The sequence below is a fragment of the Patella vulgata genome, chromosome 3 (genome assembly GCF_932274485.2).
Source record: "Patella vulgata chromosome 3, xgPatVulg1.2, whole genome shotgun sequence".
NCBI classification, from domain to species: Eukaryota; Metazoa; Mollusca; class Gastropoda; family Patellidae; genus Patella; species Patella vulgata.
In genome coordinates, this window is record NC_065881.2 from 76,707,579 (window position 1) to 76,974,860 (window position 267,282).

Below are 267,282 nucleotides of genomic sequence, written 5' to 3' on the forward strand. Positions count from 1 at the left end.
TGGACTTTATGATACAACGACACTCGTTAACCATTCGGCCATTCAAACCCCCACTGAGTATGAGACCAGGGTGGATAATTTAATATAGATAGTATTAATTTTATGATAAGTCTTTTTGCACAGTTTTACATAAACTAATTTTTAAAATAGACTGTAAAGTCCCGCGGATCTTTGTCAGTCAATTCTCATATCGAACAGGGGACCTCCTGACTAGTGAGACAGTGTACTCACCGAACCTCCGCTGTTAGTAATAGTGTTATTTCGTTGGTAGGGTGAGTAATTGTTAATTTGGTTGATTAGCCATGCTTTGCGGCAGAGTTACTGGTCTATGTCCACAAAATATGGTGGACAGAGGGCCTGGCATATACGTAAAAGATCCAGGAAATCGATATTAAAATAGCCGTTGCGCCGCTGCCCAAGCAACTGTCCCTATAGCGAGAGAGAAAGAGAGAAATGGGGTTTAACGTCCACTCGACACAAACTAGGTCATTTCGGGACAAGCACATGTTTTAATTTTATTTCAATAATTCGCTTGCGCGTAGGGGTCTTTAGCAGTGGGAGGAAACCGGAGGACCCGGAGAAAACCCACGAGGCTGGACAGGCGACCCTACTCCTTGTTACGTACAACCGGGGATTCGAAACCAAGCCAGTTGACTCAATGACAGGTCTTATGATACAGCATGCACGTGCTAACCATTCGGCCGTCCAACCCCCCTGTCCCTATAGCACATTATATCGTCTATGTCCGTCTTTATTAGTCCAGTAGGGGCAGAGCAGTAGGACGTTAAACCCCCATTTCATTTCCACAAATATGATAAACATGTTGATATGTGATGTTGTTTTTTAGGTGTGTCCCTGTATACCAGATCCCCAACTCAAACAACCAGTACACCTGTGTATAACCCAACATCCTCAGTGCCAGTTTCAACTTCACGTATGTATTTATTTGTTATACGTATTATATATGCATGTATATATTTATTATGTGTCTGTATCTATTTGTCATAAGTCCATATCCTCCGTGTGTATCTATTTGCTATAACTATTTGTCTATATGCATCTTTTTGCTACAAGTATTTAACCTCTGGATGTATTTATTCGTTATAAGGCTGTATATATATATGCATCTATTTTTGAAACGTCTTTATCTGTATGTATCTGTTAGAAGTCTTTAGCTGTATGCAGCTTTGTCTTTGTCCATATGAATATATTTGCTATAGGTCTTTGGTCGTGTATGTAATGGGAATTTGCTGAAACTCTCAGTCAAATTGATCCACTCTGAACCGAGATATTGGCGATACGATACGATAAAAAAGATAGTCTCGATTATCCCTTTCATGATTAAATTATGAATGGAAGTCGAACAGCAAATCGGAACCTAATCCAATAAACATCCCAGGCTAGCGATGGCATCGAGAGTTGATTATGGTCTGGATAGGTTAATGAATGTCAAATTAATAAATAAGATAACATCTTGGGCCTAAAGAAAGACCTCCAATAGGCAGATTTAGCTCTTGCATAATGTATGTTTAAGCATTATTTATTTTTTCTTCTAATTTTATTACATTGCTTTTAAAATTAAAACATAAACCGTACCATTGTCGTCCTATTGAATCACAGGGAGTTGATAATCTTAATATGAATTTTATTTCTGTACTAGAATGTGGAACAAGCTTAATCACTGGATCAGCCACCACTTATTTAAACAATCAAAGAGAAAGAATAGTCGGAGGTGTCAACACCCAGGAATGCGAGTATCCGTGGCTTGTTCTGGTAACCGCTGATGGATCACAATGTGGTGGTTCAATTATTGACAGTACCCATATCGTAACAGCCGCTCATTGTATGGTGTAAGTTTAACTCTATTGGAATAGCTTCATATATCATAGGGAGAGGGGGGGGGGGGGTAACGTCCACTCGACACAAACTGGGTCATTTCGGGACTAACACATGGTTCAATTTTATTCCAATAATTCGCTTGCGCGTAGGGGTCTTTAGTAATGGGAGGAAACCGGAGTACCCGGAGAAAACCCACGAGCTTGGACAGGCGACCCTACTCCTTGTCTCACGTATAACCGGGGAATCGAAACCACGCCTGTTGACTCAATGACAAACCTTATATGATACAGCGCGCACGTACTAACCATTCGGCCATCCAATCCACCACTTTATATAGAAGAGCAAAATATGTATTTACATAAGCGAATCACATGTCGTCCAAAAGCAAAGCGATCTGTTATAGATTACTTAGTTAATAAGTGGGGTTTTAATGATGTTTCGTCAAATATAAAGGCGTCAAAGTTTTAAAATATATATCGAGCTAAAATATCATGGTCATTTTGAAGATGTTGCCCTCCGGCTTCCGTTTCCGGCTAAACGTATAATCGGTAACGTGTGTACAGTTAAGTTATCCTTGTTTTAGATATATTTATATAAATATTTAAAGGGATGGTAATAGTATTAAACCAGCATCAAGTGTGAGAGTTGGAGCGGGTTCTTCAAATAGAAACAATTTACGATATTATAATGTACGAACAGTCATTGTTCATCCAAACTACAACCCATCAACATTCGGTAAGTATCAAACGGGAAGATGCATGTGCGACTAATATTAGTCACTCGAGGTTATATCCTTTCGTCTGGCATTAATATCATGTGTTTACCTTCTCGGGGTAAAATAGTCCCTTATCAACGAGCAGTAGCTCTTCACACAACCAACTTTCATACAATATCACATATCATGATTTTCCAAAATGGAAACTCAAGAGTTTTAAGATGTAAGATGTAATTAAAAAAAAGGTTTTGCATTGAGTGCATGGAAGGCTTAGTGTATTTTATTTGTTCATTAAGCTTAGCTTATTATTTAAAACAGGGGGCTGATGACTCTTCTGGTGAACTTTAGCTCCAGAGTCTTCCAAGTAGCTGTTGGATTCTGATATCCAAGTCCAAAGTATTCCTACCTAACTATTGCACTTCACCCAAACCTAATTACAAAATTCGTTACATATTTCCAGAAAACGATGTTGCCGTTTTAACTCTGCAGTCCCCGCTACCAACCAATAACCAATGTATAAAACCAATATGTCTGCCATCAACACAACTAAACGTACAAACTGGAACGAAATGTACTGTTGCTGGATGGGGACTTACCCAAGGTAAAATTAAACATCTAGACGTTCACATAGTTATTCAAGAACTGCAGGTCAGGACTAGGCTAGTTCTATCTATAATAGTTCAACAATAGATAATGAAAAGTGATTATATTGGAAATTTCATTCAAATTACTACATTCTGAGCGACGTTATGACTGTTGACGCCATAGCGTAGATCATTCATTATCGTAGCAACGGTACTTGACTACCTGGACTAATCCTCGATTGTTTAAATCCATTTAAATATCGGTCATCCGATTGCCCAGGGACTTGATTAGAGGTCTGTAACGTTAACAAATGACTAAATCATAATTTATATATCATTTAAAGCCAAAACAGACAGAACTATACAGATTTAGCTCTTACATAATGTATCTTTAGACAATACTTTTCTTTAGAATATTCTGGATACACGCCATCTGCACTTCAAGAAGCCACTGTTCCAATATTTAATAAAGATGTTTGTAGGCAGGCGTATGGTTCTAATATTATCACCGATGTTAAGATATGTGCTGGATTTCAAGATGGTGGTATAGACGCGTGCAAGGTAATTTAAAGTAGCTAAGTCTCTAACTCAATATCATCCAAAATCTTCGACATTGAAAACACGATTTATTTGTCGGTTTAAATCAACATTGACGCTTGTGATCTTACCGGGAAAAGATGGCCTTCTGATATCCAATATTTAAGGCAAAATAAACATTTTACAACTGGTATACGAATCGTGTACCATAATGCGTTTCAGGGCTATTTGTAATAAGGGACTCGAAACACGAGGCTAGGCATATTCCACAAGTCATGTCAAACGGTGACGCTATATTCTTATCTGGAGAGCATGCACAATAAATACTATCGGCGTAGACTGGAATAACCAGAAGCTAGAGATTGAAATTCCATTGAGAATACTGGCGTATGTCGCCGAACCTAACTGATTAGAAATTACAGTAAAAACAGAAACGATTGAATGTAAATCAATTTATATACATTCATATTACATTAATTTATTATATGCGGTACGACCCATTTGTGTCAATTACTAGGTCCCAAATATTAGCGACTTAGCTCCTTTAGCCATATATTCTGCGTTTAAGAATTTCCACAAATATTTATTTGTATGATAAAAGTTGATACATTGTGGGGACTACTTAACAATAATATGTGATGCTACCGTGTAAGCAATCCTGCGACAATTAACTAACTAATAGATATTGCACTACTTATCAGTGTGTAATAACAACCTTCGTCACGGGGCCCAATAAAGGGATTTAACACTATAGTGGGCCACAACAGTCATCAAGAACTATCAAAAACATTTACATAGCCCTGGACTTCAATATTCTGACTTCACGTTGTGTAATTTGAAATAATCACTAAAACACTTGAACAGTGTTTTTGTTTTAAATCCTTGTTTATATGAGAAATAAAAGACATTACATAATTCACAACAGATTCTACTATGTGGTCTTTTCTGAAATTCACTCGCCCAATAATGTCTGAGGAATTCAAAGTCCGTTCAGCTTCTTGTAAAGGGATACATAAATTAGTCATATACCGACCCCTGGATATTACCAGGTACGATCAACCACCATGTGACCCGTGATCCTAATATTCCCAGAATTAGCGCACTAGTGGAGTTCTTTCTTAAATAATGGTGGAAGTACGACCATATTTGGATTACCAGACTCCCTGACGTCACTGATTCAGTTTATTTTTCAGGGCTCCTAATTAACTTAAATCCAACCGTCGACCATTTAGATAATGACTTTGGTTACACAAAGCAGAACATAGACTACATAACCTAATAACCAATATGTGCTTCCATGCCTTAACATTTTATATTTCTAGGGTGATTCTGGTGGACCACTAATGTGTGCCGAGGGCGATAAATGGGTTCTAACCGGAATAGTTTCTTTTGGAAACGGCTGTGCTGTGCCAAACTACCCAGGTGTCTACGCATACGTACCAAACCTAAAAAACTGGATCGACTCAGTTACAAATGGAATTGGAAAATAAAGATGGCGTTCATTTCCGGGGGAGCCCTTGTTCCGTTGTAAGCTTAAAAGAGCTACATTGAAACGTTGTTCTGTTTTCGTTAAAGTTGTAAGATCGCTTCAAGTAGCGACGACTGGAGTATTAGTTTTGGAAAGCTTTGTAATTGAACAAAGTTCCAATATACCCCTTTTTTCAAAACAATCTTATAACAATCATTACACGCAAAACGGGGTAATTTTTTGTATTATATGGTGTTAATTTCTTTTCTATGTAATAAACTTGATGCAAATAAAATTTGTTTTGTTTTACATTATATCATTTACTTTTGTCCTGTCCGAGGTAACCTGGCACCACAAGTGAAAGATGTGAGATATAGCTTCGAGTAAAGATGAATTAGTTAACGATTTTGGAGAGTATTTGAATTGAAAATAGTTCTAATAGTATTTCGATTTTTTTTAGTGAAGCTGACTTCATTTAAAGCATAAAGTCGCCAGAGATACAACCAACCCTATTTTCGCTTTCTAATCGAAATAAATGAAATGAAATGGGGTTTAACGTCCTACTGTTCTGCTCCTATACTGGGCTAATGAAGACGGGCATACGCCATACAGTGTGCTATGGGGGAAATTTTGCCCGGACAGCGGCACTATCGTCCACTCTTATATCGAATTACAACTGCCAGGGGATCTTTTACGTGCATTCCAATGTATACACGAGTCCTCGGTTTTTCGTCTCATCCGAAGGACTAGACAGCTGTCCTTGTCTGGCCCTCCGTTCTGCACCACTGACAAGGGGAAACCACGTCCGAAAATCCAGATGAACTTTCTCGACCTCCACGCTAGCGAGTCAGCGTCTTAACCACCTAGCCACCGTGGCTCCCGTAATCGAAATAACACATCAGAGCTACCCAATCCAATGCCAAACAAACATGTAGGAAATATATCTGTTCATTACCAATTACCAATCTCATATACTGGAAATTAATCAGTTCCTATACAAATGCTCGGATGGGCTTGTCAGGTGGCCGGAGATTGTGGTATCGAGTGGGTCATATTTGCTATGGGGGAATCATAGGGTACTTCTCAGAGTCAGTGTTGGGCATATCTTGATTCTGTAGTAAAATTAGTTAATTTCTTTAAACGCCAACAAGCCGGTCACTAAATGAAAGGGGTAGTATTCCCAACAATATAGCAGCAGCTTAATTCCTGAAGGGAAGTAGCATCGGCAATATCTCAGGGAGCAATATCTTATTTTAAAACGTCGACAAAGGACTAGAAAACATATCTTCAAACGTGTGATGGAAGCTATAGTACTTGAATACGTTATGATCTAAAGTCCCCTATCACCCCCACACACACGCACACACACACACCCACACCCACACACACACAAATAATTCGAATCATAGTGAAAACCAAGAAACATTGTTGCGGTGATAATTATTATTTGGAGTGTTATTTCGATTTATATATCTGCAGTTCCGCTTGTAATTGGTGCCGGACGTGAGGGCCTGACAAGGACAGCAGTCTAGTCGTTTAGATGGGGTGGAAATTCTAGGTCCCGTGTACACATTGGCGTGAACGTAAAAGACCCCTTTGCAGTTGGAATTCGGTAAAAAAAAAGTAGGCAAATTTCCCTGATAGGTAGAACAATAGGACGTTAAACCCCATTCCATTTCATTTTATAAATATCTGTATGTACATACAATCATCTTAGGAACGTATAAAATACTACCTATTGCTTCCTATCTTTAAAAGGGAAACAACTCCAAATGTTACAATTTATTAAACAAGCCGCTATGTTTACAGTCCTTTGTAAAATGCAAAGCTTCTACAATCATTCTATAGTCAGAATTTTGTCAGTTCTAATTTCGATTTTAAACCGTCAGGGGATCTTTAATGTGCAGTCAATGAACCTCAGATTTGTGTATCATTTCAACGACTAGACGACTCATCTCTATGCAAATGACATTCGGAAACCATGCAGAATGTGGAAAATCCCGTGAAATGTTGCCGGCCAGAATCAGGGTTGATCCAGGGACCCCTTGTTTGGTGATCCAGTACCATATTCGACGAACGACTTTAACGTGGAATAGTGAAAGAAACAATTAATAGCATGAAGTGCCTTGGTAACGGGTATGATAAAAAAAAAGTATAGTACAATACAGCTTAAACGGCAATAAAATTCAATGTCTATAAATACGAAACTGTATATGCATACTTTGATTTTCCTATCAAACATGTAAAGAAGACGGAGAATGTTCAGGCAGTAAGAGGAGGGCGGGGGGGGGGGGGCTAGTGATCCTCCGGTTTCCTCCTACTCCTAAAGACCCCTATGCAAAATCGAATTATTGAAATGAAATTGAACCATATGTTATTCCCGAAATGACCGAGGTGGTATCTGTCTCGTGCATCATACCAGTCTCTACTATATTATTCATCGAATAAGTCAGAAATTTCAATTACTTATGTTTATCACTTAGATGGTTATTCCTTTTATAAACTCACACTATTACTATGAATTAATTACGCCACGTTCCTGTTTAAAAGGGAAAGTTTACTAAATCCGTGTCATCGCTGAGATTGATTAACATTTGACTGATGTAAGTGGGGTCACGCGGTAAACCGTTTAGTCCAAGTGTGACCTATACTTGGCTGATCTTTTCCTATTGTTGCACATTCAACAAGAGCTAAGTAAAACGTGTGTAAAACAAAACATTTATCAGTGAAGCTGAAGGGTGGATAAAAGGTAAAATTCAACTTTAGATGTTCTGTGACAGTTTGATTTATAATTAGAAATAGGATCGTTTTGTCCAGCGAATAATGCCTAATTGTTTCAAATTTATACATATGGTCGGGATGTCTTAACCAGTAGATTGTTCCTGATTACCGATTTACACTGGCAAAATGTTTCTTGTGATTTATCTAGTGATAGCAGTGGGATCTGTTGTGCCATCTACCGGTCAATACCTGAACGTGTGGCAATATTCTGGTAAGGACAAAGATCATTTAGTATTATTCCTCTCATGATAATGATATTTACCTTGAATATCTTTTCTGGAACATCTGGTACCACTTGTTACTGAGATCCTGTAAGTAAGTTTCATATGACGTTATATTAGTACTGGTAATTTATCCATCGTTATGATGCTTATGGTGTTTTTGTATTCTTACGCTTATTTTTTGTAGTGGCAATCAGAAATGAAAAGGGGTTAAGTCTCTTAATTTTCTACATGCGAGCATATAGTGATTTATGAGGGATCATTTGCCTGAGAGGCGGCTCTTACGCCTACTCTTAAAGGAGCTAAATTGCTAACATTTGGGACCTAGAAATTGACAAAAGTGGGTCGCAACGCATATAAAACTGTAATATGAATGTATATAAACTGATTTACATTCAATGGTTTCCGTTTTTACTCCAATTTCAAAATCAGTTATGTTCGGCGAAATAAGCTAGTGCAAATTTCTAGCGTCTGGTTATTCCAGTCTACATACGCCGTTTGATTTGGTGCAATGTGTCTAGCCTCGTCCCTCGAGTCTCTTGATACAACTGGGGCTGAAGCGCATTATGGTACACGATTCGTGTACCAATGGTAAAATGTTTATTTTGTCTTAAATATTGGATATCAAAAGCCCATCTTTTTCCGGTAAGATCACAACATGAATGTTGATTTAATTTGACAAATAAATCGTGTTTACAGTGTTGAAGATTTTGGATGATATTGAGTTAGAGACTTAGCTACTTTAAGGATGCGTGGTTTGTTCTGGCCATTCGAACGATTACACACTTCTCTTTGCCATTCCAACTTGTATGTGTAAAATTTTGTATACTATTGCAGTACATGTATAATTTTGAAGCATGTTTATAGCTTTGCAGTACATGTATAATTTTGTAGCGTTTGTATAATTTTGTTTAGCATGTGTATAATTGTGTAGTATATCTATACTTTTGTAGTATGTGCCTATCAGTTTGGAGGGAGGTGTTCGAGATCTTGTAACTATGGAGAACATGCGCTACACCCTTACTATTGTTTCTATGGATTGGCCCACTGTTGTGTTCCGCCACCAATTAATCCAGTAACAACACCAGTACCGACAGTCAATACTGGATCTGTATCTCAGAGACAAGGAAGTAAGTTTTCATAATCAGGGATCATTTTTAAATGGGAGCGGTGGTGGCATTGTCAAACCTGAAATGAAATGGGGTTTAACGTCCTACAGTTCTGCTCCGACTGGGTTAACGAAGACGAGCATACGATACAGACTATTCTTTCGGGCACGCCAATGTGTACACGGGGCCTGGGTTTTTGTCTCATCCGAACAACTAGACAGCTTCCCTTGTCAGGCACCACTGACAGGAGGAAACCAAACCGGAAAATCCCGATGAACTTTAGCGGCCAACTTCGGGATCGCAGTGTCAAATCTAAACAATCGCTTATTTTGATGCTTAGAGGTGCGCGCAGAAGCAAAAACTCTTCAATTACCCTCTTGCGATTCTCTTCGCGGATTTAGTGATTATGTTTGAAGTAGGCTAAAAACATCAGCAAAATTATCCAAAGAATGTACCTTTTAAAGACAAATCTATATATTTTCCATCAAATATATTTTATGATCCGTTGCAATTTAGTTGGATTTAGCCTAAAAATAGTAAGCGGTCCGTAAAGCACGAACAATTAGTCATACATTAAGATTTACCACCGTAAAATATATACAGTGGACTCTGTCAAATCCGACATCGTACGGGATCGTTACAATATGTCGTATTACGCAGTGTCGGAATACTCAGTTTTCTCAAAACCGGAAGTAATATTGTAACTTCGAAAACCGGAAGTATTATTATTGTTATCATTGACGTTATATTAACAGCTATAATGTTCTGTCTTTTCTTTAAGAATGCGGAGCCGCCTCCATAACCCAGACACGAATCTTTAATGGCTATACTGGGAGACCATGTGAATGGCCATGGATGGTTTCACTGCGTCATAGTACCAGAGGATTGTTCTGTTCGGGCGTTCTGGTGAACAAGGACACAGTATTAACTGCAGCGCAATGTTTGATTAAGTAAGTACACCAGACCAAAAGTACACAAATCTAATTAAAATTATATCTTTATTTCATGGGTTTGTTTTCTGCAGTATATCTAACATTTCAGAACGGTGCCGTTCAGACGACTGTCGACGATAATGTTATGCACGAGATTTCAGAGCAGCTTTTTATTGGTTGCTTACGCTACACAATTAAGACCATGACACAATAATAACACTCATCAAATGTTAAATAAAATGAATTCAAAACGTCTGATCTTACTAAGATTAAAGATACATTCCAGACACACATTTATACAATAAAAAAGTCAAGATACTTTATTAGAAAACTTGACCCGTTAGAATATATCATTCTGTTTTCAGTGCGCCTATACAAGACATCAAAGTCCATCTGGGTGACTATAACACAAACAAATTTGATTATCCTGAAGTTGCGTATCGTGTACAACGTATAGACATTATGGACGGATATAAATTTGAAGTTAAAGGTAAGTTGTTCAGACAGATAGGTAATTACTTGTCGATGTCTTTATGTTGTTTTAAAATTTGTAGTATTGCTATGGGGTATAGAAAAACCACGGATAATATTTCTCGAGCATGGGTTACCACTTCTCATCTAGGGAGTTCACACAGCTTACGAACTTTTGTATTGATGATATACGGACCGCATTTACAGTGGTTTTATCCAGTGGGCGGTTTACAGAATTAGAAAAGGGTTGTTTTACTTTGGGGACAATATAATGATTGAAGAAGCCAGGCGATATTTTATTTTCTCATAAAAAAAGAACATGGGTTACATTGTCTGCAATTATGGTTGGTGTATATTTTATTGTGGTTTTCGCAGGTTGGGTGAGGTTGGGTGGGGTGGCAAACTTGCAGGCAACATTACTTCTGGCTTTAACTCTGTTTGAATGGAAGGTTATCGATTGAATTTTGATTGTTTGTTTTATTGTCAGGAAAAAATCTAGCAGCCATCAAATTATCAACACCTGTAGAGTTTGATAGGTGTAAAACACCAGCCTGTTTACCTGATCCTTCCATACCTATATCACCTGGTGGTAGGTGTTATATAGCGGGATTTGGTCAAACGGAATGTAAGTAAAATACCAGAACACCTCGTACCACATCTCATTTATTTCAGTTCATATAGTGGCCACTTGTTGAGGGATGATTGGACAAACGGGCTGTCAGATTTATGGTCCATTAACTACTACATATCAAACTCGGGGCCCACAGGACGTTGGTATAACACACTTTCATACAAATGGATAATTGGAATGGTCGTTGGAAAGAGCTTCAAGCACATGGAATAAAGGGACAAGAACGGACTGTCAGATTGTCCAACTGGGCACCAGCATTAACGCGTCATCATACTATAGGATAGGATAAGTTTGACAGAGCTCCGGATTGTTAACTGTCTATCAAGCACTAGCACCCGCGACATGGACCTCCCGGCCCTTGGACAAACAACTAGGCGAGGGGAGTCGTGAGTGGGGGGAGGGGGTCTCTCTCCCCCGAAGTCAAAAAATTTTCGAAAGATACATGGTCTCTAGCGTCATTTTGGCGTATATCTGGGGTAACTGTTTAGTTTTTAAAGATCGGATATCCGTCAGCCTACCTAGAGCGATCGATAACATGATCACTGCCGGCAGAGCGCGACACGGGCGCTTACCATCATTGTAGCGTTCTACAGGCCCGGACTAGACCCCAATTACCTACCTGGGCCCGGATACCCTGCCTGTGATGAGAGCCCCAAACGAAACGAGCTCGGGTCGGGTCACAACGACGTGAAGCTCCGGGAAGGTGGCTTATAGTGTTTAATTCACCAATATTTCCTAAAAAGTGGACTGACAGAATCCGGGAAGGCCCGGACAGGAGGCTTATAGTTTTTAATTCAACAATTTTTCCAAAAACAGTGGACTGGCAGAATTTGATTCTAATCCAACCCACGCAACTAGGTAACCACATTCAGAAAAGTCACCGTTTTTCTTTTACTTTACGATCAAGTAACAATATTATTTTTTTATCAATTTCTACCCAAACATTACTCTGTTTAACTCCGGCCCCCTCTAGGCTCCAGGCCCCTGGATAAGTGTCCCAGTTGCTCCCTTCTCTCTCACGGACCATGTCAAGCACAGGGAATAAAGGAACGTTTGATTATCCAAGTTTCGTACTAGTGGCGATCGGAATTGATCAAACTTTTTATCAAACTATATTATGGTTTATAATTAAAGTCTTGAATTAATATTGTCGTGATGGCTCCAACTCTTAAAATCTATATTTGGGTGAAATTTCATAATTTTATGACACATCTCACAATTTTTCTATATTACTGATGTATAGCAGATTTTGTTTCAATTTTTTTAAGATGGTGGATCATCAACTCTACAAGCCGCTGATGTAACTGTTTTAGATAGAAACATCTGTCAGAATCTAATCCAGGTTTCTACAGGAGAACAGTTACCAGATGATGTCCTGTGTAGTAATACAGCTGTAGATTTAACAGATGGTTGTCAGGTAAATTGATTTAAATCGTTCTGATCGTCCAGTAACAGAACACAATTTCTATGGTAAACTATCACTGGTTTTATTCTAAAAGCGCGACGTTTCGACAAGTATTCTCTTATCGTTGTCGAAACGTCGTGAATACCTTACCTTCATTCCATGATTGAACCCAGACCAGGAGTACTAAAAGGTTCCCTTTGCTATATAAGAGGTGTTTTGTTGTCTTGAATCTAAATCAAGATATTTCAAGCAGAATTTGGTTCCAATTGGTCTGGTCCTTCTTCTTCCTATTAGCAAACAGAGCAAGACACCCTCAATTCGGGCAAGATAGACATGAAACTTGGTATGCTTGTTTTGTTTTGTTTTGGTTTTTTTTTTTTGGGGGGGGGGGGTGACGATTTTCGTCTTTATTAGAAAACTCATTAAAATACAGATCTATATATCGTTTCATTTTTTTTATACATTCGATGGTCTCTACTACATGGAGATCTGGTCGGTTGTAGGGGGGGGGGGGGTTCGCGTCAAGGGTCATACGAGAGGTTTCTGACCCGAGGACATCAGACATTTTATTAACCAATCAGCGGTGATGTTTCAAGTGTGTTTTAATCAGACTGTCTTTCTTAGCCCAGTAGATGCAGAATGATGTCACAATTGCAAGATGGCTGCGATTCGTATTTTATATTGTTCGTCCATAGTAGTCTTCCAGATTCAGATTCTATTCGGTTTGTTTCCAAAATATTTGAATTCATAAAACTGGTTGCATGTGAATCAAATATGGCAAGAGGGTCTAAATTTAGATACAAGCAAATTGTCTTAAACTGGTGGTATTCTCGATTCTATTAGAATTTCTTTCAGATTTAGTTACCTTCGTATTTGATATTTTTTCCAGGGTGATGATGGTGGAATGCTGGTTTGTCCTGATTCTCAGAATCGCTGGTCTTTAGCTGGTATTATAGGTTATTATAGCTGTAACCGTTTACCAACACTGTACACAAATATTACCAATTATACAGAATGGATTCTAGCCAGATTATAAAATACAACACTGGCGTATTAAACAAGAACATTAGGGCTCCATCCTTAAAATGTCAATGTATTTGCACGTACCTCTCCTTCAGTTCTTGATATATCGCATGTCGTTAGAAAGCTGTGTTTAAATAACTTTCGCCGGTCAAGACAGAGATGCATATCGTAAAACACCGACAGGCCAACACAGGCCTTCGATGTATATTTAGCTGTCAACGAATCATGGCTTCTTTATTTGAATATCAGAAGACATAAGAATTGTCATTAATTTGTAATAAATATGGTACAATAATGCATTCTTATTGTTTTATTGTATAGCATGTGCATTATTGTTGGCGATTGCGTACAAAAAGGGCATTTAAATTGTAAATGAGAATAAAATGAAATGGGATTTAACGTCCTACTTTTCTGCATCGACTGGGTTAATGAAGACGGGCATATGCCATACATTGTGCTATGGGGGCATTTTGCCCGGATAGCGGCACTACAGCTTACTCTTATATCGAATTCCAACTGTCAGTGGTTCTTTAACATACACGCCAATGTGTGCACGAGGCCCCCGTTTTCATCCCATCGGGTTTTCGTCCTATAGCCCCACCCCGAGGAACTTTCTCGACAAACAGCTGAAGAGAACCAGAGGCCGTTGGTTACAGAGCCTGCGTCTTACGCACTGGGCCACCGTGGCTCCCCATTGAAATTGGAAATTTATAATTTCACATAAATATCACATTTGCAATTATTTGCAAATTGACCCTAATGGGGCATATTCAGAATAGTTTGTATTCAAAATTGGATATAAATTTGCCATCTCATCACTGAAAAACTTTCGTTTTACCCTTTAATTGATAAGTTTTAGTGACTTTCGAGGATTTTTTTTACGAACGCTTGTGAACAATGGTTGAGTTTCCATAGTTGAGTTTGGGGTAATATAACTATGACAATATTCATACTTAACAGCGTTTATTTTCATATTACGAGTGATGGTGGCGCTTAAAGGGTGACAAGACGGAAGTAATTGGTGGATTCTGTTTGATTTAAACATATTTTATTACTTTAAAGTAAACGGATCGGGCAAAATTTATTAAAACTTACAAAGGAGTCCTCCCCATTACAATAGTAGGTGATAAACAATAGATTAACAAAACACACATATTTACACAAAATCTACTTCTTGTGAAGCTTTACATTTCAAATGACAAACCGTGAGTTCTTGATAGTACATAGATGTCGAGATATTGTTATCTATAAATAACAAGAGTAGAGCTCACAGAAACGTTAATAATCGTCTATATGTTAAAGATACATTATGGGAGATTAGATAAAGAGCTGGCAGTTCTCACTATAATAGTTAAAATCTAGATAATGTAAAGGGAATTTGCTTAAAAATTTCAGTCAAATTCATCCACTCTGAACCGAGATTTTAGCGATTATCATTACTAAAGTCGGTACGATAAAAAACATAGTCTCGATTATCCATTTCAGCAAATCCGAACCTAATCCAATAAACATCGCAGGCTAGCGATGACATCGAGAGTTGGTTATGGTCTGGATAAGTTAATTATAATGTCTAATTAATAATTCAGATAACATTTCAGGCCTAAATAAAGACCTGCAATAGGCAGATTTAGCTCTTGGATAATGTATGTTTAACATCGTGTGAGCTGGAAGCACGGGCGAATTGCCAGAACGTAATTAAATATAGTCATAATTACCACAAGAAAAGTATGGAATTATGTGTTTTAAACACAAATATATCTTCGCTAAAATTCGATCCCAGGTGCAGCGTCTGACATTAAAACTGGTATCTTACACATCAATTTAAAAAATATAAAGGCAAAACTAAATTTTGTTGTAGAATCGTAAAGTTTTCTTGGAAGACGCTCTGGTGTATTTAAACAAGAATTCAATATTTCTAAAACAAAAATCATGTATTGGAAGATGTGTTTAAATAAGGTTTTAATATAAATAAAATTAAATGGGGTTTAACGTCCTACTATTCTGCTCCGAACTGGGCTAATGAAGACGGGCATACACCATACAGTGTGCTATAAGGGAAATTTGCCCGGACAGCTGCAGTACAGCCTACTCTTATATCGAATTCCAACTGTCAATGGATATTTGACGTGCACGCCAACGTGTACACGGGACCTCGGGTTTTCATCCCATCCGAACGACTAGTAGACAGCTGTCCTTGTCAGGCCCTCCGTCCTGCATCACTGACAAGAGGGAACTACGTCGGAAAATCTGGATGAACTTTCTCGGCCAATGCAGGGATCGAACATCCGACGTAATTCCATGTTTACAGTAGATAAATACATAGATGAAAAAATAAATACGTCCATTCAAAAAAATATATGTATACATCAAATCATAAACTAGCTGTTTTCTCTTTCTTGGACGTCATCGGAAGTTATAACGTATATGTATTTAAATATCCCCCTTCGACTGATGTTGTGCCGTATGTTAATTACCCCACCGACATAAAAAAATATATATTTTAATTTGACAATGACCAACATATGCTGTGTTCAATCTGGAATAATAATCTTACTGTAATAAGAAGCTGTTGCTAATTACGATATAGTACGTGTCTTACGATTGGTCCAGAGACATTCCAGTTGTAAGTATTGTTTACCATGTATTTATTACTACTTAGCTAATGACATTCTATATAGGGTGACAAAAACCTCGAACAATAACAATTAACCAGTCAACAAAACTAAACACGTATACCAGTGGACAGTTCTCACGTCAGAGAAGACCAGAAGATTATATGATTGGTGCTAAAAGTTTAATCTATTTCGTTTATTTCCCCTTTTATAACTCGAGAATTGAGTGCAACTGTCGGTATTCGGGAAGCTTCTGGGTTTACTCACCGAGATTTTCATTTTTTGCTAGAGTCATTTCCCCTTTCATAATTCGAAATTGAGTGCAACTGTAGGACATTTGGGAAGCATCTGGATTTTCTCACCGAGGTCTTCGTCATTTTCAGCTTGAACAATGTAGATTCGTTGGAGCCTTTATGGTGTTTGCCACCACTCCATCAGATGACAGCCTTTGGCAACATATCTCCATCTGCACGCCTAATCTGGTGATCTGTGCCCTTATCCGCACAGCGCCGTAACTAGCTTAGAGCAACGAGGGGGCGGGAAGTGTTCTCAGGGGTGCTGTAAAATTGACGGACAATGTAGATCTATTTTTCTTATGGTCGACAATGTTTTCACAGGGGGGTGGGGGCGAAACTTTTTGCAGGGAGGGCTTTGCGCACAGGGCCGTAACTAGGTTAGAGCAACGAAGGGGGCGGGAAGTGTTCTCAGGAGTGCTATAAAATTGACGGACAATGTAGATCTATTTTTTTATGGTCGACAATGTTTTCACAGGGGGGTGGGTGCGAAACTTTTTGCAGGGAGGGCTTTGCGCACAGGGCCGTAACTAGGTTAGAGCAACGAAGGGGGCGGGAAGTGTTCTCAGGGGTGCTGTAAAATTGACGGACAATGTAGATCTATTTTTTTATGGTCGACAATTTTTTTACAGGCGGGGTTGGGGGAGGGGGGGGGGGGTGCGAAACTTTTTGCAGGGAGGGCATTTCGCATAGGGTCGTAACTAGCTCAAAGCAGCGAAGGGGACGGGAAGTGTTCTCAGGGGTGCTGTAAAATTGGACAATGTAGATCTATTTTTTTTCTGGTCGACAATTTTTTTCACAGAGGGTGTGGATGGGCGAAACTTTTTGCAGGGAGGGCTTTGCGCCCCCCCCCCCTTAGTTACGGGCCTGTATCCGCACAACGAAACATGGGCCTACATAGGTGCAATGTTCGTTCATTTGGGATAATAAGGATCGAGCATTTTAATTATCAATTTGAATGATAAACATTACCACGCTTCCTCAACTCAATGAATTCAGAAACCATAGTGATCGCAGATTATTATGCGTAGACTAATGTGTGCTCGGGTGGCTTAAGGTTTCGGACATTTTTTATTTCAGACCACCGGTGCTATACTCTGTTATTGGGAGATGTATGTTGTGTTCACATTAATTTTGTAAATATTCATGAAACACCAATTGTTTTAAACATATATATTAGCAATGTTCCTCGAACGAGTTTTCGCACATTATGTGTATACAAAGAAAATAAAATACAGCCAAACCATTTGAACAAACCTATATTTCCTGATTTGAATTTTGTCTTTTAAAAGTTTCTAGAAATTGTCAGCTTGTTTACTTATATGAATCAAGGCGTTTAATGGGCGTAGTTTTCTATTCAATATAAAACGACGTCCTACTTTGATGTCATTTTAAACATAATCCGACATTATACTGGGTTTTTTTATTCGAACATGAATAACATAGCTGCACGTGTCTTACTATTGAACGTCATTGGTGTTGATTTTTTTTTTTTTTTTTTTTTTTTTTTTTTTTTGAGGTATCTTGTATGTGTTTTTGTATTCTTTCTTTGCTGTAAAACGGTAGGTGAGTCTTTTGAAATAAAGTTACCGATTAATCACTCTTGGTTATTTACTTAATTTTTTTTTCTTTAGTTACTTTTGTTAAGTAACCTTTACTATAATTATAGGATGGATAGCGAGGTCCGTTTTATTCTTGAGGTCTGTCATTGAGTCAACTGGTGTGGTTTCGATTCCCCGGTTGCCTGTCCAACCTTGTGGGTTTTCTCCGGGTCCTCCGGTTTCCTCCCACTACCAAAGACCCCTATGCGCAAGCGAATTATTGAAATAAAATTGAACCTTGTGTTAGTCCCGAAATGACCCAGTTTGTGTCGAGGGGACGTTAAACCTGCTCTCTCTCTCTCTCTCTCTCTCTCTCAATCGTTTAGCTTATAATGTTTTTGTTTACATCCGTTATCAAAGGAAATAGCTTTTACCATATTTATTCACTATTTGTTTCGTTTCGTTTTATTTCAAAGATCTAGGGCGATCTTTGTAACTGGATGACAAAATTTGGATTTCATTATAGACGCTGATCGCCATTGAAGTAATATTACTTCGCTTACAATATTGAGAAAGTCGTATCTCAAGGGGGGGGGGGGGGGGGTATCAGTCCAAAAAAAGGTTAAATTCCGTTCAGAATTTACAAAGATATAAAGGAGATATACTATAAAAGAAACCATAAATCGAGATGAACAAAATTCGCTTTATGGTAGAAAAAATAATGTGAATAACTAAAATTATGTTATTACTATCTTAGCCGCTTTGACAAAAACGTCTTCCCGTTTTGACCAAAATCTTCTTTTCGTCTTGACCAAATGTCTGGCTTCTACCCTTATAAACAAGCCAGCGTCACATATAAGTGCTAGTTGAAATCTTTTATGGTGGAGATTATCTTATTTAAATTTTAAATATGGGTTTGACCGACCCCTAAGCCATGGAATATATGACGATATGACGACTTGCTTTGTAAAGAAGAACGAATGCGGACTGCTGACAAAGAAAGCCTAAACGAAACTAGTATTAGAGAAAAACACTTATTATTTTGGAGCTATAATTGTATGGTTTCTGTCCCGTCACTACTAGCACATAATCGGATCAAATTCAACTGGGTGGCCGAATGAAATGAAATGAAATGGGGTTTAACGTCCTACTGTTCTGCTCCTAACCTGGGCTAATGAAGACGGGCATACGCCATACAGTGTGCTATGAGGGAAGTTTTGCCCGGGCAGCGGCACTACGGCCTACTCTTATATCGAATTCCAACTGCCAAGGGATCTTTTACGTGCACGCCAATGTGTACACGGGACCTCGGTTTTTCGTGCCATCCGAACGACTAGACAGCTGTTCTTGTCAGGCCCTCCATCCTGCATCACTGACAAGGGGAAACCACGCCGGAAAATCTGAATGAACTTTCTCGGCCAATGCAGGGATCGAACACACGACCTCTAGGCTAGCGAGTCAGCGTCTTACCCACTTAGCCACGTGATCCCCCGGGTGGCCGAATGATTTAACGCGTTAGATTATTAAGTCTCTCATTGAGTCAATTGGCGTGGTTTCGATTCCCAGCTTGAACGTGATAAGGAGTAGGACCGGACCGCCTGTCCAACCTCGTGGGTTTTGTAAGGGTCCTCCAGTTTCCTGCACCTGAAGACCCTTAATCGCTAGCGAATCTTGGAAATGGAATTGAACCAGATGTTAGTCGCGAAATGACCTAGTTTATATCGAGTGGACGTTAAATGAAATGAAATGGGGTTTAACGTCCTACTGTTCTGCCCCGAACAGGGCTAATGAAGACGGGCATATGCCATACAGTTTGCTATGAGGGAAATTTTGCCCGAACAGAGGCACTACGGCCTACTCTTTTATCGAATTCTAACTGTCAAGGGATCTTTTACGTGCACGCCAATGTGTAGAGTAGACGTTAAACCCCATTATTCATTTTTAAACAGCTATGTCCCTTTTATTTTACTAAAAATGACTGCTAAGACGGGACGATTACTCTGATCCGTTAGCAAAATAAACGGCATTTATCGTGTTTATTTGTTTAGGGGTGTTTTGTTTTACTTTCGTTTCTATTTAAAGGAATCTCCTCGCAGTATTCTAATGGATTAAATGATGCAACATAAGTGTTGTTTATGTACAAACGTCGGAGCATGAAAGGAGGGTTCGGTGACAGCGTGGTTAAACGCGTGCTCTTTAGATCAAAAGGGCTGCTTGAGTCATGTAGCCTTTGCATGACAAGGAGTAGCTTTGCGTGCGTTATGGTCATGCTAAACAGACATATATGTACATGCGAATTATTGTGTGTGATAGTTATATAACGTAGTTTGCGTTATGTGTGCGTTAACCCCTCCCCCATCACCCCCACCCATCTCTCTCTCTCTCTTTCTCTCTCTCTCTCTCTCTCTCTCTCTCTCTCTCTGTCGATGACTCAGTTCCTAATAATGATATACATGACGTGGATATAACCATTATTATCAATCCATCTTTTTGTCAGAGTACTTCCTTTTTATCACGCGATTGTTTATAAAAAAAACATGGATCAAGCTGAATGGGCCATTACTCATCTCTCTTATTGCGATGTTATAATCGTTTTCAATAATGGAAGCAATTTAATCCGTGTATTAATGTCACGAGTTTTATTATTAAGAAAACGATGGGCTCGACTGCGAGATGTATATCCTAGTATATCAAACTTGACAGTACAATATAGCCACCTCCATATATTTCTTTAGTTTTTGAATAATAATTGAAATCAGTTTCATTTAAAACTTTGTAAATCACCTCTGTCACGTGTTGATAGTTAAGAAACCCGAGGGTATCCTCCCAAAACTTAGACAGCCATATTTTAGACACCGATGGACTGAATTATGGAAAATATAGTCAATTCTTGAACTGGTCACGTGTCTTAAAATAGTGCCTAATCTACGCGATATTAAAATCGTCATGAAGCAGGTGCGTAGTGATCGCTAATTTTGCATACAAACGAGATCGCAATATGTATATCTTTAGGGAATTAGAACATGATAGAGTCGATTGGTAACATTAGCTGCAGCATATGCTGGCATCTGGCGGCTGTTTCACTAAATTTTAACAAGATAAAATCCAAATTAAAGTAATTTGATTGGATAATATTAGATTGATTTTAGTGCTTAGCCAAACAAAATTGAAGTATCTACTAAAATTTGGATTTTATCTTTAGGTAAGATTTCGAGAAACCGGGCCCAGGTTGAGAATTATGATTATGATTATAGCGTTGAAAACCAGCATTGAAAGCACGTGACTTTTTTCCATTTCAGAGACGCAAACCTATGACGCAAAGACCGTTATTGCGTCCCCTTCACTTTGCCCCTGTCTTGAATGTAATCAATGTTTTATTATTCTATTGGAGGGTTTGTCAAATATTAATCATTGCGCATTTTAAAAGGGAAATAATCCTATAATTGTGCATGTATATGAAATTATTTATAAGATTGTATTACAGTCCTCCTTGAAACCCACTCCAGAGATATCAGCGTAATATGTCTTTATAATGAATTAATCTCTCAATAAATAAGAGCACTATGTTATTTAATATGTATTCTATTGGAATGTAGATTGTATATTGTATTCAAGAGCATACAAAATTAAAGTAGCCCTTATCCTATATAATGCCTTTTCTCTGGCCTATGATTTAATCTCAACTGTTTACTTCAGGTACAGTTTTTCATAAAAGAGTGCAGATTCTATAATCTTATGAATAAAATATTATGACTATTTACAACTTGTAGGCTTAAAGGGTGAACTATAGTAAATTCTATTAAACATACGCAAGGCATTCTAAATATTTATTTTTTTATTTAACACCATTTTTGTTTATTGTTATTTCTTATCCCCACATAGCTTAGAAATAAAATAAAATAAAAAGAAGTTCTATATGTGAGACTGCTCGACCCGCGCCTTTCCTTTAAAAATGTTAAAACATTTTCCATTAATATACCCGGTACTCCCCAAATATCTAAAAATAGTTTCACAAAGGAGATAATACTCAAAAATAACTTTGATAAATCATATATATGTAGATTTAGATAGGTATGAAAACAATTACATGGATATATTGATATGGTATATGAGTATATGAGTAACTATTTAAACAGCATTTGAGCGGAAACGTGGTCTATACTGTAACATTTAAAAGAATTAAAATCTGTGAAGGGGGTGGATGAGGTATATAAAACCACACAAGTAAATTTTAAAAAATAGAAAGCAAAACATCACTTTGTTGGTAAGTCGTTTTAATTAATTTCAATTAACTACTAAGGAAGTTATATTTGTTGACTTTGTGTTCTTAACATTAATTTGGTGGTACATCGTATTAATTAATTTCAAATTATTTTCTACAATTTGGCAGTACATCGTATTAATTAATTTTAAATTATTTACTACAAATGTTATTGTTATTGACTGCGGGATCCTGGCCCTGTTTTATTAGACATTGCTTGATAGATTCATAAACTGTAAAATGACCAATTGATTTGATATTTTTCTTCTTTTTTTTGCAATGTCTGTGTAGTTTGTTTTGTCTGCAGGGAAGGGTCCATAATATTAAAAGGATCCCTAAATTATATATATATATAAAGCATCATAATTTATCATTTTAATAATTTTATGATTTTTATTATCATATTGAATATGTGCTAGTCAAATACATCTATCTATTTACTATACTCGCATACAAATTGTATTTATGTTAATCTGGTTAAAACACAGATCCTGCTTCGTTTCGTTTTTATAGTTCAAAATTTCGTTTTACTTGTCTTTACTACACGAGGATCTGGAAGAGTTGTTATATAACTCGTGTTCTGAATGGTGTTGGGGATAACCCAATGAACCGGTCTGTTACGGCGAGCTTTAGGCGTGCTTTGCACGGAACTGTGGGTAATCCACTAGCAACATCAATGCTGATTGGTTAATCATAGGTCTGACGTCATAAGGTCAAAAGTCGGTCTTTTGACCCCTGACGTGACCTATCGCTATAGCTTGACAGATCTTCATGTAGTGTAGGCCATCGAAAGTATAAAAAAACGAAACGAAATATAGATCTGTATAGTGTAGGCCATCGAAAGTATAAAAAAACGAAACGAAATATAGATGTGTATTTTAATCAGATTGTATTTATGTGAGTTTGGCGGACAATGACCAGAATAAATCCCCTTTCCACTGTTGATGTAAGGGACCCATGCAAGTCGGCCCTAGAAAAACTGCACTACAATATTTTGTGATATTTCAATAAAACGAAATGGGGTTTAACGTCCTACTGTTCTGCACTAACAGCGGTGCTACGGTCTACACTTATTTCGAATTCCAACTGGCAAGGGTTCGTTAACGTGCACGCCAATGTGTACACGGGATCTTGGTTTTTCGTCCCATCCGAACAATACGCTGTCCTCCTCCCCAATCCTGCACCACTGACAAGGGGAGGGGGGGCAGCCGGGAAATCACCAACACCGTGATAAAACTCGAGACCTCCGTCTTAGTGATCAACGTCTCTCTCGCTGAGCCACCGCGACTTCATATTTCATATAAAACAAGCTTATTTTATTATTTGATCTGGGATATTCAAGTCTGTGATACTTGACGTATAATAAATATAAAGAATACAGTGTGTTTATATGAGAACATTGACTTCTGTCTCAATAATACACTAGCAATATGTATATTCAATCCTCGTGAGATTTACCAACCGTTGGCTGTTCAATAGCTAAGTCATTAAGGTTTGTTTCGCCTAAAGACCGCAAATTCAGAAAGTCCATTCGACACATACTAGGTCATTTCAGGACTAGCATATGGTTTAATTTTATTTCAATAAAACCACGAGGAGAAAACCCACGAGGTTGGACAGGCGACCCAACTCCTTGTCGCGTTCAACCAGGGAATCAAAACCACGCCTGTTGACCCAATGGCAGACCTTATGATACAACGCGCACGCGCTAACCATTCGGCCATCCGCCCAACTCACCCCCTTTTTAACCAGACAGTGGTGTGTTCACCTACCATGGGATTTTTTACGTTCAAGCCTAATCTGATTAAAATACCGATCTATATATCGTTTCTTTTTTTATACTTTCGATAGCCTACACTACATGAAGATCTGGCCCGGTGTAGTGGTTTACCCACAGTTCCGTGCACCTCACGCCCAACACCCGCCGTAACAGACCGTTTCAGTAGCTGATCCCTCACATCATCTAGAACGCGGGTTATATAACAACTCTTCCAGACCCTAGTGTAGTAAAGAAAAAGTATAACGAAATTTTGACCTATAAAAAACGAAACGAAATAGAATTTTAATCGGATTGGTTCAAGCCAATGTGTACACAGGATGTCGTTTTTTTTATCCATTAGAACGAGTAGACGCTGTTTCTTGTCCTGTCATACAGGGAAACCATGTTGATACATCTCCAAGAACTCCCACGGCCAACACCGGTGTTTTGGCCCAGACCCCGGTTTCACAAAAGATTCTCAAACTTAAGTTAAGAATTTACTCTAGGTGCCTATATAATTCCTTGGCTATCCAGGGCTTTAGTCTAGGAGTAGGAGCCACCATAACCCCTTCCATTGACATCCATTGCTCTACTCTAGGAGCCACCATCACTCCTTGACTATATAACAATGTACGAACTATCATGGATTTTGAGAATATGTGAGCTGGCCACCATTTCGATAACAAATAGTATAGGCACTTTAATGTAATATAACATATTTAGATAATATGATAATTGAGGATGCTATTGCGATAAAGTGGGAGCCACCATAACCCCTTCCATTGACATCCATTGCTCTACTCTAGGAGCCACCATCACTCCTTGACTATATAACAATGTACGAACTATTATGGATTTTGAGAATATGTGAGCTGGCCACCATTTCGATAACAAATAGTATAGGCACTTTAATGTAATATAACATATTTAGATAATATGATAATTGAGGATGCTATTGCGATAAAGTGGACAAGTGCCATTTCACACAATCTGCCAAAAATAGTATTTTAGCATAGTTTTAGACCAGAACACTAAAATTGACATATTGTAATAAGAGGAATCTGAATGATAAAAATGAACAAGTTGTTAAGAAAATTTGCTACAAATGGATTTATTTGAAAATATCAGGTGATCTTATTTAAAAACAATGGTACTAGTTCACCTTATTACACTAGCATCCTCCAAACATGTCCATAACAAACAACTGTTAAGCATTACGATAATTTAAAGATACATTATGTAAGATTTAGATAAAGCGAAGACCATACTTACTATATATAATAGTTCGAAAATAGATAATACGAAATGAACATATTGACAATTTCATTCGAATTGCTCCATTGCGAGTGAAGATGTTAGCTTTTGAAGGTTTGACAAGATGTGTGCATTAATTGCAACCACCGCACTGGTTGTTTGAAGCTTAGTCTCGCTTCACCATTTTTAGATTGAATCAAAATATGGCTGAACCGTTCTAATTGATATCGGAGATATCCGAAGACATCGAGAGTTGATTATGGTCTGGATAAGTTAATTAATGTCTAATTAATAATTTAGAAAACATTTCAGGCCTAAAGAAAGACCTGCAATAGGCAGATTTAGCTCTTGCATAATGTATGTTTAACGAATTCAATATTTACCAATTTATTTGTAGACATTTAATATACAAGATAGACATACTGTCCAGGTCCCTTTAAAAAACAGACACCTGTTCACGGTAAATAACTATGACATCATCACCATACATTTCGGATAATTAAAAAAATAACTTTTTTATTCTTTTTTTTAAAAGAAATCCCTTAAATAAACAGTTACCGGAGATAGATCATTTGTAAGAATAAGTTGGGTTTGTTAGTTTACGAAGCAGTAACACCAGTCTTTGTTTAAGGCACGTTCTATGAACAATTAAAGAGAACAATAATTTGACATTTTGATTCACGTGAAGCAGACTAGTTTAATGGTTTGTATAGAGTGTAATTATTTGAAACTTGTTAGAGAGTATTGGGCATGCGTACCTTTTTCGAAACACCTGGGCTCAAATCATGAAACAATTGGTGGTATATATTTGTCGGTCAGTCGGTTAGGGAGGGGATCAGGATGGTTGGTGTGTTGAAGTGTGTGTGTTGGGGGGGGGGGGGGCATTGCATTCGGGCTCAGGGTTAGGATTACATATCCCTAACTCTAACCCTCTTGGTATCTAATCCAGAGGGTGGAAGTTCCGACATCCGCAAAGTCTAGTTCGAGTTCTCTATAAATAGTGACACGTGTCGTGCAAGGGGGTTGGAGGCGTTGTGGTGGTCTAGAGTGTCCCGCCCGAGCGCTAAATGGCCGGTCACCTCTGGCTAGCGTCGTTGTTTTGATCCCTGGTGTGAGCGCGTGTGGCTTGGCGAGAGGGGCGTCTTCTAAGCCAAGTAGGTTTCCCCCCATGACATAATCCCGCGCATGCAATGACTGTACTAAACCAAAACCACTTGTCTGCAATGTGGTATTCAGTAAAAGATGGCGTTAATTTTGTTAGTTTCGAGTCCTCTTACCGTGTTTCTAATGTGCTTTACCATCCACTCGGTTTGTCCGTAGTATCGTGGTCAACCTTACACCAGTTTCACTTTCTATATTTCCTATATTTCTATCTTATATATATCATCAGTATATCAACATGCATAAGTGAAGCGTTGCAAAACGGTTATGTCTTGATACTCTGACTGCATGACGGTTCGAAGATTTAGTACCCTAAACACAGAGAGACAGAGACAGAGAGAGAGGGGGAGTAACGTCTACTCTATACAAACTAGCTCATTTCGGGACTAAAATATGGTTAAATTAGGGTTCTTTAGCAGTGTGGGAAACAGGAGATCCTGGAGAAAATCCACGAGGCTGGACAGGTAACACTACTCCTTGTCACGTACATAACGGGTATCGAAACCACACCACTTGACTCAATGACGCACACGCGCTATCCATTCAGCCCCCACCCTCCCACAAACACACACAAACAATTAAGTGATTTTATATTGCTTTTGGGAGAGAACTTAATGCAAGAAATGAGGTTTAACGTCCACTCAACACATACCAGATCAATTTATGGCTCAAACATGCATGGTATTATTCGCATACAAGAAGGGGTCTTTATCAATGAGAGGAAATTGTAGGACCCATATGAAACCCTCGGGGTTAGAAAGGTGACATTGCTCTCTGCAATCGACACTACGTCACTTGACTAAATGCACTACCTTAATGATGTAACGCACACATGTTACACTATTCGGCCAGTCTGTCGACATTGACACAATTCTGTATTTGAAACGAAAACAATGTAAAAGACTATATTATGTTGTGGTCTGGGTGGAAGAAGGGGGAGAACAGAGAGAGAGAAATGGGGTTTAACGTCCACTCGACACAAACCAGGTTATTTCGGGACTAACACATGGTTCAATTTTATTTCAATAATTCGCTTGCACGTAACGGCTCTTAGGAGTGGGAGGAAACCGGAGGACCCGGAGAAAACCCACGAGGTTGGACAGGGGACCCTACTCCTTGTCACGTACAACCGGGGAATCGAAACCACGCCAGTTGACTCAATGACAGACCATATGATACAGCGCGCACGTGCTAATCATTCGGCCATCCAACCCCCTTGGAGGAAGGGGGTGTCAAATTCAAACACCGCTCCGCCACTGTTCCAATGACTTGATAATGGTTCTCACTTCATGATATTTTAGAGTTAAAAAAAATCGGGAATTCATTGAGAGCATTTTCCATTTATCTATAAATAAAATTCTGAAGATAACTTGATATTAATTCTCACTTCCTGATTTTTTAGCTTAGAAGAAAATCGTGAATTTATTCAGAGAATTTTCCATTTTGTCTATAAATAAAATATTGCCGTGTTCGGCGATTTAATAAAGGGAAACACTCGTAATTCTTTAAACAACGTTTCATGTGTTGAGATTGGTCATAAAAAAAATAACATAAATCCTTACAAGTAATTGTGATGTCGACGTCTTTAAAAAAAATTGGAGCTCGATACACCGAGTGGATATATTAAGCTAAAGAATAGATTATTTGCATGTCCTTAGTGTAGACTAGAAAGGAATGCTTCGTATATTCAAGTACGTTTCGTCACAGTGTGTAAATAATGAAGCATTTACTTGTAAAATCCTTCTTATTCTTGCCTCTTCACCAACTTGAAGGCGGTGTTTGTTCAGCATTGATTAAAAACTATCTTCGTATTATAGGCTGGTCTTCATGTCCAAGTACCTCAACAACCAACACCGAAGGACTGTTTGGTTGTAAAAAAAAAGGACAATACATTGATGACAATCATTCAATCTAATCATGTCGTTTTTTTCCCGTCAGGTCATCTTTGTGACAGGGCGACGTCTTCTTTAAGGGCGTGCCTTATCACAGATTTATTTCAGTACGGGTTTCTACAAGGTGGATAAGCTTACTTTCGTGATATTCAACCTGCGTTTTTCCGGTATTGCATTTCTCTTTGATTTTATTGACAGACCAGTGTGGTGTTCTTTTAAGTGATTACGTCTCTCCAGCTCGATCTGCATTCAATTTGAAATCATGGCCAAGTGTTCGTCCCTGTCTCTGCTGTCTTTACTGATATGGATAAATACAATACAAGGTGCAGTGTCACAGTTTAAATGTAAGTAATATATACATATATATATATATATATGTATTTTTAATAAATATCTTTTCGCCAGTCTTGTGTCATTATGATCGTCTGTATCTTTGAATAATTCATGAGGCTTTGAAACAGTAAACGGGCGTTACGTACACCAAGTGGCTCTTGGGTTACATATTTGTTTAAAATGTTGAAATACAAGCTTGATAATGACCGTGTCGTAGCAATATGTCATCTAGGTTTGTTTTAACCACTTAGGATTTCAAAACCACAAAATCATTATCATTAATTTGAGGTTAACCATATGTTATGCTGAGTTTTGTTCCATATTTACAAATATCCACGCAAATCAACATCACGTCCATGAATTGGAAAAAAACTTAAGTGCTGTTTATCTAGCTATTCTGACCAGTTTCGTTAAAATTAGGACAGTTTAAAAATAAAACGTTGAATAAGTTGCAGGTGTATAGCAATCCGATCTATAGCCATTAAAAGTATTTGGACCCTCTGTCTAAATGTTTAACATAAAATCTCTGAAATAAGTGTACGGTGCGTATTTCATGTTCCAAAATAAGTACAGGGTAATTTAGTTTTAAATATTTAAAATTTGGTAAACTCTACTTAAGTAAAAAAGACGACAAATCCTAATTAATATTAAGCTGTTCTATCTTTTAAACATGGCAATCGTTCCAGTAAAAAGTAATGTTTACAGATTAAATTTTGTGATGTAAAGAAATATATACTAAAGCCTACGAATCCTAATTATTATTGAGCTATTCTATCTTTTAAACAGGGCAAACCCTTTGATTCAAAAGCACTGTTTTCAGATGAATAATATGCTATAAACACCGAAACACTATCTAACAAGTTTTCAATCTTAAAAATCCTTTTTCTTAGAAAACAAAATGGCTTCAATAAGATCGTTTGTATATTCATTACATTATTTACTTTAAGATTTTGGAAACTTGGGAAAGTAAATAATGAAGGTACGTTATTACATATAATGTGACACGAGATTCTATCTGTACTAACAAATAGTTTTGTCATTTCTATAGACTCAAATGATCTCGAATTAATAATATATTAACGGAGACTTTTGTTCAAATCTTCAGTAAATCGTTATGGTAAATATTCGACACTTTCGTTCTGGGTTGGTTTGATATTACACCTTATTTTGTTATTATATTAACAATTTATAAGCCTTATAGGAAGGTGTAAGAGAGGGTAATCAAAAGCTTATAAAATACAGTATAATATACTATAATTATGTCTTGGAATATAGAAAGGAGATCAATGGTTGACAATAAGTATAATGTCAAGAGTGGGGGCACTAAGAAATTCCCACACTTCTATGAAAGTAATTTTGTACGGATTTAAGGTAATACTATCATAGCACCCATGAGAACAAATTATAAAACACGTGTACAAATAAGTTTATTATAGGATCTCTGGAAAATCTCATACTATAATTATAGTGATATTAATACAAAGATTGTACTTCTCACCAAGAGGAGACGTTAAAGATACATTAGTTAAGAGTTTAATAAAGAGTTGTCATTCTTGCTATAATAATAAAAAAATAGATGATAAAAAAAGAAGAAAATATTGAAAGTTTCATTCAAATTACTTCATTCTGAGCCAAGTTATCACTATTTGTAGTTTTGACAAGATGTGTACATAGTGATAACCAGGGTTCTAGTATATTCGAGACTTAGCCTCGCTTTCCCATTTTTAAATTAAATTTTTAAATGGCGAATCGTTCTAATCCAGTTAAAATCTGGAGTATCCGATACCATCGAGAGTTGATACTAGTCTTGTTTTGTTAATAAATGTCTAATTAATAATTTAGATAACATTTCAGGCCTAAAGAAAGACCTGCAATAGGCAGATTTACCTCTTGCATAATGTATGTTTAATAGATAACAATAATAATGATATTTGTTATTTGTCAAGCTCTATGTGGATGCAATTAAATAAGTTTAAACACCAAGAAAACAAATTATATAAGTGTTAACAATACCATTTTTGAGATAACCTAAGACTCGCCTGATTATTGGAATTGATGCCATGGGCTACTTAGAGTATAAAGATATACAACCACTAAAACATTTGTCCAATCACGACAAAACGGAAGTGACGTAAGCGGTGACCTATATAACAGAATAACTAAATATTTATTTATATATTTATTTACCTATTTGAGTCAGAACTAAAATACAGGGCTCGCCTATATCTTCTTATATTATTTAAAATTGTAAATATATTGTGCAGCCTACCCACAAGGAAGCAAAGTATTATACGCCTGAGGTTGTTTTGGTATTCTATTCTTTATAACCTTTAAATTGTGCAATACTTTCTCAATAAATACTGCTTGAACCAAGAGCGCAAATTATGATAAAATAAATGATTATTAATACTTAGGTAAAATGGCAACAATATAACAGGTTAGGGTTATAGGGTTAGGGTCAGGCAATGAAATGACATGGGGGTTTAACGAGAACGGACATCCAGTTTTACTTGTTATAGAAAATCGCTGCGACCAATTCAACGACCAGTAAATCATGTAAATGTAATTTAGCTGGGGTATTACCCGGAAGTAGGCTACATACTAAACTTATGCTGCCTGTCTACAGTTAGCTCCGCTTGAGAACAGACAATAAGTTCTAAATCGATGATTTCAGTCGAAAACACTAAGCATACTTCGAGACATTTGAGAAGTATTTATCTGCTTCCATTTAATGGAATTGAATAGGCTTATTTAGTCTTTGTGTGTAAGCACCGCATTACAAAACACTATACTAACTTTTGGATATGGCGTCCATTCATCACAGAGATTTATTCTCAAAGTATCAAGTAGATGGATCTTTGTGTGCAGAATGCCCGGAAGTAGTGATAATAACTAGTTCACTGGTCTGACCTGGTTACCAAATCAGTCACATTTAACTGAAATGAAATGAAGTGAGATTTAACGTCCTACTGTTCTGCTCCGAACTGGGCTAATGAAGACAGGTATACGCCAAACAGTGTGCTATGAGGGAAATTTTGCTCAGACAACGGAACTACGGCCTACTCTTATATCGAATTCTAACTGTTAAGGGATCTTTTACGTGTACGTCAATGTGTACACGGGGCCTCCGTCCTGCATCACTGACAAGGAGGAACTACACCGGAAAAGCTGGATGAACTTTCTCAGTCAATGCATGGATCGAACACCCGACCTCCAGGCTAGCGAGACAGCGTTGTACCCACTTAGCCAGCGTGATCCCCCAGTCACATTTAACAAAATTGAATACCATAATCAATTTAAAATTTAAATCAATGCCTAGCGACTATGAGAGAGAGTGGGGGGAGCGGTTGGAGGGTAATGCAGACTTCAGGCAAACTAGGTCCTTTCGGTTTGGGAGGGTGACGCAGACTCCAGGCAAACTAGGTCATTTCTGGACTAAAATATCGTTCAGTTTTATTTCAATAATTCGCTAGCGGTTAGGGGCGGTTAGGGGCGTTTAGGGAGGGGGGGGGGGCAAGCGAGGAATCGACATCACGCCACTTGACTCAATGACGGACCTGATTATCTAAGATTTCAAGGGCGCTTACTAACCCAAATTCTGATGTGTGTAAGATTACCTCAGTAACTTAGTAAGGTATTTTAACCTAGTTAGAGGTGGTGACATTTGTCTAATACCTAACGAAGGTTAATATATCTTCTCGCGTAAAAGTTAATTGTTTTTTCACCACAGAAACAAAAGACGGTGTTAAAAAGTCGAATAGTTGATAAGTTGCTAGATCAACAAGTCTATGTCAATAACAGTTGGAAGTTAAAACCACAGACTATCATATAAGTCATGAACTGGCTCACTGAGGTGAAATCAGACTTTTAAAACTTATCATTATTACCAGCAACCATTATAATTACCAGGCCCGTTGTCAGGATTGTATTGATTTTTGTTCCGTGGGTGGGGAGGGGGGAGTCTTCTGACTTAGCGACGAACTTATCATTAATACTTATCATTATTACCAGCAACCATTATAATTACCAGGCCCGTTGTCAGGATTGTATTGATTTTTGTTCCGTGGGTGGGGAGGGGGGAGTCTTCTGACTTAGCGACGAACATTTTTTGGAAAAATCGTGGTGTCAATGCTGATTTCTGGCGCATATTTGTCAATGCTGATTTCAGTTTCATCATCAGCTATAGGAGAGAGAGAGAGAGGGTTGTTAACGTCCAATTGATGATGCAAACTAGGTCATTTCGGGACTAACATATCGTTCAATTTTATTTCAATAATTCAGTACGAGGAAACCTGAAGACCAGGTGAAAACCCAAGAGGTTAAACAGGCGACCCTATTCTTTGACACGTACAAGCGGGGAATTGAAACAACGCCACTTGCTTCTATGACAGACCGTGTGATTTTACACGGCCGCGGTAAACGACTAGACCCCCCCCCCCCCGCCTCACCCTCTGGTGTGCTAATACAGTAAGCATTTTGCAAGGTGACTGTGGTACCTGCCACTTCCGTAGCAGGTTTCAACCAGTACAACGCCAGGTGAACAGCTAGATAAGCTTGAAACAATCATCGCGATCATTCTAGTCCCTTTAGGTTATGTAAAAAACCGCCCTACAAAACAATATAAATATTTGATATTATTATCATTATGAAATGCGTATATAGCGCATCATGCATAAACGTGTTTAAATGCGGCTTTGCAATACAAATATAAAGATTTCTAAGATACATAGCAAGTGTATAAAATAAAAGTGTGAAAGAGGAAACAGGCGCAGAACAATAAATGTGTTTGTGTAATAAAATTAATGAGCTTTTTCCGTACCAGGGAGGGGTGTTGGATGGCTAAATGGTTAGCACGTGCGCGCTGTACAATAAAGTCTGTCATTGAGTCAACTGGTGTGGTTTTAGTTCCTTGGCTGTACGTGACTCGGAGTAGGGTCGCCTGGCCATCCTCGTGGGTTTTCTCCGGGTCTTAAAAGACAAGATCGTACGTCGTATTAACTCCTAAAAAAGTTACAAATTGCGCCTCCAATAACCTATAAACAAAAATTCAGTTTGTGAGAAAACAAATGAGATGGGGTATGGCTGGGGTGGGGTACATTATGTCTAAATTATTTTTAGACTATCAAAAATATCTTACTCTTTTTAAGTCTCGATATATTGGCCAACCTTTCAAGCTGACGAACCAGCAACCCCTTTATAACTTTCAAATTCCAGACAAATCAAAACTATTCACTTTCTTTTGTTTTCAGGGTGTTATTTCTTTCATGGAGAATGTTTGTCTCGGTGTACAGGAAATACTCAACCTTTGGGTTCCTATGGCAACATAGCTATACAACAGTTGTTATGCCAGGGTTCTGGATGGTGTTGTCCCAAAACATTCGGTAATACTGCAACCACGACACCGAAAACAACAACACCAAAAACAACAACACCGACAACCACAGCTCCTATGACTAAAATATTTAGTAAGTTCATTTTGAATAAAATATATTTACATGTAATTTGGACATGCTCATACTTAAAGATACATTATGGGAGATTAGATCTAGAGCTGGCAGTTCTCACTATAATAGTCAAATTGATCTACCCTGAACCGAGAATTTAGCGATTGAATTTTGGGCCTAGCCTTGATCATCATTACTAAAGTCGGTACGATTATGGTCTGGATACGTTAATTAATGTCTGATTAATAATTTAGATAACATTTCAGGCCTAAAGAAAGACCTGCAATTGGCAGATTTAGCTCTTGCATAATGTATGTTTAAAGGTCAAATCTACATTTTGCAGGTTTTTTGCTGGCTTCAAACGTTATATAAATTAATATTTAAACATTAAATAATATGACAAGCCCATAATCAATTAAAAAAAAACCCTGTTATTTGAAACCTGAAAAGGGACAAAAATAGGTCAAAGAGCACATTCCTTTTTAAAACTTTGATTGTCATGTCTAATCACTTTTATCCGTCGGAATAAATTAAAAATCGTTATTCATCGTGTGAGATTCTCTATATTTTCCATTACAGCACCAGAATGTGGAGTTCGTGGGCCGAGTAGAAAGATAATAGGTGGTATAGAAGCTGATAATTGTGAGTTTCAGTATATGGTACATGTAGCTCGAGCTGATAGTCCTTGTGGAGGAACTATAATAGACTCTAGACATATACTGACAGCAGCTCACTGCTTCTGGTAAGACACTTTTTTTTATCATGTATACATTTCGTTGGGCATCTATAAAGTCGTGGTTGGGACCCAGGATTTTGTCGATTCGCGAGTTTAAGTAGTTTACAGTATTTTTCTAATGGTTGGGTTAAAATGGTATGTTATATCCTTGTTTTGGACTTTGTTGGCCGAAAAAGTTCGTCGGGGTTTTCCATCGTGGTTTTCCCCTGTCATTGGTACAGGACGGAGAGGCCCTGACAGCTGTCTAATCGTTCGGATGGGACTAAAAACCGAGGTCCCGTGTTGTGTACACATTGGCATACACGTAAAAGATCACTTGGCAGTTGGAATTCGATATAAGAGTAGGCCGTAGCGCCGCTGTCTAAGCAATATTTCCCTCATAGCACACTGTATGCTGTATGCCCGCCTTCATTAGCCCAGTTGGAGCAGAACAGTAAGATGTTAAACCCCATTTCATTTCATTTGTTTGGGACTTTGCTATCCAGCGAGCCATTTTGTTGTACATGGTGCATTCAGTCAGAAGTTAGACTATTTTGCCTTATGTTACCACGGTATTCTAAATTTTGTTTTTGCTTCCAGAACTTTTGGATTTTGTTGACTGCAGGGTTTGGTTTCAATATGCTCTATGTCATTTGGATTTAGTATTATACGTAGGCTATATTTATTTTTTTAATATTTCTTTTATTTTGTGGAGGTCAGGGGCTGGTTTGCAAAAGTTAGGGTGTTCGCATGGAACATGTGTAATAGAGAGAGAGAGAAATGTGACAAGGGTTAGGGTTAGGGTTGCGCGTAGGGGTCTTTAGCAGTGGGAGGAAACTGGAGGACCCGAGGAAAACCCACGAGGTTGGACAGGCGACCCGAAACCACGCCAATTGACTCAATGACAGGCCTTGTGATACAGCGCGCACGTGCTAACAATTCGGCCATTCACCCCCCCCCCCCACAAGGGTAATAATTCTGAACCTTCTACCTGGCATACTGTATATGTGGGTTTTTTGCTTTATTTTTCTTAAAGAAATAACGATTATGTTCTGTGTCGTAGAATATGATTCAATTAAGTAGTCTAAATACCACGTAGTCCTAAACATTTGGCATATTTTGATAATGGGTAATGGTGTTGTTCTTACTCCTTCCCAATCGTCATAGTTTCACGACTGTTCATTGAAATATTTTTATAGATATCCAGTAATTCATTTATCGAGTGTTGTATCCACTACTTGGATGACAAAAGAGGGTGGAGACACAAATACATATAGTTTACTTTTCCGAAATGCATTAATACTTGTATTATTCAATGAGAAATGATAATATGTAATGGACGAATGCTAATAGGTACTTCGGCACGTTACATAAATATAGTATAATACTTACCAAACTTTTAGAACACTTCGATCCTACATAGATTGCGGGCCCTACTTTTCACGACAAAAGCAATGCCCAAAGTGACCCAGGAGGAAACATTAACGTTTAGGATAGGGAGATAATGACATAATCGTCGTAGTCCAATTAATTTTGTGTTTTGTAACATAACAGTAAGTGATGTTATCCCATTGTCCTAAATCCCGACTAGATTTTAAAACCTTTATCAGTGAAATCTACACATAAAAATAATTGTCGTAATCAATGCATTTTAGAAAAGGTTTTGTGGGCAGATGGCCTGCAACAATTAAAACACAGTTGCTTAATCAAAGGGAGGGATATGTAAAATGACCCAGGAATGCAAAGGGTTTCGAAAAAGGATAAGCGTGGTCTGTTCATTAAACATGCATTATGCAAGAGACAAATCTGCTTATTACAAGTCTTTCTTTAGGCCTGAAATGTTATCTAAATTATCAATTAGACATTAATTAACTTATCCAGACCATAATAAACTCTCGATGTCAAGGCTAGCCTTCGATGTTGGCTTGATTAGATTCCTATATGCCGCTTAACGGCCATTGATAATTAAATCAAAACAGCGGATAATCGAGACTATGCTGTTTATATTAATGATTTTAGTAATGATGACCGAGACTATGCGAAAATTTCACCCGCTTCGTTTTCGGCTCATAGTGTATCAATTTGACTGAAATTTTCAGCAAATTACCTTTACACTATCTAGTTTTTAACTATTATAGCGAGAAGAGCCATCTCTTTATCTTTAAGCGACACCGTTGTTGAGATTTTAGGCGAGTAAGGGTAATATGAAAAAAATACAAAGCTATGGTACCCACTTGTCGGCATTTCACGAAATCATTTCCTGTTTGGATATGATGTTTAGAATATGTGTATCTAAATAAAAAAAAAACATATATTTTCGTGTTGGTCACGTTTTGCTTTATTTTGGACGGTATTGGTGAAAGAAACACTATAGTCGGTGATTAGTAGGATCCAGGTGTTTAGTTGCACAGGACACTGGCAATAATCTTATAGATATCTTACTTATAAAGAAACTTAGATTTCCTACCTATAAAGAGTCTTAGATCTTACTTATACTGCATCTTTGAATATCTTGCTCATAAAAAGTCTTAGATGTCTTATTTATAAAGTCTTAGACATCTTACCTGTAAAAAGTCTTAGATATCGAACTTATAAAGAGTCTTATTAAGATATCGAACTTATAAAAAGTCTACCCATAAAAAATCTTAGATATCTGACGTATTAAGATATCTTACTTATAAAAAGTTTTAGATATCCGACTTCTAAATAATCTTTTTAAGATATCTTACGTATAAAGATATCTTACTGATAATAAGTCTTAGATATCCGACTTATAAATAGTCTTTTTAAGACATCTTACACATAAAATGTCTTAGATATTTGACGGTATATAATATTTTTTAGATATCTTACTTATAAAGAATCTTAACTAATGAAAAGTTTTTTTATTTATTTATAGGGATATAAATGGCATTATACCCGTTTTAACCATTGGAGAATATAACAGATCTAGATTTGATCCAGTTTATGAGTTTAAAACAACTAATTATGAATATCATTTATATGAAAGCTATAACGATAGAACTTATGGTAAGATTAGTTTTATTTCTATTTACAACCCCCTCCCACCTGTATGTTTTTGTCACATCAATCTAGTTAATGTTTGACTGGAAACTATGTACCGTTATTTAGGAATTAAGTCCCGAAATCATATAAAAAATGTGGGAGCCACAATTGCTCAGCGAGTAAGACATTGGCTTTCTGACCCAAGAAATTGGGCCGAGAAATTCTATCGGAATTTTATGGCGTGGCTCCCCATTGTCAGTGGTGTAGGACGTGTGGAGGGGGGGGGACTTCATGGGACAATGTATAGTCGTAGAACCGAGGTCCCGTGTACACATTGGTCTGCACTTAAAAGAACCATTGGCAGTTGGATATAAGAATATAACAGTAGGCCATAGCGCCGCTGTCCGGGCAAAATTTTCATCAAAGCCCGTCTTCATTAGCCCAGGGAAGGCAACTAATTAAGCACTAGATTATTTGCTAAGTCTTATATCAATCTGAACTTCTTCAGTGATTGAATTCGGTACAACCCGATATACAATTAAAGCAGGGTGATTTTATTTGGGTTGTTTTTCACTTTTTGCTCTAGTGTTTGACCTTGACTCCCGATATCCTATCAACGACGTAATCCGTCCGTGGGGTATCAGTGTATTCATTTTATGCATACAGAGAACAGGTCGTTTTATTGTGGTCTATGTTTGAGGAATCTTGTGAATCAAGATTCTAGTGCAATAGGTATAGGTTGTAGATGGTTGTTTGCTTAGGTTCTAAGTCATCATAAAAGTAAACAATAAAGTGTTCGACATATATGTTTATTTTTAGAGTGAATACAGATATTTCGCTCTGCTTGAGTTTATATACATATTGGTAACCTGATCTGCATAAAATTAGCTCAATAATCAATTAATTAGACATGTGATCGAATACGTGGGCGTTAAACTTTAAATACACAATATTTAATAAATGTTAAACGTGCACAAAATTATTACACCCGGGCTTCTTTAAGGATAAGCCCAAAGTGCAATTAACCATTGCCCACACGACTATTGATATCTAATTATTAAGATGTTCGGAATTCTTCTAATTTTTTTTTTACAGAAAATGATATAGCTATATTGAGGTTAAAGGATCCTATATTATTTAGTCAGTATAATTGCATGAGACCAATCTGTGTTCCTAAATTCGGTGAAACGTTCAGAAATGTGGAGTGTACTGTAACAGGATGGGGTGTTACAGAACCATATTTTGACAGTAAGTTTAGTTTTTACCAACGTCTTTTGCAGCAATATCTACAGTTTCTAATAACTAGGGCCGCCTAACGGTACGTTCAAGTGTGGGAGGGGGCGAACGCATGTGGGCTATATCATAAGGTCTGTCACCGAGTTAAGCGGTGTAGTTTCGATCCCAGGAATGTACGTGACAAGTAGTAAGGTCGCCTGCCCAACCTCGTGGGTAAGCCCCGAGTCGGTCGTATTCCTACCACTGCTAAAGACCTACACGCGACAGAGAATCGGTGAAATAGATTGCACCATCTATTATTCGCGATGATTGCAAAATATGACCATGTTTATTGAGATTTGTTATTTACAAAAAATTTAGTCACAGACACCAACACAATATGTGGCCATATTTATTAATTAGTTATTAACAAATAATTTCGTTACACCCACCAAAATTTGGCCATTTTTATTATTTTGTTATTTACAAAACATTTAGTCCCAGACACCAAAATCTGGCCATGTTTATTAATTTGTTCTTTACAAAACATTTAGTTACACCCACCAAAATCTGGCCATGTTTATTAATTTGTTCTTTACAAAACATTTAGTTACACCCACCAAAATCTGGCCATATTTCTTAATTTTTTCTTTAAAAAACATTTAGTCCCAGACACCAAAATCTGGCCATGTTTATTATTTTGTTATTCATGAAACATTTAATCCCAGACACCACAATATAGACATGTTTATTAATTTGCTATTTAGAAATAATTTAGTCACGGACACCAAAATATGGGCAAGTTTATTATTTTGTTTATCTATAAACCCATTTAGTTACACACACCAAAATATGGCCATGTTTATTAATTGTTGTTAATGTCTGGCAAAGTTTCAGTTCGCTCATTATTTATTACATTAATGGAACATTTAATATTCTGAACCATGTCAACGACCTCTTCTCTTTTATAAAGTCATTTCACAGGTGTTAAAATAATAAAGTATATTTAATCTGGTTGGCTGTGGGTCTCACCAATGTACTATTTACTACAAGTATGTAATATCAAATAGTTTAAATCGGGCGTGCTGATGTCAGCATGTTTGAATTCTACTTGGGGTCAGTGTTGTCAAACATTTCTGTACTGTGTAATTGGTGGGAAAGGCGTCTACAAAATATATAATATTGGACTATTTTTGGTTATCTTCATATAATTCAGTGCATTGTACATTAAAACTGACTATAAGCTTTTCAAAATTATAATCTTAATCATATAGACGAGAAAACAAAACCGCATTTTTAGACTACCCGAAGAACATAGTCTTTGTTATTTTTATATAATTCGGTGCATATTCCATTAAAGTTAGGCATTAGCTTTTCCAAGTTCTAATCTTAATCATATAATCGATTCGATTAAGACGGTGTTGGGAGTTAACAAATATATACATATTGAGTTGCCCAATATTTATTAAATGTCGTCATTAAATGATAAGCACGCATAGACCTACAACAATGTGATGTCGTGCAAAATCGCGAAACAAGTTCAAGTCGGTATCTGTTATAGTTCTATGCCAATTGAAATTGTGAGTTTGGGGCTTATGGAAAGGTAAAACGCTAAATGTACATGGCATAGAGAGTAAGGGTCCAAATACATATCCTTGGGGGACCCCTGCGGAACCCCAGACCTGATTGTTCCTTTTGTTGTTATTGACACCATAATTAACGAATTCTGATCTTCTAATTCGGACGTATACTACTATTTTTGTTATGTTATGTTCGAAGTTTGAGATATGTGATCGCAGCAACTAAAATACCTCATCATGTTTTTTTTGTTTTTTTTGCAGTTTTTAATCCACCATTATCAGATGTATTATTAAAGGTACAGATACCTATAGTAGATGACAGTATCTGTATAGGTATTTATGATCAAGCGTATTATAGAAACACAAATATATGTGCTGGTGATTTAAGAGGGGGCAAAGATTCATGTGGGGTAAGTAACAAAATAATGAAATGTAATGCTTCAGAATTAATGGGTTTATGAGAGTAGCATAGGATTACCTTTGTTACGTGTCAAATAAAAGTGGAGATTTTAGAAGCAGCATACGATTACTTTTGTTACGTATGCAATAAAATGGGAAATGTTAAGCTGGCTAGCTGAGTTTGCAAATCTCAACAATTCCAATTGACAGGAGTTCTTGCACGTACACAGATAAACCTCCGGTTATCTTCTCACCCAAACGAATCGTTATTATACACTTTCATTGTCAGACCCGCAAGGGCGAAACCTGAAATAAACCCTGGAAACAGGTATACTCATAGTGCATCAACCCATTTACTCATTTATGGGGTTAGATCTCCCATAGAAACCCTTGAAAGGTGTATGCCCATTACACAAGGCCATAACAACATTTGCACAGATTTATATCTCCCATAGCAACCCTGGAATAATCCAAGGACACAGGTATAATTATTACAGTAGTGCTTAAACAAAGTAACACATCTATAGGCTATATTTCATTAATGTTTGAAGGTGGTTACCCTGCCCCATACTCATGTGATCATACTTCTTTATCTTGGGCTAAGAGGTGTTGTTGGGGATTTTTTGTATCATAAGAGTATAATCATAAGTTTGCTTTCTATTTTCAGGGTGATTCCGGTGGACCATTGATCTGTCGGAGAGACGGAAGAGATTACGTTGCTGGAATCGTTTCAGCAGGATCTGGGTGTGCACAGATAAATAAATCAGCAATATATACCGATGTTTCAGCATATACCGACTGGATTAATAATTATATTCGCTCAGGGAAATAACAAATTGAACATGTTATGTTGAAGATTTACGGAAACGAAGCATAATCAAAATGTCATTACCGGTTGCCCTTTCGGATCTTATTTTTCCTTTGCGTAATTAATCAGTTTGAGGTAACACTGTAATGCCGTATTTTTCTTTTTTCTTCATGAAATAATTTTGTGGTTTTACATTTATAGCTCTAACATGAGTTAGTCAGGGATATTGTAGTCCTGAACTCCAAGTTTATATGCTGTATTTCTTTCCTTGTTCTGCACTAAGATTGTACGTTGTGGCCTTCTTCAAGTATATAATCAATTCACACTAGTTATTTTGTTGCGATGTATGTAAATACAACCGAAAAGTTAGCAAAGGGTGGATATATAAGACAATATTTACATTTCAAATGAATAAGTTTGTAATTGCTAAATTACTATAATTTGTAAATTGTGAATATGTTAAATAGAAGCTTTTACATTCAATTATGGCCTCAACTTGAAAATTACGGTCCATGCCGTTTTCGATGATAAGATCTATCTAATAGCGTCACTGGGACGTTGGTTTCGATTAGAATTTTGAAATTAAGTGTAAAACGAAAGTAGTGTTCATGCTTATTATTAGACATGACTGACATATAACCGGAGAGTTTTTAGTCGTTACCTCACCATATGTTGATTGCAAAGGTAGCATTTAGGTTATGATATTCTGTTCATGGAACACACTCGTATATTCACACAATTCAATGCATTAGTTTTTCAATGCTATTTTTTTAAATATTTTATTTGATAAGACATATACTCGAAAATGCTTAGTTCAGATGTTGCAAAATATACTTTGTCTCCTTGCCTTTATGACTCTTGATGCTTTATCTATCCTCGACCTCATGGGTCCCCATGATTGAATCAAGGGGTCAAACCACGGGAAGTGGCATATTTACACCAACCTCATTTATTAAAAAAAAATAATAAAAAAGATAAAAAAAAAAAAAATCAAGAGAACTGACGGAATTAAATTACCTTCCGTCAAACACCGAAACACTCAGATATTTTGTGCAGTTTAATTACTAAATCCGGCCAAAATTGTTATGTGTATTGTTTATTATAGGGTTTTTGTATTAGCTCAAGGTAATGTTTTAACTGTATATATTTTGTGATATTGTATTTTGTCCAAACCTATCTCCAAGGAATGGTATAACTGGACTGGCAGTTTTAAAATTCCTTTAAGATAATAGTATCATTTGATTGAGCCCTGCTATTTGAGAATGGAAATTTCATGCATTACTCAAAAATATTACTTTCACTTTCACTTCCGGTGAGTTTTAAATTTGGTTTTATTACAGTGGCCTTGTCTCAAAGAAAAATCTTTTTGTAAAAGAGCTTTCAGTAACAATAAATATAGAACTACGATATTTATATTAATAGGCGTGCGTCATCGATTCCAATATTCCGAAATGGCAGGGTTCAATCAAGAGTCCTAATTTGTACATATGTAGGTATATTCATATTTAAATAACTATATAAAAAAATAAGTAAAATTAAAATAAAAAATATATGAATATTATGATAATTATTGTTAATATTTTGTGTTGTGTATAGACTAATATATTTATAGTTTATTCTATTTATCATTCATATTCACATTTCTCATTGGTTATTTTTACTCTTGTAAAGGTTGTCAAGTTTAAAATACATTTTTATTTTCTATTTATTTGTCATATGCCTATATATTTTTGAGTCTTTTCAAAATATCATAACTATCACTGTATGTTATGATTTTTTACTATTTGGATAATTTGAATATCCTTATGACGTAATCATTTTGTTTACGTATAACCGTGGGCCCTGTTTCACGAAATTTTAACTAAAGATAAAATCAAAATTTTAGTAGATACTTCAATTTTGATTGGCTAAGCACTAAAATCAATCTAATATTATCCAATCAAATTACTAAAATTTGGATTTTATCTTATGGTTAAAATTTCGTGAAACACGCCCCTGGTCACAAATTGTTCTCTCTTATTTTTAAAACCAGATAAGGCCAGGAAATAGTATATCATTGGGAAAAAAACACATCCCACATATTGAGTAACCGGTAACGTTAAATCAACAATCTGTTATCTTAACTAGTTTTAGTAAGCAGCAATACGACTTTTATAATTAGTAAGGGCATTTTTTTTTTTTTTTTTTTTTTTTAGATAAAGAGCTGATTGTATATTATAATGACTATGTTCTAATTATGTATAGCACATGTGTATTCTCTCTTAAAATAAGTTGGTGGTGGGTTCGACTAGTCCTTGCCTAAATCTCTTTTTTGTCTGTATATAAATATATTCTTTTTATCTATTCTTGTGTAAAGAATTTACATCTATACTAAATCCGTATAGAGTTATTCACTGTGAGAAAACAAACTACAGAAATTTGCTATGATGTTAATTGTGACACAGAATCTCAAAATATAAAATAGAAAGCTATTGTTTAGAAATTATGTTATGCAATTAAACAAACATGGTACAGAATCTCAAAATGTTACACCAATCTGATTAAAATCCTGGGTCCTGTTTCACAAAAACTTAAATCTCCTTAAAATCGTCTTTGATTAGAGCTACGTTGTGAGATCTATTGCGACATATAGATATATTTGGAATAATGATAATATTGGCAATGGCCCGGATTATATAATTTAAACATACTATCATTCACAAAAATAATTTTCATTCAATTTCTTTCCATTGCATGGGAAATATAGCTGCGGCCCTCGCGTTTATTTTATTGCAAGGCAATATAAGCAATTAGATGACGCCCCAAATTATAACCCCAAGAACCAAAAACCCCTCAAAACCCCAGTAATCAAAACTCTTTGTTACTATTTTATATATTATCACATGATTCAAGTATAAATTATACTATTTTCAAATAATTAATAGACCAAAAAAAAAAAATCTAAAAAAATCTAAACACACTTCATATCTAATATCTATAAAAAAATATATCTTTGTAGGCCTACAATTGTTTAAAATGAGAGAGAGAGAGAGACAGAGAGAGAGAGAGAGAGAGGATGGGGTATACCGTCGACTAGACACAAACTAGGTCATTTCGGGACTAACACATTGTTTAATTTTATTTGAAAAATTCACAAGCGCGTAGGGGTCTTTAGTAGTGGGAGGAAACCGGAGGACCCGGAGAAAACCCACGAGTTTGGACGGGCGACCCTACTTCCTGTCTCGTACAACCGGGGAATCGAAACCCCGTCAGTCCTATAATACTCGATACTCCATATGCAAAGTATTTATGGGTTATGATGATTTATATAGGAGCCAAGGGTAATTTATATTGGGAAAAAAATCATTTTAATTTAGTAAGTTAGATAGGCATTATCCAATAAGTAGTGGGGCACTTTGGCATTTTAAAATTATTATTGAAAGGGTCCATGGAACATTGGTTATTTCGTGTATTAGTTACTAAATACTTTTAAAATTCGACAATACTTTAGTCTAGATTAATCGTTCGAGTCAGAAATATCACATGTATGTGACAATTTATCAATAGTTTATGTTATCGAAAATACCATTAAACTACTAAATTCAAGCGATTTAGTTTATCGATACGCATTAAATTATTTCCATTGAAGCCTGCGAGTAAATCAAATGCCAAGGTCACGAAAGCGACAAGCAAGTTCAAGGCCAACCAACTGATACATTTCAAAGCGAATAACCCGCAAAAACCATATTTATTTCATCTCTCTACGACTGTCTGGCCATGTGCAGACATTGTTACAACGTATGAAACCCTCCTCATTGGTATTGTAACGGTTAGTTCAACCTGGCAGCAGTTTTCAGCTCCGAAGCGTGTATATGCTTATACCCGAAGTGCCCTTGCCGGAATTGTGCACTGCGCGAGCGCAAGCAATTTTAACTAAAATCTATTAAAATTGCATTTTAAGTTACAATCGATCTTCGTGAAACGCATAAAATTTTAAATTACAGTTTGATTTTAGTTAAAATTAATTTTAGTGATTTTAGTTTAAGTTTTTGTGAAACAGGGCCCAGATCTATATTTCGTTTCGTTTTTCTATTCTCTCGATAGCCTGCACTACATGAAGATCTGACTGGTTGTAGTTGGAGGTCGCGTAAGGGTCATACGCACGGCTTTTGACCCTGTGGCGTCAGCCATTTGATTAAGTGATCAGCGTTGATGTTTCTAGTGGAATACCCACAGTTCCATGCATCGCACCCCAGGAACAAAGTTTCATTGGCTAATCCCTTACATCAACCAGAACGCGCAGATCCTAGTGTAGTAAAGACAAGTAAAACGAAATTTTAAAAAACTAAATGAGATAGGATCTGTGTTTGAATGTTGAATTTTTTATTGTAAGGTTTTGGTGAATTCTGTCAAAATGAAAGTAAGATATATGACCATGCCCAATCACAAGTACCCTTTCTTTCAAAGAGGGTCTGTATTTCGACACCCTTACAAAAACAGATTAGTCCAAGTACAGATTTTAAGACCTTGAACAATCACTTCAGCTATTCGTTAAAATGACGTTTACAGATTTTTTGCTTTATATTTGAAGTTTACCTAATACATCCCCTTGAATGCTTGCCGCCATATTTTATTTCACTGAGTTCATGAAATTAATAATTATACAGAATGTACTTCCATATACAGGTACCGGTCAATTGATTGTATAGGTTTTAAGTTATCAATTGGACTGTCATAATTGGCGGTGCTGCCAAATATTTTATTTTTAAAATATATTATACTATACATTCGTCTTTCAACTCAGTAGTAAATGGACGAGACTCTCGAGAGCCAACAAAATATATAAAATGGTCGCGTTCAGTGCTTACTGTGTAGTGATGATGTGTTTCCATTTGCATCTTGTGCAAATATATTTCAGCGTTTTATAATAATAAGTTGCTTTAAATTAAAATATAATATTTTCTTGTTTGTAATAAAAACAAATCCATAATGTCATTAAAATATTGTGTTCAAATTAAACTATAACTATATTTATACAAACGAAATAATAAAAGCTGTTTATATTTGTTAATTTCTGTTGTTTTTCAATATCCTAAATAGAAGTTGGAGAGTCGTATATAACTGTTGAAAATTAACCCATTTATGATAACGGGAACGGAGCTTGTTAAAACATGCGTTGCAGCCAAGGGTGATATTGCAGACATGTGTATCCAAAAGCATTTGCCACATAACGTAGTGAGTGAGTCCAGCAAATTAGAAAGGTACTATCTACCATCAGGACCGCGAGGATGTTTGCCCCATCTTGTCATATTTTTAACTATAGGACGTTAAACCCCATTTCATTTATTTTTTAACTTTTCGTTTTATATCGGCTGATTGTTTAACTGGACACGGGGTTGTGTGGAGATTCTTTAAACCAACGACCAATCATAGATAGAGAGAGAGAGAGAGAGAGAGAGAGAAATGGGGTTTAACGTCCACTCGACACAACTAGGTCATTTCGGGACTAACATATGGTACAACTTTATTTCAATAATTCGCTTGCGCATAGGGGTCTTTAGCAGTGGGAGGAAACCGGACGACCCGGAGAAAACCCACGAGGTTGGGCAGGCGACCCTTCTCCTTGTCACGTACAACCGGGGATTCGAAACCACGCCAGTCGACTCAATGACAGACTTTATGATACAGCGCGTGCACGCTAATCATTCAGCCATCCCCCCCCCCCCCCCAATCATTGATAACTAATAAGACTTTTTATTCCGGAAATCAACATTTGCAAAAATAGAAAAATTGTTGATGTTTACACGAGAATATGTTTTGCACAGTGGAACAATTTCTTTAAATAAGACATCTGATCTGATGGAGGTCTTGTGTGAATTTCTATGTCCCCTCAACATGACTCTTGATACTTGAATAATGTTGGAGACTAGGTGGTCAATTTGAATCCTGGAAAATGAAAATGAAATGAAATGGGGTTGAACGTCCTACTGTTCTGCTCCTATGCTGGGCTAATGAAGACGGGCATACACCACACAGGTGCACTATCGCCTACTCTTATATCGAATTACAACTGCCAAGGGATCTTTTACGTGCATTCCAATGTATACACGGGACCTCGGTTTTTCGTCCCATCCGAAGGACTAGACAGCTTTCCTTGTCAGGCCCTCCGTCCTGCATCCCTGACAAGGGGGAACCACGCCGGAAAATCTAGATGAACTTTCTCGGCCAATGCAGGGATCGAAAGGGTGAAATTAAAGATGACGTCCAATGATGATCGCCATTCCATATAATTAATCATTACACCCTACTATTCATGCTATGAGGGTAACTTTGGTACTTTTACCTGGGTTGTGGGGATCAAGCATACCATTACAACGGACAGCTAGATGAACATCATCGTAAAATCGATGATGGCCAACAAATGCCTACCGAAAACTCGGCAAACTTCGACAGTCGCCGGTACCTTACATCTAGCCTCGGTTGTATGACGGTAAGTGATATGTAGCTACACTCAAACAATTATGACGCGGCTACCGGTTTACTTATTAAGAAAACTTGCCGCTTTTAAAAAAGTCGTGCGAAGAGTGTGTAGAGTTTTCATTGCAAAGTTGCCCTTGACAGCTTTGTATGAGTAAACACTCTTCACATGCGCCTTCATGTGTGCCGCCATTTTTAGTCAGGGAAAAGTAGTTCCGATGGTAGAATTCGTCATACCGCCAAGATTAGATGTAGGATATCGGAGTTTGCCGAGTGGGCGACCGCACGTTATGATAACAGGCCTTAAGTTTGCACACAGGCATGCTGGAACTATGAGGTAAATGGCGTCAACCTATTCATTAAAACCATTTTCCATATTAAAATAGAAGATGGCCACTATAATGGTCAATATCACTGACCATTTCCTTAACAAAATATCTGGCTGCAGTTCAAACATAATTTATCTAATTTCATGTAGACAATTTGACAAACAATACGTAGGGGAGGCTCAAAATGCACTTCGGAAAAGAATTAACGGTCACCGGTCAGACATAGTCACCAAAAAAGACAAACCGGTTTCAATTCACTTCATCCAACCAATTCATGACATTTCTGATCTCATTGTCACGCCAATAGAAAAGACCAAGAGCGAATTTGAAACTACAGAAGAAATTAAAACGTTTAGGCCAAAAAGTGAAAAATTCTGGATTGGCAAATTGAAAACAACAGCCCCACCTCACCCCCACCCTAGGTTTGAATATTCATACGCCTCTTTTGTAGTTCCATTTAGCGCAACAGCAGCAAGTGCATCCAAAATCATCAGAAAACACTACACTGATCTCCAAGAAAATCACCCGAAAATCTTCACAGGGAAACTTATAATTGCATATTCTAAAAATAAAAATCTGATCGACATCCTAGTACACAGTAAATAAGGGTAAATAACACCAATCCTCGCCCTAACCAAACAGCAAATAATATATCAAACCCTAGCCCTAACCCTTAGTAAATAAAATTAACTAGCTATAAGAATCCCTAGCCCTAACCCCTGGATAGTGAAAAAAAACACCTCATTTTTAGAAAAGCTAAGCCTAAGTAGGAAACACACTAATGTGGCTCTCCTTAAATTTATTCTTCTTTCTTCAGAAACCAAAAAAACCAGAACACCACATGCGACACCGAAGGAAGACCATCGTCGCCACTGACACCAAAAAAAAGCGAAACCAATTATGTATATTAATCTAATGTATTGCATGTATTTTTAATAAAACTAGGAAATATCACGAACCAAATTTTCATCATTCTAGGTCAGTGCTTAAACCTAACCCAGGACCTAACCCTAACGCTTACCCTAATCCTAACCTACAATCTCGCCAACAACCACGTGCCCTCACCTTATTTACACCTCAGCGACCTTGACGAAAATTGAGTTGGCCTTAACAAATAGATCTAGCCATGTAGACACGTGAATTGGGCAAGTGTAATGGATTATGGATTTCATGTAATATGCCAATATATGCCCAGCAGACACTTCCTTAAAATTGTGGATCCCTTTGTTCGGTGGCTTATTTTTTTAAAATGATATGAAGGTGTGGTTATTTATTTTAGATCATTTCTGACTGACCGTAAATCTCGGTCTATTCCATCAGTCTCCTCTCCATAAAGGACATGCTTAGCTGATTGGTCTACAATTTCGGGCGTGTAAAACTTGTGATTTTCATACAATAACAATAATCTTCAAAAGTTATCATCGCTATTCTAGTATTTTAATTGCTTGCACTTATCAACTTAGTGATGTTGCAGCAGGACGTGACCAAGTAAATAAATTGCACTGCATTACAAAACTAAACATATTATCTTTTAAAAAAAAAAAATCTTTTCCAAGGGTTTGATCTTAAACAAATATCGAGTGTTTGCTAAACGAGATTTTATCGTATATTTGTGATTAAACAGCACGGCATTCCTTTTTGGACTGCAATTAAAAATGTTATTTTGGTTTTGAATGTATTTTATTCAAAAGGAAACGTTTCTGAACGCCCAGTCAACGAATTCATCGAACATCTATTGAACGTTGCCTCATTTCAGTTCAGAAGCCAAGGGAAAAAAAATTATAGCCCGCCCATACGAAAAGCAAATTGATGTTTTAAACAATAAGGTATTTGATCAGGGAAGTGGGCAGTTAAAGGCGTTTATTTGTATTAGAGTTCTTAGTTCTTGGTATTTATGGGTTTCTATATTGCTTTGTTCCTTTCTTTTTTTCTAATTGATTGAAGTGGTTTGGTATTTGGGGGGTTTTTTTCATAGTTTATTTTTTGTAACTCTCTGTATTGGGGGATTTTTTTTTTTTTTAATTTTTCTTTTTCTATTTCTTTTGTGTTATCTGAACAATGCAAATTCACAGATCTTAAATTACTTTTATAAATATTAGGGCATGAGAAACCCCGTATATCTTTTGTTAAAATTGATTCAAAACACTTTCTTTGGTCTACAATAGTTGAGCCTTTATTGGCTCTAGTGCGATTAAATAATATTCATTAATGTCCTGTAGAGTGCATACCTCTTATATACCTCAATACAAATAATAAACGACAAATAAAATATATGCCAAGGTTTATAAAATGTGAGATTATTCACACATTCAAAATATTAGTTTTTGCTCAATTCTAAATAAAAAATGTCTTCTAATAAAATACGTAAGGGAAGTGAGGTAGAATTGCTCATCAGCTACGACGAACTGTTGCTTGTGTTGCTCTTATTCTTTTTGGTGGCCACGCTCTATAAAAAAAAGAATAGGGCTCCGGCAATTCAAGTGCGGTGTACTCGATTTTAGATATGACGTTACAATTCCAAGATGGCTGCGATGACGTCATAAATGGTTCAAAATCCAATTATTACGCACGTACTTGTTGCTTTGTTTGGGGTTTTATTTGTATGTATTAATTTTAATAAAGCCTTAAACTAGATCTTTGCTTTGACAAAGGTACTCGATACCAATTATATAATCGTCAGCATATCCACCTGGGCTAATGAAGACGCTAAGGAAAATTTTACTCGGACAGCGGCGCTACGGCTTTCACTTATTCCGATTTACAATACTGTCAAGGGCTATTTGCGTGCACGTCAACGTGTACACACAGGAGATTTGCGTCCCACCTAGAACGACTAGACACCGTAACTTCCCAGGCCCTCTATCCGGCACCACACTGAAAATTCTTGACCAAGTCCTGGATATAGTCCACACTTCTCTGATTTTGAAATGAATTTTATCGTTTTCCATATAAAAAGTCTTTTTTTTCACAACAAAAGGGGGGGGGGCATTATTGATCCATTCATGTACACAATTTGTTAATAAAATAACTTTTATGTAAAGTGGTTAATATTGATATGAAAAAGACTATAGTTTTAACACCATTGTTACCCTAATTAGTACTGGTCCAATGATTTTACCTGGAAAACAATAGCTGCTGGGAAAGTGAGAACACCCCCACAAGAGGATGACCTAATATTTATATCTAAACCAATTTATATGACAACTTGTCGTGATTCGTTTATTGTTATTCATTGTTGGTCACTGTGTTGTCTTTATAACCAATCACGATTGTACATCGTCCCACCCAGTGACGCGTATTAAAGCCATTGTACTTACAGACTCCAAAATACACAGACGAGCTACATTTCAAAAAGACGTTTGTCTATTTTACAAACAAGAAAGTGAAAGGATACCCCGTTAAACGCCTCTTCTTTAAACTATTACAGTATTCTTTTCTCTAACCAACTTTTATTACCTTCTCATCTCTCTGTTTCGTTTCGCTAATGTTTATCTTTCACTTTATGTAAAGAATGACTTTTTTCCTGCGTAGATGTAGTAGATACCTTTTGGTTTTAAACCACTCCCGGAAATTACCAAGAGAATAATGTTTGAAACAGTTTGAAAAAAAAGCCCTAGTAATTAAGACTATTGTGGTCATTTTGATTGGGATTAATTGTTCGAAATGATGATACGTCAATTATTTCTCCTTGTTCAGCTTTTGATTGTCTCCGTGTTCGCTATAGATGGTAAGTCTGTTTGTTTTGTTGCATGAATCATTTCTGAATTTCATTTTAGTTTAGTATGATATGTCACAGGCTGCACACGAATTTAATACAAATACGAACAATCGTGGTTTAGGGAGTTGTCACTGTGTCTTCGCACTTCGGTCTCGACAAAAACAGAGGAAGTTATCTTGAGGTGATTGTATTACGCTGAAAACGTATCGTCAAGATTATACTTTCGAGTTTTGAACATGGACACGAATAGGCTGTAATACAGTCCCAGGTATATACACCAATAGAAAAGATAGCATTACACTAAGGGTCAGAAAAACGGCATTGTTGTTTTCATGATGCACCCTACACGGGCTCCGTGCTCGGCCTATACTATTTAGATTATCTATCGCCAAACCTATTACGGTTAATCTTGAACACGACTCCCTTTAAGATTTAAGGCTCAATATCATTTTGCTCAGGCCACAGACTGGGACAGAACGAACTTTGAATATCTTAACCATTTGTATTGTGCATAAACGTAAATGTGGTTCCATGCAAGGCCCTAGGTTCATACCATGTTGCTCAGCCATGTGAAAAAGACAAGTTTGAACATGTTAACAATTTGTAAAGTACGGCTGGTTTGCATTTTATGACCCATTAAGGGCATAATACTTTTCGAAAGCAATGACAAGCAAAACGTTAGGTGTCTGACGTTAGTTATACGCCTGTAGTAAAAGAATTTTGATCACATATTCATGACGTGCATCTGTTGATCTCTTAAATTACCCATACCAATTGAGTGGTAAGTCGATAGATAATACAAATAAGTACCGTGCTAAATACTACACCTTAGTGCATGTTTAATTAAGATTTAGCCACAACTTGCAACTCACAGAAAAACAATCGTCGTATACAAACACCTGAAATTGCAATTCACTAAATAAATTGTATCTGTTATGGATATGTGCAGACTATAGCTATAGTCAGATGTGTATGTATTGTTATGCGTGGAATGCCACATTGTCACAGTAAGGGTGTGTGTGTGAGAGAGAGAGAGGGGTGGGGGTGAGGTGACGTTTGGTGCGGAATGGGGCGAGACAGATAACTTTCATTTTACCTCTGCCTCCCGCAACCATAGAAGCCCATCTAATGATTAGTATTTACCTATGAATTTAGACAAAAGCTGTGAACTCAGTGAACATCCCCATAAAGTGCATATTTTGCTGCGTCTATTTCTATGTTTTGGGGTGGGGGGGTTTTAATATGTAAATTTGAATGGGCGTTTATCCTTGTAATGTTTTGAACAATTCGAATATCCTGTCTTCTATCCATTAAAATAATTTGATATAAAACAATCTAATTGTTTTTATTTAATACAGAATGTCACAGATTGGATATTTGGTGTGGAAAGCTGCTAGATTTTCACTGACTCAGTTAATCACGTACAGGATTTTTTTTAAGGGGGGGGGGGGCTTTTAAGGGCCCATTAAATATAAAACCAAACAATGTTGCATGTGGAACAGAATTACACACCGGATTATCGGTTGTATTTTGAAACATACTTAAACACAGTTTCAGTTTCAATATGCTCAAAAGAAAGCGTTTTAAACAAAAAAGTAACGTTCATAGATTTATTTAGATGTCAGTATGGTAACTTGCACGTAAACGGGGCTAATGAAGAAAGGCATAGATCATGCATACAGTGTAGCATACAGTGGATCCGTTTACTAGCCCACTGATTGACATTGGTTTTAAGCCAATCCTCCCCATATCACTGTCAAAGGAAAACACTTTCACAACCAACATCGGAATCGAAACTATGACCTCCTGATAAGTGCATCATTTAACAATTAAAATATTTTTTAGGGAAATGTGGGTACGATGCACTACCCGGCGGAGGAATTCCGTCAAGTCGTATTCTAAATGCAGAAACATCACAAAGATGTCAGTGGCCATGGATGGTCTCTGTTAGAAGAACTGGTACTAAGGATATGTGTGCTGGGGTATTAATTGATGAAGACAAAGTGCTGACAACTGCTCGGTGTTCAGCGGCGTAAGTAGGAATTCAAATTGCAGTAAGGGACACGGGGTGGAGTGGACAGGGCTGTGGCCATGGGCCCCAATATTAAAGGGACCCCCAAAGCATGTTGTATGATATTATGTTGTATATATGTGTGTCATATAAATATGTCATACAATTACAAATTGTATTTGTATGAGTGTGACGGACAATGACCAGAAAATGCGCCATTGACATTTTCAGCCAGGGCCCCATGCAAGCTCAATCTGGATCTGGTGCAGAGAGGTTAATTTTCAAATAAAAAACGTTTTTTACAAATTGTATTTGTATGAGTGTGACGGACAATGACCAGAAAATGCGCCATTGACATTTTCAGCCAGGGCCCCATGCAAGCTCAATCTGGGTCTGGTGCAGAGAGGTTAATTTTCAAATAAAAAACGTTTTAGATTTATTTAAATTGATGCTCCAAAGTCTGGACTATGTATAGTTTCTTTATCTTCTAACACAGGTGGTTTGCTTTGATGTATCTGTATTGGATGTTGGTTAAGTACATCATTATGCACTTACGAGACGGTGCAGTGTCATACCTCTTGAGACAACCTTGAAAACTTTACAAGATGAACTTCCCTATGATAATACTTCGTGTACGCCACGGCCTCGTTTGGAGACTCGTCCTTTATGTAGTTATCGTGGAAGGGCAGTGGGGACCTTTTGATAACTTTCAACATACACCCTGAAATAAGACAAACATTTCAGTTTGAAAAATCATTCAAATGGTATAACAGTACCTATTGATACTAATTACGATCCTGAAAATTGACACAGAATATCTATAACAAGTATTATCTATGATTTTAGTTTAGAGAGTTTGGGTGGACAGTTTGAAGTTGTGATTGGGGAGTATAACATTGAGGTAGAAGATGAAAAGGATGGACTGGGAAAACCAACAGAAACTATTATACCAGTTACGTCAATGAGTCAACATCCGGAATATGATGGCATTTGCATTTGTACGTAATACACACGTTACTAGATTCTACATAGACGCGTCAAAATTCGCAGGGTGTGTCAGTTCAATCAAGGCAGGGTCAAGTTCAACTTAAATCGACCACTTAAAAGTCGGCTTTCAATGGTTTCATAAGTTTAGCTATTTTTTTTTAAGTGAGCTTATTGAATAGTTTAATTAAAAACATCCATAACCGTTGTGCAAACAGAACGCACGAAAAACCTTGTCGGTAACAAGGGGTAATCTAAGACCCCAATCATGAATAGAATTTTGTATGCATAATTTTAATCAAATACGATCAAACTGGAACTTAATATAAAGGCTGATGAATAGTCAATCCAGTTATAAAAAATATTCTAGGTAATAAAAGCTGTGAAGATGAATATTATAACGTATTTTTGAAACCACCATCAAAATCTGCAATTCACTTTTGTCGGCGTTGCTAGAGTTCCTAGATTTGTTTACAGATCTGGCATACTAGAATGATTAACGCAATATCATCAGTAAGAAAGAGTCCGAATGCAGAGCTTAGACCGAGCATGTACAATTTAGGCACTTGTTTCCAATAATGTAATAATGTAATGTAATAATGTAATAGTTTTGGTTTCTGGTCAAACGGTAAATGTTGCCACCGCCTCATTTCCGTACTAATTGCAGTATTATATTCGACGTTAGCTGACAATTATGTAAAAAAATCTCGGAGGACAATTATAAACCAGTTCCCCAAAAATGATAATGTTATGGTCGTTGGGTCCCGAAATACCCATTCTACCCACACAATGCTTAAATAGGTATTATTGATTATTGACATAAACTTGGCCTGTTTTGTATAATACCATATTTGAAATAACATTAGAATTGACTAATAATGAAACCTCTAAGGACTGGTCTACTTAGAGCAAAGTATCTCAAATGAGCGCTCGTTAAACTCCATGTGAGTTCAAACGTCTACATCCCAGAGATAACTTAGCATATTGGAATTAAACTTTGCATACTACCACAAACTATCTCCAATATAGCGTCAAATATAAGCCCACCTTTATAATTTCATGGAAGTTTTTGTATTTTGTATTTCCAGCTAATGATATAGCTGTAGTAAGATTAGCTAAAGCTGTAGAGTATGGTGAATGTGCTCTACCAGCATGTGTAACACAGACCAGGGGTACTGATGAGTACTGTGATGATTATATTGAAGAATGTGTCATGGCTGGCTGGGGAAAATATAAAGGTAAAGAGAGAGAGAGCGAGGAGAGGGAGAGACATTAGGTTTAACTTCCACTCGACAAAAACTAGGTCATTTCGGGACAAATATATGGTTCAATATTATTTTAATAATTCGCTTGCACTTAGTGGTCTTTAGCACTGGGAGGACACTACTTCTTGTCTTGTCACGTACTAGAGGGGTGGGTGAATTGAAACCACGCCACTTGACTCAATGACAGATTCTATGATCTAAAGCGCACGCGTTAAACCACTCGACCAACCAATCCGCCCTAAAGGTAAAGCAGTTAGATTTTTAATATTGGAACAACATTGATAATTGACTAATTTATTATCCATAATTCAGCTTCTGAAATTGAGATCCAGGCATTCGCTTTATATAGCTACAAAGTTATGACAAATGTCGAGCACCCGGCAGGATATAGTTATTCTTCCAAAATTTCTCGAAATATTCATAAGCGATTTAAATTCTAAAATTCAGCGACCAAATATATATATATATATATATATATATATATATATATATACAACGTGAATTGGACCAAAATTTATAAATTGCCCATATGTAGTGAGCTTCAAAAACACCTATAGCCCGTTCTTACTATCAGGGAAGTTCATATAGCCTACAATGTGGTTGTGTGTGTGCGTGTGTGTGTAAATACACAATTGTATTACAATACACAACTTGTTAGCTATGTGAAGCCCGCGAAGTTTTTGGGGAGGGGGGCGTGGTATTAATTTTTTGACCAACTGGGCAAACGGAACTAACAACATATTTTAACATCCCCTAGTAAGTATTTCATGTTATATTGTTTCAGCTGTAGGAGCAGAGAAATCACCAAAACTACGATGGGCCTACACCGAAATGTTGGGACCGGAAGTATGTAGTGCTATCTACCGGTATGGGGATAACTCTACATTACCCGAGAATATTTTCTGTTTAGATGAAAGCAAGAACAAGCAGACAGCCTGTTTGGTACTATTATTTTACAAATCTTTATAATTGGGGATTTTAATATAACATGACTTCACATAAAATGGGTCTCAGGTGTGATAGTATTAATTCCAGTAATCCGGTGCAAAAGGATTGTGTGGATTCATTGTCAAACTTGAATTGTTATTGCATGGTTGATCGCGTCACGAGAAGCATGTCATCTTTGTAGCCTTGTATTACACGTATCTTTATGTGATTGTCATTAACATTTTGATTCTATAGAAGTTGATTTAGTCCATAATACCCCAACAATAGCCTACCCATGTAATGTAAACTGCAATGAGTAAATAGATATTCCACTTCCTGTAATATTTGCACATTGTGACAGTATTTTGAGTTACCTCTAGTAAAACATTCATTGGGTCATGATCATCAACACTTCTACCTGCTGCTTCTTGATATCAAAGGATCTGAAATGGGATTCCGTCTTGCAATACGTTATATCATATGATATCGGAGTCATTTACCTTTCAGATCTTCCCGTGACTAACTAAAGGTTGGGTACAAAATAAAAGACGCAACACGTATCGGCTGTACTATACTTTTATCGATAGGCGCTACTGTTTAAGACATCGAGGTCCCTAATGACTTTCCGGAAACATATTCCATTTCAGGAATCTTTGTAAAAACAAAATAAAAAAAAAGCTTTGCAAAAATGACAAAAAAAAAATCCGTAGGCCCTACCTTATCGTTTTAACTTTCCCCTGGGTCATAAAAAGATTTAAGGTAGGTGTCTAACTATCTTGTATTGTTCTTTTTTATTGTAGGGTGACGAAGGTGGAATGGTACTATGTAATCTGAAAGGACAATGGGTGTTAAAGGGTTTAATCAGTCTAACTTCGTGTGGAGATTCTTTACCCTCTCTGGCAGTTGATATCGCTAGTTCTACAATCAATGATTTTGTTTCCAGGAATTAATGTTTTGGTAAAGAAACCCTTTATGTATAGATAACTCTCGCTAGATCAAAACTAACCCCAATCTAAGATAATACAATCTGGTTAAAATACAGGGGCCTTATTTGTCTCTTTGTATATTTTTACTGTTAAGGGCTATTTACTTGTTGTATTGCGCCATCTTGCCTACTTTTGATTACTATTTGCCAATTCTGTAGCCGTCTTTGCGAATTAAATAAAGTTTGATAATTTTATAATTAACATTTCAATTTGTTTGTTGTATGTACGAAATGCACCTTTCTAGACTTGCAATATAGCCTATCTTAAAGATGCATTATTTGAGATTTTGATAAAGGGCTGACAGCTCTTGTTAGAATAGTTTAGAACTAGATAACGAAAATGAAATATATTGAAAATTTCAATCAAAAAACTACTTCATTCTGGCCGAAGTTATGAACTTTTGAAGAATAGGGTAGTCTCGAGTTTCATTGCTACCGTTGTTACAATAATAAATGGTCTCGATTATCCATTTTTAAATTACATTATTAAATAGCGATCGTGTTTCAATCGGTTCAACATCATAACGATCCAATGTTCTAGAGAGTTGATTATGATTTATAATTAATCAGTTATATAACAATTGAGGCCAAAGGAAAAGTCAGCCATCAGTTTTTACATAATGCATCTTTAATTATACTGATAGAGCCTAGAGGGCGCCGATCGTTGATCTTATTAGTCCTGTCTGAGTATATTATACATGGGGTATGAATCGAATGTTGAAGAATAAAGTAGTAATACAGTGCATATATAATCAAGATATGGCATCTGATTTTCGTTTTTGAAGATATTATTACAAATCGAAACAGTGCGACCTCGTAGAAAACTGGCTAGAAAATCCATCGACACTGAGTGCAGCGAGGGGGCAGTAACACATGTTAACGAAATTGCCCCGTCAACCAGTGGCAATACTCACTAATCTTCGCTAGGTAGACAATCGAGTCTACGATGACGTTTGAAATTGTCCACGTGACTTAAAGAGGGTCACATGGATAATTTTAAAACGTCATCGTAGACTCGATTGTCTACCTATCGAAATTTAGTGAGTATTGCCACTGGTCGACGAAATCTAGAGCGATGAACTTTGACCCCAATTCTTTAATTCCAACCGTTTCTCACCTTGGTATTATTATATCGACTGAAAGAGAATCGCTTTCAGGAGAGTTATTTGCCCTTGAATTAGAAATCGGATTCAGACCACATGGTCGTAACATAGTTCAGACATTACACTTACTCATATAGCTTAGGCCTAATTTTATGTTTTAAATACTTTCCGCCTTACAGGAGCCTGTGGGACCACACAGCAGACGAACAATATTTTCGCCATCTTTAAATAGGCCTACATTTCATCAAATTACCGAAGTGTTATGGGAGACCCCAAATCAAAGAGTCGGACTGTCAAATTACTTATTGTGTTGCTGCAAACTGGATATAGAAATATGACTTTAAACAGTATATAGTCAAGAAATTTGATTTTAATCCCTTCAGGTGCCTGTGTCCTCTAGCATCGCAGCCCTTCGTATTTCATAGCATGTGCAGACTACAACGATATGAGTGGGTACAGTGGGCGTATCTTTTGTTGCCAGATATATTCAACTTCCTCGTATTGAACTTTAATGCGATACATTTATTACATTCTAAGGGAAGTAACTCCTACTTTTAAACTATATCAACGGCACACGAACAGGGCCCATTGTTATAGAGCATTAGATTAGCCAGATTTCAGCTGTCCTATGACTAAACTAGACTAACATTAAACAGAAATTTGGCAAGAGCTGAATCTGCCAATTGCAGGTCTTTCTTTAGGCCTGAAATGTTATCTAAATTATTAATTAGACATTGATTAACTTATCCAGACCATAATCAACTCTCGGTGGCATAGCTAGCCTGCTGCGATATTTACTGGATTAGAATCTGGTCTGCAGCTTCTGATTAAATCAAACAAATGGATAATCGAGACTATGTTTTTTATCGTATCGACTTTAGTAATGATGATCGAGCCTAGGCCCAAAATTCAATCGCTAAATACTCGGTTCAGGGTGGATCAATTTGACTGAAATTTTCAGCAAATACCCTTTACATTATCTAGTTTTTAACTATTAAAGTGAGGACTACCAGTTCTTTATCTAATCTCCCATAATGTACCTTTAACCGTATCTGTATTTTAGTGATTGATATTTGAATTCCAACCAGTTGACATCTATACCGAATATTTACCCTAAAACGTTGTGGATTGTCCAAACTGTTGTTATAGAGTTAATATATATTTAAGACCAGCGGATTTTCTTCCATTTATTCGTTGAATCCCAAGCGACACACAAACCCGATACATTTAATCGACACACAAACCCGATACATTTAATCGAGAGCCCAACGTCGTCACCATTCGACTAACACGGTACCCTAAAATTTCTAACATCAAATGATATGAGAAATTTCCTGTTCTAAAATCTTGCATGAATTTTTGGTGTTACTGTTTGTTTCAGGCTAGATGTAGGGTACTGGAATCTGCTGAGGTTTGCCGAGTGTGTTTATTTCTGTTTCTGCTTTGACAGCGTAAAGAATTTCAGATATTATCGGTGGTCAATGTTCTCAGTAAGTCTATTTTGGGACGAAATTTCATCAAAATCTTTGGTGCAGACAACCCCATTAAAAACCCATTTCATCAAAAAACAAACATACCGCATCTTACTATCCCGACATTTTGTTTACATAATGACAACTACATACATGTAATTGTGCACAAGATGTTTACAAATACTTAAAAAAAGGCCAGGGGAGTGGGACAATCAGGAAATAGATTAAGAAAATAAATATTAAGAAACTATATTCTGCGAATATATTAATTACGTAGGAATTGGAAATACCCAATAGGATTGATGCTGCATTGGGCTCTCGTTCGACTAGGAAGCAGATTATCCTAATTAACTATTTCGGGGTCTGTTTTGTGCTGTGGTCGCAACCCATATTAGGTTCGTTTACTAACTTTTTATTACCAGTTAATAGTTAATGCTCAATGTTTCATCGGGACAACAAATAAAGGATAGCTATTTTGCCTCTATTATGTAAGTCGACAATTCTTCCCCATCGATTTTCCGGTTGTACGTGACGACCTCTTGGATTTCTCCGGGTTCTCCGGTTTCTTCCCACTGCTTAAGAACGATATTAATTTATTCATTTTGATTTTAATCAACTTAATTTTCAAATAAAGAGGGTACAAAATAACAAAAAATCAACATTTATTAAAGATACGTGAAATAAAAAGGTGACCTTGCCACTCCTCTGTCTGACCTGATTTATCTAAACCGGTGTTTACGAAACTTAGCCTACCTGATCTCATCAGTATAAAGCACGGGGATAATCTATAAGATATAAAATGGATAGAACCCCTCATCAAGTTTACTTAGTACGGGGTTACGATGTTAACATTCCAATTAATACAAGAAGTACACTTGAAGCGTGCTTTCTTTTGTCATGAGGTGATAAGTTGTGAACACACAGTTACCTCCCCTTACTCAAACAGAGGTCGCCCTATGTATCAAATTTACATTAACCTAAGTCGCCTTTTTGACGCCTTATTTTACGTACTTAAATGATATAGATAAGGTTTTTCCTACCTTAATTACAGCTTCCCAACATCGTATCTATTAAACGGCTATACAATTACAATTATAGCCTCTTTTGCTTACTTGAATGAGGTTATTTAATTTGTTTGAGCTACAACTTAAATGGCCTGGTTAACCCAGTAATCTAAATTTGGAAACAGGTGTCTTTAGAATTTGTAGGGTTTGTGTCAAAGTGAAACTTAACCTTATTCAGTTTTCATATTAATTGAAGAAGCAATTGTTTATGGGTTAAGTATTAAACAAATTGTTCACTTGGAGACGTCAACATTTACAAATTAATAGTAAGCTAATTAGACAAACGTTCATAACTGGGTGTAATTTCAAACACTTCGTTAGATGTTTTAAATACTGGTTTGCTTTTTTCCTTTTTGGGGTTTTCATAAATTTTATTTTATTTTTTTTTTTTTCAAATCGTGATACCTTTTTTTTTCTAACACTATGTATTCAATAAATATTTACTGGTTATCAATATATGATTAACAGAGCTGGCAATAAACCGGAGAGGGGGGGGGGTGGATGGCCGAATGGTTAGCACGTGCGAGCTGTATCATAAGGCCTGTCATTGAGTCAACTGGCATGGTTTCGAATCCCCGGTTGTACGTGACAAGGATTAGGGTCGCCTGTCCAACCTCGTGGGTTTTCTCCGGGTCCTCCGGTTTCCTCCCACTGCTAAAGACCCCTACGCGCAAGCGAATTATTGAAATAAAATTAAACCATATGTTGGTCCCGAAATGACCTAGTTTGTGTCGAGTGGACGTTAAACCCCATTTCTCTCTCTCTCGCTAACAAACCGGAGCTGCTATAGTATAAATTTATCTTCCTTAAGAAATCATTTAAATAAACATGAATACATTGTTTACAAATTATAATCATAAATTATAGACTGGTATACATTACAAAGAAAGATATTTTTACTCTCAAAAGGTTATACTGCGTATCAATGAGTTAATAAACTAAAGGTATTATGATAACTTTGTATTGCCAAACTTTTAAAATTCAAATATGTTTCTGCTTATTCAAAACAATTGAAATGTTCTAATCACTCAGATACCACATACAAAACTTGATGAAATCAATATAGAATTTCTAACTTTTCAAATAACATCAGTATCACTCTTTGGGGTAAGAATAAACCCTTTATAGTCGGACTCGCTAGCTTGGAAGTCGGGTGTTCGATCCCTGCATTGGCCGAGAAAGTGCATCCAGATTTTCCGGCGTGGTTCCCTCTTGTCAGTGATGCAGCACGGAGAGCCTGACAAAGACAGCTGTCTAGTCATTCGGATGGGACGAAAATCCGAGGTCCCGTGTACACATTGGCATGCACGTAAAAGAACCCTTGGCAGATTTAATTCGATATATGAGTACGCCGTAGTGACGCGGTCCGGGCAAAATTTCCCTAATAGCACACTGCATGGCGTATGCCCGTCTTCATTAGCCCAGTTCAGTGCAGAACAGTAGGACGTTAAACCACATCTCATTTCATTTCTATTGCCAGATCCCGTCTTTGTCATTTATCAGTCTGGACAGATCAGTAGGACGATCAACAGCATTGCATTTCTTTTGTCAGATCTGTAATTTGCTATGTCATGTCTTTCTATTTATGTGTTTACATGATTCTTGCATATTTTGAATTTATGGGAGTCAAAATCTATCAATATCATAATAATATATTTTTTTATAAACAATATTTTATTCAGTTTGTCTGAATGGGATTGGGGAACAACCTTAGCCTATGTAAAACTCCTCTCTCTAGATAATATACATACATAATATTAAAATAAAGGAACAAAATGGGTGTATATACACAGTCATAATAATATCGTATCATATCGCATAACATTATTATTAATAATATCATATAGCAAATACCATTATTAATAATATCATATATAATATACCATTATTATTATTAATGATAATTAATATTACCATTTTATTAATAATAATTAATATTACCATTTAATAACATCATACACCATTATTATTAATAATACCATATATCATATACCATTATTTTTAATATCATATACAATATTAGTACCATTATTATTAAAAATATCATATACCATTATTATTAATAATACCATTTACAATTATTATTGATATTATTCCATTATTATTAATAATACAATATACCATTATTAATAATAATATATACCATTAGTATTAATGATATCATATACCATTATTATTAATATTACCATTTACCATTATTATTAATATTGCCATTTACCATTATTATTAATAATATCATATCATATGGCTGTAACATTATTATTAACAATATCATATAGCATACCAGTATTAATATCGTAGTATAGCATACTCTGCGTCTATCAAACCACTGGTAAAAGGGAAACAACTCTTGTCAATAGCGCTCTCACGCAGAAGGCAGCCTGTCAATATTTTCAATATTATTATATATTGTGAAATATTCAGATGTTTGAATTTCTCACGAGATTCAATGTCAATAATTGCCATTGTAAAGAATAGCACAGAGATTTGGTTCCCAGCAATTTTATCTACACTTTGTACATATTATGTAAGTTACGAAAATGTTATACCTGGGAACGAAGAAATTAAACGGTTTATATACTTTCTTAATTAAATGCTTTTAAAACACAATTCAAACACGCTAACAAGCGTATACCGTGGAGGGTCAAAAAAAACACTTCACAGTTCGTGAATTGTCTTATCAGGAATGATGGCACTGATGGCAGCAGTGCAAGCGAATCATTGAATAAAATGTGCTTTCCGCCCTACCACCACCACCACCCCTACCACCCCTACCACTCCTACCCTACCCCTACCCCAAACACACGCACTGACACATTTTTAAGTAACAGTTAATATAATTCATATAATATTGTTTACCATCTACGAATACGTATGTATGAGCTATATTGTGCTGAGTTTAAAAGTACCACGTCTATCCATGATTGTATCCAACATTTTTTTAAACTTTTGAATTACTAATTATTTTGTTCAATTGAAATTAGCAAATTAATTTATTCAATAAATAAAATCAATCACATTTTTAAAAATTGACCAACACATAAACACCAATGGGGAATATTTGCTATGGGTATATAAAGTTTACTATTTATTAATTGGGTGTGTTAAGTTAAATTCGCTCGAACACTGCATCCTTTCAAATATATTTATAATGACTGTCTGAGTCATCCTTTTCGCAGTTTTCCTCGTTTTGTTAGTAGAAAAGTTAAACATTTGCATATCCTTATTTCAAAACATCTTTTCTTGAAATGTAAAGATGTCACTTTTATCTTTTAACCCACATACCCAAAAAGTAAATAAATACATTCTATAACCGTTTCCTTACAATTTATGCATAAACCCATGACGAAAATACATACATGTATATTAATAGCAAATAAGAATAAAAATGATAAACCAAATACTATTTGAAAAGACTATCTCTGTTAATTCATATAAAACTGAGATTTCAATGGTTCGCATAATTTCTTTTAAGTCTCCCTACTCGAAAAAAAAAACGTGTACACCATACCTACAAGACAAGCAAATTAAAATTCAAAGGAGCGAGAATTTGTGAGTTTATTTTTCTTTATTTGCTAAAACCAGTGTTGACATACATTGCTTATATCAATAGCTTGGTAAGAATCCGGTTTAGCCAGCACTAGAACTGTATCTAATTGAATGACGTAGCATTGGAGAGCATTCTGTATTACGGAGAATTTGCATATAACGGTGACGTAGTACACAGAAAATCGGAGCTATTGTTTTGGAAATCTGTACTAACTGACGTGTACGCTACTTTTTATAGCGTATATAGTTGAACTTAAAGCTTTCAGAATTTGTTGTCGGGGATTTCTATACATTATAAGGATTTAACACCAAGATGGCGTGGAGCTTAATTTTAGGCCTCGTGGCCTTAACTGGATTGGCACAGGCCACACCAAGTGCTAGAATGATGTCAGGTAATATATTTTTAAAATTCAAAATTCTTCATGAAATGTCTAAACTGTGAATTTTAATTTTATTTTTCTGTTATTCTTTGAATAAAACAAATCGAACATTTATTTACTACTGTACGGGAATTACAGAACAGAACAATTCGAATAGTAGGCAATATGGAAACGAAAATGGCCGGTCAAAATGGCTCCATTACACAATATTAGAAAAATAAATTTATGTTGGTCTTAAGAATTCACAATAACTAAAATTGTTGACGAGAGGCATCCAAATTTTGCGCGGACAAGAACGTTTACGCTAAAATCTTGCAATACTTTACACAAACGGACATCAGAAATATGAGCTTATAGTATATTATTACCCGAGGAAAAGGGGTTTATCGTCCTAATTTTCTGATACCACTAGAATAATGAAGACAGGGCATGTCATATGTAGTGTGCTAAGAGGGATATGTGCCAACTGCCAAGTTCTCGTTAATGTGTATTCCCATGTGTACACGGGACAAAAAGGCGTTGTTCCTTGGCAGGCGATCTGTCCTGCATCACTGACAAGGGGGAACCACGCTGAAAAAACTTTCTCGGCCAACACCAGAATCGAACCCGAGACAACACCTCCCCCGATTAGCGAGCCACCCCCCCCCCCCCTCGTCCCCCGTCCCCCGTCCCCCGAACTGAATAATTAAGATTATTAAAGCAGAGATGTTGCGATTGTACCCATTGGTAACCTACATCATTTTAATGTATTAATATTTTAATGAAAATATAAATAACACTTGTTTATGCATCTATAATTGTTTGGTTTTTTTGGCTTCTTGTTGGTACAAATAAACAAATAAGTGAAACTAAAAAAAAGTCGCCGCAAAAAAAAAAAGCCGCTACAGTTTTTTAATTAAGGTAAAAGGAGTCGGGTACAAGTTTGATCTAAATTCATTAAAAAGACATGTAAATGTTTAAGAAAACAGGAGATTTTACGAGTACATACAATGAGCTAATAGACGGGAAGGTAAAGTACCTTACAATGTACAGAACGTGATGTTTACGTAGTGATGTTAGAACAATATATACTATACATACTGACCAAAACTTTGTTCTACACTGTACACATGCTTATCGTGCTTTGTTTATTAATAGGGGGGCGAATAGTCTAAGGCCTGTCATTCAGTCAAGTGGCATGGTTTTGAGTTCAAGCTTGTACGTGACCTATTGGGGTTTTTTTTTTCGGATCCTACGACCCCACCCACCCCCACCCCACCCCCACACACTGCTACAGATGATTAACATATTTGGGTTTATTAATAGGGTGCGAAATGACTCTGCGAATAGTCTGTGGTCTGTCATCGAGTCATGTGGCATGGTTTACATGACAAGTAGTAGGGTCGCCTTCCAACCTAGTGGGTTTTCTCCATGTCCTCCGATTTCCCCCCACTGCTACAGATAATTAACATGTTTTGGTTTATTGATAGGGAGCGAGTTACGTGCTATGGTTTTGATTCCCAGCTAGTACATTTGACAAGGAGTAGCGTCGCTTTCCAACCTAGTGGGTTTTCTCCTGATCCTCCGATTCCCCCCGACTGGTAGGTTAGGGTTAACCCCAGCTCGCAAGCGAATTGTTGAAATAAAATTGAACCAAATGTTATCCGCGAAATGACCTTGTTAATTGTTAATCATCGAATTTAGTCTTATTTAAAGCCACTGGTCGTCAATTGGTTGATTTGCACTCCATTGGAATAGTGTTGATCTAGGCGGAATTAATCCAACAATAGTTCAATTCCGTTCATTATTTATAAAGATATGGTGAATTGAAAGAGAGAGAGAGAGAGAGAGAGAGAGAGATGGGGTTTAACGTCCACTCGACACAACTAGGTTATTTCGGGACTAACATATGGTTTAATTTTATTTCAATAATTCGCTTCCGCATAGGGGTCTTTAGCAGTGGGAGGAAACAGGAGGACCCGGAGAAAACCCACGAGGTTGGACAGGCGACCCTACTCCTTGTCACGTACAGCCGGGGATTCGAAACCACACCAGTTGACTCAGTGACAGACCTTATGATACAGCACGCACGTGCTAACCATTCGGCCATCCAACCCCCCATCAAGCAATAATAAACAATATTCTATAGACTTGTGTTCAGTGTATTTCCCGATCAGGTAACACAATGTACCCAGTTACCCACTATTTGTGGTCGTAACCTCTGGTTTGTCTGCGATATCACTTATAAAGAAGCCCATCAAAAGGCATTACCCAATAAAGGCACTGGCTTGTTTTTATTGTCTACGAATTATGCCGAACGTTTTCAATTAACCATCCATCCTCGTGGGTTTTCTCCGGGTCCTCTGGTTTCCTACCACTGCTAAAGACCCCTACGCGCAAGCGAATTTTAGAAATTAAAAATTGAACCATGTGTTAGTCCCGAAATGACCTAGTTTGTGTCGATTGGACGTTAAACCCCATTTCTCTCTCCCTCTCTCTCTCTCTCTCTGCTTGATAAAGACCAGAGAAGCTTAGTACTCAGAAGTACTTGTATGCTATAGAGGTGTGGGATACACGGTGACTCAGTGAGTTAGGAGCTTGCTCGCTAACCTTATTTCGCCTTGTCAGTGGTGCAGGACGGATGCGACGAAAAACGAAGGCTCCGTAGATGTTGGAGTATGTGTATAAGAAACCCGGATAGTTCGATTTCAAAATATTGGCAAAATTCCCCTTATAACACTCATTAGCCGGATCGTACGTAACTATACGTACGGAAATTAAATGGTAGCTGGGTTTTTTTTCGCACGTATACAGTGAATGGCCATTTTGCTCAGTAATCCCAGCCAGAATTTGGCTATTTTTTTTAAAATTGCGTTAAAGTTTTAAATTTTTGTTTAGAACTGAAATAAATTTACTTTTAGTCAATCCCCACGCTAAAAACATTAACAGAATTGATTGTGTATATCTGAAATAGACCCGACCGTAGCACAAAATAGTGCCAATAATCCGACGTCAAATCTAGAGTTGTAGATGATGTTATTTTGTGAAAAATCATTGGAAGAAGCGATAAGACGTTCTGTACGGATTATACAGTCCTAAAGGCTGCAAGAAGGCTATTGTTTACAATGTAACATTGTGTCTTGTAATGTTGATAATGATCATAATGATGGTGTTTACATTTGTTTGTTGATGTGACCTCATGACCTGTGACGTTTAGATAACGTCATGGATATCATGGCTATTCACTGTGTCCGAGTCACTTCTCTGCAGGTAGGGTGAGTCTGTCGTTTAGATTGTAGCCGGATGAATGCTGAAAATTGGGATTTTAAACTTAAACCCACATTTCCTTAGACATGTTGACGTTATTGTATTCTAATTCTAATGCAAGTTAAATCTTTCAATAGCATTATACACATTATTTCCAAATCTCTAAAAATAAACTTCTATGATCTCAAAGAAATCTAAAGTAGCCGCCTTACTACCAAATCCTTTTCATATCATTGACCTCAATAACAGAAACGCCTAATAAGGGTCAGTCGGTATCCTCGAAAACTTTCAAAGACTTTGTTTATCCCTATGGCTCTGACAATGATTCTATAAAATTTTAATGCACTCCGCCTTATAAATTAAACCAAAGTGGGTGTCGTCAAGTTCTGATGTAGATATTGTTTTCTAAACACTCTGTGCTCAATTTTGTCCTGGTTGTATGGCCTTAAAGTAGATTATATACAAGTACTTTTGTGTTTTCGGTAGATAAATATGTAAAGAGATAAGAATAAAATCCCGAATGTTGAACAGGCATTATGTAAGAGTTTGTTATATAAATTATTAATTAGACATTTAATATGACAAGACCATAATCAACTCTCGATGCCATCGGATGGCTCCAATGGTAAGTAGATTAGAACGGTTCAGCCATTTAATGGTTTAATTGAAAGGGGAGAAATGAGGATAAGACTCGAACTACCAGTGGTTGCGATTAATGTACGCATCTTATCAAAACTACAACCATTGAAAACTTCGCCCAAAATAAAGTAATTTGAATGAAACTTTTAATATGCATTTTGGATTATCTATTTTTGAAATATTATAGCGAGAACGACCAGCTCTATTTCATAAGCCTGGCTTACAACCCAACGTACGTGTTTTGGCACGCACGGGGTTGTAGGGTTTGGTAGATCGCAGACCAGCCGCAAAAAAAAACGGGTGAACATTTTGTATGTGCAGAACCAAAAGTCTCTACGGCCAGTCTGCGATCGTCTACGGTTCCGAACACACTTAAAAAAAACAAAAATATGTTAGTCCCGAAATTACCTGTGTCGAGTGGACCTTAAACCCCATTTCTCCCTCGCTCTCTCATTTGGGGCGGGGGGGGGGGGGATTTCAATCCAAGTAAATATGAAGAAGTAAAGGGTCTTTGATTTTTTAACTGGAGGTATTTATATTTTTTTGAGCAAAAAAATATATAATTGCTGGTCTGCTCTTAGCAATATAAATTCAAGGCTATTTTCCTAAAAATAGATTTAGTTATTTAAATCTTCTCAGTGGTTTTTATAAAGTGTCTTTTTAAAGCTCTTTCTGTACAATTTTACAAAAGTATATACATATTTATTGTGACCTATGTGAACTCCATAAATAAATGGGAAGTGGTATCCGTTGTTCTAGAACTAACAAGCATACTACGTTTCGCACACAACAACCTAGGCCATTTCGGGACTAACATATGGTTCAATTTTAGCAGTGGGAGGAAACCGGAGGACCCGGAGAAAACCCACGCGGTTGGACAGGCGATCCTACTCCTTGTCACGTACAAGCGGGGATTCGAAACCACGCCAGTTAACTCAATGACGGGCCTTATGATACAGCGCGCACGTGCTAACCATTCGGGCATCCAACCCCCCGTCACCAATTAGAGCCAAATGGGCGATATAGTTTGAAAAATTGTTTAATTGTTTCCTGTGCTCGATGAAAGAGTTTTAAGTTCGAGTCATTTTGAAATATTCTCAGGATCTTACCAAACCCTTGAAGGGTCTTGTCAAACAAGGGGTGAGAACATCGTGTTAGAATTTTTCTCAGACATTATACTTACATAATGTTTAACCCATTAAGTGGGAAAGATAATTTCAAATTATGGTTTGGGACATGTTAATGAGTCTCACTTCCGGTAAAATGACAATATTTATCTGTATGATCTGAAATGTACACGTTGGTGTGCACGTTAAAGAACATTTGGGCGCTAAACCCCATTTTATTTCATTTCGTTTTATTTGGCCGTTCAAGTTGTAAGACACCAGGCAGTACATTTAGGATTTAAATGGCACACCGCCACAGAAGATACGTACAGTTATCAGATATTATTTATATTTTATAGAAGCCTGTGAGATATATCAAGGAACTTGTATGTCCGGTGGTTGCCAGGAAGGTCAGACCTATCTTGGGCATGAATGTAGTAGTGGGCGTTCCTGTTGTCGTGGCGAAGTTGTGACAGATAAACCAAACCCTAGGTTAAATGGTAAAGTATTTAATCAATTATTTATTTTATGTATAATTACATTCTGTGCTATGGTTCTACGTGCCCCCCCCCCCCCCCCCCCCTTGGCAGTCGTGCAGAACAGTAGGCCCGGGACAATGTATAGTCGTTCGGATGGTATGAAAAACTGCGGTCTCGTGTGCACATTGACATGCACGTAAAAGAACCCTTGGCAGTTGGAATTCGATATAAGAGTAAGAGTAGGCCATAGCCCCTTTGTCCGGGCAAAATTTCCCGCACCCTCATAGCACACTGTATCTGGCCTGTATGGTCGCTACATTGATTCATTTGTAGGCTATTATGCTATGCGGCTCTATAATACATACATTATACCAAATAAATATTTCATTTGGTAATGTATATTGTTGGTGAATACGTGTAGTACTTTCGACTAAAATCATCTATGCAGGAATGAGAATGTCGGCGAACCAGCTTCGCGTCTGTCCACAGTCGGGGCTGTGGTAGATAAACAACTTAAATATACATTATGGAAAATTAGATAAAAAAAATTGGCAGTTCTCATTATAATAGTTAAAAGCTAGATAATGTAAAGGGGATATTCTGAAAATTCCAGTCAAATTGCTTTACTCTATAAGCCGAGAAAACCTTATTTTAAAATCACTGTAGCCTCGATTGTCATTGTTACCACTGTCACACATGCAAGACCGATCCCACTTCCTGTAGTAAATGAATTATCTTTTCTTTGTAGATGTATGTGGTAGTATTATGGGGAAATCAAGCAGAATTATTGGTGGAGAAACCTACGCTCAATGTACAATCCCATATTCCTCGATGGTCGCTCTCAGGTTCTTTTTTGCAACTGACCTTAGTAACTTGGGCAACATTACATTCTGCGCCGGAAGTCTTATTGATGAGGATTTAGTTGTCACGACAGCCAACTGCATAGCACCGTAAGCCTCTTTGGTCTGTTTACGAGAGAGAGAGAGAGAGATTGAGAGAGAGAGAGAGAGAGAGAGATTCCAAAATAAATGAGACATCGTATAATAGTTCTAGAAAGATATGTTGATATCGGTCATCCTATTTAACCACTAAATACAATTAGGAATTAGAAATAAGAAACGCCGTTATCTTGGGAGAAAAGTTTCCTTCGTAGAACAATGCAGGCCGTGTGCCCTTCTCCATTTGCCCAAATGGGGCAGCAAAGCAGAACGTTGAACCGCATTTCTGTTCACTTCCATAGAAAACAGTTAATCGTATGTTAATCCTAATAGCGTGGTGTCCGTCTGCAGAAACGTAATTTTCATTTAGCCTACGAGTAAAATATATGTTGGTTTTTATTTTGTATTATAGTTATGTACAAGGCGGCGGGGCCGTTCTATTATCTAATTGTTTCTATTTTGTATTTATAGCTATGTACAAGGAGACGGAGCCGCTTTGTTATCTAATATAAGGGTAGTAGTCGGTGAATATGACAGTTATAGAACTGATTATGGTAATGATGGAGCACCGGAAGACAGAGCTAAGATTAGAGAAGCCAAAGTACATCCCAATTATAATTCAGCCTCTTTGGGTGAGTACTGTTAAAGGGCATAAGGTAACCATTGAGTCACGTGGCGTAACCTCGTGGTTCTATGTAGTATAAAAACTATTTTGTTTTTGTTCAGATTATTATTACTTTTTTGTCCCCCGCCTTTCGAAGAAAGCAGGGGACAATTAAAATGGTTTCGTTCGTCTGTCTGTCTGCCTGTTCGTCTGTCTGTCCGTCACACTTTTTGGGACAGAATAACACTCCTTCTAATTGAGCTAGAATGTTCAAACTTGGTGTAGGTTTTTATTAGGTCAATGCCTTGATGATGTTCAAAGATGAGCTTTTTATTTCCATTGCGTTTTTCGAAAAAGTTCATATTCTACAGAATTAAAGTCTATACTATCCGAAAGGTATTTAGTTGGAACTGTGAATATATAACTAAAACGTTAAAAATGATATCAGGAAGTGACGTCATGGAAATAGACCAATATTAGACATCAAAGGAAACTTTTTTGTTTTTCAACCAATTTGTAACTGTTCGTATTTTGGGGCATTGTGACCTCTACGACACATGCGTATGGCCCAATTTTAAACACAAAAGTGAAAAGAGTGAAAATTCTGAGCGTAACTTTTTTATTTTTTAACATTTCGACTTGAAACTTTCAGAATACATTACAAATGGGTGGATTAAGACAAAACTGTGTACAATAAATTTCCTATTATCTCCCCTTTGAAGATGAAGTCAGCTTTTCAACTTCTTTAATTTTGCCTTATTTAAAAGTATTTATCAATACGAGTCGTCTATCAACTTTTTAGAGTAATCTCATAAAGTTAAAATTCACCGGAAGTGCCACCATTTTGAAAATGTAAGTCAATCTTTAAAATCCTACTCGTGCTACAATTCTTATCCAATTTTCAATATCGTCATATTTTTGGAAGCATTCACACTTCGCAAACGATCAGCGCGTTTAGAATTTTGTTATTTGACCTAGATTTCTGTTTTAAATAGTGTAAGACTTTATTATACTTTAGAACAGCAGGGCGTGTTAGCTATAGCTTTACTGGTATTCTAACCATTCGGCCATCTAATCTACTAGATGTTGAAATTGATGTGTATAAGTGTATGATTGGGTTGTATAAAAAAAAACTATCATTTTGAAAATGTAAGTCAATCTTTAAAATCCTACGCGTGCTACAATTCTTATCCAATTTTTGGAAGCATTCACACTTCGCAAACGATCGACGTTTGGGTTGTATATGATTGGGTGTATGATTGGGTTGTATAAAAAAAACTATCAAACCTGTTCGAGAAGCGATCTAGTTATTATTTTTTATTATTATTTTTAGACAATAATATCGCTTTAATCAGATTGGACAGAAAAATTAAATACAATAACTGTAAGATACCAGCTTGTTTACCACGTCGTGCAGAAAATGTTGAATGTGGTCAAGTACAGAACGAATGTCAAATGGCAGGTTTTGGTACCAGATTTGGTAGGTATAATACTTAAATTTGATTAATTTTATGAATGCTTAACTAAAAACAGAAGCTGTACTGCGGATTCTTTGCTACAGTACTAGGGCCCAGAAGTGTGAACAAGTCGCGGGACGTCGAGTCCGAATCGAGTCCCAGTTCGCCGCATCTCGAGTCTGATTCGAGTCCCAAGTCGGGTCTTTGATGCGACCCGAGTTCCCCTTTCTGCTAGGGATTTTTCAAGGCCGGTTGCCACTTGTCAGGTTTAGTACATGCGTGGCCTACAAATTAATATTGACTGGTCGTTCGGTTGGAACGAAAAAAGAAGTTCCACCTGTGTCCACGGTGCATTGCACGTAAACGACGTTTTGAGAGGTGGAATTCGATGAAGTGTAGGTGGAAGGAGGTGTCGCTGTCCGGGCAAAATTCCCCTCTATAACATTGCACACGTGACAATACCAAAATAACCGCAAGTTAGTCTAGACATTACCGAAGTATTGCGTTGACAGGGCGTTATATTCCATTCGTTTCATTTCCTTTCACTACAACCATGTAGCTCCGGCTTCTGAAATCCAAGTCCTGATTATCTCTCTAATTAACTAAAGTCGTGTAGGAGGCGGTGTATAGGCCACCCTATATAATGGAATGATTTAATGAAATGGGGTTTAATATACACTCATTCTAGTATAGGTTATTCTAGTTTTGTATAGGGCCTGACAAGGACAATTGGCTAGTCGTTCGGTCGGGACGAAAAACCGAGGTCCCCTGTATACATTGGCCTGCGCGTAAAATATTCTTTGGCAGTTCGAATTCGATATAAGGGAAAGCCATATTTAATAAATTGTATTCCACATTCCAGCTGACGAGTTTAGACCTTTCCCAAGACCAGGTAAAGCTAACGTCCGTGTTTTTGACAAGTCGACCAGTTCCGGAATCCTGAGATATGTGGACGGTCTAAATCCAGAAGGTAGCATGGTCGTCGAACCTATCCAGGCTCAACAAAAAGCATGCGTGGTAAGCTCCCTTTGTTCTCAGCACTGACAGTGTATTGGTATCTAATGTTGTAAGAATGTATTAATTAGTCGAATGAATGTCGATTTCATGGGATCATGCAATCTGTTTCACAGAGGATTACGAAAGTCTTCTAATATCCCTGTAAAAGATTACTACCTTTAACACGTGGCGTCAATCATTGGCTCAATGGCGCGTGCATTGTTTACATAAGACGTTCTAGTTCGGGCAGAATGGAGACTTTTACTCATTTTAATACCCATTTGCACTAAATAGGAAATAATTTTTACCTACAAATACCTCAAACGCCTTTATTTATTTTTCTAATACATAAAAAAAAATGTTTTAGAATTTAATTTGTCGCAGGAAAAAAGTTAATATTTCTGGCTCATTAAGTCGCATTGATGTCACCCTTATCAGTGATGGTAGCGACCTAGCGAAAATTCACTGCTGATCAGTGTGGGGATTATGGTGTGAAAGAACAACATTCCATCAAATTCTAGCAAATATATTGACAGGTGTTCAAATAGGAAACTGGCTCTGTCTATTTTCCCATACGAGTTCAATTAAACATACATTATGCAAGAGCTAAATCTGTCTATTGCAGGTCTTTCTTTAGGCCTGAAATGTTATCTAAATTATTAATTAGACATTAATTAACCTTTCCACACCATAATCAACTCTAGATGGCATCGCTAGCCTACGATCTTTAGTAGTTTGTGAGCCGATTTACTGCATAACTTTCCTTCACGATTTAACGATTAAATGGATAATCGAGACTGTGATGTTTATCGTACTGACTTTAGTAATGATGATCAAGGCTAGGCGGAAATTCAATCGCTTTGTTCTCGGTTCATAGTGGATCAATTTGAATGAAATTATCAGCAAATTGCCTTTACATTATCTTGTTTTAAACTATTATAGTGAGATTTGCGAACTCGTTATCGAATCTCCCATAATGTATCTTTAATATGGTGCATTCATTTATTTCATAATAATCTGCGCAATTACGAATCCAAACACTTTAGTTCTCTTGTAAATATTCAATTTCATACGTGTTTTATTTTCCAGTTTGATTGGGGAGGTATTGTTATGTGCCCTAGAGATGGTCGATGGGAACTTAGTGGTCTCATCAGTTTCCACAGCTGTTTAGAGAATGGAAACATACCATTAATTGCCGTAGACATTGCACAATACCGAGGCTGGATCGAGTCCTGTGCGGCTGATTTTACCCAGTGCATCCTTTAGATCTTGATCATCTTCTCATTTTCTATATTTGTAAAATTTTAGCGATTATCAATTTTTATTCGCGCATGTTTCAACAGTTAATTTGTATTTCGAATTCTCAGTATAAAACCTTATCTGTAATTATTAGGCGCTGACGTCGTCACATTATACCGGAATTTACCTTTCGTTTATCTTTATAAATCCCATATAAGTCGAAGCTTTGTAAAACGCCTTAGAGCAGCCATTGGCTACTATTTGTCGCTCTGTATAAATGGATAAATTATTAATTATTAGTCAAATCGGGGAGGAAATGAATATTTCGCCCACTTGGCATGTTTATTAAGTTGGCAATAAAGCAAGAGCATTTTGCGACATGGAATAAGTGCTGTTAGCCTTATGGCAGTGTTACATGTATGTCAAAAGAGAATTATGTGCAATCACAGATTATGAAATTACAGATGCTTTTATAGGTAAAGGTAATCTTAAAAAAAATATTTTCTCTATAGTTTGCACTTTTGTATTTCGTAAGTTCTATTTTTCATGTCAACAAAAATAATAAAAATATACTATTTTCGGGTTCGAGATTATTCCAAGAAATAAAATAATTTGTATGTTATCCAAATAATGATAATATTTTTGCCTTTTCTTGTTGTTTTTTAAAAAAGAAAAAATATTCTTGCCATCAAATATTTGATAATAAAGTTACCTTTTGTACTGCTGATATTTATATTTTTCTTTTCCTTACAAATTGAAGCTACTAATAGATAGGGTATTTCACATCCACTCCACGACCACTAGGTCATTTTGGGACGAATTCGCTTGCGCGTAGGTGTCTTTAGCAATGGAAGGAAACCGGGTTAGCCCCAAAGAAAACACACGAAGTTAGGCAGGCGACCCTACTCCTTGTCACTTATAAGTGTTAGATCGAAATCATTTTGCCACTTGCCTTAATGACAAACCTTATGATCTAAAGCGCACGTGTTAATCCAGTCAGTCACCCAACCTCTATATTTCTAATAGAGTGAAAGGGCGGGGGGAGGGGGTCTGTCGGGGCAGGATCTTCAAGGTGTACCATTCCTGCATTTCAGTTCATTTCAAACATCATATCGATGGGAAGCATTAATAATAGTAACCTACCAGTAACGAGAAGGTGCACACCGGGACTGAAATATACGTTAACCCTACATGGGACTAACATGTAGAAATATGTCTACTCTTTAAAGACGTTGGAAATTCGTGTGCACATTTGCCAGTCAATAAAATGACGATTTTCATCCTGTCATTGTCCCAATGATTGATATAAAATTCTGAAAAAATCGTCCGAGAACTCTAGCCACCATTACATGGACTGGCGGATAGACCAACGGAGAATGTATAGAAAACCGATAGGGTACATGCGCTTATGGTTCCAATGCTTCAAACTTAATTCGGTCGTTAACACAATATTGTTGACGGACGATGCTGGCAATGGATACGGACATGGTTCACGGCAAATCTGACAGAAATACCTTCTAAATCTCTAGCCTCTATAGCATTAATAAGAAAAATTGCGGACAGTGACATAGACGGGCAATGGCCCCTTCCCAGCTATAACATTAGAAGTATGTGAAAGTCTTTTAAAGACAGTTTGATTTTGAATGAAGACAGTGAATGGTCAGTGGGAAGGTACACCTTGAAATAGTAAACAAGCATACATGTGGGCGTATGAAATTTGAAAGGTACAATGTATATAAACTATGAATATGAAAATAAATATTAATGATGATAAAAATATTAGCAATTGGAACTATACTGTGGCCTCTAAATGTACCACTAGCTAATGTACATACATTTTGCGTAAAAGCAGGGGCCATAACCCATGAAGCTACAGAGTTGCGCACCAACACAAAATTCATCCGAGTTCACTTGATCTTTAACTAAAGTTTCATCTAAATTCGAGAAAATAAAACAGTCTGTAGCCAGCAGAGGCTCCACAAACTTTGTGCAGTACATATTACACATTTCCTATAAAAGACGGGGACCATAGCAGCTGTTGTTCAATGTGCACCAAACTCAAACCATCTACAATCTTTTTATATACTTAACAGTTGAAGTTTAAGTAGAGGGTCTATAATAGAAAATAATACAGCAGATCACCCCATATCATTTCATAATAGAGCCGTCAAAACAATGAATATGTCATATTATATCTGATGTGCCGCCTGATCCAAATCGCTATGGTGGTTCCCTTGGATGCATTTTACGATGCATTTTACGCCTAAGAATGTTCCAGGTGTGCTTAGGTCAGGGTTTCTGGTTGTCAAGGTAGTGTAGCAATTATGGCCTCCTGACGCCGAAAATCAACAACGGCATGCGCAAGATTCCATGGTCTTGAGAGAAGAGGATGGTTGTCAACGTGGGTCACTACAACCCTGTCCAGAATCTCTCTTTCGTACCGTTGGCATGGGGGTGACCTCTAAGTGTTACCAGTGAAAGTTTATAGTCATACTAAAGGCTATCTTATATCATGGAACCTTCTCTACGCCATAGTCATTAGTACTAGGCTTAGTACGAACTCCTATGTTATTTATCTTACAAGTCCCTGTGGTCAGTTAACCACGCGATGTTGTGTTCTTCCGGTTCTCTCTGTATTATTACCGCCATTAAATAGTCTTGTATTGTTTGTCGCTGTTTGTGTAATTAATCCAATCCGGTGATTATTCACCGACTGTCGTGGTGGCTAGAGTTGGATCAGACTTCATTCTTCTAAAGGTATTAACTTTTCGTAAAGGAAAACATACCACATTTTCCCGGAAAAGGTAAATTTGTCTTTTGACAGCAAACGGGCGTACTTGATTCGTACGATAGATAACAATTTGCGTGTGGTTAAATCATGCATTTTTAGGACTTAATTTGGTGGTAAATAATATACTGGTGCCATGGCCTCATCAACATTAAGAGCCCCTAAACAACGAGTACTTACCAAAACAGAAACTGTTACGTCATTTGAGTCATGGAAGCAAAATTTGACTTACATTTTGTCCCTTGATGAACATTTTGCGCCATTTCTACGTGACGATTGTGTATGGCAACTCTACCATCCGTCATGAAGAAGAGAAAGCAACTCTCATCCGCCATGACGTTTTCGGCACCATGCTAGTCCAGCAGCCGTACGGTAATGTGACAAGACAATTCGTCTGATAGGTCTCTTAGCGCCATATCCAGCTGATTTTAGTCGATTACGAATAGTTACCTAGGATAGCGAGTGGTGAGAGGCGACGACTATTCATTTACGTTATTAGTTTTGCCATCACTAAGTAATGGCCGAAGGATAATATGACCCAACTGTGTGCAATCTGTCTATAATGTTTGGTAAATATTCCCCTTTTTCTTGAGTTGCCCCCCGTATTGAAGGTTTGTTGGTGTTTTTTTATTTTCAGGAAGTATGTATCACTACAGGCCCGGGAATGTATTTGTTTGGATGTGGCGCAATCTCCCTGCACTTACTATTGGCATCCCAATAACGTACCATCTTTTGGCTTTTGGGCCCCATTGTGAAATACAGACAGTGATGACAGTGACTTTAAAACTTTCATCAATGCACTGACTAACTTCCTAAACATGTTTTTCATGCCGCAGGAGGTTCATGATTTCCTTGCGACGTACGTCTGTTACATGCTGCACTGACAGCTTTCACTGATATGTATATGACACAATTTCATGTTCGCATATATTTATTTACGTAACATATTTCTCTTAACCACATAAACATTCGAATGTTTATATGCGAACATTCGGACCTGTTTATATATAGAATGTAAATTGAATAAAACTTTGATCTGAATGTTGGATCATGTCATATTTACAAGTTTTATACATACAAATATTGAACAGGGTGTGATTGGGTCCAAGAAAGCTTCGCTTAAACAAGTAGGCTACGGGCGTACTATGGATCGGGAATTGACCATGATGTTTGAGAGTATGATATATAGAGTCCCACCTCATTCGGGTACATAACATATACTCTTCAAAAAAAGTAGAGAATATTGAAATGCAATTACCTATGCAGGTTGTGATATGATAAATAGTCATGACCATTTGACATGCTTTGAAAGTATGTTCACAGATGAAGAACTTATCGCCCCAACAGAACCACTGAGCTGCGCATGCGACACGCAATAGCGCCATACACGTGGGAGGGGTTCATTGTCAAATTTGACACTTCAAGGAAGGGTTGATGAAAACTGCCGCGTGCTGGTTTATCTATCCATGTTTGCTTTTCTATCGGTTCTTGCATAAGATTTACTGTTTAGCGTATCTTGCTTTAGTGTGTTACGTTTAATTTGATCGGGAGACGCGTTCGTCGACGTCAACGTCAACCGACAACACTGCAAGAATTGGCCGTGGCACTGCAAGAGGAGTGGGTCAGATTGCCGCAAATCGTGATTGGACGGTTGATTAGGACCATGCCACGACGAATTGCTGAATGTCTGAGGATTGGTGGCTCAATTACTCATTATTAAGACAAAAATCCCAAAACGTCCATTTTCACTTTTGACGGTGTATCTCTTTGTGAGTGAAATTGGGCCGTCAGATAAGCCGCCCATTTGAACTGTTTATGTTCATGTGTAGGCAATTGGCCTGTTATTAACATACACTGGTTACCTCTAATAAAAACATCAGTGCATTTCCGCAGTTTTGTATTGGTTTTTTTTTAAGCGTATAATTTTAACGTACAGGTATTGTTCTCTGTATATACAGGTATTGTTCTCTGTATATACACGTATTACTCTGTAAAGACAGAATTCGAAAAGCTTTCTTTAACAAAGGCTCGCACAGTTATGACGTCATAAGTTTGTTCTAAGGATAAAATTTAAAAATCTGATTTCCCAAATCGATGCAGAATTGTTACAGGAAGAAGCGTGCCAATTTTCATGTCGATCTGACATGAATTGGCGGATTTTTTTTTTTTGATTTTTTTATTTGAAGAGCGTCATCCCAAGAAGATGAAGAAGAACAACAAGAAGATGAGTAGCGGTTAGCGACTAGTTCCTGGTCCAATTTTTTTTAACCCGGAACATACAGAAATGGTAGAAATAAAGACTCGTATATATTACACCGTATATATTGTAATATCCGACTGCAGATTTACCCATTCAAACTGTACTAGTCCACTCCAATAATAAGTAACAACCAAATCCGTTATATAGATTCTCAAGGATAATAGAATAGCTTACATCTTCCACCCCTACTTTACACAAACAAAATAAATATAACGACGACTGTAGTGTATTTGATCTAGGTATATCAACACTTGAATTAGCATTAAATACATTATACTATAGATACCATTAAACAAAGCCGGGTTTCACAGAACTGTGTAGAAAGGATATATGGTTTAAGTTATATCCTATTCTATTCATTAAAGAAATTGAATAATGATCAATGAGGCTGTTATTAGAGTGCTTATATTAATTTAATTTTTCTAGTCTATAGATAATTTATAATGGTATAATGACGAAAATCTTCCATTGTTAGCTGTGAAATAAAACAAGTTTGTAGAGCCTATATACATAAAAAGATATTCCATTCTTTGGAAATTGTACGCAATTCACGGTTACTATGCAAACATTCCCATGCCACTTGTGAAACTATGCTTGTGTGAAATAAAGGTCCAACAAGAATTGTTAAATAAAATATCGTGAGAATACAGGTAATGAAATCATGGAGGTATATTCTATACTTCCTATTTCTATTCCAATAAACGTGGAAGAAAACCCTACTTGAAAAGAATGGGGTTTAACGTCCTACTGTTCTGCTCCGACTGGGCTAATAAAGACGGGCATACGCCATATACAGTGTGCTACTCTTATATCGAATTCCAACTGCCAAGGTTTATTTTACGTGCACGCCAATGTGTACGCGGAATCGATCCAGGTTTCTCGTCCCATCCGAACTACTATACGTTGTCCCTTGCCAGGCCATCCGTAATGAAACACTGACAAGGGTGGGGGGGCACGCCGGATAATCCTGATGAACTTTCTCGTTCTCGGCCAGCACCGGGATCGAACTCGGGACCTCCAGGTTAGCGAGCCATCGTATTACTGACGGAGCAACCGTGGTTCGCGCCGAAAAAATAAAATAGATAACTGTACAAAGGGGTTGCGGTAGGGAGCATGATAGTCAATGTCCAGTGGGGTTTTTCGTCCTACTTTCTACTCCACCCGTGATAATGAAGACAGGCAAACGAATTCCAACTGTTAAGGGTTCTTTTACGTGCACGCCAACGTGATAATGAAGACGGGCAAACGAATTCCAACTGTTAAGGGTTCTTTTACGTGCACGCCAACGTCTACACGTGACAGTGACGGGTTAACTATCGGACAAATAAGGAAAGTGCCTTAGGGTCAGCTAAAAATCCAGGCCACAAGAAAATAAAGTAAAAGAAAGTTGTAATCTAGCTGCTGTAATCTTATTATAGTAATTACAGTTCTGTCAAAAAAATTGGTTCTGAATTTTTGGGTAGTAAATTTTATGTTGTTAAATTTAACTTTCTACCTTTTATCGGTGAACCCAAAATATCTGAATTTTCAGACCACCTATTAAATGTGCATTAGGGCCAGCAGAGGCCTAAACCTATTTGTTTAAGCCAGTTCAATTTTCGTCATGCTCGCTGAGGTAAATAAGGTTAGGACACGTGATTGTTGGCGAGATTGTAGGCTAGAGTTAGGGTAAGCATTAGGACTGGGTTCAGGGTTAGGGTTGAAGTTAGCGCTAGCCCTGTTTACATCTCGTGACCTCTTGAAGTTAAATCTAATCGCCAGCAGTCTTAATCCGGCACTGACACCGATACCTCAGTTTTTCGTGCCGTCTTTTCCTTGCCAGATCCTTTGTCCTACTCCAATGACAATGACAAGGGGAAACCGGGACACGGATCTCCACGTTTACAAGCCGGCATTTAACTCACTGAGCCACGGCGACTCGAACGACGTTAAGACTGGGGATTCTAAAATTGGCTTCGTCAATTTTTCCGTCGTGGTTTTCATTTCCGGTCATGAGGGGCTTAAAATACCATACGAAACTTTGTACACACATTAACATAATTACTATACACGAAACATTCACGGTAGAATTATATTATTAGTCTGGGTATATATTCACAAAGAAAAAAGTTAAGCACCCTATGTATTTGTCACAATGATTTACAAGATGTGACGCTGAGGCCTTGACAGGCCCGTAACTAAGGTGGGAGAAGGGGCAGGGGGAGCCCTCCTGCAAAAAATCCCGCCACCCCCCTGTGAAAAAATGCATATACATTGTCCGTCAATTTTGCAGCACCCCTGAGAACACCCCCCCCCCCTCGTTGCTCTGAGTTAGTTACAGCCCTGGGCCCTGATAATAAAACCTTGGAAAAACAAACGTGGTTTACAAGAACTCATCTTTGACAATAAGAAAATATAAAGAGTTTATCCAATTTTTCTGATTTTAATCATCATTATGAAAAGAATTCCAAGGTGCCGTATTTGAGTCAAAGAGGGGTCACAATAAGTATACGGTGCAGAGTCACAAACACAATTCTACATCGTGATTTAAGATGAAAAATGACATTTTGATTCCACAGAAGATATTGTTGACACAATCATCAATAGTGGTATAAACCCGCCACGTGTCCTGATGACAGCTTCCACCCGTTGTCTTCTCCCTCCAGTAAGTCGTATGATCTGATCAATGAGCAACTGCTGCCATTTTCGGTCGGATTTTTACGAACTCCACTGAGGTGTAACAGTGATATATTTAAACGGTTTGTAAAACTGATTACAAATTGTGACTTCTAGGGGTCCACAAATTAAAAACGTGATTTTTCGAACAATCAGGGGCCATAATCCAGGAAGTTACCTTCCGATATGCCTGATTATTGATAGAAACCACGATCTGTCTGGTGTAAACATACATTTTAAGTTTTAACGAAATCGAATAAAAATTGTGACTTCTAGAAGGTCCACAACCATGGTATTACATACTTTTAGATTATTTGCTTACAAGGAGCGGCCATTTTGTCAGGCAGTTTCGGTTGGATTTTTAAGAAATTCAAACTCAACCTTCATTAAAGTGTAACGGTGATATATTTAAACGGTTTTTAAAATTGATTCCAAAATGTGATTTCTAGAGGGTCCACAAACTAAAAACGTGATTTTTAGAAAAATCAGGGGTCATAATCCAGGAGGTTACGTTCCAATATGCGTCATTATCGAAATGAACCGAGATCTTTGTGGTATAAACATAAATTGGAAATTTCATCAAAATCGGATCAAAATTGTCACCTCTAGTGGGTCCACAACCTTGATATCATGACATACTTTTACGGTGAAATATTTAAACGATTTTTTAAATCACAAGCAAAAACGCGATTTTTCGTACAATCATTGGCCATAATCCAGGAAGTTACAGACTGACATGCGGGATATGGAAAGGAACCGAGATCGGTGGGTTATAAACATACATTTCAAGTTTTATCAAAATCCGATAAAAAAAATTGTGACGTCCTGAGTGTCAGCAAGCTAAAAACGTGATTTTTCGGACACTCAAAGGCAACACTCCATGAAGTTACGGTTCGATACATGCCAATTTCAAAAGGAACCGAGATATTAGGGAGATACACCTATATTTCAACTTAGGCATATGGAATGATCCCATAAATCGGACAAGTAGTTATATATAGAGGCCCGGAGAGGCCTCACACTGGGCAGAAAAAGAAGGTAAAGTATAACAATTAAAAAGCCAACTGCAGATTTCGTCAAGGTTGCGAGATGTAAATAGGGTTAGGGTTAGTGCTAGTCCTGTTTGCATCTCGTGATCTTTGACCAAATCTGCAGTTTAATTGCCTTAATTTTTAGACCTAAGAAGAAAAATAGCATAAGTAGTCCAAGGGAAATAACTCTATTAACCGATTCAAAACTAGGATGTAGACCACTCTATGCAAATAGTCTATGGGATTTACTTAACAAACTATGTCTGTTCACCAACACCTAAAAAATTTATCTGAATAAAATAGTCAAGAAAAGGTAATAAGAACTTTACTAATAAGAAGTGAGTAAGACAGAACTAAAACTTTAATATATTTTCTAAAAAATAATAATCAGCTGCAATGAAATGTCTAAAATGTATTTTATAATTTAAAAAATAGATTCTGCATAAATAGTCCTTTAGAATTAAGTAGGACCGCTCAAAAACTAATACTCTTTAGAGCACCCCAATCTCAAAATTCCCCGCAAAGAACTAGTATACTACATAGTACCATATGTCCAACAAGTTTATTGTATGAAAGAAAGAATTAATCCATTCATTGTTTTAAATATCATCCCATCTCGAGGATTTCTCTGTAGAAAGTTCATTATAGGCACATCTTAGCACTTCGTCAGTATCTTTCACACCTTTATAGTCATTTTTATTCCGTCTAGCTGTACTTTTATCCGTTTGCAAGTCGTCACGAGCAGAAGGGAAACCCCGTGAGAAAGATGTCCGATCTACTCCAGCAGCTTCTCCATTGGACAATGTACCCAAATATCTCAAACATGCATCTAAATCATTCTTCATTTTATGTTCAAAATCTTTCTGTTCATCTTGTAAAGCAATGATGCGTTTTTGAAGAAAGCTGACGTTTTCATCAACTTTACTTCTGGTGGCACGTATTCTTTCGTCAAAAGCCTGACGAGCTGCTTCCTGTAAATTTGATATATTTTCCGAATGAGGATCTCGCATCGGAACTTGTTTTCTTGCTAGAGGTCTGACACTTATATTATCTAACATCATAATATTATCACTGGATGATAAGAGACTATGTTGATAATCATTTTCTCGATCAATCGGATTCCCGTGAAGGCACAGAACTTGTAGGTTACCTAATCTAGGTAGAACATCAGTTACCCCATCAAGATTGTGAATTTTATTTTCCGCAGCGTTTAAAACAGTCAAATAAAAACAACTTGTGACATGTACAAGACTAACAAGATTATTTCTTTGTACATAAAGTTCTTGAAGTTTAGGAAGGGCTGATACCCCATCTAGTGTTGCAAGGTGGTTATTGTTGAGATTCAACACTTTCAAGTTAATGAGACTGGGCATTCTGGACAAATCGGTTATTTTGTTCATGTTTAAATTGAGTTCCACTAATGAGCCACTGTTGACCAGTCCCTGTACATTCGATACCATATTGTGTGAGAGATTTAAACTGTAGAGGAGAGGCAACACTTCAATACCCTGGAAATTACTGATCTGATTTAAAGATGCGTCCAAAACTCGAAGATTACGAAAGGGAAGAAGTCCTTCAGATGTCAAACTGATTAACTCATTCAAAGAAATGTCAAGGTACAATATTTTCGATGGTGTTTCTGTAATCTTCGCCAAACGAGGAGGAATACCTCTCTCTTGTCCCCATTCAAAACTATAACTTAGATCTTTTATTTGGCACATTTTTAAGTCAAGTCGATAAAAATTTCCTGTTTTGTATCGATCAACGCCCCAACCATCTTGCAGAGTTTTTAACACACTTATTTTTCTTTCCACAAACTCTTGTGTAAGATAAGTCGTCATCTTGCTATTCATGTTTAATCAAATCAGCTTATCGCTGTTAATGCGACATCGACTACCGTATGACCAGGACTAAACAATCATGACTACGAAGTTAATTCTTCGAAGAATAACAATGTCATGAACAGCCAATTCGATCCATTGAAAGTTTCGAAACTAAAAAGAAGATATTCCAACTAATCAAAACAACATTCCACTATCACTCATTATAACAAAACCGGCAAACAATAGACAGAGATAACAATTATTTCAGAATAACATTTTTAGCTTCCGTAGTTACCCGTCGCCATGTTAGTAGTCCTTTATAGCCAGTCGCCCATTAGTTCTAAATAACAAACGCACACTATATCGGGAGTAATGGACCGCCATTATGTGCAACAGACCTCGATCTCGGCATAGACCTATGTTTTAAATGTCAATAATAATAAAAAAAAAGTACAGCTAAATAAATCGTAATGTTATGCAGCGTGTTAATGTTCAGCTTAAAAATCACTTGGGCAAACAGTGACAGTGTTTTGTAGTAGCTGCTCTTACGGTACGAATCAATCATACTTTTCCTAGGAATACCCCGTATTTTGTTTGAATGATTTATAGGAGGGAGAGGAGATAGAGAGAGGGAGAGAGAGGGGGGGGGGGGGATGGGGGTTAACGCCCACTTGACACATACTAAGTCGTTTCGGGATAAACTATAGTTCAATTACATTTCAATAATTCGCGTGTGCGTGGGTGTCTTTAGCAGTGGGGGGGGAAATCGGAGGACCGGAGAAATCACACGCGGTTGAACAAGCTGTTCTACTCCTTGTCACGCACAATCGGGGAATCGAAACCACACCACTTGACAAAAAATGACAGACCCCCCCCCCCCCCGATTTATATGTTTAAAAATAAATATAGGATTAGGAGGAACGAGGAGTAAAACTGTCATAATAAACATAACGTCTTGTGGGGTTACCAACAGTTTGTTTTGAAATAGGTATTACGGTATGTGATGTTTCCAAAGTCGTATTCTTTTTAGAATATATAAAGTTTGTTTGGTATTTTCAACAATATCACTTGGGCATAATATGAAATATATTGTTAGACCCAAATCTTATCAAATATGATTTAACCGCTATTGAATTATCTAATTTCATTTAAACAGAAATTATTAACAACTAGATTTGATTTTTAAAAAATAAATAAACAATTGAAACGCAAAGAAAAAGGAATATACTCAAATTTGAAGTAATTACATGTACTCACGTGGTGGATAGAGACAGGAAGATATCGAAACAAAACTCGCGCTAAGCCTATCTTATACTTATATAATTAAAGCGCGGACGTCATGGAAAACGTTAATTAATATGACGTAACACCATTATTCTAGGCAAAGAAATTCCGAAAGATAATTTAAGTCTGTGTTTCTTTTTGGCTTCTTTTCTACAAAATGTGTATCTTATTTTTATTTTTGATTGAATAAATTTACAAAAATAAATTCTTAATAACTCAGAGCAATGTCTTTAAAATTTCTTTTATAGAAATGTTAAATAGAACTGTGGCAAAAGCCTGCTTAACGTTAATTTTAGGGGTAAAATAAATGTTAAAAAATCACTTATTGATAATTTTAACATCAGATTATTACATTTTTAACTGGAATTTATGTCTTTGTAGATTTTAAGCTGAATCATTGCCCTGGGTACTCCCGTGGCCTTTGAACGCCGTGCTGTCGGGACACTGGAATTTTCTAGGCCGGCCTTTATTTGTTTGGGGCGGCAATTCAAGGGCTGATATCAAAGTGCGCCAAGTTGTTCAGATGAAACGAAAACCAGAGTACGACCGACGTACGATTCCTTGACAGTTGGTAATGCCGCTATCCTGACATTATTATCCAGCTAGCAATGTAGGAAACTAATCATCGTCATCTCAGATTTTGATTGCTTGCCTCTTTAGTTTAGAATTAACTCCTTTTTGCAAGAAGTCCACATAAATTAGTTTGAAAATATTCAAACATCATCAGTTTTCTCTTCTGATCTCCATGTGCGGAAATGGTGCTTATATGAATCTACGAAATACACAATATACCGGGTAGATTTTTACATATAAAATTGAAATGAAGCTCCCAAAATAAATTGCAAGATTTATCCCTGTGATGAATGAATATTATAAAATATGTCCAATTGTATCAATTCGCATTTTGATATATACGATTTGTTTAAACCACTTAGTGTATATTATGCAAGCATATCGGGTATGTACAAGTCTGAACATTTTTTCCATTGTCGCACGTGAAACGCAATACGCCATATTACATACGGTATCCTTGGTGATATAACGGGCATATAACTCTGCACGGTTAGCCCTGAATCAAACTCATATGCCGTTAGATGTACAAAAGAAATTTAAAAAAATAATTCCCGAAAAATTTATTTATTTTATGAATTTATATTAATATTATATCTTGATTTAAATGTTGTATTTGCAATTGTATGATATATCATTTGAAACGAATTAAATGCACTGAGGCACTGTTGAACATTTCAAGAATGAAGGCGGCTTTATTGAGTGAGGAATTGGACTTTTCGAGTTTACTAATCTGATTGAAGTTTACTGAACAACAATTTTATACCTGATATACATCCAGCAAGAATTTCGTGATTTGAAATTGTATTTTTCTGTTTAATCTACATTCTGTATTTAGATCAAAAAAATAATTAATATTATTTGTTGTATTCAATTTCGGCATAAACATAACATAATTTTTGGAACGGGGCTGAGTAGCAGTGCTGGATTAAGCAAAACAAACACGCATCACGGTAATGGGGGCACCACAGAATATCTGCTTTGTCGGATGCCAAATTAAAAATATTAATTAAAATATTAAAGGTTAATTAAGAATTTTCAATTAGTTTTTCATTGTTTTATCCTTCATCTCATTGTTTGTTCCAAATGATGTGTATTGAATCTCAGAAAAACTCTATTCACTGCTTGGTGTTGTTTCTGGTTTGTTACTGTTTATATTTTATATATAGGTTAGTATTTTTTTTTCACTGGCAAAAATACACAAAATAAAAAGAAAGAGAGAAAGAGAGAGAGAGAGAGAGAGAGAGGGGGGGTAAATGTCCACTTAACACAAACAAGGTCATTTCGGGACTAACATATGGTGCAATTTTATTTCAGTAATTCGCTTGTTCGTAGGGATCTTTAGCAGTGGGTGGACCCACAGAAAACCCACTTGGCTAGTAAGGCAACCCTACTACCTGTCACGTAAAAGCAAGGAATTAAAACCACGCCACTTGACTAATGACAGACTCCCCATTCCCCTTCCCAAAATAAAAAGGAATTAGGTTATGTTCTAAAATATCACATGATCATAAAATCATAGACATTTCTTTTACTTATTTCATATTTTAATTTAAATTTCTTAAGTAGGCCTTGCTATGCATTTAACCTTTAATTTGAGGGGGTTGTCAAGTAACAGTGTTCGTCTCACTATGCTTTGGATACAGGAAATGTGCTCTTTTGGATCTGTGTTGAAGCCTTGCTCACATTACACAGTGAGACAACTATTTCCACCCTGAGAGAGAAATGAGGTTTAATGTCCACTCCACATAAACTAGATCATTTCGGGATTAACATAAATATGGTTCAATTAAATTTGAATAATTCACTTGTGCGTAGGGGTCTTTAACAATGGGAGAAAACCAGAGGACCCAGAGAACCCACGAGGTTGGCAGGCAATCTTACTCCTTGTCACACACAACTGGGGTATCGAAAACACACTACTTGACTCAATAACAAACACATGTTAAACCATTCAGTCACCCAATCCCCCATAATCCTACGACAAACTGTTTTCAATGCTATTTATTTCACATTTTTTACAACTCGATAAATAAAAATCTGTTTATCTGGTCTATTTTGTGTAAAACATACAAAAGCATTTTCACATTCTATATATTATATCAATATACCATTACAGTATTTGTTGCATTTATTAATAAAGTTACACTTATAGAGTACTGCTGGTACATATTATATACATTAACTATATTATACTTTCACAAAACAAAATTAACAAATACTTAACTATTTGTGTGTGTCTCAATTCTTCAAGATAATTTTTGTATTCTAAACAATGGCAGGGCAAAGATTTTGAATGTGCAGAGGGAGTTTCTGCCAGAAAAATTTGCAAAACTCCACCCACAACAAGCTTGATTTGGAGTATTTCCTGGAAAAAGAACATGATCAACAGAAATAATTACATCTTGGCATCAATCAGATGGGTGGGAAACTGACTGGTTCATGGAGCTTGAATATATCTATCTTCAATTGAAAGAAAAAAAACATATAAATGTGAGCGTATAAAAACAGTTTAAGTTTAACATACACTATGTTTCTGCAAAGTGCTTTGCTCTAATCAGTACATGGATATTCTATTATAATTATAAATATTAGTTCTTGGAAACAGCTGTTATAGTTCTGCTTCCCATTTCTTGGGGAAAATATATACTTGTTTACAAAGTCTAATGAATGATATATAATATGTATACAAAATTATTAATAATTATAAATGCATGTTAGACCATTTCTGACTCTAACAGGTCTTAAATACTTAAATTATACATTTCAGTTGGTCTTTCTATGGGAACCATCTTGTAGGTAGCTTTCCTGTTTCAAATTTTGCCAGTGTCAGTTGGGGTGTGACCATCACACACGATACAAAATCTCAGTGGGAGCAGATCACTGTGCCCCATTCTATTGTTACAATAGGATTAGAATGGGGGGGGGACCAGCCTCAATTAGTAGTTTGCATACCATCTTTTGGAATGTTTTGTAGCCCCCGCCCCCTCTCCTCTCATCTAGTTCTCAGTGTAACCTACTCTGAATTAGTCTTTTGAATCAAACAGATCTTATTACCACCATAATCCCGAAGAAATGGTAATGAGCATTAGAAGCTCATTAATCATTGTTAATAAATCATATAATTAATTTAATCAATTGTTTTCACTACGATGATGATAACATGAGACAAAAGAAATGTAAAAAAATAAAATTATCCAGACGACGATTAGGACTTTGTCCTGTAAAAAATCATCACTAAAGCTAATATGGGTCTAACGTCCACTCAACACAAACCAGGTCATTTCGGGACTAACATATGGTTCTATTTTATTTTAATAATTCGCTTGTGCGAAGGGGTCTTTAGCAATGGGAGTAAACCGGAGGACCCGGGGAAAACCCACGAGGTTAGACAGGCGGCCCTACGCCAGTTTACTCAATGACAGACTTTATGATACAACGTGCACACGCTAACCATTCGGCCTTCCACCCCCACTCCAACTAAAGCTTATATTTACACATACACTATAGTAAGTGTAAGCTGAAAATGGTCATTAACGTTTGAATCACACAATGATCCCAAACCATGGCTTTTAAAGTTTTGAAATAATAATATAAAAAAAATAAAATTTCGGGGACCAACCTCTATGCATTTAGCCAGTCGTTCGAAATAAAACAAAAACACAGATCTCATGAACACATTTGTAGACAAATTCAAACATTTTTAACTTTTTCCTCCAAAACAAGATCTAGCTTGAGAATGATTATTCTGTTTTGTTTGCATGAATTTGCAGCAGAAATATGGAGAGTACCTACATGGGGTAGATGTTATATGCCTCCTGACCACCAGTTCTTAAAAGGGTTGACAATCGTGAATTCTAGGGATAATGTTAAGACAAGGATAATCAAGTCTATCGGTACCTAGAGAAGTGGACATAGAAGTAATTCAAACTTTAATCAACTTGCATAATTAGTCTGAACCGGGTAATTCTCAAAAATTGGTCTCAAGTATTTCAACACACCTAGTATTGTTTCCATGGTGATATTGTAAACAATATTAGGTCATATAACTAATTATATGGTCATAAAGAGAACAATATCACCATGGAAACAATACTAGGTCATAAAGAGAACAATATCACCATGGAAACAGTACTAGGTCATAAAGAGAACAATATCAATCTTCAGCAGAAACTTCAACCAAACTGAACAAATACATATAACATTATACAATATGGACAGAAAGCAATATACAAAACAATAAATCAAATAAGTAATCGGAATCAGCTGTAATCAATCATCTAGGGATTTATTCATGAAAACTTAAACTAAGCTAATTTAAGAATGCTGGCCCCGAGTTAACAAAGCATTCTCAAACTTAACTTAAGAATTTACTCAAAATCATTCGCCTTATTTTAACCAATCTGATTAAAATACAGATCTATATTTCGTTTCAATTTTTTTTTTATACCTTTGAAAGCCTCCACTATATGAAGATCTGCCCGGTTATAGTGGATAGTTGCGTCAGAGGTCATATGAGTGACTTTTGACCCTATGATGTCAGACGTTTGATTAACGAAGAGGGTTGATGTTTCTAGTGGGTAACCCACAGTTCCGTGCACCTCACGCCAAAAACTCCCCGTAACAGACCTTTTCTTTGGCTAATCCCTCACATCATCCAGAATGCGAGTTATATAACAACACTCCTTGAACCTAGTGTAGTAAAGACAAGTAAAATGAAATTTTGAACTATAAAAAACTAAACGATATAGGTTCTGTGTTTTAATCAGATTGAATCATCTATAAAACTTTTGTTGTTTTAATATATCAAATACATCAATAAGAAACTATGTGCACTGCAAAGTTTTGTGTTTCTGGATCAAAGATATTTCTCATAAACAGTGATTGAAAGTTGAGTAAATTCTTAACTTAAATCTGAGAATGTTTTGTGGACTCGGGGCCTGGCTTTTCGCTGACTGAGAGTAAAAATCTGTTATAGCATGTTCAAGCAATGATAAGGCTGCATCCTTGAAATAGTTTAGTTTAAATTTTCATAAATAAGGCCCTAGATGTAATCTGAGTATCAAAATTTACCCCAATTTATCATACATGAACAATTGAGTGCTCTACTTTACTCTACTCTACATATTACAATTATTAAACAATGCTTCACCTGTGCCATAGTCAGTCTCCTATATCATAAATAAATTAAATGAAATGGAGTTTAACGTCCTATTGTTCTGCTCCAACTGGGCTAATGAAGATGGACATACGCCATACAGTGTGCTACGAAGAAAATTTTGATCAGACAGCGGCACCGAGGCTTACTCATATACAGAATTCCAACTGTCAAGGGATCATTATGCACATGCCAATGTGTGCACAGGCCATCTGTTTTCCATTCCATCCAGACCACCAGACAGCTGTCCTTTCAGGCCCTCCGTCCCGCACCAATAACAAGGGGAAACAACGCCGGAAAATCTTGATGAACTTTCTCAGCCCACATCGGGAGCGAAAACCCACGTCCTCCAGTCTAGCGAACCAGTGCCTTTTCACTGAGCCACTGTGGCTCCCTGCCATAAATATGGGTTTCACTATGTCATACTGGCATCTGCTATAATGGATGTAATCACTCATAGCTTCCACGTCAAAATTTTTATATACTTTCTTTACCTCAGATTTGACACATTTACACAATTTTTTATTTCAATTTATAAACCATATACTTTTTCCGCCAAATTTTACACATAAAATTTTAATTTTATAGCAAAGAAATTGACTGACGGGTAAGTTGTTTCACGGTTGGTGGATTTCGCTACAAGTAGTACAAATCGTGAAAATTGAATCTCTATAAGAAATATCAGTCGTAAAATGGTTCAACTCTATTCAGTATTTACAAGGGTATTATAAATTTAGTCATTCAGCATTGTTTGCAGACGATATAAACAAGCCAGCACCACCTTTTAATCCAATTGAATCCAAACCAGGAGATTATCTATATTTGTTTTCTTCAATAATCTTTAAACAATCAATTTCCTTAAATTTAAGCATGGAATAAGCTGGGAAAAATTAACATTTTCCTAAAGATGCAAATGGTGATCGGTGGCCATAAAAGTCATATATATCTATCTATACATGTATTGAAGCCATCAAAACTATGGCACATCATTGTATAACATTCTAACAAGCATTTCACTAAAGACATTAATAGTTATATCACAGTGTTTAATAAATAAAGATCTTGCTTAAGATATATGAAATCAAAGTTAATTATTGTGTTGCCATGGAAGCCTGTAATGCAGCTTGTAGCATAGCATCATCATCTTGATTATAATCCTGAAAATAGACCAGTGGTAAATAATTTACGTTTTAAAATATCAATAATTCTAAACAGGAATGACCAAATAAGGGATGGGGGAGGGATTTGGTTTATCTAGCCAATATTTTTATTATAGTATATCAATAATTCTAAACGGGGATGACCAAATAAGGGATGGGATTTGGTTTGTCTAGCCAATATTTAAATTCTATTATATCGATAATTCTAAACGGGAATGACCAAATAAGGGATGGGATTTGGTTTGTCTAGCCAATATCTAAATTCTAATATATCAATAATTCTAAACGGGGATGACCAAATAAGGGATTGGGGAAGGGATTTGGTTTGTCTAGCCAATATTTACATTCTAATATAATTCTAAACAGGGATGACCAAATAAGGGATGGGGGAGTGGGATTGGGTTTATCTACATCCCGGTCTAAAAATACAATTATTAATTGCAAGACACAATTATTCTACTGTGGACATCAACTAATTTTATTTATTTAAGCAAATATTTAAGCTGAAAGATATTCTTTACATAGTAACCTAGGTTATAATACTATCATGACCTTGATGTTCATGAACAAAAAACAACAGTTATTCTTCATTAGTTGGATGACATTCTATGACAGAATATGATAATATTATAAAATCAACAGAAAGGATGGGAACTTTCAATGTGTTTTGTAATAATAATAATACTTTTTATTATGTATGAACTGAAAGTCTCTACAATGTATTTGTCTTTTAGTCTGAAATAGTGGGCCCTTAATTAATCTGCAGCAATTTTTATCCTGAAACATTCCATATAAAATGGGATTTAACGTCCTATTGTTCTTCTCTGACTGACATTCCATATACAACATAAGTATCATATTTAACAAGCCATACAACATGTACTTACCACATAACTATCATATTCAACATGCCATACAACATGTACTTACCATATAAGTATCATATTCAACATGCTATACAACATGTACTTACCACATAAGTATCATATTCAAATCGATGTCTTAGATTAAGATGCTGTATAAAATTAGTACTGGTATGGTTAGCATCACCCCACGGCATCGAGGCACATATAGGACACACCTACGATTAACAGAAAATAAGTCTGGATTTATTTCATAACTAAATACATTTCTAAAGTCTACAGTCACTATTAAAGTCTCTGATCTCATTTGAGGGATCTTTAATCCCTTGAAAATTACAATTTTGTGAAAGGTGAAACTGTAAAAGGAATATCTGCAGCAAAAAATGTTCAATTCCTTCAGTATTTTATAAAGATATCATGAATGAAAATTTGTTAACATTCAGCATCCTCTGCAAATGAAATAAAACAAGCTGGCATCACCAATAAGTATCAGTAATACAAAATCAACCCACAGAATAATTTCAACCAGACCTTGATTGTAAAACCCACAACTGTGCAAAAGGTACACGAACAGTACTTACTATGCTACTGTCAAACAAGAAAGAGAAAAATGGGGTTTAACATCCACTGACTCCACTCGACACAAACTAGGTCATTTCTGGACTAACACATGGTTCAATTTTATTTTTTAATAATTCGCTTGCGTGTAGGGGTCTTTAGCAGTGGGAGGAAACCGGAGGACACAGAGAAAACCCACGAGGTTGGACAGGTGACCCTACTCCTTGTCACATACAACCAGGGAATCGAAACCATGCCAACTGACTCAATGACAGACTTTATGATCAAACAAGAAAGACACAGGGACATTTTAAAATAATATATACAAGGACTAAATACAGAATAGTATTTGGTCACTTTCTCCATTGCCAAGAGATATGTAGAGAAATGGGGGTTAATGTCCATTAGACACAAGGTATGTCATTTTGGAACTAACATAATGGTTCAAATGGAGGAAACCGTAGAAAACTCATGAGGTTGGACAGGCAATCCTACTCCTTGTCATGTATTATCAAAATATGTAGTATCTATCCGATCTTCATTAATACACTATATAATAATTGTAATTTGTTGTTAATAAATATGCATTTAGTATAATTTGGACTTCTCTCATTTAGGCTACCTTCTGGCTAATTCCTAACCTTGTCTCTTAAAGGGAAACCTTTGCTTTTTGCTTACTTTACCTGATGAGAGTTACTTCCCTTTGCCAACTTCCTTTGCAATTAACGACTTATGGGATTGGTTGATAAAAATAGCACAATCATCCAGGGCAGATAACTTGAAAACGTGCCCCCTATAGATTAACCCAGGGGTTAGTAGCATAGAACGGAATGAGACCACCGGGGATACTGAGGAAGGTATAAACTGGGAATCGACACCATTGTCAAGAAGCTATATATCTAGTTATTGATTAAATCTTCAACATGTACTTACAACTTGTGGGGCACTCTGTCTGTGATTATCATTACAATGTTTGACCATTCCTGGAACATCTAGGTTAGGCTGACCACAATACGGACATTTAAATGTGGCTCTGTTTGGAACATTGCTACAAACCAAAAAAATATTGCATAGTTTATGAACAAACATAATCATAGTTCCAAGAGTGATTGTGATTTTATTATAGTTACATCCAAAATAATCATATGAGACAGTGAAAAATTGAATTCTTAAGATCTTCTTGCTTCCCAGTATATGTTTATTGAAGTTTACAATTTGACACATATATGTGAAATGTTCTGAATCGACTGGGCTAATAAGGATTAGCATACGCTATACACTGTGCTAAATATGTATGAGGGACCTCAATTTATCATCCCATCCTAAAGACTATACCCTGTATTAGGGAACTCAATTTATCATCCCATCCTAAAGACTATACCCTGTCTCTTCACCACGACACAGAGGGCCATGCTGGAAAATCCAGATGAACTTTCTCAGCCAAAATGTGGATTGAACACGGGACCCTCAGGTTAGCGAGCCAAAATCTTACTCTCTGAGCCATCGTAGCTCCCACACCAGTATATACCGTAATACATAATCTATATCCTGTCCTGCACATTGTACATGTACCACAATTTAATAGATTAACCCTATGTCCTGGGTTCAAATCCTGGCGTGGACCGGGTAGCATTTTGGGGGCCGGCAAATAAAGTGTTACCTAGTCATTTAGTGGATGCGGAAAAAAACAGGTACCCCCTCTCCCCATAAACATATTGGTGTGCACATAAAAGATCCCTTGATAGAATACAATGTAAAGTGTGTGGAATCACCAAAATGACAAGAGAAAAATATAGCGGTATGTTAGTCTGAAATCTCAAAATGACTGAAGTTTTGTGTCTATGAGACAGTAAACCGCATTCCACTCCAATCAGTTCCTTCACAGAGAGAGAGAAACAGGGTTTAAAGTACAATTGTTAGCTATGTATATGCTTTAATTTCATTTCAATAATTAGCTTGCGCGTTGGGATCTTTAGCAGTGGGAGGAAACCGAATTACCCGGAGAAAACACACAAGGTTGGACGGGCGACCCTACTCCTTGTTTCATACAAGCGGGAAATCAAAACTATGCCACTTGACTCAATGACAGACCTTATGAGTCAACGTGCACGCATTAAGCATTCGGCCACCCAACCCCCTTCCCGTACAATACAGTACGCACTTTACCAGATTCATGGCTATGTGACACTCCTGCTTTAACACCAGGATAAAGTAGTGATGATATACAAACTATCAAAGTTTACCTTGGAATAGGCTGTGAGGTTTCTCTAACTGGCTTAAATTGAGGTATAGATCTGTCAACTCTATCACACACACCCAAATGCTCTCGAATTTTATTCAGTGTCATCTACAATGAGTAAGCAGAACATAAACATTCAGGCAATTTGTTCCTTTATAAAATTTATTATCCCACATTGAACGAAGTTAGTGATATTCAAATGGGCTCTGTCATCCGTCCCTGTTTTATTTCTGGAGCATGCCTCATAAATCATTTAAGATATCTTTGTGACACTTTGAACACACATCAAACTATTGTGGTTGTTGTTGTTACGATTTGCTCATTTTTGTGTTTCCATGGAAACTGCACATTTCAGTTTTTGGTACACAAGGCCATGGGATATTGTCTTTTTGTTTCCAAAATAGCTCGATGGAATGAAATTCTGACTTTACTCACAACTTTAATTTACAGAAGGAAAGTTACTTACTTTTTTCTGACACCATTTGCAATCAGCTTTTTTACTTTTTAGCTTCCTATGTATATCTGATGCTTTGCGTGAAAGACTAGGATTAAATATGTTTCTACACTGAGGACATTGAGGTTCTGCTAGATTCTGATAGCTTTGTAAACATCCAGCACAATATCTAAACAAACAAATAAGATACTTTGATTGCATTAAGAATACTTTTATATGAGTTGGGGTGTAATGCTAAAATATTGACCACAACCAGAATAGTAGAACTCTCTTACAGTAAATTTACAATACATACTAATATGCTGCACTATTTAATAATAATCGAGAGTCATGGCTCAGAGAGTATTGCATTGGCTCACTAACCAGGGGGTCCCAAGTTCAACATTCAAATTTGCCAGGAAAGTTGCTCAGAATTTTCAAGCTGGATCCCCTTTACCAGCGGTGCTCAGTCATCCCCAATCCAATAATCTTCTTAATGTAAAATTGATGGTGGTCCCCCGAGTCACAAAAAAATCTAGACCCTAAAAAATCTGATTAAAATCACATTGCAATTGCGTTTAATTCTTATTTTTTTGTACCTCACTGACATCAGATATATTTTTCATTCAGGTTAGTGTTCGGGCATGTGATTTTATCAACCAATCAAAATGGCTGTATTGGTGTAGAGGGCTTCATTTTGTTGTGAATAATGCTTATTAGTTTATAGTATGAATGGTTGTACAGACGACGCTACTTCTTTAAGTCCCGTACAAGCTTGGTATCGAAACGACAGACTTTATGATTTAAAGGGACAATAACACTCTTGCTGGCTTGACAGCTCCAGAAAATAAAAATAGCCTTATTCTAAGTACCAGATGTGTTAGTGTCCTACCTGTTGTGTAAATTATCCATTACATCCTATTTTACTTGTCCAAAAGGGTTCAAAAATATTTTTAAATCCAAGTCACATTTGAAACTCTTTACGTCAGGCTTTTCAAATCATTTAGTTGAATTTTTCCAATTTTTTAAATTAGGTGTGTTAAGATGAAATTTGTATCACCAATTAATTGGAATATTGTAAAATAGTGCAATTTGTTGACCAGAATAAAGATTGGGACATATTATTCAGTTACAACAAGAGTGGTATTGAGCCTTTAAAGTATACACATTAGACCACTCGACCACCAAACCCCACTGATGTACATGTAATATAAGTTTACACCAATAAATATTTAGTCATGAACCTTATAATACATGGACTGGTGGTAACAGCCTAAAATGACCTAACCAGTGTTAGGTGTTGCGCAGTAATATGAGACAGTCACTCACGACTAAGCAGATGGTATTAACGAGTTATGTCCCTTAGCAGTGTCTGTGGTTACCTGGCATGCACACTGTTTCGTTATGACTTTAGTTCTATGGTTATGATTATAACTAGAAGAATTGCAATGCAGTGATGACAGGTTTCACCAGTGCCTTGTTACCCTTTAAATTCTGTAATTCCCCATACTAATGAAACAATTAAACAGAATTTCCACATTGCACACGTGTTATAAAATAAACATGGAATTTAAAAAAATCCAACAGTATCTGTTCCATTTATACATTTGTTACCATTTGTTACACATGTCATAAAGAAAATACAGCAAACAGAATTATGGTCCTGAAAAATCAGTTATGTTCAGCGAAATACGCCAGAAGTGTCAATCGAATGGTAATCTCTAGCGTCTGGTTATTTCAGTCTACACTGATAGTATTCATTGCGCATGCTAACCAGATAAGAATGGCCTCACTGTTTGACGTGACTTGTGGAATATGTTTAGCCTCGTCCTTCAAGTCCCTTATTACACATGGCGCTGAAACGCATTATGGTACACGATTCGTGTACCAATAGTAAAATGTTTATTTTGTCTTAAATATTGGATATCAGAAGCCCATCATTTCACAATACAATAACAACAACAATGTTGATTTAAATTGACAAATAATTTGTGTTTTCAATGTCGAAGACTTTGGATGATATTGAGTTAGAGACTTAGCTACTTTAAGTCAACTTTGGGGTTGTTTTGGGTTGTGCGATTAAGGAAACTGATTATGAATTATACTATTCAAAAAAAGTAGGGGATATTTGATTTTGGGGGCATAATACTAAAATATGCAAATGACTACGAAAAAAGTCACTATAGAACCTAACAGAAGAAACATTTCCAGTTACATGTGACGCCCAAACGCACCAATAGCTACCGCATGGAATGCAGGTGATGCTTGGGATCATCATGGGGGTCCAACCCAAGATTTGCACGACTCTGACTTTGAATGTTACAGTCATTGTGGCATTGAATTCCAGGGTGGAAACATCAGTTTAATTGTTTTAGTGACCAGAAAACAAATTTTGATATGCGTCGGCTTACCCAAAATGAAAGGTTACGTGCCCTTGGCATGCTACAGATCGGCACAACACAGGCGGTTGTGGCGCGGACGATGAATGTTTCTCAGTCTGTCATAAGCAGGCTATGGTCCAGATACCGTGATACACAATCTGTACAGGACAGACCACGCTCAGGTCGACCAAGGGCGACAACTCAAGCCCAGGATCGATTTATCCGTACCTTGGCCTTGAGAAATCGTGTCATCACAGCAAATCAGATCAGCGCTCGTCTTCAAACAGACACTGGTGTGAGAGTGAGTGGCCAGACGATTCGGAATCGACTGCATAGGGGTCACCTTCGCGCCCGACGTCCTCGCGTGATCCCTTGTTTGAGAGATCATCACATTCAGGCAAGACGTCGTTGGTGTAGGGATCGTCAACACTGGGATAATCGACGCTGGAGCAATGTGATGTTTTCAGATGAGTCAAGGTTCACTGTTGATTTTTTGGACAGACGTAGGAGGGTGTAGCGTCGTCGAAACGAGCGCTTCCAAGACGTTAACGTCATCAGACATGATCGATTTGGGGGTGGTTCTGTTATGGTGTGGGGAGGCATCACTGTTGCTGGAAGAACGGCTTTACATGTTGTTGCAGGGCGTGTTACAGGCCAGTACTACCGGGACAACATCTTGGCAGTCCATGTTGTGCCGTTCGCACGACGTCATGGCCACAGTTTCATCTTCCAGGATGACAACGCAAGATGTCACAGGGCCAGGATCGTTACAGGTTACCTCCAACAACAGAACATCACCACATTACCTTGGCCAGCACTGAGTCCCGACCTCTCCCCCATCGAGCATGTCTGGGACATGCTTGGACAGAGGTTACGTCAACGTCAACAACATCCTGCCAATGTCCAAGAACTTGCTGCTGCGTTGCAACAGGAATGGGACAATCTGGACCAAAATGACCTTAGACGTCTCATTAGGAGTATGCCACGTCGGATCAATGCTTGTTTGGCAAACAGAGGAGGATTTACCCGTTACTGACTTGGTTGTGATGCTGTGGTAACTTTGCTGTTTGACCCCGGGTATCATTTTACCCTTATAATGGTCAGTCTGTGCCTTACTTAGTCTAACGATCATTTGGAATAAATCGATGAATGTGAACTTCATTTCATTTTGTCATTTGTTTCTTCGTCAGTTTCATTAGGTGACTTTAATAACACTTAAAAATCAAATATCCCCTACTTTTTTTGAATAGTATATGACTAATATGAGACTACAGTATATTTATGATGTAGGCTACTTCCTTAAAATTTGTTACGAGTCGAATTCTTAAAGTTGAGTATAATATTTCAAAACTGGTGACAAGACAGTTTGGTAACAATAGTCACTGGTTACGATTCCACCCAGTATTACTCCTGTATACAAGGTCAAGGTGTCACTCACTGTCATAGGCTACATGCAACTGCAACGACACTAAAACTTGGCAAAAAATAACACTTACACATGGTCATTACCACAAGTAATTTTGACTGGATCAAGAAATATTTCCAGACAAATAGAGCAAGTAAACTGATCTGCACTTTCGTTGTCACTGACGGTGAAATTGGTTTCGCCTTGAATTTGATGATTGGGATTATGGCTGGGCAACTGAACAGCCATTTCGTGTACTGTGATTGTGAATGTGATGTCTACGGTCGTGCCAGCTAGACTCAGACTGTCAGTGATGTTTGACTGGCTGAAAAAAATGCTGACTAAACAGTATCTAAGAATTTGAAGATATCTCAAATTCTTTAAAAAGTCGATCAATCGAAGAGTATTCCTTCTTGGCGAATTCACGCAAAGAAACCATACAGAATAACAAATTATTATGTCATCGCAACATCGTCATTATATTATTTACATCGGAAGTACTGTAAATTAAAGAATGTTCTGTGAGTGACCTCCCCTTGCCTTAGGCTACACGGCGCCACTGGTTTCCCCACATTTGTTTTGTCTATTTTATTGATAAAATAAGTTACAAAAACTTTCTAAAAGAGGTGAAGAAGGTAAATTCTATATTTATATTGAGATGATATTGCAATCTTTTAGTTTGTGTCCAGTAATGTTTATAAAAGTGTTCCGTTTTAGGCTGAATAATTGCACAATCTTTGCGTTAAAAAAGTTGACTGCTCACCGAGTCAGTGAGGAGAGTTAGACAAAAGTGCAGTCTTGAGCTGTCACTGTGTGACTGTTACTGTTAACTACAATTATGTATCGTTAAACTGTTTAACGCTACAATTGAGACAGTCTAAGACTCCTTACGCAAGTTCAAATAGGTTCAAACGCACAATTGTCAACACATATCATTACAGTTTGTATTGAAATAAGTAATTCTATCACAAATAAGCTTATTTATAGTTGAAATAGTGAAGACTGGACGACTAAAATAGTTACCAAACAGTTTTTCTTTGTGGTAATGCGTTCTCCATTTTCAAAGCGATGTTTCTTATAATGTGAAAGCCGCCATGACACCGGCCAGTTGAAAAAAGTTTGGTGGGCGAGAAGTTTCGCGGAGCAGTTGGGTTTCATATCATATCATATAATTATGCGGTAAGGCTTCACTTTATTTCAATTTGAATTGGTTTATTATATGTTAAGCTACATGTATGTACAGTACAGTTTTGGGTCAGTTTATGTGTAAATTAAGGGAGCTATAGGCCTGTAATCTTTTTGTAGTCATTTGACTAAAAGACTTGCGCAAAGGAACTCCGTAGGACGAGCCACTACTGTGGTTGGAGTAAGGCAGATGACATTAGTAGTGGAATCATTTCTATGTGACTGTCAGTATACGTACATGTACATGTAATTGTAACTAGAGTTTAGAACCATAAGCCAATTAGCCAATAATCTAGGAATTACATTAATATTTACAACATCATTAATTTCAATCATATCATATTCTGAACTGAGGGTGCAAATTTAAGACTTTTTTAATCCACCAAGAAAAATGTAAGCTTATTTTTCAAAGGCCGTAGTGCATTCCACGGACCTCCTGCCGCAGGTATCCTGATCAAAATGGCGCACTTTTGTGATGTTTTGGGACAGTTACGCTGTTTTCTTAAAAATCAACATTTTATGAAATCTCCGGTAATTTATAATAAATGAAAATTGATTTGTCTGGTTTTTGTTGAGAGAATCCATACTATGATGAATGCAAATTACAGAGCTTGATCATGATGATATATATTATGAAGATCCACTCGTAATTATCCCAGTTTGGATGATATTAGGTACATGTACATGTAGATGATGCTTAAAACTTAAGGTGAAAAAATTAATCAAATATTTTTACTTTATCTGGTTTCATTTTATTGATTATGATTATATAACAATTCAATTCTCAACGATCAGTTGAGTTAATTAAATGTTTTCATTATTAATCCAGCTTCTTTTTATGAAACAATTAAGATGATTAGTGTTTTCACAGTTTATTTCAAAATAAGTTACATAAATATTTGTATAAATCAGTGAAGAGATGAAACAACCGGGAATGAAACAGTCCTATCCAAAAAGCCTAGGTGGAAACAACCCATCCTGCATCACATTAAATGATATCATTCCTTTTGTGCAGATATTAATTGCAGATAAAGCATTCTAGAATGAAAACAATAAACTTTTCAGAGTTCATGGGTTGGTACTGTCGAGTAGCATATAATGTCAAGAATGTTTTGCTAAATATTTATTATGTTAATAGGCATGAAACAAAGCCGATTTTTTTTTAATGATTTCCAATAATTAATGTGAGAGTTTGACCCTTTATCACTTAGAAAAATCTTGTAGACACTCTAGAGGCAAAAGTTATCATCTGATGGCCTTTGAATTTATACTAGCCTTTTTATGTATTGAAATTCAATATCTAATACTTTGCGGGGAGCAACAGTGGCTCAGTGAGTAAGACTGGTGTTGGCCATGAAAGTTCATCAGGATTTTTTGAGTGTGCTTCTCCCATTCAGTGGTGCAGGACAGAGGGCCTGGCAAGGGTTAACATAATGTCATTTGGATCATTAGATGGAATGAAAAACCAAGGTCCCATGTTCCCACTGGCTTGTGCGTAAAAGAACCTTCTGAATTTGAAATAAGAGTAGGATGTACATGTAGTGCCTCTATCCAGGCAAAATTTCCCTCATATACATGTAGCACACTGTATGTTGTATGCCCATCTTCATTAACCCAGTTAGGAGGACAGTAGGATGTTAAACTCTATTTCATTTAATTTTCTAATACCTTGCTAACAGGTACATTTATCATCTGATTACAGATACAATTTTGTTAAATAACATGACTCGCATAAAAAAAAATCATTATTTTTGACCAGAGTTATCTCTGCTAAATGTACTACTGTGTATCATGAAGCAAAAGATGTACCAGTACTACTAAATTTGTTTTTCATTTAGTGCTATTGAATTTTATTGTTTCACATGTTTGTCATTAGATAAGGTATAATAAAATCCATATAGATACTGTAAAATAATGAACCATTCAATAATGTTTTGTACTTGTTTTGATAAGAAGAGAAAGACATTATTTTCAGTCATTGATTTTTTACTAATGGTCATAATCTTTGTATTGTTGTTATATTGAACACATTAGGTTATTGAGGTCGATCAGTGGTAATTTATTGATTGATTAGAAAATATTTCTGATTAGAATCTTTAGGAACCGAGCCATCTATTAATTTGTTATAATCTGGATTATTTCTTTCTAGGTCTCACCATGAAGATATCCTCAAGTATACTTCTTGCCGCATTTACTGTGTTGGCAGTTGTGTTGACAGCTGAAGCATGTAATGAGGCAATCTGTGCTTCCCAGGTCAGCAAGTGCATGTTGATTAAATGCTGTGAATGTGACATGAGTGACAAGAAAAACTGTAGCTGTTGTCAAGATTGTCAAGTCTGTTTGTCTAAACTTTACACAGAATGCTGTGATTGTGTAGGTTAGTATAATTTTGATTTTAAATCACTTGTGAATGTTTCTCTTGGAAGCATGAATAATGGCTTGTTGAAACCAATAACAAACAATTCAAAAATAAAATAGAAATGAAATGCAAAATGTGGTGAAAATTTAGATAGAGGATATGTACATATAAAATGTAAGCTTATAGAAAATACTAGAAAAGGTGCGAGTGGTCGAGTGATCTACAGCGTGTACTTTAAGTGGCATGTCGTGGATTTGAAACCCAAGGGGTAGTGTTACATCCTAAACCTAGAATTCATTGTTTTTCTCTATGTCCTCCAGTTTCCTCCCCACTGCTAAAGATCCCTATGCGCTAACCAATTATTGAATCAAAATTGAACCATATGTTAGTCCCGTATTGACCTAGTTTGTGTTGAGTGGATGTTAAACCCCATTTCTCTGTCTATTTTACAGGTTTATGTGCCAAACAAGATCCTCATGACACCCCACGTAAAACTAGCTCTATTGAAGATTTGAGTGATCCTATCCCAGAATTATTTAACGTATTAACTCAACAAGATGATCACTTATTGCGCTGGACATCTACATCTTATGCTGTCCATCCTGATAGCATGTTCTTTAAACCTGGTAATAGTCTTGTACCAAATATGGAATTCTCTTCTTCACTTGGTAAGTTGAGTTGTTTTTCTTTCTTCTAGCTGTAGCTGTGCAAGAATTGCTACCTACATGTATGCTACAATGTAACGAAGCACAATAAACTATAACACACTTAGCTATGGAAAACAGCTACTCATATATTTGGGCAAAAATACTCTTCTAAACCTGATCCAAATATATTAATACATGTGGGTATAATGTGGCTGTTTTCCATAAGCATACAGTTTATTTCTCTATCCAGTTACTACATGTATAGTAAGTGCAGGAGGACTGCACTACACACCAATCCGATTAAAATACAGATCTATATTTTGTTTGTTTTTTTATATACTTTTGATGGCCTACACTACATGAAGATCTGCCTGGTTGTAGTGGAAGGTCGTGTCAGGGGTCATACATGTATGAGCGGCTTTTGACGCTATGACGTCAGACATTGATTAATCAATCAGCGTTGACATTTCTAGTGGTTTACTCATAGTTCCGTGCACTGCCTGCCAACAACTCGCTGTAACAGACCGTTTCATTGGCTAATCCCTCGCATCAACCAAAATGTGGCTTATATACATGTAACAACTCTTCCAGATCCTAATGTTGTGTAGACAAGTAAAACCAAATTTCGAACTATGTAAAGCGAAACAAAATAGATCTGTGTTTTAATCAGATTGCACTACACACAAACAAAACTGACCAGGCACAAACTACACAGACATTGTAAGCAATAAACAACAAGAGATTGCTACGTCAGTATAATTATGAGTGAAAAATACCAATTATCTCTTCATTTCAAATCAAATGTTACAGCTGTCATAATCCCGAAGACCACCTCTAAATGTTATTTCATTAGGTTGGGCATGTACATGACATGTACACAAATAAATGGTATCAAGACAGGAATAACCAGACATACGTATTGCTTTCATTTTTCATGGATCAGTGACTAGATGGGTTTTTTTTTTTTCAATTTTGATATGAGTCACATGTTGGACACCTGGTTGTTTTTATCAAGACGTTTATATCTGAGATTTCTAAATATACATGTATATATAATAACGGTTTTAAAACATGGAAGAATATTAAGATTTCATGCTCTGTTTGTTTTGAGCTACTAGGGTTGAATACAAATTATAGATTGGTAAATAATTAAACAGTCTATTATATATATTGTTATGTAAAGTTATGTTATGTCCTGATGATGCCCGTGGGAAAATATTAGATAGTGATTAAACAATTAATAATGGTATATAGTTGTTCAATTCATACTATTGGATATATCTATATATATAATCTATTTAATAATTAACACAATAGCGTACATGTATATGACTTTAATTGTTTTATTGGATGCTCTTTATCAAATATACAAATACCGGTACTAATTCTTTAGAGATATTTAACAACTGAATAGACCAATAAACTATTATAGTTACGGAAAACACCTACAAATTTATTTGGGCTGAAAAGTTGAGAGAATACTCTTCAAACGTTCGCTAAAATCAATTAGTAATTTTTCTTCCATTAGGAACAGTAGAACAATTTCATTTCATTTCCTTTTCTATTTTGCTCTGTACAAACTTACAGGAGGAACATTGAATGGGCTGCGTCTGTACTTCTGTCCTTCCGTCCAGGTTTTGTTTCCAGACTAAACTCATAAACCTTTCACAATATCTTTATGTATCTTTTACACATTAACCTTTTATAGTAATTGTGCCTTTTGCGAATTAAGAATTTCTCATACTTAATAATTTTGTGTTTCCATGGAAAACTAATTTATCATAGTTTATTGTACAAATACTACCTTTTTTGCTAAAACTAAGAGAATTGGCATTCCCCCCAACACCACCAACTCACAGCCACCCCAAAACGAATGCTCAATGCACAAATGTCCCTACCTATTGTATTCTAAATGGAGTAGCTTTAGTTATGTTTATATGGTAAATTGTTTGTATTCGATAATAGTCAAATTTGTTGAAATGTTTCAGATGCAGGTAAGTCATTGGAGAAGGCTATAGAGGAAGAATTGTTAAGTCGACAGAATTGCACAGTAGCCTTCATGTCTCAGTGTATGTCCATCAGAAAATGTAAACAATCCTGCAAGTCTATGGGTGCTGCCAAATATCGCTGGTTCCACGACAATGGCTGCTGTCAGTGTATAAGCTCTACATGCATTGACTATGGTTTAAGTGAACCCAAGTGTCTGAGGTGTCCCTCAGAACAAGATTTACTTCTTGAGCATGAATTAATTGATGAAATTAAAGTGGGGGGAAAGGGGGAGATTAAAACAGGGGCAGAAACTGTTACAGACAACTTATGAACAATTTAGAGACAGACACAAGGTATATATATGTAGTTGTCTGTGTATTAGATATTTCATTTTGGTTGTATAAATGTCCAATTGGCAACATTTTATAATGATAGCCATGGTTGACATAGATGACATGAAATTGAACAAAGATGTCTGATTGTTTTATATTGCACACCGTAACTATACAATAGTTGTTGTAACAATGGTGGAAGATGTTATTTTGTATTTTCACTGAGTTGTAGTTAAAAATATATTTAATGTGTGATATAATCAAGTTGTATTTTTTGTGAACAAGAAAGTCTTATTAAGCAATATGTATGTTTTAGTGTATAATTTGTTTTATGCAAAAAGTACCTCATAATTTACACGTATTAAGTAATGATTGCATTGTGTTGTATGGTTTTATGTTGGTTGGGGAGAGAATTTACAAATGGAAAATCCATCTATTGGGAATTCTGGGTTACCTAACTCATATGGCCTGCTTTCCATGTACGCATTTTCGCCGGTGAAAAGGTCGGTCTAATTCAAATGTAATAGGAGCGTTTCCATGTAACTTGCGAAAACATTTGTGGAAACTGCACAAAAACAAGAAAAAGGGAAAACAAGACTTAAGGGTGGTCTAATGTTGTTATATGTGTGCTTCAGATCATAAGGTCTGTCATTGAATCACATGGCAAGGTTTTAATTCCCAGTTTGTATCGAGTGAACGTAAGAAAAACATTTCTCGCTCTCTCCCACTCTGCATGTAGAAGTTTCCAATCTCCTCAACTGGCTTTCTACTAGTGTACATTTATTGTCATCTTTAGCATAACCAAGTTGTGTAACACACCTTACTAATCTTGTCTCCGTACAGTATGTTACAGACTTACAGAGCTGTATTGAGCCAAGATTAGTTATAACATGCTTAAAACATTGGTTAGGTCCAAGTGGTATTTTATGAAAATCAATATCACAAAATGAAAATCAAAATCGAAAAATAAAAATCAAAATCGTACAATTCTTTATCGCAACTGCTGTTCTAGTTCTAGGTCAATGAGATAATTTCATTTTGATTTTTTTTTTTTCTAGTCATTAAAAATTGGCTTTTTTTTTTTTTGACCATATTTTAGTCCCAGCTATTGTGCCTTAATTCCCAGTGAGTAATATGAAAATAGTAGGCCAAGAAATTCATAATATTTTCAGAATCTCATTCACACTAAGAAGATTATATATCACAGACTTAAACATTTGAACCTTGAAAGCTTTTTTGATAAGTATTTTTTAAAAAATGTAACAAAACTTTATTTACACTGGTGTCTATACTCCATTTATATAGTAGAAATTTAATCTTTGAGCTCAGTTCTATAAAAAAAAAAAATGTTCAAATTGCCAACATAAGAATTCTTTTGGATTCTTGTTATTAAAAGTTGGCAAATTTTTAACTCTATATGGTATAAAATTGATGTAAAACAGAGGCCATATTCACATATATCTAAGCCAAAACATTTTAGGAATAAAAAAGCAGCCTTTTCATTATCTAAAATTTTAACCTTTAACCAATGAAACAGCTTCTTTTTTGGAATATTTTAATTAAAATTTTTGTGAATGAGAGAATAAGGCCTCTGTTCTTTACTGTTTTCTATCCTTCAATATTGATTGATGGTTGTTTATTACATGTAGTTAAAAGCTTTAATTAATAATCACTCTATATGTCTCTTGTTTGTTTCATGTATTTATATATATATCACTATGCAAGTTCTGAACGATTGATTAACATATATGTCCATTTTATTCACTTAGTTTAAATGGAGTGCTACCTGCACATGATGTAGGAATATAAGTTGTCTTAAAGGAGCTAAATCTCTATTCTTTGGTACATTAAATGATCAAAAATTGGTCAAAAAGCACATAATAATGTAACATGAATGTATATAAACTGATTTACATTCATTTTTTTTTAAGCAGTTATGTTCATCAAAATAGAAATCGGAGAGCACTCCAAAGTGAATTGAAGTAAATGGTTAGTCCAGTCCACATCAGGATTGTAGTTTGATATTGACTTAACCAGGTACATGCTGATGTTTAGCCTTGTTCATCAAGGAGCCTCATTACAAATGACATTCATGAGTATAGCGATAACAACATCACAAACTGATTTTGAAATGTTCATTGTTTGTTAAATATTAGGATATTCGGAATTCTTATTTTCACAGTAAAATTACAACATCGATGGACATAGACAAATATTAAATTCTAATTCGTGTTTTTCATGTGAAAGATTATGGATAATAATGAGTTAGAGATTTAGCTACTTTAATTAGGGACCAGGAAATCTCTTTATTTTAAATAAGCAAAATCCAGGCAAATAAAAATCTTGTGATGTACATATTTCGTGTAGAGCTATGATCAATGATTGAAAACACCGATAGTCGAGAATAAAATACACTTAAGCATTTACTATACTTAAAATTTACTAATGTTAAACATAAAATAAACACAAGCATTTAATTTAAATTTACTGATATTAAACTTAGAATCAAAATGTATATATATAACTTACACTACATACTGCCTTTGTTTTGTAAATATTATATTTCATTCATAGATACCATTTTTCATATTTTGCCCTATTATGTGTTCTCTTCTGTACTTGGCAGTTTACTTATTTGTAAGAAAATTTATGTAAAGGCCCGAAGTGTTAGTAAATGACTTGAACACTTGATAAAATATAATGTCCAGAAATGCTAGTAAATGACTCTAACTCTTGATAAAATGTAATGTCCAGAATTACTAGTAAATGACTCTTAATGCTTACTTATTGAAATGACTGTCATAAAATGACAATTGTTAAAGAAATTATAAAGCTGTATTTATTACAAGGCTTATCCAAATTTAATATTGGAGATGTTTCATTTGAGGGTTGGGTATTTTTCTGCCAGCTTTTAAAAAACCCTTATTTCTAACATAATCATAATGAATTCATGGCTATTTTTTTTTTATAGTAAAAGTTATATATGATGTATTTTGTAGTTTTATGAACAGGGTTGTGAACACATTATAGAATTATATTATTCTAATTATACAGGTAGCTTTTCATAGTCAATATACAAAACTAGCTGATTTATATATTTTTATTATTATTATAAATACTTTACACAGTACCTTTTATCCAATAAAAGTGCTAGATTCTAGAGTTTTGTTTTGTGGAGTTATTTCTTTTATTTTCATTTTGTTGATTTTGAAAATGTATTTGATTTATTCTGGTTTTATTATACGCCTTTTGTGCTTAATAGAAGGAGGAACCAGATCCACAGAACAGGTGCTTGTCAATATATGTTCCAATTAATACAGTCCCCACAAAGGTTGGGTGGTCTTGTGGACAGATATATTAAATAGGTTTCCTTCCCATTGTAGAGAAACTTACCAAGGACACATACAGTGTTCTAGTCAGCATTATTGACAATGTCGATCCATGTAGAGTATAAGGACCCACTTGATTTAGTTGTGTCTCTGGGGGTTGGTATGGCCTAGTGGTCTACAGTGTCACCTCGCGCACCGGCAGCACCCCCCTCTCGTGAGGCCTGACCATCATCTCGATCCGATTCATCATTGCTAATAACACTGCTGTGTTGTTGTGCCACAAACACGGGCAGGACGTTTTCCCAAACACTCACCCAATAGGTCTAATGACAAATACTCGGCCAAAGTGATTGTCAATTAATATCGCCCAAAATTTGCAAAAAGTAACCATTATCTACAATTCTGTTAAGAATTATATGCATATTTACATGTATATAACATATATTCCCTTGTAGGTCACTTTTTGCAATATTTTGGGTGATATTAATTTTAAAAAAAAGCTCAGGACAGTATAGGAGCGAACATACGACAAAGTAAACCTGTGATATTATTCCGACTTAACATGGCCAAAATACGCGGATTATTATATAGTAAAGAGAAATAGACCAATAACCAATGGCTTGTACACGTTATGGGCGTGGTGACCCATGATTTTGCATGAGGAACAAGATCCCGTCCGGGCCCCGAAAAAAAACTATTTATATGTGTGTGTGCAGGGAAGGGGGTTGGTGGTGGCTGACCCTCCCAGTGCCATCTAGTAATGTTGGGCTGTGTGGAACATGCTACTCTAGCAATGTTGAGCATTATAATTATAATGTTGAAAACCGCATGCTTTTTTGCCATTAGCGAGTGTCGCAAAAACTCAAAACCATGACGCACAGCTCGTCATTGTGTCCCTCTCACTTAGCCCCTGGTGCGCACAATGATAACTCTGAAATTAATGAAGGACAATGTAGTGTAATAATATTAAATTGCAAAGGTGTCATTGTCACATTACATAACTGTAACAGTATTCGTTTATAAATATTGTAACATTAATTTCGTAACAAATCTGAGATTCTATTTATGAAACAAAATATATCTATAAAATAACATTATATAAAATAAATGGGGGTAACGTCTTACTTCTCTGCACAAACCGGGCTAATATAGGATCAGATCTAAATATTAAGGCCAACTGCAGATTTCGTCAAGGTCGCAAGATGTAAGTAACGTTAGGGCACGAGATTGTGAGGTAGGTCTAGGATTAGAGCTAGCCCTTTTTACATCCCGTGACCTTTGACCAAATCTGCAGTTGGCATTTACATTTAGAACTAACGCTAATGTAGACAACGGCAGTATACAATAAAAACAAACATGTTTTTAACAGAAATATACACGTGTCATTCCATGTTGGTGGGAATTACCATAAAAAGTATCTGTAAATATTTGGTTATTTTGCCTAAAAAAAAAAATAAAAATAAATAAACAAAACAGGAACTAAAATTTTACAGCAAATAGGCCGGAGGTATACAAAAATATCAAGAATTAGTTTCTAAGAATTATCGACACTCAGTTTGTTGAAATTTGTTCCACGGGCCACATTTAAACGCTTGACCGGCCGGATCTAGCCCATGGGCCGCACGTTTGACATCCCTGATTTAGATAAATAACTGGCCCTTCTTGCTATAATAGTTCAAAAATAGATAATGTAAAATGAATATATCGAAAATTTCATACAAATTACTTTATTCTGAGCGAAGTTATCAATGTTTGTAGTTTTGACAAGATGTGTACATTGATTGATTATTATCCTAACGACGGTGCTGGTTATAAGAGGCTTAGCTCCGCTTTTCCATTTTTAAATGTTCTAATATACTTAAAATCGGAGCTATCTGGTGACATCGAGAGTAGGTTATGATCTTGTCATGTTAATAAATGTCTAATTAATAATTTCTAAACATTTAAGGCCTAAAGAAAGACCAGCAATAGGCAGATTTAGCTCTTGAATAATGCCTCGTTAGCGCACAACTACGAATTAATTCAGTTACATTCAAATGGCTCGCGGTTGGTGACTTTTGTAAAACATCCAAAATAATTGGCAATGGTTCTTTTAAGTGCACACCAACGTGAGTGATACGTACACATGTGGAACCTAGATTTATGTACCATTCTAAGGACTATACGTTTTTCTTGCCATGAAATTGTTGGTGTTGTAATATCGAAATGTGACTTACCAAAGAATTTAAGAGTATATTTATAATACACCATTGGAAAATACACTAAAACTCCACATAACATGAACATAACAACATAAACATAGCCCATTTGTGGTGATGCGATAATCGGGGCTAAAACCAGGTAAATCGAGACTATCACAACTATTATTGGCATAAATAATGGCACCTGAAATAGATCAAGAAAAGATGTATAAAAGTCCCACGATTCCTACTGAGTGACATAAGCTGGAAAAAACATCAATATATCGTGTGAGTAACAACACGACACAATTATATGGAATACAAGTTACTTGAAGAGTTTATTTCAGCGACGTTTCGACGAGGGTTCTCCATTATATGTCATGTGTTATTCTCATCCAGTTATTAAATGTCACTTAAACAATTTAAATCGTATGAGATGGCTATAGATAGGGCATAATTTTTAACTTTAGAATTACAATTACATCCATACAGGGACAGACTATAGTCAGAATGGTCAACCTGATGACAGTGGTCACTTAAACATGCATTATGCAAGAGCAAAATCTGCTTATTACAAGTCTTTCTTTAGGCCTGAAATGTTATTTAAATTATCAATTAGACATTAATTAACTTATCCAGACCATAATAAACTCTCGATGTCCAGGCTAGCCTTCGATCTTGGCTGGATTAGATTCCTATATGCCGCTTAACGGCCATTGATAATTAAATCAAAACAGTGGATAATCGAGACTATGCTGTTTATATTAATGATTTTAGTAATGATGACCGAGACTATGCGAAAATTTCACCCGCTTCGTTCTCGGCTCATAGTGGATCAATTTGACTGAAATTTTCAGCAAATTACCTTTACACTATTTAGTTTTTAACTATTATAGAGAGAACTGCCATCTATTTATCTTATCTCCCATAATGTATCTTTAATGGTAAAAGTAAAAATGAAATGAAATGGGCTTTAACGTCCTACTGTTCTTTTCCCACTGGGTTAATGAAGACGGTCATACGCCGTACAATGTGTTATGAGGAACCACGCTTAAATCCGATGAACTTTCTCGGCAAACGCTGGCATCGTACACGGGACCTCCGGATTAACGAGCCGACGTCGTACCCACTGAGCCATTGTTGCCCTCAGTGGTAGAAGTAACTAAATTGTCCGTCAGTCCACGATTTCAGTCGCCCAGAAAACTGCGGTTATTCGAAAGTGTTTATTGTGGTCGATCCATAAAAAGCATTTTTGTTGACTAATAAAATAAAACCAAGTACGAACAATCCAAACCATTAGACAAAATTCGAAGTCCTAAAAAAATTTAAAAAATTAAAAACATAAACAAAAAAAAAAACGGTAATGTCATGATTTCTGGGAATCAACCAAAATTCTGACGTCGTCAAATGTGACTTTAACGGCTCGGATTTCCAGGGCCTGATTAACTTCCTCTGGGCTATAGGTACTGTGCAATCCCCAAAAGATAGCCTTGGGACATTCGTGCTATTGACACCGTATTTCATATAAATAAAATGCTAGAACCTACCTTATACGTTCTTTTGAGACCAGGCTTTGTTTTCCTAAGAATTAAAAGTGAACCGGCTGTTAAACCATAGAAAATCCACGATGCAAACCCGAAAAATTCTATAAGCTGTCCGAGTTCACCAGGTATGAGCATTAATATACCTATTAAAGTCTGAAATAAAATGGAAAATCTTATATATCTATTTTTGTACTTCGTGAAACCGCAACACCTGGGTTTCAGGTAGGTTACAATATGTTGAAAATGGTTATTAATCTGTGTAAGTGTAAAGACTTAAGAATTTTAATTATTTAAAAATGTAAATATTCCTTCAAAAATAAAAGGTCTGAAATCAAACAAATACGTAGAATGATATATTATGAAAACCACATCTTGGTTCGGTATAAATAAAGGACACTGTTTCTGGGCACGTTTTTATTTTCGGGCAAAACTTTGGTAAAAAAATGTTTCTTCGACTTATAATCAGCGAAGATGTTATACGCCTAGACAGTGCCTAAGGCACATTTTGGGTTCACCGATAAAAGGGCGAAAGTTAAATTTAACAACAGAAAATTTATAACGCAGTTCAAGAAGGATGCCATTATTTACATAAATTTTTTTTGGCCTGGGTTTTAGGCTGGCTCCAAGGCACGTGCCTTATTTGCCTAATGGCTAATCCGACACTGCGCCTACGGGCGTCTGTAATAGAGTTAGGTGTAAGATAACGCGGAAAACTTACAGAAAATAAAAGTGATAGATTACTCACCATAAATATAAGGGTGTTATACAGATTACTCACAGTAAATATAAGAGATGATAAAGGTGTAATACAGATTACTTACAGTAAATATTACTTACATAAGAGATGATACCGATTACTTACAGTAAATATAAGAGATGGTAAAGGTGTAATACAGATTACTCACAGTAAATATAAGAGATGATAAAGGTGTTATACAGATTACTCACAGTAAATATAAGAGATGGTACAGATTACTTACAGTAAATATTACTTACATAAGAGATGATACCGATTACTTACAGTAAATATAAGAGATGGTACAGATTACTTACAGTAAATATAAGAGATCGTAAAGGTGTAATACAGATTCCTCACAGTAAATATAAGAGATGATAAAGGTGTTATACAGATTACTTACAGTAAATATAAGAGATGGTAAAGGTGTTATACAGATTACTCACAGTAAATATAAGAGATGGTAAAGGTGTATATTTATCTTTATGTAAATATGACAAAACGTCAACTAAATGACCGTCTCTAGCTGCTACAAAACATAATCTACCACTAGAAAATAAACAACCATTAGCTGCTCCCAGACATGATAATACCACAAACAAAGGCATGATCCATGACATTACACCTAACACTTTTTCACCCCATATCTGAAATTAAAAAATATTTGTCGCTTTTAAACCAAGATTCAAAATGATTAGGCTATATATTCATCCATCTCAAGGCCTGGGGTAATCGTACTATGTAATTAAAATCTAACCTGCCTGTCGTAGACTAGTCGAAGTACAGAAAGACCCACAATTAACAGTACTGAAGCTAATTCTTTCAGATTTGTGATCAATATGACCTTTTGCACTAAATATCTGATATCGGCCAAAATCGGATAAGGGGAATTTTAGAAATTAGACTATAGGTTCTATCTATACCCAAACATTGATTATTTCTATGTGTTATGTTCAAGCCCTACGGTTGGGATAAAATATCTTCATTTTTCATTCAATGTGCTCCTAGAACTTATCTTGCGCTAACTGTATTTTACACACCTTTGTTCAGGCGCTAGAATACAAACGTTATTCAAAATACTTTTCCAAGTAAAAGATGTCTAAGCCTTACCACACCGATACACCACTCAAACATACTATCTTTCAAAATTGGTTGAAATTTATCAACTGGTTTAATAGAAAAAGTCAAAATTGTAATAGTCTTCCTGGCAGTCGGAGAACTCAGTTTACGTCACACAAGCACCTTGATCGTTTACCCAGTGGGATAAAAACACCCCCAATAATAATAGAGACGTTTAGCAAGTGGAATTTTCCCATCCGTATCACGAATCCGTATCGTCACGTGATACGTTGCTCGGTGTAGTTTAGTAATAATAGAGACTTTTAGCAAGTGGAATTTTTCCCATCCGTATCGCGAATCCGTATGTCACGTGATACGTTGCTCGATGTAGTTTAGTAATAATAGAGACGTTTAGCAAGTGGAGTTTTTCCCATCCGGATCACGAATACGTATCGTAACGTGATACATTGCTCGATGTAGTGTTAGAGTTTTCGCAGATTTTCTCGCCGCGTACGTATGGGTAGCTGACCTTTAGTTCTATTACAGCATGATGGCAGATCTACCAATATCAATATCAGTGCCTAGCCTACAAACTCCCGAACAAGTAAAGTCGCTCGACAGTCGCTGAGCTATTTAAAGTTTAAAAATAAATTAGTGTTGAATCTTATTAAAAATCCCTGCATTGGCCGAGAAAGTTCATTCAGATTTTCCAGCGTGGTTACCCCTTGTCAGTGATGCTGGATGGTGTGCCTGACAAGAACAGCTGTCTAGTCGTTCGGATAGGACGAAAAACCGAGGTCCCGTGTACTCATTGGCGTGCACGTAAAAGATCCCTTGGCAGTTGGAATTCGATATAAGAGTAGGCCGTAGTGCCGCTGCCCGGGCAACATTTCCCTCATAGCACACTGTATGGCGTATGCTCGTCTAGTCGTTCGGATAGGACGAAAAACCGAGGTCCCGTGTACTCATTGGCGTGCACGTAAAAGATCCCTTGGCAGTTGGAATTCGATATAAGAGTAGGCCGTAGTGCCGCTGCCCGGGCAACATTTCCCTCATAGCACACTGTATGGCGTATGCTCGTCTTCATTAGCCCAGTTTAAGAGCAGAACAGTAGAACGTTAAACCCCATTTCATTTCATTTCATTTAAACATCTAGATACAATAGACTTGGAGTAAAAAAAATTCTAGGTACATTGGAATGCGGGCAATAAAGATCCAATTATAGTTTTTAGAAACACACAATTTTAACATTGATGTTTTTATGACAATAAATCATATACTTTATTCGGCTCGACGCAAGACTTAAAATGAATAGATGCAGTTCGTTTGGGTTTTTTTATTTTATTTTTTTTTATTTATAAGCAATATTTTTATTCAGATTTGTATCTGAATAGGGATTGGGGAACTGGCCTCGCCTATATTAAACGCTTCTTTTTTAACTTGAATGTGGATATTATATATCTATGTTGCATATTATATAGGATCTTTCGGTTGAATCATATGTCGACATTAAGGTGTACTTGTTCTATTGTTCCATTTAGCCTATGAATTTTCTTGTTTCACTTGACTAAACAAAACATTTTGTAGGAATGTATGCTTTTATGGATTGAACAAAAAGTTGATAAATGTTGAGATGTGTGGAACATGCTCGAGGCGATTTGCAACAAACCTCAGACACGATATATATTTGATACTAGTTGAGCATCAGAAAAACATGATTATTTCATTGGAAATGGGGCGCAACTCTAAACCAGCCGCGTCTACTTCACTGGACCCCTTCAATGTCTGTCTACCTATGGAATAACATGTACATTATTTGTATCTGTTAAATTTGTGCGGTTTATATATTAGATTAATATTGTTATTTACACATGGGCGGGGAGTGATAAGGTCTTACTCCAAACAAATCGCAAAAGAAACCAGGAAGTTTCGGAGGGCTATATCTCGTATCACATGTCACTTATGAAACATATGCCCGAAACACATGTCACGCTAGACAACATTTATTCAAATTAAACTGATTTTACACTGATTTTAAGTTACAAACGTTTTATCCATTAGTCAATTTAAAGAAATTTCTATTTTCGTAAAATTGATGATACAATTAATGATCGATGACCGAAAACTGACACACAATCCGGAATGGCTCCAGACCAAGAAATCATGGAATTTCAGGCATTTATTTTGCCGGCTAGAAGACAAAACGGTTTTATCTCCCAAATTACTATTTAAATTTTCATTTTTCACTTAACTCGTCTGCAAAAAAAAATCTGATTTTTAAAAGCGTATGCAAGTTAAATATATTTAATAGCGCTTTTATCTGGTGTATTTTCTTATGAATTAGACTTTGTTATTATAACAATAATGTGCGTTTTTTGTTGCATAATAATAATAATAGTTTGTTCAGCTAAACATTTCGTTTAAAAAATGTATGTTTTATCCCTTTTTTGCGGAATTCTATGACATATCTATCTATATTCCTGTCGGGGGCAGCTAACTTCGACGCAACAGAACGATAGGACATAAAATAGATAGTGAGTAGGTACAAATACTTGGGACCCAAGATGGCGTCTTTGAACACTTGACGTTATATTTTCATGACGTCATGTGAAATTTCTGGCTTCACAGTTGTCGCAACTTTATCTATCTATACGGCTTTGACACTGGATAGGTCATGACGCAATCAACAAAATTTGTTGATTGCGATGACGTACCTTGAAGCCACCGTCCGCCATCTTGCTACACCCAGAAGCACTTGTAGTCTTTTATTTCCACTATCAGTATGCGCTTTGTTTACAAGCAAATTCGACGAAAACATCAACAACAACAGAACATTATATTTTATCTAAAACAGTGTTGGCGTTTTTATATAAAAAAAATCCACAAGGGTACAACATTAATCTTATTCTTAAAAGTGCATATTCTCATTATCGGCTGGCGCCATAAAATGTTTTGAAGCGAACCATTACATTTTGCCGTGAATCAGATTATAAAGTTGGATTTATCATTTTCTATATAGAATTGAAAATAATAAATATTAAATGATAGAGTAAGGCATGGGCTTTTGTACCATTGCCATTACTATTGATAATACATACTAAATCATTCTTTGTTTGGAAGAAATAAAATCGTCTGACGAAAAAGAAAATGTAAGATGCCACCCACTTTTTTTTTTAATTATATAGTTTTGATTTTGGATTGCAAAGATGTTTTGAAATCAGCCAGTTGAATTCGTCCAAAATTTTCTACTAAATTTGAAATATTTATGAATACTAAAATTGTTTCATGTCCTTTGGTAAAAAAAAGTACATAATATCTATCGACCATTGACATATAGGGTCCATGATAATATAATAAAAGTATAAGCAGTATTTACACTACCAATTTGTCTTTGCAAAGGCGCATTACAATATTCAAATTTAAATACTGTTCAGCTATACATACATACATACATACATACATACATATGAATGTTTTTTGTTTTAGTAATTTTAGAAACGTTTAAAGACATAGAAGTACGCTATTCACATACAGGCCTATATATTTGCGTCCGATTTCTAGTAATTTTAGAAAAGTTATTTTTTTGTGGGGGTCTTTATATTAATAAACACCTGTCATTGCATAGGCCTATATCTTTTTTTCTTTAAAAAAAGATACGTATATTATAGGACTATATCCTATTTTTTAAAAAATACTTATCGTATAGGCCTATATCACATTCTCTTCTTTACTATTTACAATGCTGTTTTTCAATGGTAATTTCAGAGAGAATAAAAGCACAAATTTATTCGTAATAAAATATAAGGATTACATTATATAACTATATTTTATGGGCCTATATCCCAATTTTAAATTCGGTATTTTCACTGTTTATTAAATAAAAAATAGTCAAAATTTTAATTTTTCACAAATATATAGGTCTACATTATATACCATTTTCGTCTTTACTTTTCTGTAATTTCACAGTTAATTTTAGAGGGGGAAAAAACTAAGATTTGACGTCTAGTTAGTTATTTCTTTGTTATTTTGGACAGAATAATCTGTAGTTTTAAAGTCTTTTTTTTAAAAAAAAATAAAGGCTATTCACATAGTAAAAAAAATTATAGATCTATGTGTATATGATATGTGTCTAGCTTATTTAATTACTTCTTTTTTCACTGACGTTTAAACAAACAAAAAGGGAAATAAATAAAAGTGAACCAAATATAATCGATATATACATGCATGTAACAAAAACGATTTTTTTGCTGCTATTCTGTATTCTCTTATATTTTTTAAAAACTTTAAAGATACATGAGGTAATTTTGTATGATAAAAAAAACCTTCCATAGCTTAGGCCTATGTCCTATTTTCTTCTTAAAAGACACTTACTCATTGCATAGTCCTGTCTATACCCCATTTTCTTCTCTACACTTTACAATTCTGTATTTTCACTGTTTATTCACTGTCCAAATTTATATTTCAAAAATACATATAGGCCTATATTTTTATAGGCTAAGCCTTAACTCGTCGTCTTCTTTACTATTCTCTAATTTCACAGTTAATTCTAGAGGAAAAAAGCACAGGATGTAGTGATTATTGGGTTGGTTTTTTTTTTTAAAAAAGGGCTATTCATTTATAGTCCTAAATATGTGTCCAATTTCTTTCTTTTTTCCTTAAATCAAAGTCAATAGCAAATATATAAATATAAAAGAAGAAATATATATAACAAAAAAAAACAAAAAAAAAGGAAAAAAAATTTGAAGAAATATATAAAAATACATAAATACGACTGTTTTCGTTAGCCTTATGGTAGCCATACACTGAAAAAAAAATTGTGTTGAAACAACCCAAACTTGTGTTATTTTCAACACAAGTTAGGTGTCTCTATTTAACAACACAATCTTGTGTTAGATGTTGAAACAACACAAAACTTGTGTTAAATGTTGAAACAACACAGAACTTGTGTTAAATGTTGAAACAACACAAAACTTGTGTGAAAATCTACACATTATTTGTGTTGAAATTTCTGAAACTTGTTTGTGTTGAAATTTCTGAAACTTGTGTTGTTTCGTACAAACTTGTGTATAACAAAAACTTGTGTTGAATTTTACCAATTTATATCCAGTATAGCAACCTTTCGAATGCAACCCCTTCCATTCGTTCTGTTTAAACTGTAATTATTGATAAATGACATAATAATTTTGTTTGTTAAATTATTATTTATTCAATAAATGATATGAAAAAATAAATTAATGCCTAATTAATACCAATACAGACATCTCGAAGGTTAATAAACAAAGTTAATTCCAATACTAATAAAATTGTGTTATACAATGAAAAAATACCCCCCCCCCCCACCCATTCCCAATTATTAAATAAAAAGTAGCTATTTAAATTGAAAAATAAAGCACCGAGACATTTGGAATATTAATCAACAAAGTTAATTTCAATACTAATAAAATTGTGTTCAATAATAACAATATCCCCCCACCCCTCAAAAAAAGCTATTTAATTTTTTTTTACAATTAACCTTAAAAAGAACTGAGAATATAATATATATGTTCACAATATCCCTACCCCATGGTCCCAAAACATACATTTTAAATATATCTAAATTTAATATCAACCAAACCAAGCACTAAAGACATTAATAATGCACTAAATTGAAATACTTTTAAGAAAAAATAGTCCCTTTAACAGATTAGGAATTCAAAATTTTCTACAGTATATAAATGGGAACTAATAGATAAAGCACAGGCAAATAATTATAGATAGATAAAATAAATATAGCATAAAAATCAAACAAAATGGAGAAAATTAAAAATTTGTAAAACAAAAATTGATTAATTAATAAAACCATTTTATATAAAAGAGGCATTAACATTCGAAATGTTCACTAAATGTTTAAAAATAAAGGTTGATTTCATCCTACAATAATACATTTTTATAATTATCGAATGTTACTATTAATTATTGATGATCCCTCTATATTATTTCAAGTTTTTAGGCCAAATCTTTAGTGTTTAGGATTACACTGCATTCTATATAATGAAACAATATTAGAGATGGTTTGGTATTTGACATTAAAAACAAAAATGTGATTAAAAAGGCAATGGTGACATATAACTTTTGGGTTTCCACAATAAGATCTGTAAAAGAATTTGATGACTTTATATTCAGAATTTAGAGTTGTTTTCTTTCTTTGGTATTAATATTCACTAAATAGATATAATTCTCCAAGGATGTTCAAGTGATTATTATAAATACACTTATCGACAAATGGGGTTTTGATGTGGATTTAACTTGGTACACCAGTCATGGGTATAGAGTTATTTAGATGGCAGAATAAAAGTAAAATAACTCATTGAGCAGGGGGCGGCGTCGGGGGCGGGGGAGTTGAAAAGAGCATAATTTAACAATATATTATATTATTTTGAGACTCATATGTATGACTACATGCGAATGCAAGAGGGGGGGGGGGGTATTTTAGTCAGGTAGCATTATTGCTTACTCATGTACACCAAAAACACGTCATCTCGCCTAAACAGATGTTTTACGCCAAAACGCTTCAACTTGATTGATTGCCATGTTTTTGGTGTATATTTATATCTTTTCTTGGGCGCCGAATCGAACTACGGCTTTTAAAATGTTCAAAAATCGACGTAAATTGATTTTTTCAACGATAGTTGGTATACAACGATGAGCACATGAGTGAGTAGACTGTGGGAAACTTACGACAACTCATTTCCAGGCGCCATTTTGGGTCCCAATTATGACGCCATAAAAGCTATGACGTCATGGCTTCATACAGGTTTACATATCAAAATTTGTTTTTTTCTTGCAGTATTAGACGTTGAGGGATAATATAACTTTTTTCCCTAAAAAAAATGCAAAAGAAACCAATGCAGTTTGGTTCAGTGATAAATATATCAAACAAAATCATACCCAAAATCGGGGAATTTTCTGAGATCGATATCTCGTAATCAGTGTGTTTTACTATTTACTCGTTGGATTATAAATGATTTCTTTTTAAATTCCTAAAACACAGAGTGGTTATGAAAGCGAAATGTGCCGAAAAATCGAATTTGACAAACGTCAAATTAAACAAGCCAACAGTGAGGCTGATGTCCCCCGCCGAAATTGCAAAATAAATAGATGACACATATTAATTAATCGCACATTTATTTTTTTCACTAAGTTTCATCACTCTCTATCAGATAGAATCAAGATTATCTTGTCCCAAACCATCGACAAATGAAATCGATTAGCTCTGCTTAGCTTCAGCTCGAAATGTTAATTATTGAACTCAGTCAAGACATTCACCTAATGAACATCTACATATACATCAAGTTTAAACATTCACCTAATAGACACCTATGCCAAGTTTGAACATTCTACCTCAATTAGAAGGAGAGTTATTGTGTTCCAAAGTTTCTACCAATCAAATTGCTTATCACTCTGCTTACCCTCAGCAAAAAATGTTCATTATCGAACTTAGTTAAGGTATTCATATAATAAATCTATACACCAAGTTTCATCAATCTCACTTAATTAGAACTAAAGTTATCGTGTCCCAAAGCATCAACCAATCAAATTGCTTATCTCTGCTTACCCTAAGCGGAAAATGCTCATCTTCGAACTCCATCAAGGCATTGACCTAATCAACACATACACCAAGTTTGAACATTCTAGCTCAATTAGGAAGAGAGTTATCGTGCCCCAAAGTATCAACCAATCAAATTGCTTATCTCTGCTTACCCTAAGCGGAAAATGCTCATCTTCGAACTCCATCAAAGCATTGACCTAATAAACACATACACCAAGTTTGAACATTCTAGCTCAATTAAAAGTTATCGTGTCCCAAAGCATCAACCAATCAAATTGCTTATCTCTGCTTACCCTAAGCGGAAAATGCTCATCTTCGAACTCCATCAAGGCATTGACCTAATCAACACATACACCAAGTTTGAACATTCTAGCCCAATTAGGAAGAGAGTTATCGTGTCCCAAAGCATCAACCAATCAAATTGCTTATCTCTGCTTACCCTAAGCGGAAAATGCTCATCTTCAAACTCCATCAAGGCATTGACCTAATAAACACATACACCAAGTTTGAACATTCTAGCTCAATTAGGACGAGAGTTATTGTGTCCCAAAAAGTGTGACGGACATACACATCAAGTTTAAACATTCACCTAATTGACACCTATGCCAAGTTTGAACATTCTACCTCAATTAGAAGGAGAGTTATTGTGTTCCAAAGTTTCTACCAATCAAATTGCTTATCACTCTGCTTACCCTCAGCAAAAAATGTTCATTATCGAACTTAGTTAAGGTATTCATATAATAAATCTATACACCAAGTTTCATCAATCTCACTTAATTAGAACTAAAGTTATCGTGTCCCAAAGCATCAACCAATCAAATTGCTTATCTCTGCTTACCCTAAGCGGAAAATGCTCATCTTCGAACTCCATCAAGGCATTGACCTAATCAACACATACACCAAGTTTGAACATTCTAGCTCAATTAGGAAGAGAGTTATCGTGCCCCAAAGTATCAACCAATCAAATTGCTTATCTCTGCTTACCCTAAGCGGAAAATGCTCATCTTCGAACTCCATCAAAGCATTGACCTAATAAACACATACACCAAGTTTGAACATTCTAACCCAATTAGGAAGAGAGTTATCGTGTCCCAAAGCATCAACCAATCAAATTGCTTATCTCTGCTTACCCTAAGCGGAAAATGCTCATCTTCAAACTCCATCAAGGCATTGACCTAATAAACACATACACCAAGTTTGAACATTCTAGCTCAATTAGGAAGAGAGTTATTGTGTCCCAAAAAGTGTGACGGACAGACAGACGGACGGACGGACGGACGGACAGACAGACAGACAGACAGACAGACAGACAGACAGACGGACGAACCCATTTTAATAGTCCCCTGCTTTCTTCGAAAGGCGGGGGACAAAAAAAGAAGTATTTGTTATATGGTGCCGAGCGTTTCTTTCATAATGGCCGCTAAATTTGGTAATATTATTATTATTATTATTATTATTACAGCATATTTATAGCGCGCCCTTTCATAAAACATGTTCAGGGGCACTTTACAAAGTGACAATGTAATCATAAATAAACAACAAGATTATGGACATGTTAACAATTGTATACAGAGTCAGTTAAAAGCCTCATTAAATAAATGTGATTTAAGTTGTTTTTTAAAAGAATATAGAGATGTACAACATCTTAAACTAAATGGTAGATTATCCCATAAAACAGGTGCTTGATAACTAAAAGAGACTAGTTGAACAGTTTTGGGCTTTAAAAATAGTTTATCTGATGTACGTAATGTTCGACCATTATATCGTGGTTATGTACGCGAAATGTGCGGAAATCGAATTTGACAAACATCAATTAAAGAAATGCATTTTCCATGTGGTGTCGGGCATTTCTTTTAAAAGGGCTACCGAATTTGGTAAGACATGTATAAGGCAATTTAACAAAAAAAACATAAATTTGGTAGACTAAAAGGGCATCTCTTAAGATACGTAAGATATGACTTTTGCAATGTCTTTTATATGGTTTTCGATGTCTCTGAATTTGAAGATAAATTTTGAAAATACAAAATAGCAGCAACACCAATTGGCGGATATTAAATTAATCGTCATTTTTCCTGTTGGATATTAGATAGTGTCTCTTAAGCATGATGTACACTGTAGTTCGATGTACCCTGTAGTTCAGATACAGTCTCCAAACCGTGTTTACACTGTAGTTTGGGTGTAGTTCGTCAAATGAAGATGAATTTTACGATACAAAAAAATGAATATATTGTAAACGCGCTTTAAATATCTGGATGCGATAGACTTCGTGATAACAAATTCAAGGTACATTATATCATTGGCAATAATAAGATCCAATTTTAGTTTTTAGTTACACACTGTTAACCACCAATAGATGTTTTAATGACAATAAATCATAAAATGTATTCAGCTCGACGTAAGACATAAATAGATACAGTTGGTTTAACTTGAATAGAAGTTTTAATTATCTATGCTGCATATATGCATATATTTGTCAACATCAAGGTTAGTGCGACCCATTTGTGACAATTTCTAGTTCCCAAATATTAGCGATTTAGCTCCTTTAAAAGCGAATGCAAGTTAAATATGTTTAATCAGAGGCGGATTCAATGGGGGGCGCGAGGGGCGCCCCCCCCCCTCCTAATTTTCAACAGTGCCCTTTTTTACGGCTGAAAGTGCCTTTTCTCAGACTCAAATATGTCCGTTCCCAACCCGTTGTAGGAATCCCAAATGACTCGAACCATCGACTCAAACACACCAGTCTGGGAAATAGCTCTTGGAATGGCTACAGATGCAAGGAAATGACGGATAATTTTCTTGGGGACCCCCCCCCCCCCCTCAGCGGCAAGCCCCGTCTCCGCGGTCAATGCCTTCATTTTGCAGCGCCCCCCCCCCTTTTCAAAATTCCTAGATCCGCCCCTGGTTTAATAGTACTTTTATCTAGTGTATCTTTTATTTTGATTTTTCTTATAGAATAAGGCTATATAACAATAATGTGCGCTTCTTGTTGTATAATACTAATAATAGTATGTTCAGCTATACTTTTCGTTTAAAAAATGTACGTTTTATGTCCTATATACACTTATTCGCTGAAATCTATGACATCCAACAATATAATAGGTCATATAAATAGATAATAAGTTTGCATGACGTCATATGAAATTCCTGGCTTCACAGTTGTCGCAACTTTATCTATACACGGCGTTGCGTCGACAAACCATGCAATGTGAAGTAGATGTCAATATGGTTATGTGCATAGGCGTACGAGCTGGGGGGGGGGGGGGGCTGGGAACCAAATGCTGGGAAAATTTGGGCACACAATTGTACTTTGTAAAAGTTGTATAAAAAAATATTGTGTTCTTGAATATTTCCAATTTAACAGCGAATTTATTATTATTATGTAACATATTAAGAACCTAACTACATTTTTGGGGCACCAACCACCACCGCCCCCCAGTCAAAAATTTCCCCGTACGCCTATGGTTATGTGTAAGAATATTCAGTTCAATATATTCACGGTGTATGATTTTATTCATACTTCAATTTTAGTGACTGCAACGTTTTTAGAAAAAATACCTATTAATTTGGCCAGTACTGTAATGGCAAGTGTATAAATATTTTCTGTTCAGTCTGTACACAGTAACATATCTGAGAACCATATTATCATTTCTGCCCAAGGCTCCCTGTGATTTATAGTTAGCAGTGATACAAGGCAATCACCAATTTTCCATGCTCTTGGCCTGAAGAAATAAAATAATAAAAGTCAAGTTTTTATTATTATGCAAGTGGAAAAATACAATTCTTCATGGTATGATTTGAATAAATACAACTGATTTGAAGTTGGAATTATTATTTGTCTAAGATGACTGGGCATTTACAAATTGAAATAGCTACTCTTCATCAAGAAAATACATGAATATTTTTCCCAATTCACCTGGATTTTATTGTAGGCCTTTGTACGTGAAATAGCTTTATTTAACGTCCGCTTCCACCGAAGTGATATTGCAGAAAATTAACAAATTCGGATTCCCTTTTAAAGGAATTAGACTATCGCTGGATTGTATTATATTCAAAATGTCGCCCAGAACACAAAACAAACATTGCAATTCAGGGCGGACTGGTGTCGAGGTTGTATCCTAAGAATGATTTTTTGAATATTTAATCAAACAGAAACACAGTTATGCACATGCAGTTATGATATAATATTAAATTAGCTTACCTCAAATACCTCGAAATATACTGTTTGGTCAGTTTGTCCGCCCGCCATATTTCTATTAGTCACACATCCTTCGGCCAATTAAAATGGACGTATATTTTGTTTTAACCGAAACGAAAAATTTGCGTTATAAATACATTGTATTAAAAAATACCAAAATCACAAACCTGATATTCTTATTTTCTGAACAAACTTTTTTCACAACAATATCACTTTTTTCGATACTAATGCTTAATAATACAGTTAACATTTGCAGTACCACAGGGTTTAATACCGCAAAATTACTTCAATAAATATTTCTTTCTTTGTTTTAAGAGTAATTCATTTTAATTGGTCATTTACAGGTAAGAATAAATTTCCAATTTCGATTAATGAACCAATTAAATTAAATAAAAAAATTAACTCGACTATTTCCACGCCCATTCAAACATTTTTTTCAAACGTAGATATAACACAATTGTTATTGTCTTTGATGTGTCAAGTTTATTTGGGGCGATATCAATCAGACACTTCCAAATGCAGACATTGTAATAACCTGTCTCTGTATATTGTCTGAGACAAGATGTGAAAATAAACAAAGAGTAGAATCAGAATAATCTTTTATTATATCTAATTAAATAAATAGTTTATATTTAGATAATAATTGACTAAAACTTTGATCTCTTATATCAGTATACTGTTATAAAATACGTTGTTTTAAAAGAGATATTAAATGCATCGCACGATACATACATTGCGATTTCTACTTAATGTTTGTAATAATTAATATATCCTTTTAGATAATTAGAAATATTAAAAAATAAATCAAGTGAATTACTCGACATTCAAATTCAGGAAGAGTGGTTTTACATATAGGCTAGGCCAGATCCCTAATCCAGTTCCCCAATCCCATTCAGATTTTCTCAATAAATAAAAAACATAATGTGATAAAGGAACATAATAAATGTTATCTTTAATGTCGACGTAATTAATTATATGGAAAAAAAAACCACATAAGATTTTATAAATGTACACAAGTTTGTGTTAAGACATTGAAAAGAACACAAACTTGTGTCATTGCAATGCAATACAACACAAACATGTGTTAAATATTTTTAACACAAGTTCTTGTGTTGAGATCCAACACAAGGGTTTTTTTCAGTGTATAAATAGCTGCATGTTTGGCCTTAATGCTTAATCTATAAAGCCGATCAGTTTTTATTTGCTTTTCTTTTCACCCGTGAATTCATTTCTTCTTCCTTTCTCTATGATGTGAAAAGTTTCATTAAAATAATAGGCCTGATTTACGTCTATTTACCACCCATGCGACCATATTTATGATTATGATTATGAATGAAAAGAAAGACCAAGGCATGCCCACGTAAACTGCAATTTTTACATTTTAGTTTATTTCATTTTCATAAACTGTTGCACAATTCATTCAGGATAACTTGTAATTAATTTTGAAAATTTATGATTATTTTAAAATTTATAACGGCATTAATTTATCGAAGTTTACCTTGAGGTAAATACAACTACGTCAACGGTAGAAACCAGTGTTTTGAGAGTGGTAACATGGCGGAATCGGTACTTCCAAGTGATTTCACACTTCTCAGCTTATGAGCTATCCAGTTATTTATTTAGATCAGTGGTGCTGCCGTATCCGTGTGCCTTCACGTATGAGAAATAAGCACGCATTGATGACATGAAACTCTTTTTCATTCCCCACTTAATTTTATTCATTTTGGCGTTCAGTTTTCTAGAGACGGTGTATCTAGTCGGACCAGGTTAATGTTTGTCACAACAGTACGTATAGTTCTTACGTGTATCCTCTGTACCCCAAAACGTCATAGCATAGCTCAATCTGTTTCACAGAGAATTACGAGTCTAGTAGTAATATCTCTGTCAAAGATGACTGCCTTAACACGTGCCGTCACAGCACGGGGCGTCAATCATTGGCTGAATGGCGCGTGCATTGCATACATAACACATTACTGCTTCGGGCGGAATGCTGCCTTTTAGAATTTAATTTGTCGCAGGGAAAAAGTTAATATCTCTGGCTCATTAAGTCGCATCGATGTCATCCTTATCAGTGATTGTAGCGGCCTAGCGAAAATTCACTTCTGATCAGTGTGAGCATAGCTGTACCTTTTGGTAATACCCAATCGATGTTAATCACCGCAAAATAGCATATAAATAAAAAGGTAAAACTTTGCTAAATCAAAAAAAATTCAGAACTAAAAATTAGGGCAGAGTTCTAATATTCCATTTATGGAAAGTTTTAGGGGCTTTGTGTTGACATTTTTAAAACAATGATTTCCACAAGATATTAAGCTTGGAAACAGACATTCTCGTTACTTGACGATGCATAATATGAATCAACCTACCATAGCAACCGCGTCTGATAAAACCAGTTCTTCTTTAGACATAACAGCAAAATATCCCACATTAACCAGTATATAACACATTGTTGTTAGAGGTATTCCAAATAATATAGCTAATGGCAGGTTTCTGTAGGAGGTAAACATATTTTTTTTTGTTAGAGGTATTCTAATAATACAGCTGATGAGAGGTTTCTGTGGAGTAACACACACTTATTATGAATACAAAACAACAATGGTTAAATGTCAAAATTGGTAAGTGGTACGTATACGGTCTCCTAGAAAGAGTAAATTTCTAAAACAAACTCCTTCCGAAATCCCTTATACCACTTGGCGTGTGAACCAATGTCGCAGCACGACTGCGTTGTCGGGTGCTAGAAAGCTTACGGTCAGTATGGTGGTTTCAATCCTGCTGGTACGTGACAAGGGGTAGGGTTGCATTTCTACGTAGTTTTTATCTAGGTTATCTGCCACTATTAGAGACGTCCATGGGGAGCAGGGTCCGATTAGAGAGGTGTGGAGGGCCTGACTGGGCTGCAGCCAGGGCCCCCAAAATTAAAGGGGCGTCCAGATTAATTCTAAAAGTTGTCTATATAAAGCATATTTGTAATGTTATGCTTGTATTTATTATGTTGCATATGTTTTGCCAAAAAATCAAATAAATCTATCTACCATACATGTACAAATGTACAAACATACAAATTGCATTTGTGTGAGTGTGCAGAACAATGACCAGGATATACCCCCTTTTAACTGTTGATGCAAGGGCCCCTGAAAAATTTTCAGCCAAGGGGCACTTAATACGACCCTGAAGGAGAGTCATACTTTTTAAATGATTATATATACATTGGTCGAGAAATAACCCTTGTTACGTGACCGTTAGACCTACCTGTTTGGATTTTTAATCTCTTCGGTTATAAAATTCAGATTGTTCCTGAAATAAGATTAACATTTACAGCAGAAAGGGTAAGTTAAATCTATTTGTCTCTGAACTCATCAGGTTGGTTACCCTTGCATTATTCACATAAACAAAATACTGATTTTTTGTGAATGAAATAAAATGGAGTTTAATGTCCTATTTTTCTGCATCAATGGGCTAATGAAGACGATTTGTATTTTGTATTTTTGTATAACTAAACTGTTATGCCAAACTTACGATATACAGTTTTCTACGGGTGAAACTTTTGCAATTGAATTCCAACTGTCAATAATTTTTTTACGTGTACGACAACGTGTACCGAAGGACTGACACTATCCTTGCCAGGCCCTATGCTCTGTATCACTGACTAGGAGAAACCACGCTGGAAATCCGTGGGAACTTTCTCGATCACCGAGATCGTACCCCAGCAATCTGGTTAAAACTCAGATCCTATTTCGTTTCGTTTTTATAGTCAAAATTTCGTTTTACTTGTCCTTACTTCATGTAGTGTAGGCCATCGAACGTATAAAAAAACGAAACGAAATATAGATCTGTATTTTAATCAGATTGGTACCCCAGCGCCTTGCTCACTGTGCTGCCGTCGGCTCCCATTATTCACAACACATTCAACACGGTGAAAATGTGTGACAATGTATTTTGAATCATCTATTACAGAACTGCATCAACTGTGGGTCGTAGATAACGTATAGCACGCAGAGAACCACGTAGAATTTCAACGTCAACTTTTCGGCTACTGGTACAACAAATTGAGATGTCTTACCATCCTTCATATGCCCACAGGCAATTATAAAAAGCCAGAGCGATGGTTGTCGGGTCTTTTGATGTTCCTTCAAATCCTTCTGCTATATATGTGGTACCATCTGAATGTTTAACAAACGTCAATTAATTTTAATATTACTAAAATCCTCTTCTTTATATTTATATATCCAGGTTCTACAAAATACCCCTTCAAGAACATCTGATGTCACTTCTCTTTTGTTTTGAAAGATTCAAATGGCGTCCACTTTTTATATTGGAATTTTGCATTATAAACTGTTTGTAGGTGATGTGTTGATGAAATATAATTTAGCTGTACTCGACACCACGACCAACGCAGACCCAATTATTTAAGACTTAATGTGTGGTGTCAGATTTGAAATTGTCCCGTCATATATTTTGAAAGCGGCTATTATCGCATGGGGCCTGAAAGTGGCATTTTAGATTTGAAAATTGCTCTTCAGAATTACAAGTTGTACTTCAGATTTGAAAGCGGAAAATCTGATCTGAAAGCGGCAGATCAGATTTGAAAGCAATGTTACAGATTTGAAAGTGCCGCTCCAAACTTGTAAGTCTTCCTCTAAATTTAAAAGTGCCGCTCGAACGTTTCCACTATGAAAGTGATGTTTTCGATTTTAATGGCGTCTCTTCATAATAATAATATACTATAAATACCTGTAATCATGACGTAGAAGCCGCCAATAGTTATAATAGCCACTGCTATAAGTTTAACTAATGTTAACCAGTTCTGTATAATGGTCGTTAATTTCACACTATGACAATTAACAGCCGCAATCAGTACTGCAAAATATAATTGTTGAATCAATGAATGAATTCTGGACAATTCTGCATATAAAAATGAAATTTGGAATTGAAATTCGAACTTCAAGAATTCGTATATCTTTAAAGGAAACTATTAACCATAAATAATATTAACCCATGTAGGAAAGAGTTTAAAAATCCCAAATCTCATTAAGTATTTTGACATGCGCTGTTAGATCACAGGCGGCTGGATATTTTGCATTTAGTTGAATTTATGTAGATGAGATGTGTTACTTGGATTAACTCTGTGCGGATAATATTTGTATTTCATTGGGTGGAAGGTGGTTTGGCTAAAGATACATTATGTAAGAGATAAATCTGCCTACTGCAGGTATTTTTTGGGGTCTCATATGTTATATAAATTATTAATTAGACATTTATTCACACGACAAGCCCATAATGAACTCTCTAGGCCATCGGATGGTCGTGATATTTAATGGATTGAAACACGATCGAAGCAGCACCGTAAGGACGCCACCCTGGTCCGAAGGGGGCATAACAGAAGGGGCGACCAACTTAGCTTTGGTTATAAAAACTTATTAAGGACTGGAACAGAAACTCATTTTTGGCGTATAAAAAGAGAGATAGAAATGGGGTTCGCTCGAAACAAACTAGGTCAATTCGGGACTAACATGGTCCAGTTTTATTTCAACAATTCGCTTGTGCCTAGGGGTCTTAATTAGCTGTGGGAGGTAACTGGGGGACCCGGAGAAAACCCACTAGGTTGGACAGCCGACCCTACTTCTTACCACGTGCAAGCTTGACTCAATGACAAACATTATTATGATCTAAAGCGCGCCAGTTAAACTATTCGGCTACCTAATGCCCCTTTGACGCATAAAGGTGATGTTATACAAACTTACTCATGACTGGAACAGCAACTAATTTTTTAACGTATAAAGGTGCTTCACAATCTCCATAGAAAGGTTGGGTCGCATACGTGGCTAAACTAAGACACATTATGGCAAACATGGTCGGTCGTAGTATTATTACTCCAATCCAATCATATAAAAACGCGGGAACTGGACCCCAGCATCTACTGAAAGGCTTAAAAGTAAACATGAGGTAGGCATGTTCTCCACCAGATTGTGGTATAGCAGATCCTAACTCAGCATACGATAAGGCGCCTGAAATATAAACACATAATAGAACATGAATAAACGTAAATGAAATGGGGTTTAACGTCCTACTGTCCAGCACCGACTTGGCTAATGAAGACAGACATCATGGTCTGCGACACTACGACCTACCCTTATTATGAATTCCAACTCTCAAGGGGTTGTTTACGTGCACGCCAATGTGTACACAGGACCTCGGGGTTTTGTCCCATCCAAACGACTACATGTTGTCTCTTGTCAGGTCCACCGAGGTTCCCACATAAATAAACAAGTTCGATTCCGTCTAGAACAACACCGTGCCTTCCAGTCTGCACATAAAAAGAAAGGGAAGCGGCGATTTGATACTGTAAAGCATGTATATGTAGGTGAACATAGGCGTACGAGTGGACGTTACACATACAAGGGGTGTCATTGTTTGCAAACTTGTGACATATCAACAAATTGATGATGATGATGATGACCTGAATAGAGATAACTCACAAACCGAACAAAGATAGTATTCCACACAGTAACCAGAGTAGAAGGCTCATAGCTACTGATCCAGCTCCATACAGAACACCTTTAGGTGAAACAAATACACCAGAACCTGAAATAATAAATAAATACGGTCTAGTTCTAAAATGGCTAGAAATATGGCACATTTTAACACCTTTACCTTTTAAATACAGATAACGTATGTTGCACATCACAGGGAGCCACGGTGGCTAGGTGGTTAAGACGCTGGCTCGCTAGCCTGGAGGTCGGGTGTTCGATCCCTGCATTGGCCGAGAGAGAGAGAGAGAAATGGGGTTTAACGTCCACTCAACACAAACTAGGTCATTTCGGGACTAACATATGTTTTTTTAATTTTATTTCAATAATTCGCTTGCGCGTAGGGGTCTTTAGCAGTGGGAGGAAACCGGACGACCCGGAGAAAACCCACGAGGTTGGACAGGCGACCCTACTCCTTGTCACGTACAACTGGGGATTCGAAACCACGCCAGTCGACTCAATGACAGACTTTATGATACAGCGCGCGCACGCTAACCATTCAGCCATCCAACCCCCCGTGCATTGGCCGAGAAAGTTCATCCCGATTTTCCGACGTGGTTTCCCCTTGTCAGTGGTGCAGAACGGAGGGCCTGACAAGGACAGCTGTCTAGTCCTTCGGATGAAACGAAAAACCGAGGTCCCGTGTATACATTGGAATGCACGTAAAAGACCCCTTCGCAGTTGGAATTCGATATAAGAGTAGGCGGTAGTGCTGCTGCCCGGGCAAAATTCCCCTCATAGCACACTGTATGGCGTATGTCCGTCTTCATTAGCCCAGTATAGGAGCAGAACAGTAGGACGTTAAACCCCATTTCATTTCATTGCACAACACAGTCGGCTACCGCAGTCAAGAGCGATCACGTGGTAATGTCGTGTGGTTTCGAACCCATTATGCATGTACGTGACAAAGAGTAGAGTCGTCTGCCTAACCCCGTCGGTTTTCTTCAGTTTTCTCCCCAACACGGAAGCTCAATATTGAAATGTATCATAAGTGAGTCATGAAAAATCCTAGTTTGTGTTGAGTGGATGTTAAACTCCATCTTCGCTATTTTCTTGATATGCTGGAGGTACCGGGTTTCGGCCCTGGTTGGTCAAGAAAGTTCATTGGGATTTTCAGGACTGGTCTCCCCATGCTGCTGCTGTGCAGGACAGGGGGTCTGGCAAGGAACACGATCTGGTTGTTAGTATAGTACTAAAAATAAATTCTCTAGTATATTACATTACATGGCTATGATGGTGTGTGCCTGCCTTCATTATCCCTTCCGGTTGTTACAGAGAAATAGAATGTTAAACCCCATTTCATTTCTTACCTATCATAGTTCCAACTATAAGAGCAATAGCACTAATGAGGCCAATATCCTTCTTTAATATTACCCCATTTTGACCTCCACCTGAAATATTAATAACAAAAAACCATATCACAAGCATGTAAACAGTAAATTGTAAATTCCCAATATTTTACACGGGCTGCGATGTATGCCTTCGTAATTGGGAGACGATGATGGCATCATGTATTGTCAACTGTCAAATCTCTTTAACAATGACCTGTCAAATCTCTTCCAACAAAAATTCCTGGATCCGCCCCTGCACCACTGACAAGTGGCATGCACGCTGGAAAATATAAATCAACTTACTCGCTGAGCCACTGCGTCTACAATATTTTAAAGTGGTCGGGTTCGAGTAATCAGTACATCAGGTTAAATGGCCGAAAACTTATCAAAGCAACAAACAATCCCCCAAACCTGTTCCAGGGATTGCCATAGATTTGGCCGCGTACTTGACGGGTGAACGGACCACTGACAACTCGAGCCAGGCGGTCACATAAATCCCTGCTCTTCTATCAATTCCACTGATCAATATTTGAACATGGGGTGAAAATCATTAGTTGGTATATTCGGTTAAATCGGTGCCGGGGGACAGTCCGACAAAGTTTACATATCCAACAAATCAACTTGAAAACGATAAGAAATATAATTACGTCATTTTATCTACAAGGTGTGACGTAAATTACCCATACGTATAATTGACTGAATCAGTACTGATTAACAGCATAGATAATTAGTCACACGATTATTTTCAGCGTAATTTATGGATCTCAAACGAACCGTGACATATAATTGCGCGGTGTGTGATATTATTTGTCATAGGTCAGTGACACATGAAGCGGGAGTAGATTTGGTGGGGGTAGGGGGCACATTTCAAACTGAGATATTAAATTGAAATCATCAAACTGTGCCTGTGAAATGAAATGGGGTTTAACGTCCTACTGTTCTGCTCCGAACTCGGCTAATGAAGACGGCGCGAGAAATGTAGTTCGGGAACTTCCAGTGCGCCAAGCGGGTCATAAAAGCGGTACGGTTGGAGTTCTTGAAGCGATTGGTTTTTGGACCATTTCAGTGCTTAAAATTGGATCCATTACGCAAGCTTTTCAGCCATAAGAAATGAATTGCCAACCCACAAAGCAGATTCGGGTGTTTTTCGGGCGTTTTTCATTAAGACCCTTTTTGACATCGAAGATACAATTCGGGTGTTTTTCGGGGGGTTTTCAATTAGACCCTTTTTGCCACTGAAGATACAAGACGGTACATTTGATACTGTACTACATACGAGCGTACATTACATATTTTACTAAAAAAATTAACGATACTTTCTGCTAATTAGAAATGTCCTGATGTAAAAAAAAAAAAAAGATTGTGTCTGTATTGGATAGAAACCACACCACTTGACTCAATGACAGTCTCGTGATCTAATGAACGGGATACAAGGACGCGAGATGTTGATGAGTGGGTCATCTTGTTTCCTCTCCTTTTAAATCTGGTATCATGCGGTAGCTGTCAAATGTTGTACTTCACGTTTCTTGCAATTATTGATTTAGAATATTTGACATTGGCACAGACTTTAAGATGTCGCCAATATCATTCCAAAATAATTCAGAAACACTGTTCGGTTACATCCCCCAATATCTCATTAAATAGCTGATTGGTTAATTATGCTCAATGACGCAAAGAATTGGCCAATTAATATGGATTATGTAGCCTACAACGAGAGCAAGAGAGAGAGAGAGAGAGAGAGAGAGAGAGAGAGAGAGTTTAACGCCCACTCGACGTTAGAAAGAGGAGATAGAGGGGGCTAGGGGAGGGAGTAACTTCCATTTGACCCACACTAGGTCATTTCGGGACTAACATATGATTCAATTATATTTCAATAATTCGCTTGCGCGTAGGGGTTTTTAGCAGTGGAAGGAAACTGGAGGACCCGGAGAAAACCCACGAGGTTGGGCAGGCGACCCTACTCATTGTAACGACAGACCTTATGATACAGCACGCACGCGCGCGCTAACCATTCGACCTTGATTCTAAATAGCATTTAATTTATGTTATCTGTTGGTAGCAGACACAATGCACAACATCCTATTTTATTCATAATTTAACAACAAATTAATTCCGTTTTAAATAAACAGATTTTTAAACCAGGCTGTTACAATATTCATATAGCATAATTTAATAAATCCCTGATTATATTACAGATGTAGATAATAATGGCTCGTTGGAAATAACAACTATCTCAATTTGTTGAATGGCCAATAGGTTAACGAGGGAAATCTTCACGTAATATAACAGTAAAAAGGAACAGTATTACGTGAGTGTAATATTCACGCACCTGTGTATTCGCGTTATTATATAATAGCCAAATGAACGATATTACGTGAGGGTAATATTCATGTAATTTAACCGTAAAAAGGAAGAATAACACGTGTATCTACAAATTAACGGTTGTTAAATAATAAGTAATGAATTGGGACTGAATAGGTTCATCTGGTAATTCGACAGATCAATGAAATTTGAATTCGTTTTCAAAATTTGACCGTAATCTCAAATTTAGATACTCTCTTCAGATGCCCGTATGGTTAGGTCTATTTGATAAGGCCAACTTCAAGTTTGGTCAAGGGTCACGAGATGTAAACAGGGCTAGTGCTAATCCCAACCCTAACCCTAACCCAAGATCTAGCCCCAATGCTTACCCTAACCCTAACCTACAATCTCGCCAACAATCACAACCTTCTTTACATCTCAGCGACCGTGACGAAAATTAAGCTGGCCTAACAAAATAAATTTAGCAATGCCGGTCTTTATTATCCCGCGGGGCTGGTGAGGTTAAGGGCAAATCCTCTGAAATATCATTTCATAATAACAGCAGGGTTAAGATTTGTAATAATATTACATTCGCATATATATTTGGTGATATATAAGCCTTTGGACATTGAGTGGGCCGATATATTTTTAGTACTTTGTGTCTATATTGTTGTTTATTCGGATTATTCTAACAAATTTCACCTGGTATAAAAACTATCATAACCCTAACAAAATAGGGACTTTCTTCGCCTTCCTTTCCCCCGTAGTCGACCAATCCTGTTATTGATATTGAATAAACAATAACAGCTGTTTTGATTATCAGTAATCACTCATCCAGCAAGTACTTACATATCACAGATCAATAACCTATGAATATTGATTACCGCGGTAAGCTACCTTGTCGCTAGCTAATTGTAATTGATAATTAATAATTTAAAACAACACTTCGGCCACGTCTATAATAACCTTGTTGTGGTTTCTGTCGAGCTTCGTTAAAGGAGCTAAATCGCTAAAATTTGGGACCTAGAAATTGACAAAAATGGGTCGTAACGCATATAATAAATGTAATATGAATGTATATAACTGATTTACATTCAATCGTTTCTGTTTTTACTGTAATTTCTAATCAGTTATGTTCCGCGAAATACGAAAGAAGTCTCATGTGAATGGCAATCTTTAGCGTCTGGTTTTTCCAGTCTACACCGATGGTATTTATTGCGCATGCTCTCCAGATAAGAATATAGCGTCGTCATTTGACATGACTTGTGGACTATGTCTATCCCTGTTCTTTGAGTCCCTTGTTCCAAATGGCGCTGAAATGCATTATGGTACACGATTCGTATAATATTGGTAAAATGTTTATTTTGTCTTGAATATTGGATATCAGAAGCCCATCTTTTCCCTGTAAGATCACAAGACCAACGTTGATTTGAATTGACAAATAATTCGTGTTTTCAATGTCGAAGATTTTTGATGATATTGAGTTAGAGGCTTAGTTACTTTAAAGGAGCTAAATCGCTAATATTTTGGGCCTAGAAATTGGCACAAATGGGTCGCAACACATATAATAATGTAATATGAATTTATATAAACTGTTTTACATTCAATCGTTTCCGTTTTACTGTGAATTGTCATTAGTTATGTTTGGCGAAATACGCCAGAAGTCTCAACCGAAAGACAGTTTTTATAGTATGGTTATTCCAGTCAACACCGATAGTATATATTGCGCATGCTCTCCAAATAAGAATATGGCATCACCGTTTGACATGACTTGTGGAATATGTCTAGCCTCATTCTTTGAGCACCTTGTTACAAATGGCGCTGAAACGCATTATGGTACACGATTCGTGTACCAATGGTAAAATGTGTATTTTGTCTCAAATATTGGATATCAGAAGCCCATCTTTTCCAGGTAAGACCACAACACCAATGCTGATTTAAATTGCAAAAAAAATCGTGTTTTCAATGTCGAAGATTTTGGATGATATTGAGTTACGGACTTAGCTACTTTAAGTTACAGTCATGTAAAAAGAGAGGAAAAAGCGAACGCAGGCAGCGTTTAGATGCACGCAGTGTTAGCGCCACAGGTGATCATTGTTTGTATTCTAATCTGAAATTGACGACGAAAAAAAAAACAAACAAAAAAAACCCCGCTCTTGTGGATGGTTGATAATATTATGACCGTTTTTGTAGAAATTTTCAATTGCCCATATTTTTTTTTTTTTTTTATGAAATAATATACAGTTTGGATATACAGTATGTGTAGAATGTGCATAATTATATAACATATCTTTCCTTGTCGGCCACTTTTCGCAGTACTTTGGGCGCCACTGGTGATAAAAAGACAATCTTTTTCATAGAGATCACAGAGATCTTCTAATATCTCTGTAACAGATGACTGTTTCGACACGTGACGTCACATCACGCGGCGTCAATCATTGGCTCAATAGCCCGTGCATTGTTTACATAAGATGTTACTGATTCGGGCTAAATGGTGAATTTTAATTAATTTAATACCCATTTACACTAAATAGGAAATGATTTTTACCTACAAATAATTCAAACGTCTTTATTTATTTTTCTAATAAATAAAAAAAATGTTTTAGAATTTAATTTGACGGAAGAAAAAAGTTAATATTTGGGACTCATTAAGTCGCATCGATGTCATCCTTATCAGTGATTGGAGAGGCCTAGCGAAAATTCACTGCTGATCAGAAAGACCGTCTTTGTCGAAATTTAAGTCAGCCATCAATTATTTATGAAGTCATTGGGGGCTTGTCTGTGATTAGAGGACCGTTTTTGTCCAAATTTATATCATCCATAATTGTGGATATGATTCCTAGAATATCTATAACATATTTGTCCTTATAGGTGACTTTTTGCAATACTTTGAACGCTATTAACAAAAGAAACGCTCTTGTCGGTCCTTGTCGGTGATCATCAGTAGGACCGTTGACATTTTATACATTATAAAGTAAACGTTGTGTCTACAGAATGAAATGGGCGTTTAACGTCTCGTCTCGTTAAAGATACATTACGTAAGATTTAGATAAAGAGTTGGTCGTTCTTGTCATAATAGTTCAAAAATAGACCATGCAAAATGAATATAATATTCGAAATTTCATTCAAATTACTTTATTCTGAGCGACGTTATAACTGTGTATAGTTTGGACAAGAGGTGTGTATTGATTGTTCATTGCAATTACGGTACTGGTTATTCGAGACTTAGCCTAGTTTCTTCATTTTAAATTAAATCTTTAAATGGCCTATCCGTTCAAATCTACTTAAAATCGGAGTCATCTGATGTCCTAGAGAGTTGACTATGGTCTTGTCAAGTTAATAACTTTGGATAAAGATCACAAACGTCTCTTTGTTTGAGAATATAAATAGTTCGGTTTTTGAGCAATGGTTAGTCACTTCTTGAGAATTTCCACACAGATTCCACCCCGAATATACCCTATATCACAGTGAAAAAACACCGGGGACTTCTGACTTTCTGGCAATCGCAAAAGAGTTCGAGACAACAGTTGGACAAAAACAGAGCGAGCGTTAATCACACTGTCTGGTGATGTCAGCACTCGGCCATTCATGGCTAAAGTCAATATATCGAGAAATATAATATCTTTGGTCCCAACAATAATTTTTAAAGATAGTTTAGATATTTTTGCAATAATAGGAAATGAATTGGTATTTAATCGCAGGTCAGCATCAAGCAGGCTCTATTGCGCCCAGGCCCGTAGCCTGCCGGGTGTGCCCCCCCCCCCTAAAAACTTCACTGCCCCTCCGAGGCCAGCAAGCTGGCTACGGGCCTGATTGCGCCAGTGACTATATAGAGGAAATGTATTTTATAATGCTTACCGAATATCCCGAGAGATATTGCACGTTTAGAATTCTGACAGTTAATGATATATTAAATCTTTGAATGCCTATCATAATTTTAATATAAATCGATAAATGATCTTTTTCTGTATGTCTTTCATCTATATTTTATATACAACACATCAATGATTGAAATGGGATTTAACGTAGGCTACTACTTTTCAGTCCCAACTGGCAACTGGACAAATAAAGAAGTTGGGTTTATAGACATAAACTAAACATGCCATTATCAGTCATATTGACTTACCTGCCATAGTTAATATTATTCCAGTTTAGGGTGTACAGCTGTCGCTGGCTTGATCTGCGTGAACTATGCTATATACTATATCGCCTTATATAATATACATTGCGTACCAGTAACAGAGACACAATGGGGTCGACGATGCGTTAATAAAGTGATAAAACATTAATTCAGTCAGTCGTGCTGTGAGTGATCTGTGATACACTGATAAATACAACCGTTCGATTGTACAGGGTCCCAACCAGGGCCAGATTAAGCTTGCATGGGGCCCCTGGCTGAAATTGTCACTGGAGATCGATAGCGGAAAAGTGGCATTTTCTGGTCATTGTACGTCACACTCACACAATGCAATTTGTATGTCATTGTGGTAGATTTATTTTGCGCACAACTATACACCATAACAAATTCGAAAAGATTTGGGGGATTCTGCTGGGAGCACTGCAGTTAGCTCCCCATCCATTTCGGCCCTAGTCCCCATATTCGGCTAAGCCTGTTACTGCTCAATGTTCATATGCCTAAGCTCTTTTTATCAACGAAAAGCATTTGCCGATAATTTCTGATATTTCCAGGAGTTATTTCTCTTTGGCTTGAAGTTTGGCAAAACCTCTGCCTGGTCTTGTTTTGTTAAATACAACATTATTGTGGTGAATCAAATTGTCACTTGGAGTATTTAATTCCTTAAAAGCTGAAATTGTTGACCAAGACCCTAAACCTATAAGCGTTAGAAAGCTTACAAACAACAAAAATATCAATAATAAAACAATTACCCCAAAAGTATCATTGATACGATTCGATCTGTACTTGTTCAAACTATCGAATTAATATAACAATATTAATCAAATCAATTATCTTTAATCTCTCACTAATCCAAACAAGGTAATATTTTCCCTTTAATAAAACTTCAAAACCTTTATAAAAAGAAGCGTGTGGGGGGGGGGGGGCATAAAATTTACTAGCTGTCATATAAATCATCTAATGTGCTTTACAACATGCTGGGGTATTTGAAATGAATTATTCAAATGTATGACATAATAATATGGTCAGCATGAGTAGCCTATCATAATAATATGACACTAAAATACAATGGTGTAGCCCATATACTTAAATTTCGCAAACATATTTAGCTGAAGTGATATAAATAAATCTTTTAGTATTTTACCCCACGTAGAGTTCATCATCGTTAACCCCGTCAGCACTATAGGTCATTCAGCATTAGGTCCAATTCTTTTCCTCAAAAAAAGAAGAAAAAAACGCACCCGCACCAACTCGCCATATGTTGAGGAATAGTATCAGACCACTAGAGGTGTTTTTTTTTTGTTTTGTTTTTTTGCCCGACAGAAAAATCGCCCGTAGGCCTTGAGTCCGATAGGATGTCGAAACTTGTCGGTTGGCCTATTTCCATGCACCCTCCCCGGTCGTGGTCTATAGGATCCGACTGCTGCAGGACTTTCTGTGCCTGCTGGCTTTTGGCCGCACAGCTAGATGCACCGACCGTTAGACGCCGTCAGTTATCTGAGGTTTGAGAGAATGACTTTAGTATTGTAATCTCTACTATGCTTGTATATCTATGTATCCAGCTATGATATATAAAATGTAAAAACGAACTGTTGCATTGTTATTCCTGTAAAGACAAACGTCTTAACTACCAAAAAAGACAAACGTCTTAACTACCAAAAAAGACAAACGTCTTAACTATTTAGATAAGAAGAAGAGAACGCACAACGTGAAGGAAAATACAAAGACGATCAAGGGCTGTTCTAAAATATGTAGCAGAGAAGAGGGGGTATGCGTCACACGTTGGATGTGGGGAGTTTTCCCGGCATATCTTCCACATCTAACCAGCGACTGCATAGCAAGGCATAGTGTTACAAATATGGACAGATAAAAAAATAGTGATATGAATCTTCTTCATTCGGGCAATTAAAACAAACAGCAGAGTCGGACAAGAATTGTTCTTTGAGGTGGCGTTTTAGGTTACTACTATTGCTTCTTGTAGGGCAGTGTAAAATATTTTCCTTTCTGTTACCAACGTTATGATAGGGTTTGTTTTTTGAAAAGGGTATAACTTAGAGATATTCGTTTTAAACTGATTAAGATTATTTGAATTCCTGATCTGAGTAGGCAGATTGTTCCATAGTCGTATAGTACTTATTATCAACGTTATATTGATACAAATTATTCCTCGCTTCTCCGCGCGCTTCATACCCTTCTTTAAGAAGTTGTTAATACAATGTCTTCATCCTCCTCTTTGGGTTTGGGGGTTTTATTTTATAAATAATTGTTTGACATTGTATTACTTTGTTGTAATTTGTTTTAAAGATACATCATGGGAGATTAGATAAAGAGTTGGCATTTCTATTAACACACAGGGGTGTGGTGACAGTAGGTCCATAGTTCCATCAATTCAATTTGATTCCTTTAATCCAGTTTCATTTAAGGAGATAAAGAAGATAATCTGTCAATCCAAACCAACATCATATTCTTTGGACATCATACCGACACATTTCCTGCTAAAAATTCGAATGCAATTTTGCCCATTATTACTAACATCATAAACACGAGTTTGCAGCCTGGAATAGTACCGGAATGTTTTAAAACTGCAGTAGTCAAACCACTTATACAATTACTGAAAAATTATCGACCAGTATTAAATCTGACCTTTCTGTCCACTCTAGTCACAGCACTGAAACAGCCCTACTATAATGTGTTCTGGATGCCACACAATCGTCTGTTGACGAAAGAAAGATCGGAGTGTTGGTCATTTTTTGACCAATTCACGTTTAAAAAAATGTTTCATTATCACAACTATAAATACTTATTGGTTTGTAGTTTTGATCATGAAACATTTTTTAAACGTGAATTATTTGATTAAGTATATAATGCGTTTATATTTATGTTTATTTATATTTCTATTATGGCTTAATTGGACTCGAACCCACGTTAATTTGGTTTAAAGTGCCACGTTACACCTTTCAGTGTGTAAATAAAGCGGGGTTTTTTCGTTATTTTTGGACAAAAATGGAGATTATTTACTACTAAACGAGTTGAGTGCTACCCAATTTTTTTCTTGATCTTAATACTACAGATCTTTGCCTTTTCAGTCAGCATCCCAAAAGAATTTGTATACCCGCAGTCGGTGAGATATAGATGAAATAAAATGACATACCTAAATTGGGCTATGCTGGTACCTTGCAGCACTAAGTCCCTATACCAAAAACCTCTCGATGAGAGTCCATCAAACTTTAAGAATGTATACCCACTAACCATATCTGCTACCCTATAAAGTTTCATAAATCTACTCGCCGTAGTTTAATTGTACCGCATAATTGAAAAATGGCCTGTAAATAATGATTTTTGGGGCCTTTTTCGGTCTTAAAATTTCAAATTTTTTTCTACACTTTAAAAATGGTTAGATTGATCTAAAATTATGGCAGTGAGGTTTGGACGGGTTACCCGTCATACATCAAAAAAATGGTGAAAATTGGTCATCCACCATGTGCCGGTCCCTGCATGGTTCTCTCGCAAACGCATTCTGGTATAATTTGTAAACAAAACGAGAGAATTATGTGGTCTAAGGAGAGACACCGTCTTCTTGCACTCAATTAGAATGTACAGTACCAACACCAATAACTTTAGAAAATTTTCAAATACATGTCATAATTCCCTTTTACAAAGTGCAATCTTTTATTAGAAGTGTGTTCACGTCCTCGGTCCATAGGTTCAGGCCTATATGACCATACACACTTGCATCAAGTGTCGGTCCCCATAATCGAGGACCACTTGCAGATGACAGGACACGAATATGGCGTCGACGTGGCCATCATTATTCTGACTAATGTGTCATGGAACGAGACTCATGGGGAGGTCCAAGCATAATGGTTTGGGATGGAATCGGCCTAAACCAGAGAGTGGGTCATGTAGCGTTCCAAAATATTGGTCCAGGGAGAGGAGGCGGCATCACAGCAGTGCGCTACCTCGATTAAGCTCTCAGACCCCACGTCATACCTCATTTCGGACGTCATCGAAACAACGTTTTCCATCATGACATCGTCCGTACCCACACCGCCAGAGTTACTCGGGACTTTCTACAGCAGAACGGTGTCAACGTTATGCACTGGCCAGCCCTTAGTCCGGACTTAAACCCGATTGAAATCGCTGGGATCACATTCAGAGGAGACTAAATAACGACCGAGACCAAACACAGCCGATGGATTGTGCTAGGCTTTTCTGAGAGTGTGGTTCCAGGTGCCATTATAGCGAGAATGGCCAACTCTTTATAAAACTCTTAAATAATGTATCTTTAAGAATATTTTATTTAGAATATATATAAAAAAACACATACTATAGAATGGGTTTAAATAGAGAAAGTAATATTTTTAGTAGTTACGTAGATAAAGGAATGAGGAAACTGATAATTTTTAAAATAAAACATTTCAAATAGGAATATATATTGTATAAAATTATGATTTTGGGTTATAACAAAACTTGGTCTAAAAGATCTACAAAATATAAAAAGATAGGTTGCAGGCAACGAAACATACGCCCACAGCAGCTAAGTCTTCCGGAGAGTCGAGTCAACAAGGGTTGTCGCATAATTTTTCTTTTGTCAGAAATGAAAACATTTACAACACACTAAAATCTGATTACGAGTAACAACCCATTTGGCTTCTAGTTCTACCATATTCTAACATTTAGCATACAAAACATTTAATATCAATTGTCATAATGATCGAAAATTGTTGAAAATTATTGATAGGCTTTTTCGTCTCATGACCTTAAACACAGTATAAATATAAAATCAATCTGATATTAACTTTAGCTTCTAAATCGTTGAAAATCAATAAAATTCTTCGTCTCAAGACCTTAAACACTGTGTATAAATTTAAAGTCAATCGGATATTAATTGTAGCGTCTAAAGCATCCACAATATATTTTAAAGGGATCAAGGGCCTTAACTCTGGCAGTAATTACCGGAAATCAATTGGATATTAACTTTAGCCACCAGAGCACCCACAAGATTATTCATAATGTTCAAGGGCCATAACTCTGGAAGTAATTATTGAAAATCGTTGAAATTCAATAGGATTCTTCTTTTCATGACCTTAAACAGTGTGTACATTTAACGTCAATCGGATATTAACTTTACCCTCTACAGCGTCGACAAGATATTTCAAAGTGGTCAAGGGTCATAACTATGGCAGTAATTATCGGAAATCGTTGAAAGTCAATAAGATTCTTTGTTGCATGACCTTAAAGGAGCTAAATCGCTAATATTTGGGACCTAGAAATTGACCCAAATGGGTCGCAACGCATATAATATGTAATCTGGTTGTGTATAAACTGATTTACATTCAATTGTTTCCATTTTTACTCTAATTTCAAATCAGTTATATCCAGCGAAATACGGCATGTGTCTCAACCCTATAGCAATTTCTAGCGTCTGGTTATTCCAGTCTATTGAGCAAGCTCTCCAGTTGAATATTGCTAGCCTCGTTCTTTCTGGTCACTAGTTGCAAATGACGCTAAAACGCACTAGGGTACACGATTCGTGTACCAATGGTAAAATGTTTATTTTGTCTTAAATATTGGATATCAAAAGCCTGCCATTTCCTGGTAAGATCACAACATCAATGTTGATTTGAATTGACAAATAATTCGTATTTTCAACATGTAAGACTTTGGATGATATTGAGTTAGAGACTTAGCTACTTTAAACACGGCGCAAACATTTAGAGTCAATCTGATATTAACTTTAGCCTCTAGAGCTTCCACGAGATATTTCAATGTGACCCAGGGCCATAACTCTGGCTGTAATTATCGGAAATCGTTGAAAATCAATAGGATTCTTCGTCGAATGACCTAAAACACTGTGTATGAATCAATTGGATATTAACTTTAGCCCCCAGAACGTCCACAAGAATTCTTAGAGTGATTAAGGGCTATAACTCAGGCAGCAATTATCAGAAATCGTTGAAAATCAATACGCTTCTGCGTTTTATGACCTTAAACACGGTGCATAAAGTTATTAACTGTAATAACTTTAGCCTCTAGGGCGTCCACAAGATATTTCAACGTGAACAAGGACCATAACTCTGACATACATTTAAAGTCCGTCAGATATTAACTTGAGCCTCTAGGGCGTCCACAAGCAATTGTGGGCGCCGGACCGACGGACATGGGCGACGACAATATACGACCACATTTCAATAAAAACAAAACTAAAATTTATAATATTAATACCATGATTAGTATCTATAATCTTGTTTGATATGACAGATAAATGTTGCATTTATGTTAGTTCTACATAAACAGAAATATAACTTCTAATATTTGTAATATAAAAATTGTAGTATACAAAACTGGTTTTCAGTAAGAAATTATATCTTAAATTGAATATTTCAGGTTGTGTTTATAGTTTGTATTTCACAACTTCACTTTCAAAATCTTCATCAAAACAAAGCTAATAGAGGCTCTTGTTGCTGTCTGTCATGTACAACTGGTTACTCACACAAAACGGAGGCTGTGGACTTGACTGTTAAAAATAAACAGGTTTCATTATATAATGTATATATTACTATTTAATTATTACAAATATAGGAATGGAATAGATTTATGTCCACGGACACTCGGGGGAAACGTTCGCAATGTCAGCTGTCTTTCGGCCTTCTTCCAATTACTGAAGGAATTTTTCATGCACTACATACAGATTGGCATATTTGCATCTGAACATATAGTCACACATTCCTTGTCAGACCCACCCAAACACACGAAGAACATTGCTATTTTCGCTTAATTTAGCCATCAGTGATGACTACTGTTTAAAACATCCAGTACCACCTGTAAGGTGTTCAAATGAAATGCATTGAAATGAAACCGGATTTAAAGTCTTGCGTATCTGTACCATCCAGGCTAATGAAGACATTCATACACCATGTACTGAGCATAAGGTAAATGTTGCCCGGACATTGGCGTTTCCAGGTAAGTGAACCAGTGCCATACTAACTTAGCCATTATGGCTACTTGAGGTGTTCAATGGACATCGTAAAAATACTAATGAAAGATGACGCTTCACCCCGGAGGAAAAAGAAATATTGCATTGCTAGATGTAGCTAATTATTTGCGACAAAACTTGTAGGTGTTTGGTGGACTTTACTTATTAGTTCACTATGCAAGTTTTGCTTTTATGTAGTTTGCCCAAACGATTAGAATAGTTCCTGACATATACAGCAGGACTGTAATAATGCCACAGTTTTATGATCACGGGACAATGTTCACCCCAAATAAAACAAGCCAACAGTGAGGCTGATGTCCCCCGCCAAAAACCCAAAATAAATAGATGACACATATTAATTAATTGCACATTTATTTTTTTTCAAAAGTATCAAGCAATCAAACTGATTATGAACTATACACTAAGTTTCATCACTCTCTATCAGATAGAATTTGTCCCAAAGCATCGACCAATGGAATTGCTTAACTCTGCTTAGCTCTGCTTAACTTTAGCATGAAATGTTAATCATTGAACTCAGTCAAGGCATTCACCTAATGAATATCTACGCCAAGTTAAAACATTCTACCTCGATTAAAAGCAGAGTTGTTATGTTCCAAAGTCTTGACCAATCAAATTCTTTATGGCGCCTTAGCCAAAGCAGAAAATTCTCATCGAACTTAGTCAAGATAATAATGATATGGTGAATCTATACTCAGAGTTTCATCATTCTCACTTAATTGTTTACTTTTTCATATGTTTACAATTACAAATTAGACCTACACGTGTTTCGAATATGGAAAAAATGGATGATAATGCTGTGTTTTAAATGGAATCTATTCACTGTTATATGTGTACTTTTTCATATTAACTATAACTATAGGATAGTGTTTGCAAATTAGACCTACGCGTGTTTCGAATGTGGCAAAAATGGATGATAATAAACAAATAACAGCGAATATGTAAGAAAGGCCTTTGTCCTAATTTTTCTAGCTGTTTAAATTATAGAAGTTATTTGTATTGTTATTATATCTCGAGCTTAATTTCTGTTTCATGCAACTAATTACTGTAAACACAACAGGGGCCCACTTCCACTCGTGAAAAAGTCTACTTTTAATTTCTAATCTATAGTCTGTATCAAAGTTGTACACATACGCTAACGCCCTCTGGTGTAATAATGTTGATAATTCATTATATTTTTCTGGACATTTTCATTTCAAGATTTTAACTTCAAGACTTTTTGAAACGTAGAAAATATTTTCATAAGAGTTTAAATTTCAGATTTTTTTTTAGATACTTTCAGAAGCCAATGAATTGATTTCTTTGTCGTGTAAAATTAGAAAATTATTTTTTAATTTTAATATTTAATGATATATAAAAGTTACCGATAAAACGCCGAAAATGAAACATAGACCCCAGTCATTATTTTACAAGTCTATAGTCGTCACCAGCTACCATAGAAAGGTTTTACATAATGGCATTAAAGAAACTGAGCTGAGATCAAACTATTGGATAATTCGTGGACGACAGTACGTCAGAAAACTTATTCATCAATGTGTAACCTGTCGAAAATATGAAGGTAAGCCGTATCAACCACCACCAACGCCACCACTACCTGACTTCAAGAGTTTAAGAATCGCCACCATTCCCCTATTTCGGAGTAGACTTTGCAGGTCCATTATTTGTCAACACATGGTACAACAGAACACAGGGTGTGGCTATGTCTTTTCACCTGTTGTTCAACCCGTGCCGTCCATCTTGATGTTGTTCCAGATTTATTTACCTCGTCGTTTTTACGATGTTTCCAGAGATTCACATACTTTAACACTATTTGCGTACATCATGCGGCCATTTTGTCCGGCAGTTTCGGTCCGATTTTCACGACATTCGAACTTAATCATCATTACGGTGAAACAGTGATATATTTGAACGGGTTTTTTTAAACCGGATAATAATTGTGACCTCTAGGGAGACCACAATCTAAAAACGCGTTTTTTCGTACAATCAGTGACTATAATCCAGAACGTTGCGGTCCGATTTGCGCAAATATCGAACGGAACCGAGATCGTTTGGTTATAACCATACATTTCAAGTTTCCTCTAAATTGGAAAGAAAATGTGACATCTAGAGTGCCCACAAGCTAAAAACGCGTTTTTTCGTATACTCCGGGGCCATAGTCCATGAAGTTTCGATCCGATACATTCTTTTATCGAAAGGAATCGAGATCTTTTGGAGATAAACCTATATTTCGAGTTTCGTCAAAATCGGATAAGAATTGTGTCCTGTAGAGTGTCCACACACAAATTGTGGACCGACAGGGGCGACGGCAATATACGCCCACATGGAAATGTGATTTTGTACAATCAGAAGCCATAATCCATGAAGTTACGGTCTGAAACATGCCAATATCGACAGGAACCGAGATCTTTGGTATATAAACCTATATGTCAAGTTTCGTCAAAATCGAATAACAATTGTTACCTGTAGAGTGTTCACAAACAAAAGGTGAACAGACACACGGACGGACAGGGGAGACGACAATGTCCACATGAAAATGGCAGTTTGAACTCAATATAAACTAAATTTCATCATCTCTTGCTAAAGTTATGGTCATTAAAAGGTTACATTGGTTTCTGTACATTCTTTAAAATAGTTTGATATATATTTATAACAATCTGGAGTCTTGTGCCTTTAATTACATGATCAACTTACGTGGAAGTATTTCAGTTTTTACCAGTGTAATCCATCATAGAGGTATAGGTCCATCCTTCGCGCATACAACTTCCTTTATTTAAACATGGACTATCAAAACACGGATCTGTGATATAAAATCAATAACATCAAAACAAACTTTAGATTTCAACACAGTTCATTTAAGCTTACCATCATCATTAACCCAATCGGAGCAGAACAGTAGTAGGACGTTAAACCCATTTCATTTCATTTCACTTAAGCAGAAGTCGTACTTTATTACAATATGAATAGCTAAGTTTATAAGAAGATAAAAATAGTGGTTGCCATGCAAGATACGATTATATTTTGCAAGAGAAGGACAAAGAACGTGCTAAAAAGATAGGTTTTGACGGACAGGGGCGACGACAATATACGTCCACGTGAAAATGTAGGCGTATAAAAATCAGTTTTTTTTATATATAACCTTACGTTTAAAGATAATAATACATATTGATCAATCCTACACTATGGTCATCCAAAGTCACTTCTATCAGAGCACGTCAGTCTGCTACCAGAGAATAAGTTTGTTTCCATCGAGGCCAACATCTCTTGCTAAAGTTATGGCCATTAAAAGTTTACATTGGTTTCTATTCATTCTTTAAAATAGTTTGTATGTTTGCTATATATTTGTAACAATCTGGCATCTTGTGCCTTTAATTACATGATCAACTTACGTGGAACTAGTATTTCACAGTTTTTTCCAGTGTAATCCATCATACAGGAACAGGTATAGGTCGATCCTTTGCGCATACAACTTCCATTATTTAAACATGGATTATCAAGACACGGATCTGTGATATAAAATCAATAATATCAGAACAGACTTTAGATTTCAACACAGTTCACTTAAGCTTACCATCTTCATTAGCAGTGGCGGCGCCAGAGGGGGGGGGGGGACAAGGGGGGCATTTGATCCCCATTAATCTGGTCTGCCCTCTGTTTGCCCCCCCCCCCCAAAAAAAATAATTTTAGAAAATAACAAAAAGTATTTGTGATACGTTTCGGTATTGACCTTCTACGGTGAATAAATCCTACATCCCCACTCAGTCATAAACTTGCATGTTGTAGAGCATTTCCGACAGTCTATTTGTCAAAATTTTCTTGGCGATGTCCCCAATGGACTCGCTACTTTGGCGCTCACAAGGGGAATTCGTTGAGGTTCGCAAATCCGTTCGTTTGACATTTTGTTCTCTAGTCGGATAAACTAGTGATCAGGCGACGGGCGGTATCTGGTCAGATCTATTTATCTCGACGATCGGTGCCTGACAGAATACTGTAAGACAGCATTTCCGGCAGTCTATTTTTCAAAATTTTCTGGGGAGGAACTCCCTACTTTGACGCTCGTGAGTGGGCTTCGTCGTGATTCCCAAGTCCGTTCATAGATCAGTGCCTGAAATACTGCCAGGCTGCATTTCCGGCAACCTGTTTTTCAAAATATTCTGGTCGAGGCCCCCTACCCCTAGTTAAAGCTCGTGCCTTTGCCTCCTTCACCTTGGACTTTGCCCCAGCTTTGCCCCACCAATCACCGACGGCTGGCGCCGCCACTGTTCATTAGCTAAGTCGGAGCAGGAGCAGAAAAGTTGGACGTTAAACCCATTTCATTTCAGAGAGAGAGAGAAATGGGGTTTAACGTCCACTCGACACAGACTAGGTCATTTCGGGACTAACATATGGTTTTAATTTTATTTCAATAATTCGCTTGCGAGTACGGGTCCTTAGCAGTGGGAGAACCCGGAGAAAACCCACGAGGTTGGACAGGCAACCCTACTCTTTGTCACGTACAACCGGGGATTCGAAACAACGCCAGTTGACTCAATGACAGGCCTTATGATACAGCGCACACGTGCTAACCATTCAGCCACCCTCTCACCGTCCCATATAATAACTTTTCAACTTCAACGGAATTATCAGTGAAATGAAATTCGATCGTTTGTCTGCTATCGCTCGTTACTTCAGTCAGTTATATAGAAGGACAACTCGTGTTTGTCATGTTTGGCGTCACTTCCCGTTTCTTCACGTGCTTGTTACACGTCTCCCGTAGCAATGATCTCTGTGTTAAAATTATATTTGGAATGTATTTAACCAGTTGTATCACATGTGTAATAATGACTGGCACCAATATTGTCCTTTAAGCTTACCATCTTCATTAGCCCAGTCGGAGCAGAACAGTAGGACGTTAAACTCATTTCACTTAAGCTGAAGTCGTACTTTATTACAATATGAAGAGCAATGTTTATAAGAAGATAAAACCAAGCGGTTGCAAGCAAGATACGATCATATTTTGCAAGAGAAGGACAAAGAACGTGCTAAAAAGACAGGTTTTGACGGACAGGGGCGACGACAATATACGTCCACATGAAAATGTAGGCATATAAAAATCAGTTTTTTAAAGATAACTTTAAGTTTAAAGATAATAATACATATTCATCAATCCTACACTATGGTCGTCGAAAGTCACTTTTATCATAGCACGTCAGTCTGCTACCAGAGAATAACAAGTTTGTTTTCATCGAGGCCAACATTAATGATGGCAGCTTGAACTCAATATAAACTAAATTCCATCATCTCTTGCTAAAGTTATGGCCATTAAAAGTTTACATTGGTTTCTATTCATTCTTTAAAATAGTTTGTATGTTTGATATATATTTGTAACTATCTGGCATCTTGTGTCTTTAATTACATGATCAACTTACGTGGAACTAGTATTTCACAGTTTTTACCAGTGTAATCCATCATACAGGAACAGGTATAGGTCGATCCTTCGCGCATACAACTTCCATTATTTAAACATGGATTATCAAGACACGGATCTGTGATATAAAATCAATAATATCAGAACAAACTTTAGATTTCAACACAGTTCACTTAAGCTTACCATCTTCATTAGCAGTGGCGGCGCCAGAGGGGGGGGGACAAGGGGGGGCATTTGATCCCCATTAATCTGGTCTGCCCTCTGTTTGCACCCCCCCCCCCCAAAAAAAATAATTTTAGAAAATAACAAAAAGTATTTGCGATACGTTTCGGTATTGACCTTCTACGGTGAATAAATCCTACATCCCCACTCAGTCATAAACTTGCATGTTGTAGAGCATTTCCGACAGTCTATTTTTCAAAATTTTCTTGGCGATGTCCCCAATGGACTCGCTACTTTGGCGCTCACAAGGGGAATTCGTTGAGGTTCGCAAATCCGTTCGTTTGACATTTTGTTCTCTAGTCGGATAAACTAGTGATCAGTCGACGGGCGGTATCTGGTCAGATCTATTTATCTCGACGATCGGGGCCTGACAGAATACTGTAAGACAGCATTTCCGACAGTCTATTTTTCAAAATTTTCTGGGAGGAACTCCCTACTTTGACGCTCGTGAGTGGGCTTCGTCGTGATTCGCAAGTCCGTTCATCGATCAGTGCCTGAAATACTGCCAGGCTGCATTTCCGGCAACCTGTTTTTCAAAATATTCTGGGGGAGGCCCCCTACCCCTAGTTAAAGCTCGTGCCTTTGCCCCCTTCACCTTGGACTTTGCCCCAGCTTTGCCCCACCAATCACCGACGGCTGGCGCCGCCACTGTTCATTAGCCCAGTCGGAGCAGAACAGTTGGACGTTAAACCCATTTCATTTCAGAGAGAGAGAGAAATGGGGTTCAACGTCCACTCGACACAGACTAGGTCATTTCGGGACTAACATATGGTTTTAATTTTATTTCAATAATTTGCTTGCTAGTACGGGTCCTTAGCAGTGGGAGAACCCGACGAAAAACCCACGAGGTTGGACAGGCAACCCTACTCTTTGTCACGTACAATCGGGGATTCGAAACAACGCCAGTTGACTCAATGACAGGCCTTATGATACAGCGCGCACGTGCTAACCATTCAGCCACCCCCCCACCCCAACCCCACCCCCCCACACACACACACCATTTCATTTCACTTCAGCTGAAGTCGTACTTTATTACAATATGAAGAGCTAAGTTTATAAGAAGATAAAAACAAGCGGTTGCCATGCAAGATACGATCATATTTTGCAAGAAAAGGACAGAGAACGCGCTAAAAAGATAGGTTTTGACGGACGGGGGCGACGACCAATACACGTCCTCATGAAAATGTAGGCGTATAAAAATCAGTTTTTTAAATATAACCTTAAAGGCTCAATACCACTCTTGTTGTAACTGAATAATATGTCCCAATCTTTTTTCTGTTCAACAAATTGTACTATTTTACAATATTCCAATTAATTGATGATACAAATTTCATCTTAACACACCTAATTTAAAAAATTGGAAAAATTCAACTAAATGATTTAAATGCCCGACGTAAAGCTTTTCAAATGTGACTTGGATTTAAATATATTTTTGAACCCTTTGGACAAGTAAAATAGGATTTAATGGATAATTTACACAAGAAGTAGGACAGTCACTAACACATCTAGTACTTAGAATAAAGCTATTTTTTATTTTCTGGAGCTGTCAAGCCAGCAAGAGTGTTATTGTCCCTTTAAGTTTAAAGATAATAATACATATTGATCAATCCTACACTATGGTCATCCAAAGTCACTTCTATCATAGAAAGTCAGTCTGCTACCAGAGAATAAGTTTGTTTTCATCGAGGCCAACATTAATGATGGCAGTTTGAACTCAATATAAACTAAATTCCATCATCTCTTGCTAAAGTTATGGCCATTAAAAGTTTACATTGGTTTTTATTCATTCTTTAAAATAGTTTGTATGTTTGATATATATTTGTAACTATCTGGCATCTTTTGCCTTTAATTACATGATCAACTTACGTGGAACTAGTATTTCACAGTTTTTACCAGTGTAATCCATCATACAGGAACAGGTATAGGTCGATCCTTCGCGCATACAACTTCCATTATTTAAACATGGATTATCAAGACACGGATCTGTGATATAAAATCAATAATATAAGAACAGACTTTAGATTTCAACACAGTTCACTTAAGCTTACCATCTTCATTAGCAGTGGCGGCGCCAGGGGGGGGGGGGGGGCAAGGGGGGCATTTGATCCCCATTAATCTGGTCTGCCCTCTTTTTGCCCCCCCCCCCCCCAAAAAAATAATTTTAGAAAATAACAAAAAGTATTTGTGATACGTTTCGGTATTGACCTTCTACGGTGAATAAATCCTACATCCCCACTCAGTCATAAACTTGCATGTTGTAGAGCATTTCCGACAGTCTATTTTTCACAATTTTCTTGGCGATATCCCCAATGGACTCGCTACTTTGGCGCTCACAAGGGGAATTCGTTGAGGTTCGCAAATCCGTTCGTTTGACATTTTGTTCTCTAGTCGGATAAACTAGTGATCAGGCGACGGGCGGTATCTGGTCAGATCTATTTATCTCGACGATCGGTGCCTGACAGAATACTGTAAGACAGCATTTCCGGCAGTCTATTTTTCAAAATTTTCTGGGGAGGAACTCCCTACTTTGACGCTCGTGAGTGGGCTTCGTCGTGATTCGCAAGTCCGTTCATCGATCAGTGCCTGAAATACTGCCAGGCTGCATTTCCGGCAACCTGTTTTTGAAAATATTCTGGGGGAGGCCCCCTACCCCTAGTTAAAGCTCGTGCCTTTGCCCCCTTCACCTTGGACTTTGCCCCAGCTTTGCCCCACCAATCACCGACGGCTGGCACCGCCACTGTTCATTAGCCCAGTCGGAGCAGGAGCAGAAAAGTTGGACGTTAAACCCATTTCATTTCAGAGAGAGAGAGAAATGGGGTTTAACGTCCACTCGACACAGACTAGGTCATTTCGGGACTAACATATGGTTTTAATTTTATTTCAATAATTCGCTTGCGAGTACGGGTCCTTAGCAGTGGGAGAACCCGGAGAAAACCCACGAGGTTGGACAGGCAACCCTACTCTTTGTCACGTACAACCGGGGATTCGAAACAAAGCCAGTTGACTCAATGACAGGCCTTATGATACAGCGCGCACGTGCTAACCATTCAGCCACCCTCTCACCGTCCCATATAATAACTTTTCAACTTCAACGGAATTATCAGTGAAATGAAATTTGATCGTTTGTCTGCTATCGCTCGTTACTTCAGTCAGTTATATAGAAGGACAACTCGTGTTTGTCATGTTTGGCGTCACTTCCCGTTTCTTCACGTGCTTGTTACACGTCTCCCGTAGCAATGATCTCTGTGTTAAAATTATATTTGGAATGTATTTAACCAGTTGTATCACATGTGTAATAATGACTGGCACCAATATTGTCCTTTAAGCTTACCATCTTCATTAGCCCAGTCGGACCAGAACAGTAGGACGTTAAACTCATTTCACTTAAGCTGAAGTCGTACTTTATTACAATATGAAGAGCAATGTTTATAAGAAGATAAAACCAAGCGGTTACAAGCAAGATACGATCATATTTTGCAAGAGAAGGACAAAGAACGTGATAAAAAGACAGGTTTTGACGGACAGGGGCGACGACAATATACGTCCACATGAAAATGTAGGCGTATAAAAATCAGTTTTTTAAAGATAACTTTAAGTTTAAAGATAATAATACATATTCATCAATCCTACACTATGGTCGTCGAAAGTCACTTTTATCATAGCACGTCAGCCTGCTACCAGAGAATAACAAGTTTGTTTTCATCGAGGCCAACATTAATGATGGCAGCTTGAACTCAATATAAACTAAATTCCATTATCTCTTGCTAAAGTTATGGCCATTAAAAGTTTACATTGGTTTTTATTCATTCTTTAAAATAGTTTGTATGTTTGATATATATTTGTAACTATCTGGCATCTTGTGTCTTTAATTACATGATCAACTTACGTGGAACTAGTATTTCACAGTTTTTACCAGTGTAATCCATCATACAGGAACAGGTATAGGTCGATCCTTCGCGCATACAACTTCCATTATTTAAACATGGATTATCAAGACACGGATCTGTGATATAAAATCAATAATATAAGAACAGACTTTAGATTTCAACACAGTTCACTTAAGCTTACCATCTTCATTAGCAGTGGCGGCGCCAGGGGGGGGGGGGGGGGGGCAAGGGGGGCATTTGATCCCCATTAATCTGGTCTGCCCTCTTTTTGCCCCCCCCCCCCAAAAAAAATAATTTTAGAAAATAACAAAAAGTATTTGTGATACGTTTCGGTATTGACCTTCTACGGTGAATAAATCCTACATCCCCACTCAGTCATAAACTTGCATGTTGTAGAGCATTTCCGACAGTCTATTTTTCACAATTTTCTTGGCGATATCCCCAATGGACTCGCTACTTTGGCGCTCACAAGGGGAATTCGTTGAGGTTCGCAAATCCGTTCGTTTGACATTTTGTTCTCTAGTCGGATAAACTAGTCATCAGGCGACGGGCGGTATCTGGTCAGATCTATTTATCTCGACGATCGGTGCCTGACAGAATACTGTAAGACAGCATTTCCGGCAGTCTATTTTTCAAAATTTTCTGGGGAGGAACTCCCTACTTTGACGCTCGTGAGTGGGCTTCGTCGTGATTCGCAAGTCCGTTCATCGATCAGTGCCTGAAATACTGCCAGGCTGCATTTCCGGCAACCTGTTTTTGAAAATATTCTGAGGGAGGCCCCCTACCCCTAGTTAAAGCTCGTGCCTTTGCCCCCTTCACCTTGGACTTTGCCCCAGCTTTGCCCCACCAATCACCGACGGCTGGCACCGCCACTGTTCATTAGCCCAGTCGGAGCAGGAGCAGAAAAGTTGGACGTTAAACCCATTTCATTTCAGAGAGAGAGAGAAATGGGGTTTAACGTCCACTCGACACAGACTAGGTCATTTCGGGACTAACATATGGTTTTAATTTTATTTCAATAATTCGCTTGCGAGTACGGGTCCTTAGCAGTGGGAGAACCCGGAGAAAACCCACGAGGTTGGACAGGCAACCCTACTCTTTGTCACGTACAACCGGGGATTCGAAACAAAGCCAGTTGACTCAATGACAGGCCTTATGATACAGCGCACACGTGCTAACCATTCAGCCACCCTCTCACCGTCCCATATAATAACTTTTCAACTTCAACGGAATTATCAGTGAAATGAAATACGATCGTTTGTCTGCTATCGCTCGTTACTTCAGTCAGTTATATAGAAGGACAACTCGTGTTTGTCATGTTTGGCGTCACTTCCCGTTTCTTCACGTGCTTGTTACACGTCTCCCGTAGCAATGATCTCTGTGTTAAAATTATATTTGGAATGTATTTAACCAGTTGTATCACATGTGTAATAATGACTGGCACCAATATTGTCCTTTAAGCTTACCATCTTCATTAGCCCAGTCGGATCAGAACAGTAGGACGTTAAACTCATTTCACTTAAGCTGAAGTCGTACTTTATTACAATATGAAGAGCAATGTTTATAAGAAGATAAAACCAAGCGGTTACAAGCAAGATACGATCATATTTTGCAAGAGAAGGACAAAGAACGTGATAAAAAGACAGGTTTTGACGGACAGGGGCGACGACAATATACGTCCACATGAAAATGTAGGCGTATAAAAATCAGTTTTTTAAAGATAACTTTAAGTTTAAAGATAATAATACATATTCATCAATCCTACACTATGGTCGTCGAAAGTCACTTTTATCATAGCACGTCAGCCTGCTACCAGAGAATAACAAGTTTGTTTTCATCGAGGCCAACATTAATGATGGCAGCTTGAACTCAATATAAACTAAATTCCATTATCTCTTGCTAAAGTTATGGCCATTAAAAGTTTACATTGGTTTCTATTCATTCTTTAAAATAGTTTGTATGTTTGATATATATTTGTAACTATCTGGCATCTTGTGTCTTTAATTACATGATCAACTTACGTGGAACTAGTATTTCACAGTTTTTACCAGTGTAATCCATCATACAGGAACAGGTATAGGTCGATCCTTCGCGCATACAACTTCCATTATTTAAACATGGATTATCAAGACACGGATCTGTGATATAAAATCAATAATATCAGAACAAACTTTAGATTTCAACACAGTTCACTTAAGCTTACCATCTTCATTAGCAGTGGCGGCGCCAGAGGGGGGGGGGACAAGGGGGGCATTTGATCCCCATTAATCTGGTCTGCCCTCTGTTTGCCCCCCCCCCCAAAAAAAATAATTTTAGAAAATAACAAAAAGTATTTGTGATACGTTTCGGTATTGACCTTCTACGGTGAATAAATCCTACATCCCCACTCAGTCATAAACTTGCATGTTGTAGAGCATTTCCGACAGTCTATTTTTCAAAATTTTCTTGGCGATGTCCCCAATGGACTCGCTACTTTGGCGCTCACAAGGGGAATTCGTTGAGGTTCGCAAATCAGTTCGTTTGACATCTTGTTCTCTAGTAGGATAAACTAGTGATCAGGTGACGGGCGGTATCTGGTCAGATCTATTTATCTCGACGATCGGTGCCTGACAGAATACTGTAAGACAGCATTTCCGGCAGTCTATTTTTCAAAATTTTCTGGGGAGGAACTCCCTACTTTGACGCTCGTGAGTGGGCTTCGTCGTGATTCGCAAGTCCGTTCATCGATCAGTGCCTGAAATACTGCCAGGCTGCATTTCCGGCAACCTGTTTTTCAAAATATTCTGGGGGAGGCCCCCTACCCCTAGTTAAAGCTCGTGCCTTTGCCCCCTTCACCTTGGACTTTGCCCCAGCTTTGCCCCACCAATCACCGACGGCTGGCGCCGCCACTGTTCATTAGCCCAGTCGGAGCAGGAGCAGAAAAGTTGGACGTTAAACCCATTTCATTTCAGAGAGAGAGAGAAATGGGGTTTAACGTCCACTCGACACAGACTAGGTCATTTCGGGACTAACATATGGTTTTAATTTTATTTCAATAATTCGCTTGCGAGTACGGGTCCTTAGCAGTGGGAGAACCCGGAGAAAACCCACGAGGTTGGACAGGCAACCCTACTCTTTGTCACGTACAACCGGGGATTCGAAACAACGCCAGTTGACTCAATGAGAGGCCTTATGATACAGCGCGCACGTGCTAACCATTCAGCCACCCTCTCACCGTCCCATATAATAACATTTCAACTTCAACGGAATTATCAGTGAAATGAAATTCGATCGTTTGTCTGCTATCGCTCGTTACTTCAGTCAGTTATATAGAAGGACAACTCGTGTTTGTCATGTTTGGCGTCACTTCCCGTTTCTTCACGTGCTTGTTACACGTCTCCCGTAGCAATGATCTCTGTGTTAAAATTATATTTGGAATGTATTTAACCAGTTGTATCACATGTGTAATAATGACTGGCACCAATATTGTCCTTTAAGCTTACCATCTTCATTAGCCCAGTCGAAGCAGAACAGTAGGACGTTAAACTCATTTCACTTAAGCTGAAGTCGTACTTTATTACAATATGAAGAGCAATGTTTATAAGAAGATAAAACCAAGCGGTTGCAAGCAAGATACGATCATATTTTGCAAGAGAAGGACAAAGAACGTGCTAAAAAGACAGGTTTTGACGGACAGGGGCGACGACAATATACGTCCACATGAAAATGTAGGCGTATAAAAATCAGTTTTTTAAAGATAACTTTAAGTTTAAAGATAATAATACATATTCATCAATCCTACACTATGGTCGTCGAAAGTCACTTTTATCATAGCACGTCAGTCTGCTACCAGAGAATAACAAGTTTATTTTCATCGAGGCCAACATTAATGATGGCAGCTTGAACTCAATATAAACTAAATTCCATCATCTCTTGCTAAAGTTATGGCCATTAAAAGTTTACATTGGTTTCTATTCATTCTTTAAAATAGTTTGTATGTTTGATATATATTTGTAACTATCTGACATCTTGTGCCTTTAATTACATGATCAACTTACGTGGAACTAGTATTTCACAGTTTTTACCAGTGTAATCCATCATACAGGAACAGGTATAGGTCGATCCTTCGCGCATACAACTTCCATTATTTAAACATGGATTATCAAGACACGGATCTGTGATATAAAATCAATAATATCAGAACAAACTTTAGATTTCAACACAGTTCACTTAAGCTTACCATCTTCATTAGCAGTGGCGGCGCCAGAGGGGGGGGGGGCAAGGGGGGCATTTGATCCCCATTAATCTGGTCTGCCCTCTGTTTGACCCCCCCCCCCCAAAAAAAAATAATTTTAGAAAATAACAAAAAGTATTTGTGATACGTTTCGGTATTGACCTTCAACGGTGAATAAATCCTACATCCCCACTCAGTCATAAACTTGCATGTTGTAGAGCATTTCCGACAGTCTATTTGTCAAAATTTTCTTGGCGATGTCCCCAATGGACTCGCTACTTTGGCGCTCACAAGGGGAATTCGTTGAGGTTCGCAAATCCGTTCGTTTGACATTTTGTTCTCTAGTCGGATAAACTAGTGATCAGGCGACGGGCGGTATCTGGTCAGATCTATTTATCTCGACGATCGGTGCCTGACAGAACACTGTAAGACAGCATTTCCGGCAGTCTATTTTTCAAAATTTTCTGGGGAGGAACTCCCTACTTTGACGCTCGTGAGTGGGCTTCGTCGTGACTCGCAAGTCCGTTCATCGATCAGTGCCTGAAATACTGCCAGGCTGCATTTCCGGCAACCTGTTTTTCAAAATATTCTGGGGGAGGCCCCCTAACCCTAGTTAAAGCTCGTGCCTTTGCCCCCTTCACCTTGGACTTTGCCCCAGCTTTGCCCCACCAATCACCGACGGATGGCGCCGCCACTGTTCATTAGCCCAGTCGGAGCAGGAGCAGAAAAGTTGGACGTTAAACCCATTTCATTTCAGAGAGAGAGAGAAATGGGGTTTAACGTCCACTCGACACAGACTAGGTCATTTCGGGACTAACATATGGTTTTAATTTTATTTCAATAATTCGCTTGCGAGTACGAGTCCTTAGCAGTGGGAGAACCCGGAGAAAACCCACGAGGTTGGACAGGCAACCCTACTCTTTGTCACGTACAACCGGGGATTCGAAACAACGCCAGTTGACTCAATGACAGGCCTTATGATACAGCGCGCACGTGCTAACCATTCAGCCACCCTCTCACCGTCCCATATAATAACTTTTCAACTTCAACGGAATTATCAGTGAAATGAAATTCGATCGTTTGTCTGCTATCGCTCGTTACTTCAGTCAGTTATATAGAAGGACAACTCGTGTTTGTCATGTTTGGCGTCACTTCCCGTTTCTTCACGTGCTTGTTACACGTCTCCCGTAGCAATGATCTCTGTGTTAAAATTATATTTGGAATGTATTTAACCAGTTGTATCACATGTGTAATAATGACTGGCACCAATATTGTCCTTTAAGCTTACCATCTTCATTAGCCCAGTCGGAGCAGAACAGCAGGACGTTAAACTCATTTCACTTAGGCTGAAGTCGTACTTTATTACAATATGAAGAGCAATGTTTATAAGAAGATAAAACCAAGCGGTTGCAAGCAAGATACGATCATATTTTGCAATAGAAGGACAAAGAACGTGCTAAAAAGACAGGTTTTGACGGACAGGGGCGACGACAATATACGTCCACATGAAAATGTAGGCATATAAAAATCAGTTTTTTAAAGATAACTTTAAGTTTAAAGATAATAATACATATTCATCAATCCTACACTATGGTTGTCGAAAGTCACTTTTATCATAGCACGTCAGTCTGCTACCAGAGAATAACAAGTTTGTTTTCATCGAGGCCAACATTAATGATGGCAGCTTGAACTCAATATAAACTAAATTCCATCATCTCTTGCTAAAGTTATGGCCATTAAAAGTTTACATTGGTTTCTATTTATTCTTTAAAATAGTTTGTATGTTTGATATATATTTGTAACTATCTGGCATCTTGTGTCTTTAATTACATGATCAACTTACGTGGAACTAGTATTTCACAGTTTTTACCAGTGTAATCCATCATACAGGAACAGGTATAGGTCGATCCTTCGCGCATACAACTTCCATTATTTAAACATGGATTATCAAGACACGGATCTGTGATATAAAATCAATAATATCAGAACAAACTTTAGATTTCAACACAGTTCACTTAAGCTTACCATCTTCATTAGCAGTGGCGGCGCCAGAGGGGGGGGGGGACAAGGGGGGCATTTGATCCCTATTAATCTGGTCTGCCCTCTGTTTGCCCCCCCCCCCCAAAAAAAAATAATTTTAGAAAATAACAAAAAGTATTTGTGATACGTTTCGGTATTGACCTTCTACGGTGAATAAATCCTACATCCCCACTCAGTCGTAAACTTGGATGTGTAGAGCATTTCCGACAGTCTATTTTTCAAAAATTCTTTGGCGATGTCCCCAATGTATTCGCTACTTTGGTGCTCACAAGGGGAATTCGTTGAGGTTCGCAAATCCGTTCGTTAGACATTTTGTTCTCTAGTCGGATAAACTAGTGATCAGGCGACGGGCGGCATCTGGTCAGATCTATTTATCTCAACGATCGGTGCCTGACAGAATACTGTAAGACAGCATTTCCGGCAGTCTATTTTTCAAAATTTTCTGGGGAGGAACTCCCTACTTTGACGCTCGTGAGTGGGCTTCGTCGTGATTCGCAAGTCCGTTCATCGATCAGTGCCTGAAATACTGCCAGGCTGCATTTCCGGCAACCTGTTTTTCAAAATATTCTGGGGGAGGCCCCCTACCCCTAGTTAAAGCTCGTGCCTTTGCCCCCTTCACCTTGGACTTTGCCCCAGCTTTGCCCCACCAATCACCGACGGCTGGCGCCGCCACTGTTCATTAGCCCAGTCGGAGCAGGAGCAGAAAAGTTGGACGTTAAACCCATTTCATTTCAGAGAGAGAGAGAAATGGGGTTTAACGTCCACTCGACACAGACTAGGTCATTTCGGGACTAACATATGGTTTTAATTTTATTTCAATAATTCGCTTGGCGTCACTTCCCGTTTCTTCACGTGCTTGTTACACGTCTCCCGTAGCAATGATCTCTGTGTTAAAATTATATTTGGAATGTATTTAACCAGTTGTATCACATGTGTAATAATGACTGGCATCAATATTGTCCTTTAAGCTTACCATCTTCATTAGCCCAGTCGGAGCAGAACAGTAGGACGTTAAACTCATTTCACTTAAGCTGAAGTCGTACTTTATTACAATATGAAGAGCAATGTTTATAAGAAGATAAAACCAAGCGGTTGCAAGCAAGATACGATCATATTTTGCAAGAGAAGGACAAAGAACGTGCTAAAAAGACAGGTTTTGACGGACAGGGGCGACGACAATATACGTCCACATGAAAATGTAGGCGTATAAAAATCAATTTTTTAAAGATAACTTTAAGTTTAAAGATAATAATACATATTCATCAATCCTACACTATGGTCGTCGAAAGTCACTTTTATCATAGCACGTCAGTCTGCTACCAGAGAATAACAAGTTTGTTTTCATCGAGGCCAACATTAATGATGGCAGCTTGAACTCAATATAAACTAAATTCCATCATCTCTTGCTAAAGTTATGGCCATTAAAAGTTTACATTGGTTTCTATTCATTCTTTAAAATAGTTTGTATGTTTGATATATATTTGTAACTATCTGGCATCTTGTGTCTTTAATTACATGATCAACTTACGTGGAACTAGTATTTCACAGTTTTTACCAGTGTAATCCATCATACAGGAACAGGTATAGGTCGATCCTTCGCGCATACAACTTCCATTATTTAAACATGGATTATCAAGACACGGATCTGTGATATAAAATCAATAATATCAGAACAAACTTTAGATTTCAACACAGTTCACTTTTGCTTACCATCTTCATTAGCAGTGGCGGCGCCAGAGGGGGGGGGGGACAAGGGGGGCATTTGATCCCCATTAATCTGGTCTGCCCCCCCCCCCCCCAAAAATAAAATAATTTTAGAAAATAACAAAAAGTATTTGTGATACGTTTCGGTATTGACCTTCTACGGTGAATAAATCCTACATCCCCACTCAGTCATAAACTTGCATGTTGTAGAGCATTTCCGACAGTCTATTTTTCAAAATTTTCTTGGCGATGTCCCCAATGGACTCGCTACTTTGGCGCTCACAAGGGGAATTCGTTGAGGTTCGCAAATCCGTTCGTTTGACATTTTGTTCTCTAGTCGGATAAACTAGTGATCAGGCGACGGGCGGTATCTGGTCAGATCTATTTATCTCGACGATCGGTGCCTGACAGAATACTGTAAGACAGCATTTCCGGCAGTCTATTTTTCAAAATTTTCTGGGGAGGAACTCCCTACTTTGACGCTCGTGAGTGGGCTTCGTCGTGATTCGCAAGTCCGTTCATCGATCAGTGCCTGAAATACTGCCAGGCTGCATTTCCGGCAACCTGTTTTTCAAAATATTCTGGGGGAGGCCCCCTACCCCTAGTTAAAGCTCGTGCCTTTGCCCCCTTCACCTTGGACTTTGCCCCAGCTTTGCCCCACCAATCACCGACGGCTGGCGCCGCCACTGTCCATTAGCCCAGTCGGAGCAGAACAGTTGGACGTTAAACCCATTTCATTTCAGAGAGAGAGAGAAATGGGGTTCAACGTCCACTCGACACAGACTAGGTCATTTCGGGACTAACATATGGTTTTAATTTTATTTCAATAATTTGCTTGCTAGTACGGGTCCTTAGCAGTGGGAGAACCCGACGAAAAACCCACGAGGTTGGAATGGCAACCCTACTCTTTGTCACGTACAACCGGGGATTCGAAACAACGCCAGTTGACTCAGTGACAGGCCTTATGATACAGCGCGCACGTGCTAACCATTCAGCCACCCTCTCACCGTCCCATATAATAACTTTTCAACTTCAACGGAATTATCAATGAAATGAAATTCGATCGTTTGTCTGCTATCGCTCGTTACTTCAGTCAGTTATATAGAAGGACAACTCGTGTTTGTCATGTTTGGCGTCACTTCCCGTTTCTTCACGTGCTTGTTACACGTCTCCCGTAGCAATGATCTCTGTGTTAAAATTATATTTGGAATGTATTTAACCAGTTGTATCACATGTGTAATAATGACTGGCACCAATATTGTCCTTTAAGCTTACCATCTTCATTAGCCCAGTCGGAGCAGAACAGTAGGACGTTAAACTCATTTCACTTAAGCTGAAGTCGTACTTTATTACAATATGAAGAGCAATGTTTATAAGAAGATAAAACCAAGCGGTTGCAAGCAAGATACGATCATATTTTGCAAGAGAAGGACAAAGAACGTGCTAAAAAGACAGGTTTTGACGGACAGGGGCGACGACAATATTCGTCCACATGAAAATGTAGGCGTATAAAAATCAGTTTTTTAAAGATAACTTTAAGTTTAAAGATAATAATACATATTCATCAATCCTACACTATGGTCGTCGAAAGTCACTTTTATCATAGCACGTCAGTTTGCTACCAGAGAATAACAAGTTTGTTTTCATCGAGGCCAACATTAATGATGGCAGCTTGAACTCAATATAAACTAAATTCCATCATCTCTTGCTAAAGTTATGGCCATTAAAAGTTTACATTGGTTTCTATTCATTCTTTAAAATAGTTTGTATGTTTGATATATATTTGTAACTATCTGGCATCTTGTGTCTTTAATTACATGATCAACTTACGTGGAACTAGTATTTCACAGTTTTTACCAGTGTAATCCATCATACAGGAACAGGTATAGGTCGATCCTTCGCGCATACAACTTCCATTATTTAAACATGGATTATCAAGACACGGATCTGTGATATAAAATCAATAATATCAGAACAAACTTTAGATTTCAACACAGTTCACTTAAGCTTACCATCTTCATTAGCAGTGGCGGCGCCAGAGGGGGGGGGGCAAGGGGGGCATTTGATCCCCATTAATCTGGTCTGCCCTCTGTTTGACCCCCCCCCCCCAAAAAAAAAATAATTTTAGAAAATAACAAAAAGTATTTGTGATACGTTTCGGTATTGACCTTCTACGGTGAATAAATCCTACATCTCCACTCAGTCATAAACTTGCATGTTGTAGAGCATTTCCGACAGTCTATTTTTCAAAATTTTCTTGGCGATGTCCCCAATGGACTCGCTACTTTGGCGCTCACAAGGGGAATTCGTTGAGGTTCGCAAATCCGTTCGTTTGACATTTTGTTCTCTAGTCGGATAAACTAGTGATCAGGCGACGGGCGGTATCTGGTCAGATCTATTTATCTCGACGATCGGTGCCTGACAGAACACTGTAAGACAGCATTTCCGGCAGTCTATTTTTCAAAATTTTCTGGGGAGGAACTCCCTACTTTGACGCTCGTGAGTGGGCTTCGTCGTGATTCGCAAGTCCGTTCATCGATCAGTGCCTGAAATACTGACAGGCTGCATTTCCGGCAACCTGTTTTTCAAAATATTCTGGGGGAGGCCCCCTAACCCTAGTTAAAGCTCGTGCCTTTGCCCCCTTCACCTTGGACTTTGCCCCAGCTTTGCCCCACCAATCACCGACGGATGGCGCCGCCACTGTTCATTTGCCCAGTCGGAGCAGGAGCAGAAAAGTTGGACGTTAAACCCATTTCATTTCAGAGAGAGAGAGAAATGGGGTTTAACGTCCACTCGACACAGACTAGGTCATTTCGGGACTAACATATGGTTTTAATTTTATTTCAATAATTCGCTTGCGAGTACGGGTCCTTAGCAGTGGGAGAACCCGGAGAAAACCCACGAGGTTGGACAGGCAACCCTACTCTTTGTCACGTACAACCGGGGATTCGAAACAACGCCAGTTGACTCAATGACAGGCCTTATGATACAGCGCGCACGTGCTAACCATTCAGCCACCCTCTCACCGTCCCATATAATAACTTTTCAACTTCAACGGAATTATCAGTGAAATGAAATTCGATCGTTTGTCTGCTATCGCTCGTTACTTCAGTCAGTTATATAGAAGGACAACTCGTGTTTGTCATGTTTGGCGTCACTTCCCGTTTCTTCACGTGCTTGTTACACGTCTCCCGTAGCAATGATTTCTGTGTTAAAATTATATTTGGAATGTATTTAACCAGTTGTATCACATGTGTAATAATGACTGGCACCAATATTGTCCTTTAAGCTTACCATCTTCATTAGCCCAGTCGGAGCAGAACAGTAGGACGTTAAACTCATTTCACTTAGGCTGAAGTCGTACTTTATTACAATATGAAGAGCAATGTTTATAAGAAGATAAAACCAAGCGGTTGCAAGCAAGATACGATCATATTTTGCAATAGAAGGACAAAGAACGTGCTAAAAAGACAGGTTTTGACGGACAGGGGCGACGACAATATACGTCCACATGAAAATGTAGGCATATAAAAATCAGTTTTTTAAAGATAACTTTAAGTTTAAAGATAATAATACATATTCATCAATCCTACACTATGGTTGTCGAAAGTCACTTTTATCATAGCACGTCAGTCTGCTACCAGAGAATAACAAGTTTGTTTTCATCGAGGCCAACATTAATGATGGCAGCTTGAACTCAATATAAACTAAATTCCATCATCTCTTGCTAAAGTTATGGCCATTAAAAGTTTACATTGGTTTCTATTTATTCTTTAAAATAGTTTGTATGTTTGATATATATTTGTAACTATCTGGCATCTTGTGTCTTTAATTACATGATCAACTTACGTGGAACTAGTATTTCACAGTTTTTACCAGTGTAATCCATCATACAGGAACAGGTATAGGTCGATCCTTCGCGCATACAACTTCCATTATTTAAACATGGATTATCAAGACACGGATCTGTGATATAAAATCAATAATATCAGAACAAACTTTAGATTTCAACACAGTTCACTTAAGCTTACCATCTTCATTAGCAGTGGCGGCGCCAGAGGGGGGGGGGACAAGGCGGGCATTTGATCCCCATTAATCTGGTCTGCCCTCTGTTTGCCCCCCCCCCCCCCCCAAAAAAAATAATTTTAGAAAATAACAAAAAGTATTTGTGATACGTTTCGGTATTGACCTTCTACGGTGAATAAATCCTACATCCCCACTCAGTCATAAACTTGCATGTTGTAGAGCATTTCCGAAAGTCTATTTTTCAAAATTTTCTTGGCGATGTCCCCAATGGAATCGCTACTTTGGCGCTCACAAGGGGAATTCGTTGAGGTTCGCAAATCCGTTCGTTTGACATTTTGTTCTCTAGTCGGATAAACTAGTGATCAGGCGACGGGCGGTATCTGGTCAGATCTATTTATCTCGACGATCGGTGCCTGACAGAATACTGTAAGACAGCATTTCCGGCAGTCTATTTTTCAAAATTTTCTGGGGAGGAACTCCCTACTTTGACGCTCGTGAGTGGGCTTCGTCGTGATTCGCAAGTCCGTTCATCGATCAGTGCCTGAAATACTGACAGGCTGCATTTCCGGCAACCTGTTTTTCAAAATATTCTGGGGGAGGCCCCCTACCCCTAGTTAAAGCTCGTGCCTTTGCCCCCTTCACCTTGGACTTTGCCCCAGCTTTGCCCCACCAATCACCGACGGCTGGCGCCGCCACTGTTCATTAGCCCAGTCGGAGCAGGAGCAGAAAAGTTGGACGTTAAACCCATTTCATTTCAGAGAGAGAGAGAAATGGGGTTTAACGTCCACTCGACACAGACTAGGTCATTTCGGGACTAACATATGGTTTTAATTTTATTTCAATAATTCGCTTGCGAGTACGGGTCCTTAGCAGTGGGAGAACCCGGAGAAAACCCACGAGGTTGGACAGGCAACCCTACTCTTTGTTACGTACAACCGGGGATTCGAAACAACGCCAGTTGACTCAGTGACAGGCCTTATGATACAGCGCGCACGTGCTAACCATTCAGCCACCCTCTCACCGTCCCATATAATAACTTTTCAACTTCAACGGAATTATCAGTGAAATGAAATTCGATCGTTTGTCTGCTATCGCTCGTTACTTCAGTCAGTTATATAGAAGGACAACTCGTGTTTGTCATGTTTGGCGTCACTTCCCGTTTCTTCACGTGTTTGTTACACGTCTCCCGTAGCAATGATCTCTGTGTTAAAATTATATTTGGAATGTATTTAACCAGTTGTATCACATGTGTAATAATGACTGGCACCAATATTGTCCTTTAAGCTTACCATCTTCATTAGCCCAGTCGGAGCAGAACAGTAGGACGTTAAACTCATTTCACTTAAGCTGAAGTCGTACTTTATACAATATGAAGAGCTGAGTTTATAAGAAGATAAAACCAAGCGGTTGCAAGCAAGATACAATCATATTTTGCAAGAGAAGGACAAAGAACGTGCTAAAAAGATAGGTTTTGACGGACAGGGGCGACGACAATATACGTCCACATGAAAATGTAGGCGTATAAAAATCAGTTTTTTTTAAATATAACCTTAAGTTTAAAGATAATAATACGAGGGGTGATTGATAAGTAGTGAGCCTCGATTGGAAAACCGTGCAACACAATGATACCACGTTTTGCACGTGCACTATTATGTTCCTCGGGCTCTGTCACAAACTTTCATCACATTCGTTTAAACTGTTTGGTTGTGACAGGTCATAACAATCAAGTAGGGTCTGTTGTTATCAGAAAATGGACCATATCGAGGCGAGAGCTGTGATTAAGTATCTGCATAAAAAGGGTCTAACACCGAAAGCCATACATAATGATATGGTTGAGACATTGGGAGATGATGCTCCTTCATATGCCACAATTCAAAGGTGGTCAGCTGAATTCAAGCGTGGCCGGGACAGCATTGAAGACGAACCACGCCCTGGTCGACTAAAAACTGTGTCAACACCTGAAATTGTACAAAAAATCCATGATCTGATAATGAATGACCGGCGAGTTACTGAACGATTCATAGCTAGGGTAGTTGGTATTAGCCAGGAGAGAGTTCATTCTATTATCACTGAAACTTTGGAAAAGACAAAGGTTTCAGCGCGATGGGTGCCAAAGCTTTTGACGCCTGATCAAAAGCGTTCAAGACACATCATGTCAGAAGAGAATCTAGTATTATTTGAAACCGATCCTGACCGCTTCCTAAATCAAATTGTTTACTATGGATGAAACTTGGGTCCACCACTTTCCGCCAGAAACAAAAGAGCAGTCAAAACAGTGGAAACATGTGACGTCGCCGACCCCAAAGAAGGCAAAGACTGTTTCACCGGCAGGAAAGGTGACGACCTCAGTATTCTGGGATTCTGAGAGTGTTCTCATGGTGGATTACCTCAGAAAGGGTCAAACAATTAACGGTAGATACTATGCAGCACTTACAAGGCAGTTAGGGCAAGAAATTAAGACCAAAAGACGAGGAAAGCTGACGAAAAGTGTGATTTTCCACCAGGACAATGCGCCAGTGCACAAATCAGCTGTTGCCATGTCAGCAATCCATGACTGTAGTTTTCAACTTCTTCAGCATCCACCCTACTCTCCTGATTTAGCTCCCTCGGACATCTATCTGTTTCCTGCTCTGACGAAATGTCTTTCCGGTAGGCATTTCCCGTCTGACTATGGCGTCATTGCCGCTGTGGATGATTTTCTACACACCCAAGACAAAGACTTCTACAGAACTGGAATAAAGGCTCTGCAACACCGATGGTAGAAGTGTATTACATTGAAGGGGGACTATGTTGAAAAATAAATGCATTTGATTTGAATTTCTTGTTTCTTTCTGTGTTAGACTCACTACTTATCAATCACCCCTCGTAGATATTGATCAATCCTACACTATGGTTATCCAAAGTCACTTCTATCATAGAACGTCAGTCTGCTACCAGAGAATAAGTTTGTTTCCATCGAGGCCAACATTAATGATGGCAATTTGAACTCACTATAAACTAAATTCCTTTATCTCTTCCTAAAGTTATGGCCATTAAAAGTTTACATTGGTTTCTATTCATTCTTTAAAATAGTTTATATGTTTGCTATATATTTGTAACTATCTGACATCTTGTGCCTTTAATTACATGATCAACTTACGTGGAACTAGTATTTCACAGTTTTTACCAGTGTAATCCATCATACAGGAACAGGTATAGGTCGATCCTTCGCGGATACAACGTCCATTATTTAAACATGGATTATCAAGACACGGATCTGTGATATAAAATCAATAATATCAAAACAAATTTTAGATTTCAACACTTTTCACTTAAGCTTACCATCTTCATTAGCCCAGTAGGAGCAGAACAGTAGGACGTTAAACCCATTTCATTTCATTTCATTTACAATATGAAGAGCTTAGTTTATAAGAAGATAAAAACATATTGATCAATCCTACACTATATCTTGACGTCACACTTTTTATCCGATTTTTAAAAAAAAAAACGTTTAAATGTATCACCGTTACACCCTAGTGACGGTTGAGTTTGAATTTCGTGAAAATCGGAGCGAAACTGCCTGACAAAATGGCCGCTCCTTGAACATAAATAGTGTAAAAGTATGTAATACCAAGTTTGTGGTAAAATCACAATTTTTATCCGATTTTAATGAAACTTAAAATATATCTTTATATCCCAAATATCGCAGCCCCGCTCGATATTCGCGCATTTCAGACCATAACTTCCTGGATTATGGTCCCTTAATGTACGAAAAATCTTTTATTTTAGCCATCTCTTGCAAAATGTGGGCGTATCTTGCCTGGCAACCGCCGGTTAGTACAATCAGGGTCCATAATCCATGCAGCTTCGGTCCGATATGCGCGAATATCGAAAGGAACCAAGTTGATACTTTTTTCCGCGGAAGTCGGGCCTTGGCCTTATACTCCGCATCGACTTATATATGGATGAAGCGCTAAAAAAATAGAAAGTAACAACTGGGCTTTATTTTATTTAATACTGCAAATAAAGTGATAAGGATATTGGCGTGAATATATTCTAGAATGGGAAGTCGCAGTGACTCGGTAATTAGGGCACTTGCTTAATAATCAGGAGGTCAGTGGGTTCGACCCCTGTGAGGGCAATGAAAGTTCTCCACGATGATTTCCAGTATAGATTACCCTTGTCAGTGGTGCAGGATGAAGAATCTGGCAAGAAACAGTGTCTACAGATGTAATGAAAAACGGAGATCTGATGTATAGATTGGCAAGCACGTAAAAGAATTCGTCCTTGACAGTTTGTTAATAGCCGTATAGTAGCCTATGATTTTTGACGTGGTTGGTTTATAAAAATCATTAACAATATCGTTACTTTAAATGGATATGTAAATAATCAAGTTACACACCTTGTGCTGTTACTGGCAAGATACAGATAATCGTTACTAGTAGGACTGGGTAGACCAATTTACCTGACATGGTAGACATCTTTATCCACCTGAAAATATAATGGAAACATTTTGAAAAAAGCAAACGATTTTGCTTTGTTTGTCGTATCATATGATACGACTTGTCACAATTATTTATAAGCATATTGATCACGTTATAGTCACCAGAACCGGAACTAGTGAGGGCAAAGTGGGACAAATGTCCCGGGACCCTTACCTCCATACACACATGTTGGGTTGTGTACAAGATAAACAGTTCCATTTGATGACCCAAGAGATTCTAATTAGCGTTTCACATTATTATTCGGATTATTATTCTTATTATGCTTTCAGACTTTTGTCTGAATTAACACTGCGTAGCTTGTGTGAAACACTATTGTTTTTGTTCGGGTTATTGTTATTATTTTCTTTTTCCATTTAAACATATCTGAGAAACTACTTGTTGGATCGATTCGATTTCTTCGGTTTTACTTTGAATGTGGGTTTGACTTACATTTTAAAACTATTTCTATTGCCCGATTTGCATAAATCAAAGTTCATATGCTCCATGGTCCAAATTTTGAATTTTTTATTACCGGTAAAGTTTTCTATCGGCACCGGATGTGACGCAATTTTGCTAAAAACTCTAATTTTGACGAGTCGGAGCGTCTTTTCGCAAGCAAATGTACATCAAGATAAATGCCCATACAAAAGGCGCAAAAAAAGTTGGACTCGGTTTTGTTTCTGTGCCATTTTGATTTAAAGGTGAACAAAGGTGAAAAAATGAGCTAATCACAGCCCAATCAGGCTTTTCATATTTTAAAATATTTCTTCGCAATTCTCATACGAAGACAATGTATGTAAAAAAAAATAGTTTGTAATATGAGCAGTTGCCGGAAAATAGGCAATTTTGCATGAGTCACTTTTCGTGTTATTTTGCCTGTAAAAGAGTCAATTGTTATTGGATGTTCATAAAAGAGACACCATTTGATGCTCTATGCCACTTTTGATTAGGTGAAACCAATTTAACATTTTAAATGTCAACGGAAGTGGCGCCATTTTGTCAAAAACTAAATTTTTAACCTTTAAAATCAATATTATGTAATATGTATTAAAATTTTTAACTTTAGTTGCCGAGAAATAGACCATTTTCTAAAAGTCACTTTTCATGGTTTTTGGTCCATAAAAGTGTCAATTATTATCCGATTTTCACTTCCCGGGTGTTCGAAATTAAACATAGCCTACATCGTGATAAACATTCATCACTACGTAGGGCTTAGTACATAATATCATGCTATATATAATTAGTTGCCTATAAAAAAAATCACTCGGCGGAATTTACGGATCTCAAACATTTATTGGTATCAGTGACCATCAAACATGACCGAATTATTTCTTATAATCGACAATACGCACATAACAACTGTTAGAATCCGAGACATTTATGCTTTTAATCCAGATGCTGATCAGAATAAGTAAAAATAAAACCACCCACCTGGATCTCGGTTCAAATAAACTAATACTCCTTAAAAATTAAACTCGAAACAAAGTCTTGGTAGATATTTAGTACGTTAAAAGTACAACATGTCGAACACCAACTGACACACTTTGCTTTATATTTATCTACATAGATCTAGGGTCCTTGTGTTCAAACCTAAATGAAACTGGCGAGGCGTGATAAAGAACTTGTGCTCGCTTGTGTGTAGAATTTCAAAGAAGTTGTATGAGACATTTTCAGTCAAGCAAACACAACTTGCCGAACCAAGACGAAATACTCTATTCACACAGTTATCTGTCACACTAAGAAATATAGAGCCAGTTAACAATGAGCTAGGTACAACCATTAGGGCAGATAGGCAAATTACTGACCTTCGAGGGTCAGAGTTTTATGCAGTTATTTTTTAGAGAAATATAATCAAAAATTGATTAAGCAGTTTCATGGTTTGCGATTTTCAATGTTTTTCTACATAATATCTGCATTTGTTCGGAGTTGGTGTTGGTGTGTGCATGGATGTGCAAATAGTTGGTCATGCCAATTGGTATTACACTGTAAACGTGTTACCCGCACAACGTCAGTGTTAAGAAATTATATTGTGAACATTAAATATTCGTTCGGTAGGGGATTAGCCAGCAGCAATTCGGAACGAATGGGACGGGACGTGACGTCTTGTCAACGTCACTAACAATGTATCCACATTAAATATTCGTTCGGTAGAGATTAGCCAGCAGCAATTTGGGTAATTCGGGACGAATGGGACGGGACGTCTTGTCAAAGTCACTAACAATAATCCACTTTAATCAAATCTTCCGGTACAAACACGTAAGTAATTTCGTACAATCATATCACAACACCTTCAACAAAAACATACAAAATTAATGTCTACTACGAATCAGTCTTTTATGTCAACTGATATGACGTATTGGATAGTCAGACCAGATCAAATCCATCGTCGTTCGTTCGTTCGTTTCTAGAGTTTTGCGTCCACTGAGGTGATATCGTAGACAAGCCAAATCCATGCTATGCTAAACCCTAAATATTTACATTCAGCTCCATAAAAGTAAGTGGCATACTCATATCAAAGAACATACATAAATAAAATACAATTTAACTTTACATACGCTGTATAAAATGATATAACATATCATATTATAACAATAGACTTGTATTTAAACTGGAAGTTGGTGATTATACTGGTGTATATTATGCGTCCCTTACAACCCCCCCCCCCCCCAAAAAAAAAAAAAACAAAAACAAAAAACATTATGTGTTAAGTATAATTGTACATTATTGTTAAGTATAATGTGTATTGTTAAATGTTAAATACATTATTGGTTTTCGTTTCAGCTTGATGAAGACTTTATTGAATGGAACGCCCCTGGTTTCTACCAGAAACGCGTTAAAGTTGGAGGCAGGCGACACCACATCTTCGTCACCAAGCAACAACTAATCTTCTTTCCAGAGCAAAAACCTGGTATATGGACGCAACCTTCCAGGTTATAAACAAACCCTTTTCCCATCTATTCTCAATCCACGCTTTTATAAAAGCAGGCGATACAACAAAACAAGTACCACTGTCAACTCCAGGGGGCCGGTGTCATTTTATTTACTCATTTGTGAGTTGTTTCCCGAGGCAAAAAAGATACCCATCGATATTACCATGAGGGTTCGCTGAGACGGCGCCAGCCGGTATCGGCATATAGAGGGTCGACTTTTTAAATTGTGGGATAAGTACATGGGCGTCACACATGGGGGGGGGGGGTTCCGAGTGGGTCTGAATATACCCCCCCCCCCAATATTTACATAGTAGGTCCTAACTCCTATTTATTTACAACAATTATTAGGATTAGTTAAGATTCTATCTGTATAAAACAATGTACAAATTAAAACACAAACACTTATGTTTACTTTTTGAAATCCATTTATAATACACAAAATACTTCAAATATCTATACAACTTTCTTGTAAATGTCAATGTGTATATGTATATAGTATTGTGGTTAACAAGGTGATTGTCAAATATGTATCCCCATAAACTAAAGTTATGTGATCAGGTTTTGTTTCATTTGGATTCTCCTCATAAAAATTCCCCTACTAAACTCTCTCTTTGTCGTGTTGTTCATAACTCAAGCGTAACATTCAATATGTAAAAGTCGTGAAAAAAATATGAATACGGCACCCCCTGACTTAAACATGATAAACATTGTATTGGTGTGATGTTTTAGTTTAACCCCGTAAAATATGCCAAAACTATGGAAGCCTACCATTCATAATTTCTACTTTTCGCCTCTTCAAAACACGAAAGTCGAAAAGTCGAAAAGTAGAAGTTACGACAAAATGTGAGGCGACAACACGCTATACAAGCCAAAATCAACTCGAAAATAGGAACTCGAAATAACACACAGCTATAATAGCGCCCCTCGTTTTTTTCCTTATTTCTTATTATCGACTTGCATTTTGGCTTGTATACCGTCTTGTCGACTTTCGACTTAGTCATATTTTTGTATTTATTGATGTCAGTAAGAAGGCGCCAACACGCTATACAAGCCAAAATCAACTCGAAAATAGGAAATTAAGAAATAACACACAGCGATAATAGCGCCCCTCGTTTTTTCCTAATTTCTTATTTTCGACTTGCATTTTGGCTTGTATACCGTCTTTTTGTCTCAGTTTTCCAGGTCGCATTTGAATACGTGCAATCGGGGCTCACACTGTATTTCATTCTTTTCCGTCAAAATGGATAATAATTTTTGTAAAAAAAATGTTCATATTTTTTTACGCCAACTGGGATATTTTATCTGTCAAAATTGTCTGATAAAAAAAAAACACACCTTAGGCTACAACAATTTAATTTATTATATAGGCCTATTATAAAGCAAATTTCCCGTACCGATATATACAATATACAACAACATACATGGGGATTGGGTGGTCTAGTGGTTTAACACGTGCGCGTGAAATCACAAGGTCTGACATTGATTCAAGTGGTGTGGTTTCGATTCCCCGCTTAAACATGACAAGGGAGTAGGATTGTTTGTCCAACCTTGTGGGTTTTCTCCGGATACCCCAGTTTCTATCCACTGCTAAAGACCCCTACGTGCAAACGAATTATTGAAATGATTTAGTTTGCAACGAGTGGATGTTAAGCCAGCCTGGAGGTCGGGTGTTCGATCCCTGCATTGGTCGAGAAAGTTCAGCCCGATTTTCCGGCGGATTCCCCCTTGTCAGTAATGCAAGACGTGGAGGTCGGGTGTTCTATCCCTGCATTGGCCGAGAAAGTTCATCCAGATTTCCCGGCGGATTTCCCCTTGTCAGTGATGCAGGACGGGGGGGGGGGCTGACAAGGACAACTGTCGCATACCAAGCCAAAATGCAACTCGCTATTTGCGACCTATCATTTTGGCTTGCTGTCGTACTGGCGACTTTTCGAGTTTCGCATCGGAAGTGGTTGTAGTCACAATTTGCCAGGTCGCATTTAAATACTGTACATGCAATTTGCGTTAACAAAATAGTCTGTATGATAAAGTCTAGTATTGAAGGCGATATTAGCGACCTATGATTTTGGCTTGCTGTCGTGCTGTTGACTTTTCGCCTCGGAAGTTGATGTAGTCTCTACTTTCAAGGTCACATTAGAATACGCGCATCGATAATTGAATTTCATTTAGGCCTACTGTGGTTTCATACCGCATATTAAATATACAGGTTTTCCCGGTTGTATATTTTTATTTTATTTCAAATTATATTATGACCACGGGTAGGAAATGTAAGAACGAGTCGAATAGTGACGTTTCAGTACCGCCGCACAAATTCTCTAATGATTGTAAGCATGTCTTACAAATAAAATTAAAATTTCTATGAGGATTCAGATTCTGGGTCATTACGGTACCTGCAATTAAGAATAGGCCTATTGTACATGCAAAACGTTAAAAAGGGAAATCCTTGGATGAGACTGGCGTGTAGAGGCTGAATATATATTGTTCTGTAGGGGGGGGGGGGGGGGGGTAACGTCCACTCGACACAAACTAAGAGTTATTCAGTGACTAACATGGTGCAATTTTATTTTAAAAATTGGCGATGAGAGAGAGAGAAAGAGAAATTAAATGAAATTGGGGTTCAACGTCCTACTGTTCTGATCCGAACTGGGCTAATGAAGACGGGCATACGCCATACAGTGTGCTATAAGGGAAATTTTGCCCGTACAGCGGCAATACGGCCTACTCTTATATCGAATCCCACCTGTCAAGGGATATTTTACGTGCACGCCAATGTGTACACGGAAGCTCGGTTTTTTTGGTCCCATCCGAACAACTAGACAGTTGTCCTTGTCAGCCCCCCCCCCCCGTCCTGCATCACTGAAAAGGGGGAATCTGCCGGAAAATCTGGATGAACTTTCTCGGCCAATGCAGGGATCGAACACCCGACCTCCACGTCCTGCATCACGGACAAGGGGGAATCTGCCAGAAAATCTGGATGAACTTTCTCGGCCTATGCAGGGATCGAACACCCGACCTCCACGTCCTGCATCACGGACAAGGGGGAATCCGCCGGAAAATCTGGATGAACTTTCTCGGCCGATGCAGGGATCGAACACCCGACCACCAGGCTGGCTTAACATCCACTCGTTGCAAACTAAATCATTTCAATAATTCGTTTGCACGTAGGGGTCTTTAGCAGTGGATAGAAGCTGGGGTATCCGGAGAAAACCCACAAGGTTGGACAAGCGATCCTACTCCCTTGTCATGTTTAAGCGGGGAATCGAAACCACACCACTTGAATTAATGTCAGACCTTGTGATTTCACGCACACGTTTTAAACCACTAGACCACCCAATCCCCATGTATGTTATTGTATATTATATATATCGGTAAGGGAAATTTGTTTTATAATAGGCCTATATAATAAATTAAATTATTGTAGCCTAAGGTGTGGTTTTTTTTTATCAGACATTTTTGGCAGATAAAATATCCCAGTTGGCGGAAAAAAAATATGAACATTTTTTTTATATAAAAATTATTATCCATATTGACGGAAAAGAAAAGAATGAAATACAGTGTGAGCCCTGATTGCACGTATTCAAATGCGACCTGGAAAACTGAGACGACAACAACTTCCGAGGCGAAAAGTCGCAAATAGCGTGGTGTGTTAATTTCCTAATTTCTACTTTTCGAGTTGCATTTTGGCTTGGTATGCGTGTTGGCGCCTTCTTACTGACATCAATAAATACAAAAATATGACTAAGTCGAAAGTTGACAAGACGGTATACAAGCCAAAATGCAAGTCGAAAATAGGAAATTAGGAAAAAACGAGGGGAGCTATTATCGTTGTGTGTTATTTCTCAATTTCCTATTTTCGAGTTGATTTTGGCTTGTATAGCGTGTTGTCGCCTCACATTTTGTCGTAACTTCGACTTTTCGACTTTTCGACTTTCGTGTTTTGAAGAGGCGAAAAGTAGAAATTATGAATGGTAGTTATAGGCTTCCATACAAAACAGTGTTTACAGGGCGACCTTCGGTTGCACGGATTTTCGTACTATAGTCGAACCATCTGCATGCGAATGACATTTAGTTCAACCAGTGGTCATGACCAGCCGTACCATGTGATAAAGCACGGTCGGGATAGTTCAAAGATGGCTGACAAAACTGACACTTGAGAAGATTTTCTAAAAAAAAAAAAAAAATAACCGATTGCCGTTGCGTTATTTACACCTTGGTCGGTATTACAGGGCCCATGTTAACGCCTGAAAGTTAGTGAATGGGCATTGTAGAATAGATGTTAAATATGATTTTTTTTTTTTTTTTTTTCGTCTTTTTTGATGAATTTGACAGATTAGGATCTTCTTATTCGAATATATATAGGCAAACGACAAAAAAACTGTACGTGTGAAATGATTTAGTTGGGTGACATAATTCCAATGAAAAATATTCTGATATTGACTAATCCTATTTGTAACCTATTTTAAGCTTGCTTTCACATCGCAGTATGGAAAAATAACCAGTTTTTAAAAATACATGAGTAAATAGGAGAAAATATAGCAGGCGGAACAACTGACATGGTCGCCACCATATTGAATAGTCAATGGCTCGGGCCATTTGCGTTTGGGTGCTAGTTCAGACTGTAGTCGCGACCATAGTCTACATCCGAAGGTCGCCCTGAAGACTGAAACTTTAAAAATGTATCGCGCTACATCTACTGCTGCGCAGCCTCGTGCCTCCGGCGTCACAGATTGTCAACATTAAATATAATTTCATTTGCGCCCCCCCCCCCCAATATATATTTCACGGCTACGCCTCTGGATGAGTATAATCACCAAGAGATTAGCACGAGTCGACTATTGAAGAAAACCAGCCATTTGTACGGCCCACCTGCCCTATAAAGAAAAGTGAAAAAAATAATTAAAATAATTGGAAAAGTGATGGAATAAATAAAATAACTGTATGTTTCATAAAATAACTGTATGTTTTATAAAATAAATGAATACCCGACTGAGGCTATTACTTCATCAAATGGATATGCCCGTTGTTATAAATCGCTGTTATCATTTTATGTTATGTTAAATTTTCTAAATAAAATAGTGGTTTCCTCTTGTCAGTGGTGCAGAACGGAGGGCCTGACAAGGACAGCTGTCTAGTCCTTCGGATGAGACGAAAAACCGAGGTCCCGTGTATTCATTGAAATGCACGTAAAAGATCCCTTGGCAGTTGGAATTCGATATAAGAGTAGGCGATAGTGCCGCTGCCCGGTCAAAATTTCCCTCATAGCACACTGTATTGCGTATGCCCGTCTTCATTAGCCCAGTATAGGAGCAGAATAGTAGGACGTTAAACCCCATTTCATTTCATTTCATTTCAAATCGACGTCAGTGTTCTTTAATTCTATGTTCTATACCCGAGTCCGAAACGTCACCTACCCGAGTCCGAAACGTCACCTACCCGAGCCCGAAACGTCACCTCCCCACGTCACCTACCCAGGGGCGGATCCAGGAATTTTTGCAGGGGGAGGGGGTCATGTTCCTGAGACAATGTATCTCCCCCCCCCCTCCCGCATAGTCTCTATCGTCATTTTGGCGTATATACATACACATTGAGCTTTTTAAACAGAGAAATTCAACACCTCGTTTGACGTCAATTTTTATTATGAATTAATACAATGACATTGTGATTCAATTTCATGGATGGCATTGGAATTTGGATGCAAAGCATTAATTGTGATATCACATAATGTCTATATGATTATCTCGTGCTTTGAGTGTCCATCCTGTCCCAAATCTGACGATAAAGGATAAAGCACACGGCCGAGAAATCTTTCTCATAAAAAGTGTTGATTTACAAAAAAATTTATGTAGCTTAGCAGGGGGGTGTTTCGATCCCCACCCCACCCCACCCCCCTTCTGGATCCGCCGCTGCTACCCTGAATTGCGACATCTGTGCATATAATATTATTAGCCTACCTACAGATCGCCAAATTCAGAAAATTTCCTTTTTAAGCCTTCACATAATTAAATATAGAATTTTTCTGAATTTATAATTGCCCCCAAAATATTATATATTTTTCACTTTACCCGTTTTCTCGAAAAATCTGATTGCCCGGGTGTTTCATTTATTATTATTTGCGGGAGGAAAGTTAGAAACCTTTAATTTCATAGTGCGTTCCGTTAATTTTTTAAAGGAATTTTAATTGGATTACGGAATCAATAGCACGTGACAGTAGCAGCAATGGTTGTCACTAGTTTAAGTTAGTCAAGAACAAGAAGTTGCAGTTCTTAAATCATGCTTTGGAAGAAACTACAGCTTAATTTATGAGATATGCAACAAAATAAACAATCTATGCAGGTTTATTAATCATTATTAACTCTAAGTATTGACTGACATCAAATTATTTACATCGTACCTCTAGTTCAAGCGATACAGCGATAACGTGAAGCAATCAAGCATGCCACATTTTCTGTGAAAGCCACCAAAGTTAATTTCTTAGTTTTGCACATTTAGTTTTGATTACATTCCATACAGGGAGTAACCACAGTGGCTCATTGAGTAAGATATTTCTGGTTCCCCTTTGTCAGTGGTGCGTACAGTGGGCCTAGCAAGGGACAATGTATAGTGTAGGATGGGACCAAAAACCGAGGCCCTGTGATAACTGTATACACATTGGCATCCATGTAAAAGATCCCTTGGCAGTTTGAATTTGTTATAAGAATAAGCAGTAGTGCCGCTTTCTGGGCAAAATTTTCATTTGAACATTTCATTCACAATCTTTACAGACATTAATCTGATCATCAGAATGTAGCATTAGGCCTACAGTTCTCAATAATAAGTTTTCTACCAGCACCTTTAAACTGCTGTCTTTACTGATGGATTTTTTATGAGTTTTGTTGATTACAAAGGTTAAATTGTTAACATCTAAATCAAATCATGATATTGAGCAAGTCTGTGAGAAATTCAATTTCAATTTCAGCGTTTTCAACCATATAGGTTAATATATATAGTTTTGCTCCAGTGTTTTTAGTAGTGGTATGATTCGTTTGATCAAACAGTCCTAGTACTAGTAGACGGGCCTATTTATTAAAGGTGTTTTGAACAAAGGGATTTGCATTCAATCATCTGTAACATCCATCTAATTCAAATGGGTTAGGCCTACCCTAATCAGCGAATTTATAAACACTGATTTCTGAAGTGATTATCCCAAATCACCTGATCACCTCGAGGTGCAATTTTATCGGATGATCACGGTTTTTTTTTTCAACTATGTACCGCCACTAAAATTGTTAATAGCTAATCGGCGCATTTAACAAACTCGTGAAAGTGCTTTTAAATTGTGTATACTGTCAACTGACATCTCCATTAAATTCCAAGCGATCCGATTTGGCAAGTTGATAAAACCGTCTTAAATTTTGTATTTATAGCATCTTCTGAGTCAGCATTAATACAAAATCATATTAAGAACATCTTGAAAATCAAATACACATGAAATAGAACTGTAAAATAGCAGTGTTAGATGGCCTGGTGGTCTATCACATGCACTTAGATGTGATTAAAGCAAGTGTCATGTTTTCAATCCTACAAGGATTAAAGTTGTCTGTCCAACCTTATGGGTTTTCTCAGGGTTCTCCATTTTCTCCAACCACTGTTAGTCTCCAAATGACCTACTCAGTCCTAGTTTGTGTTGAATGGATGCTATATAGTATATGCCCACATTGACATTGTTTGAGAACAAGAAATGAAATGAAATGGGATTTAACGTCCTACTGTTCTGCTCCTAACCTGGGCTAATGAAGACAGGCATACGCCATACAGTGTGCTATGAGGGAAATTTTGCCCGGGCAGCGGCGCTACGGCCTACTCTTATATCGAATTCCAAGTCCCAAGGGATCTTTTACGTACACACCATCCGACCGACAAGACAGCTGTCCTTGTCAGGCCCTCCATCCTGCATCACTGACAATGGGGAAACCACACCGGAAAATCTGAATGAACTTTCTCGGCCAATGCAGGGATCGAACACCCGACCTCCAGGCTAGCGAGCCAGCGTCTTAGCCACGTGATCCCCCTGTTTGAGAACAAAATATTTCAATAGTCAGCATTCCACAACTGTCTGTCCCTTTTGCAAAAAACCTTGTAAATATTATAGAAGTTATTCAACATCAAAGTTTTCCTTTCAGATAAGCTGCTGTCAAGCACTAGCTGCTGTATGTGTGTATTTCCATGATTTGGATGGCTATCTTACTCTTTCTCTCTGTCTTAATACTTAAAATCAAATAAGCTTATGATAAATTCAATAACAAATAAATTATTTTTAATTTATATTTTCAGTTTTTTCAAGGAAAAGAAATTTTGATAGATTAAAAGTTTGTAAACAGAATTTATTATACAACAGTATTTAAAATGGACCGACGCGGATTCAATTATTATTCATCTTACCAAAAAAACAATTCACAGCTATTTCAAGATAGTCCACATCAAGGGTCTTACCCAAATCCATATTTTCATACTCAAAGAGATATACCCAGTCTCCTGTATCCAAACACTTACACTACCCCATTACCAATTCCCCCACCGCAGCAATCTCAATGTTTTAATGATAATAACGATCCTTTAACCCAAAGCCTAGCTGGCAACATCCAAAGTTTTTGTTACATACAGAACCGAATGCAGCATCAAGCTGCTTATTTAATGAATGATCATCCCATGAATTATGTTAACCATGCAGAAGTAAATAGAACATTTAACTCAAATAATCGTCATCAGAATGAAATTCGACATCAAGGGTATAATTTCCAACAAAAGTTTAGTAATCACCAAGAAAATGTTTGGAGGCCTGATCACTTGAGATCAAACCAGATACCGAGAAATGAGAGTAATCCCCAGAGGAATAATGACTTTCGAAATGGCGTTCCAGGTGGACGCAAACAAAGACGACCAAATCGTTTCTCATCTGCTGATCCAATTCCAGAAAAGATAAATAACCAGAATTCTAGTAATGATCGATATCATATTAAAACCTCTGCACAGACTAATAAAGTAACGAATAAAAACGATTACATGTTACATTATGACCTACAAAAAACAACTGTTGCCAGTGATAATCCAGAAACACACCAAAAGCTCAATATTTTATCTACCAGAAGTCCTTGTAAAGACAATACTAAAAAACGTGATCATCCCAAAAAGACATCTGAATCATTCATCAGATCTCCTATTGAAAAATATGAAAAACATCTGAAGATTCGAGCTGTCGAAAATATCCTGGACTATAAAATTAAAAATTCGTCATCTTTTGATGATAATGAAAAGCAAAACAATGTAACAAAGCAGTCAGAGAAAAAGGAAAAATGGTCATACAGTTTGGATTCACAAAGCAACTCCTGTCCAAATAGTGCACGAAAAGAAAATATTTGCATGAATAATTCTCTGCTTTCTAAAAGTTTGCTTGCTGAGAAAAATCTGTACCGATCTTTGTTAAATTATAAAGTTCTTTCAAACTCAAACGTGAAAAAATACTGTTCGTTGACTTCGCTACAGAAATATGGTAAAGACAGTAGTGGTTCTAGTACACCATTAAGCTTTAACAAAAAAAATCCTTCATTGAAAAAATCGTTACTAACTGAGAACCGGTGTCTTTCTGAAAACAATTTATCTTTGATTCTAGCCAAACTTGAAAAATTTAAGTTGGCAAAATCAGAATCTAAACATGCCATGTCGCCATTATTTCCCAGTTCGTGGTTCAGTGTAAAAAAAGTTAAACATACTAGGTCACAGACGATGTCAGTAAGTCCAACATTTAATGTAAAGAAAATTCCACCAACGGAGAAAGGAGAATCTACTTTAAAATCGAGTGGAAGAAGTCGTCCAATGGTTAGATCAGGAAAATGTCAAAAGGAGCTTTTCCAAGATAATTCCATTGAAAATAAACAGTCACTACCATCTCCTAAAGCTGAATTTTCAGTAATTAAGAAAAATGGAGGTGAAAACAGCAAATTCCACAGCAAAGTTAATAATAAGTCAGTTGCAGAAACATCCAGAAGACATCAAGAAAATGTCTGCAAGTATCTTATAAAGAGATCTGTTTCACACGGAAGCTGTAGTGAAGACTCTGTAGTTGATGGTCATATTTCTGTTTTCTCCATTAGCTCTGACTCATCTTGTCAAACTAACAACAAACATACCATTGGTAACAGAAAACAAAGAGATTTAAAAAGACAAATGGAAGTTAAAAAACCGCCAAGATCAATATCAGAACATTCAAGAACATCACAGACTCCATATGAAAAGATTTATCCTCTACGATCCCGGAACTCCTCATGGGAACCTGATCGGAACAGTAGTCGTTTGGATAAATATAGAAGTTCCAGAACTAGAAATTCTGAATACCACAAACAGACTAAATACAAATCCAGTAGACATTCACCGGAGGTAGTTACACCATGCAAAGTATTGGTACAAGACATTACACAGGGTCGTAACGAGGAAACAATAATTGAAAGAAAACGTGGTCGCAAACGAGGACTATCCCAAATTAAAACAATTGTTCCAAAGAAGAGAGCAAAAGTAATAAGATCAAGTGATGATGATGATGATGATGATGATGAAAAGACATCTACAATTTCCAAATCTAGGTCTTATTTTGATGCTTCTAGCTCTAAGATAGTGAACATAAAACCAAGTAGAATACGTTCTGTTTCAGAGAGTTCAGAAAGCAGCCTTCATGCCAAAACAGCAAGTTTAGAAATTAACCTTAATCGTATAGGTTCCTCACATCATTCCAAAACAAAAAATAAAACAACAAAAGGTACCTCAGTTCCAAGAAGTAGTATTATATTCAACACATTAAAAGCTTTAAAAGAAAAACAGAAATTAGGACAGTTTGTCAAACCTTCTAGTTTAAATGCTAATCATAAAAGATCTCATAACACTAACACTCTCCAAAGAAAAGATAAAAAAGATAGTTCAGATCTCCACAAACCTACCTCAAGAAATCGAGAAAATGAAAGTCCCGAGAGAACAATTTCTCCAGTAAAAAAGAAGAGAAAACCATCAAATAAACCATCTTCTCAACCTAAACTGAAACTGTCACAGGACAAACATATCAAAAAGTCTGACTCAAAAGATTGTGAAAATGATTGTTCTGAAGAATTGCCATCATCTCCAACAACAACTTCTCAAGTAAAAAGGAAGAGAAAACTGATATATAAAAAGTCTTCTGGTGGGCCTAAACCAGAAAGAGAAACATCCTCCTGCCTTGAAAGTGATACCTCTGAAGTTTCCGAAAGATCTCATGTCAAAGCTAAGTCAAGTTTGAAAAAGCCAAAGAAATCAAATGTTCGAAAAATTGAACATAAAAAGACTAAGGAAACATCAGATGTAACTGAAATTTCAGATGATGGAAGTGCATCTCTGCCATCTTCTAGATTCGAGGATGTCATGGACATTCCTGAAACTTATGATTCCCAAACAGATAATGAATGGAATGATGTTGTTGCCGACGATCTTAATACCAAAAGTACTAGAACTGATAAAATTCTCCCAACCAAACAAAGTCTATTTAAAGCAAAATCTCCTGTGAAAAAGTCGCAAGCTAAAGTCAAATTGAGCAATCCGCTGATATCACCGAAAGACATTCAAAAGAAAACGATACAGAAAAAGGAGTCGGGAGATGAGAAATTGTCTGCTTCGCTACCAAATAAACCACGAATAGTTATTACTCATAATAGTAGTGGATCTAAAGGAGCCGCAATTACCGGGAAGATCAAATCTTGTCCATATTGTCAACAGTTTCATACACGAGTACCTGAATTGTTGAGAAAACATATTACTCAGGTTCATCCACACAAGTGTCAGATATGTCGTACCGATTTTAAAAACAAGGTATGTTTGTTTTCTTTTTTCCATTTTACATTGGGGGTGTTGAGTGCTCGGTTTCTGGTCCATATATATGGGCTTTGGGTGGCCAAATGGTTTAATATGTGCACATTACATGTAGATCATAAGATCTGTCATTGAGTCTATTTGCGTGGTTTCCATCCCCTCTTGTACGTGACAAGGAGTAGAGTCGCCTGTCCAACTTCGTAGTCTTTTCTTGGTCCTCCCAGCTAAAGACCCCTACACGCAAGTGATTTATTGAAATAAAATTGAACGATATCTTAGTCCCAAAATGACCTATTTAAAGTAGTATTGAACTTGTTAATTAAAAGTGACCTGTAGATATAGAAACAGGCAATAAAAGGTTTGGATGATCTGGCATGAAACAAGGCCTTTTCATTGATTGTGAATTTCTTTCAATCAGTTTTTTTAAATACTTTCAGAAAGAAGCTAAAAATCATCGTAGAATACACGTCAAACAATTTCATCATTGTACTGTATGTCAGCGGGATTTTGCCACTAAATTTGTTTTTGCAAGACACGAGCGTAGTTTACAACATTTAACGTTGGTTCGAGTACAACGACAGATTTTAGAAGTTATTTTGAAGACATATATCAACACAACAGGCAGTACAGCTTCTTTACCCGATTTATCACAATTTGCAGGTAGAAACATTTATTTAATTTGATCATAGTCATTGTAGTTTTGGTTCATTCTGTATTTAGTGTGGGCTGGGGGATCACGTGGCTAGGTGGGTAAGACGCTAGCTCCCTAGCCTGGAGGTCGGGTGTTCGATCCCTGCATTGGCCGAGAAAGTTCATCCAGATTTTCCGGCGTGGTTCTCCCTTGTCAGTGATACAGGACGGAGGGGCTGACAAGGAAAGCTGTCTAGTCGTTCGGATGGGACGGAAAACCGAGGTCCCGTGTACACATTGACGTGCACGTAAAAGATCCCTTGGCAGTTGGAATTCGATATAAGAGTAGGCCGTAGTGCCGCTGTCCGGGCAAAATTTCCCTCATAGCACACTGTATGGCGTATGCCCGTCTTCAATAGCCCAGGTTAGGAGCAGAACAGTAGGACGTTAAACTCCATTTCATTTCATTTCATTTCATTTAGTGTGGGCTGGGTTTCCAAGTTGTCGAACATGTGTACTGTAGATGTCTCATGAGGTACTGGATATTTAGGTCTTACAAATTGAAGAATAGTAGGACATTAAATTTCATTTCTCAGACACTCTACTTCCAAAAATATCTGTTGTTAGTGTCAGATGGGTTTCCACGTGGTCGAACATGTGTGCTGTACATAGATGTGTCATGAAGCTCCGGAAGTTTAGATTGTATAAATCGATGAAAAGTAGGACCTTAGATCTCATTTCTCAGACACACTCCTTCCCAAAAAATCTGATGTGTTCATTGTAGTTGTGAGGTTAGTTTGGGGTGGGTGACCATGTTGTCGAGCATGTGTGCTGTAGAGATATCTCATGAATCACTTGAAATTTAGGCAGTACAAAAAGAATATGTCAGTCTTGGGCAGTCATTCCCGAAAAATCATATGTGAGAGGGTTTTGTCACGGGGCTGAATCACATCCAACAAACATCACATTTCAAGTTTCTACATTTGTGCTATCTGATTAAAACACCGATCCTATTTTGTTTCGTTTTTTTATTGTTCAAAATTTCATTTTACTTGTTTTTACTACATTAGGATCTGGAAAAGTTGTTATATAACCTGTGTTCTGGTTGATGTGAGGGATTAGCGAGTTCTTGGCGTGCGATGCATGGAACTGTGGGTATCCTACTAGAAACATCTGACGTCGTAGAGTCAAAAGCCACTTGTATGACCCCTCATGTGACCTCCAACGACAACTGGTCAGATGTTTCATGTCTTGTGGTCCAGTACAAAGGGCCTGGCAAGGAACAATGTTGAGTCATTTGGATGGGACAAAAAACTGAGTTCCTGTGTATGCATTGGCATGCATGTAAATGAAACCTTGGCAGTTGGGATTCGAAATACCAGTAGGCTGCAGCACAGCTATCCAGGTACAATATCCCTCATAGCACATCATCTTCATTTGCCTGTATGGAGCAAAAAAGTGTTACATTAAACCCCATTTCATTTATTTATATATCCTGTTAATAGGAATTTACTTACACGATTACTAATTCTCATGATATAGGGCTACTGTTACTGTTGACTTAACTGAATTCAATCACAAACAGTAACTAATTGTCCTGGTACTCCTTGCATTGCTTATTCCCTTTGTCTTCCTTATTATTACTACATTTAAAAAATAATAAATTGCTTTTTTCCCCCATAACTATTTGTGTGGTCCAGGACCTTCGTTTCTCAAAGCACATGTAACACATACCTACATATTTATCAAACATTTTACTATATATTCAATCAACCTTAAGTGTGTGTAACCATGGCACCTGTGGGGAGCCTTAGTAGACGTTTGATCTTGGTATTGACCGAGGCAGGTCCTTTGGATTTTATAGTCTGGTTTCCCCTTGTCAATGGTACAGGATGGAGGGTCGGGAAGGAAAATTGGTTGGATGGTACAGGATGGAGGGTTTGGAAGGAAAAGTGTTCAGTTGTTCGGATGGTTTGAATATATCACCTGACAATTGGTAATGAAAATAAGATTAGGCCATAGCACCACTGTCCAGACAAAGTTTCCCCTCATAGCACACTGCATGGCATATACCCATCTTGATTAGCCCAGTTGGAGTAAAAGTAAGACATTAAATTCCATTTCATTTCATGCGGGGTTGGATGGTTAGTGTGTGTGCACTGTATCATAAAGTCTGTCATTGGATCAACTGGCGTGGTTTTGATTCCCCGGATGTACGTGACAAGGAGTAGGGTCACCTGTCCAACCTCGTGAGTTTTTTCTCCTGGTCCTCCGGTTTCCTCCCACTGCTAAAGACCCCTACGCAAATTTTTTAAATAAAATTAAACCATATGTTAGTCCCGAAATGACCTTGTTTGTGTCGAGTGGACGTTATACCCCATTTCTCTCTCTTTCATTTCATGCTTCAGGGATTGGGCCCCCAGAAGGTAAAATGATTTAAGAATTTGTAGAAATAACAAAAGAGATTTTAGTATTTTATGAATTTTTAACTTTTCTTCCTTTTGTTTTTGTCAGATCTGATAACATTTCCAAACATGAACATTTCAAACACTGATTCCCATGATACCAGAGATCCTGTACAACAAGCTGAAGATATCAGACGATTTTACCATGACAACCCAGAAATTCAAAATCTCTTGACAAAAGTTGAAAAAAGTCTGAAAGATCAAACTAACAAGAAAACATCAGAAATAATTTTACCAGAAGTATCAGGGTCTGCGATGGACCAAACCACAAGTCTGTCAACAAAAGTCGCTTCAGTTTTACCAATGGTTTCAAGTGACAATTCTAAAGACTTTGTAGAAAAGTGTTCTAGTGATGATGTTATTACCGAGGTCCTAGCCAATCAGGACGAAATTATGTCTGCAATTACTTTCGATGACAATGATCCAATCCTTCAGAGAAACAGTTTTGAATGTTTTGATCCAAACAAGCTTCCTACTTTACTTCCTCAAAATATCCACACCAACAACTTGAATGAAAATGTGTTTGATACATTTCCTGTTACTTTTGATCTTCTGAATTATAATTATGATGAAAACCCTTGTTTTGAACCCGGTGATTTATCGGTGGCAAACGAAAATTTGATTTGGGGAAGTGACAAATCTTTTGAATTTGGATCTAATAATCCGTATGATTTATTATTCAATGATAAGACATTTGGTTTGGCATCAAATCCTACAGCCGTTCCAGTTTCAATCTCTCAGCCTTCATTGTCCGAGAATTCAACAGCTAATGTGGAGTCATTTGTGGGTTTACTAAACAGTAACCATAATAGTTGTGATCATCAAAATTATGATTTGTCTATCCCAAATTTAGTTCCTATGCCTCATGTTACAGTAAATAACTATTTAACTCCTTGTGTAAACAACATAGATAGTCAGAACAATTTATATTCTCAAGGAAACAACAGAGATAGTCAGGACAAAGATATAAGAAATAATAGTACAAGTTGTGGGGATCTTTCAAATTCCTCTTATCATGAACTTACAGAAGATCAAGTTCAAATCATCCAAAGTTATAACACTCCCATTATGTCACAAACTTTTACCAATATGAAATGTAGAAAATCCATTTCTTCTGCAACTATAACAGCTGAAGTTCTTTCGTGTGACTCTCCTCGGCTGGAACCCAGTTATAAAATTCCTGGTATTCAAACAATTCCTACAGAATTCAGTGATAAAGTCCCAAACGTTCAAACAATTGCTGTGGGAGTAGTAGATAAGGTTGATTCAAACAGCTTCGATAAACAAGAAAATAACTGTGTGCCACAAAATCAAACAGTGATTAATTCTGTATTAAGTGAATTCAATGTTGAAACCAAGGATGTGTCAAAATATGCATCAAACAATAATCTGAACATTAAAGAATTACAAAAAGTCAATTTCCAATTTCCAGTAAATATTGAAATCCTCGATGTTCTAAAAGACAATTCACAATGTAAAGAAATACAGAGCGAAAATTCCCAGTTTCAAGAAACACCAATTCACACAGTTCAAGAAATCAGACAGAAGCATCTTGAAACAGAGCCAGAGGTAGTCACACCATACTGCTTTCCATCATGTCCATTAGGCTTGCTAGATTCTGAGAAAGTAAATTCAAAAAATTGGGCAGAAATACCCCTTCAAAACCAGGACACAAAAGATGGCACAGATAATACTGATGATTCATTTACTGTTCTGTTGGAGAAGTTCCTTCCACCCCATCTGACGTCGAGTGAGATGGAGAAGAAAGTCTTTGATGAAAACATGGCTGATCTGAAGACAACAAGTGTTAACACTGTGCAAGATTTGGACAAAGAAACTTTAGAACAGAAAAACAAGCAATTATTACCATCTGATTTTAAAAGTGATTTGTCCAGTCAGAAACGGTGTTCTATTTTATGTGTGAATGATATTGCAGTTACTCCAGGAATTCAGGAGTTGGTATTAGATGGCACTAAACAAGGGAATGTGGAAACTCATGATGCTGAAAGTACAAAAATGATCGATCATCTATCAAATAAGGTTCCCAATGACAAAACATTAATTTCTGACGTTAAAGCTACACTATATTTCATATTGAATCAAATTTCTGATGCGCAAGAACAGGAAATGCCTGATAAAGCAGTCAGGACATCTTGTGAAATTTCTGAAGAAATTAATAAGACACCTTGTGAAATTTCAGATAAAGTAGTTAGAATCTATGATGAATCAGTTAAAACATCTTGTAAAATCTCTGATGAACCCATTAGGACATCTTGTGAAATCTCAGATGAAGCCATTAGGACATCTTGTGAAATATCTGAAGATGCAATTAGGACATCGTGTGAAATTCCAGATGAAGCTGTCGCAATGCCTTGTGAAATCTCTGATGAAGCAGTTATGACATCTTGTGAAATCTCAGATGAAGCTGTCGCGATGCCTTGTGAAATCTCTGATGAAGCAGTTAGGACATCTTGTGAAATCTCAGATGAAGCTGTCGCAATGCCTTGTGAAATCTCTGATGAAGCAGTTAAGACATCTTGTGAAATCTCAGATAAAGCTGTCGAGACACCTTGCGAAATCTCTAATGAAACAATTAGAACACCTTGTGAAGTCTCTGATGAAGGAATAAGGACATCTTGTCAAATCCCAAATAAAGCTGTTGAGACGACTTGCGAAACCGCTGATGAAGCAGTTAGAACACCTTATGAAATCTCTGATGAAGCAATAAGGACATCTTGTGGAATCCCAGATGAAGCTGTCGAGACGCCTTGTGAAATCTCCAATGAAGAAGTTAGAACACCTTGTGAAATTACTGATGAAGTAATTGGAACATCTTGTGAAATCTCTGATAAGTCAGTTAAGACATCTTGTAGAATGTTGGATCAAAATTGTCTTGTGGTGGATTTTAAAGATTGTATGATGACAAAAAAAACTTTGTATAATGTTGAGAATAATCCATTTAAAGGTCTGAAGGCTGATGTAAAAGCATCTGTATCTTTTAATAAAGGAACTTGTCAGTCTATCGAACCAGAGGTGCTGTCACTTAATATATGTACCTCTCCTTGTAAAAAACTGAGAATGCAATATCATCAAAAGTTTATAACATCATCAAATACAGACAAAGTAAACATAGACAAAGACATAGTCAGTGAAAAGTGTGACAAGGAAATAATTTCTTTTATTTTGTCCAATATAATAGAAACTATTTGTTGGGAAGAATCTAAGTTAAAAGTTAATAGTTAGATGTACATGTATTGACGGTTGGATTACCAAGACCCAGTAACTAGTGATGGTTAAAAGGTAGTTTAAATCTGTCACGTCTCTTACAATAAACTGTTTCAACCTTGATGTTGAATTTATTGTGGACAAAGACATGTAGATATATATTCTTATAATGATATATGTGTATATTAGAAAGGGAAAGGGACTTCTGTGCTTTTATAGATTTACAAGATTGCGACTTCAAATCATGACTTAAATGCTATGTTTTAAACCTGTTTAGTTAAACAATTAGTAGAAGATTGGAACTGCAGACTAATGATTAAGGCCCCCAGTGCTATAAGTTATAGATTATTAAGACAATGTTTGTCAAATCCACCATACAAAGTATGCAATTACCAGTAAGGCCTGACCAATATAAATTTTCGTTTTTCAGGAACACCTATTAAAAATGTTGCATCTTAAGCGGGGTTGGGGAGACAGCAAATGCTTGATTGCTCTAACATTTACGTACATATGTATATGTAAGCCTTAAGTTCAAATTTCTAAGTTTTGAAATTTTAAACAAAACATTGTTCTTGAGACTTCAGTGGCTATTTACTGATCAAGACCTTGAAGATCTAGAAATTGGGTTGCTTTGGCCTTCCAGAATTTTGATTTTGACTAACAAAATGATCCAATCGTAATACGACTCAGGTGTGCTGTTTAATATTGTTGTGGATGCAAACTTTAATTTGCTCAAAGAACTTTTAAAGGCATTATTAGTGCTACCATTATGGTTTGTTATTTTAGTGAATTTTTAGTGCTCAAATCTTGTCATTTACCTTATAATTTTGTGTATGGATATAAGATCTGGAGATTTTTTTATTTAATTGTTTATGTTAAACTTTAAAGGCTTGTTTGTTTGGTTTTTTTATCTATCATTTTGTTGTTGTATCATGAAAGGAGGATCACTTTCAAGTTTTCTTATTTTTTCATATCAGTTTTTGTGTATCACTGCATTACATTTATCAGTGCAATAATTTAATCTGTTTTATTTTGGACCGAGTCAGGCAATTAATGTAAACAAGATACAAAACCTATTGCTGAATTTAATTGAAGCACCAAGTGAGAGTTTGAACCATTGTTGAAATGTTGCTCCTCTTAAGTTCAGTAATTGTATTCCATCAGTTTTTATTCATTATTTAATGTGACAGATTTCTTCAATGCCACTTAAACAATCTAATAATGTAGGTTGCAAAAATATGAAAATTACAAAGTAAATCGTTAAAAAAACAGGGCAAAATTTGTCAAATTCTCTGCATCAAATCTTAAGGTTACGAACATAACATAATGACCCTCAAGCACTCAAGTTTCTTATCTCAATTATGTAATATAAAACTGGCTACATCACATTATATGATGTAACATTTTGACTTTTGTAGTCAAATTAAAAACGTACAATATCAATTTTTTTGTTGCAGACTTTTTTTCCCTTTTTAGAAAGTCGTAAATTAGTCGAGTGAGGTAAAAATTATTCAATGTCAAAGAAACCGTATTTATCATTCATTACCATATTTTGTTTAAAGATACCATTCCAGATTTCTGTTGAAATCTTATGTGGTTCCAAAAGAGATTATAGAAAAGCATGTGAACATAATGACAAGTATTCTCTAGACTAGCGTTTTTACACATTTGTATATATTTACCTTCTATTTTACTCAGCTGAATGATGCCTAAATAGTTGCATTATAAAATATATTTTGTGCATGGTGATATTGACTAAGAATGAGAATAGGCAGATACGATCAGATAGGTGCAACCAGGAACATTTTTTTTCCCCATATGAAACATTATTTCCCAAATATACTGTAGGTATGTTAAATATTTAACCTTTGGATGGAATCAGTTGCCAGTAAGTAAACAACTAAAAACTTATTTATTTAAAATCTCTTATCTAGATTAGATACTGACTGTTTTGTGTGTTTTAATATTTATAGTGCCTTGAGCATGCATAAATGGGGGTGGAATTTGGGTGCAGTATAAATTTACATTATTATTTCTAGTCAAAATATACTTTTTTTTCATATGTATATTATGTTCGTTTGTATATGATGTTCATTTGTATATTTATTATTTCCTTCATTATTTTATATTGATTTTATGAAGAGTTTAGTGCCAAGAGGCCATTTCATTTTTCTTTTATTTTTTTCCAGGAAACTCAATTTTAAAGTGTTATTTCAAATGATTAAAATATCTGTTTGAAAATTGAAACTTCAAGATAAATTTGGTTGTCATGTGAACTCCTCAAATGAGTGATAGTAATAGCTAACTAAAGCAATAATTTATATCTTACTATGGCAATAGTTTATAGCCACCAAGAGGAATAGTAAACAGCTAAATAAGAGCCAAGGTCAATAGCTAACTAGAGCAATAGCCTGTAGCTAGTAAGGTATTATTTATAGCTAACTAGAACAATATTTTATAGCTAACCAGATCGATAGCTATAAACCACAGCTATATTTTAGACCTTGATGTTAGAATAGAAAGCTATTGGACAGATACGTACCGAAGAAAACACATCTCTTCTATAAATGAATGATTGTAAATCTCGTTTGATAGCATATAAGAATGATGCTTTCACGATTGGGTCAAAGCACCACACTAGAATTGCTATTCTCTCCAACACAACAGAATGAGAATGTTTAAAATCATGATTTGATGTTATGGTGCAGACTTGGGGTATAAAATGTAGCTTTTATAAAGCTTAGCCCTAGGGGTCCAGTGCAAAATGTGACAATAATTCAACACAACCAATACAATATAATCCAGCAACCTGTGCCTCACAGAGAATTCATTGTTGAAATAAGGCTTCATTTAGAACAACAACATATGAAAATACATGAAGCACTCAACCTGAACAACATCTTGATCTCTGACTTTTATTTACATATCATATTAAATTACATGTAGAAACATTCATTCTTAATAGGTGTTGACAAAATATAAGATGTCATAAATTCATTTCATAAAAATTGCAATCATCCATTCTAACCTTAAGAACAAGTAAATTATATAAAGCTTCATTTTATTTTTCCATTAATACATTAAATGTGTCCATTGTGTGCATGATAAAGAATACCTTTATACATTTTTCTTTTTATATATTTATCTTACCCACTGAAAAATATGGAGATAAAATTGATTTTTTAAAGAGTACAATGTGCACATATTAATACAGTTAGTGGAAACATTACTTTGGTTACTTATAAACCAACAACTGATCATTAAAAGCTGTTAGCTGATCGTTAACATAAAATTTGGATTTCTAATACATGTAATTAGGTCCACCAATATATCAAATTATGGAGATGTGTTAGTGTGAGAGTTGGAGAGAGTTAAAGCATTTTTTAAATCAATTAAAGGTTTACTTCTTAATTATTAGCACTGCAATCATTATATAATTTACTAAGTCGGTTTAAAATCTGTCTCTAAATTGTACACCTTTGAAATCTGCTACTAAACTGGGGGATGTACACACATTTCAAAATTGCTTCAAAACTGGGGGATTTTTGTGCCTATACACCCTTAAAATCTGGGGTATATTAGGGTGTGCACCTACAAAATGGTTGTCAAATTGAGGTAGCAATATATCAAGAAATTAATGATTATGGTGTAGGGCTCTAAATTCTGACCTCCTGTTTGGTAAACTTGGGTTGAGGCTCTCTAAAATTTCTAAAGTCTGCCAATTTTAATGGACCATTTGATTGCTCAGATTTTGATATGACATCACAATTCCTGGTCAATTATCACGGGAGTCCAGTATTTCATTTAGTGTAAATAATGTACAATTGGCACATTGCAATTACTATTACTTCAAATAATGGAATGCCAACATCAAAGGATGAGGTCACATCTGTATTTTAAGTATTCATAATGTGACTGAAACAAGAACCCCAGTATAATGCATTCATTAATTAATAATTAAGTTGTAAGTATTCTATGTAAATATTGAATCGATACTGCTATTATAGAAATACTTAATCTGGTCAATGTGAGATTCATACCTATACTAAATGACCAAGGGGAGTGAAATTAAACTAGAAATTAATAACCATTATTTCATACTTCATATAACAGACATATCTAATATGAACCTATACTTGGTCGCTTTTTGCACAAGAACTTGCCATAAGGCTATTTAATATTTTGGCTACCTTGGTTAAGCACCATACAGGGAATAATGTGTAGGCTTATATAGTTTATGCTTAATATTGATCTGTAACATTAAGAGTTAAGTGGATTTATCTCCCTTTCATGATTAATAATAATGTTCTCATGAGCCGTTTTTTTTTTCGGCATGAAGCCTTAGTGCATAAAGTACTTATATGTGTATCTCCCCTGTTGGGAGCTATGTATACTATTGTATTTTATTACTTGACTGTCATTTGGGTTTTCTCTCTTTGTTTGCTCTGTACCATGTCCCCTGTGGACCCTTGATTGGAAATAAAGCTATTATTATTATTATTATACAAAAAACGTAATCCAACAATTTACAAAATCAGGTAGCACTTTATACTACCGGTATGTAAAATTAACATACAGGTGCCCTGTCAGCTAATGATCTTAAGAACAAAATATATCGTAGTTAAAATAATAGTTTTAGCTCAATCATTTTGTCTCGACCAACTCCATGTATAGAGAGGCTAACCAACTGTATCCATGGGTACCCTAGTGAAGGTCAGTGAAAACAACCGAATACAGGATACCTTGGGTCAAAACTGTTTAAGAATCTGTAATAACTCTTTGGAAACCCAGAGCAAACCTAACCAGACTAACAAACAATTAGTCGACATTATGTACTATATAACTAGTGTATAAGGATTTAATAAATTCCATTAAATGTAAAAGGATTATAAGAATTAATTAAATTGATCTATGGTTAATTCTTTTTTAAAAAATAAAATTCCTTTTAATACTGAGGATAAATTAAATCAACAACATTAATACTTATAATATACCTTTTTCAATATACTTGTATATGACTTAAAGTTATATAATATATAATTTTTAAAAGTTAGGAAAATATATGTACATATAACTGTTGTACACATTCTGTGCAATGATGGTTCCGATTTATCTATCTAGAAATCTCAAAGACTATGACACTTATGACCTTACCAATGTCTACTAATTGATCCTATCTATTCCTTTACAATTTTATCTATTTTAGGAATATTTTGCCATGAATTTGAGGTGGAAATCTTTGAATCTGCCTAACATTTCTCTTAATTTCTCTACTGGTGGCAATATGGTTGTCCTGAAAAATAAAATGAAAATGCACAGCAAGATCAAAACATCAGATCTTGAAGATCACAATGTTGTGGACAATTTAGCAATGGTAGCAGCATGCAGTAATAACAGTATAAGAGATGTACCTCCCCATAATAACTTTTTCAATTTTTATCAAAGATCTACATCTTTTGTTCACAACACTGATGTTACAATTACATACTATGGGAATACAGCCTACATTGATGTACAGAAAAAAGAGCCCTTGACAGTTAGAATTTATAGAATAGTAGACTGAAGCTGCCTGGGCAAAGTATTTCTCCCTAGCACATGATTGTCATAAATAAAATCCACCACTGTATCTTAGAGAGAGAGAGAGAGAAATGGGGTTTAACGTCCACACAACACAAACTAGGTCATTTCGGGACTAACATATGTTTTTAATTTTATTACAATAATTCGCTTACACGTAGGGGTCTTTAGCAGTGGGAGGACCCGGGGAAAACCCACGAGGTCTGTATCTTAGAATCAATACGAACAAAGTAGGGCCTGCAGTATTGATGAGATACTCAACTCACTTCTTTTCTTTCCAGGTGCCGCGGTGGCTCAGTGAGGTAGGCGCTGGCTGATGAAGCTGGAGGTCCCAGATTCAATCCTGGTGTTGGCCGTGAAGCTTCTGGCTTGTCAGTTGTGCCGGAAGACAGGCCTGGCCAGGAACGTTGAGTTGTTCAGATGGTTGAAAACCAAGGTTCCATGTACACATTAGCTTGAACCTTTGACAGTTGGAATTCAAAATAAAAGTAGGCATTTGTGCCGCTGTCTGGCCAAAATTTCACTCATGTCCGTCTATTTTAGCTCAAATGGAGCAGAAAAGTAGGACATTAAACCCCATTTCGTTTCCTTTTCTTTTCTATTACTTACTATAGATATGTCACTTTATTATAGCCGAGGTATAGATGTTTTATGAGTTGTTCAATCAAAGTCATTTTCTCTACCTGAGACACCCATCTCCATTAGCCCAATCAGAGCAGAACAGTAGGACGTTAACCCCCACTTCATTTCTACCTGAGACAAACATAACAATTGACCTACCTAAAATGATATGTTCCTTCTACTTGTCCGAAACCACTACCAGGTACAACGCAAATACCTGTCTCTTCTAACAAGTTAAAACAATAGAATGCATCAGGGGCCTGCCCTTTAGCCTGAAATAATCAAAACACATAATATTTATTTTAACCCCTTAGGAGAGGGGTGATATAGGCTATGCCTGTTCCCTGATCCTTTTTCATCCAATTGAAATAAAATATTGTTTATACAAAAAAATCTACTTCATTTTGTAGTAGTCAAGTGTTGGAGAAATCCACAAGATTCCAGAAAAAGATAACTTTGAAATTTATTTTTATTTTCAATAGATTCCAACAAAATCTCTTTCAGTTACAGAAATAATTTCTATGGGTCCCACATAATGACAAATTGCTATTGGTCGATAAGAGTCACCAGCACCAGCTTAGTGTATCCATTGCTATTGTAACCTATTATCTAATCATCGGCTGTGGCAGGTAAAAGCCCTCTGGTGCCTGTCATTTTGTCTGAGACAAATTTGTTTTCATGCTGTGTTTTTAATGATATCTTTAGCTCAAAGTTCAAAATGTCTTTCTGGTACATTTAGGACTAAAACCATTATTTTCAGGCGTGCGCATGTTATGTCCCAAGCCACAGATAGGCAATAATTTTTTGATGGTACCATCTGATTTAGTTTATCTTAGCATAATTTTTAAGTGGAATTTATGAAAAGTATACAATATGGCAAACAATCACTGATTTTATTCTAAAAGCAACAAATTGGCAATAATTGTTTGATTGTATTATCTGATTGAGCTTACCTTAGCATGGGGATCACGTGGCTAAGTGGGTAAGACGCTAGCTCGCTAGCCTGGAGGTCGGGTGTTCGATCCCTGCATTGGCCAAGAAAGTTCATCCAGATTTTCCGGGGTGGTTCTCCCTTGTCAGTGATGCAGGACGGAGGGGCTGACAAGGAAAGCTGTCTAGTCGTTCGGATGAGACGACAAACGGAGGTCCCGTGTACACATTGGCGTGCACGTAAAAGATCCCTTGGCAGTAGGAATTTGATATAAGAGTAGGCCGTAGTGCCACTGTCCGGGCAAAATTTCTCTCATAGCACACTGTATGGTGTATGCCGTCTTCATTAGCCCAGGTTAGGAGCAGAACAGTAGGACGTTAAACTCCATTTCATTTCATTTCATTTACCTGAGCATACTTTGTAAGAGGCCATTGGTAAACTGATATATTGTCCTCAAGTTTACTAAATGTCATTGTGCTTGATAACAATATGAGGATATTTGTCGAAACGTTGTGCGGTTAGAATAACACCAGTGATTGATTTCCCATAAAACTGGTGTTCTGTTAGCTTACCTTAGCCGCTTCTAGTAATTTTTGAGGTAGTTTTATTTGAGGGAATGCATACATAGCTCCTTGTACCTCATTACATGTAATACCCTCAATAGAATTAAATGTCTCCGTTACCATGGTTGCTTTCTCAGCTAACTGACCTAAAACTGTTGATTTTTCCTACAATCAAACAAAATGTTAAAAATTGTTATTATAGAGGTGAAATTTGCATAATCTAAAAATAGATTTAGGGAGTCGATAACCAGATGTGTGCACTTTAGATCATAAGGTATGTTATTAAGTCAAGTCACCTGTTCAATGGTGTTGGTTTCCTTCCACTGCTGAAGACCCCAAAGAGCAAGCGAACCATTGAAATAAATTTGAACCATATGTTAGTCCCGAAATGATTTAGTTTGTGTCAAGTCAACATCAAACCCCTTTCTATCTATTCCCCAATTCTAGTTATAACAATTTCAGTTCTAATAAGTTTGAAATAATGGTAATTTACCTTTTGAAAGACATCATAAGATGGTTCACCTGGTTTGGGTGGATTAACAACCACACCCATTACAGCCTGTCAAAATAAAATTAATATAATCCAATAACAAAATTAACATGTCACAAAAATTAAACCTAATGAATTATTATTGTTATCTAAATTATTATTGACAAAAAATGTCAAAGAGAACATTCGATTAATACTAAAGGCAGGAAGACTGTACCACACATAAAATACTCAAGACAAACTCCTGGACAAGACATAGACATTGCAAACAAGAAACAACTTTTCGCTCAGTTTCTAATTGGATAGCTCATGTTGAGCTAACAAGTAAAGTGTAAATGAAATGAAATGTTCTGCTCCGATTGGGTTAATGAAGACGGGCATACACCATGCAGTGTGCCATGAGGGAAATTTTGCCAGGACAGCGGTGCTAGTCTACTCTTATATATCAAATTCCAACTGCCAAGGGATCTTTTATATGCATGTTAATGTGTACATGGGACCTCATTTTTTGGTCTCATCTGAATGACAAAACAGCTGTCCTTGTCAAGCACTCCATCTGGCACCACTGACAAGTGGAAACTTACTCCCTTAGCCACCGTGGCTCCCCAGGGAAAGTGTGTCTAGTTGTTTGGATGAGACAAAAAAACGCAGTCCTGTATGAAGTTTGGGGTGCACATGAAGGAACCCTTGACATTTACAATTTGATTAAGAATTGGTGGAAACACGGACTGCTACATGTGCAAAATTCTCCCCTCTAGCCTAGCACTGCAAGCGTGACGACCATAGAACAAAATAACTGTATGTTTTGAAAATGACTTTGTAATCAATAAATTTCTGTAAAAGCAATTCAGATCCCGGTTTCACAAAGCATTCTCAGATTAAAGTTAAGAAATTACTCAACTTTCAATCACTGTTTATGAGAAATATCTTTGATCCAGAAACACAAAAATTTGCCCATAGTTTCTTATTGATGTATTTGATACATTAAAACAACAAAAGTTTTATAAATGGCTATATTTTAGTTAAAATAAGGCAAACAATTTTGAGTAAATTCTTAACTTAAGTCTGAGAATGTTTTGTGAAACCAGGGCCATGAATTCAGTATATGCTAGGATCTTGTTGAAAGAGCAAGTTCTATAGGGAGTTGATATTACCTGACCAGAAATAGAAGAACATAATTTTGCGGAGATTGATTTTAACAACATCGCTCGTACATCTGGATCTAGATTTATAACCTCACAATAACCTCCACGGAATCCACACCTTTAAAAACAAAATTAGATTTCTGATTACAATAACCTTTACAGAATCCACATCTTTAAAAACAAAATTAGATATATGATTACCCTAAATAAATATTCTATATTGTACATATAAATTGAACTATAATTTCTTTTTTATATAGATTAATGCACCATTGTCGTCTCTGGTATTAAAAAGGAACCTATAAGTTGTGTACTAAAAGAAATAAACAAGGTTGCATGGACCTTGCTTTTGGTGGGCCCATGCTTTTGGTGGGCCTCTAGGTTATAGGGTAATATGGCACTGAATATTTTTATTAATGTACAAGCACCAGCCTAGCCCAGTCTTTGAGTGGGGTTAAAACATGCTACAAACTTATTGAATCTTACAAACTTCCACATTTCTCAAATACAATTTTGGAAAACTCTATTTCTAACTGTAATATTTCTTGTTATTGTGACACTGACAGTTCACATAATCAATTTCTGTTTCCATGGCAAATTGCAGGCTTTAATTCGAGCTGAAATATCCTGATAAAGACATGAAATGAAATGCGGATTAACTTCCTACTTTTCCACACAAACTAGGCTAATGAAGACGAGCATATGCCATGCAGTGTGTTATGATCGAAATTTTGACCAGATAGCCGTACTACAGCCTATTTCGAAATCCAACTGTCAAGGGTTCTTTTATATGCACGCCAATGTGTACACAGGACCTTGTTTTTTTTTTTGTCCTATCCGAATGAGAGACACCGTCCTTTCAAGGCCCTTTGTCTTGCACCACTGACAAGGGGAAACTGCGCCGGAAAATCTCCTCAGTCAACACTGGGAGTGAATCTGAGACCTGGTTAATGAGCCAGCATCTTACTCACTGAGCCACAGGGCTCCCCGATTAAGACATGTACTTACTCTCCCATGTAACCTTTAGATGTTGACATAAATGATGCTAGTTCCATGGTATTGTACTCTGGTCCCATTTCTGTTAATATCTTTTTAAATGAAAAGAATTGGGAGCCCTTGGCGTATACATTATGTTGATAAACCTGAAAGAAATGAAATGAAATGATAAAAGCCTACTTTTTCTAAACCAACTAGGCTAATGAAGACGTGCATACACCATGCTGTGTGCTATGAGGGGAATTTTGCCCGGACTGCTGTGAAACAGACTACTCTTATTTCAAATTTCCAACTTCAGTGGATTCTTTTACATGCACACCAGTATTTTGTCCCATCCTTGTCAATGACCACTTGCTCATCCACCCCCCAACCCCCACCTAATATCTTAAGATCTTTTCCCAAACAAAGTCATTTATTAATCTTTTATATATTTATTTTTTTTACCTCATCTGCCATAATAAACAGATTCTGTTCCTTAGCAAATTTAATTACATCTTGAATATTTTCTTTAGTTAAAACCTGACCTGAAAAAAAAACAGATTGTTTATATGCATGAAATAATCTAATCTAATAGCCAACATATAATTTACTCATTGTGGAGGACATTGAGAAATCATGACAGTTCTTACCTGCATAAGACAGAAACAACTGAGCTAATGAAGATGGGAATACAGTGTAAACTATACATCGTGCCATGTGCTATGAGGGAAATTTTGCCCTAACAGCGGTTATACATCCTGGTTATCCCCAGTGGTCTCATTCCGTTCTACTCCACTAACCCTTGGGTTCATCCATGGAGGAGCCACATATTCAAATTATCTTCCCTTGATGATTTTGCTATTTTTATCGACTAATCAAAAAAATCGTTAAATACATAAGAACTGACTTAAAAACATCTTTCCCATCAAAAAGATATTTTAGAACATCTTTTTGTGTGCATGTCACTTCTTTTATATTAGATTTCTTGCAAACTTTCTCATAATCAAGCGTTCAAGCCACCACATTGTTGTGAATGTAAACAATGAGGCTAAGACAGGTTTGTAAACTGGTTTTTGATTGGTTCGTACAATCAAGGGCAGATAATTTGATACTAGAATGATCCCATGGTATAGTGAAGTAGAACGGAATGAGAACACTGGGGATACCGAGGATGGCGGTTATACATCATACTCATAATTTGATTTCCATCTGTCAGCGTGTTGTCAATGATAAACACGGGACTGTTATAACAGAACGACTAGTCTTTTCATTTCCCTACATCATGCAAAACTGATACAGGTGTAACCAGACTGGAAGATCAAGAGGAACTTTCTCGCCAAATCCCAAGACATTCTTGGTATCCCCAGTGGTATCATTCCGTTCTGCTCAACTAACCTCTGGGTCCATTCACGGGGTATTCACAAATTCCAATTATCTGCCCTTTATCATAGCTTGATTCTACGAACCAATCAAAAGACAGTTTCCATAACAGTCTTAGCGTCATTGTTTACATTCACCACAATAATCTTAGTCGCAAAAAAATGTGAGTTACTTCCCTTCACCCACATGATTGGTCGATTAAAATAGTAGAAGTATCAAGGGCAGATAATTTGACTATATGTCTCCCCCCCCCCACCCCAACCTGAATATACATAGAGGTTAGTGGGATACCGAGATTGAACCCAAGCTTTGAAGAGAACTTCTACTAGTGTTGACTTTTGATTACTTTTGACTGTTGTTAAACCCAATTCAGTTGAAGGTCTTTCTGGTTAGTGAGCCAGGATCATACTCACCGTGCCACTGTCTGTGGCTCCTTATTTTAATAAAAAATAGTGATTTATAGTGAGCCAGGGTCATACTCACCGTGCCACTGTCTGTGGCTCCTTATTTAGATAAAAAATAGTGATTTAAAGTGAGCCAGGACCATACTCACCGTGCCACTGTCTGTGGCTCCTTATTTAGATAAAAAATAGTGATTTAAAGTGAGCCAGGGTCATACTCACCGTGCCACTGTCTGTGGCTCCTTATTTTAATAAAAAATAGTGATTTATAGTGAGCCAGGGTCATACTCACCGTGCCACTGTCTGTGGCTCCTTATTTTAATAAAAAATAGTGATTTAAAGTGAGCCAGGGTCATACTGACCGTGCCACTGTCTGTGGCTCCTTATTTTAATAAAAAATAGTGATTTATAGTGAGCCAGGGTCATACACACCGAGCCACTGTCTGTGGCTCCTTATTTAGATAAAAAAAAATAGTGATTTAAATGTACCTGTAGGGTTACCAGGGTTTATAATAACAATAGCTCGTGGTTTACAATTTGGTTTGGCTTCATCTATTGATCTTTTTAATTCATTTACATCTAAAGCCCAGTTTTTATCTTCATTTAAATAATAACCAATCTAGAGAATAAATCAATCAATAAATAATTCTCACTTATAATCAATCAATAAAATAATTTTCAATATTTTTATCAATCAATAAAATAATTTTCAATATTTTTATCAATCAATAAAATAATTTTTAATGTAATCAATCAAAATAACCAATTTAGAGAATAAATCAAATGCTAAAAAAATTTTCAAAATAATCAATTACGGTATTAAATCTAGAGAAAATAAGTATTCTGAAATTATTGCTGAAGCAATATTGATTATGTCCCCTACCAGGCCCCCAAATAGTTTACAATGCATTCATTTATCCTCAAAGATTCTGTTTTTCCTACAACAGTGCTCTGAGCAGCGAAATATTGTCAAGACTTCTTAAATTCTTTAAATATACAGTAATTAAATATATAAACATACAGGATAGGCATTATATTCAGCAATAGTAGCAGTATAAAGAGGGTATTGTGGAATTGGTATCATCACACCTGCTCGTTCTTTACCTGGTTGTCCAGTCATTAATAATTTCATAATAATCTGAAATATACAAACAAGCAAGAGTAACTGTGATATGATTGTCCGTCCAGTCATTAATAATTTCATAATAATCTATATTAAAAATACAAACATAGATTGAGTGACTGTGATATGATTTACAGCTTCCAAACATCCTACCTTTGTGCAATGTTGATCACTATTCATACCTTTGACCCCTAACCGAAAGATGGGATCATGTGATAATTGACTTGCATTATTCAACAGCAAAAAATGAGGGTAGAATATAAAGTATTTATGGCATATTTAGATTTTAGTAATTTATTTTTATGGCCTGCTTACTCTACCTTTTCTTTTGTGTCACACTTTTACCTCAGATCTCACATCTGTAGACGGAAGTGAAAGGGTAAGACCAATATACACTAATTTTAACCCCTATGGTCCCACACACAAAACCCAAAGCCTTACACATCCAAATGTTGCATCACTAACTCGCATGACAAAATAAATAGACTTTTCTCCACCTCAATAACCATATTCTGATGAGTTTATTAATTAAATACTATATTTACCTTAATACCATCACTAGCACCAGTTGAGAGAAATATATCATCTGGATTACTGGCTTGTCCATCCCGTTCTGTTATATATCTAGCTATATCTTCTCTTATAACACGTACACCAGAACTATCGCTATATGCTCCTAAAAAACAATTATATAAACATACACTAGGTCTATCATTATATGCTCCTAAAATAACAATTATATAAAACATACACTAGGTATATCACTATATGCTCCTAAAAACCAATTATGTAACACATACACTAGGTCTATCACTTATACACTAGAACAATTACTATATGCTCCTAAAATAACAATTATATAACACATACGCTATCCTATATGCTCCTAAAATAACAATTATATAACACATACACTAAATATAGACCATACATACATCACTTACCAATACTCTTTCCACCACAACCATCTAATATTCTTTGAGCTCGATCTTTAGCATCAGAGGGAAAGTTGGGATCTTTGAGCAAAACATCAGGATATGTACAAATAGCAGCTACCTATATATGCAATGACAGATTTGTGTCAAATTTTTTTATACAATCTAAGGAACATGGTAACAACTAGCAATATATTTAAAGATACATTATGGGAGATAAGATAAAGAGATGCCAGTTCTCGCTATAATAGTTAAAAACTAGATAGTGTAAAGGGAATTTGCTGAAAATTTCAGTCAAATTGATCCACTATGAGCCGAGAAAGAAGCGGGTGAAATTTTTGCATAGTCTCGGTCATCATTACTAAAATCATTAATATAAACAGCATAGTCTCGATTATCCACTTTTATTGATTTAATTATCAATAGCAGTTAGCGGCATATAGGAATCTAATCCAGCCAACATCGAAGGCTAGCCTTGACATCGAGAGTTTATTATGGTCTGGATAAGTTAATTTTAATTTCTAATTGATAATTTAGATAACATTTCAGGCGTAAAGAAAGACTTGTAATAAGCAGTTTTGCTCTTGCATAATGCATGTTTAAGTATTTTTACCAACCAGCCAATACCCCTAAAGCTCTAATAAAGTTTCTTTAAAAGAACTTCTTTAAGACTCAAGAAACATTGTGGAAAACAGTTGTTGATAACAGGCTTACATGTAGATGCTAGGAATAACTATCGACTTGAGCATGTCACAAAACTTTGTTACATATGAACACAGAAATATCATGTTACAGTTCCTTGTTCACAAAATCAAATGAAATGGGGTTTAACATGCTACTGTTCTGCTCTGACTGGGCTAATGAAGACAGCAGCACATTGGTCAATATTGGAACCAGTCTACATTAAAGATGCATAATGAAGATAAAGAGCTGACGTTCTTGCTATAATAGATCCAAAATAGATAATGTAAAATGAATATATTGAAAATTTCAGTAAAATTACCTTAATCTGAGCGTAGTTTTGAGTTTTTGAAGTTTGACAAGTGTGTGTGTGCGTTAGTTGTATTTTACGTCTGCTTCCACTGAGGTGATATCGCAGACAATTTTGATAAGAAATAGCCGATGGTTAACTACCAATGCTATCATTGCTATGATAATAAACAAATTCTTGATTGTCATTTCTTTTATTGACTGACCGCCATTTTAACCGTAACTGATTATATAGTGCAGATGGAATAACCCATTCAATATCTCAGTTATTCGTCAGTCTAGACAGTTTGATTATGGACTTGGCATATGTGAATCATGCATCTTTAATACCGATATGTAACCGGTTTTGTTTTTATGTATGGTTTTGTTTACTCATTGACCCTATGTCAGTAGTTTACTGAAGCCTTTAGGTCACCTGGGGGGTTGGATGGCCGAATGGTTAGAACGTGCACTCTATATCATACTGTCTGTCATTGAGTAAACTGGCGAGGTTTCAATTCCCTGGCTGTACGTGACAAGGAGTAGGGTAGCCTGTCCTCCGGGTCCTCCGGTTCACTCCCACTGCTATTGACCCCTACGCGCAAGCGAATTATTGAAATAACATTGAACCATGTGTTAGTCCCGAACTGACCTAGTTTGTGTCAAGTGGACGTTAAACCCTCTCTCTCTCTCTCTCTCTCTCTCTCTCTAGGTCACACACAGGTTCAAACTAATCAGTGATAAATATAAGTTTGGTCGCTCCTATGACTGGGAGGGATGCATTGGGACAAGTTAATTAGCTCTCAATATTAACTTTTTTCTTCCGCCATTATAGTTAATTATATATGTTACAAGTCCCTGTAGGTTACAGGTCCCTTCGTTCATTGTTAGTTCTCGTGATACGAGACATCCGGGTTATCTATTATGTTATTGTAATGGTGGCACGTCAATTAAAGTTATCAACAGTGTACTGTAAATAGATTTCTGTTGGCTCGCGTAGAAGCGCGCCATATAATTTTTATTTTTAAGACGAACCCCCATCAATTTATCAATCAATGGCTTCAACTCGCGCCCCAAAGCAGCGTGTTTTGACAAAAGATGAAACTATCACCTCGTTCGAGGCCTGGAAACAGAACCTTACATACATTTTATCTCTAGATGACAACTTCGCCCCATTCTTCGCTCCCGATATTGTATGGTCTAAGAAAAGCAGGGATAACCCAAATCGAGGCTTTACCGACGAACGTGGGAAGACTGCAGCACAAAAGGTGGTTTTTTTAGAGCTCATGTTGGGTCAAATCGCCAATTTTTGCCCGGTGATAGCCCGCAACACCATTATTCACAAGTCTGTGAGTATAAGCTCTGTTTGGCAATCAATCCGTGCTCACTATGGATTTCAGAATAGTGGGGCACAGTTCCTTGACATCTGTGATATGAAACTAGAAATGGATGAAAAACCAGAAGACTTATTTCAGAGGCTGATCGCCTTCGTTGATGACAATCTATTAACTGTCGGATGCGGTCTTACACACTATGGAACTCAAGTTACCGAGGAGGAAATGTCTCCATCCTTAGAAAATCTGATAACAGTATTATGGCTTCGTTTAATCCACCCCGGTTTGCCCAAGCTCGTTAAGCAACGGTATGGAATCCAATTACGTACATGTACTATCGCGTCACTTAAACCAGAGATATCAATGGCCTTGTCATCCCTTTTAGAAGAGGTGGAAACTGCTGAAGAGGTTCGTTGCATGCGTATGGGTTCCCGACCACCGTTTCGCCCAGACTCCAGACTGCATAACCCCCCGCCAAGGCCCAGGCCACAAACCTTAAAGCCACAACGTGTTACAAAAAGATCGCCTACAATGTGTCCTCTATGCTTACAATCCAACCGAGGTTCCACTGACCATTACCTCAGTCTATGTCCATATTTGCCCGAGAGCGACAGAAAGTTTATGTCACGAGCCAGGCAGGTTATCGTCGATTCTGACGATGATGAGAACACTGATATCATTTCAGATGCCAATAATGCTGATACGCCAACTTTGTCGGTTTCATCACGAAGAGTCCAAGTCGATCAGTCTCCCTATCTTGATGCATTCTACGACCACCATGCCATCCGCATAACCGTCGACTCTGGTTCCGAAACGAATATGATAAGTCATCCTCTCGCTCTCCAGTTGGGCATTCCTGTTACTAAAAGTACACAATACGCTACTCAGGCTGATGGCCGAACATTGTTAAACGTTGTCGGAGAAACTCGCTTTGAGTTGACAAGAGACGATCATATCTTATCATTCACCGCATTAGTCGTGTCCTCTATGGATGTGGAACTACTTGGAGGAACCCCTTTCATGTCTGTCAACGATGTAGCCGTGCGACCTTCCAAGCAACACGTACTTATTGGTGGCCATATTTATCCATACGGTTCCTCTTCTCCAAAGTCAAGTCCATCGGTACGACGCACTCAAGCTTCTGTTTTAAGATCGAATACTGCTACCACTATTTGGCCTGGTAAATTCATAGAAGTAGATGTCCCAGCTGAACTCGACAACATCGACACAGTGGCCGTAGAACCCCGGCTAGATCTCTCTCCCCATCAGACCGAAGCATTATGGCCTGCTCCGTCCGTCTTACGACCGATAGGCGGAAAGTTACGTATACCTAACTCTACTGATTTACCAATCATCGTTCGCAGAAACAGCCACTTTTCTCAGGTGCTACCTGTGTATAACCCCCTGGTATCACCGAATTCAGCCAATGACATACACACACTGACCACATCCATGCCCAATCCGCCCTCATCTGCTGTTACGCTTGATCCGGATGAAATACTGTCACCTCTTGTTCACAAGCAGTTTCGCACCCTACTACGACAATACGACTCTGTTTTCAGCACAACACCCAAGGGCTATAACGGTGCATTTGGTCACTTCACCGCAAAAGTCAATATGGGTCCAGTCCTTCCACCCCAACGAAAAGGGCGTGTCCCCCAGTATGCTAAAGATAAGCTAGATGAACTACAATCCAAATTTGATGAGCTTGAGAGCATTGGAGTCTTCCGGAAACCCGAGGACCTGGATATGGTAGTCGAATACTTAAATCCGTCATTTTTGATCAAAAAGCCCAATGGTACATACAGACTGGTGACTGCGTTTGGCGAAGTCGGCAAGTATGCTAAACCACAACCATCCCTGATGCCAGATATCGATTCAACCTTACGGTCAATTGCCAGTTGGACTTACATAATTGCTACAGACTTGTCAAATGCCTTTTACCAAATTCCCTTATCCGCGGATTCTATGAAGTTTTGCGGCGTCGCTACCCCATTTAAGGGTATCCGGGTATATACTAGGTGTGCCATGGGTATGCCGGGCTCAGAGACAGCGTTAGAAGAGTTAATGTGCCGTGTGCTGGGAGATTTGATACAACAGGGATTTGTCGCCAAAATTGCCGATGATTTGTACTGTGGGGGGAATACTCCTGAAGAACTCCTAAAGAACTGGCAGGCTGTTCTCAATGCCTTACACACAGCCTCTCTCAACTTAAAGGCCTCTAAAACAATCATCGCACCGAGAAAAACTACCATTCTTGGATGGACCTGGTGTCAGGGATCTTTAACTGCAAACCCTCACAGAATCGCCACCCTATCGACGTGTGCAATCCCTAAGACTATTAAAGACTTGCGAGCCTTTATAGGTGCATACAAGTTCCTCTCACGTGTACTTCCGCAGTGTGCTAAATATTTGAGTCCACTCGATAGCCTAGTGGGAGGAGGAGCTCAGTCTAAAGATATAATCGTCTGGACGGATGACACGACTGCTTCATTCCACCTGGCACAGGCATATTTAAAAGATGCGAAGTCTATCACTTTACCAAGACCCAACGATCAGTTATGGATAGTCACAGATGGGGCAGTCAGAAGCTTTGGATTGGCCTCCACATTATACCTTATTAGAAACGACAAACTACAATTAGCTGGTTTCTACAGCGCGAAGCTCCCTGAACGAAAACATGGATGGAGTCCCTGTGAGATCGAAGCTTTATCTATTGCGGCATCCATCAAACACTTTGCTCCTTATATCATTCAGTCTGGTCACGTAGCTCAAATTCTTACCGACAGTAAGCCTTGTGTTGAGGCTTATTCCAAGTTACAAAGGGGTGAATACTCTACTAGTCCAAGAGTGACCACATTTCTATCCATTGCCAGTCGATATCAAGTTTTCATTCGCCACCTAGCCGGCAAGGTCAACATTCCGTCAGATTTTGGAAGTCGAAATGCTCCAGATTGTGAAGATATGAGTTGTCAAGTGTGCTCATTCATATCGGTTACCATGGACTCTGTTGTTCGTGCCGTGTCTGTGAAAGATATTATGAATGGATCGGTCAGGCTGCCATTTGTTAATCGCTCCATGTGGCGCCAGGCTCAGCAAGATTGTAAGGACCTGCGTCGAGTGCATGCCCACCTTGCACAGGGCACTCGACCATCAAAGAAATCTACCAATATTCATGACGTCAAACGGTACCTCAATACCGTCTCCATCGCATTAGACGGAACCCTAGTCGTTCAAAAGTCTGACCCTTTAGCTGTGACTCGAGACTTAATCGTCATCCCAAGGGACCTGATACTAGGTCTACTCACTGCGTTACACATTCGTTTGGATCACCCCTCAAGCTACCAAACACGTCTTATCGTTCGTAGATATTTCTACGCATTGGATTTAGATCAAGCCGTGGACGCTGTATCTAGAAACTGTCAACAATGTGCAGCTCTTCGCAAAATACCATCTTCTATTATTCAACAAACTAGCGAACCCCCACCTAAAGCTGTTGGAACCTATTTCGCCGCAGATGTTTTATGTCGCGCCAAACAGAAAATTCTCGTACTCCGTGAATGTGTTACCTCCAAAACTTCTGCGACCCTAGTTCCGGATGAAAAGCACCAAACTATCCGGGACGCCCTTCTCCAATTGTGCATTGAGATGGTACCAGTTGAAGGCTGTAGTATTATACGCTGTGACCCAGGCCCCTGTTTTCAAGCTATAGTTAATGACCGCTTACTGAACCAACATGGTGTTTATGTCGAACTTGGCCGAACAAAGAACATAAATAAAAACCCTGTAGCTGAACACGCCATCCAAGAAATCGAGGATGAGATCCTCCGACAGGACCCTTCAGGATCCCCCATCACCCCAGTTTTATTAAGCTGTGTCATTGCGCGCGTTAATTCTCGTCTTCGGGCCAGTGGTTTGTCGGCTAGGGAAATGTGGTGCAAGCGGGATCAAATCACCAATGAGCAGTTACTCATCGATGACAGTAATCTCATACATGCTCAACAAGTGCGACGTCACCAAAATCATCCTTACAGTGAACGGTCAAAAAACCCTCTTGGCAAGTCTGGTCCTCCACAGAACGTCCGTATTGGGGATTTAGTTTATTTATTTTGTGATCGTGATAAAAACAGGGCACGTGACAAATATATTGTCTCGGGTGTTCAGAACGGCTTTCTACAACTTCATAAGCTGAGGAACTCTCAAATCCGCTCGAAGACATACTCCGTCCATCCTACAGAGGTTTACAAGGTAAATATTTCCCCCACAGCTTGCTCCGTTGCTTCAGATGATAGCGAAGATGATACGGTCATCATTCCTTCTGTATTGACCACACCACTCGACCCGACTGCATCAGCTCAACTACCCGACCGTGGCGAGGCAGAAGCATCAAGCAGTTCGTCAGAATCTGATCTTATCGATGATACCCTGAACATCCAGACCCTGTCAAATACAGCAACAAGTGTTTCTTCTAACATACCAGGATTACCACGAAATCGTACACGCCAGTTGCCTAAAAAACTAATAGACTATGTTCTTTATTAAGACTTTTAAGTGTTTTCATGTCTAAAAGTTATTATTAATTCCATAAATTGTTCTACAAGAAAAGGAAAAAAAGGGTCGCGCCATTATAGTTAATTATATATGTTACAAGTCCCTGTAGGTTACAGGTCCCTTCGTTCATTGTTAGTTCTCGTGATACGAGACATCCGGGTTATCTATTATGTTATTGTAATGGTGGCACGTCAATTAAAGTTATCAACAGTTGTCGCTGTCTGTGTTTGTCCCTGTAGTACTCCCCACTAAACTGTCGTTCGGCAAATTAAATTCTAAAACAATTTTTTAAATTATCAAGAAAAATAATTGGATAAAAAATATTTCCTATTTAGTGTAACGGATAAATGTACAAAATATTGTAAGCGAAAGCATAAAATGAGTAAAAAGCACCAATTCTTCCTGGGCCAGTTGTGTTACAATGTCTGATATAAACAATGCACGCACTATTGACATCACACATCGACCTTTTCTGCACGTCAACTTAAATGTCAGTCATCTTGCACAGAGTTAAAAGAAGGCTATCACCACTTTTCACGTTACCTCTGTAAAACAGACTGACACCATCTATACATGTACACTTACCTGTCGTAAGAAGGTTAAAGGTTTCTGTCCTGTAGCGTGACAGTCACCAATATTAGCTCTTATTACATCTGTAAAATTCTTCTTTACACCCTGTTCAGAAAAATAATTTTAAAAAAAAATATCAGTTAAGTTCTAGCAACATAATTCATTTATTTCTTACACATGGCACAGACAACAAGGTGCTGACTCCACCAACCAGGAGCTTCCAGGTTACATAAAATTTGTGATCTCCCCTTATTATTATCAGCACAGTGGAGGACCAGCCCCATAGCTAACGGGGGACATGGCCTGGCGGTGCCCCATAAAGTCGAGTCGCATTGGTTGGGCTGCACATCCCCCGCCCCTCCCTAGCTACAGGCCTCAGGACATCATCGGCAGTACCAGACCAGTACATGAAAAGACCCCTGGCCTTTTAAATCAAATCCACTGTCAGGGCGATATCACTTCTGTGGAAGCAGACATTAAAGCACCAGGTATAGTAGTAGGGCAGTACAGTACAGTAGTCAAACAACTGTGTGCTTCGTGGAAAATAACAAGATAAATGGAAATGATCCCCATTTCTTTTAATCAGATTTAACCTGCAAAAAGAGCCTGATCTAAAGTTGTTTGTATTTGTATGAATTATCTGTCACTATATACCAGCATGTAACACTCATATGAATACTTCTAAAATGAAACTATAATTATACTATATACATTTAAGTTACAATATCAATATCAATGTTAAATTTTATATACATTGTCATTACAGGGCTTGACCTTAAAACTATTAAACCATTACATCATCCCAATTCAATTACACATCATCTCAATGTTTACATTACAAGATGTGCTCTGCTTATTGCATGCTCTTGAAATGCATTTAAACTAGTTTGTCATCAATATGGAATTACCTTACTTAATTCTTGTTCTATCTCACCAGCTCTGATAACTATTGGACCTCGGACTGCATATTCCATATTCTTTACAAATGGATTCATATTCTCAACACTAAGCACCTTTCCTCTCACCGACATTTTACTTACTGGACTTTTGTGGCTTAAATATAACCCAAGTCTAGCGCAAAATACCGATAAGTTCTGTTCAGTTATTCGAAACATAATGCCTGTTATTTGTAGTTTCAATTCTTTGCTGTAAATCGCCAAAAAAAAAGTGAGAAATCAAGACAAACAAGCCAGACACCCTTACCACAACACGTTCAGAATGTTATGCTCTTAATATTCTGAGGTCAAGGTCATAGGGATATCCCGTTATATAAATAGTAACACTGTGGAATCCCGTTATTAATTTACTATACCCACTTGCTGTTTTCTACTGAAAATACTAGTCTATAAACTTACACCCTTCGAATAAATAGATTATAAAACCAGAATTTCTATATTAAGAGATTATAGTTTGTATTAATTTTAACAAGCTGTGGCTTGCATATATTAATATAATAAATTCAAATCAATCTACAATAGTACTGGACTTTTGGACCCAGATAATCTACATGTGTTGATCAAGTTATAAATAATCAAATAAATACCTGTACATGACACCATCGGTTCAAATTTATGTTCAAATGTACGCTTTATCAAATTTAAAGGTCCCTTGTTCACTAAAATTTGAAAATATGCAAAATAAATATTTGGAATCCATATATCTGTGTCAACTGTCAAATATCATCAGTTGGCCTTTGGGTGGTTACAAAATTTGTTAGTTATGTGAACACCTTAAATGATAAGTGGTATTAAGTGTTTGTGAAAGCATACTGTGTCCTGTGTATGATAACAGTCCATCAAAACAGCTTTGATCTGTCTTGTACATTATGTGTGATTGTCTCTTGGAAGTATGATAATTTTACTGTGTAAACAATATAGGACTTCAATCTATCCTTCAATGTGGGGAGCAAGGCACTAGTTTGCTAACCAGACAGTTCCTCAGGATATTTCTGCATGGTTTCCCCTTGTCAGTCAGCAAGGATGTTGGGCCTGGCAAGGAACGGCATCTAGTTGTTAGGATGGAACAAAAAATAAGACCAAATTTTACATTACTAGTAATTTATTAATAATATGTACAAAAGTATTCATCATAATATAAGCACAAAATGAAGACTGCAATTTGTTGGATTACAACATTTAACAAATCATTCATAATAATAATAATAATAATTAAATGTATTTTCATACAAATAACCTTATTTACATCTTTCTGTATTTTGTACACCTCCTGCCTAATGAAGACATTTATTATGAGCAACATTAGCACTCTATACTGTCTTCATTAGCCCAGTCGGAGTAGAACAGTACGACTAAGAACCCATTTCAGACTATACCGAAATAGGAATTGTCACTTTAACTGTTCAAACATATTTCTAGTTTACTTATGCATTAATTTATATTCATTTATTTTAAGATGACCAATTCACCAAAGCACTATATATACTACATGTTCAAACTTTTTCTTGCATTCATTTGTATGCAGTTTTAATCTTTATAGTATATATAGTCATCGTTTTCTATATTTGGCTGGTAATATTGTGTATGGTCTCCACATTTAACGTTTACTCTGACCTCATTGGGCTATAGGTAAAATGATTGGCTAATGGCAAATCCTTGCAGATTTGTCAACCACCATCTTGAATATGAGACCATTAGAGTTTAATATAATGGGATAAAACAGGACAACCAGGATTATAATGATAATCATACATAATGCAGAAAACCATGCATTATGAATTACTATAAACATTTGATTATTCATATTTATAAGATTTAAAGATATATTCCTTTAGGGATTGTTAGGTCAACTATTGCATATAATCTTATGCACAGAAAAAGTAAATTAACATCTGAAAGTGGGTAATTACAACTCCATCACTAGATTTGACTCTGCATCTCAGCAATCCATTCAGGCTTAACAAGTGAACCAGGAGAAAGACCTACAAAGCTGGGCAGTTGACTAACAGAGTACCGTAAAGGATGGAGCAGTTTTGACATTTTAAAATGATTTACAAAGTAGAAAGCAATAAGAAACAATGTGATATATATAATTCATTACAATAGTTTATGGTTCTGAATTGTAAGTCGACATACACACACAAATGAGTGTACAAAAGAAAGAAAGGGGGAGCAACCCATTCAATCAATGGAGTAGTCAACTTAGATATTTTAAATACAATATGATAAAATTCTATATACATATACATGTAATATATAAATATAGTCTATTCATCCTTCTTGTCCAAAATCTGTTGTGAATTTTTTCAGCTTCTCTAAATCGTCTTGATTAACTGTTGGTTTTGATGTTGTTAACGATAACAAAATATCACTCTATAAAGAATAAAATAAAAATATAATTTGATAAATGGAGATGAGATTCAAAGTTAATTAAACAGGTTTAATATCGTACTTTTCTGCACCAACTAGACTAATTAACATGAGCATACGCTATACAGCATGTTATGAGGGAAATTTTGCTCTGACCACAATTAAACGCTGTTCCCTTCCAGGTCCTCAGGCCTACACAACTGACATGGTCAATTAAAGCCAGAAAATACAGAGGTACACTCTCAGCCAACACCAGAAGCTAACCAGAAAACTCACTGAACCACTGTGGCTCCATACAGTAGAGATAGCGGTTGACTAGGTTTTGAATTTAATGGTACAATACAGCAGCTACAGTTATATACTTACCATGCCAACAATGGGTTCTAATAATTTATCCCCATCGACATGTATCCAACTCATTTCTATAGCACCTGGAGCACCTGGTGAACACGGGGTCAATAGGTCATCTACTATTGTATTTGGATCACTACGAGATGGACCCCTCACCTAAAATATCAGACAAAAATTAAACTTAAGCTGTGAAAAAATCCTAAGCCTTGTAGTGCTTCAATGTAATATGGAGACACAAATGGATTGCATTATTCTTAAAGATACATTATGGGAGATCAGACAAAAAGCTGGCAGTTCTCACTATAATAGTTAAAAATTAGATAATGTAAAGGGAATATGCTGGAAATTTCAGTCAAATTGATCCACTCTGAACCAAGATTTTAACGATTGAATTTTCGTCCTAGCCTCGATCATCATTAAAAACATAGTCTTGATTATCCATTTCGTGATTAAATCATGAATGGAAGTCAAATAGCAAATCGGAACCTAATCCAATAAACATCACAGGCTAGCGATGACATGGAGAGTTGATTATGGTCTGGATAAGTTAATTAATGTCTAATTAATAATTTAGAAAACATTTCAGGCCTAAAGAAAGACCTGCAATAGGCAGATTTAGCTCTTGCATAATGTATGTTTAATCAATGTGTTAACAGAGGTTTACCTACATCAGGAAAGAAGGGTGCTGCACCCTGCTAATTTTATGTACATCACACATTTACCCTATTCATACTTTGTGTAGTGTTTGTTTACAATTTGCAGGACATTTGTATTTTACTGACTACTAAACTGTCATGTAATCAATTTACAGTCACACACTGACCAACTGAACGAGCCTTGGGATTGATGATAACAACCCACTCAATTTGTAGTTGGTCCCAAAAAAAAATTGAATCTCACCTTTCTAAAATGTGTAGCAGTTTGAACCTTACGTACAGGTTGCATTAACGCATCTCTTACAACAATACTTATATCAGCTCCAGAAAAACTACAAAAAAAAAATAATATAAAGTCACTGTTTATTGAGGCCCTTGAGCAAGATTGAGCGCCATCAAACAACTAAATCGAGGACAGCTTATTTTATCCAGCATCCATCAGTCGAAAATTGCTCCCCATATTTCATTATTTTATATTATTGGCAAAATTCGCTCTTTAATTGTACAACTCTGCTACTTTAGAATGATGTTCTAGCTATTCATAGCCTACAGTTCTGCAGATCAGATGACTTCACAAGATAATGTAGAATGTAGTTTCCATTTGAGAAAGGGTTGTATCACCTGTCCGTCTTCATTAGCCCAGTTCGGAGCAAAACAGTAGGACGTTAAACCCCATTTCATTTCATTTCTGTATCACCTGAAACGTTATGATGGATAAACCACCTCTCACTTCTACTTAAAATTGGCCCGTACTACTGTTAAGCATGGATTTTTATATTTATTATTCATGTTTACTCTCTCCGCTGGCATCATTGTTTGATCCAGCAGATACCCGGATCTATTGGCCTGTCCAACCTCAGCTACTCTTCTTCTTGTCAAAATGTAAATATCATATACTAGTGGTTGACCCGACATAGCATGGGTATAGTCATGAACCGGATGTGGCATAACTCTGAAGCAGGAAGTGGTAGTCGATCGCCACCAAATTTCAGACTCAGGACAACCCTAGTGTAGCCGCCAACCCTGAACAGACAAACAAACAAACAAACGAATATTAGTATAGATATAATCCATTAGTAAAGATGATTCTTACCCATCTGTTCTCAGTCCTAATTGTCTGAAATCTTCATCACTTAAATTGTGTGGTGTAGACCCCATGTGAAGTTTAAACATTTCTGTTCTAGCAGGTGCTTCAGGAAGAGGTATATAGATTCTCTTTTCAAATCTGAAAATTCAAATTCAATTATAAGAACTTAGTTTAAAGTAACACAAATATTCAAATTCCAAATATCAAAGGTTATGTAACATGCACACTAACAAGCGATTGCGTTTGTCGTGCCGTTCAAATGACTCAAGACACCGTTCCTTACAAGGCCCTTTATCCTGCATCACTGACAAGGGGAGAGAGAGAGAGAGAGAGAGAGAGAGAGAGAGAGAGATGGGGATTAACATCCACTCAACTGGGTCATTTCGGGACTAACACATGGTTCAATTTTATTTCAATAATTCGCTTGCGCATTGGGGTCTTTAGCAGTGGGAGGAAACCGGAGGACCCGGAGAAAACCCACGAGGTTGGACAGACGACTCTACTCTTTAGTTATGAATAACCGACGAATCGAAACCACGCCAGTTGACTAAATGACAGACCTTATGATACAGCGCGCAGGTAATAACTATTAGGTCATCCAACCCCCACTGACAATGGGAAGCCATGCTGAAAACATGAGGAGCTTTCTCGGCCAACACTGAGATTGAATCAAGGACCATCTAGTTAATAAGCCAGCACCTTACTTACTGAGCTGACATGGTGCTGCAGACAGAATAAAATAAAATGGGATTTGAGACTAAAATGGATATTGTCATGGTTATGTCTGCGATGTGTGGGGGAAAATTTTGCAGTGTCAGCTGTGTTTTTGCCTAATCGTAGTCTTCAACTGTCAAGGTGGCTGTTAAGCACACGCCAGTGTCCACACAGGTGCATCACGTATTTCTTGTTCTATCAGCACAACTAATTATACTTTCTTTGTCAGCCCTCAAAAACAAGCATCCCTGACAAGAGAGAACCAGGCTTGAAAAACCCTGAAGATTCTCCTGATAACCCTGCTGTATGAGCAAAATTTCCCACATACATGTACCAACTGTATGACGAGTACCTGTTTTCAAAAAGGCAAGTTGGACTGGAAAAGTAAAACATTAAACCCATTTCATTTTACTTCTTTTATACTAGATTCCCACTATCATGATTCCTGCTACGATTGAAATTGTGGTTTTAATCGTGGAGTAATCAAGGTGAGGTCAGTCGTAGCAATTGATTATATCAAAACGTATCCGAACGTATCTGCACGTACCAGATCGTGGAATCAATAGGGACAATACTATCGTAATGTATCCCACGACAGTGGGAAACTAGCTTTACCTTCTTCTTATAGCAGAATCTAAAACCCAGGGTATATTTGTAGCAGCTAGAACCAATATACCATCATTATCATTTCCTACACCTTGCATCTGTACCAAAAACTCAGTTTTTATTCTTCTGGCAGACTCTGATTCATTTTCACTTCTTGAACCACATAAAGCATCAACTTCATCAACAAATATGATACTAGGTTTCTGGTCTCTAGCCAGAGAAAATAAATTTTTAACTAATCTGAAAAATAAAGATAAATAATAAGTCATCGTAAGATGATAATGGTATATATTCAATCTGATTAAAACACAGAACCTATTTCATTTCATTTTTATAGTTCAATATTTTGTTTTACTTGTTTTTACTACACTAGGATCTGGAATAGTTGTTATACAACAGGCGTTTTGGTTGAAGTGAGGGATTAGCCAATGAAATGGTCTGTTACAGTGAGTTCTTGCGTGCCATGCACGGAACTGTGGGTAAACCACTAGAAACGTCAACGTTGATTGATTAATCAATGTCTGACGTCACAGGGTCAAAAGCCGCTCCGTGTATTGTAGGCCATCGAAAGCATAAAAAAACGAAATGAAATATAGATCTGTATTTTAATCAGATTGGTATACATTTAATCTATTAGAGGCATTTAGTAACTGGATAGAGTAGTAACCTATAAATGGAAAACAGCTAGTAATATATGTGGGCAACGTTTCGAAGAGAGTTCACTAAATGTTATCAAGCTAATCATTTGTTCTATAGTTAATTATAATGTTCTTTAAATCATCATTGGGAAGAGAAGTTTGATATAGGCAGGCCTTGAGTAATAACAATGGCATCTTGTACATGAACTTTAAAACATGAGTACAATGTAATACAAAACTGAAATGAAATGGGGTTTAACGTCCTACTGCTCTTCTCCGACTGGGCTAATGAAGACGGGTATACACCATACAGTGTGCGATGAGGGAAAATTTTTCGGACAGATTAACTGACAGAAGACTGGAGGAGAGGGGTGATGAAAATATACCTTATTATATTATACCTTATAGTAAAATAGACAAAACTTACTTTTCACTCTCTCCCAGCCATTTTGAGACCAAATCGGATGATGAAACAGATATAAATGTAGAATTGTTGGCTTCTGTTGCGACTGCTTTAGCTAGATATGATTTACCAGTACCTGGGGGCTATAAAACAGAAAATATTCATACACATTAAACATAATCAAATTTCATCAATAGAACAGGACTGGAACAGAATTCTGATCCCTTTGAGAATAAGATATGATAAAACAAACACTATGGTAATAAGCTATATTGACAACAGGTGCATCAACTTTCCATAAACAAAGGCCCACCTCTTGTTTCTCACAAATAAACAAATAAACTATAATAAAAAAAATCAAAAGAAAGAGAGAGAGAGAAATAGGGTTTATCGTCCACTCGACACTACCTGGTCACTTCAGGACTAACATATGGTACAATTTTATTTCAATAATTCGCTTGCGCATAGTGGTTTTTAGCAGTGGGAGGATACCAGAGGACCTGGAGAAAACCCACGAGGTTGGACAGGAAACCCTACTCCTTGTCACCTACAACCAAAATCAACAAAAAAGATGGTAATTGAAATAGTATCACTACTGTTTGTATACATAAAGTATTCAATAATAAACATTCTGCACACAGAGAACTATCTACTGTATTCTAGAGAATAGATCTCTGACATAAATGGAAGCCATATCCAACAATTAGTATACTGTTTTGTAATGCGGTCCTACTCTGGTTCACATCAGTTAAGTGTTACACACAAAGACTAATTAAACCTTTTCAATTTTATTAAATGAAAGAAGAATATATATTTCTCAAAATTCTAGACATATACTTAGTATTTTCAACTAAAATCATTGATTTAGGACTTAAAATGTCGGTCAACTAGCTTAGTGTCCATTCTCAGACAGCACAAGTTTAGTATTCAAGTATAAAGTGCATAAATACAACTTACACCAAATAAAAGAATTCCTCTCCATGGCTTCCTTTTTCCTGAAAAATAAAATGTTATCAGATGAAATAAATTCCTTAATAGTCATCATTTTACAGATTATTTCTGGAGTCTAGCAATCATAGTTAATAAATAAAAGAATCTTGTACTGGACTGTTTTGGTATCAAAAATATAAACACCAGTCGATTAGATAAAAGTTAAGCAATTCTGTGAAGGATCATCCCTTTATAAAAAAATGTTGATGAAGTTTGTATACAGCATTTCGTGTATTTATTTTAAGTAAAGAGAAATAAAATCATTCTGGTTCCTTGATAACGTTAACTCCTATGTTTATGACAAGTAAATAGAATGATAGGTAAGTTCTTCAGCCAGTCAGTCAAGACTGACAAAATGGCTGAACTGAGCCCTTGTGTTCTACCACATTCTATGTATCCCCAGTGGTATCTTTCCATTCTACTCCACTTACCTCTGGGTTCATCCACAGCGGAGACACATAAGTCAAATTATCTGCTAATTTTAGCGACCAATCCAGTGGGCGAAGGGAAGTAACTCTCATTTTATTGATCGTTTCTCAGAATCAAGCTACAATCAAGGGCAGATAATTTGAATGCATGAAAACCCTGCGGATGGACCCAGAGGTAAGTGGATAAAATGGCACGATACCACTTTTCCCAGAAATGTGACAATTTTTAAAAAAGGCCATAAATTGGACAAATAATAACCAAAATGGGAGGTCTGCTTTAAAGTTTAATGTAATTTACCTGTAAATAGATGAGGGAATTTAACAGGCAGTATGACAGCCTCCTTTAAAGCTTCTTTAGCTCCCTCTAGACCAGCGACATCATCCCAGCTAACATTAGGTTTCTCTATCACAATAGCTCCTGTTCAAATTTAAAGAAACAATATTATTCAGGTTTAACTTTCACTTGCTGGAATAAAGTTTTCAAATGAAGAATTTTTTGCCACTGGTCGGTAGAGCTGGGCGATATTTCGGTTTTTCCATATAAAACCGTCACGGAAATAAAAACTGTCAAAAATACCGTCTTTGTTACGTCATGTGACTTCTCACTCACTTTTCCACCCGACAATACTGTTAGACTTATCCCTGCTTTTATTCAATTTCTTGGCGGATTGTTTATACAGATGCTTTGATTTTCCAAAGGAATCATTGATTTTCAGATGGAATTAAATTTCAATAAAGCAGAAATATAAATAATGCCAACTACATTGAGAGTTCCGGTAGACTGATTATCATTCAGCGCCGGATGTGTTGTGGCAGTCCGTGATCCAGAAAATAGTATTTTACTAAATCAATGGACACTTTTTGACATAGTACTTACGTTTTATAGTATTATTTAGAATTTTTGCATGTCATAATGGATTTTCAAGAAGGTATGTGTCTGAATGAGAAAAAACGAGTGTGCTAGGGCAATTGAATAGCATTCAATTAATTGTACCCATAGTTCTAAAAAACATGCACAGCTGAAAGAACACCAGCTTGTTTTTTATGTTTTTTGTGCCTCCTTCATGTAAATATTCTTAATTGAAATAAAATATCATAATTAATATTCTGGAAATTAAAACTGTAGTAAACAACATAGACCAATATTTTTTGCAAGTCTTCATGGCTCTAGATAGATTTGTGTTTGAACCAACTCATTAAATTTTGTTTGTAAATTCGGTAATGTAGGCTTATTTATGTTAAAAACTTTTCATAATATTGACTAGAAAGTGTCCAATAAATACTTCGGAGGTATATCCAACTTTTTACGCATGTTTTTTTTTTACATTTAAAAATTGATAAAGAGAAATTATTGACATTTTATAAAATATAGTGATTATATCGCTATTTTCAAACAAGCAGTTGACATGCAAGATAGACCAACATTTTGCAAGAGATGGACAGAGAACGAGCTAAAAAAATAATGTGATTTTTTGTACGATCTGGAGCCATAATCCAGGAAGATATGGTCCGATATGCGTGAATATCGAAAGGAACTTCAAGTTTCACCAAAATCGGATAAAAATTTTGACCTAATCCAGGAAGTTTTGTTCGGATATGCGCGATTATCAAAAGGAACCAAGATCTTAGTGTGTAACGGTGATGTATTAACATATCGAAATCAACCAAGATCTTTGAGTTATAAACATGCATTTCAAATTTTATCGAAATTAGATCAAAATTGTGACCTCAAGAGGGTTCACAACCTTGATATACCAGATGTTTACACTATTTGCGTAGAGGGGCGCCCATTTTGTCTGTCAGTTTTGGTCCAATTTTGACAAAATTCAAATTTAACCGGTATTACGTTGATATATTTGAACAGTTTTCTAAGTTAGATAATTGTGACGGCATAATACATCAACATGAAAATGTGGGCGTCTAAAAATATTGCGATATCTGTTTCCAGAGATATTGCCCAGCTCTACTGGTGAGCCATTATTTAGTACCAAGTCGCCCCATGAAATATAGAAGACTGCCATGCTCATTCGACGCCACATTTCAATCAGAATACAATATACATGTATGTCCATTTTGAACTACAAGATATTTTCTCAATAGTCTTATTCATGCAAATTATTGAAATTAATTGGGTAGTGTTATTATTGGCTGGGGGGGTTGGATGGCCAAATGGTTAGCACATGCACGCTGTATCATACGGTCTGTCATTGAGTCAACTGGCGGGGTTTCGATTCCCCGGTTGTACGTGACAAGGAGTAGGGTCACCTGTCCAACCTCGTGGGTTTTCTCCGGGTCCTCCGGTTTCCTCCCACTGCTAAAGACACCTACGTGTAAGCTAATTATTGAAATAAAATTGAACCATATGTTAGTCCCGAAATGACCTAGTTTGTGTCGAGTGGACGCTAAACCCCATTTCTCTCGCTCTCTCTTTATTATTGGCTGAACCATCGAACATTTAGATCATAAGATCTGTCATTGAGTCATTTGTTGTGGTTACAGTCGTAGACATGTGCTTGAGAAGGGTCGAATGAAAATATGCAATAAGTTACATATGAAATGACCTAGTTACATGGATGTTAAACCACGTTTCTCAATCTCTCTTTAGGAATTTTTATTATCATAGTAACAATTTATTAATTTTGGTTTTAGTAAATTTAATTTCACATGAATAACGTGTGTAGGCCATGTTCTTTAGCAATTCTGGGGATTCCATTTTCACAAAATGTTGATGCAAAAGTGAGATAAATCAAATGAAACACTGTGACTATTATCAGAATAGAACGCCTCAGTTAAAATTTATTCGCCAGATATTCGCATTTTACCTGATAATTGATTTTGAAATTTCTTTGTTTCTGCATCTTTTTCCGAATCTTCATCACTTGATTCATTTTTATCTCTACAAAATAAATATCAAAGATGTAATGAATTTATGAGAATTCTTGGTGAGCAATTTTTAAAATAAAAATGGCCATTTCTACCATTAGAACACGACAAAATTTCCATACACCAAAATTTGCTATCAAAAAAATACACAATGACTTACTTGTTTGAGGAATTTCCCTCCCCATCTAAGACCTTCTTCTTGGGTCCTCCCTTATTTAGAAAACCCTTCAATTTTTCAGCTCTATCTAAATACTGCACACACTTGGCTCGTATACTTTCCTTAGCCTTATCACTTTGTGCTTCATCTGAAAAAAAAAAAAAACCAATAAAAAAAATCTAGAGAGAGAGAGAAAGAGTGAGAGAGAGAAATGGGGTTCAACATCCACTCGACACAAACTAGGTCGTTTCGAGAAGGGGTCTTTTTAGCAGTGGGAGGAAACTGGAGGACTCGGAGAAAAGCCATGAGGTTGCACAGGCGACCCTACGTAAAATATTTTAAAAATCTGTGCACACCAACTGGGCTATTTAAGACAGGGCTACATCATACGCAGTGTACAGTTAAATGAATCCCTGTCTAACCTTAATCAAATTCCAACTGTACAGGGTTCTTTTACGTGCACATTTGAATACACGGGTAGACAGCAGTTTTCCATCCCACATGAAGACTAAAAGGATAACCTTCAAAGGCATTTAAACTTGAATAACATTAAAACTACAACAGAAAGACTTAAATAAAGGGGCATTATGGGAGATTAAATAAAGAATTAACAGTTCTCGCTATAATAGTTCAAAAATAGATAATTTAAAATGAATATTAGAAATTTCATTCAAAATTCGAATTACTTTATTCTGAGCCAAATTATCACTGTTTGTAGTTTTGACAAGATGTATGCATTGATTGTTTTTTATTGTAACCACAGGTGGTACTAGTTTATTAGAGTCTTAGCCTCGCTTTGGCATTTTTAAATCAAATCATTGAATGGCCAACCCCTCCTAAAATAGTTATCTGATGGCATCGAGAGTCTTGTTATGTTAATAAATGTCTAATTCATAATTCATATTACATTAAAGACCTAAAGAAGACCTGCAATAGGCAAATTTAGCTCTTGAATAATGCATGTTTAACAATAAGAACTTATAAAGAGAAATGTTATCAGGTGTTCTAGAAAGATTAAGTTGAGTTTACACATTTTAAATGATTTAAATGCACCTGTAAATCTAATAGTGTACTTACATTTGATTGCGTGAAGAAAATATTCAACAGAATGTTCATAAAGTCTTAACGCCTCCGCATAATTCTTATTTTTGTCTTCTTCGGTTGCCTTAGTAACCAGGTCAATGGCTTTCTGAAAGTGTAAAAAAGTACTCACATGGAAAATGTTCTCTCCTCGACTTTGCAAAAAATTTAACATACTTTTAAAAGTCAAAATTACAATAAAACAGATAAAATTGGAATTTTGTTTCAAAAACATATTTTCCCAATACATGCTTTAAAGACCATTAGACTAATTAAAAAGTTCAATACCACCAATGCTACTCCTGCAAAGTAATATCCTTTATTATTGATACGCTCACCAAGTACTCCTGGCATTTTAAATCGACCGACTAAAGAGATTTTCACAACTTGTTTTAAGGTGCTCACAAAAGACTTAATAACGCAAGCGACGAGTTTATCCACATTTATATGATCAGTCGTAGCCAAGGTAATTGATCTTGATGTCATCACATGTTTGTGAGCAAGAATTATTTTTATACATGGCATAGTAAATCATGTGATAGTGATTTTTGTCATCATTTTGTTTATACCTGTATATTCTACCTATTATGAGTTATTACTGTTGTGCTATAAATAGCTCACTTCACTAGGAATTCCCAGTCTTATTCCAAGTGTTGTTTTATTATTCTTATTCACATAAATTGTACACCTGACAATTATTTATAAGATGTACATGTTGTTGTCAGTGTGTGCCTTACAATCTCCGATATTCTTGATCAAATAATAACCCTCTATAATGTTGGCAGTCACACGATCAGTATCTGAGTGTGGTCGATTTAATAATACTATAATAGTCTAGCTGTAACATAACTTCAGAGTTAATTCTGTTTATTTGAAGTGATGCTTGAAGTTGATGGCTGTGGAGTATTCTTATTTATTAATGCCAGAAAAAAAAAAACTTTTAACAGTGGTTATATTTAAAATGATTCGACATCTATGAGTTGTGTCCAAATCTTAAAATCTGTGATTTCAGCGAATTTTATATAATATCTTGCTTATGTTAGTGGGATTGTTTTCATTGAAAATATTACTTCTATTAATATATGGGTGTTGAGGTACTATAACACAGTGCAGTGAGTGCTCCAACAATCAAACAAACATTGGTAAACAAGATGATATCCGGTTAAGGTTGTTGTTTATTACAAATTTAACATCCAATTAACAAAGTGCGACAATGTAATCATATATAAACAAGATTATGGAAATATTATTATTAAAGGCATATAAAAAAGAGGGTAAAAACATAATAAGTTTTTGCATATCAAAATGTCACTTTAAAATTTGCTGTCCTGAGAAGAAGGGGGTTTAATCTTACCATGGAATTTAAAATACCCATGATCTTTCAAAACAAAAGGTTAATCCCATCAGATAGGCTACAAGACTGACAAGACTATGTCTATATCCTGGCTAATCAAAAATATTTAAATAACACCAGATAATAAACTCAATTCAATTCAGTTTGTTTTCCATCTAATCGAAGTGGTTTACCTCCGTTAAGGAATAGATCTGGTCTCCCCTGGAATACCCCCCTGGGCTGCTAAAAGAGAATTATATTTTCAAGAGTCTTGTGATCATTTGTCACTTATTTATTTTAATCATCCAATATCAAAACAAATCCAGGAAGGTCGAAAAAAGGAAACTAAACAGTATTCCTGAACTTAAAATATCCCATAACGTACCTGTAATGTACCTCCAGACATTTATGGTTACGGTATGAAACAAAATTCTAAAAAGAAACCTAACAAAAATGTCTCACACCCAGCAATATTTAGGATTTCGACACCGACTTGTATTTCTTATTATTCATTTACAAAAATGGCCGTCCCATATTTTGTTTATCCAGACGTTTTATTTACATTGAAACTGAGTCGACCCTAAGTCCAAAACAAATAGTCAGTCGAATAAACCGGTCGATGGCTTATTAAAATTTTGGAATCGTTTGTAATCTGTATAAGTTAAAGAAAAAACGCACTAATTCCAATATCTTTTATCATTGTTTTTGTTTATTTTTTACGTCCCCTCATGTTCAAATTTGATTGTTCAAATTAAAACTTTAAGGTGTTATCTTAGTTATTGCCACCGCGGCTTAATAAAGTCATGCTTGACTTTTTCCCTCATCCCCATATGCCCCCCATCTTTTAAGTGCACGCCAATGTGTACACGGGACCTCGGTTTTTCGTCCCATCCGAACGACTAGACATCTGTCCTTGTCCACCTCCAAAAGAATAGAGTCCCTATATATGATATGTTGGGTTAGGGGGGCGATGGGGATGAGGTATTTGACATTATCATGTGGCCTCGTCCAGTCGATAAAATCAGTCAGTTAGTTCAGTCGAATAATCCAGTCGAATAAACCAGTCGAATAATTCAGTCGAAAAGTTCAGTCGAATAAACCAGTCGAATAGTTCAGTCGAATAATTCAGTCGAATAAACAAGTCGCTCAATATTAAGCAGCGGTGGCAGTGGGCTAAGATGATATGGTAGCAAATCATGCTCTTAGACATAGCTGAAGGAGCCGGGGCATGGGGTAGAGACCGGGGGGCTTCCCAACTAGTTTCAAGAAATGAAAAGAAATGAAATGGGGTTTTAACGTCCTACTGTTCTGCTTGGAACTGGGCTAATGAAGACGGGCATACGCCATACACTGTGCGATGAGGGAAATTTTGCCCGGACAGCGGCACTACGGCCTACTCTTATATCGAATTCCATCTGTCAAGGGATCTTTTACGACCACGTCAATGTGGACACGGGACCTCGGTTTTTCGTCCCATCCGAACGACTAGACAGCTGTCCTTGTCCGCCTCGAAAAGAATAGAGTCCCTATATATGATATGAACGAAGAAAGGGGATGGGGTGGGGCGGGGGTGGGGGGGGGTGAGGTATTTGACATTTTCATGTGGCCTCGTCCAGTCGATAAAACCAGTCAGTTAGTTCAGTCGAATAATCCAGTCGAATAAACCAGTCGAATAATTCAGTCGAAAAGTTCAGTCGAATAAACCAGTCGAATAGTTCAGTCGAATAATTCAGTCGAATAATCCAGTCGAATAATTCAGTCGAATAAAAAAGTCGCTCAATATTAAGCAGCGGTGGCAGCGGGCTAAGATAATATAGTAGCAAATCATGCTCGTAGCCATAGCTGAAGGAGCCGGGGGCATGGGGTAGGGACCGGGGGGCTTCCCAACTAGTTTCAAGAAATGAAAAGAAATGAAATGGGGTTTTAACGTCCTACTGTTCTGCTTGGAACTGGGCTAATGAAGACGGGCAGACGCCATACACTGTGCGATGAGGGAAATTTTGCCCGGACAGCGGCACTACGGCCTACTCTTATATCGAATTCCATCTGTCAAAGGGATCTTTTACATCCACTCCAATGTATACACGGGACCTCGGTTTTTCGTCCCATCCGAAAGACTAGACAGCTGTCCTTGTCCGCCTCGAAAAGAATAGAGTCCCTATATATGATATAAACGAAGAAAGGGGATGGGGTGGGGCGGGGGTGGAGGGGGGATGAGGTATTTGATATTTTCATGTGGCCTCGTCCAGTCGATAAAACCAGTCAGTTAGTTCAGTCGAATAATCCAGTCGAATAAACCAGTCGAAAAGTTCAGTCGAATAAACCAGTCGAATAGTTCAGTCGAATAATTCAGTCGAATAAACAAGTCGCTCAATATTAAGCAGCGGTGGCAGCGGGCTAAGATAATATAGTAGCAAATCGTGCTCGTAGCCATAGCTGAAGGAGCCGGAGGCATGGGGTAGGGACCGGGGGGCTTCCCAACTAGTTTCAAGAAATGAAAAGAAATGAAATGGGGTTTAACGTCCTTCTGTTCTGCTTGGAACTGGGCTAATGAAGACGGGCAGACGCCATACACTGTGCGATGAGGGAAATTTTGCCCGGACAGCGGCACTACGGCCTACTCTTATATCGAATTCCATCTGTCAAAGGGATCTTTTACGTCCACTCCAATGTATACACGGGACCTCGGTTTTTCGTCCCATCCGAACGACTAGACAGCTGTCCTTGTCCGCCTCGAAAAGAATAGAGTCCCTATATATGATATGAACGAAGAAAGGGGATGGGGTGGGGCGGGGGGATGAGGTATTTGACATTTTCATGTGGCCTCGTCCAGTCGATAAAATCAGTCAGTTAGTTCAGTCGAATAATCCAGTCGAATAAACCAGTCGAATAATTCAGTCGAAAAGTTCAGTCGAATAAACCAGTCGAATAGTTCAGTCGAATACTTCAGTCGAATAGTTCAGTCGAATAATTCAGTCGAATAAACAAGTCGCTCAATATTAAGCAGCGGTGGCAGTGGGCTAAGATGATATGGTAGCAAATCATGCTCTTAGACATAGCTGAAGGAGCCGGGGCATGGGGTAGAGACCGGGGGGCTTCCCAATTAGTTTCAAGAAATGAAAAGAAATGAAATGGGGTTTTAACGTCCTACTGTTCTGCTTGGAACTGGGCTAATGAAGACGGGCATACGCCATACACTGTGCGATGAGGGAAATTTTGCCCGGACAGCGGCACTACGGCGTACTCTTATATCGAATTCCATCTGTCAAGGGATCTTTTACGTCCACGCCAATGTGCACACGGGACCTCGGTTTTTCGTCCCATCCGAACGACTAGACAGCTGTCCTTGTCCGCCTCGAAAAGAATAGAGTCCCTATATATGATATGAACTAAGAAAGGGGATGGGGTGGGGCGGGGGTGGGGGGGTGAGGTATTTGACATTTTCATGTGGCCTCGTCCAGTCGATAAAATCAGTCAGTTAGTTCAGTCGAATAATCCAGTCGAATAAACCAGTCGAATAATTCAGTCGAAAAGTTCAGTCGAATAAACCAGTCGAATAGTTCAGTCGAATACTTCAGTCGAATAGTTCAGTCGAATAATTCAGTCGAATAAACAAGTCGCTCAATATTAAGCAGCGGTGGCAGTGGGCTAAGATGATATGGTAGCAAATCATGCTCTTAGACATAGCTGAAGGAGCCGGGGCATGGGGTAGAGACCGGGGGGCTTCCCAACTAGTTTCAAGAAATTAAAAGAAATGAAATGGAGTTTTAACGTCCTACTGTTCTGCTTGGAACTGGGCTAATGAAGACGGGCATACGCCATACACTGTGCTATGAGGGAAATTTTGCCCGGACAGCGGCACTACGGCCTACTCTTATATCGAATTCCATCTGTCAAAGGGATCTTTTACGTCCATGCGAATGTGGACACGGGACCTCGGTTTTTCGTCCCATCCGAACGACTAGACAGCTGTCCTTGTCCGCCTCGAAAAGAATAGAGTCCCTATATATGATATGAACGAAGAAAGAGGATGGGGTGGGGCGGGGGGGATGAGGTATTTGACATTTTCATGTGGCCTCGTCCAGTCGATAAAATCAGTCAGTTAGTTCAGTCGAATAATCCAGTCGAATAAACCAGTCGAATAATTCAGTCGAAAAGTTCAGTCGAATACTTCAGTCGAATAGTTCAGTCGAATAATCCAGTCGAATAAACAAGTCGCTCAATATTAAGCAGCGGTGGCAGCGGGCTAAGATAATATAGTAGCAAATCATGCTCGTAGCCATAGCTGAAGGAGCCGGGGGCATGGGGTAGGGACCGGGGGGCTTCCCAACTAGTTTCAAAAAATGAAAAGAAATGAAATGGGGTTTTAACGTCCTACTGTTCTGCTTGGAACTGGGCTAATGAAGACGGGCAGACGCCATACACTGTGCGATGAGGGAAATTTTGCCCGGACAGCGGCACTACGGCCTACTCTTATATCGAATTCCATCTGTCAAAGGGATCTTTTACGTCCACTCCAATGTATACACAGGACCTCGGTTTTTCGTCCCATCCGAAAGACTAGACAGCTGTCCTTGTCCGCCTCGAAAAGAATAGAGTCCCTATATATGATATGAACGAAGAAAGGGGATGGGGTGGGGGGGGGATGAGGTATTTGACATTTTCATGTGGCCTCGTCCAGTCGATAAAATCAGTCAGTTAGTTCAGTCGAATAATCCAGTCGAATAAACCAGTCGAATAATTCAGTCGAAAAGTTCAGTCGAATAAACCAGTCGAATACTTCAGTCGAATAATTCAGTCGAATAATCCAGTCGAATAAACAAGTCGCTCAATATTAAGCAGCGGGCTAAGATAATATGGTAGCAAATCATGCTCGTAGACATAGCTGAAGGAGCCGGGGCATGGGGTAGGGACCGGGGGGCTTTCCAACTAGTTTCAAGAAATGAAAAGAAATGAAATGGGGTTTAACGTCCTTCTGTTCTGCTTGGAACTGGGCTAATGAAGACGGGCAGACGCCATACACTGTGCGATGAGGGAAATTTTGCCCGGACAGCGGCACTACGGCCTACTCTTATATCGAATTCCATCTGTCAAAGGGATCTTTTACGTCCACTCCAATGTAGACACGGGACCTCGGTTTTTCGTCCCATCCGAAAGACTAGACAGCTGTCCTTGTCCGCCTCGAAAAGAATAGAGTCCCTATATATGATATGAACGAAGAAAGGGGATGGGGTGGGGCGGGGGGGGGATGAGGTATTTGACATTTTCATGTGGCCTCGTCCAGTCGATAAAATCAGTCAGTTAGTTCAGTCGAATAATCCAGTCGAATAAACCAGTCGAATAATTCAGTCGAAAAGTTCAGTCGAATAAACCAGTCGAATACTTCAGTCGAATAATTCAGTCGAATAAACAAGTCGCTCAATATTAAGCAGCGGGCTAAGATAATATGGTAGCAAATCATGCTCGTAGACATAGCTGAAGGAGCCGGGGCATGGGGTAGGGACCGGGGGGCTTCCCAACTAGTTTCAAGAAATGAAAAGAAATGAAATGGGGGTTCAACGTCCTTCTGTTCTGCTTGGAACTGGGCTAATGAAGACGGGCAGACGCCATACACTGTGCTATGAGGGAAATTTTGCCCGGACAGTGGCACTACGTCCTACTCTTATATCGAATTCCATCTGTCAAGGGATCTTTTACGTCCACGCCAATTTATACACGAGACCTCGTATGTCGTATGTCCGTCTTCATTAGCCCAGTTCCAAGCAGAACAGAAGGACGTTAAACCCCCATTTTATTTCTTTTCATTTCTTGAAACTAGTTTGGAAGCCCCCCGGTCCCTACCCCGTGCCCCCGGCTCCTTCGGGTATGGCTACGAGCATGATTTGCTACTAATTATTTTAGCCCGCTGCCACCGCTGCTTAATATTGAGCGACTTGTTTATTCGACTGAACTATTCGACTGGTTTATTCGACTGAACTTTTCGACTGAATTATTCGACTGGTTTATTCGACTGGATTATTCGACTGAACTAACTGACTGATTTTATCGACTGGACGAGGCCACATGAAAATGTCAAATACCTCATCTTCCCCCACCCCGCCCCACCCCATCCCCTTTCTTCTTTCATATCATATATAGGGACTCTATTCTTTTCGAGGCGGACAAAGACAGCTGTCTAGTCGTTCGGATGGGACGAAAAACCGAGGTCCCGTGTGCACATTCGCGTGGACGTAAAAGATCCCTTTGACAGATGGAATTCGATATAAGAGTAGGCCGTAGTGCCGCTGTCCTGGCAAAATTTCCCTCATAGCACAGTGTATGGCGTATATGCCCGTCTTCATTAGCCCAGTTCCAAGCAGAACAGTAGGACGTTAAAACCCCATTTCATTTCTTGAAACTAGTTGGGAAGCCCCCCGGTCCCTACCCCATGCCCCGGCTCCTTCAGCTATGGCTACGAGCATGATTTGCTACTAATCATCTTAGCCCGCTGCCACCGCTGCTTAATATTGAGCGACTTGTTTATTCGACTGAATTATTCGACTGAAGTATTCGACTGGTTTATTCGACTGAACTTTTCAACTGAATTATTCGACTGGTTTATTCGACTGGATTATTCGACTGAATTAACTGACTGGTTTTATCGACTGGACGAGGCCACATGAGAATGTCAAATACCTCATCCACCCCCACCCCCCGCACCACGCCATCCCCTTTCTTCGTTCATATCATATATAGGGACTCTATTCTTTTCGAGGCGGACAAGGACAGCTGTCTAGTCGTTCGGATGGGACGAAAAACCGAGGTCCCGTGTGCACATTGGCGTGGACGTAAAAGATCCCTTTGACAGATGGAATTCGATATAAGAGTAGGCCGTAGTGCCGCTGTCCGGGCAAAATTTCCCTCATCGCACAGTGTATGGCGTATGCCCGTCTTCATTAGCCCAGTTCCAAGCAGAACAGTAGGACGTTAAAAACCCATTTCATTTCTTTTCATTTCTTGAAACTAGTTGGGAAGCCCCCCGGTCTCTACCCCATGCCCCGGCTCCTTCAGCTATGTCTACGAGCATGATTTGCTACCATATTATCTTAGCCCGCTGCCACCGCTGCTTAATATTGAGCGACTTGTTTATTCGACTGAAGTATTCGACTGGTTTATTCGACTGAACTTTTCGACTGAATTATTCGACTGGTTTATTCGACTGAACTTTTCGACTGAATTATTCGACTGGTTTATTCGACTGGATTATTCGACTGAACTAACTGACTGATTTTATCGACTGGACGATGCCACATGAAAATGTCAAATACCTCATCCCCCCCACCCCCGCCCCACCCCATCCCCTTTCTTCGTTCATATCATATATAGGGACTCTATTCTTTTCGAGGCGGACAAGGACAGCTGTCTAGTCTTTCGGATGGGACGAAAAACCGAGGTCCCGTGTCTACATTGGAGTGGACGTAAAAGATCCCTTTGACAGATGGAATTCGATATAAGAGTAGGCCGTAGTGCCGCTGTCCGGGCAAAATTTCCCTCATCGCACAGTGTATGGCGTCTGCCCGTCTTCATTAGCCCAGTTCCAAGCAGAACAGAAGGACGTTAAACCCCATTTCATTTCTTTTCATTTCTTGAAACTAGTTGGGAAGCCCCCCGGTCCCTACCCCATGCCCCCGGCTCCTTCAGCTATGGCTACGAGCATGATTTGCTACTATATTATCTTAGCCCGCTGCCACCGCTGCTTAATATTGAGCGACTGAATTATTCGACTGGATTATTCGACTGAATTATTCGACTGAACTATTCGACTGGTTTATTCGACTGAACTTTTCGACTGAATTATTCGACTGGTTTATTCGACTGGATTATTCGACTGAACTAACTGACTGATTTTATCGACTGGACGAGGCCACATGACAATGTCAAATACCTCATCCCCCCCACCCCCGCCCCACCCCATCCCCTTTCTTCGTTCATATCATATATAGGGACTATATTCTTTTCGAGGCGGACAAAGACAGCTGTCTAGTCGTTCGGATGGGACGAAAAACCGAGGTCCCGTGTCCACATTGACGTGGTCGTAAAAGATCCCTTGACAGATGGAATTCGATATAAGAGTAGGCCGTAGTGCCGCTGTCCGGGCAAAATTTCCCCCATCGCACAGTGTATGGCGTCTGCCCGTCTTCATTAGCCCAGTTCCAAGCAGAACAGTAGGAGGTTAAAACCCCAATTCATTTCTTTTCATTTCTTGAAACTAGTTGGGAAGCCCCCCGGTCTCTACCCCATGCCCCGGCTCCTTCAGCTATGTCTAAGAGCATGATTTGCTACCATATCATCTTAGCCCGCTGCCACCGCTGCTTAATATTGAGCGACTTGTTTATTCGACTGAATTATTCGACTGAAGTATTCGACTGAACTATTCGACTGAAGTATTCGACTGAACTTTTCGACTGAATTATTCGACTGGTTTATTCGACTGGATTATTCGACTGAACTAACTGACTGATTTTATCGACTGGACGAGGCCACATGAAAATGTCAAATACCTCATCCCCCCCACCCCCGCCCCACCCCATCCCCTTTCTTCGTTTATATCATATATAGGGACTCTATTCTTTTCGAGGCGGACAAGGACAGCTGTCTAGTCTTTCGGATGGGACGAAAAACCGAGGTCCCGTGTCTACATTGGAGTGGACGTAAAAGATCCCTTTGACAGATGGAATTCGATATAAGAGTAGGCCGTAGTGCCGCTGTCCGGGCAAAATTTCCCTCATCGCACAGTGTATGGCGTCTGCCCGTCTTCATTAGCCCAGTTCCAAGCAGAACAGAAGGACGTTAAACCCCATTTCATTTCTTTTCATTTCTTGAAACTAGTTGGGAAGCCCCCCCGGTCCCTACCCCATGCCCCCGGCTCCTTCAGCTATGGCTACGAGCATGATTTGCTACTATATTATCTTAGCCCGCTGCCACCGCTGCTTAATATTGAGCGACTTGTTTATTCGACTGAATTATTCGACTGAACTATTCGACTGGTTTATTCGACTGAACTTTTCGACTGAATTATTCGACTGGTTTATTCGACTGGATTATTCGACTGAACTAACTGACTGAGTTTATCGACTGGACGAGGCCACATGAAAATGTCAAATACCTCATCCCCCCCACCCCCGCCCCACCCCATCCGTTTCTTCGTTTATATCATATATAGGGACTCTATTCTTTTCGAGGCGGACAAGGACAGCTGTCTAGTCTTTCGGATGGGACGAAAAACCGAGGTCCCGTGTCTACATTGGAGTGGACGTAAAAGATCCCTTTGACAGATGGAATTCGATATAAGAGTAGGCCGTAGTGCCGCTGTCCGGGCAAAATTTCCCTCATCGCACAGTGTATGGCGTCTGCCCGTCTTCATTAGCCCAGTTCCAAGCAGAACAGTAGGACGTTAAAACCCCATTTCATTTCTTTTCATTTCTTGAAACTAGTTGGGAAGCCCCCCGGTCCCTACCCCATGCCCCCGGCTCCTTCAGCTATGGCTACGAGCATGATTTGCTACTATATTATCTTAGCCCGCTGCCACCGCTGCTTAATATTGAGCGACTTGTTTATTCGACTGAATTATTCGACTGGATTATTCGACTGAACTATTCGACTGGTTTATTCGACTGAACTTTTCGACTGAATTATTCAACTGGTTTATTCGACTGGATTATTCGACTGAACTAACTGACTGGTTTTATCGACTGGACGAGGCCACATGAAAATGTCAAATACCTCATCCCCCGCCCCACCCCATCCCCTTTCTACGTTCATATCATATATAGGGACTCTATTCTTTTCGAGGCGGACAAGTACAGCTGTCTGGTCGTTCGGATGGGACGAAAAACCGAGGTCCCGTGTATATATTGGAGTGGACGTAAAAGATCCCTTTACAGATGGAATTCGATAAAAGAGTAGGCCGTAGTGCCGCTGTCCGGGCAAAATTTCCCTCATCGCACAGTTTATGGCGTCTGCCCGTCTTCATTAGCCCAGTTCCAAGCAGAACAGAAGGACGTTGAACCCCCATTTCATTTCTTGAAACTAGTTGGGAAGCCCCCCGGTCCCTACCCCATGCCCCGGCTCCTTCAGCTATGTCTACGAGCATGATTTGCTACCATATTATCTTAGCCCGCTGCTTAATATTGAGCGACTTGTTTATTCGACTGAATTATTCGACTGAACTATTCGACTGGTTTATTCGACTGAACTTTTCGACTGAATTATTCGACTGGTTTATTCGACTGGATTATTCGACTGAACTAACTGACTGGTTTTATCGACTGGACGAGGCCACATGAAAATGTCAAATACCTCATCCCCGCCCCACCCCATCCCCTTTCTACGTTCATATCATATATAGGGACTCTATTCTTTTCGAGGCGGACAAGGACAGCTGTCTGGTCGTTCGGATGGGACGAAAAACCGAGGTCCCGTGTATATATTGGAGTGGACGTAAAAGATCCCTTGACAGATGGAATTCGATAAAAGAGTAGGCCGTAGTGCCGCTGTCCGGGCAAAATTTCCATCATAGCACAGTGTATGGCGTATGCCCGTCTTCATTAGCCCAGTTCCAAGCAGAACAGAAGGACGTTGAACCCCCATTTCATTTCTTTTCATTTCTTGAAACTAGTTGGGAAGCCCCCCGGTCCCTACCCCATGCCCCGGCTCCTTCAGCTATGTCTACGAGCATGATTTGCTACCATATTATCTTAGCCCGCTGCTTAATATTGAGCGACTTGTTTATTCGACTGAATTATTCGACTGAACTATTCGACTGGTTTATTCGACTGAACTTTTCGACTGAATTATTCGACTGGTTTATTCGACTGGATTATTCGACTGAACTAACTGACTGGTTTTATCGACTGGACGAGGCCACATGAAAATGTCAAATACCTCATCCCCCGCCCCACCCCATTCCCTTTCTACGTTCATATCATATATAGGGACTCTATTCTTTTCGAGGCGGACAAGTACAGCTGTCTGGTCGTTCGGATGGGACGAAAAACCGAGGTCCCGTGTATATATTGGAGTGGACGTAAAAGATCCCTTGACAGATGGAATTCGATAAAAGAGTAGGCCGTAGTGCCGCTGTCCGGGCAAAATTTCCATCATAGCACAGTGTATGGCGTATGCCCGTCTTCTTTAGCCCAGTTCCAAGCAGAACAGAAGGACGTTGAACCCCCATTTCATTTCTTTTCATTTCTTGAAACTAGTTGGGAAGCCCCCCGGTCCCTACCCCATGCCCCGGCTCCTTCAGCTATGTCTACGAGCATGATTTGCTACCATATTATCTTAGCCCGCTGCTTAATATTGAGCGACTTGTTTATTCGACTGAACTATTCGACTGGTTTATTCGACTGAATTATTCGACTGGTTTATTCGACTGGATTATTCGACTGAACTAACTGACTGGTTTTATCGACTGGACGAGGCCACATGAAAATGTCAAATACCTTATCCCCCCCACCCCCGCCCATCCCCTTTCTTCGTTCATATCATATATAGGGACTCTATTCTTTTCGAGGCGGACAAGGACAGCTGTCTAGTCTTTCGGATGGGACGAAAAACCGAGGTCCCGTGTATACATTGGAGTGGACGTAAAAGATCCCTTTGACAGATGGAATTCGATATAAGAGTAGGCCGTAGTGCCGCTGTCCGGGCAAAATTTCCCTCATCGCACAGTGTATGGCGTATGCCCGTCTTCATTAGCCCAGTTCCAAGCAGAACAAAAGGACGTTGAACCCCCATTTCATTTCTTTTCATTTCTTGAAATTAGTTGGGAAGCCCCCCGGTCCCTACCCCATGCCCCCGGCTCCTTCAGCTATGGCTACGAGCATGATTTGCTACTATATTATCTTAGCCCGCTGCCACCGCTGCTTAATATTGAGCGACTTGTTTATTCGACTGAATTATTCGAATGAAGTATTCGACTGAACTTTTCGACTGGTTTATTCGACTGGATTATTCGACTGAACTAACTGATTGATTTTATCGACTGGGCGAGGCCACATGAAAATGTCAAATACTGAAGCGACTAGATACTATGCTGTTATCAGTTTTATGCATCGGACACAGACTTAATTCAAGTTGTTTATATTAGTACGGCCATTGTTTTCAGTTGATGACGTCAGTCGTTGACCCTTAACCCTAGATGACGACCTTACTCGCAAAGAGAGGTCAACACGTTGTTTAGGGTATTGCTATTGGAAGGAAAATCTCAATAAAATTGTGACTTCAACTGTCAGATTTGAACTTGGGGGAAAATAATCAAAATAGACAAAAAACGATGTAATCATATTTGAGTTAGTGCGTTTTTTATTTCAGTCAAACAAACTATTCCCAAATTTTAGCCCAACCATCGACCGAGTTTGTTGACTGGAAATTCTAGTGGTACTTAGGGGTAATTGGAGAAACTTTCAATAAAATATTCTTTAGGTCTGGTTAGTGAAGTATATATTTACTTCCGGTTACAAAATGGATACAGATCACTGTAGCTTTGTCATTATATTTATTGTATATTACTCAGCTCATAACTTTTTCCAAATTTTCGTTTTATTGAACTGTTTTTGCCACAGATGACGTAGCATCTGTTAAAACATTTGTCTGACCACGGGGTTTTTCAAATATACAAACCAAAAGTAGCCTACTTAAAACATACTGTAACTCTACGCCATATCGAGGGTTTAGTGATAAGTCAAAATGTCTGATTTTGAGAAAATGGCCAATTAAGCTTTTGATTCACAGCAGAAATTTTTCAAATATTTTAACGAAATTTTGATGGTTTTTGTCATTTGCATGATTCTTTCTGAAGGCTATCATATAGGCTAAGTGTTAAATTTCAGACATATTATGGGATGTGTGACTTATCACTTTTAGGCACTACATTTCAACTGATACTATAAGACTTATCTTGATTTCAATACATCTGTGGTGCAAAAAAAAACCAAAAAAAAAACAAACCCCACCCTTCAAACAAAAATCAAACAGTGCTTTATTTTTATTCAATACCGGTATCTTTTATTTATCGAGGAAGACAAGTATGTATCACTATCACAATATAAACTTTAACATGAGCAACAACTGAAACCATTTATTTAATAACGTTGATTCTTTAAAATTTAATGAACTCTATGTTTAACTTGCTGTCTATTTTGTATCTAAAGACAGGTTGTTGATTCCTTTTTGACAACAACTAACGGCTGTCAACACGTTCAGTCCTCTTCATAAAAAACATTTAGAGATGTGAGAGAGAGAGAGAGAGAGAGAGAGAGAGAGAGAGAGAGAGAAATGGGGTTTAACGTCCACTCGACACAAACTAGGTCATTTCGGGACTAACATGGTTTAATTTTATTTCAATAATTCGCTTGCGCGTAGGGGTCTTTAGCAGTGGGAGGAAACCGGAGGACCCGGAGAAAACCCACGAGGTTGGACAGGCGACCCTACTCCTTGTCACGTACAACTCAATGACAGACTTTATGATACAGCGCGCGCACGCTAACCATTCAGCCATCCAACCCCCCATTTAGAGATGTAGTCTTCGGTTCGAGTTGATGAGGGAAGGTTCTTGTAAAATGATTCATATCAAACATAACGGCGCAAATATTATGTAGAGCATGGCGAAATCGTGGTGAAGTGCAGAAAACTACCTCAAGTGTGAAGAAAACTATACGCTCTAAGTATGCGCATAGTCATAGGCGTAGGAGCCGGGGGGCAGGGGGGGGGGCAAATTTGCCCCCCCCCAAAATTTATTTTCGGGCAATGAAAAATTCGACGACCTTTTTTTTCTATTAACGTTTAGAGAAAAAATATAACTAACTTATTTCTATGAGATCCACACTGCCCGAAAAGTATTTTCTCGTCTTTTTCTTGTCCACTGCATGCCCGAAAATATGCCCGAAGCTCTCTTATGATATGTATGCCCGAAAAAACGGTATTGATTTCGGGCAATTTTCTCTTATGCACCCCTAAATTACTTTGAGCTCCTACGCCCATGCGCATAGTCGCAGTAATTTTCACCCTGTTCCCACCACACGTTAACCATGATACGACCTCGCTATGCCCTTGCCATGCTTCCTCCACGCCCCATGTAGAATACGGGGTGGGGGATAGGTTGCTGAGTTTGGTGTGGCTCAATCGGCTTGTAATTGAACTCGGTCATCACGTTCCAGCCATGACCTCAAAACCTACTCACTAAGGCCAGGGCGTAGTGTGGATGTGAAAAGGGTGGACGTTTCTCGCTTTCTTTGAATTTGGGCGTACTGAGAGCGGTGTAGTTGCTTTTACACTTGAGAAGGGCCGATTTGCGAGTGGTGAGCATGTGAATGAGTCTTTACGAAAAGCCTAGGATTGGGTAGTGCCGTATGATTGGTAGTAGGGAGTGTGTGTGGCCAGGATGCGGTAGTGCAAAAATGAAATGAAATGAAATGGAGTTTAACGTCCTACTGTTCTGCTCCTAACCTGGGCTAATGAAGACGGGCATACGCCATACAGTGTGCTATGAGGGAAATTTTGCCCGGACAGCGGCACTACGGCCTACTCTTATATCGAATTCCAACTGCCAAGGGATCTTTTACGTGCACGCCAATGTGTACACGGGACCTCGGTTTTTCATCCCATCCGAACGACTAGACAGCTTTCCTTGTCAGGCCCTCCGTCCTGCATCACTGACAAGGGGAAACCACGCCGGAAAATCTGGATGAACTTTCTCGGCCAATGCAGGGATCGGTAGTGCAATGAGACCATGGGCTTAGTAAGAACTTGATTGGAGCGTTCTGAATGCAGAGAGCGCGGGGTGAGGTTGTAGCAGGAGTGTGATGGGCGCGTGTTTTATTTTTTGCCGATCGAGCGACGCTCATTGAAGTAAGCCCTACGCTGCAGCTACATTCTCCACACTCTCTCACTACGCCCCCCGTTTCACGACATTGCTACGCGGGTACGGTGAATGTTCCACACCGCCTATCACGCCCCCCGCGTTCCTACCATGGCCCCTCTTACTACTCGCTTTCAGTCACGATCTGGCAGATTTTTTTAAGCGTAGCGAGGTCGTGGTGTAGGTGATTTGTATAAAGGAGATTTAAGAGAAATTGGAAGTCTTTGTCGATTTAGCTCATAATTTGGACATGCTGACGTTAAATTTTTCTGCAGATATTCAATATTTGTATTGTACAATATTTGCAGTAGCGGTCTCATGACTTATCATGTTACATTTATGTAGTGCAGAAAAGTGTCAAGTCTGACTACTATTATAACTGAGCATAAACATAATTGGGTGATTTTAAGATATTTGGAAACGAGTAAGGATGATGATTTCTACACCAATGTAAAGAGAATTACACACTCTTCATTTTTGGTTATTTTTGACTTATCACAATTATGTTCTATACCCTCGATATGAACGTTACCAACCTTTTATTATTATTTATTATTATTATTACAGCATATTTATAGTGCCCCATTACATATAACATTTTATCCTTACGCGTCAAAATCATGACCTGATTCGAGCGAGAACTCGTAGTTCGATTTTCGGGTAGAAATCGTGGATTAAGCTTTATTTTGAAGGTTTTGGTGTTTAATGACAAAAAAAACAATTCTGACATTTTTTCTGAGTAGGCATAGGGGAGGCCATTATTTGAGGGTAGCCATTTTGTAATAATATAGATTTTCTATAGAGAGAGAGAGAGAAATGGGGTTTAACGTCCACTCGACACAAACTAGGTCATTTCGGGACTAACATATGATTTAATTTTATTTCAATTATTCGCTTGCGCATAGGGGTCTTTAGCAGTGGGAGGAAACCGGAGGACCCGGAGAAAACCCACGAGGTTGGACAGGCGACCCTACTCCTTCTCACGTACAACCGGGGATTCAAAACCACGCCAGTCGACTCAATGACAGACTTTATGATATAGCGCGCGCACGCTAACCATTCAGCCATCCAATCCCCCGGATTTTCTATAGAATTCTATAGAAAATTACACTGGTATTATACAAGACTTTTTGCTAAGGGTCTTCATAGTATGGGAGGCCATTATTTGAGGTTATAGCCATTTCGCGATAATATTCGAATATTTTGGTGACTATATTTTAGATTTTTTTTTCCCATCACTGCATGAAGATATTTCCAAGATGGCGACCATTTTTGGCGGGGAAAATCGGCCGATGTGCTGATTTTGATTAAGTGGTAGTGTTTGGTGTCAATATATATGTTTTCAGGTGCACGGAATCCATTTCTAATGACAACTGTGTAAAATGATGTTCACCTATTTTGCATATTTACAAGATGGTGGTCATTTTTGGCGGGAAAATGGAACGATGTGCTGATATTGATTATGTAGTCGTCTTTGGTGTCAATATATTTTTTCAGGTGCACAGATTCCATTTCTGCCAGTTACAACTGTTTAAAATGTTCACAAGTTCACCTATTTTGCTTATTTCAAATAACGGCCGTGTTTGGCTTGAAAATGGGACGATGTGCTGATATTGATTAAGTAGTCGTCTATGGTATCAGGATATATGTTTTTGGGGCACAGATTCCATTTTTGCTGTTTACAAATGTGTAAAATGATCACATGTTCATATATTTAAAATAGTTCTAATATGGCTGCCATTTGTGGCGGGAAAATGGGACGATGTGCTGATTTTGATTAAATAGTCGTGTTTATGTGTCAGTATATGTTTTCGTGGGCGCATATTCCAAGATGGTCACCGTTTTTGGCAGGACGTTTTCTAAACACATCACTGAAAAGATTTCTAAATCCAATTCTGTTATGCATAAGCTTGTAGCATGTTCCTGGAAGTCGGTGCTGTGTTTTACCCATTAGTTATATTTTCCAACAATGGAATTTCCTCACCCGAGTTGGCAACTGAGCTAATATCGATTTTCCAGGAAAATAGCACATTTTACTTGGTCGATCGCGTTGTAGTTGTAGTCTGATTTTAAGACTTGATCGCGCCATCGAAACTTTCAGTTTATGTTGTCTGTAAATATAGATACAAAATTTACGATGGTTAAAAATGTGAGATTACAACTTTTGAAAAGGTAATTAGTAGCCTAAATCATAAAATAGAACAGAAATGTATGCTATTAAATATATAGCGGTAAACAAAGAAATAAAAACAAGGACTGCAAATGAAATAGTAATACTTGCTAAGAAATCTTCGTGGTATATATAGATTATATTATCAGCTAACCCCAAGTTGCGTGTGGAAGGAGTCGTTCAGTGGAATGCTGTTGCGTGGGAAAAACAAACTATATCACCACTTAAACGACGACGTGACCCGGCATTAATTATGACATCTCTGCCATCACCATTGAAAGAACTGGTGGCAGTGATGTCAAAGTAGCCGGCCACGTCGTTGAGTAAGTGGTGACATACTTTATGTTTCCAAAGTAACAGCATTCCACAAGCTCGTTCCACATTCAGCTTCGAAGTCAGTTCATAACATAATCAATGACACGAGGGCTTCTTAGCAAGTATTTCATTTACAGCCACGTCTCCCCCTTCAACCACGTTGCCGGCAGGCTGGAACGAAGATCCTGGCCACATGATTTCTACGCTGTTACGACCTTTATGTATATATATAGGCAAGATACCTAGCCTCGTCCATCAGCTCCAGTCTAGCACCCAAAGAGAAAAATTAAGAAAACTATAAAATTTTCTTGATTGCTTGACTTTTGGTTGTTTTCTGTTTTGAAAGTGAATGAGGACTGGTGGGCATGACGCAGTCCCTACAGGCGCGGCGAGAGAGCGTCTTACGCCTGGAAGGCACGTCACGGGAGTGTGATGAGAACGTATCCCGTCCCGACTGCTAACCGCGAGATCGTGGTGGAAAACTCTGCGCGTAGTCAGAGCTTGGCCATGAGCGTAGTAAGATCTTGACTGGAGCGCACTGGGCGTAGTAAGCGCTTGGTGTGGTCGGGGCAAGAGCATGATGGACAGGTGTCAATTTCTAGCTACGCTTTTTGGCGCAACTCCCACGCTGCCGTTACGCTCTCTTTGCCTTTATGCCTTGAGACCGAGTGAATAGGCTTTTCAGTCCCAGGAAGAACGATATCAGCTCAGTGGTCATCTCGGATGAGGAATTTTCATCGTTGGATAATATACCAAATGGGTACGACGCGGTACCGGCTTTCAGGAATGTGCTACAAGCTAATAATAGCCTACGTAGCAGAATTGGACTCCTGTAAATAACAACGGCAAGTAAATAAATGATAATGATCTGTTTAGAAAACGTTCCGCCATATTGGAAATATGCTTAATTGGTGAACATACAATCATTTTACACAGTTGTATATGACAGAATTGGAATCTGCGCCCCCGAAAACATAATATTATTGACACCAAAGACAACTACTTAATGAAAATCAGCACATCTGTAAATATGCTAAATATGTGAAGATGTGATCATTTTACAAGGTTGTAAATATCAGAAATGGATTCTGCCCCCCCCCCCCCAAACATGTATATTGACACTTAACATTACTACTTAATCAAAATCTGCACATCGTCCCATTTTCCCACCACAAATGGCTGTCATCTTGGAAATATACTAAGTATGTGAACATTAGATCATTTTATAAGGTTGTAAATATCAGGAATGGAATCTGCGACCCCGAAAACATATATATTGACACCAAACACTACTACTTAATCAAAATCGGAAATATAGTCATGACCCCTGTCAATATTAATACAGTGCCGGATCACAGTTGATATGTCGATAACATTATAAATAAGTTGAAAACAAAATATAAGCTGGAATATTATCGCAAAATGGCTACCTTTCAAATTATGACGTACTCAGAAAAATGTCACCATTGTTTTTTTTTTTGTGATCAAACATCAAAACCTACAAAATAAAGCTTATTCCACGATTTTTACCCGAAAAGCCGACGGATTTACATAAAGGATCGGACTATCGAGTAAAAGCAATACTATGAACATTTTGCAAAATCTAAATTCAGACAACAAGAGAAAAAGTAGAGAAATATGTAAATGCTCATCCCAGTGTCAATGACACGGATCAGCTATATTCGTTTGTAATTAAAATTACATATTCTATGAACATAACAAAATCCTGATTAATAATGGGAAACGTTATAATTAGCCTATAATTGAGTTTAAAAGGCACTGCACCAATCACCAACCCTTCCTTATCTTAACGTACCGTGTAACCCCCACTCCTTCACCCTGCCTTGCCTAATTCCATATAATTAAATCGTCTGCTCCTAAATCTTGTTCATAATTTGATCCTGTTCCGACTCCTGTTCTTAAGCACTGTCTAGATGAAGTTATTCCAGTTTATATCCATATTATTAATTCTTGTATATCATCTGCTACTATTCCCAACGTTTTCAAACAAGCTTATGTTACCCGTTTAATTAAAAAGTCTACACTGGACTCTAAAGTTTTTAAAAATTACAGACCTGTTTCTAACTTAGGTTTTATTTCTAAAATATTGGAGAAGTGTATTGCTTCTCAGATAAAGGCCCATTTAGATGATAACGGTCTGTATGAACCATTTCATACAGAAACACTTACCCAAAAATGGTAATTGTCCCGCCCTAATAGATGACGCATTACACTATTTTATATAGGTAAGAGCGGGTTTGATTTACTCTCAGATATCATAGAGCGGCCCGAGAGGGGAATATCGTTGCCTCCTCGGCTGAGAGGCTGGGATAGAGACAAAATGTAGTATTTAAACCGTTTGGTCTGAGTTGTAAAGGATGCTAAACTCAGATCGTAGATATTTTAATAACGTTTAACGTTTCTATAATAGATGTTGTAGTTTTGCTGGATTTAACTTTGTAGTTTGCTGTATTTGTTATATAAACTTAGAAACAACATAAACGGTGTTCCAGAGTCAGTTAATTGATGATTGAAATAATTATCACAACGTGAAGTCGAAGAAAGGCCTAGACGAAAGTGCCACAAATCTGTACCCCGTAGTGCCATTAACAGACAAGGTGATAGGACGAAAAGTTTCTACAATTTTATACGGGCCCGTAGCCACGGGGGGGGGGGGCAAAAAATCGAAGTAGCCCCCCCCCCCCCCAAATATTTTGCCAACAATAATGATTTCTTAGGAGCGTACTTAGCCAGCCACATCCTCAGACCCTCCAAAAATTCCGTAGCCCCACCAAATTTTATGAGCTGGCTACGGTTTTATATCAAGCTGGTTACACAGTTAAAAACATAATTATAATATAGTCATTCTCCACTCTCAACCTCAACGGTCTTCCTTAACGAATTTCTACGTGATGTTTCCTCTCTCAATTCTTCATGGAATCTAAGCCAGAACGCACATTCTATAGTTATATACTGAGCGCCATGGAAAACGCATCACTTAGTTTTTCGTATAACAAAATGATCCTGTAAACATATCTTATTTATTTTGCTTCTTATTGTGAACAATATTCAAATGGGAACACATCAATAACAACACATTTGTACACATATTCCTAATCTACAGAAGAGACAACAAGAAAGTCAAAATATGAGAATTGCTCATAATCTAAGCAAAAATCCCATTTATAGTCTTGGACAAATGTTTTTTGTGTTTAAGCATTAACTGCTAATTCCCGGAAGATCAAAGCAGATTGGTTTGGTCCGCTAGTTGTTCATCAAATATTAGATAGGACACATTATATTCTATGTACCCTTGAAGGAAAGGTTTTACAAGAGGCCTTTTCCATAAACAGACTCAAACCTTGTTTTGTGCGTGCGTTCTCATGAACCTAATAAACACATAACTCATATAGATGCCTTAAGAAAGAGTTTAGGTAAATCAGATGATGATAAAGTTCATATTGTTAATTGCGACAATTTCTTAAAGTGTGCGGATGAAGTAGGTAATGTTTTGTCTACATTCGATGATAGTAATGTTATATGTAATAGACTTGCTACACCTGTAGATATACATGTAGCTCAATGTAAAGTTAATATTATTGAGAATAGAAACACTGCATCCTTAAGTAAGTTAAATTTAGGACAAATAGAGCAACAGTTCCATCACATAGTAGATCTTACGAATGAAGATTATATGGAAATTAAGAAAGCCAGATTTAAATTTGGTTCCTTAGAACTATTAGTAGAGATTCCATGTCAATAGAATAAGTAATTTATTTGGATTAATGTTGATAATTAGCCTTATTTGCATCCAGTTGTTGAAAACTTACAACGTGATCCAACTTTCCATATTACAGGTAGTTTAAGAAAATGCAATAAATATTATTGTTAAAGCAAGTTTATCATAAACTTAGTGTTTTGATGTTGTGATTTAATAAATCAACAATCGTTTTTATAGGTAAACCGTATTAATGCAATATCATCTTCCTATTGAAAAACTCTTTGAAGTTGTATTCAAATCGGTATTAATCACGTATTTGATGTTGGGAAATGTATGTACATGTACTTGCATATAATTTGTGATATTAAGCATTGAGGTTGGAGCAATACTTGTAAAATCAATTGGTAATCAAACATCTGATGAGAATTTCATACTTGCAGTCTATATTGTTTAAACACGCTGTAGCTGTGTATATGTTTTTGAAGATCGCTACTAATTACTTCTATGTCAGACTATTTTTCATTTCACAAATTTCTAAGTTTGATATGTTAATTGCTTTTTTATTGCATGTGTTTGATCGTACCTGTGAGTGATTCACAAGGAATTTTATTTCTATTTTTTGTTCTTTTTCTTTCATTGTGATGATGTAAACTTTTAATTTATCAAAGGGAGTTCACATCTTTCAAGAGAGGGGGATGTCATATAGTAATGCCACCTTTCATGGAAGAGTTCCCTCCCCTTTGTTCTTTATTGGAGTACTCGAGAGTTATCTCCCATATGTGGAATCTTTTGAGGTTGAATAAAACATGACCTATCTCACATGTGGTTTTTAGATTCAATACATTTTAATCCATGCCATCCATGGTGAACCAGAGACCTACCCCCGCAGAGCAATAATTCAAATCATCTATTTGAATAATTATATACTAAACAGCAAAGAAACGTCAGTACGATTTCAAAATCAGAGAGGCAGTTTAATCAAATCATTCTAGAAAACGACTTACTAAACGGATTAAAGATTGGTTCTCGCGTACAAACTGGGTGATTTAATGGTATATATGGACTAAAAACATATTCAAACTAATTAATTTGTCATAATTTTGCTTCAAATCCTTCTCAAACATTGTAATTGCGAAGGAATGTCCTGCTATAAATATTCGATCAAACCAGGACATGTCTAGGTCACGTGACTTACCTCTCTTGGAAGTCAGAGGAGAATCCATTGCATACATAAAACGATGATGTCTTTAATCGCTTACTATTTATTACAAATATCGAATCCTAATTAAAATTCTCGGATTATCCACTACCCACGTCTTTTTCCGTCATTTTTATCTCAGAAAGTGTTGTACGTCTAACTCTTCATAGAGTTTATCAACTTGTACATCAAGCGCTCAATGTTCGCGTGTGACCTTTGCAATCACGCGTGCAGAAATTCCTAATCGTCGGGCTGTCCATTAGGGGAACCCTTACATTTTTGTCCTGTATACGCTCCATGAGTGTTTTTCGGGGAATATTGTGTTGCACATTACTGACTCTAGCGCGGTAAGAAGGGTCTCATTTTCTCACTTAAATGTGCCTCTACGTTGTTCTAAAAGACCATTAGATATCCGACTGAAAGAACACATGTCAAAAGCCCCCACCAACCAATCTGCAGTTGCTGAACATCTGAATGACAACCCACGACACCGTGTCGATTGGACCAAAGTTAAAACGTTGGCTGTGAACCACCACAGCAAAAGAATCAGAAGAATACATGAGGCGATCAATATCAGAAGACATGAACCGAAACTGAATCGAGACCCAGGCGTCTATATCCCCCCCCCCCTGCCCCCCTGGCTCGTACGCCTATGTAAAGAAGAATGTGTGAAATTGTATACGTATGTATAACCTCAACGATAAATAAATTCATTATCTATACATTTAAATTTTTTAATAACCAGAAGCCTTTTATGAAGGGTGTTTTATTGGTGTCCTCTTACTAAGACAAATCTAGAGATATCAGATAATTTTATACATAAAATGGTCCCGTAATGCATAGGCGTAGGGCAAATTTCGGGTTACAGACGTCTGCGAGAGGTGACGGAACGGAGCGTACCGTGTAGGGCCACCCACCCAAAGACAACAAACGCGTTTTCCTGCTATTTCAGCCCGTTAATACAGCAACCTCAACTTAGGTGGCTGACTGACCACGGTGATGGGACCGTCGGGAGAAAATTTTGAAAATTTAACTGCGGCAAAAGCATTTTCCTGCTATTAGTGCGTGAATACAGTAAGTTCAATGTAGTCCAATATAGCCTACAGCTTAGGTGACCTACCTGAATCCCAATCCCAAACAGCCAAGCAATCGTCGCGGGGTATGTGGGCCTCGCGCTCCCCAAGAAAAGTTTGAAAATTTAACCGCAGCAAAATGCGTTATTCTGCTATTCTAGCCCGCGAATTAAGCAACTTCAAACTTTCCAATCGGTTTGCAATTCCAACCATCCAATCAGGCTGTTGCAGCTGCATGCACAAATAATAATCGATACCTGAAAAATGTCGCACAAAATGTTTTAATCCATAGTTAATTCAGTACAAATTCGTGGTATTCAATTAAAAGAAAAGTAAAATTAGTGTTTAATTAGATTGCGGGAACTTTATTTTGCTAACTAGATAAAATAATAATATTTATTTTAACTTTACCCGTCTGCCCGAAAAGTCAGATTGTCCAAAAGTTAGGGGGTAGCTGCCCCCTGCACCCCTGGCTCATACGCCTATGAATAAGGTACCTATGAATATTCTATGAATATTTTGGATTGTCATATAGTCATGGCAGAGATTGGTAAAAAAAAATTGAATTCGACGAAGTCAAGGAGCCATTTGATTGTTATGAAGAATGTATGAGTCAGTATTTTATTGCTAACGACGTCGAAAACGGAAAGAAGGTGCCGATATTTTTGACAGTGGTTAGTCCACAGACATAATATATTGTGGTTTGCTGAAAAATGTGTTAGCCCCGGTTCCGCCGTGTATGCAATAACATACTTACGGTGTTTTGATTGATACGTTGAAGATACACTTCACACTAACTCCGTTAGTTATTGCAGTTTCATCGTTGAGACCAAAATGATGGCAACTCAGTGGCTTGACTATACTGAGCGCCATGGAAAACGGATCACTTTTTTCCCAATATTTTATTACTAGGTGGTTTTGTATGTATAATATTATGCAATACTATGAACTATTGTTTCACACAATGCTCCCAAACGCAAAAAATATCGGCCCGTGTGCACAAAAATAAATTGCACGAGATGCACATGAAAACCCCAATATTCACGTGCAGCATTGTGTGTGAGCCCTTTAAAAGCATGTTTTCAACTTAATGTGCAGTACATGAACTGTGAAACGTCAATCTGTCGTAATGTGTTGTTGGACGTGTGAAGGAATCGAGCTAGAGATGCCGAGACTTACTGAAAATCAACGGAATGAAGCCATGGGAATGTCCAGGGCTGGCATGTCGACACGTGCTATTGCCAGACACTTCAATTGTCATCAGTCCACTATTGTAAGGTTGGTGGAACGTGTTCGAGTTACTGGATCAACACGTGACCGTCAACGTCTTGGTCCACAACGCGTTACAACCCAGGCTCAAGACCGCTACATCCGGGTCACTCATCTGCGTGACAGATTCCACCCAGCGACTCGAACAGGTGCAGCAGTCGTCGGAAGACAAGGACTAGTAAGTTCCAACTCCGTAAGACGTCGTCTAAGAGAAGTAGGACTCCGTGCACGACGACCTTATGTTGGAGCTATCCTCAGGAATCATCACCGTCAGCGGCGTTTGATATGGGCTCAAGGACACCAGACATGGAGAAGAGTAGACTGGCAAAGTGTGCTCTTCAGTGATGAGAGTCGCTTTCATCTTTATCACGCTGTTGGCCGTCAACGTGTGTGGAGGCGTCTTGGGGAACGTCTTGCAGACTGCTGCGTCTTCGAAACGAATCGATGGGGTGGGGGAAGTGTAATGGTGTGGGGAGGCTTCACATTTCGTCACCGGACCGCCCTACACATTTGCAGGGGTCGCGTTAATGCTGTAGCCTACCGTGATGATGTCTTGCAACCAATTGTTGTTCCGATGTTTCGAGCGCACCCACAACTTCAGCACTTCCAACAGGATAATGCACGTCCGCATACCGCCCGTTTTAGTATGGACTACCTGGCTGATAACAACATCAATGTCTTGGACTGGCAAGCCATGTCTCCGGACATGGCATCGATAGAACATGTCTGGGATGAGATTGGACGCCGTCTGTATCGGAGACCACAGATGCACACCATTGCTGCTTTAGAAGCTGCTCTTGTCCAAGAATGGAACAATTTGCCCCAGGCCTTCTTTCAAACATTGGTAAATTTCATGCGACGTCGCTGCACAGCGTGCGTAAGAGCCCGTGGAGGACACACGCGCTACTGACATCTGTGTCGTACTTTTGGTTTTGACCCCTCTGACTTTGTACCGTTGATTACAGATTAAACATCATAAGTGTACAAATGTGTTGTTATTGATGTGTTCCCATTTGAATATTGTTCACAATAAGAAGCAAAATAAATAAGATATGTCTACAGGATCATTTTGTTATACGAAAAACTAAGTGATGCGTTTTCCATGGTGCTCAGAATATATGGTAGCTTTGAGAAAATTGTCAACACGTTGTGATTTTGGAGATTGTTTAAATCAAGCTCTTCGTGATAGGCTAGTGTGTGGTTTCAAAAACGAAGTTATACAGAAGAGATTCTTGACAACAGTAGGTCTAACGTTGAGAATGGCGACATATTCTGCACAGGCTATGGAATTTGCTGCAAAACATAAAAAGACAATGTCACCAGCCGTCAGTGTAAACATGTTACATGGAGGGAAAATTTAGTGGACATAACAAGTAAGTCGAAGTCTTATGGTTATAGTACAGGTGGTTACAGCGGTAATCAGTATAAAGGTCAGAAACACTACACCGTTAATCATCAAAATTCTCAGAGCAAGAATTCAACGTCAGCGGATGTGAAAGGTTTTCGTTGCGGAAATGTCTGTCTGTCTGTCTGTCCGGGTTTGGCGGCTACACTAGGTCTGCCCAGAGTCTGAAATTTGGGGTATAGGGGTAGCTCGGACCGAGGAGTAACATAGGCCAGGTGGCGTTAGTCTACCACTTCCGGTTTCGGAGTTATGACCCCCGAGCGAAGCCGGTCTGTTCGGGGTTGGCTGCTACACTAGGTCTGCCCCGAGTCTGAAATTTAGGGTATAGGGGTAGCTCCGACCGGGGAGTAACATAGGCCAGGTGGCGTTAGTTTACCACTTCCGGTTTCGGAGTTATGTCCCCCGAGCGAAGTCTGTCTGTTCGGGGTTGGCGGCTACATCTGCCCCGAGTCTGAAATTTGGGATATAGGGGTAGCTCGGACCGGGGAGTAACATAGGCCAGGGGGCGTTAGTCTACCACTTCCGGTTTCGGAGTTATGACCCCCGAGCGAAGCCGGGTATCCTGCTAGTATAATAATATAGAAGATAGATAGATAGATAGATAGATAGATAAAATTGAAAAGAACTTAACATAAAGATATCTTGAATGAATGTTTTCTGAGATGTGCAGTTGAATAATGATTGTGAACAGTTTATGAGATGTGTTATGACCCCCGAGCGAAGCCGGTCTGTTCGGGGTTGGCCGCTACACAAGGTCTGCCCCGACTCTGAAATTTGGGGTATAGGAATAGCTCGGACCGGGAAGTAACATAGGCCAGGTGGCGTTAGTCTACCACTTCTGGTTTCGGAGTTATGATCCCCGAGCGAAGTCTGTCTGTTCGGGGTTGGCGGCTACACTAGGTCTGCCCCGAGTCTGAAATTTGGGGTATAGGGGTAGCTCTGACCGGGGAGTAACATAGGCCAGGTGGCGTTAGTCTACCACTTCCGGTGTCGGAGTTATGACTCCCGAGCGAAGTCTGTTCGGGGTTGGCGGCTACATCTGCCCCGAGTCTGAAATTTGGGGTATAGGGGTAGCTCGGACCGGGGAGTAACATAGCCCAGATGGCGTTAGTTTACCACTTCCGGTTTCGGAGTTATGACCCCCGAGCGAAGCCGGGTATCCTGCTAGTATAATAATATAGAAGATAGATAGATAGATAGATAGATAGATAGATAGATAGATAAAATGTGCAGTTGAATAATGATTGTGAACAGTTTATGAGATGTGTCCCAGAATAATAATTGTGAACCAGTAACTTAGTAAAAAAAAATTTTTATGGAATCAACTTTACAGAGAAATTTCAAATTAGCAAAAGGCACAACTACATGTACATATAGGTTGATGTGTGTATAACGTTTCAAACTCAAGGATGAATATTACTAACCCGACAAAGCGACTTTAACCGACCATGTCAAGCCGTGGTTATGCTTATTAATTTCCGCCTACTAACACATTAGTATCACACTGATCAGCACAATCTGTTTTACAGACCTAATGCGACATCCGTCTTTTATCTCTGTCCAAGATGACTGACCTTTATAAGGTCAGACCGCTGTAGTTCTAAGGGTGACGTCACAACACACTGTTTACCAACAAAGCAAGATGGCATCGATAACGCCAAAAAAGATTACTTCTGTGGCTTGTTTTTGTTGTTTTAAAACAAACAAGAGCAGGTCAATCAGATTAGACGGTAAAAAAATGTACTTCTGAAAGAATTCAGAGTAAACAAACAGAAAAAAACGTCAAATTGATGGTCACACGTGCGTTGTTTACATCGAACGTAGTAATATGAACTGGTACGTTTTCTGTACCTATTTACGCTAAATATGGAATATTTTTTATCAAGATATACTTCAAACACCTTTATTTATTTTTCTAATACTAAAAAAAAATGTTTCAGAATTTAATTTATCGAAAGAAAAAAGTTAATATTTTGTAGTCATTAAGTCGCATCTATGTCATCCTTATCAGTGATTGTAGCGGCCAAGCGAATATTCACTGCGGAGCAGTGTGTGATCAGCAGTGAATATTGGCTAGGCCTCTACAATCACTGATAAGAATGACATCGATGCGACTTGATGAGCCACAAATATTAATTTTTTTTCCACCGACAAATTAAATTCTAAAATAAATAAAGACGTTTGAAGTATTTGTAGGTAAAAATTATTTCCTATTTAGTGTAAATGGGTATTAAAATGAGTAAAAGACATCATTCTGCCCGAACCAGTAACGTCTTATGTAAACAATGCACGCGCCAATGATTGACGGCGCGTGCTGTGACATCACGTGTTGAAGGCAGTCATCTTTTAGTTTTACAGAGATAATAGAAAACTTTCGTAATATCTGTGAAACAGATTGCATTAGTATTCCTGCCCTGATAGCATCCCAAACATAGGCTGCCTGTCTACAGTTAGTTCCGACTATGAACAGGCCCTAACCTCACTCGGAAAATCTCAGCAGATTCCAGTACCCTATATCTAGCCGAGGCTGTATGACGAAGTCCGCTATTGAAACTACTTTCAAGTTCCCGGATTACCAACGGCGTTGCCCATGACGACGCCTTAAGAAGAATTTTTAATCATACAAAAATTTCAAAGTCTGAAGCTGTTTTTCTCTCAAGTTTATCCGATTTTCTTTAGACACTGACAAGTTTGCACTGAAAATTCTACACACTCTTCGAACGAACCAATTGTGAGAACTTCTTTCTAAAAGCGGCAAGTTTTCTTAAAGTAAACCGGTGCCGCATCGCATTTGTGTAGGCGTAGGTACATATCACTTACCGTCATACAGCCGAGGCTAGAGGGTACCGGAATCTGCCGAGGTTTGCCGAGTGGCCCTAACCTAATTAGCCGACATTTTAATTCCTATATGGAGTATGCGTTTAGAAATTTCTAGAAGTATTTATTTCTCTCTATTTTCATATTGAATGAAATTTAATTTGTTAATTTAGCCGTTGTGTGTATGAAAAATGTCAAACGGATCAGAACCGAAGCACGAAATAGTCCACGGATTATTCAATATGGCGGCGCCCATGAAAGATACGTTTACAGAAGCGACATCGTTTGCGAAGACAGATTTAGGGGTATCTAACCTTGTTTTGAAAGATAAATAAATAGATTGAAACTCTAAAGGCAGTTTACAATGATAAAGACTGTATTGTAATGTAACCGATTTGCTCATATATATATAATCGCTTTTACCGGAGTAGCAACTTGACATATTCGTTTACATAAACCACGTGCTTCGGCTCTAAAAAGCAGTGCCAGTCGATTAGTCCCGCCCCAAAATGATCACGTGAGCGTTTTAAATAGACGGCATTTGTGGCAGTGGTGTGTTCTCGAGGTGTGAAGTAGATGGATCGTATGCTAATGATAGCTCCTCCCCTTTTATTGCACTATAGCACCCACCATCTATCACAAGTCACGACTGGAAATAAAATGGGGTTTAACGTCCTACTGTTTTGTTCCGACTGGGCAGTGTGCTATGAGGGAAATTTCGCCCGGGCAGCGGCACTATGGCCTATTCTTATATCGAATTCCAACTGCCAAGGGATCTTTTACGTGCACACCAATGTGTACACGGGACCTCGGTTTTTCGTCCCATCCGAACGACTAGACAGCTGTCCTTGACAGGCCCTCCGTCCTGCACCACGTCGGAAAATCCCGATGAACTTTCTCGACCAATATCACCACTGGAATATCGCAGAATTTCCTTTTTTGGTGGTTGAATTTTGAATGTATAAAATGATGTTTAGTGCGGTGGATCAGTGCATTAAAGTAGATATTTACTTTTTACATCCAATTCATTGTACTTTAAAACTTGTTGTGGAGGTACTCAAAGAAAATACACTAAAATCACAAAATTCATCGCATCAGAGAACGGCAGGATCAGGGAGAATACGTTTTTGAGCTGCTGCACTTTCGTACTGCTAGTACTTCCAGTGTCGTAAATACTTCAAATTTTAGGGGATGTTAATGGTGAATATTGACGTCCACAACGACCATGGGAAGCACTAGGCTGCCGATTTCTCGACAATACGGCATCGGTTCGTCGCATGAGTTACATATTAATGATCCTTGGAACATTTTCCACATCTTAATATCAACAGTTCATTCGAAAACAGCTGATTTGATGATAAGACAGGGACTATTTTTAGCGCACAATGCCAGTGAGTCGGTGATATTTGCGCGGTGCTTGAGCAAAGCTCTTATCCGGTAACACAGGAGCGTAATATGAAACTGTCAAAGACTGTTGTTTAAAAAATAATTTCAGACCGGAACCGGATCCACTGGACAAAATAGGCAATGCGCGTGTCAACTTATTGGGCGAGATTACGCGTCACAAAGAAATATTTCACAATCACAAACTCATTAAAATACAGATCTATATTTCATTTTTTTTATTTTTTATATAATATATACTTTCGATGGCCTACCCATGAAGATCTGCCCGGTTGTAGTAAAACGTCGCGTCAGAGGTCGTACGAACGGCTTTTGACCCTATGACGTCAGACATTGATTAATCAATCAGCGTTGACGTTTCTATTGGTTTATCCACAGTTCCGTGCATCGCACGCCAAGAAGTGGTCGTAATCCCTCACGCCATAACAACTCTTCCAAATCATAATGTAGTACAGACCACTGATCCATATATAGTGGTACAGACAAATAAAATGAAATTTTGAACTATAAAAAACGAAACGAAATAGGATCTGTATTTTAATCAGATTGCGTCTAATCAATGACGTCACATTTTTGACAATCTGGTTAAAACACAGATCCTATTTCGTTTCGTTTTTATAGTTCAAAATTTCGTTTTACTTGTCTTTACTACACTTGGATCTGGAAGAGTTGTTATTTAACTCGTGTTCTGAATGGTGTCAGGGATAAGCCAATGAAACGGTCTGTTACGGCGAGCTTTAGACGTGTTTTTCACGGAACTGTGGGTAATCCACTAGTAACATCAATGCTGATTGGTTAATCAAATGTCTGATGTCATAGGTCATAAGTCGTTCTTTTGACCCCTGACGTGACCTATCGGTATAACTTGTCAGATCTTCATGCGTACGTAACTAACGTACGAAAATTAAATGCTAGCTGGCTTTTTTTCGCACATATACAGTGAATGGCCATTTTGCTCAGTAATCCCAGCCAGAATTTAGCTATTTTTTTAAAATTGCGTTAAAGTTTTAAATTTTTGTTTAGAACTGAAATAAATTAACTTTTAGTAATCCCCACGCTAAAAACATTAACAGAATTGATTATGTATATAGACACGACCGAAGCACAAAATAGTGCCAATATGCCGACGTCAAATCTAGAGTTGTAGATGATGTTATTTTTGTGAAAAATCATTGGAAGAAGCGATATTAAGACGTTCTGTACGGATTATACAGTCCTAAAGGCTGCACGAAGGCTATTGTTTACAATGTAACATTGTACGCGTGTCTTGTAATGTTGATAATGATCATAATGATAATGATGGTGTTTACATTTGTTTGTTGATGTGACCTCATGACCTGTGACGTTTAGATAACTCCATATGGATATTATGGCTATTCACTGTGTCAGAGTAACTTCTCTGCAGGTAGGGTGAGTCTGTCGTTCAGATTGATCTTCATGTAGTGTAGGCCATCGAAAGTATAAAAAAAAAACGAAACGAAATATATATCTGTATTTTAATCAGATTGCATTTTTGACGTCAATGAAAATAATTCTCACACTAATTTTAAAGGTTTTATATTTGACAACAATCACATCCAGGGCCCGGAGGGGAAAAAGTGTGCTGGGGCGAGACCCCACCCCCACCTATCCAACACTGTGATAATCTCGATGATTCGCAGTTGCACTACACTACAGCCACCTAGTTATCTGGATCATTGATCGGTTTACCAAGGGTTAAAAGCAACGTTCTTCTCAGGAAAAATTGT

General features: G+C 37.5%; 10 protein-coding genes and 2 long non-coding RNA genes across 16 annotated transcripts; 6 read left to right on the top strand and 6 right to left on the bottom strand.

Annotated features, from left to right (window-relative positions):
• The first annotated feature begins 7,863 nt into the window (after positions 1 to 7,863).
• LOC126816415 (chymotrypsin-like elastase family member 2A) lies at positions 7,864 to 14,015 on the top strand. Its single transcript, XM_050542955.2, has 7 exons — positions 7,864 to 8,135; positions 9,099 to 9,275; positions 10,036 to 10,204; positions 10,552 to 10,676; positions 11,145 to 11,282; positions 12,557 to 12,705; positions 13,583 to 14,015. Exons 1-7 carry the CDS (start codon positions 8,051 to 8,053, stop codon positions 13,727 to 13,729), a joined length of 990 nt encoding a protein of 329 aa, XP_050398912.1. The 5' UTR covers positions 7,864 to 8,050; the 3' UTR covers positions 13,730 to 14,015.
• Positions 14,016 to 34,852: 20,837 nt separating this feature from the next.
• Positions 34,853 to 42,013, top strand: LOC126815102 (prostasin). Its single transcript, XM_050540640.1, has 4 exons — positions 34,853 to 34,859; positions 39,083 to 39,235; positions 41,044 to 41,192; positions 41,849 to 42,013. Exons 1-4 carry the CDS (start codon positions 34,853 to 34,855, stop codon positions 42,011 to 42,013), a joined length of 474 nt encoding a protein of 157 aa, XP_050396597.1.
• A 10,090-nt stretch (positions 42,014 to 52,103) lies between these two features.
• Positions 52,104 to 58,866, top strand: LOC126816418 (uncharacterized). The gene is made up of 6 exons (XR_007678333.2): positions 52,104 to 52,501; positions 54,338 to 54,524; positions 55,350 to 55,501; positions 56,576 to 56,725; positions 57,537 to 57,694; positions 58,480 to 58,866. It is a non-coding gene; the product is annotated as an uncharacterized LOC126816418 (long non-coding RNA).
• Positions 58,867 to 65,923: 7,057 nt separating this feature from the next.
• Positions 65,924 to 77,618, top strand: LOC126816413 (chymotrypsinogen A). Its single transcript, XM_050542953.2, has 7 exons — positions 65,924 to 66,244; positions 71,583 to 71,723; positions 72,451 to 72,652; positions 73,112 to 73,272; positions 74,578 to 74,724; positions 75,564 to 75,718; positions 76,787 to 77,618. The coding sequence occupies exons 1-7, from the start codon at positions 66,166 to 66,168 to the stop codon at positions 76,961 to 76,963; spliced, it is 1,062 nt and encodes a 353-aa protein (XP_050398910.1). The 5' UTR covers positions 65,924 to 66,165; the 3' UTR covers positions 76,964 to 77,618.
• An 8,385-nt stretch (positions 77,619 to 86,003) lies between these two features.
• LOC126816410 (leucine-rich repeat-containing protein 49) lies at positions 86,004 to 87,795 on the bottom strand. Its single transcript, XM_050542945.2, has one exon. It carries the CDS (start codon positions 87,521 to 87,523, stop codon positions 86,270 to 86,272), a length of 1,254 nt encoding a protein of 417 aa, XP_050398902.1. The 5' UTR covers positions 87,524 to 87,795; the 3' UTR covers positions 86,004 to 86,269.
• A 3,541-nt stretch (positions 87,796 to 91,336) lies between these two features.
• LOC126816417 (E3 ubiquitin-protein ligase RNF166) lies at positions 91,337 to 104,024 on the bottom strand. The gene is made up of 6 exons (XM_050542957.2): positions 103,636 to 104,024; positions 99,792 to 99,948; positions 99,330 to 99,433; positions 98,020 to 98,134; positions 96,639 to 96,746; positions 91,337 to 95,662 (listed from the first exon to the last, which is right to left on the bottom strand). The coding sequence occupies exons 1-6, from the start codon at positions 103,791 to 103,793 to the stop codon at positions 95,597 to 95,599; spliced, it is 708 nt and encodes a 235-aa protein (XP_050398914.1). The 5' UTR covers positions 103,794 to 104,024; the 3' UTR covers positions 91,337 to 95,596.
• A 49-nt stretch (positions 104,025 to 104,073) lies between these two features.
• LOC126816416 (twisted gastrulation protein homolog 1-A) lies at positions 104,074 to 113,216 on the top strand. The gene is made up of 4 exons (XM_050542956.2): positions 104,074 to 104,179; positions 106,879 to 107,106; positions 107,541 to 107,756; positions 109,724 to 113,216. The coding sequence occupies exons 2-4, from the start codon at positions 106,887 to 106,889 to the stop codon at positions 110,053 to 110,055; spliced, it is 768 nt and encodes a 255-aa protein (XP_050398913.1). The 5' UTR covers positions 104,074 to 104,179; positions 106,879 to 106,886; the 3' UTR covers positions 110,056 to 113,216.
• A 661-nt stretch (positions 113,217 to 113,877) lies between these two features.
• LOC126816409 (b(0,+)-type amino acid transporter 1) lies at positions 113,878 to 201,802 on the bottom strand. 3 transcript variants are annotated; one of them, XM_056099665.1, is made up of 12 exons: positions 201,589 to 201,802; positions 138,525 to 138,605; positions 137,168 to 137,269; positions 136,429 to 136,692; positions 135,419 to 135,544; positions 134,748 to 134,847; positions 133,937 to 133,981; positions 133,054 to 133,177; positions 118,292 to 118,492; positions 117,113 to 117,262; positions 115,602 to 115,770; positions 113,878 to 114,826 (listed from the first exon to the last, which is right to left on the bottom strand). In XM_056099665.1, the coding sequence occupies exons 2-12, from the start codon at positions 138,529 to 138,531 to the stop codon at positions 114,768 to 114,770; spliced, it is 1,347 nt and encodes a 448-aa protein (XP_055955640.1). In that variant the 5' UTR covers positions 138,532 to 138,605; positions 201,589 to 201,802; the 3' UTR covers positions 113,878 to 114,767. The 3 variants fall into 3 exon arrangements, with proteins under 3 accessions (XP_055955640.1, XP_050398900.1, XP_050398901.1); XM_050542943.2 differs by lacking the exon at positions 201,589 to 201,802 and adding an exon at positions 144,973 to 145,097; XM_050542944.2 differs by lacking the exon at positions 201,589 to 201,802 and adding an exon at positions 144,973 to 145,097 and having other exon boundaries at positions 137,164 to 137,269.
• On the bottom strand, positions 149,308 to 179,621 carry LOC126816408 (adhesive plaque matrix protein 2). Of its 2 annotated transcripts, XM_050542897.2 has the most exons (15): positions 179,366 to 179,621; positions 177,853 to 177,941; positions 176,611 to 176,727; positions 173,295 to 173,411; positions 171,276 to 171,392; positions 169,270 to 169,386; positions 167,545 to 167,661; positions 165,526 to 165,642; positions 163,510 to 163,626; positions 161,488 to 161,604; positions 159,468 to 159,584; positions 157,381 to 157,497; positions 155,362 to 155,478; positions 154,667 to 154,772; positions 149,308 to 151,498 (listed from the first exon to the last, which is right to left on the bottom strand). In XM_050542897.2, the coding sequence occupies exons 2-14, from the start codon at positions 177,929 to 177,931 to the stop codon at positions 154,678 to 154,680; spliced, it is 1,461 nt and encodes a 486-aa protein (XP_050398854.1). In that variant the 5' UTR covers positions 177,932 to 177,941; positions 179,366 to 179,621; the 3' UTR covers positions 149,308 to 151,498; positions 154,667 to 154,677. The 2 variants fall into 2 exon arrangements, with proteins under 2 accessions (XP_050398854.1, XP_050398856.1); XM_050542899.2 differs by lacking the exon at positions 155,362 to 155,478.
• LOC126815100 (uncharacterized) lies at positions 192,613 to 196,074 on the top strand. The gene is made up of 3 exons (XR_008787629.1): positions 192,613 to 192,726; positions 193,164 to 193,386; positions 195,871 to 196,074. It is a non-coding gene; the product is annotated as an uncharacterized LOC126815100 (long non-coding RNA).
• Positions 201,803 to 204,107: 2,305 nt separating the features above from the next.
• Positions 204,108 to 221,836, bottom strand: LOC126816407 (alanine aminotransferase 2). Its single transcript, XM_050542896.2, has 13 exons — positions 221,520 to 221,836; positions 220,627 to 220,716; positions 213,197 to 213,308; positions 212,798 to 212,928; positions 212,151 to 212,267; positions 211,619 to 211,748; positions 209,814 to 209,893; positions 209,382 to 209,515; positions 208,383 to 208,491; positions 207,232 to 207,297; positions 206,748 to 206,903; positions 205,404 to 205,516; positions 204,108 to 204,339 (listed from the first exon to the last, which is right to left on the bottom strand). Exons 1-13 carry the CDS (start codon positions 221,724 to 221,726, stop codon positions 204,249 to 204,251), a joined length of 1,536 nt encoding a protein of 511 aa, XP_050398853.1. The 5' UTR covers positions 221,727 to 221,836; the 3' UTR covers positions 204,108 to 204,248.
• Positions 221,837 to 222,658: 822 nt separating this feature from the next.
• On the bottom strand, positions 222,659 to 235,800 carry LOC126816406 (vacuolar protein sorting-associated protein 4B). Of its 2 annotated transcripts, none has more exons than XM_050542895.2 (12): positions 235,649 to 235,800; positions 233,928 to 234,039; positions 232,854 to 232,998; positions 232,633 to 232,706; positions 230,109 to 230,228; positions 229,350 to 229,387; positions 228,417 to 228,535; positions 227,361 to 227,591; positions 226,038 to 226,169; positions 225,189 to 225,276; positions 224,304 to 224,444; positions 222,659 to 223,940 (listed from the first exon to the last, which is right to left on the bottom strand). In XM_050542895.2, the coding sequence occupies exons 1-12, from the start codon at positions 235,667 to 235,669 to the stop codon at positions 223,839 to 223,841; spliced, it is 1,323 nt and encodes a 440-aa protein (XP_050398852.1). In that variant the 5' UTR covers positions 235,670 to 235,800; the 3' UTR covers positions 222,659 to 223,838. The 2 variants fall into 2 exon arrangements, with proteins under 2 accessions (XP_050398852.1, XP_050398851.1); XM_050542894.2 differs by lacking the exon at positions 235,649 to 235,800 and adding an exon at positions 234,219 to 234,336.
• Between the last annotated feature and the right edge of the window lie 31,482 nt (positions 235,801 to 267,282).

Excerpts from the sequence above, each read along its gene's own strand:
- LOC126816415 (XM_050542955.2), top strand. The coding sequence starts at position 8,051 with ATGTTTCTTGTGATTTATCTAGTGATAGCAGTGGGATCTGTTGTGCCA. Across the intron at positions 10,677-11,144 it reads ATATAAATTTGAAGTTAAAG|GAAAAAATCTAGCAGCCATC; the intron begins GTAAGTTGTTCA and ends TTTTATTGTCAG. Across the intron at positions 12,706-13,582 it reads ATTTAACAGATGGTTGTCAG|GGTGATGATGGTGGAATGCT; the intron begins GTAAATTGATTT and ends TATTTTTTCCAG.
- LOC126815102 (XM_050540640.1), top strand. Across the intron at positions 39,236-41,043 it reads TACAGAACCATATTTTGACA|TTTTTAATCCACCATTATCA; the intron begins GTAAGTTTAGTT and ends TTTTTTTTGCAG. Across the intron at positions 41,193-41,848 it reads GGGGCAAAGATTCATGTGGG|GGTGATTCCGGTGGACCATT; the intron begins GTAAGTAACAAA and ends TTCTATTTTCAG.
- LOC126816413 (XM_050542953.2), top strand. The coding sequence starts at position 66,166 with ATGGCGTGGAGCTTAATTTTAGGCCTCGTGGCCTTAACTGGATTGGCA. Across the intron at positions 71,724-72,450 it reads ACCAAACCCTAGGTTAAATG|ATGTATGTGGTAGTATTATG; the intron begins GTAAAGTATTTA and ends TTTTCTTTGTAG. Across the intron at positions 72,653-73,111 it reads ACAGCCAACTGCATAGCACC|CTATGTACAAGGAGACGGAG; the intron begins GTAAGCCTCTTT and ends TTGTATTTATAG.
- LOC126816410 (XM_050542945.2), bottom strand. The coding sequence starts at position 87,523 with ATGAATAGCAAGATGACGACTTATCTTACACAAGAGTTTGTGGAAAGA.
- LOC126816417 (XM_050542957.2), bottom strand. The coding sequence starts at position 103,793 with ATGGCTGTTCAGTTGCCCAGCCATAATCCCAATCATCAAATTCAAGGC. Across the intron at positions 99,434-99,791 it reads GCAAATGGTGTCAGAAAAAA|ATGACACTGAATAAAATTCG; the intron begins GTAAGTAACTTT and ends TACTCATTGTAG. Across the intron at positions 96,747-98,019 it reads GACAGAGTGCCCCACAAGTT|GTGTGTCCTATATGTGCCTC; the intron begins GTAAGTACATGT and ends TGTTAATCGTAG.
- LOC126816416 (XM_050542956.2), top strand. The coding sequence starts at position 106,887 with ATGAAGATATCCTCAAGTATACTTCTTGCCGCATTTACTGTGTTGGCA. Across the intron at positions 107,107-107,540 it reads AGAATGCTGTGATTGTGTAG|GTTTATGTGCCAAACAAGAT; the intron begins GTTAGTATAATT and ends TCTATTTTACAG. Across the intron at positions 107,757-109,723 it reads GGAATTCTCTTCTTCACTTG|ATGCAGGTAAGTCATTGGAG; the intron begins GTAAGTTGAGTT and ends GAAATGTTTCAG.
- LOC126816409 (XM_050542943.2), bottom strand. Across the intron at positions 136,693-137,167 it reads TGGAATACTATCTTTGTTCG|GCGCCTTATCGTATGCTGAG; the intron begins GTTTGTGAGTTA and ends TTTATATTTCAG. Across the intron at positions 134,848-135,418 it reads CTTCTACGTCATGATTACAG|ATGGTACCACATATATAGCA; the intron begins GTATTTATAGTA and ends TTAAACATTCAG.
- LOC126816408 (XM_050542897.2), bottom strand. The coding sequence starts at position 177,931 with ATGTCTACCATGTCAGGTAAATTGGTCTACCCAGTCCTACTAGTAACG. Across the intron at positions 171,393-173,294 it reads CTGTGAAATACTAGTTCCAC|ATCCGTGTCTTGATAATCCA; the intron begins GTAAGTTGATCA and ends TTTATATCACAG. Across the intron at positions 157,498-159,467 it reads CTGTGAAATACTAGTTCCAC|ATCCGTGTCTTGATAATCCA; the intron begins GTAAGTTGATCA and ends TTTATATCACAG.
- LOC126816407 (XM_050542896.2), bottom strand. The coding sequence starts at position 221,726 with ATGTTTCGAATAACTGAACAGAACTTATCGGTATTTTGCGCTAGACTT. Across the intron at positions 213,309-220,626 it reads CTTTAACCTTCTTACGACAG|GTAGCTGCTATTTGTACATA; the intron begins GTAAGTGTACAT and ends TTGCATATATAG. Across the intron at positions 212,929-213,196 it reads TTGTGGTGGAAAGAGTATTG|GAGCATATAGCGATAGTTCT; the intron begins GTAAGTGATGTA and ends ATTGTTTTTTAG.
- LOC126816406 (XM_050542894.2), bottom strand. The coding sequence starts at position 234,284 with ATGCCAGGAGTACTTGGTGAGCGTATCAATAATAAAGGATATTACTTT. Across the intron at positions 232,999-233,927 it reads TTTTCTTCACGCAATCAAAT|ATGAAGCACAAAGTGATAAG; the intron begins GTAAGTACACTA and ends TTTTTTTTTCAG. Across the intron at positions 223,941-224,303 it reads TAGAACCCATTGTTGGCATG|AGTGATATTTTGTTATCGTT; the intron begins GTAAGTATATAA and ends TATTCTTTATAG.